Below are 244626 nucleotides of genomic sequence, written 5' to 3' on the forward strand. Positions count from 1 at the left end.
CACACCTGGAGACCAGGCCCTCGAGCCTCCAAACGCCGTGAGCAGCCTCCTCCTGCTGTGGCTTCCAAAGAGACGTCACCAGAGGCGGGGCTGGCGCAGGGCCACGAGGCAGGCGACTGGGTCTCTTTGACCGGGGGTGGCCTCGCGGCGGCACGAGACTCAGCATCGTGTGGGTCTAGCTCTGGGAATCGAGGCAGCCCCCAGAACACCCTTGGGGCGCAACTTCCCGGTGAACGTCCCGTCTCCTCAGCCACCCACAGATGCTGCCACAGCTGCACCCTCAGGGCAACGAGCGTCTGGCGGAGCCCAGTGAGAGCCGTGAAACACAGACCTCAGGGCCAGGCCCTCTCCCCATCACAGAAACCTGACCAGTCACAGGTGGCTGCAGCCTGGGTGGTTGGTAAAAGAAAAATTATTCCTTCTATAACCAGAAAAAAATAGTGAATCAACAGACACAGAAATGCTCAGAATAAAACAAAAAATCTAAGTCAGTGGGACAGAATTCAGCAGTCCCCAGGGGGGCCTGGAAGCTGGACCCCTGCTCTGGGTCTACGGGCTTACATGGCTGCCAGGACCAGGGAGAGACAGACCCGGGCCCCTGACCATACCCTGTGCTGTAACGCCTGCAAGGTAGATTTTAAGTAATTTAAAAATTATCAAAAGGATAACATTTCATGCCTGTGAACATTACGTGCAACTCAAATCTCAGTGTCTGAAATAAGGTGAAATGGATACAGTCCGGCTCACTGGACGGCACCGTGCCTGCGGCTGCTTCCCTGCACAGCTGCATGACCCCTGGCCCTACACAGGACAGGTTCTGCGCACTCGGCCGCCACCTTCCTTACACGGCTTCTCAGGAAAGCAGCAGGCAGCTGTGGCCCAGCGTGAGCCGGCAAAGCACTTCCCTCCCAGAGCCCCGTTTCCTCATCAGCAACAAACACAACAAGCTTCCTCCCCTGGCTGCTGTGAGGACCGACAGCCCCTCCTGGCACCTGCACAGGGCATGACACGCACATCACAGCCGCCTTCACCCGCTCAGCCTCCCGCGTCCCCACAGCCCGGACCGGAGCCTCAGAGCACCAGGACACACCCATCCGGACACCGGCAGGTTTGACACCACAGACTGTGCTTGGCTGGGGAGTGAGAATCCTCCTGAGAGAGCCACGGTGTCCCAGGTCGGGGGCAGCAGAGTGAGGGTCTGGCCGTGGGCCCCGGTCGGGGGCTGAGCCACGCTCTGGTCAGGAAAGACATCGCCAGACACCTGTCATAATCCAGGGCTGCTCAAAGTAAAAAAAAAAAAAACCTAAAACTGCAACATGGAACGGCACAAACGAGCTGCAGGCCGAGTTCTAACGGGCTGAGCCTCAAACCAGCTGCAGGCCGAGTTCTAACGGGCTGAGCCACAAAGAGCTGCAGGCCGAGTTCTAACGGGCTGAGCCTCAAACCAGCTGCAGGCCGAGTTCTAACGGGCTGAGCCACAAACGAGCTGCAGGCCGAGTTCTAACGGGCTGAGCCTCAAACCAGCTGCAGGCCGAGTTCTAACGGGCTGAGCCACAAACGAGCTGCAGGCGGAGTTCTAAGGAGCTGAGCCTCAAACCAGCTGCAGACCGAGTTCTAACGGGCTGAGCCACAAACGAGCTGCAGGCCGAGTTCTAACGGGCTGAGCCTCAAACCAGCTGCAGGCCGAGTTCTAACGGGCTGAGCCACAAACGAGCTGCAGGCGGAGTTCTAAGGAGCTGAGCCTCAAACCAGCTGCAGACCGAGTTCTAACGGGCTGAGCCTCAAACGAGCTGCAGGCCGAGTTCTAACGGGCTGAGCCTCAAACGAGCTGCAGGCCGAGTTCTAACGGGCTGAGCCTCAAACGAGCTGCAGGCCGAGTTCTAACGGGCTGAGCCTCAAACGAGCTGCAGGCCGAGTTCTAACGGGCTGAGCCTCTAAGGAGGGAAACGTCACTTCCTGCCTCACACAGAGCCCAGCGTCTCCATGTCCACTGATAGCCTTGGTATTTGCAACTATGTCCATGACCATCTCTGTTTCTCCAAAACAGCCTCTAGCTACATAAACTGTTTAGAAAACCTCATGCGTAAAGCAGAGTATGTCAAACCTCCATCTGTGGTCAGGAGTTAGGACATCCCCAGCTGCAATTTGAGCAAAGACGGCGCTTCCAGAGGATCATCGGATCCTGTGTCTTGGTTGGGGTTGGGGCCCATCAACTTAAAATAGCTTCTGTTTATGCTGGTGAAGGAGGCACAGACTTCACCCTATCTAATTCCAAGGAACAGGCGAGGGTGGGAGCTGTAGCGGAAGAGACAAAAGCAAAAGGCAGATTCGCCCCTTTGTGTGGTCCCGTAAGTGACACTGTCCCTCCCTCTCCCTGGAAACAGCAGCCCCCAGGCACCCCCCCCAGCAACTGGGACAAGGGCACACCAGGCTAATTTTTAATCAGATGGATTTAGTGATAGCAAATAAAGAGAAGGAGAACAAAACCCTCAGCCAGGCTATTGTGAATGGGTGTTACCAAAAAATGGCATTAGCAGGGCACCAGGGGCCAGGCCAGCTCCAGGCAGCCCCGCATCTGCTCAGCAATCCCCGGAGTCTTCTAGGGGGCCTGGGGCAGCCGGAACCTGGCCGGGTGGAGGATTTCTACCACGAGAAAGTCAGGGCCCTCCCCGAAGGAGCAGAAGCTCTGCGGGTGACTGTTTGGGAAGCTGGTCTGCTCCTGATACTCTGCAGGAAGAGAATCACACTCTTTAGACCGGGGTCTCAGATTTCAGCCGGACGGGAACTCTCTGCAGGGCCGGTGGAAAGAGATCGCCAGCCCCAGCTCTGTAGGGGTGCGGCCTGCCTCGAGCACTTCACACGCGTGCCCGGGGATGCTGGTGCTGCAGGTATGGGGACCCCGCTAGGAGAGCCCCGGGTTAAGGGTTGGTAACTGGAGAATGGGGTGGGGGTATGCCAGCTCTCCCTGCTTGCCCTGGTCCCACACACTCAGGCCTGTGTGGCCAGCGTGGTCCTCCTTTCCCACAGCCAAGGTGCCCCGACTGCCAGCGTCCACTCCCCGTGGGGCCGCAGGGTACACCAACATCTGAGGCAGAGGCACCGCTGTGGGCTCATCTCTCAGCTCAAAGGGTTTCCAAGAGAATCCTCAGCAAAAAAGCAACACTCGCCGTTCAGAGAGTGAATGAGAGGCCAGCAGGGGGCTGGGAAGGTGCTTAGCTCAGGGAGGGCTGGAGGGTGGGACTAGGAGGCACTAAAGGCCTGGGGGCTCAGAGAAAGGCCCAGCCCATCCCAGCAGAGGCCGACCAGGACTCCAGAGCCCGTGGAGGCCCTGCCATGCACGGGAAGCCTTTCCCGACTTGGGGGCAGGAGCTGGAGGGCTGGGATGATCCTAAGGGGATGCTCGGCCATAAGCCACATGCCAAGTCCAGAGCCCAACAGCTGCTGTACCTCCTGGGCTGTTTCCACGGATGAGGCTTCTCTGAATGTAAGTTTGTCTGCTCAGCCACACCGGCCTCCTCCTGGCACATCGTCTCTCACAGGCACCTCCTTCCATGGAGACTGGGGGCCTCAGACGGCTCTTCCCGACAGGGCCCTGCACTTGGGCAGATGCACCTGTGGCTTGAGCTCAGCACAGCACATAGTGGCTGGCAAGGAACGGAAGGAGAATTGGAGAAATGTATCTAAAATGTCAAGCAGACCTCTGCTACACTCACTGGGAAGAACCATGTTGCTTCTGACGAATTTCTTAAAAAGAGAGAAAGATGCCAATGAGAAAACCAGAGGGGACAAATGCTACCCGGGAATGTAAAACAGTTGCCATCAGAGACTGGCTGGCTCACATTGTGTCCACCAATCCACCCACCACGGCGAGTGATGTCCGTACAGCTCACACCGCATCCATCAATCCACCCACCACGGCGAGTGATGTCCGTACAGCTCACACCGCGTCCATCAGTCCACCCACCATGGCGAGTGATGTCCGTACAGCTCACACCGCGTCCATCAGTCCACCCACCATGGCGAGTGATGTCCGTACAGCTCACACCGCGTCCATCAGTCCACCCACCATGGCGAGTGATGTCCGTACAGCTCACACCGCGTCCATCAGTCCACCCACCATGGCGAGTGATGTCCGTACAGCTCACACCGCGTCCATCAGTCCACCCACCATGGCGAGTGATGTCCGTACAGCTCACACCGCGTCCATCAGTCCACCCACCATGGCGAGTGATGTCCGTACAGCTCACACCGCGTCCATCAGTCCACCCACCATGGCGAGTGATGTCCGTACAGCTCACACCGCGTCCATCAGTCCACCCACCATGGCGAGTGATGTCCGTATAGCTCACACCGCATCCATCAATCCACCCACCACAGCAAGTGTCTGCGATGTCTGTAGTGTCTGCGATGTCTGTAGTATCTGCAATGTCCATGCAGCTCTCACCATGTCCATCAATCCACCCCACCACGGTGAGCGTCTGCGATGTCCGTGCAGGGGAGAGAGACCTGGCCTATCCTCAGCACAGCCCATGTGACGTTAGAAAGGCAACCGCAAATTCAGCTGCGGAGTGCAAAACGAATTTCCTCCTGTCACACGCTAACTTTCTGTTCTGGATTTCCTGGGGTTTCCTTTATTAGACTTGAGTCCAGAACTCCTCTAGAAACATTCTCTGGGATATCTTGACCTGGCACGCAGAGGGGTGAAGGAACGGGGACACGGATGGATGGAGGGAGATGAACTAATCAGCAAATGCTCCTTGCACATTTCCTAGCTCTGTCAGCCAAAGTGAGGTCTGACCACAAAAGCTACCCATTCACTTGCTAAATGGTGCAAAATGGGCCCAGACCCTCATTTTACCTTTACTTAAATAACAGCATATTCTCGTCTGGTCTTTAAACCACACAGGCCAAAATGAGTTGAGCACTATCACATATTTAATTGACTCGTAAAAGCAACTTGTTTTTCTTCATCCTTCGCCGACCTTTGTTTATGGGTAACCCTTGATAACATGTGGGCAGGGTTTCAGTGTAAACCCGAGGGCAGGTTAAACACGCTCCCTCCAAAGCTTACTTGGCTTTGATTTTTCAACCACCCGCCCTCATGTGCAGGGACAGGGCAGAGTCGTGACCAACAGTGGAAAGACCCATAGCTCCCAGCTCCAGGGACGACGCGGGGGTGCTAAGCTGGTAAGCTGGGAAATTCCCGGGCACGACCCCTGGCCGTGGGTGAAAGCACCCCCAGCCCCACCCCCAGCTGTGAGATGCTGCAGGTTCCCCAGCCCCACCCCCAGCTGTGAGATGCTGCAGGTTCCCCAGCCCCACCCCCAGCTGTGAGATGCTGCAGGTTCCCCAGCCCCACCCCCAGCTGTGAGATGCTGCAGGTCCCGGCAGGAGAAGGCTTCTCCACAGAGAGGCCGCTGAACAAGGCACAGGGCCAGGTCTGGCCGTGTAAAAATACTTGGAACCCATGGGGGGCTTTGTGTGTGGTGTCATCGGCAGCTTCCATTATGTCCAGCGGTAACATGTTTACGGTCCCTGTGCCGCCGTGCGGTAGCAGTTTTCCCGAGTGTCTCCTGGCTGGGACGGCTGGTGAGGATGTGAGTTCAATAGATGAACACCCCACCTTGGTGACACAGAGGCTGGACAGTCACACCGACCCTTGGCCCGGGCGAGGCCACGTGTCCCACAAAACATAAGGCTTGGGTTAGTGTCGGGCACGCGGGGGAGGTGCCTGCCTGCGTGAAGACTGGTCACAAGACAACTTCCCAGTTTAGAAAATGGTTAACTGATTCATTAATACTCACTTCCTGTCGCAAGAGACTCATGCCCTAGAGATAAAGCCGTCGGAGGCAGAGTGCAGGCCTCGAAGCAGCTGGTCATGTCCACGCCCTCTGCAGGCCTCGTGTCCCCCTCGCTGTCGCCTGCCGATTTGGTGGCTCCTCTCATAACACACAGCCTCCTGTGTATGTTTTTACCCTACAAACGCTCTCTAACCGGTCCAGAGGTCAGAAACAGCCGCAGTCTCCTACCTCTATTGCTTCTCAAGGGAAAAGCACAGCCTGGAATGATGAGGAGCCCCCACGCCTTCTCAGTCTCCTGTAACGACGTTGCTACAGATGTATGTGTTTGTGTGAAGCTGTATTTAAATGTGAGATTATTCTTCTTGGTTAATATTTTACTTTCTGTCATAACCAGCAGGCTTAAAGAAGAAACCCAAACGCTCTGTGAATGGGACATGTGCTCAGAGGCGTCTGCAGTTGAGGCGGGTGACGTTCTGGGGTCCCTGGGAAGTTGTCATCACCCTGCTGACATGAGTGTGGATGTTGAGGCCTGGAGGGTGACAGGTCACACAGCCAGAGCCTGGCAGCAGCGCAGGGGCGGAACCCCGGGTCCCCTGTGGGCCTGTGCCCTCTCGGCCAGCCTTGCAACGCGCAGCTAACGCTCTTCAAGAAAACATTCTCTGGAGGAATCCTGCTGGTCCTGAAGTTTTTGGCCTTGAGAAGGTCATCACAGACACCCCTCCCCTCGGGCCAGGCCTGCTGTCTTGTCTAAGGGGCCCTATTTTATCTGAGGTGATTTGCAACTCTGAAACACACATACATAAAATAGAAATACCGTCCTCACTATTAACCTAGAGACCCCCATCCCTACCCCTCCCTATGAATGCTTTTTCATAAACATGCCGCATTCTGAGGAATCCGAAAGACTCCAGCGTAGGACAGACCGCTGTTCCAAGCCACTGGGAAAGGGGAAACTGGTGACTGAGCGGCGCCCGTCAGAGCCATTAAAACGTGAGGGAAAACTGCACCTTACGGCACACGAACCCTTAGAAGAGGCAAAACACTACTGAGTTAATGCTTAATTTATTTGTAATGATAAAAGTTTTTATCACTTTAAATAAAGTTATTTGAAAAAAGTTATTCAATGGCAGCCTAATAATTTTGCTTAATGAAAAATTAACTCTGCAAATACAGTTTCCACTATTCACATGGAGCCTGCAGGTTTGGAGAATCCTCTGCATCAGTGTGGGTGAGCACGTGTGTGAGGGGTGCACGTGTGTGAGGGGTGCACGTGTGTGAAGGGTGCACGTGTGTGAGGGGTGCATGTGTGTGAAGAGAGCACGTGTGTGAGGGGTGCATCAGTGTGGGTGTGCACGTGTGTGAGGGGTGCACATGTATGAGGGGTGCACGTGTGTGAGGGGTGCACGTGTGTGAGGGGTGAGCACGTGTGTGAGGGGAGCACGTGTGTGAGGGGTGCACGTGTGTGAGGGGAGCACGTGTGTGAGGGATGCACATGTGTGAGGGGTGCACGTGTGTGAGGGGTGCACGTGTGAGAGGGGTGCACGTGTGTGAGGGGTGCATGTGTGTGGGGGTGCACGTGTGTGAGGGATGCATGTGTGTGAGGAGAGCACGTGTGTGAGGGATGCATGTGTGTGAGGAGAGCACGTGTGTGAGGGGTGCACGTGTGTGACAGATGCATGTGTGTGAGGAGAGCACGTGTGTGAGGGGTGCACGTGTGTGAGGGGTGCATGTGTGTGAGGGGTGCACGTGTGTGAGGGATGCACGTGTGTGAGGGGTGCATGTGTGTGAGGAGAGCACGTGTGTGAGGGGTGCACGTGTGTGACAGATGCATGTGTGTGAGGAGAGCACGTGTGTGAGGGGTGCACGTGTGTGAGGGGAGCACGTGTGTGAGGGGAGCACGTCTGTGAGGGGTGCATGCAATGCTCCTGTATGCACATCTGTGGGTGAGCACGTGCGTGAGGGGTGCACATCTGTGGGTGAGCACGTGCGTGAGGGGTGCACATCTGTGGGTGAGCATGTGCGTGAGGGGTGCACATGTGTGAGGGGAGCACGTGTGTGAGGGGTGCATGCAATGCTTCTGTATGCACATCTGTGGGTGAGCACGTGTGTGAGGGGTGCACGTGTCTGAGGGGTGCATGTGTGTGAGGGGTGCACGTGTGTGAGGGATGCACGTGTGTGAGGGGTGCATGTGTGTGAGGGGTGCACGTGTGTGAGGGATGCATGTGTGTGAGGAGAGCACGTGTGTGAGGGATGCACGTGTGTGAGAGCACGTGTGTGAGGAGAGCACGTGTGTGAGGGGTGCATGTGTGTGAGGGGTGCACGTGTGTGAGGGGTGCATGCAATGCTCCTGTATGCACATCTGTGGGTGAGCACGTGTGTGAGGGGTGCACGTGTGTGAGGGGTGCATGCACACACACCTGTAAGCATGTGTGTGAGGGGTGCACGTGTGAGGGGTGCATGCACACGCACCTGTGTGCACATGTGGATGTTGCCGTGTGCACGTGTGCACACCAAGTGTCCGTGAGTGCACGGGAACAGCCGTTTAGAAGTGCCTTAATCTTCCCGAGCACAATAGTAGCTCACCTCTGCAAGGAGGCTGAAAATTCTCATTATGAGTCTCATAAATACGTGGCCACGTTCATGGGTTTGTCTTATTTATCCCTTACTCTATAATAACTTGGAAGGCACAGCCAATATTTCCCTTATATCCTGGGACAGCCCCAGTTCATGGCTCCCGACGACTGCAGCTGCCTCCTGGGAACCCCAGGGGGGCAAACTCAGGCCCACCCCCGCCTGTGTGACTCAAACCCCCCAGCCAAGTGCCTGTGGGAGGACATTTTAGTGGGTGGGGAAGCTTCTGAAAAATCACTTTACTCTAACTAATATTTGTAATTAACACATCAAGTAAAACTAAAAGCTTTTGCCTTGCCGTTGTTGCCTTTTGGTGGGTGACCTCAAAAAGTCATCCATCTCACACTGACTCTATCACATCCCAACTCTAGCCCCAAATCCTAATAAACACACCAGTTAAGAATGCATGGCACATTTTTACAAGCCTCACAACTTTCTGATTAGATGCATAGAAATGTCCCAAATATTTCTGAAATATTTTATTTGAAAACCGATGTCACCGCCACTTTTAAGCCACAGGCATTACACTAAAATCTGGACTAGCGTCTAAGCAAGTGGCAGCTTTTGAGCTCCGCACACTCCGTGTGACCATCCACAAATCTATGATGAATTATTAACCAGACCAGGCTAGCCCACTGCCTGGCCTTCTCTGCTGAAAGTCAGCAGCTGTATCCTGCCTGAAAAACACCAGCATTCTTGTGTTCATAAAACCCGCTGGTTCCAGTGCAGCTACCCAGAGGGAAGCCTTGGGTGTGGGCAGCGACAGGGGTGTGGGTGCCACCGTGGGGTCCCCCAGAAGGAAACCAGGGGAGCACAGAACTAAATGGTCACCCATGACAATGAATCGTGATCTGGTGGGAAGAAATCAAAGTGCTTTTATTTGGAGATGAAATTGGCTGCCTGCCCCTCCCTCTCCACCCCCCGCTTTCCTCCTGACCCACCCACCCCAGCTCTTTTCCCCGGCCTGGGAAGGGCACATGGAGGGCAGAAAGGGCTTCCCTAAAGAAAACACAGAAATACACTTTATAAAGCAAAATAAACTTAAAAAAAGGCACTTAGCAAAAATGTAGTGAGAAGTGTTTTTTCCTTTCCAGTCTTTCATTTTCACTCAGCATTTCCATAAACACATTCTTGGGTCCAAATGCTGAGAAACTCTTTCTCTAAATACTGGAGGAGCGCTAAATGGAGCAGGAAATGATGGAGAGAGAAAGGAATGCCACTGATTCCAGACGGATGGGACCAGCTGGGGAATTCAGGAAGCGGTACGGAGGTCCCGGAGACAACTGCTCACGCCTCTGAGGGGCCGATCGCTCAGGATCCCCCAGCAGCAGCGAGAGAACCAGCAGGGCCCCCCTCCCCTCTCCAGCCAGGCGTCGATCAGTGCCCCCCTCCCCTCTCCAGCCAGGCGTCGATCAGGGCCCCTCCCTCTCTCCAGCCAGGTGTCGATCAAGTCCTCACCTTCTCTCCAGCCAGGCGTCGATCAGGGCCCCTCCCTCTCTCCAGCCAGGCGTCGATCAAGTCCCCCCCTTCTCTCCAGCCAGGCGTCGATCAGGGCCCCCCCTCCCTCTCTCCAGCCAGGCGTCGATCAGGGCCCCCCCTCCCTCTCTCCAGCCAGGCGTCGATCAGCGCCCCCCTCCCCTCTCCAGCCAGGCGTCGATCAGGGCCCCTCCCTCTCTCCAGCCAGGCGTCGATCAAGTCCCCCCCTTCTCTCCAGCCAGGCGTCGATCAGGGCCCCTCCCTCTCTCCAGCCAGGCGTCGATCAGGGCCCCCCTCCCCTCTCCAGCCAGGCGTCGATCAGGGCCCTCCCTCCTCTCTCCAGCCAGGCGTCCATCAGGGCCCCTCCCTCTCTCCAGCCAGGCGTCGATCAGGGCCCCCCCTCCTCTCTCCAGCCAGACGTCGGTCAGGGCCCCTCCCTCTCTCCAGCCAGGCGTCGATCAGGGCCCCTCCCTCTCTCCAGCCAGGCGTCGATCAGGGCCCCCCTCCCCTCTCCAGCCAGGCGTCGATCAGGGCCCCCCTCCCCTCTCCAGCCAGGCGTCGATCAGGGCCCTCCCTCCTCTCTCCAGCCAGGCGTCGATCAGGGCCCCTCCCTCTCTCCAGCCAGGCGTCGATCAGGGCCCCCCCTCCTCTCTCCAGCCAGACGTCGGTCAGGGCCCCTCCCTCTCTCCAGCCAGGCGTCGATCAGGGCCCTCCCTCCTCTCTCCAGCCAGCCAGGCGTCGATCAGGGCCCCCCTCCCCTCTCCAGCCAGGCGTCGATCAGGGCCCCCCTCCCCTCTCCAGCCAGGCGTCGATCAGGGCCCTCCCTCCTCTCTCCAGCCAGGCGTCGATCAGGGCCCCTCCCTCTCTCCAGCCAGGCGTCGATCAGGGCCCCCCCTCCTCTCTCCAGCCAGACGTCGGTCAGGGCCCCTCCCTCTCTCCAGCCAGGCGTCGATCAGGGCCCTCCCTCCTCTCTCCAGCCAGACGTCGGTCAGGGCCCCTCCCTCTCTCCAGCCAGGCATCAATGCCGTTCAAGGGGTCTGGACCAACAAGCCCTGGTGGAGAACAATCCCCACAGAGAAACTCCGTGTGACCCTGCCCCACAGATAACACGGAAAGGGACTTTTCATGGTCAGAACCTACTGATCTAGAAGTGATCAAACACTCTCTTCTCCTGACTTCCTGTCACCAGGCACGGGTGAGGAGGAACACCAGCAATTTCTTACTAATTACGGCTCAAGCACCAATGTTTGTCCACCGTTTTCTTCTCACACAGATCTAAGAGGATCAAGATGATTCCCAGAGTAACATCTGTCTCATTTGAATTCCAGTGTGCTTCCCCGAGTGGCACAGCCGAGCTAGTCTTGGGCTCTGGAACAGTCCAAAGACTGGGGACTCCCCTGTAACATGCAGCCACCTAAGAGAACAGGTCAGTGACAAGTAGGGGGAAAAGCTATTAGGAAAAAGAACAAGTTGTGGGCCTAAAAACAAGATGTTTCTTATACAAATACAAAATACTAGAAAATTGCACAGCAGTTGCCAGAAAAGATCCCAAGTTGTGGAAAGTAGAAAGGCAGGTGCATCCCAGCACTGCGGCCGGGGGCAGGAGGCCACCCGCGGGGCATTCGGACCCCCGTGCCCCAAACACATCCCGCCGAGCCTCCTGGGACCAGGCCCCTGAGAGCCACGGGGCTGTCTGGAGAGTGTCCCCAGCCTCAGCCATGTGGGGTAGAATAAAAATGATTAAGAACTGCTTGAGAAGTTTTAAACTGCATGCAGCCTACTCAGCACAGATTGGCCCGTGTCTTCTGCCACGGATCTCGGCTAAAGGAAAAGCCAACAGAAGCCCACCGGAGCCTCCCTTACCTCCACCCAACACTGCACATCAAGCCGTGCAACCCTGCCCCAAACGGTCCCAGGGTCATGGGTGTGCATACATGTGCATGTGTGCAAGCATGTCACAAGAGGAGACCTCCGAGGAACATAAGGATGCGGACTCCTCCCTCAGCCTGAACCTCTGTCTCTCAGGCACAGCTCGACCTTTGACCTTCGGCTTCCCCAGAGAAAGACTTTGAACGCTTCACTCCTCTGTAGCCCTGAGGACGCGGGCGGCCAGACCAGTCCCTGAGTGCGGCACCATGGCCGTGTGAGTTTATGGCCCATTGCGCTAGCCCTGTACAGTGAATGAGATACTAGTTGTTTACAGCTGTGAGCATACACAGGCCCCCCGCCACACGCTCAGGAAGGAGCTTCTCGGAATCTCTCTCCTGCCTCGCACCATGCAGCCGGGCTAGCAGGTTTGTGGGCCGAGTGCAGGAGCCTGCTCCCACTGTCACTGCAGGTGACTGGCTGAGGGGCACACAGGGCCCAGAGGCTCCTACCTCCAGCCACCGCCCCTAAACTAATGAAGATTCCAGTCCGTGGGGCCCACCGCAAATCCCAGAATCTCAGCAGTCAGTCTTGGACATTAGTTGTCGGGGAGGGAGAGGATCTGGGAGGCCAGGCGTCCCTTCCAGGCTGCGCAGCCGGCCACGGCGGCAGAGCTTCCCCAGGCTGCTCCAGCCTTCAGGGCCCCTCCGCGGTCAGCCCCACCCCCGGCCAGCAAGGCTTCCTGAGAAGGCTGAGCTTGGCACCTACAGACTGGGGGGGATCTGGAATTCCCCAGAAAAGCCCTCATCCCAAAGCCCATGGGAAAACCAGCCCTGTTGGAGCATCCCACCCGGACCTCGGAGGAGAGTCCGGCATGGCCAGTCCCCTGGGCTCTGCATGCAGATGGTTTTCCCAGAACCGGTTCCTCTTCCTGAATCTCTGCTAATGGCCCTGTCCATCAGTCTGACCCCAGCCTTGGAAACCCCCATGCAGCCTGGGCCAGAATGAAGTAGGCAACCAGAGGCTCAGGGTGCTTGGGGCCGAACCACCCCCAGCTCCACCACCTCCTTCCTGCCCCCGAGCCGTGCCTTCCCCCGCTGGGTGGGCTTGCTCTGCATCTGGGAGCACCTGGGCCCGGGGGTGCAGGTGGGTTCGCCCCTGCCCATTGGAGGGAAATGTTCTGACATGGAAGCAGAGGGCACAGCATTCAGGAGAACCAGTGGGGCCTCCACACAGGGGGACGCAGCTAGGAAGGGGGTCTCCGGCCGGTCGGCCCCGAGTGAGGGACGCAGCTAGGAAGGGGGTCTCCGGCAGGTCGGCCCCAGCCCTGACTCCAGGCCTGTGCATCTCACTGCTGCCCAAAGCAAGGACCACTGGCTGCCATGACAGCTGCCACAGTGCTGAGCAGGCCCAGCCAACGCTGCATGAGAAAGGGCTCTAGGAAGGAAAAGGCCGCGGCAGCACCCAGCCTCCTTTCTGAGGAAGCGATTCCACGAGCCACAAAAGCGCCTGGGCTGTGGTCATCAGAGTCCACCACAAGACAACCTTCCTGGGTCCCTACACCCTGGACACACCTTCGGTGCGTGCCCGGCATGGAGACGCTCCTGCTGCCGGCATGGCTTTGGGGACAGCACTTTGCTCCTGGAGCCTCAGAGGAGGGGGGCCGGAAACATGTGTCCTGCACAGTCACCACCGGACGCCGAGGTGGCCGCCCCAGCAGGGGCCATGGGCTGAGGCTGGTCCTCAGGCTCCCAGAGCAATGGCTGCTCTGGGGAAGAGAAAACACAGAAGTGACAAGATCAAGGCAAACTAGCTGCTCCAGCACCTCGAGGGTTTGGAACCAAAACAAGAAATCTCCAGAGCTGAAAAGAAGAGTGAAACCTTTTCCTTCAGAAGGAACACAGCTAAAGAGAAGATTTAGGGGTGCACGCAAGGGCCCTCAGGTACTCTGTGCAGCCCCTCAAAGCAGGGAAAAGGCCAGGAATGAAACCTAACGCAGAAATGGGAACTGGCTCCAACGCCACACGAACAGCCAGCCTGGGTCTATCGCGCCCAGTTCAGACCCGGGCTGCAGCTTGGAGACGATGACGTCCAAAAACCAAGCTCCAGGAAGACACAACAACAATCACCCTTAGGCTTTGTCAGGCATCCCAGAGAATCCTCCGTCCTACCCTGGGCACGCCATGCGCACCAGGCAGGGAGGGTGGCTCTCAGCAAGGGGCTGAGGACTCTGGCCCATCCTGGGGCGAGGGAGGCACCCACGGGGTGGGCCATGCGGGGCTGGGAGCCACGGCCCCCATGCAGGTCCTAAGTGGACATCTGTCTGGTCGGTGGTCAGAAAAAGGATCCCCACGGTGTCTAGGAAAGACTCAGACCTCTTACCAACCTCTGGAATTTTATCCTATGGGCAGTCAGGGCCAAGACAGATGATTCTTTACAGGTTGGAAATTATTCGGATAACATAAAAGAAACAATGTAAAGAGGAAAGAACAGGTGCAGGAGTCGTTCCTCGATCAATTCCAGGTCAAGGCACCGGTTTCGGTCCCCAGTGCGGCTCCTGTCTCCTGACCCAGCCCCCCGGCCCAGCCCCCAGAAGCCCGGCACGGTGTCTCTCGGGACCCAGGACACGCAGGTCAGCGCTGCAGCCGTTACTGGCTGTGTTGTGATACCAGCAGGGCACTGACTGTCCCCAGAAGGAACAAAACTGAGACTTAAATTTGGGTGATTGTTCCAAATGTGGGATTCAAGCTTATTTGAAAACGAAAACTAAGAATGCCAAATTTCAGGGTGGCTAGAGCTACAGCCCCAGGAATCCAGCCCTGTCTGCAGAAACACACCTAATATTTTCAGACACTCATAGAACAAGGAACTACTATTTTTGAGAAAATACTCACAGAAAAACAAAATCTCCCAGACACTCTGATGCCGTTTGACCAATAACCCATGGGGAAACTCACTTCCGGGGATCCAGGCCCGACGAGGGCGTTCCCGGGCACCTCGGTGACTCTGAAACTCATATCTACAGCAAAGCTTGAACGTTTGTAACTGTTCACTTTGGACTCTGCGTCACACCCAGAGAGACCCTGAACCATCTGTCACAGGTGACGTAACCCTCAGTTCCCCTTCACCTGTGCCAGAGCCTCCCAGACACAAAGGCTGGAGCCCCAAAACCTGTCAGGGGCCTCTCAGGGGCCAGCCACAACTCACTCCGCCTGTCACTGCTGGACGCCCGCTGCGGCCTGACGGAGCCGCTCCTTCACCTGTCCACATGCATTTCCCACACAGCACATTGTCTTGAATGAAGGCAAGTTATTTTCTTTCTCGGCCTTGGCGTCCTCCACAGCCGACACTGTTCTTGCAATCTGTGAAGGGATGATTTCTAAGCTCCGCCTTTGTTCTTCACTCACTCACCCACCGTATACATAGTTGCACATTGATGCATAATAGACATATACTTGCTGCTACGGAAGGCCTTGTATTCCTGTCTCTCTTCCTACCACAGCACTCCTGCCATCCCACAGGTAATCCAATTAGCAGGCTGTGTGGGTCTTATCCCTGATCTGCGCACACTCATCTGATCTGTGTTTATCATTCTTCTAGGGGGTGGTGTTGGGCGCTCTCATTTTGCTTCTTTTGAATCTTATGCCGTGGAACTTCCTGCGAGTCATGTGGTTTGGCCTGGGCTTAATATGTTCCTTGAAAGCCACAGAGCAGCCCACATGTGGATGCACATGACATAATCACCGTTTCAGTTGGCGATTACTCATTGGGCTGTTCTTGCATTGCTATAAAGAAACACCTGAGACTGGGTAATTCAAAATAAACGAGGTTTATTGGTCACGGTGCTGCAAGCCGTACAGGAAGTATGGAGGCATCTGCTTCTGGGGAGGCCTCGGGAAGCTTCCAGTCATGGCAGAAGGTGAAGGGGGAGCAGGTGTCTCACACGGCGAGAGCGGGGGCAAGAGCGCGAGGTGGGAGGTGTGCCACCGGATCTCACGAGAACTCACTCACTATCGTGAGAACAGCACCAAGGGGATAGCGCTGAGCTGTTCATATAAATCCACCCTCAAGATCCAGTCGCTTCCCACCAGGCCCCACTTCCAACGACGGGGTGACAGTTCGACAGGAGATTGGTGGGGAGACCCCAACTCCTCAACATTGCTTCTACTGTTTGCTATTTGCTCACTCAGCCACTGGCCACAGGTGCTGCTGCAGTAGACACGTCTGTTCATCGCCTTCACCTATGGTTCAAAGCTAGAAGCTCTGGTTGCACGGCAAGCCCCTCCTTTCCTGCGTGAACACAGACCCCTGCTCTGACCCGCGGCTGCGTAAGACGAGACGCGCTCAGTGAGCTGCCTCCCCGACCCCCACCACAGTTCCACAACGGCTGTCCAACCTCGCACCCTCCAGAGGTACCGGCACCTGCTGCCCAACCTCGCACCCTCCAGAGGTACCGGCACCTGCTGCCCAACCTCGCACCCTCCAGAGGTACCGGCACCTGCTGCCCAACCTCGCACCCTCCAGAGGTACCGGCACCTGCTGCCCAACCTCGCACCCTCCAGAGGTACCGGCACCTGCTGCCCAACCTCGCACCCTCCAGAGGTACCGGCACCTGCTGTCCAACCTCGCACCCTCCAGAGGTACCGGCACCTGCTGTCCAACCTCGCACCCTCCAGAGGTACCGGCACCTGCTGTCCAACCTCGCACCCTCCAGAGGTACCGGCACCTGCTGTCCAACCTCGCACCCTCCAGAGGTACCGGCACCTGCGGGGCATGACACCACATCCCCACGGGACCCCGTGTGGCCCCTTCTGTCAACCCATCGGCCAGAGGCCCATCCACACGTCCCACTGGCCCCTCCAGCTAACTTATCTGGGCCCCTCAAAGGCCAGGCCGTGCATCTCATAACACCAGCCCAACCCAAATGATTCCTTCCCTTCCTGAGACCTCACTCTCTCTTCAGGGGCAAGTTCAAAGCTACCCCTCCCAGACCCCCTCCAAGATGACAGCCAAAACCAAAGCCACCTCTCTCTTCAGGAGCAAGTTGAAAGCCATCCCTCCCAGACACCCAGATGACAGCCAAAACCAAAAACAAAAGCCACCTCTCCAGAGTGTGAGCTCTCCCGGATCTCAACACCCTCCTACTTATTAAAGTGTAGCTCTTTTTCAAATTATATATTTGCTTACATAGAAGTCCAGTTCATTACAGACGAACAGATAGCTTCAAATTCTGCTAGAATAATACCTCCCATCTATGAAGATCTGAGCGGGGGAAGTGCCTGGTGCATCTAAGTCCCATTAATCTCTGCAAAAGAAGGCCTTGGCCTCCACTTTCACAAACCAAGAAACCAAGGCAGAGAGAGGTTAGGGGTCATCTAAAATCAAAGAATTGTCAAGAAACGTGGCCAGCACGCAGTCTCGGGTGTCTGATTCCAAGTGGGTTCGCTACGTCCACGTCTCCCCCGAGGGCCCCCAGGAGCTCTCCTCCTCACCAAGCCCCTCCCACCATCGCTCAGCAGCCTTCACTTTCAAAACCTTAGCAGCCATCACTTTGCTTGTGGCTGTTTCCAGCCAATACGTCCACCTCCTTTCTAAACACACACACGTCTATGTTTAAAACATGACGCGCCACCTGCAAACACGGTGCCACAGCCTCAGGGAGACGCCGCTCATCCACTCTGCGCCTGCGCGGTTCACACGCTCCTTAGCTCCAAATGCCTCATTTGCTTCCATTAGCTCCAAAGAAGCAAGTCAAAGTGTTTTCCACCAATGCCAGATTCCCTTCCAGGAATGACGCCCCCAGGGCTGCCTCCGGGGTCCACACTCTGCCCACCAGTCCAGCACCCTGGCTGAGTCCACCTGCCAGGCACCATTTGCTCACACACCTGAAGGCTGGATGGGTGGCTGTGGCCCTGCTTAAAGGATCACCTCTGCATCTCCAAACTGTCTTCCCAGCACACCCTGTGTCTTGGGCCTCCCAGGCCACTGTCCACCCACACAGACCAGCAGCCCCTTCCTTCCTTCCCTGCCTGAACACTGCCTGCCTCGTGTCCCTAAGGTCACCAACAAGTCTCTCTGTTCTCCAGCCCTCCATGATTCCCCCCATTCCAATCCAAGATCACAGAGAAGAAACAGCTCTCCAAACTGACAGGCAGGCTGCAGTGGTGAGCACCTGTGTCCCAGCTACTCAGGAAGTTGAAGCAGGAAGATCCCTTGAGTCCTGGAGTTGGAGAGTTGGAGACCAGCCTGGGCAACACAGTGAGGCCCAGTCTCAAAGAAAAAAAAATTAATGGACAATACTAAGTGGTGAGGAGAAGAACTCGGATCCCAGGAGCCCGTGGAGCTGGGGTGCTTGGGCCCAGATAAATCCGTGGGTCTCCCTTTCTCCACCTCAGTGCCGTGGAGTTTCCAGAGTTTAGATAAAATGAGATAATACATGGAAACGACGCCCTTAGCATCTGCATCCAGCCTCCACACCCACACACGCACAAGAAACCCACTCCCCTTTCCAGGCAAGGCCCGGGCCCCAGGCTGAACCTGCCCCTGCCGGAGCCCCTGCTGTTTCCCAGGTGCAGCCAGGCCCTGCACCTTCGTCCTCAGGGGTTAAAAATAGCACAGGCAGCTTAGCTGAGCTCGGTTAATAAAATATCCAAGTTAATTTTAGCATTAGGGGAATCTAGGATCTCTGATGCCAAGGCCCATGTGTGGCCACACAGCCCCTCCTTACACTGTCAGACAGACACGGGGAAAGCCACGGCGTGGCCAGTATCCCTCCCTCACCTTCACAAAACACTTCTCTTACCTGAGTGAGCCCTAGCCCTCTGAAGACACTGTTGCTACTTTCTCTTATTAAACAGACCATCACCTAATTTGATGCCTGTAACAGCCCTGTGACCAGCGGCCTCCACCTCCCGTGAGGGAGTCCATCAGGCTGAGAGTGTCAGCTGCCACTTCTAGCAGAGCTGGGCCCGGAGCCCTTACCTTCTAGCCCAGGAGCTGGGGCCAGGGAGGCACAGTCCAGGGGACCCTCCAGGCACCCCACTTGTCATTCTCCCTATTCTCACCCGGTGCCACCTCCTCCTGCTTCAGGTGGGATTCTGTTTGTGATCAGGAGAGGGATAGCTGGGGCTGGAGGCCGGCAGCCCCTGGCCCTCACTGCCCCACAGGCCTGCAGGCACCAGCGGTTCAATGTTGGGCCAGACCGGCCGTGGGTCTTCTTCACGGACAAGCTCCAGCCTCACAGGAAGGGAGCAAGAGCCCAGCGGAGCCACAGGCACTGAGCCCAGAGGAGAAAGAAGGGAGCGACCAGAGAGCCACAGGAAGCCCCAGCGGGGAGCCCACGGCAGGCCCGGCCTCCCACGGACGGCATTCCCGGACGCTGACCGCCTCCAGCTCGACGGCAGGGTCACCGCGGTGCGAGAGCCTTTCCCGCCCTGGACCGCGGGGCTGGCTTTTTTTTTTTCTGTAACAGATTGAGAGAAACACCTTGTGTGTTGCTCTTTATTGAACACATGTATCAAGATAAGGCGCCACATTTAAAAACAAGCAGTAAGTATTGTGGAAACGGAAGACATCACTGCGAGGGGAGGAGGCACTGCACGCCTTGGGGGCGGGGGCCCCAAAACAACGCCGTGGCCGTGGCGGAAGTGCCCTCCCTGTGGGTCCCTGACTCATGGAAAGTCCGAAGCACAGGCTTCCTCAAAGCAGCGATCGCATAGGAAGTGTGGCTCAGTCATGCATGATACACAGACTCTACTGTGAAAGGTTAATGACTGTTTCAAAAGACACAGTGTTTAAGATGTTTAAGTGCACAGAAGGACATATCCAAAATGATTCCACAAAACTGAAATGCAGAAAGCCAGATTCTTCAAGACAAAGACTCCAAATTGTTACCACCAAAGCACCTCACTTCTACGTGGCGCTCTCCTCTTATTACCTCACCTGCAAGAGCTGGAAGGACAAAGAAAGAGGAAGGGGGAAAGGAGGAAGAGATTCTTTCCATTTTTCCCAATGTCAACGTCTGAATGAGGCCACACACCACCACACATTTCAAAGCTATTTAAGAATTTAAATGGCCAATGCCCCTATACCTTAAAAAAAGCTCCCAATCCCCCCAGAAATGTGCTGGCTTTTTTTCTTAGTAAGAGTAGTAGCAGAATTGCTTATGGTATAACTTTAGGGACAATTCTTGTTCTGGGAGTGAGGGGGCAGGGTGTTAACTTAACCCTGAACAACACTGCCTTGTACGTTCCCACCGGATGTAGTAGACAATAATTGCCTGGCTTTTGCAAACGGAAAAATGAGGTTATGAAGGGGAAGACACGGGCCCTGGGTCATGCAGCAAGTCACTGGCAGACTCATGGGCAAATCCAGCGCTCCTGGAGACAAGGCTCAGAGGTGAATGACAGCGAGGGGCCCTCAAATCAACCACAGGGGCACCATCTTGTCTGAGCCTTCAAGACCAGGGACTCAGGCAGGGCAAGTCAGAGCCAAGGTTGGCCATGAATGTGGATTAAAGAAAGAGCCTGAGGGGCTCAGTGGCCCCCTGGCACCAGCGCCGCTCAGGGTCATCCTCCACTTCGCTTCTACAGATGGGCTTTCTGCTGGAGCCCCGGGGTATCAGGCCAGCAGCACAGTTACATGAGACTAACCCCAAACCAGCGCACCCACAGGTCACCCTCAGGGTCTCCAGCCCAGACTGCATCTCTGCTCAAATGCAGGAGGTGCCCTGTCTCCCCAGCTACTTGGGGCACAGATACCCCTCAGGCAGCCAGCCCTGCAGGTGACCTCTGGAGGGGAGAGGAAACGGGGACTTCTTGCTGGAGCCACATCCAGAGAGTCGGGCAGCTGGCATTTGGGCCTCTCTACCCGTCCTCACTGCTGCTGCCCCTGGGAGGGTCAAAGGTTCAGATGATATCCAGGCCCCACGTGGGATTAGCAGCCTAAGCCTCAGCTGAGCCAGGGTTTCACTGGCTTGTTTAAAGTGGAGCACAGAGCCTGACCAAGTTGTGGCATCTCCAAACCTCCTTCTCTCCGAGGGATCCTCCAGGGTGCCTGACCCCCACGCCTGTCGGAAGTGGGGCCGAGTGCCCGCAGGCCGGTGAAGCTGCCTTCTGGGAGACTCAGGGTCTGAGTATCTGGTCTGAGACTCTGGTCTTCCCTCGCCCTCCTGTTCTACTTCCCATGCCTTCTGTAAAGTCCTGCCGTGGCCTGAAGTGTAGCCCTTCCTGGAGTACACAGCGAGCATGCTGTGCCGGCTGTGGGCCCCCCACCCCCGAGCCGCAAAGCCCCAGGCCGCCTCTGCCTGCTGCCTGGAGACCTGGCACTGCCCCACAGGGGCACCCACCTCCAGCCCTCCTGCCCCCGTGACTGAGGAAGCCCAGTGCTTCTCACACTCCTCAGACTCGCTGGCTGAGCCAAGCAGCCTTGGCTGAAGGAAAGAGCAGCAAACTGACCCCCACGGGCCGCGACCTTTCCCCACCCAGGCAAGGCGACCTCAGGCACTTCAGGGAGCGCCAGCTCTGGCTTTCTTGTATGAAAGTGACAGCGGATTTAAACCACATTAACAAAAGAAATCCCTCCTCTCTGGACTACTCAAAGCGGAAGTGCTGCCACATCCTAGCTGCAGCGCTTCTGGGCCAAATATCAAGACAGTGTCTCAGCGATGATCCGCAAACCAAAATAAAGCCGACAGGAAACAGCCCGCTGGTTTAGGGGAGCTGGAATGCCTCCGGCAGCATCAAATGTCATCAACAACTGACACTCAGCCCGTTCCCGGAGGCCTCTTCACACGGGAAGAGGCCGGCTGCGAAGTGCGGCTCAGTGGGGGAGAAGGACCGTGGGGACCGCGACACTGCAGGCCCTGGAAGCCTCTCCAGCCTGAACCGCGCTGTGGTCCAGCACACTCATGGCATGAATATGGAACAGTCACTCCAGGAAACGGTCTTGCTCTGGGGGAGGGGGAGGACTTCCACATCACTCTCCCAAGATAAAACAACCAGGGAAAAGCAGATCCCTCCAGATAAACCAGAAGTCCAGACACAGCCTCCTCTCCGGAAACGCCTCCGGGAGCCCACTTCAGAAGCTGCTGAAGCCCAGAGAAAAACCGCAGCCTCGCAGGCCCTGGTCGCCACCAGCTCGCCCGCCACTTCTCAGTGGAAAGGGACGTGGTGCCGATGGGTCCGGGGTCTCCCCGCCCCGCGGGAGCCCTCAGCCAGAACGCCCCACCAGCACACACGCACACATGCACACACACAAACGCGCGCACACACACGCGCCCACACACAAATACACACGCGCGCACACATGCATCCACACACAAATACGCACCCACACATGCACCCACAAACGCACGCGCACACACACCGCCCACACATGGACACACAAACACAAGCACACACAAACACGCGCGCACGCAGGCACAGACGCGCGCGCACAGCAGCAGCAGCGCGCCGGGGCCTCACGCCCCTGGGGAGAAGCGTGAAGGAGCCTCCACATTCCCCGGAAAGGAAGTTTCTGGGCGCAGCGGAGAAAGGGAGATGCCGAGACCCCGACGTCAGTGGATTTGACACCTGAAGTGCAGGCGCCCAGACAGCCTCAGGCGCGCGCACTCCTGCAAACACGCGGGGCACACGCTCGGGCGCACACGCGGACAGACGTCCCTCGGCGCAGGGACCCCACCTCCTCCGCCGCTACCAGGGACCGGGGCCGCTCCGGGCGCAGAGGAGGCGCAGGGAGCCGCGTTACCCCGGAGCCGACTCGACCCAGCCCGAGGCCCGGGGAGGCGGGGAGGTGGGGAGGGGCCGCGGAGCCGGACCAGCCGTTCTCCGGGGAGCGCGCCGCGCCTGGAGGGCGTCTCCGCCGGGGTCCCCAGCAAGGATCTGCGGAGGGGAGGCGGGCGCGGGAGAGGACAGGGTCGGGCCGGGGGGTCGGACGCGTGGCTGCCGGCGGACACTCACCGATCTTGATCTTCACGCTCTGGAAGACCCGGAGCCCCTCGTCCTCCACCGCCATGCTGCGCGTCCGCGCCCGCCGAGCCTCGCCCCAAGCGCGCGCCGAGCCCGGGCAGCTCAGGCCGAGCAGGAGGAGCGGCGGCGCCGGAGCCCCGAGCGCGGCCGAGGGTCCGCCCGCCTGCAAGACCGCCAGTTGGCCGAGGGCGAGGGCGGGGACCGGGAGGCTCCGCCCGCGGCCCGGCCCCTGCTCCCAACTGGCCCGGGCCCTGCAGGGGCGGGGTTGGCAGGGACGGCGCTGGCGGGTGGCGGAGACCCGGGGGGCGCAGGGATCGGCTTCCCCCGAGGCCTCGGCCCCCGCCCCCGCCCCGCGGATTGGCCGCTGAGCGGAAGGGACCCCAGCGGGCTGCCTGGCGGAAGAGACGAAGGAAGGTCGCCGGCGCGGCCCGGGCCCGCTGAGCGAGGCTGAGCGATTGACTCGCGGACGAACTTTGCCAAGAGAAGTTCACGTACAACGATCTGGCAGGGGAGGAATCCCGCGCCCAGCCCCAGCTCCTGAGATGCGATCCGAAGGCACCTGCTGCAGACGCACGAGGGGGGCGGGGACACATACACGCACACACAGCCCCCCACCCCAGACCTCCGGCATGGGCAGGTCCCCCCCCCAAGTCCCCCTGCAGACCCCAGCATGGGCAGGTCTCCCCCCCCCCAGTCCCCCTGCAGACCCCGGCATGGGCAGGTCTCCCCCCCCCAGTCCCCCTGCAGACCCCGGCATGGGCAGGTCTCCCCCCCCAGTCCCCCTGCAGACCCCGGCATGGGCAGGTCCCCCCCAGTCCCCCTGCAGACCCCGGCATGGGCAGGTCCCCCCCCAGTCCCCCTGCAGACCCCGGCACGGGCAGGTCCCCCCCCAGTCCCCCTGCAGACCCCGGCACCGGCAGGTCTCCCCCACCCAGTCCCCCTGCAGACCCCAGCATGAGCAGGTCCCCCCCCAGTCCCCCTGCAGACCCCAGCATGAGCAGGTCCCCCCCCCAAGTCCCCCTGCAGACCCCAGCATGGGCAGGTCCCCCCCCAGTCCCCTGCAGACCCCGGCATGGGCAGGTCCCCCCCCAGTCCCCCTGCAGACCCCGGCATGGGCAGGTCCCCCCCCCAAGTCCCCCTGCAGACCCCGGCATGGGCAGGTCCCCCCCCAGTTCCCCTGCAGACCCCGGCATGGGCAGGTCCCCCCCCAGTCCCCCTGCAGACCCCGGCATGAGCAGGTCCCCCCCCAGTCCCCCTGCAGACCCCGGCATGAGCAGGTCCCCCCCCCAAGTCCCCCTGCAGACCCCGGCATGGGCAGGTCCCCCCCCAAGTCCCCTTGCAGACCCCAGCATGGGCAGGTCCCCCCCCAAGTCCCCCTGCAGACCCCGGCATGGGCAGGTCCCCCCCCAGTCCCCCTGCAGACCCCAGCATGGGCAGGTACCACCCTTACCTCCCTTTCTTCTGTCTCGAGGTCTCCTCCTCCCTGACCTCCTCTCTGAGGAGTATGTTTGTGTGTGTGTATGAACTGTAGGTGTGTATATGAACTGAGACTACACTCCCTCCTCTATGTTGCAAAACTTCATTGCACCCAGTGCCACACACACACCCTACACATATATACACACATACATATACCACACATACACTACATATACATATACATACACATAGACACCACACACAGACACCACACACATACTACACACGTGTACACACATACATATACACACATATACACACACCCTACATACACACACCACATATACACATGAACACATATGTTCATATACACACAACACAGACAGCACACACATATACTACCCATACACATGCACAGACATACACACTAAACATACATACACACACCTACGTGAACATACACAAACACACACACACTGCATGGAGAGGAACAGGAGCTTCATGAAGATAGAGGCCTATTTTTTTCCACTGCTTACCTTCACTTCCTAAAAAGCAGTTCCATGCGTTGAAAGAATGAATGGCCTTTCTTCCCCTGACTGCTGGGAGCCTGCAGCCACAGGGGCCTCTCTCATCCTCAGCCCTTGCAAGCCTGGTGCTCACTGGGGCAGAACAGGAGGTTAAGGCGGCACCCCTGGTTCCAACCCAGAGCCTCTGCGTCTAGCGCTGGCCCTGGGTGGCGTCTGCAGTGGGTGCTGTGGACGCCATCCACACCCCTGCTTTACGACGGAGACTATGCTTCCGTTTGGAGCCACTGGAAGCAAGCCGGCTCCTGTGTTTCTCCGAGGACCAGTGGAGTCCTCTGTGGCAGCCCAGCCACAAAGCTGCTTCTCTGCCATCCCTCCACCCTCACAGGCCTGCTGATAAACTCAACGCGGATCTCGCTTTGGTGTTTGTTTCCAGGCGACAGCTGGGGTCAGGAGTGAATCTCCAGACTGCAGCAGTGGCAGCCAGGACGGGAGCCCCTTGGAAGGAAATGCACTGGCAGCGGCAGGATCTCGGGTGCTGGAGAGTTCGGGAAAGTCACAGATACATGGACTATGGAATCAGGTGGCTCGTGTTGAGGGCAAGATAATGAAAAGATCACCACCTGAAACAAAAGGGTGGCACGCTAACGGGCCTCCTCAGTGCCACATAAGACACTCATCTCCTGTGACCAGAGGAAAACCAAAACACTGGATCAGGGCCAGGACTTAACCGTGTAGAAGGCAGAGCTCCAGAGAAGGCCAGGTGCTTGGCCTCAGAAGGTGTTGTTCCAGGTTCGGGTGCTCGGCCTCGGAAGGTGCTGTTCCAAGCTCTGGACCCTGACTGGGAAGAAGAGAGGCCCTGACTGGGAAGAAGAGAGGCTTGCGATGGGGCCATCTGAATGAATGCACTCAAAAATCTTGAATCCCAGATTCCTCTAAATCTGCTGGGCCTGAAGAGGTGTCACATTTCTGTCTGTTAAGGACAAATGCTGTTTCTGTGCTTGAAGACACTGCAGAGACCTCTGCAAGGCGACACGCCTGCCACCCACCTCCAGCTCAGCTCCTCCAGGTCAGCATCATCAAGCTGGAGAAGTGCTGAGGCTAAAAACTGAGGAAGAGACAGTCGGCCAAGGAGCTTCAGGACCAAAATGCATGCACCAGCATGAGCCAGGGGTAAATGCAGAACTAGATCCAAAGAACGTTGGATTCAGGGGAGGCAGAATGTAGAGTTAGATGTTAGAATTCATTGACATGGGCGCATTCAGTCATGATACAGGGTTTAGCCCCTGGGAGGTGCTCCGTGCTGCTAGGGTGGCGTTTTCAACTCGTAAAGTAAAGCAATGTCCCACATTAAGCAGCTGTCTGTCAGGATTGGAAAAGGCACTCCTGGGGTCCAGGCTCACTGCACCGGCTGGTGGCCCAGGCCCAGACGTCAGCAGGGCTGGAGCAGGGCTTCTCTGGTGCTCCTGCTGGCGGCTGAGGTGCACAGTCACCCTCACCTCCCGGCAAATGAGCACTCCTCTCCCAGTCATGATGGAGAAAACACGCATCTCCCTGACTCACTCCTTAACCCAGCCGCAAACTTCACTGGGTTAGCCTCGGTCCATTTCACTCCTACATCTCGAAACTGTGGTCGTCTTTACGATACCACAAGAACCTGGGGGGCGGACAGTCCCAGAGAAAAAGTTTGTGCTGCACAAATGGATGCTGGGCATGACCAGAGTGCCCCACAGACGGTCGACTCAGACCCCACGTGCATCTCTCCCCAGTCGGTCCCTAAAACCCACCCTCAGTGCTTATCCAGGCACATCGGAGCAAGGTATCTGTATGTGGGGCCCCCAGCCCTCTGAGAGGCACAGGGGCTGAGCATACATCCAGGGCTCCCGCAACAAAACACAGCCCCGCAGAGCTGCCCAAGCACCGGCCTTCTCACATTTGTGTTCTAAATGAAGGATTTGGTCATTCGTTTTCTAAATTAGAAAGTTGTCTCTTAGAGCTGTGATAATATGAGCTGGGAAATAAAATACTGAGAGAAGAAAGGATCAGATGATGACCCAATAGAAAATCTCTATAATTTCTTCTTTCAATGACCTTGGTGTTACACTTTGCTCTCTTTGGATATACTCTTCTGTTCACATATCAACCCATTGACAAGTGGACATTCATTCATTTCCAAAACAGCATTATTAGATCATGTCTGAACAATCTACTTTCAAAGGATTTGAAGCCACATAAATGACCAGTACACAACGGAATAATTTTTGGAGGGTTCAAAGTAAGAACTGAAGGAAGAACGGTGGAATCAGGTATCTGAACCTGAAAGAGCCCATCCTGCCAGGTGCATCCCAAGGGGCTCACTGGGCCTGAATTCAAAATGGAGGCACGCGACCTTTTGCTCACTAGAGGTCACACGCCAGCTCTGCGTTCCCGGAAGTGCTGGAAATTTCACAGCTGTCTGTTCATGCTGCTGGAATCAACCAAGGCCAGAAAATCCCAATTTGCCCTCTGGACCAAACCAATAGACTGCTACCAGGCTCTACCAAACAGAATGAAGCAAGTCTGCCTCCCTTATCTGCATAAAGGCCAGAATGAGATCCTGGGCAGGAATTCCCTTGTGGAAGACAATCGCATGTTTCTTCTCTGGAATGCACCTTTGTTTTGTTCCAAAGGCAGCATCTCCCAGTTTGCAAACTGCTTGCTGGAATAATGTCTCTTTCCCCTTTTTTTTTTTTTTTTTGAGATGGAGTTTCGCTCTTGTTGCCCAGGCTGGAGTGCAATGGCGCAATCTCGGCGCTCACCACAACCTCCGCATCCCAGGTTCAAGCAATTCTCCTGCCTCAGCCTCCCGAGTAGCTGGGATTACAGGCATGCACCACTATGCCTGGCTAATTTTGTATTTTTAGTAGAGACAGGGTTTCTCCATGTTGAGGATGGTCTCGAACTCCTGACTTCAGGTGATCCGCCCGCCTCAGCCTCCCAAAGTACTGGGGTTACAGGCGTGAGCCACCGCGCCCGGCCTGTCTCTTTCCTTTTAAAAGAAATTTTTTTAGTGGATTTGTTGACACATGTAAGGTGAGAACAGCTGAACGTAAAGCTACACACTGAGCTTCCGGATAGCCAAGGTGAAAAGGGAAATATGGAAATATGAATCTTACACAAGTCACATTATCTGATAAAAGGAAGCATGTCAGACTTTCAGGAAAGACAGTACTTTAGCCCACAAGGCAATACAAGAAATTTTTTAGGGAATTCTTTTCAAAAGGAATATTGGACAAGTTAGGGGAGGATGTTTTTAATCTCAAATGACACTCACTACAGGGCCTAGAACATGGTAAATGCTCAATGAATGTTTGTTGAATGAATGTAGTAAAAATATAACATTAAATCATAATTCTCGCATAAAATTTATGTAGGCACTTAGAAGTCAAAGAAAGTAGCTTTCTAGTGACCTGATGAGCTGCGAAAGAACACATTTGGAGAATCTAGAGAGATGAATAAATAGCCACCGAAGAGTCTTTCTCAAACATTAGTTGAGCCACACAACTGAGAGAAGCAGACAGGTCCACTCCAAGATTCCTGTGGATGCCGAGGCCTGGTGGTCTGTGTTGTTGATGGACAGGAGACGCAATGCTGTGCTGGGTTTATCAACTACAGTCGGAGGCTCAGGTGGGCCTTACCACGGAGCATCATGGTCTCGCTCTCATCTTCTTGAAATGCAGAGAGAGAGGAAAGAAGCAGCCTAGACCCCCGAGTCATGAAGCAGACAGCAGTGGGTGTAGACACGGTGGCGGTGGGTGTAGACACGGTGGAGGTGGGTGTAGACACGGTGGAAGTGGGTGTAGACACGGTGGTGGGTGTAGACATGGTGGAGGTGGGTGTAGACACGGTGGAGGTGGGTGTAGACACGGTGGTGGGTGTAGACACGGCGGTGGGTGTAGACACGGTGGAGGTGGGTGTAGACACGGTGGTGGGTGTAGACACGGTGGTGGTGGGTGTAGACACGGTGGAGGTGGGTTTAGACACGGTGGTGGGTGTAGACACGGTGGTGGGTGTAGACACGGTGGAGGTGGGTGTAGACACGGTGGTGGGTGTAGACACGGTGGCGGTGGGTGTAGACACGGTGGAGGTGGGTTTAGACACGGTGGTGGGTGTAGACACGGTGGTGGGTGTAGACACGGTGGAGGTGGGTGTAGACACGGTGGTGGGTGTAGACACGGTGGCGGTGGGTGTAGACGCGGTGGAGGTGGGTGTAGACACGGTGGTGGGTTTAGACACGGTGGTGGGTGTAGACACAGTGGTGGTGGGTGTAGACACGGTGGAGGTGGGTGTAGACACGGCGGTGGGTGTAGACACGGTGGCGGTGGGTGTAGACGCGGTGGAGGTGGGTGTAGACACGGTGGTGGGTTTAGACACGGTGGTGGGTGTAGACACGGCGGTGGTGGGTGTAGACACGGTGGTGGTGGGTGTAGACACGGCGGAGGTGGGTGTAGACACGGCGGAGGTGGGTGTAGACACGGTGGTGGGTGTAGACACAGCGGTGGTGGGTGTAGACACGGCGGAGGTGGGTGTAGACACGGTGGTGGGTGTAGACACAGTGGTGGTGGGTGTAGACACGGTGGAGGTGGGTTTAGACACGGCGGTGGGTGTAGACACGGTGGAGGTGGGTGTAGACATGGAGGTGGGTTTAGACACGGTGGAGGTGGGTGTAGACACGGTGGTGGGTGTAGACACGGTGGCGGTGGGTGTAGACACGGTGGCGGTGGGTGTAGACACGGTGGTGGGTGTAGACACGGTGGTGGTGGGTGTAGACACGGTGGAGGTGGATGTAGACAGGGTGGTGGGTGTAGACAAGGTGGAGTTGGGTGTAGACACGGTGGTGGTGGGTGTAGACACGGTGGTGGTGGGTGTAGACACGGTGGTGGGTGTAGACACGGTGGTGGTGGGTGTAGACACGGTGGAGGTGGATGTAGACAGGGTGGTGGGTGTAGACAAGGTGGAGTTGGGTGTAGACACGGTGGTGGTGGGTGTAGACATGGCGGAGGTGGGTGTAGACACGGTGGAGGTGGGTGTAGACACGGCGGTGGGTGTAGACACGGTGGAGGTGGGTGTAGACATGGTGGTGGGTGTAGACACGGTGGTGGTGGGTGTAGACACGGTGGCGGTGGGTGTAGACACAGTGGAGGTGGTTTTAGACATGGTGGTGGGTGTAGACACGGCGGAGGTGAGTGTAGACACGGCAGAGGTGGGTGTAGACACGGTGGTGGGTGTAGACACGGCGGTGGGTGTAGACATGGTGGAGGTGGGTGTAGACAGGGTGGTGGGTGTAGACACGGTGGAGGTGGGTGTAGACACGGTGGAGGTGGGTGTAGACACGGTGGTGGGTGTAGACACGGTGGCGGTGGGTGTAGACACGGTGGTGGGTGTAGACACGATGGTGGGTGTAGACACGGTGGAGGTGGGTGTAGACACGGTGGTGGGTGTAGACACAGTGGCGGTGGGTGTAGACACGGCGGTGGGTGTAGACATGGTGGAGGTGGGTGTAGACAGGGTGGTGGGTGTAGACACGGTGGAGGTGGGTGTAGACACGGTGGTGGGTGTAGACACGGTGGCGGTGGGTGTAGACACGGTGGCGGTGAGTGTAGACACGGTGGAGGTGGGTGTAGACACGGTGGTGGGTGTAGACACGGTGGAGGTGGGTGTAGACACGGTGGCAGCACCGCACGGAACACTCAAAGCCCACTTTCTGGCTGTGATGGCCGAGGAGAGCTGCCTCCCCTCCGAGTGGCCCATCCTAGGTACCCTTGAGCCTCACAAGCTCAGTTGCCAACCTCCCTGCTTCAGGGAGGGGTGGGGCAGCGGGTGGGACAGGAAATTCACCAGGTTGTGCAGGGCAGGGCAGGAGAGCAGAGGGAGACGCTCACGCCCCCGCCCCCAGGCCCGCAGAAGCCGTGGGTGCTGATGAATGCCCCTCAGCCCACAAATCCCTGGCACCTTGACTGTGACAACGATCGCGGCTGCTTTCATTATACTTAGGAGTTGTGAACCACCGCGTCAATTACTTTTATTTCTTCAAATAGTTTCCTGTGAAGCTAACTCATCTCCCCAGATTGTCTCCCAATTTCTTCGTCTGTAAAATGGGGCTGGCAGCAGTGCCCGCCCGCAGGCCTGTGCCGGGACCAAGCTGCGTGTGCTGTGTGTCCTGTGTCTGGCAGATAAGAAACAGTCGGCTAGAGGTAGCTTTTCTCGTGGTTATTTTTCCCGAGAGCACTGGCAGGCATTTTTCCTCTCTGCCATCCTCCCAGCACTGCACACTGTGTCGGGCCCCTGGTGGATTTGCAGATCTAACTCTTGTACGTACATAAACCACACCAGGACCACAGAAGAGAAGCCGAAGTGTGGGTGCTGTCCCCAGGGAGCCCCCGCAGTCTGCCCAGGCTCAGCCTCCTCCCACCCACAAGGAAGGCTGTGGATTAGGAGAGTGAGGAAAATGCCCTTCAAAATACATGATGCATAAAAAACACAAACGTTCACCGCAGATTTATTTGTAATGGCAGAAAACTGGAGGCAACCTTCAAGCTGTCCTTCAGCAGGTAAAGAGTGAACTGCGTGAAAAGCAGCAAGCGAGCGGGTGCACAGTGTTGCAGGTGAGCCTCAGGGGAACTGGGCTGAGTGAAGGGAGACAGTCTCAAGCTGACAAAGTCACAGCAACGGAAAGCAGAGCAGCGGGTGTCAGCGGTCAGGGGTCAGGGAGGGGCAGGAGGTGGCTGTGGCTGGAAAAGGAGCAGGAGAGATGCTCGTGGGATGGAAATGTCCGGCATCTGCACAGAGATCTGCATACAGGGCACAACTGCCCAGCTCTAGACACACTCACACACACACTCACACACACACACACACGGGACACAACTGCCCAGCTCGTCCCTCACACACACATGCACACACACTCCCTCACACACACACATGGGACACAACTGCCCAAAACTAGACACACTCACATGTGCACACTCCCTCACACACACACGCACACACTACCTCACATGTAAGCACACATGCACACATGCTCACACACACTCCCTCATTCACACACACACTCCCTCACATGCACACACCCTCCCTCACTCACACACGCTAGCGCACACATGCACACACACACTCACTCATACGCGCGCACACACACTCCCTCAATGACACGTGCACACACATGCGCACATACATACTCCCTCCCTCACACACAACCTTACACACAAATTCCCTCACATGCACTCACACACGCACACACACTCCCTCACACATACACATACAAACTCACATGCACACACCCTCCCTCCCTCACAGACACACATGCACACATGCTCACACATGTCCTCACATGCCCACACCCTCCTTCATTCGCACACACACACCCTCCCTCACTCACACATGCAAGCACACACGTGCACATGCTCACACACATCCTCACACACTTCCTCACACACCCTCACCCACATGCACTCACACACATGCACACACACTCCCTCACTCATGCACACATACACAAGCATACTCACGCTCATACATGCTCACACACCCTCCCCTCCCTCACACCCACATGCACACACTCGCACATGCACATATGGTCACACAGTCCCTCACACACACACTCCCAGTCCCTCACACACACAAGCACACACACAGACATGCACACACATTCATGCACTTCCTCCTTCACACACATTCATGCTCCTCACACAAATACACCCACATGCACACATGCACACAGACACACTGGTACACACACACGGACACCCACATGCACACACACACAAGCATACCCACATGCACACATACAGACACTGACACACACATGCGCACCCACATGCACACATACACATAGACACACTGATACTCTCACACACCCACATGCACACAGACACACACACATGCACACCCACATATACACAGACGCACTGACAGACTCACACAGACTCACCCATACACATACACTGACACACACACCCCCATGCTCACACACACACTGACACACACGCTCACACCCAGTGTATGTGCAGCTGGTGCCATCCGCCCTCAGGGCACTTGATCCCATCGGTGACCACTCCTTGCTTTGCAAGATGCTGCTGTTGGGGGAACTGGGCAAAGGGGCTGCTGTTGGGGGAACTGGGCAAAGGGAACAGGCACTCTCCGTGTTATTCCTTACGACTGTGTGTGAATCTGCAATTATCTCAAAAGAGAACCGTTTAAAGCAAGAGGACTATGTGGGAGTGGACACCAGCTCCCTGGCCCTGTCCTGCTCTTGCGGCAGCCCCCACCTGCCCGAGGCCTCCGCTGTGGGAACTGGAACCTCCCTCACAGGAAGGGCGTGACCTCGTGTTTACCAGCCCTGCCCTGAGCGCAGAGCCCTTCGTGGAAATTGGTGCCTTGTTGTCATGAGAGGAAGGTTGAGGCCAGGAGAAACCTCAAGTTCTTGTGGGCATGGTGCTGCCTCGCGGTTTGACTGCAGGAGGCCTTACGGCGGCTCCGAGATGGGTGGCTTGGCCTGGAGCAGGACGAGCCAGGGCGAGGGCAGCTGCTGGGCGCCGTGACCCTGGCTCCTGCTGCAGGCTTTCCTCTGGGCCCCCTGTTCCAGAACCTTCTCCCTCTCAGGCCACCTGTGTCTGTGCCCCTCAGGAAGCAAGCAGGCTTTCTGCAGACCAGGCTCTCTCCACCCTCCAGGAGGCGTGGCTGTCAGGGCAGCTGGCTGGCGCCCCACTGCTCTCCAAGCCAACCAGCACCAGGTGTGAAAGGAGTCAAATGTGTCCCAACGTATAAACAATGTTTATCCCGACTAGACAGGCCACATCCTGATGTTTTACATTCTGTTCTAGCTTCCTAGACTAACCTTGTGTACTCAGCTTCTAAATGAGTGTCGGGCCCCTCAAGTAGATGCCGTGAGCAGCTGCTGTGTGCACGTATGTGTGTGCTTGTATGTGTGAACGACAGTGTGTGAGTGTAAGTGAGGGAGTGTGTGTGTGTGAGGACGTGTGAGAGCATGTGCGCATGTGCCGAAGGTGCCAGCTCAGGACAACCAAGCATTACGTGTTCAGGAATTTTGCAAGCTGGTTGTTAAACAGAGCCATTACTAAAAATTCAATTCGATGGGCTTATAGAGTTTATAAAATTGCACGAACCCATGCTCTGGGGTCGCTGACATCTGTTCTATGGAGGAAATACAGTCACGCACCACATGACAATGTTTTGATATGGAGGAAATACAGCCACGCACCATATAACAATGTTTTGATATGGAGGAAATACAGCCACGCACCATATAACAATGTTTTGATATGGAGGAAATACAGCCACGCACCATATAACAATGTTTTGGTCAAGCAGGGTGGTCCCACAGGATTGTAGCACCAGATTCTTACTGTCCTCTCCCGGGTTAGTTGTGTTTGGACGCACATACACCACTGTGTGGCAGTCGCCTGTGGCATTCGGTACAGGAGCCTGCACACAGGTCTGTGGCGGAGGAGCGCTGGCTGTACCTTGCAGCCCAGGCCTACAGGGGGCCCGGCCATCCAGGCGTGTGTAAGTCACTGTGAGGCCCGCACAGAGAAATCGCCCAGCCATGTATTTCTCAGAGTGCATCCCTGTCACAAAGCCACGGTGAGTGTGAACGCAGGGAGCGCTGCCTGTACCTCCTCCCACCTGGGAGTGTCTCATGCCCTCCCCCAACCCCGTTTTTTCCTGAGTCATTTGTTAAACCTTGGCCTCGCTTGTGACTGGCAGTTTGAAATGCCCTATTCAAGTCAACTCCCCTCCCTGGCCCACGCCACCTTCGTGTTTCCTGTGAAGAGGCTGAAGGGAGGCCATGGGGGCCCAACGTGTGACCAGTGGGTACTCAGCTGGGAGTGGTGCACATTCCAACTCAGGGTCCAGAGCTGTCACCCCACAAGGTCCTGCCTCTCGACTCATGCCCACCCCAGAGGTAAGGACCGTCTGCCCACAGCCTGGGCTTCCAGGCGCTGCAGCTGGGAACTGTCACCCCACCTGGAATGGTCCCCTGAGATGTGGCTCTGTCAAGGGCTGGGGACAGGTTCTGGCTCCGGGCACGTGGACTCTCGCCCACCCAGGTCCAGGACCCAAGGCACAGAGGCTGGGCTGATTCCTGGGGGCCTCGCTGTGCCCTTCCTGCACAGCCCCTGGGGGATTTGCAGGGTGTGGGGTCTTTGTGGGGCCTTGTCCTTCAGAGCTTCCTATTTGCCCCTTTCAAATTGGTTGAAGAAACCTTGGGGAGTCAGGAGAGAGCCGAGAATCAGGACTGAGTGAGAACAGCGAGCTGCCCTCCAAGGCCGCCTCTGACTGGGGAGGCTTCCGCGTGGCTGTGCAGTCACTGGGCTGATGAGGCTTTCCGCCCTTACAACACAGGTTCAACTACAACACCTCAAACTCAACCCCAACAGCTATGAAAGCAGCATCGGGGAATTGGAACGAAATCACTCCCGATCCCACCTCTGCTACATCCGAGCCATGTCTGTTCCTGCATTCATTTCCTGCAATTTTACTCCCCAGCATTCGTGTTTTCATGTGGTTCTAACTAAGGCCCTAGAGGCTACAGCCCCACGCCGTCCTTGCAGAAGCTGTAGCTCATCTCCTTCGCTATTTTAATTGAATGGGCACCAAGCGTTTGCCCTGGACCACCTGTGAAAGGCACCGAGGGAGAAGCCATGGGCTCAAGACCCCCCAGCCAGGGCTCGCCTTAGGACCCTTTACATATTTGAAGGGAGGCCAGGAAGGTGCAGCCACAGTTTCATTCTCTTATCACTCTGCCTGCATTTTTCAGGTTTCAATAAGAGCAGATATAATTAGAGGGGCTCTGTTCCTCCTGGAGAAAGAACACTGCAAATTACAGGGTATCTCTAATGAGCCATGGACCGGAAGACAGCATCACTGACCCCTCATCATCTCAGGCTCTCCTCTTGCCACTCCCACCATGACTGGCTGGATGACCAAGCAGGGGCCTGAGTGTTCAGCTACAAAGACAAGCAGCTCCATGCAGCCTTCAGAGAGGAAGAGAGGCAGGTGGCTAGAGAGCCCCCTGTGACAGATGGGCTGGTCCGGGCAGGAGGAAGGAGGGCAGGGGCTGGAGAGTCCCTGGGGACCAATGGGGCTTCTTGGCCTAAATGCCACGGGTGGGAGCTGGGGCAGCAGGGGTTTGTGAGGCACTCACCTGGATTATCTGTCATTGTTGTAGCTCATACAGTCCAAGGACCTCAGACTATAAATGTGTGGTGGTGAATTAACTACCTGTTGTGATGTTATCCTGGTCCTGTGAAGATTTACAAGGAGCCATGTCACTTCTCTGCCAAAACCCTGGACTGTCCTCCTGTCCCCCTTGGCACAAATCACAAAGCGCCATCGTGCACACAGGAGCCCGGGGGCTCAGGCGTCACCCAGCAGCTCCAGGCCTCCTGGCTCCAACCCTCTGCCTTCTTGCTTTCCCTTCAGCAGAACGGGTCTCTCCCTTCCCGGGGCCTTTGCACATTCCCCCTGTAGGAATGCTCTGTCTTGCTCTCTGCAGGAATTCCCTCTGCAGCAATGCTCTGTCCCCAGGGATCTGTGTGTTGCTTCTCTCTGAGGACACCTGCGAGCGAGATTTCCTCGACTACACAACGTCAAATAACTGGCCCTTACCTGCATCTGCCCTGCTTTATTTTCCTGAGTAACACGCACGTAACACGCGTCACCACCTGGCCTGCTCACTGATGTGACTGCTCATTGACCCTCCCAGACTCAGTGGGGTGAAGATATCTCATTCCTAATTGCATCTCACTTAGCAGTAATAAACAGAACACGAATCTGCATTCAACGGTCGATGCTTCCACAGTGTTTCCTCCAATACTCGAGAATCTGCTCCACAGGTAAACGGACTTCTCCAACTGGTGATAGAAATGGTGGTGCCCGTGGTGGTGGGAACCCACACCCACCCTCAGACTCCAACTCGCGCATCTCCGCAGGCCCAACAGCCCCCGCTCCAGTGGCGCAGAGACCCCCGAAGGCCGGCACCTGGACGTTCCCCTTGAGCTATTCACTTAAGAAGAAAAAACAGTCCAGTCTCCATAGGGCACTCTTCTCATCCATTCTGAGAATTGAAAATCAGGCTTTTTGTTTGTTTTGTTTTTAACCTCAAACAGCACTGTTTCTAAACCACGGGGAGTGAATCCAAATCTGAAGACAGAATATGGACTGAACTTCGGGGCTCCCTGGGCTGCTGGCTGTCAGCTCACCTGTGCCCACCTACCCCGTGCCCACCTGCTTTACTTACCATCCTGGAAAGACTTCTCAGTCTCAGCCATGGCCCATGGCAGCCCAGGCAGCCCTTGCCTTCCGCTCTCTGCGAGGGAGCCCCTGGAGGGCGGCAGTGGAAGAGACGCTCTGAAGCCTCAACAGCTCCAGAGACCAGTGGGCAGCCTTTCCATTCCTGTGTGCCGGCCTGACATCCCCCCGCGTGAACTCCCTTGCACACACACGAACACACACACACAGAGATTACCCACACGCCCATTCAAACAGCAACTTAATAACAAGGAACTGAAAAAAAGAAAGGCTATTAGACCCAAATGAGAATCACAAGGTGGATCCCAATGAGAACTGTCTGCAGCATCACACTCACCGCTGTGTCTGAGAACAGGATTTTCCATTTCGGCAGTGGATCTAAACCTGATGCCCAGGACCTGTTTTAAGCAGTGAATCAAAGATCACAGAAGTTAAAGTTTGGCAAGTTTTCGACGTCAAGGAGATGGAAAGCCTAAAATCAGTTTCTGAACCACTAAATTAGAGGGAACAGCCTTGCTCGCGAATTTTCCAGAATTCCACAAACAATTAAGAAGACCCAGGGTAGGAAGCACATACAATTTGTTTTCTTTGATGGTTAAGTTGGTTTAAGGCACAGAGTTGAGAAGACAGGCAAGAAGAAGCAACTGTTCAAGCCCCAAGGAGAATCCTGAACCGACCCAGCCCCCAAGGAGAATCCAGAACCGACCCAGCCCCCGAGGAGAACCCAGAACCGACCCAGCCCCCGAGGAGAACCCAGAACCGACCCAGCCCCCGAGGAGATCCCAGAACCGACCCAGCCCCCGAGGAGAACCCAGAACCGACCCAGCCCCCGAGGAGATCCCAGAACCGACCCAGCCCCCAATGAGATCCCACAACCGACCCAGCCCCCGAGGAGATCCCAGAACCGACCCAGCCCCCGAGGAGACCCCAGAACCGACCCAGCCCCCGAGGAGACCCCAGAACCGACCCAGCCCCCGAGGAGATCCCAGAACCGACCCAGCCCCCGAGGAGATCCCACAACCGACCCAGCCCCCGAGGAGACCCCAGAACCGACCCAGCCCCCGAGGAGATCCCAGAACCGACCCAGCCCCCGAGGAGATCCCACAACCGACCCAGCCCCCGAGGAGATCCCACAACCGACCCAGCCCCCGAGGAGACCCCAGAACCGACCCAGCCCCCGAGGAGATCCCACAACCGACCCAGCCCCCGAGGAGACCCCAGAACCGACCCAGCCCCCGAGGAGATCCCACAACCGACCCAGCCCCCACGGAGAACCCAGAACCGACCCAGCACCTGGGCAACATTCTGCCCCCGGCCTCCTCCACTTGCTGGGCATGCATCACCGTCATCTGCAGCCACTTTCCCCAATGCCAGAATCAGAAATTTTCAAAATGGTTGAATAGTATTTGGTTATTTTTTGATAGGATATAATGCTTTTGTTCCTTCTTTGACTTCACGTTTTCTTTGTTCTCTAAGCTAAATGCCAGCATTTAAACTGTATACCGAGACACACAATTGTGTGAATATTAGCTTGAGGCTCTCTTAAGACAGACTCAGATATCCAAAGGCTTTGAACTCACAGAATTTTGTAAAACTCGAAGCACATTCGCACTGCCCTTTGGAACCTGCCTTGTCTACAGAGCTAATAGGCAAGACCCAGCTCACCCAGGGGGCTCGGGGATCCCCAGCCCTGCGTGACTTTGCAACACCAGCTGAGATGCCTGGTTCCCAGTTAAGTTACTAGGATGAGTTACAGCACTATTTATTCAAAACTCTGAGAGGCCCGTGTTACTGCTAATTCCAATTTTAACTTTTCTTCCAGAATGGCAGGAAGCGATGAGGGCAGCTGAGGTTTCCAGAGCTCGTGTGTAGCAGGCGCCACGGCTAGTGCATCATGTGAAATTATGTTGCTTTTCTCAACTGTGAGGTGGGGACTCAACATGGTTTCCATCGCAGCCCATACAGGCTGCTGTGGTTGACCAAGCTTCCTTTGCTGGCAGGGCTGGGTGTGTTCTGCTGGCTGCAGCTCACCACCATGCTCAGAATGGCTCATAATCATTTGTTGTGTACTGTTTTTTCCAAAGACACGTCTCTGAGACTACGTCAGCTGCACCTGGACATGGTCACACGTCAACATCATACAGAGTGGTTTCTCAGGTAGCAGAAAGTGACAAATGAGACACGGTTATTCTTGTAAGGCAACTGTGAAATAACAGGGTATCACACAAATTTAGGTGGCCATTGTCTTCGTCTCAAATTTTCTCCTTAAGAAATTAAAAACAGGAGAGAAAAACAAGTTTTCGATTAAAAAACAAGGAGATCCTGGGATCTCCGTGGGGGCTGGGTGGATCCTGGATTCTCCTCGGAGGCTGGGTCGGTTCTGGGATCTCCGTGGGGGCTGAGTCGGTTCTGGGATCTCCTCGGGGGCTGGGTCGGTTCTGGGATCTCCTCGGGGGCTGGGTCGGTTCTGGGATCTCCACGGGGGCTGGGTCGGTTGTGGGTTCTCCTCGGGGGCTGGGTCGGTTCTGGGATCTCCTCGGGGGCTGGGTCGGTTCTGGGTTCTCCTCGGGGGCTGGGTCGGTTCTGGGTTCTCCTTGGGGCTTGAACAGTTGCTTCTTCTTACCTGTCTTCTCAACTCTGTGCCTTAAACCAACTTAACCATCAAAGAAAACAAATTGTATGTGCTTCCTACCCTGGGTCTTCTTAATTGTTTGTGGAATTCTGGAAAATTCACGAGCAAGGCTGTTCCCTCTAATTTAGTGGTTCAGAAACTGATTTTAGGCTTTCCATCTCCTTGACGTCGAAAACTTGCCAAACTTTAACTTCTGTGATCTTTGATTCACTGCTTAAAACAGGTCCTGGGCATCAGGTTTAGATCCACTGCCGAAATGGAAAATCCTGTTCTCAGACACAGCGGTGAGTGTGATGCTGCAGACAGTTCTCATTGGGATCACATTTTCTTCTCTGTTCAGGTGGAGGCATTTCATACATTTTTTACCAGGACCAGACAACCTTGGCAAATCATCTAGAAAGCACAGTAAATGTGAAAATGTGATTAAATAAACAGGTGTTGGATTTCAGAATACTGTTTTATTTTTTTTCCTCAAAAGACATCTGCTTACCAATCTCAGTGTTACTGGGGCTGAAGGCCATGCTCTTTCCAATGATGGGACTACACTCAAGTGCTAATTTATTACAATTACAAGTTTCCCTTCACCACTGCTGATGGCATAATTTGACCACAAGTGTTTTGCAAATATATCACACCTGGTATTCCAGGACCCACTTCAACCACTGGCTTGACTCAGAATTTTCCAACAGGGACAATTAGCATGTGCCACCTGCTGGAAACACTAGCCACACCTGAAGTGAAAGGAGAATCCTGGAAAGTCTTCCCCTGGAGCTACCAGACTCCCCACTCTCGAGTCTGGTGGACACGGCACTGTCAGGACCCCTCCCCTCGGCAGAGAGTGGTGGTCGGCTGCAGGTCTGCCCACCGTCTGACGGGATTCCAGCTCTGCCCCAGTGCTTGGCACCTGGGTGCTTCTGTTAAACCCAGTCCCTCCCAGACCCTTCCCAGATTAAACCTGGACCCAGGACCCCGCCCTTAGCTGCATTATCACTGCCCAGCAGACCTGACCCTAACCCTAACCGCCAGAGATCCTGTTAAGCAGGTCTATGGTGGGGCCCAGAATTCACACTTCATCCACTTCCCAAGTGATGCTTTACTGTTGGTCCCAGAATAGGGTGATAGCCCCTCAGTCTGCCAGGGGCAAAGGAGGGTTCCTGTGACCTGGGACTTTCAGCGTTGAAGCTGGAGCAGCCCTAGGGCAAAGTGGGACGGTCACCTCACCTGGGGACCTCACCTGGGGACCTCACCTGGGGATCACACCTGGGGACCTCACCTGGGGACCACACTTTGAGAACCACTTACCTGGATCCTTTATTAATCCTACGGTGGAGAAAAACTGCTGACATTAATTGTGCTGAACTTTGTATTTTTATTGCAGACTTCTTCCTTCGAGATGTATGTGCACAAGAGAAGATAACAAATGAGTCCCCAACACCTAATCTGGAATTTTTATATTAAGTTTTCTCTCTCTTAGAGAAGAATTTTCAAAGAGTAGTCATTCAAAAAGCAAAACACACAAACAAAACCCTAAAACTTTGAGAGACCATTTTATGCCTGGAGCCAAAGATGAATTTTATAGGCTTTGCTTCTTTAGGTCTTGGCTCCAAATTCTACACAGTGCTGTGTTCCTTTCCACCATCAACATACAGAACCAATTCCCCTTCTGGATTGTATGCACTGAAGAACTTTAGCTTTATTTATTAACTTTTTAAAGATCTCTCAATTGGTTACATAACAAACCACCACCAGCCTAGTGGTGTAAAGGAAGCAGCATCATTTCCCGAAATTCTGAGGGTTGGCTGGAAGGTTCTCGGGGCTGAGACTCCTGGGCTGGGCTGGGGTGGAAGAGGGCCTCACTCACACGTGCAAGGCCTTGGCAGAGACATGGCCTCCGAGGCACCTGAGGTCTCTGTCATTCACTCCCTCATTCTCAGGAGGCCAACTCGGCCTGCCCACTTGGCAGCAGAAGGTTCCCACCGCAACAGCGGGGACGTCCAATGCCTTTCAAGCACTTCCCAAGTTTCTGCTGGTGTCAGGGCTGCTTTTGTCCCCTTGGTCAAGCTGCACCGTGTGTCCAGGCCCAGCGGTCACAGGGGAAGGGCCATGCAGGCTCGGTGTATGGAGGCAAGTCTGGGCACCATCACAAACTCACCATTTCAACAAAACACTCATTGTTTCTGAACTATCTTTAAAAACAACTTTTAAGAAATAAGAAAAGCTATTTCCAGAGCACTCACCAGTGCCACGTGCACACGGATCATCTAATTCTAGGGGGGCAACTGCACGGTTTGCCCCCGACCGTCCAGTGTTAGTGTCCAAGGAAGCCCCTCAGTTCCGAGGTGAACCAACAGAACAGATCACCCTGTGAGGTATGAAGTGTTGTCCTCTGCATTCGACAGATGAGGAGGTTACAGCTGCGAGACTGTAGGCGGTTGCCCGGGCGCTCTTCCAAGTAGGTAGCAGGGCCGAGTGAATGAGCCTAGGCACCGCCCGGTATTGCTGCAACAGCCAGGCGGCGCTTTGACTTCTGGGTCAGTGTCACTGCCTACCTGAATCACTCACTTCCTGTAAAATACTTGATTCCAAATTACTTTGGTCTGTATTGAAAAATAAAATTCAAGTTTACCTTTAAAGACAAAGATTTGCCATATTTAAGGATATTTTAGAGAACGTGCTACTGACTCTGAAGAAGAGGCATAAAACCGCCTTGAGGAACGGCATCGTCTGTGCTGAAGCAGGCAGCGCCCAGCTGACGACTGTCAATGCAGCCCTAGCAAACACGGCCACGCTGCCCTCCATCCAGGGTCCTGTCCAGTGCTGTGCTAAGCACTTCACGTGGTGACAGCTAGCTGCACACCAGGCACGGTCAGGTGCTTAGCGTTTATTAAGTCGTTCAATTCTTCTGTAACCCCATGAAATGGATGCTATTGCTAGAGCTGTTTTCTACAGAGAATTTAAGGATTTTGCCTAAGGAGATGTCACCAGCAAGTAGCAGACCATGGTTTGAACCTGTCCCCCAGTCCCAAGTCTACACATAACTGTTGTCCCACGGGTGATAGGTGTGACAGTCCTAGGCTCCAGCTCTTTCCCCGGCGCCACAGTGCCTGCTGTGCTTGGAGACACCACCCTCACCTGACTGGGAGAGCTCCACTCAAGGACCCGCACAAAAATAATCCCAGCTTCCGTGGTTTCCTCACACCATTCCCCGCTCACAGTTTACCTCCCTAGGAACCCAACACTGTTTTCCTGTAGCTCATCACTTCACAAATGTATTGCCTTTTGTTAAAATCGTGAATAAGCCTCTGGTCTGACTGCCTCTGCGGGGTTTTTGTCTCATTTCGTGAAGCCGCCACATGCATATGAAGTAACGCTTTTTCTCCTGTTAATCTACTTTTGCCAGTTCAATTTGCAGGACTCCAGTCACTAAAAAACATAAGTGAGTGAAGGAAAAGTTTTTTTCCTCACCACCTGTTTGTTGGAAAGCAAGTAATGGCCCACCTGGTATTCTTTTGGTCAAGACACAACGGGGAAATGGGGCTCCGGTCAGGCCCCTCAGGTTGGGCCTAATTGGAGCAGAATCGGAGGGGCCTGGGCTTCTTGCTGCCAGTGGCAAATGTCCAGTCAGGAAGTCACACGGGCAGCAGCAATGCCGGCAAGGGACGCTTGTAGCAGGAACGGGGCAGCCTCCCTTACTCAAACAAGACGCGGACTGCCTGAGGCCGGCAGCTCAGAGAACAAAAGGCAAGTGTGAGGGGGACGGGGTCAGTACTCAGAAAGCTCCATGTGCCTTCCTGCTGAAAGCAACATTGAAAGCACAACATGTGCATTTGGTTAAAAACGCTGAGGGCTTGTGCTGGGAGGCGGCAGTGGTGGCCTCAACCATCTCCCCGTCCGCCCGCATGGCAACCACGACGACTATTTCCTCTGGTCAGGCATTTCCAACCTCCTCCTGTTATTACAACACTCTCTACTCACTAATTTTAGATAGAGTCTGTGCCAGACTTCCGACTACGATAGTGAGAATTCAGCCAACTTGCTCTGAAGAAATCATACAGGGCCTAAACTTTCTGAGTCCGTATGAGTCTAAAAATATCTTTATTATTCCCACACACTTAATTTAGGGTCCAGGATAAAAGCAGATTTTGCCGAGAGCCTAGAGGCATCACTCCACCATCTCCACCACTACATCCCTCCATCATCTCCATCACTACATCACTCCACCATCTCCATCACTGCATCACTCCACCATCTCCATCATCTCCATCTCTCCATCACTCCATCACTCCATCATCTCCCTCATCTCCATCACTCCATACTCCATCATCACCATCTCCATCATTCCATCATCTCCATCATCTCCATCATTCCATCACACCATCATCTCCATCATCTCCATAGTCTCCATCACTCCATCACTCCATACTCCATCATCTCCATCACTCCATCATCTCCATCATCTCCATAGTCTCCATCACTCCATCACTCCATGCTCCATCATCTCCATCACTGCATCATCTCCTCATTCCATCATCTCCATCATCTCCATCACTCCATCATCTCCATGCCTGTTGACATTTTCTCAGGACCTGCCTGCACGCCTCGACCTCTGCCTTGGAAGGTCTGGGCTGCTGTGTTTTCTGCTTGTTTCTTGCACACAACGTAAAGTTGGGTTTCACTTTGCGAATGATCCCACGAGTCTTTTTGTTGAAGAGGTGAGTCGAATTTATTTACTTATGTAGACTGAGAGGAAGGATGCAGTGGCCCTTGGTTTTGTCATATTTCATGTTATAGTTTCTAACCAATCCTCTTTTAAAAATTTCACTAAGCATTCTGTGTTCCACTGTGGGTGTGTCTTGATTTGGAAGGTTGATGTTTTTGTTCCAGGAGATACGTTTGCTCAGTTTTCCTTCCCCTTGTGGCCACACTTCTCTGCTGCTCTCATCGTTTCATTTGTGCCTTTCCCGTTTTTTGTCTGTTGGTTTGTCTGTGCCATGGTGTGATCCTAGCTCACTGTCACCTCCAACTCCCAAGCTCAAGCACCTCCCGCCTAGGCCTTCAAAGTGCTAGGATTGCAAGCGCCGCCCCACGCTCAGCCCCTTTCCCTTGTTAAAAAGTGCCTTACTCTCAAGAGGCTGAGGCAGGAGAATCGCTTGAACCCGGGAGGTGAAAGTTGCAGTGAGCCGAGCCGAGATCGCGCCATTGCATTCCAGCCTGGGTGACAGAGCAAGACTCTGTCTCAAAAAAAAAAAGCCTTACTCTGTCTGTGTCTAGACCCTGTGGGGCTTCTCTGGTTAAGGGGGCCTGTCCTCCTTAGATGAGCTGTCCCAGGAGGCTGCTACTTCCTGCAGCTGCTGAGGCTCACCCTCCTCTTTCCACCACTGAGGCCCAAGGCTCCAGTTGCTCTGAGGAGTGTGGAGGCCCGTGAGGTGTGGGGGTGCGGAGTGGCCGTGGAAGGTGTGTAGGGGATTGCAGTTGGGGTTGGGTGCTGGATGTGCAGGTAGAGTATAAGGGTAGGGGGTTAAGGTGTGGGGCATGGGGGAGATTGGGGAGGTTGGGAACATGGGGCAAAGTGGTGGGGGATGGGGGATGCAGGGGTGGGGATGGGGGATGCAGGGGTGGGGTGTGGAGTTATGGTGAGTGGGGGGCTGTAGTGGGGCGTTGGGGGTGGAGGGGGCTGTGAGGGTGTGGGGTGTGGGTCATGAGACATGGGACAGTGGGGGCTAACGGGGTGGGTGGGGTGTGGGGTGTGGGATGCAGAGTGTGGGAGCTCAGGGAGTTAGAAGGTCGAGTTAGAGGGTGTAGGTGTGGGGGCATGATGGTGGGGCCTGGGGGAGGGGGAGGGTGCGCAGGTGCAAGGTGTGAGGGTGGAAGGCTGGGAGACCGGTAGTGTGTGCGACTGTGGGGTGTGGAAGTGGGGGACTCAGGGGAGGAGTGGGGTGTGGAGGTGTGGGGCACGGGGTGGGGGGTTAGGGAAGGGTGGAATGTAGGGGGAGTTTGATGTAAGGGTGGGGGCTATGAGGAGGGGTGGGGTGTGAGGGTGAGGGTGGGGGCTTTGGGCAGGGTAGAGGTGTGGGGCATGGGGTGGAAGGCTGTGGGAGCAGTGGGGTATGGGGTGCAGGGCATGAGGGTGAGGGGCTAAGGGGAAAGTGGAGGTGTGGGGCATGGGGATGGAAGATTAGGGCCAGTGGTGGGGTGTAGGGGTGTAGGGTGTTACCTGGAGGGGGAAGGTGTGGGATGCACGGTGTGAGGGTGGAGGGGTGGGGAGGGTGGGTGCTGGGCATACGGGTGGACAGTGGGGAGGGGTGGGGGCCAGGCATGAGGATGAAGGGGTGGGGAGGGGTGGGTGCTGAGTGTGGGGGTGGAGGGTGGGGAGGGGTGGGGGCCGGGCATGAGGGTGGAGAAGTGGGGAGGAGTGGGTGCTGGGCGTGGAGGTGGAGGGGTGGGGAGGGGTGGGGTGCAGAGGGTTGGGAGGGAGGGGTGAGGGAAGGGGAGGTGCTGGGCGTGGGGGAGGGGGGGTGGGTGCCAAGCCTGGGGGTGGAGGGTGGGTGTGGTGGGTGCGGGGCCTGGTGGTGGAGGGAGGGTGGGTTGGGTGCTGGGCATGGGGTGGAGGATGGGTGGGGTGGGTGCTGGGTGTGGGGGTGGAGGGGTGGGGAAGGGTGGGTGCCAGGCGTGGGGGTGGAGGGGTGGGGAAGGGTGGGTGCTGGGCGTGGGGGTGGAGGGATGGGTGGGGTGGGTGCTGGGCCTGGGTTTGGAGGGGTGGGTGGGGTGGATGCCAGATGTGAGGGTGGGTGCCGGGCCTGGGGGTGGAGGGGTGGGTGGGGTGGGTGAGGTGGATGCCGGATGTGAGGGTAGAGGGGTGGGTGCTGGGTGTGGGGGTGGAGGGGTGGGGAAGGGTGGGTGCTGGGCGTGGGGGGGGAGGGGTGGGGAAGGGTGGGTGCTGGGCGTGGATGGGGTGGGTGCTGGGCGTGGGGGTGGAGGGGTGGGGAAGGGTGGGTGCTGGGCGTGGGGGGGGAGGGGTGGGGAAGGGTGGGTGCTGGGGCGTGGGGAGGGGTGGGGAAGGGTGGGTGCTGGGCGTGGATGGGGTGGGTGCTGGGCGTGGGGTGTGCACCTCCTCTGGGCTCCCCGACCTTCACCCTCGCCCTTCCCAGTCCTGGTGTCAAGGTAACTGGAATGTGTTTCTGTTTCTCTTTCTCCTTTTGATTGTTTTTCTCCCCAGAAGAGGAGAGGAAGTGTCCTTTCGGTCCCCTGTCCTGGGTCTCCTTGCTTGCCCCCACCTCCCCACCAGCCTCTGCCCTGTCCTTCTGCTCCGGAAAGTTTCCTCTGTGGAGGAAGCGTCCTGCCTCCCTTCTCTTCTCTGAAGCCTATTCGCCTGGCATTTCCTCAGCGCATGGTCCAGGACTTTAATCTCTCCTTGAGAATTCTCCATCTGTCTTTTTGAGGCATATTCTGGAAACCTCACTGGACCCTGAAGTCCATCTCTTTCGTGGGATTTTCAGTTCAGAAATCATATTTTAAACATCTTTCCTGCTCTCTGCCTGTTCTTAACTAGTATTCTGTTCTTATGTTACCTATATGCGTATTTTCTTGAATATTCTGAGGACAGTAATTAGATCTTTAACTTCATTTTTTGTTTTCCCACTTAGCTGTTTTCTCTGAGGTCAGCTGTCACCTTTTTTTTTTTTTTTTTGAGACGGAGTTTCACTCTTGTTGCCCAGGCTGGAGTGCCCAGGCTGGAGTGCAATGGTGCGGTCTCAGCTCACCGCAACCTCCGCCTCCCGGGTTCAAGCGATTCTCCTGCCTCAGCCTCCCGAGTAGCTGGGATTACAGGCATGCACCACCATGCCCGGCTAATTTTGTATTTTTAGTAGAGACGGGGTTTCTCCATGTTGGCCAGGCTGGTCGTGAACTCCCGAACTCTCAATCCACCCACCTCGGCCTCCCAAAGTGCTGGGATTACAGGCATGAGCCACCACGCCCAGCCAGCTGTCACCTTTGTGGATCCTCCCCCTCTGTCGCTGGTTTCTATGGAAAGTCTGGAGAAGCCTGCTCACCTGTGTCTAAGAACCAGTGGCTCATTTAGATGGGATACTGTGGGTTTTCCGTGGGGTCCTCCAGGTGGAAAGGTGAGCTAGGGGTGGAAAGGTAGCTGGGGGTGGAAAGGTGAGCTGGGAGGGAATCCACAGACGGGGCGTGGCTGTGCTTTATTTAGGACAGATGGGTGAGGAGCAGGCAGCAGGCTAGCATCTCTCCCTTCCCCCGAAACACTGCAATCCACACTAGAATAAGGCACATATACACCATGGAATACTGTGCAGCCATGAAAAAATGATGAGTGCATGTCCTTTGTAGGGACATGGATGAAGCTGGAAACCATCATTCTCAGCAAACTATCGCAAGGACAAAAAACCAAACACTGCATGTTCTCACTCATAGGTGGGAATTGAACAATGAGAACACATGGACACAGGAAGGGGAACATCACACACGGGGCCTGTTGTGGGGTTGGGGGGAGGGATAGCATTAGGAGATATACCTAATGTAAATGACGAGTTAATGGGTGCAGCACACCAACATGGCACATGTATACATATGTAACAAACCTGCACGTTGTGCACATGTACCCTAAAACTTAAAGTATAATTAAAAAAAAAAAAGATTTTACCCTGGGGCCCTAGACCCAGGCTGCAAGCTGTGGCCACACCCAGGATGCTGACTCCAGGGCCGTGAATAAGAATCTTCTGACGCTGCCTGGGAACCTGCTGGCTTCTTGGCGGGATACAGACGCAGGCACGGGTTGCAGAGGTGACTACTGCCAGGCACTTGTTCACAGGCAACTGGAATTACCAGCCCCCACCCCGTTTTCAGCCCCACATCTATCTCCCTTTGACCTCCCAGCTCAGTGCCACTCTGGGATCCCTCAGCAAGATGACCCTGGCCTCCACCATTGATCTCTGAGCATCTCTGGCTGGGCGCCTTCACCCTGCCCCACCGCCCACACCCTTGCATCCCCTTCCACCTTTGGAAATCATTGGCCATTCTCATCTGCCAGCACCTCTATTCCTGTTCTCTTTGGGGCTACACGTTTCTCCTTGGACTTTGTTTCAATCCAACTGGGCCTGAAGAGGAGGGAGGCCCTGCATTCAGGGTGCCCAGCAGCAACTGCCCTCCACTTAGCGGGAGTTCAGGACAGGACAGAGTGCTTAGACATCTGGGGGCATTCCAGCACTTCCAAAGACCCCGTGCGTGGTGTTCTCAACGTCTGTAAAATGTGGAGGTGAACATTAGACTATTGCTCTCCTAAGAACTTCAGTCACGCTGAGCACAGGGGGTAAATTCATCCCTGGTCGCATTCTTGTGAAAGGCATTATGTAGCAGATCATCTTTTTTTTTCTTTAATTTCATTTTATTTTATTTTAAGTTCTGGGATACATGTGCAGGACGTGCAGCCTTGTTGCATAGGTAAACGTGTGCCATGGTGATTTGCTGCACAGATCAACCCTTCACCTAGATATTAAGTCCAGCATACATTATCTTATTTTTCCTGATGCTCTCCCGCCCCCCAACCCCACGACAGGCCCCGGTGTGTGTTGTTCCCCTCCCTGTGTCCATGTGTTCTCATTGTTCAGCTCTCACTTATAAGTGAGAACACGCAGTGTTTGGTTTTCTGTTCCTGTGTTAGTTTGCAGAGGATAACGGCTTCCAGCTCCATCCATGTCCCTGCAAAGACATGATCGCATTCCTTTTTATGGCTGCGTAGTATTCCATGGGGTATATGTGCCACGTTTTCTTTGTCCAGTCTATCATTGATGGGCATTTGGGTTGATTCCATGTCTTTGCTATTGTGAATAATGCTACAATGAACATACGCATACGTGTATCTTTATAATAGAATGATTTATAATCCTTTGGGTATACACCCAGTAATGAGATTGCTGAGCCAAATGGTATTTCTGGTTCCAGATCTTTGAGGAATCACCACACTGTCTTCCACAATGGTTGAACTAATTTACACTCCCACCAACAGTGTAAAAGCATTTCTATTTCTCTACAGCCTCACCAGCATCCGTTGTTTCTTGAGTTTTTAATAATCTCCATTCTGGCTGGCGTGAGATGGTTTCTCATTGTGGTTTTGATTTGCATTTCTCTAATGATCAGCGATGTTGAGCTGTTTCTCCTATGCTTGTTGGCCACATGTATGTCTTCTTTTGAGAAGTGTCTGTTCATGTCCTTTGCCAACTTTTTAACAACAAGGTTGTTGGGTTTTTTTCTTATAAATTTGTTTAAGTTCCTTGTAGATTCTGGATATTAGACCTCTGTCAGATGGAGAGTTTGCAAAAATTTTCTCCCATTCTGTAGGTTGCCTGTTCACTCTGATGACAGTTTCTTTTGCTGTGCAGAAGCTCTTTAGTTTAATTAGGTCCCATTTGTCAATTTTTGCTTTTGTTACAATTGCTTTTGGTGATTTCATCATGAAATATTTGCCCGTGACTGTGTCCTGAATGGTATTGCTGAGATTTTCTTCTAGGGTTTTTATAGTTTGGAGTTTTACATTTAAGTCTTTAATCCATCTTGAATTGATTTTAATATAAGGTGTAAGAAAGGGGTCCAGTTTCAATTTTCTGGATGTGGCTAGCCAGTTTTCCTGGCACCATTTATTAGACAGGAAATCCTTTCCCCATTGCATGTTTTAGTCAAGTTTGTCAAAGATCAGATGGCTGAAGATGTGTGGTCTTAGTTCTGAGTTCTTTATTCTGTTCCATTGGTCTATGTGTCTGTTTTTGTGCCAGTGCCATGCTGTTTTGGTTACTGCAGCCTTGTCTGAGGTCAGGTAACTGAAGCATCCAGCTTCGTTCTTTTTCCTTAGGATTGTCTTGGCTATATCGGCTCTTTTTTGGTCCCATATGAATTTTAAAGTAGTTTTTTCTAATTCTGTGAAGAACGTCAATGGTAGTTTAAAGGGAATTGCATTGAATCTATAAATTACTGTAGGCAATATGGCCATTTTCACAACATTGATTCTTCCTGTTCATGACCATGCAGTGTGTTTCCATTTGTTTGTGTCCTCTCTGATTTCCTTGAACAGTGGTTTGTAGTTCTCCTTGAAGAGGTCATTCACTTCCCTTGTTAGCTGTATTCCTAGGTATTTTATTGTCTTCGCAGCAATTGTGAATGGAAATTCATTCATGATTTGGCTCTCTGCTTGTCTATTATTGGTGTATAGGAATGCTTGCAGTTTCTGCACATTGATTTTGTATCCTGAGACTTTGATGAAGTTGCTTATCAGCTTAAGGAGATTTGGGGCTGAGATGATGGGGTTTTCTAGATATAGGATCATATCATCTGCAGAGACAGTCTGACTTGCTCTCTTCCTATTTGAATAACCTTTATTTCTTTCTCTTGCCTGATTGCCCTGGGCAGAACTTCCAATACTGTGTTGAATAGGAGTGGTGCGAGAGGGCATCCTTGTCTTGTGCCAGTTTTCAAGGGAACGATTCCAGCTTTTGCCCATTCAGTATGTTATTGGCTGTGGGTTTGTCATAAATGGCTTTTATTCTTTTGAGGTATGTTCCATCAATACCTAGCTTATTGAGAGTTTTTAACATGAAAGGATGTTGAATTTTACCAAAGGCCTTTTGGTAGCAGGTCATCTTTACAAATGTTGTATCTACTCCTGACTCATTTTCAAAGCAGGACTCACCGTGACCCCCCCTCATCCCGCAATTGTTCCACTGCCTCGTCATTCGTCCCCAGCTTGTGAGAACGCTCACGTTGGCCCTCCGTGCCCCTCCTGATTGTCACCCACTGGGTGAATCAGTTTCCTGAGCAAAGGTTCGCCTCCAATGAGGTCAACGCACATGTGGCAGGGACCCAGTATGGTTTGTTCGGAAACCCGTTTCATGCGGAGCCAGCAGAAGCCACGTTAAACGCACGCGTTCTTCCATCCCTCTGCTCACCGGAAGCGAGCTTCCCAAGGCGGGCACGGCGCCGCCCCCCCAGTCACGCGGCTTCCGCTTCCGGTCGTGCCCTCTCGCCTCTAACTAGAGAACGCCTCGCGGTGTGAGTGAAACTCTGGCGGCCTCGCTAACACGCCAAACCTCTGTCCTCAGAATACGAAGGGCAAAGTGTGTCCCACTCACGCGCAGGCTTCCCCGCGGCGGCCACAGCGGCGGGGGGCGGGGGTCGTGCTCACCGTCGTCCAGTTCACCGGCATGTTTTCAATCAGCCATCACGAGCGAAGTGCTGCTTCGTGTCCACCAGGGAAAGCTTCAGGGAGCACGTTATTGGCACTCAAGATGCCAGCCATGGGCTGCCTGGAACGACGGTTTTTATCATTTATGTGAGTCCTGGGACATTTTCTTCCAACAGACCTAAGTATGTATGACACCAGCATATTACACGAAGCCGAGAGGGGGCTGCTCTGGGTGAGCGTGGAGGAACACACGACCCCTCCCACGCTCACGTGCCCACAACCTCCAGGACAGCCCAGCCTGGGTGAACTGCAACTTCTTTAGCTCAAGGGACATCTGCTTTTCCCCAGAGGGGCCCCTGGTGCAGAAGCAAGTTGGGGAGTGTGCAGAGCCGGGAAGAAGCAAAGCGAGGGTATGGGTGGGAGGGAGTGGGAATCCTTGGATTTGGCAGAGAACAAGTAAATTTTCGGAAATCATAGTCAGCGTGGTCTCCACAAAGATGAGAGGGCAGGAACTCGATTGGAAGGGGGCCAGTGAAGCTGCTGTCAGGAAGCTCTCACAGGGCAGTAAACAGCTCCTGGCACCCGGAATAGGAGGAGGAAGTCGAGAACCCACAGCCGCCCTGCCCAGCCTGGCTCCTCCTCACCCGCCCAGGCTGCTGTGCTCCTCACGGGAGGAAAACCCGCCTGCGTCCAGCTACCTCCAGGAAAGCAACAACTGCCCGTCCTCGACTAAAGGCCAAACCTTTTAACATTTTTGTCCTTGACCACGGCATCAGCTGTGCTGTCTACAGAAGGAACTATATTATTCCCACTTAAATAGCTCGGTGTTTCGTCAAGAGAGTGCAAACACGAGGGCTTCGGTAGAGGGAGGAGACACTGGCTCAGGAACCAGAGCTCACGGTTCCTGCTGTCTCTGCCCCTTGACCTCGGTGTGAGGCGGCTGCGACTGGGTCTCTGCTGTGTAAATATTGTGCCTGAGGGCCATTTTGACAATGACCGTTTCTACTTTAAAAACAAAGCAGACCAAGGGAGTCTCTGGTCCAGGGATAAGGTGCCTGCAGTGCTTTTCCGACACCTAAATCTCTGCTTTGTCCTGAGAGAAACAAGCGTCACGAACTTAGCTCACTGTTGGTGAAGTGACGGCCGCCAGGGAAGAGTGCAGGGATCTCAGGAGAGACGCTCGGGTCCTTTTTCAAAACCAGTGTGATGCACGATATGTGACTACTCGCCAGAGTCTCGGGAGAGTGTGACGAGCGATGGGTGGCTACTCACCAGAGCGACTGGATTTCTGTCTGAGGCTACTGCATATGCTGGGTCTTAGCAAGCAACGGCCATGCGGCCATCAAGGCACAACAGAGAGCTCTTCTTCTAGGAAGTTCGAGGCATTAAAAATTTCCTCCACTGGGAGCATGAGCATAAATATCTTCCATATTGTTCCCAGTTTTTCTGAAGGCGAAAGAAAATAAAGAAGGCCAGTCAATTAGAAATCTGAATTTTTCTATTAAAGAAGGCAGGGGTTAGCCGGGCACAGTGGCTCACGCCTGTAATCCCAGCACTTTGGAAGGCCAAGGTGGGTGGATCACTTGAGGTCAGGAGTTTGAGACTATCCTGGCTAACATGGTGAAACCCTGTCTCTACTAAAAATACAAAAATTAGCTGGGCGTGATGGCAGGCGCCTGTAATCCCAGCTACTCGGGAGGCTGAGGCAGGAGAACTGCTTGAACCCGGGAGGCAGAGGTTGCAGTGAGTGGAGATCGCGCCACTGCACTCCAGCCTGGGTGACAGAGTGAGACCCCATCTCAAAATAAATAAATAAATAAAAATAAAGAAGGCGGGGGTTCCTGTCTCTATTTTTCCAGGAGAACAAATATTACCAATGTACAAAACTAGGGGGAGACAGGAGTGACTTTACCTCACTGCCAACGCCTCCAACACAGTCTCCATTCACAGGTCAAGACAGAAAAGGAGTTTCCTGGAAGACTGCAGAGTCTGCCACAGACCCAGGGCAGCTGGACTTCCTGCAGATCTAAAGCCAGGGCTGGAAAAGCCACCCAGAGCCCATCAGGCCTCCTGGACCTGCTTCTTGGTCCCTCTTCTCAAAGTCCTCTCCCCTGAAGGCTATTTCCCCTGCCTCTCCCTCATCTCATCTCCCACAGTCTCCTAGTGTCTCTGCCAGCCACATGCCGAGAGAACCAGCTGCGCCCCAACACTTCCAGTCTCTAGAGAGATCATTTCCGTGATCCATTCAGCTGGGCCCAGGCCGAGGGCAGGGGCAGGAGTGGTCATGTGTTAAGAACAGGGCAGACTGGGTGGGTTGTGGGTCGTGGGGAGCTGGGCAGACACCCTGCAGGGCGTCCACAACACCCGTTCCTAATGGGAATGTAACTGAAAGATAGCGGAGATGAGCTTTTCCCAGAGTTTGGGAAAAGCATAAGGAGTGAGGAAGGCTGCACCCTCACCAGCCTTCCCCAGTGACGACGGAGCTGTACACCCTCAAGCAGATGCTGTCAACTCCTGGGAGACACAGTTTCTTTACTGAAAACACGAGCCTAGACTAGGACTGGACGGTTCTTGCTTTGTTTTTTTGTTTCTTTCTACACCATTCACATTCCATTGGTAGAAGTGCTCCTTCCATACCCGGCAGGGGGACCGAGGGGGCCATGTGGCACTGAGCGGGCTGCCGGGACCAAGGGGGCTCATCAGCCCCTTAGGTGGGGTGGGGGCATGCACCGTTTGAGCACCACCGCCGGACTCTGCACCCAGCGAGGGACCCTCTCCTCCCTGCCTCTGACCACCACTGTGAATTACAACTCCAAGCAGTGCTTCCCTGGCCACGCAGGAGGAGTTACAGGGGTTGAGGAAGCGTGGCCTAAGGAGAGGCAGATGGGGGAAGGATGTGTGCTCTGCCGTCTTCAATACTGAGGGGCCTCGTGTGCAGAAGGACGTCGTTTCTTCAGTGTGACTTCAATGGGCAGAATTAGAATAAAAAGGTAAAGTTTATTATGGAAGAAGGTAAATCTCAGCTCATCTCAACCACTTTCTCTAAGTTAGAGTTGAGTTGACCCCCGATTCAAAGGTGCTGCTTCGGGAAGGCACAGTGCATGTCCCTGTGCTGTCTATGGCAAGAACTTGATTCAAGGAGGATGGAAGCCAGAGGCACCCAGCTCCTCCACCATTCAGCCCGAGGCCCAGGAGCACCGTCCTTTCCCAGTGCTTCTACCTCTGGTCTTATTCGCCTCTTGTGACACAGCTATGATGTGACGTCCTGCATTTTACTGATGTGGACGCTGAGGTCCAAAGACAAGCAGCCTCCCAGGGACACACGGAGCTGGAGTCCCCCGAGTCTCTGGGCTCCTGGCTGGGGTTCCTGCCGCCTGCCCTGCTGCCAGCACAAGCGTCCTCGTCGCTGTCTGGGGTGCACGCTGGGGCATGTGCTTAGTTCGTACTTCCCATTCATGGAAGAGATGATGAGCCCCAGTAAGAAAATAATTTGAAAATAATTTACTGGTGGGTGCACGCTAAGTTCCCACAAGGAAACAGACATGCAGTTCGGTGCTGAGAGCTCAGTGACCATCCTGGGGACAAGTGGTGTGGGAGCGATCACACTGCACACCAGGCCACCTGCCCCCCAGCTTCCCAGCTCACCCTCACGCCTGTCTTCCTCACCCCAGCCCACCCACACGGCCCCTTCACCATGCACAGACCCTGGCAAAGCGCAGAGTGCCTTCACTCGAACTTTCTCAGGACTACAGCCTGCCCGGCCAGTCGGCCCTTCCTAGCCTGCTTGGAAGGTGAAGAAAGTGGTCTCCATGTCACCCGCATAAAAGGCGACGACTATCTGCTCGGATGTCATAGGCTGACCTTCCCAAAACAATCTCCCTCAGAACCAACCTAGGTGCTCAGTGTGAACTCTCACCCATTAGATTGACAGAGTGGTTCTCGACTGGGGTTGATTTTTGCTGCCATCTCTCCCCAGGGGACAGCAACGCCTGTAAACTCTTTGAGCTGTCACACTGGATGTGAGGCACACCTACAGCCATAGAATCCTAGAAGCCAGGGGTGCCACCCAGATCCCACAGCGCAAAGGACATCTCCCCACAGCACAGAATTGTTTGACCCAAAATATCGCTTTTCATCAGTGGCCTTCTAAACTCTGCCTCTTAGGTGATAGGCTGCTCCCACCTAGGACTGCGTGTTAAAATGTGAAAACGGGCGGAAGCTTGGCAGCATGCACAGCTTTAATCAGGGATTCCGTCTGGAATACCTGCTGGGAGTCACTCTCTCCAGGTTAGTGGCCATCGTGATAAGCGATTCTGGGGGAAGGAGGAGGAGGAGAAGTGGGAGGAGGTCTTGGTGCAGCAGGAGGCATTTAAGATGGGATGGACTGAGGAGCCGCAGTCGCTGGATTGGACCCAAGCCACCAAGCTGGACCACAAATGAAGCCCTGGATCCACACCTCCTCCTGGTCACAGTGACAGTTCCCACCTAGGACATCTGACCTTCTAAAGGCCAAGGCAGTTCTTTACTAAGCAGACGAATACTACTTTCTTCTCAATTTCATTTTCCTTCTCAGTTGGAGGAGAGGGTGCAGTTTGTATTTCATTGAATTTTCTCCTTTTCTTGAAGGGAAGGATATGTTGCCAAAAATACTCATGAACTGCTTCCTTGTTTTTGTGATGGAGAAAATGATTATTTATTTTACAATTGCATCTGCATTAAGATGGCAACAAGGGGCCGTGGGCTGAGGGGTTAGGGTCCTGTCCCCTCTCTGTGCGCTGGAGAGCTTACTGGGCATCTTGCAGGTCTCCTGGACAGAGGCCCCAGGGCTCAGAAGCACACACACACATCCTGTCTAGTTTGTGGGACCCTGCAGAGCCCAGGCTCCAAGGGCTGCTGAGATGGCTCAGCACACGCGGGTCTGAGCATCAAAGGCTTCTGTGCCTTGCGCCGCCCCCGACCCCGCCTGCAGCCTCAGCTGCCCTCTGCCTTCCTGGCAGGCACTGCCCATGGGTTCTCCGCCAGGGCCTGGCTGCTTTCCAGCCTGTGCCCCAGCCCCGGAGGGACCGTCCCCTGCAGATGACATGAGCTTTGCCTAAGGCCAGACTTGAGGACCAGTAACTAGGGACAAAAAAATAGCTGCTCAGAATAGCACAAAAGCTGTTGTTGTTCAGTTCTGAAAGTCTTACTGCATCCTATGGCCAGATGAAAAAGGAACCGAGGCGGAGACCCCGGGCAGGACGTGGTGCTTTTGCAGACAGTAAGGGAACCAGGCAGCCTCCAGCTCTGGTGTGCTCTCTGCCCGCATGGGTCTGCAGCCCCTGCTCCCTCTCCTCACCACGGGCTGCGAGCTCTTGGCATGGCTGCCCCAGCATCGGGGTTGCCCAGGTTTCCTGGCAAAAACCAACTGAACGTTCAGATCACCTCCCTATTCAGCTGGCTTGGAGCAGAGAGCAGGAATGGTGCCTGGCCTCCTTCCCAGGCAGCCTTCCTGGGAAGCCTCCAGGGCCCTGGAAGTTGAGTGTCCGGTGCCTTCTTGTCTGTGGTCTCCTCTCTGTGATTCCCTGGGACATCCAAGGCCTGAAACAATGTGGGGCTGAGGAAGCAAGGACGCCTTCGCCAGCCAGGCGGTCAGACACCATGAGGTCCCAGGGAGGGGCTGTTCAGACACCGACGGCCGAGGGACTCTTGTTTGCTTTATAAGAGAATCCATCTTGTGAGCAGGGTGGGCTTGCAGGCAGTGGTTTTGTGTTTTTTTGAATTTCTAAGCTCAGTAGGTATGAGATGGTGTCAGTGGAGAAGGGGCCGGCTGTAAAGATGTGATCAAGGCCTAGTTTGCACATCAAATAGATTTTCTTTAATTAACCACACAAAATGATAAAAACTTTAAAATGGCTTTCTTCCCACCTGTGAAAAGAAAAACTTCAGCTGAATTAAATCTAAAGGAGTTTAATTGAGCAATGAAGGATTCACGAATTGGGCAGCCCCCAGAATCACAGCAGATTCAAAGAGATTCCAGTGCAGTCATGTGGCAGAAGATTTATAGACAAAAAAAAGAGAAATGATGTACAGAAATCGGAAGTGAGGCACAGAACAGCTGGCGACTCAGCGTTTGCCTTATTTGAACACAGTTTGAACACTCAGCAGGGTAAGTGGCTAAAGTACGGCCACTGGGATTGGCCAAGGCTCAGTGATTGTTACAGGCTCAGACTCCTAAGTTTTCTATCTTGTCTACCTATTAAGTCAGGTTGTAGCTCATCCACAAGGACTCAAATAGAGAAGTACAGAGACCTTCTCAGGACATATTTACTTTGCTTTAACAATTCCCCTCTTTTGGTCATTTTCTCAATTTTTGAGAGATTAACCAAAACTTTAGTCAGCGATGTCACTATCACCATAGTAAATGTACTTATTTGGTCTTGAAACCCACTGGAAAATAGTAGAACAGTGAGTTTTGCAAAGGTAAGAAGAAGGACTGAACAGAAGGCACCTCCTCATACTGAACGTCCTGTTTACAGGAGGAAAACAAAACCTGGTCTGTTCTGTCCTAGGATCTGTACGTTTCCTTCAAGTCTTTGATTATGTCACATTTAGCACAAGAAACTCTATTTTTGTCTGATTGGGTCTGTTGGGGCCTATTGTATGAGCTCAGTTCAAAACAATGGCCTCCCATCATTTTGTTTAAAATAAATTCCCCCTTTTTGGTCAGGTTCTCACTTAGGTGAGAGTGTGACCAAAACTTAGGGCATTAGCGCCGCTCTCAGTTACCATGATTTTGGGTTTCTGGTCTCAGCACATCCCTCATAGGTTATGGTGTCCTCATGGTCACACATTTCTTTCAGCTCTAGTCATTCCAATTGAAGAGAGACCATTTGACATTCTAAAGATAGCTGCATGCAAACATTTGAAATCTTTGAGAGAATACAGTGCACCAGGGAGACTATTATTATGACTATTGGGAGGATAATACCAAGAGTCTGCAATATACTCCTTACCCAGGGTCCCCATAAACCAAACCTCCTAAAATCAAATAGATCAAAGAATGAGCTTGATAAGGAGTCTACTCACTTGACTAAGTCGTTTTTTCATTAATCCCCTTCAACTGAATCTCTGTAATACCCGATGTTTTCTTCATAGGCCGTAAGTGCCAGCAACTGCACAGATACTTCTCTGTTTAGCCACTTTTCAGCATAACTTTTATAAGAGAATTTAAAGTTTGTTGTGTAACCATAGCTTTTCAGTAGAATCTGCTATAGAGCCTATCATGAGGGATACATTTCTAATCATTGCCTCTTTTACTCCAAACAATGGAAATAAGGACCTAACAAGTGATGCCCTTCCAGAAGAGTGAAGGCTTCCTGGCAATGTTCTCTTTAACTCATGATGTGGGTTAAGAAGAATTAATCAATGTTCTGTTTCTGACTGATTATGAGGCAATGTATGTACCATTAAAGTTTCTCACCTACATCAGGCCTTCATCTTTTATCTATCAAAGTATAAGATTGTCCATGTATAAGACTGGCTGCAAAATCCTTCACAAATAAAAGTATACCCCATAAGTGCACACAACAGACCCCCTTTCCATTTCTATTGTTCACAGAGGCATAAGCAAGGAGAAAATATTCAAAACTAAGAGTCTCGTGATAGAATTCTTGATCCGTGATCTTGGGAAAAGTTGGTCACATCAAGGATGCCAACTACTTCTGGGGAGAAACTTCCCTGGTTAGCTTTACCTTAAGGGTTCCAATTGGTGTCCAGTTCCAAGAGTGTGGAGGGACCCTTCTCAGTCGTGAGATGATGAACTCAAGGTTCAAGTTTCCAAAGTTTTGTTGCAGTGAGGATGGCAATGGCAGTCTTTCTCTGACGTTCTCAGAAGATCCCATCTTTGTGTTCTAGATTGTGAAGGGGTTGACTCTCCTCAGTGAACCATAAAGAAGCTTCCGTTACCTGATGAAAATACACTGTGGCACAATAACTTAGTGTTATAATATCAGCCCTATTGCATGGGAAGGCTTTTATACAACCAGAAAACATGCATTGAAAATGACAATTGAATGAAATTCCTTAATAAATGTTTAAATGGCCCATCAGGTAACCAAATTTATCTGAAGCTTTGATTGTCTTCCCAGGAATATGGAACCAAACATTGGTTATAAACCATTTTTGCAATTTATAAATCACCACATCAATATATTTAATTTGGATTATTTTATCTTTTCATGATGAGTCATGGAATGCAGAACTCTTAATATTAAAAGCTTTAAGGACTCGGGAAGGACAAGGAAGCCATCCTAGTTCTCCATGAGTCCATGCTTAACATTGGACTTATGTCCTCTTGAATAACAGTTGTTTCTCCAAATGAGGTGCATAGCACTGTTAACTAATGTGTTATCATAGGTAACTTGACTTAGACCATAGATTTCATTCAAATTGTATATCTAAACAATTTCCGTATTGGCTGATTTAGCATGAAAATCTGGCAAAGTATTTCATTGGTATTCAGTTAATTTTTGTCCCACTTTGAGTTAGCAGTTTGATAAACTGGTCAGTCCTTTCATTCAAGTTCCAGGAACTGTTATGCGGTTCAAATGACATGACTCTGCAGTTGTTAGAAACCTGTGTTCAAGAGCGCTTGTCAGCGTCCTCCCCATCCTTTCATGAACATCCTAAAGGACACCATGCTTTTGAAGTTTTCAGAAACTGCATCAGCTTTAAGCAATTAACTGTGGAAATGACTTTAAATAGTTATAGTTAAAAACACAATTCCAGCACTTTGGGAGTCCGGGTCAGGTGGATCACCTGAGGTCAGGAGTTTGAGAACAGCCTGGCCAACATGGCAAAACTCCATCTCTACTAAAAAATCCAAAAATTAGCCAGGTGTGGTGGTGGGTGCCTGTAATCCCAGCTACTTGGGAGGCTGAGACAGGAGAATCACTTGAACCTGGGAGGCGGAGGTTGCAGTGAGCCGAGATCACCCCACTGCACTCCAGCTTGGGCAACAGAGTCAGACTCCACCTCAAAAAAAAAAATGAAATAAAATAAAATAAATAGTTATAGTTAAAACCACTATAACTAGGAAACTTTAACACTTAAGCTAGGAAATTTGTTTATTTCTGTGGTCTACAATAACTTGACATAATAACCATAATTATGATTGATAGCATATACTCAAACATATTAGAATTTTAGAAATTCCATACAATTTTGGAACATATATTAATATAATTCACCAAAGTATAACCTGAAGATTAAACACTATTTTTATTTTAACAATGCTTCCCATGCAACTTAACATGTCAGATAATCCCGTTGACCTCTCTTTTGGATGTTTCAAGGGCCCTCTGTAGCATCCCAAAGTCGGAGGTCAGAAAAGACCATTTTGAAGCTGACATACAATTTTGAGAAGCCTATCAAATATGTTAAAGGTTTAAAACACTTGATGTTATGAAATGGAATTCCACATGTCCCCAGGCCTTAAAAGTCAAGGCAGTTTATCACCTTAAAGCATTTAGCGAACCTAGTATTTGACCTGCATAATTGAGACCAAATGTCTTTATTTTTGCCAATAATCTTTAAAACTTTTTATTTCCCAAAGATTATTAAAATCATGTGAGCTAAAGGGCATTAGTTTTTATTTTTCTTTAAAAATATTTGATCGAAGTGCTTATTTTTCTTTAAGCCAATTAATTAGAGCTCTTTCATATAAACATTACACACACAACACATTTGTAACTACACGGACAGACAGACAGAAGATTATTACAGTAGTTGTAAGTTTTCTTTTACCAGTTTGTTAGTTTCTTAATTGGATTACTGGTATAGGGTCCAGTCCTTGGAAGAATGGGGCCAGGAAGGGGTCTCTGGTGCCCCTGTTTTTCTTAAAGAGTCCCAGGCTCTTGGAGCTTGAATATCCACTTTTAATGAAGCTGACTATTATCTATAGCACTGTTTAATAAAAGTTCTTTTAAGTTTCTTATTACCCGACTTTAGCCAGGCCCAACAGCCAATATTTTTGTGCTTACAGAAAGGAAAATTCAAGACTGTTCATGGAGGGGAAGAGGATTTAAAAATGGCAAATGTCACCCAAATATCAATCAGAAAGTACTCATTCCCTAAGCCGGGAATTGAACCATGAACCTGGCAGCCATTGTGATAGAGAGACTGAGGAAAACATTTCCACGTGGTTACAAGCTCAAGCCCCCAGGGACGTTTAAGACAAGATGGAGACCTCATCTACTTTTATTTTCTTTTTCTTCTTTCAGGGACCTGAAGCAAAGTTTATAACTGACCAATTTGCATCTCGAACAGTGGGCTTATGGTGTTTTAGGCATGCATTTTATCCCAAGGTACCCCTTTTAATGACAGAACAATACAGAAAGACACACAAAGCACACCAGATTCACTACAGTTTAAGACCAGCCTCAGAATTCTTTTTCATATTAACTAAAACTTTACAGAGGAGATAAACAGTGATTTTTACTATTCATTTAACCAGTTTGCACAGAGAAAAAGAGGCCAGGATTTCTCTGACTCACGAGGCATCCTTAGCATTTTGTCGGCATGCTAGGCTTCTGGGTTCCCTTTCCCCGAGGGCCCCACTGACCCGGCTTGCTGCACCAAAGCCAATGCAGCCAAGCCACAGCACAAAGGAAAATTATCTTTTTCTGCTCTGGCCAGAGCAAAATACATGTGACAAAACATAGATGTTAGCCACTCTGCTTTGCCCCCAATATCAAACTGGCAAGGCTCAAACTTGCCCCCAGATTGGCCCCATCATCTCTAAATCTTTCTAAAAGCTTCTGCATATTAATATGCATCCCTAGATGAGACTAATTTGTGAACCCTCATTTTTAAATGCACTTTTGTGCATTGTTCATTTGGAACATTCCACTGTAAGTTACCTTTAGTAAGATTTTGCCATTTCTTTAAGACTTCATGGCCTCCCAGGCCTAATGTATAAGCCAGAAGGAACTCAGTTTTCTAGAAACTAAGGATCCCATTTTTGATAGCATTAGTATTAAGAGAAATACGTAATGTAGATGACAGGTTGATGGGTGCAGCAAACCACCATGGCATGTGTATACCTATGTAATAAACATGCATGTTCTGCACATGTACCCTACAACTTAAAGTATAATTTTAAAAAAAAAAGGATCCTATTTTTACCTAAAATATTGGCTTTACTCTCAGATTCCCTTGATTAACTTAGCCAATTGATATGGTTTACTGTGTCCCCACCCAAATCTCAACTTGAATTATATCTCCCAGAATTCCCACATGTTGTGGGAGGGACCCATTGGGAGGTAACTGAATCATGGGGGCTGGTCTTTCCCATGCTATTTTCATGATAGTGAATAAGTCTTGCAGGATCTGATGGGCTTATCAGCAATTTCTGATTTTGCTTCCTCCTCATTTTTCTCCTGCTGCTGCCATGTAAGAAGTGCCTTTCACCTCCTGCCATGATTCTGAGGCCTCCCAGCCATGTGGAACTGTAAGTCCAATTAAACCTCTTTTTGTTCCCAGTTTCAGGTATGTCTTTATCAGCAGCATAAAAACAGATTAATACACCAATGATTTTTTTCTACCTAAGCGCACAGGGAAAATGAAACAAAGGGGTGGAACACAAAAATCCCTGTGAATTTCCAAAAGCCAAATTTTATAACCCCTACAATATCAGATCCCACTTCTGACACCATCTATTAAAAGAAAAACTTGAGCCAAATTAAATCTAAAGGAGTTTAATTAAGCAATGAAGGATTCACAAATTGGACAGCCCCCAGAATCACAGCAGATCCGAAAAGACTCTAGCACGGCCATGTAGTGGAAGAATATTTATAGACAAAGAAAGGGAACTGACGTACAGAAATTGGAAGTGAGGTACAGACAGCTGGATTGGTTACAGCTCAGGGTTTGCCTTATTTGAACACAGTTTGGACACTCAGCAGGGTGAGTGGTTGAAGTACAGCTGCTGGAATTGGCCAAGACTCAGCTGTTGTTACAGGCTCAGACTCCTAAATTAGGTTTTCAATCTTGTCTACCTATTAAGTTAGGCTGCAGTTTATCCACAAGGACTCATAAATCTGGAAGTACAGAGTCCTTCTTGGGCCATATTTAGTTGCTTTAACACACCTATAACAAATTAACTTTACCAAGGTGTCTTCCAGTCTCAGCTTCTCACATGCTAGTAAGAGGAAGTTTTTCCAAGGTATCTTCTGGGCTCAGCTCCCCACTTACTGGTAAAAGGAGCAGTTTTGTGCATATCTTGCTGGGTTTGTCTTTCCAGTCATCACAAGAGTGGCTGCACCACACCCCATCACTTTCTGTGTGGAGTGGGCCCAGCTCCAGCTCTGTGCAACAGTAAACCAGTGACACTGGAATTCATGTGTTTATACACTCAGCTTTCACATGCTTCTGCATCAATTTTTTAAGACTATTTCCAGAGTGGGATTGAGACCTAAGTGAATCGTCCCAGGAATAGGGTTCTTGAGAAATGATTGCATGAGTAAGGCTGCAGTTAACACCACCATGACTAATTACCAGCAAATTGAACTCCTTCTGTTCTGTGAAAGTTGCTAGTACCAAAATAGGTTCACTCATATCAAACTCTAACAAAATGGGGTGGGGAGGCCATGACGGGGCGCCCTCATACACAAACACCTGGACAAGCCTCATCTCAAGGCACCCCTGCACGGGCCTCAGGTTCGCCCATATTAGGATGCATTGCACGAAAATTCCTCAAGACAGGTCGGTATTACAGGTGAGCGGCCTGCACAAGGAGCTAACGCCAGCTCTGGGACAAGCTCTGCTAACCAGTGATTTTTGTTACAAAGCAGCTTCTGTGGAGTTCTCTCTGTCTTTAAAGATCTCCCCTTTGCCCTGGCCCCTCCAGTGTGCCTGTGATCTATCATAGCATGCAATCCCGTGCTATTCTCACTTAAATTTATTTGTTCTGGAGAGCCTGTTCCTTTGAATTTCCTTTTAGGTGGACAGTTCAAGACCCCTAACACATTAATCCACTTAATCCAAAGAGCTCCTCTTGTATCAGGGAAGGCCACAGGGACATCCCTGTCTTGTTCCTGACCTTGGAATTGCATTGCTTAGTTTCCAAACATGGGATTTCCCAGTTATCTTTTGTTATGAATTCCTGGCTCTCTGCCACTGTGAACATTATCTGTATGATTTCAGCCCTTTGAAACATGTGGACACTTTTTCATGGCCCAGCATACGGTCAAATTTTGCAAATGTTGTAAACATTCTTTCTGTATTGAAAACTTTTATGGTTTCCTGTACTCTGCAGCTATTTCCGATTTTGTCTTTTGTGCCTTGAAGCAGAGTGAGTCTTATCATCTGTGTCTGAGCCATCTGCTCCAAGGTTCCTGTGGTGCTAGTCGTGTCTTCTCTGCAGGATTGATTCACTTTGCAAGATGTTTGGTGCACTGAGACACTGGAAAGTTGGCAGCATCTTGAGATGTCATCAGTCCAGGGCCACGTTAAGATAATTTCGCGACTTGAGGGTTTTTTAGGCACTGTGACATTAAGCTAATTTCACAACTGTGTGAACCTGGGCCGCAGGGCTCTTCCTTGTCTTGTCCCCTGCTCTGCTGTAACCTGGCAGTTGTTGAAGGATGGGTTATTTCTGATCCACGTTTTCCTGAGGGTGAAGACTTCAGCTCCTATGAAGACTGCCCACCTGCCCCATCCCCCACAAAGACCCCACCGCTGGCATCCTGAGTGCCTTCAGGAGAAGCCCTCTGAGTGCTGGCTCGGGGGTCTGACAGATTTTTTTGACCACAGCCTCAAAATTCCTGACTCCTGGGTGGGCTCTTCAGTATATGCAAGATGGCCTCCAGGATTCTGGCTTTGTTCAGTGGAAGGGTCGACTTAAGCAGGTCACGCAGCAGTTCCTGGTGGTGGTGACTCCCAGCTTCTTTAGCTCAGCTCTTGAGTGATTTGCACTACACAGAAGGTACTGGAGACACAGTTACCTTTTCTGGAAATCAATGTTTGCAAGCACATTTGCCCTCCAAAGGTTGAAGGTTGAGTGAATTTGAAGTGGTTGGAGATTTGTTTGTAAACCACTCTTCTGCAGAATGAGAACGAAGTTGCTGCTTGGTTTTGAAGATACGGCCTTTTGTGGGAGGGCAGAACAGAAAAATCAAAGCTTGGATTTAGAGTTAAGGACACAGGAAAAGAATTATGAATATTAAAGACTGAGTTAATATGTGTCATATAGCAAATACTTTACATATTGCATGCAACATAGTAAGCTGTTCTATGTAACGGCCTCCACATTTCAGGATATCACTTGGTGACATTTCAAGGCATTTCTAAGAAACAAAACGTTAAACTTAATATTGGGCCAAAATATTGATTAAGGCAGCAGCTGAACACCCAAATATAATCTGGATAATCAAAGTCAAAAATAGGCGTTGGTATTTACTTTCTGTAGAATATAAGTAGAAACTATATAATACCAAACATCCAAACCTAGCCCAGTATAAAAAATAATTCTCCACTTAATATAGAAATCACAAAATGCAGTGTGGTGCCATGGCTTGGATCCCGGAACAGAGGTGCACGGTGGAAGTCCGCACTGCTTCTCAACACTGGACCCCAGACTGCAGCTCACTTCCATGCAGTGTTGCTTCATGTGTGCAAGCCCTTGTCAGTGTTTCATTAGTCCTCAGGACAGATGCCAAGGAGCTGCTGCTTAACTGCCTTGTCTGGTCTGATCTTAAGAAGCAAAACTTGATTGGAGCCCTGTGGTGCCCTGAAATCCAGAGCATGTTGTTGGGGGTGATTGATTTTCCTGGGTCTTTAGCAACATGTCTGATGTTTGCAGATTCTGTACCATGGGCCCTGCCGTCAGTCAAGTCCAAGAGCAGACGTGAGTCGAGTGGTCAGTGGGTTGCAGGTAACCATAGGCCAGCCGAGGGTGGCAGCCGTAGGTGGACAGCTGGGACTCCTTCCCTGTGGGTGACAGCTGTGGGTGACAGCCGTGGGTGGACAGCATGGGTGGCAGCCGTGGGTGGCAGCTAGGACTCCTTCCCTGTGGGTGACAGCTGTGGGTGGACAGCATGGGTGACAGCCGTGGGTGGACAGCTGTGGGTGACAGCCGTGGGTGGACAGCTGTGGGTGGGCAGCATGGGTGGCAGCCGTGGGTGGCAACTAGGACTCCTTCCCTGTGGGTGACAGCTGTGAGTGACAGCCGTGGGTGGCAGCCGTGGGTGGCAGCCGTGGGTGGCAGCTAGGACTCCTTCCCTGTGGGTGACAGCTGTGGGTGGACAGCATGGGTGGCAGCCGTGGGTGGACAGCTGGGACTCCTTCCATGTGGATGACAGCTGTGGGTGACAGCCATGGGTGGACAGCATGGGTGACAGCTGTGGGTGGACAGCTGTGGGTGACAGCCGTGGGTGGACAGCATGGGTGACAGCTGTGGGTGGACAGCTGTGGGTGACAGCCGTGGGTGGACATCATGGGTGGCAGCTGTGAGTGGACAGCTAGGACTCCTTCCCTGAGGGTGGCAGCTGTGAGTGACAGCCGTGGGTGGCAGCTGGGACTCCTTCCCTGTGGGTGACAGCTGTGGGTGACAGCCGTGGGTGGACAGCATGGGTGGCAGCCGTGGGTGGCAGCTAGGACTCCTTCCCTGTGGGTGACAGCTGTGGGTGGACAGCATGGGTGGCAGCCGTGGGTGGACAGCTGGGACTCCTTCCATGTGGATGACAGCTGTGGGTGACAGCCATGGGTGGACAGCATGGGTGACAGCTGTGGGTGGACAGCTAGGACTCCTTCCCTGAGGGTGGCAGCTGTGAGTGACAGCCTTGGGTGGCAGCTGGGACTCCTTCCCTGAGGGTGGCAGCTGTGGGTGGACAGCTGTGGGTGACAGCCGTGGGTGGACAGTGTGGGTGGCAGCCGTGGGTGGCAGCTGGGACTCCTTCCCTGTGGGAGGCAGCTGTGAGTGACAGCCGTGGGTGGACAGCCGTGGGTGGCAGCCGTGGGTGGCAGCCGTGGGTGGCAGCTGGGACTCCTTCCCTGACCTGAGCTCACTTCATTTGACCAGGAGCATCAAAAACAGTGTGTGCATCCAAACCACTGTGAATCCCCACACTGTAAAAACAAAAACTTCAAACGTCACATATTTTGTCCACTTTGCCCTCAATGCACGCTTTATCCATGTGAGTGTGAGCAGACATAGAGCACAGCCCTCACTCCTCCATCCACCAACCGATGGCAGCAGCAAGCACAGTCAGGCTTCTCAGCACACAGGATGAAGGAACAAGGGAAGACAGCCCCACGGTCTGACTCCGAGTCCCAGCTGAGGAACCAGCCAATAGCATGGACAGCACTACTTCCCATCAGCATGACTGTCAGGTATTTGTCGAGCACCTACTGAATATTAGGTATTTGTTGAGCACCTACTGAATATTAGGCTTTTTCTAGTCATTTTTGACCAATGACAATATCAGAGTAAAGGAAATTGATTATTCTAATAGAATTCCTCTGAATGTAACATTTAGATTGTATAGGCTAAGAAATCATAACTAAGCCTCATGTCTTAAAGTGCTGGTTGTATTTCTAGGTAGGAATTCTTACATCTAAATTCTACAGTATATGCAAGTTATCTAAAAATTAATACTTGTGAACAATTATGTATTAAAATAAATTTTTCTTTTCAAAAACCCAGGCAACTTTAAAATTTTCATTAAATCAACAATTTTAACAGCCTATAAAGGCTTCTGCCAAATGTTGAAGATCATCAGAGCTAGCTGAGTACAGAGCACCTCAGCCACCTCAAGAGTGGCAGGGGAGGAAATAAAGTCATATTTTGGCTTCACTCACATCTTATTACTTCCAGATCTGATTCTTTCTTTCAGACTGGCAGCCACTACATCCTGCTAATATTCAGAGCAAATTTCTCATGAAATGCCCTGTATCTGCTCCTCACATATGCAAAGCTGAACAATGAGTTCCCATCCATGGATTCTGCACTGGAGTCTCATGTGATGAGAGCTGTAGTGTAATGAAGACCACAGCTCTGACATGAAAATGATGATGCTATTTTCTCATTAACCAAATCCTCTGATGTGTCGTCGCCAACATTGCGCACGTGGCTTCAACGAAGATGAAACGACCGACAGCTGTCCTAGCGCCATGTTCACTCCATTCGTCTCAGGAAAAACCCATCCCAACCTGATTAGAGCAATGGAGAGAGGGTGGCTTAAAACAGCTAAGCCTTTGCATAACTCGTCTTCAAGTCAATCAGAAAAATTAGGGAGGATCTGCTGCCTAACCTTCAAACAAATATTTTGGAATTGTCTGAATTATATAAATTATTCAAGATAGAAGAGAAAGGAGATAAGGAAAGCAGAAAGAAAGGTACTAATTAAGAAAGGAAAGAACTGGAGAGCGGGAGAGGTTGGGAGGAAGGGCAGAAGAAAGAGGTAGGGGAGAGGAAGACAGCAAGGAGCAAAGGAAGGGTGGGCAGGAGGAAGGTTAGTTGGAGAATTTCTCGGATCTTATGTGTGATTATCTCCTTCCTCTGTAGCTGAGGAGTGGCATCAAAATGGCAACACTAAACTATCCAAGATCTCCTGAAAAAAAAAAACACCCCAGTGGAGAAGAAGATCCCACTCTTCACCATTATTCTTCGCGTGTTGTTTGAGAATCCCAGACTGTCTTCTGGCTCCCGTTCTTCCCCCTCCTTGGACGCCATGACAACTGTCACATGACCCTGCAAACACAGCGTCTCCAGGTCTGCACCAGGCCCCAGCTGCTCCTCTGTCTGGAATGAGCAAGACGATTTTGTTGCTGAGATGCACGGAGCCCCCCGGCTGACCTTTCCCTGTGCCAGTGAGTACCTGTGGCATGCAAGGGAGAAAGCCTATCAGGACCACAGGAGAAAGGTAGGAAAGTCCCCAATCCAGCCCTGACAGCTCAGCGGGCGGGCACCAAGCAGCGCCCACGAAATGCCTCTGCTTTCCCTGGAGTCCTGGAGGTGATTTTCTTTTTGGAGACAGCATGGTTGAAATGACATTTCCTAACAAGATTCATCATCTATGTTGCCATACAATAAAAATCTCATTAAATAGTTGACGGCTTTCTTTCTTTCTTTTTTTTTTTTGAGATGACAGCTTTCATGTGCCATGTTTTAGGGCCATCCTATTTCTAATCACAGCATATATTTAAGAAGTACTTAATTTTTCCTAAGTGACTTGAAAGCATCTTAAGACAAAAACACCAGAAGCATCCTTTTCTTTTTCTTTCTTTTTGTTTTTTGTTTTTGTTTTTGTTTTTGTTTGTTTTTGAGAGGGATGTTGCCATAGGGGTGTTGCCATGTTGGTCAGGCTAGTCTTGAACTCCTGATTTCAGGTGATCCACCTGCCTCAGCCTCCCAAAGTGCTGGGATTACAGGCATGAGCCACCGTGCCCGGCCCGGCATCCTTTTCTCTATCAAAACAGTGGACTCCAAGGGGGACTAAAAGCCAACCCTTGTCCCCATTAGAAGATATGTTATTATTTCCATTTATTGGATGCAAATGTGGACAATTGTTTGAGGGCATCGCCATGCAGATCTGAGGTGGCCTCCCACAGTCTTCTGCCCACACCTCAGTGGAGGCGTCAGAGAACGATGTTCCATGTATCATGTCTCCACATGTGTGTTGATCAGGCTGGAAATACTCTTAAGAAGGAGAAGTTTGGGTTTCTGTTTCTGGGAATGGAGACACTGCCCTGTAATGATCTTAAGTGACTACCCCAAGGAGTGAACTGCAGGTCAAGCATTTCTCTTCCTCCTAGGGTTGCAAGTGACATTGTGTGGCCTGGGCTGCAGGTCACACTCATTGCAAGGCGCCATAGCACCCAGCCCCCACCCCACGTCAGGCCTCTGCACCTGCTGTCTCCTTTGAGGTCCCCACTGGGAACTCTTCCCGGCTCCTTCCCCAGCTCAACCTCACTTCCTGGCACTCCGGTTCCAATATCATCTCCCTGGAGTCTTCTCTCTCCCCTCTGCCGCTCTCTGGTTCCTGGGCCTGCTACCTCCTGTTGCCACGTGATTGATGGGCATGTTCATTACTTGTGTTGTTTTCCCCACTCAGTGCTGACCACGTCCTGCCCACCACGATGTTCTCTGCACGTAGAGTGTGGAGTGAGCACTTGGTCAACCGTTGTCAGTAGGGAAAGATGGAAAGCAGTGGGTAAGGCAATAGCACATATGAATCAGTTAGCATTACAGTAATACTACAGGATAGAAACCCCATGGGTGTTTTCTTGTTTGCTTTTGTATCCCGGGGACTAGAATACCTCCTGCATGAGGTAGCTGGTCAGTAATCCTGCAGCCTAAGTGAGTAACCAGGCTCTGTACCTGAGAAACTGTAAGGTAAAGAAGGTTGAAATTGTCGTCATGGGAGGTGCAGAGATGATTGAATAGTGAACTTTGGTAGGTTGACTGGAGCCATGAGGCCCCAGGGGGCATAAGCTAGTTTAGCAGCTCTGTGACGTCGGAAACCTACAGGTACTGGGTCCAAGGATGGAGTCATTGGAACACCCCAGTGTGGCCCCCGAGTAGCAGCAAGGGGCATGGGCCGGGAACCTATGATTCTGGCACGAAAGTGTTGAAAAGAGGGACTGGGTGTCTGACCTGGAGGGGATGAAGTGAAGACAGAGAACCAGTCCAGAAAGAGAGAAACTGGAAGTCACATATCGTAAGGAACTGCTGTTGGGCACAGCTGACCAAGTGATGAAAAGGAGGTTGTGGTGAAGAACAGGGCAACTGAAAGCACAGCTTCCCAGCAGGGGCAGACACAGGTGGTGATGATGCCTGGGTGTCCTGGCAGGGGTATGCTGAGGGGCGTGAGGGTAGGACATGAAACCTGGCAAAGGAGGTTAAGGCAGCTGGCAGAGCCGTCCCACGGGGGTAGGGCTCATTTAGGACAAAGAAATGGGAGAAGAGCAAGATGGGCCCTGACGCTACAGGCCCCACTGAATGAGGAGAAGGGCAAGCTACAGCAGAAGGGTGAGGAGCAGCCGGGGCTGGAAGCAGCTACATGAGCAGGACCCCTCTAACACTCCACAGTTCTCCAACTGGCACTAAAACTTGAATGCAAACAATGTTTCTCCCAAATTAAGAGTGGAGAGAATCAGCTCTTTGAATAACTTAGTTTTTTATTGCTTGGCTGAGAATCTCTGAAACTGTAAAGGACCTTGGTAGAATAAGAGGAGATAAAATAAGAGGAGAAAAAAGACCTGTGGGAGAACAGTGCATCCCAGTCCCCTGATGACTGCCCTCCTAGAATAGGGGCCTCATCCTCAGCCCAGCCTTCCCCCTCAGAGCCTGAGTGGCCCCTGCCCCCAGCGCTCCCCAACGCACCTGACCCCTCAGCCAGGCTGGCCATGCCTGAAGGGGTGGCCTGCCCCTCCACACCTGTGGGTATTTCTAGTCGGGTGGGACGAGAGACTGAGAAAAGAAATAAGACACAGAGACAAAGTATAGAGAAATAACAGTGGGCCCAGGGGACCGGCGCTCAGCATACCAAGGACCTGCACCAGCACCGGTCTCTGAGTTCCCTCAGTTTTTATTGATTATTATTTTCATTATTTCAGCAAAAAGGAAAGTAGTAGGAGAGCAGGGTGATAATAAGGAGAAGGTCAGCAAAAAACGTGAGCAAAAGAGTCTATGTCGTAATTAAGTTCAAGGGAAGGTACTATGCCTGGATGTGCACGTAGGCCAGATTTATGTTTCTCTCCGCCCAAACATCTCAGTGGAGTAAAGAATAACAAGGCAGCATTACTGCAAACATGTCTCGCCTCCCGCCATAGGGCTGTTTTTCTCCTATCTCAGAATTGAACAAATGTACAATCGGGTTTTATACCGAGACATTCAGTTCCCAGGGGCAGGCAGGAGACAGTGGCCTTCCTCTATCTCAACTGCAAGAGGCCTTCCTCTTTTACTAATCCACCTCAGCACAGACCCTTTACCGGTGTCGGGCTGGGGTACAGTCAGGTCTTTCTCATCCCACGAGGCCGTATTTCAGACTATCACATGGGGAGAAACCTTGGACAATACCCCGCTTTCAAGGGCAGAGGTCCCTGCGGCTTTCTGCAGTGCATTGTGCCCCTGGTTTATTGAGACTAGAGGATGGCGATGACTTTTACCAAGTATACTGCTTGTAAACGTTTTGTTAACAAGGCACGTCCTGCACAGCCCTAGATCCCTTAAACCTTGATTTCATACAACACGTGTTTTTATGAGCTCCAGATTGGATCAAAGTGGTTAGGTCAAAGTGGCTGGGGCAAAGCTACAAATTGACAACATCTCAGCAAAGCAATTATTCAAAGTACAGGTCTTTTTCAGAATGGAGTCTCTTATGTCTTCCCTTTCTACATAGACACAGTGACAGTCTGATCTCTCTTTCTTTTCCCTACAATGCCCACGGTGTCAACTCCAGCCTTGCACTCACTGCTACCTCCAGACACTGCCATCTCCAGAAACTCCTTTTTCCTCTTCCCTGTGCTACCTGGACTTCTCTTGGATGGGCTTGTTAGTAGACTGGCACTCCTGAGGAAAGAATCCCTGAGCTTTAGGACGTATCAGTTAAAACCCCTGTCTCAGTCCATTTCTGCCACTACAACAAGATATCACAGATTGTCATTATTTATTTATTTATTTATTTTGAGACAGTCTCACTCTGTCACCCAGGCGGGAGTGCAGTGGTGTGATCTTGGCTCACTGCAACCTCTGCCTCCCGGGTTCCAGCGATTCTCCTGCCTCAGCCTCCCAAGTAGCTGTGATTACAGTCGCGTGCCACCATGCCTGGCTAATTTTTTGTATTTTTAGTGGAGATAGGGTTTCACCATGTTGGCCAGGCTGGTCTTGAACTTCTGACCTCAGGTGATTAGCCTGCCTCGACCTCCCAAAGTGCTAGGATTACAGGTGTGAGCCACCACACCCGGCCAAAGATTGTCATTTATAAACAACAGAATTCACTTCTCACAGTTCAACAGGCTGAGAAATCCAAGGTTAAGGCACCAGCAGATTTGGTGTCTGATGAGGTCACGCTCTGCTTCCAAGATTGCTCCTTGTTGCTGCATCCTCATATGGTGAAAGGAACAAAAGGGATGAATGGCTGTGTCTTTACATGGCATAAGAGATGGAAGGCCCAGGCAGCTCTCTAAAGCCTCTTTTATTAATATGAGGGCATTAGTCCTATTCACAAGAGCAGAGCCCTCATGACTTAGTCACTTCCCTAAAGGCCCCACCTCTTATTACCACCACAGTGGGGATTAAGTTTCCACACGAACAATGGAGGGACACAAACATTCGAGGCATAGCAACCTTCAAAACTGAAAAGCATGCTGGACACAGTGGCTCATGCCTGTAATCCCAGCACTTTGGGAGGCCAAGGCAGGAGGATTGCTTGAGCCCAGGAGTTTGAGACTAGCCCTGACAACATAGCGAGACACCTTGTCTCTACAGTAAAATTTAAACGTTAGCTGGGCATGGTAGTATATACACGTAATCCCAGCTACTTGGGAGGCTGAGACAGGAGGATCACTTGAGCCCAGGAGTTTGAGGCTGCAGGGAGCCATGATCACTCCACTGCATTCCAGTCTGGGCAACAAAATGAGACCCTGTCTCAGAAAAACCAGCCGAACAGCCAAACAAGGAACAAACTAAAAAGCAAAGAGAACGAAGTCTGAATAAAGCAGAAAAGGCTATCCAAGGACTGTGGGACAATAACAAAGGTGTAACTTACTTGTAATGAGAATACCAGGAGAAGAAAGGGAGAAAGGAACAGAAGAAATATTTGAAGCAATAATGAATGAGAATTTCCACCACGTTAATGTCAGACACCAAGCCACAGATCCAAGAGGTTCAAAGAATGCCAAAAAGGATAAATGCCCAGAAAACTACACCTAGGCATATCGTGTTCAAACTACAGAAAATCAGAGATAGAGAAAACATCCTGAAAGAAGCCAGAGGAACAAGACTCCAACAGAGGAACGAAGATGAGAATGACACGCTCACCTCCTCCAGCCGGTAACCAGGAAAAAGTGTAGGGAGACATGTGAAGTGTCCAGAGGAAGGGAAGCAAGACCCTAGAATTCTGTACCCTGAGAAATTATCTGTCACAAGTGAAGAAGAAATAAACATTTTCTCAAACAAAAATTGAGGAAATCTGTCAGTTGACCTGCCTTGGAAGAAATAGCAGAAGAAATTCTTTAGAGAGAACAAAAATGGTGTAGGTCAGTAACAGATCCACATAAAGAAAGGAAACCATCAGAGCAGGAATAAGCAACAGTAAAATAAAAACTCTTATTTTTATTATTCTTAGTTGATCTAACAGATAAAAGTTTGTTCAAAACCATAATTACTGCATGGTGTTAGACTGTGTATACTTATGTGCATATCTCTATCTGTGATACACATACACCTGCTTTTATATTAATATAAGTGAAACGAATAAGCAGCCACTGTCATCATGTCAGTTGCAGTGGGTGGGGGGTGGTGCATGGGTGGTGGTGGTGGAAGCAGCTGCAGGAGTGGCAGTAACAGCGGTGGGACCTCTGTGTCCCACATCCCCAAGGCAGCCAACTGTGCTGCCCCAACCCTTGTGTGGCCAGGCAGGACCTGCTCCCAGGCCCAGGGCCTCCACCACTGCAGACTCTGGCCCCGTGTCACCGCTCTTGCCTGCTGATGCAGGGAGGGCACAGGAAAGAGGTGAACAGTACCCGGAGCCCACCCCTGGGAGCCCCCTGGAACCTGTCACCCTAAGAGCCGCTGTGATGGAGCCAGGCCGAGCTGCCTGCTGACGGGAGAGCAGTGCAGTTGGGCACACAGGAGCAGGCAGAGAGGGGCCCAGTGGGGACCTGGAACCCCCACCCCGGCTGTGAGGAGGCATGGCCAGGGCTGCACACTCCACGGAGCCTGTGGGAGCCAGGAATGAGTGGGAGCCCCACCCCTTCTGAGTTGGCATGTCAGGAGCTCCCTGGGTACAGCTGCAGCCACCTGGCCATGGCTGCGGACCCAGGCATGTGTGTGGTTCTGCACTCTCAGGAGCCCAGGAAGGCCCCCTGTCTCCCCGCAGGCTCAGAAGTGCCTGCTCCCACTGCCTGGCTTCTCCCCACTGTTGGCACCAGCTCCGATCTTGGAGAAAAGTTGGGGCCAAGCCCAGGCACTGTCACAGCCCGGCTGGGTGTGCCCACACTTAGGGCAGAAGTGACATGCCAGCCCCTTGCCACCTCAGCCCCCTCCAGATTTGGGCACTGACAAGCACAGGAGGGAGGCTGAGGGGGATGCAGAGGACAGCACAGTGCTGGCTGCGTGCCTCTTGGCATGAACAGCCTGCGTGCCATGAACAGCAACAGGAGGCAGACGGACTCCTGGGCAGAAGGGGTCAGGTTCCTGGTGAAGCCCCACCTTCAAGCTGGGGAGGGCCTGAAGCCTGGGGTTCCAGCTGCCTGTCCTGCAAGCCAGAGAGGGAACTTGTGGTGCTTTTCCCTGGGTCTGCCCATGGCCACCCATGGACCAATCAGCATGCACTTCCTCCACACTGAGGCCCATAAAAACCCTGGACTCAGCCAGACTCTAGCAGAGGATGGAGATATGATGGGGAGACGATGGGCTGACTAGCTGCAGGGAGGAGCTACCCTCTCTGCTGAGAGCTGAAGAAAGGACAGGATGACCAGCTACAGAGGGGAGCTGCACACCCCAAGGTCTCCTCTCTGCTGAGAGCTGAGACGTCAGGACAACCAGCTTCAGGGAGGAGCTACCCTCTCTACTGAGAGCTGAACACTTGTCAGGATACCGTGGCTATGGAGAGGAGCTGCCCACTGTGGGTCTCCTCTGAGCTGTTCTATTGTTCAGTAAAGCTCCTCTTTGTCTTGCTCACCCTCCACTTGTCTGCGTACCTCATTCTTCCTGGATGCAGGACAAGAACTTGGGACCCATCAAGTGGTGGGGCTAAAAGAGCTGCAACACAAGCAGGGCTGAAACATGCCCCTTGTTCACCATGCTGTGGGTGAAGAGGAGAAAAGAGAGAAGGAGAAAAGAGCTGAGGCTCTTGGGGGGTCCCAGACCTGGGAGCTCCCTGAGCCAGGGCTGTGACTCCCACTTTGGGGCCCTGCAGTTCCTGGAGCCTCCAAGCTTCTGGGCACCACTGCATTCCCCAGTGCCAACTATGGAAGCTTCTTGCAGTATGCCTGGTCCAGGCACAGCCTCGCAGTGAGCCAGCACCCATGCTGGCACCTGGAGCTGCCCATCTCACTGCAGCAGCTGGCATGACTGGCTGTGCAGTGACTGGACCCCACACTCACTCACTCACACACCCCTCGCCACTCCACTCCAGTCTCTTCAGAGGGATGGGATCCAGGCCAGTAGCATGAGCTGAGCACAGCCTGCCAGTCCAAGTGGGCCCAGTGGGCCCGAGCAAAATTCGGCAAAGGTGCCACCAGCCACAGAGGTTTCCAGCCAGAAAGGCAACACCCTCAAGATTCCCATAACAACACCAATGATAAGGAACAGGAGAGAGGTATTCAGATTATTTTGTAATATAAGTTACTCACACTACCTGTTAAGCAATATAGTGTTATTTGAAAGTGGACTTGAGTTATTTGTAAGTACATATTGCAAATCCTAGGGCAGCCATTAAAAATGTAATGAAAGAAGTATGACTGATAAACTAAGAAGGGAGAGAAAATGGAATCATATAAAATGCTCAATTAAAACCACAAAAGGCAGAAAAGACAAAAATAACAAATATCAAGAGTAACAAACAAAATAGTAACAAATATGATAGCTATTTATCCAACTATATTAATCACTTTGTAAGAGTAGATTAAAAAAAAAAGGCCCAACTATATGTTGTCCACAAGAAACCATTTTAAGTATAAAGACATATAGCTTAAAAGTAAATGATTGAAAAAAATATACCATGTCAACACAAGTCAAAAGAAAGCTGGAGTAACTATATTAATTTTAGAGCAGACTTCAAAACAAGGAAAGTTAAAGGGAACGATAAAATGGGGTCGATTCTCCAAAAAGGCATAATAATCCTTAATGTGCAAGCACCTAACAATAGAATATCAAACTACTTGAGATACTACAAGAAAAAATAGATGAATCCCCTTATCACAATTGGAGACTTCAACACCCCCTGTCAGAAATGTGCAGATCCAACAAGCAGAAAATCAGTAAGGACATAGTTGAACTCAACGTCATCATCAATCAACTAGATATAATTGATATCTATCATCCAATTCATCCAGCAACAGGATAATACTCATTCTTCTCAAGCTCACATGGAATATTCACCAAGATAGATCATGGATCATCTTCTGGGCCACAAAACACATATTAGCAAATTTAGAAGAACAGAAATAATACAATATCTACTCTTAGACCACAATGGAATTAAACTAGAAGTCAATAACAAAGATAACTGGAAGATCCCAAAACATGTGAATATTAAACAACAACAATGGGGGCTGGGTGCAGTAGCTCACGCCTGTAATCCCAACAATTTGGGAGGCCAAGGCAGGAGGATCACTTGAGCCCAGGAGCTTGAGACCAGCCTGGGCAACATAGCAAGACACCATCTCCACAAAAAAAAAAAAAGTTTAATTAACCAGGCATGGTAGTGCATGCCTGAGGTCCCACCTATTAGGGAGGCTGAGGCAGTAGATCACGTGAGCTGAGAAGTTTCAGCTATGATCATGCCACTGCACTCCAGCCTGGGTGACAGAGTGAGACCCTGTCTCAAAAAAAAAAAAAAAAAATCACATAGGTCAAAGAAGAAATTTCAAGAGACATTTAAAAATATTCTGAACTAAATGAAAATGGAAACACAACTTACCATAATTTGTGGGATGCAGTGAAAGCTGTGCTTCAAGGGAAATTTAGGGCATTGAATGCATATATTAGAAAAGAAGAAAGATCTAAAATCAATAATCTAAGTTTTTGCTTTAAGAAACTCAAAAAAAGAGGCCAGGTGCAGTGGCTCATGCCTGTAATCCCAGCCCTTTACGAGGCCGAGGCGGGCGGATCATGAGGTCAGGAGATCGAGACCATCCTGGCTAACACGGTGAAACCCCGTCTCCACTAAACATACAAAAAATTAGACGGGTGTGGTGGTGGGCGCCTGTAGTCCCAGCTGCTTGGGAGGCTGAGGCAGGAGAATGGCATGAACCCCGGAGGAGGAGCTTGCAGTGAGCCGAGATTGCGCCACTGCACTCCAGCCTGGGCAACAGAGCGAGACTCAATCTCAAAAAAAAAAAAAAAGAAACTCAAAAAAAGAAAAACAAACCCAAAGTTAGAAGTAAAGAAATAATAAAAATTACAGCAGAAATCAATGAAATTGAAAATAGGAACTCGATAGAGAAAAATCAATAAAACTTGGTTCTTTAAAAGATAATTCTTTGGGAAAAAAAATCAGTAAAATCAATAAGCCTGTAGCCAGGCTAACTAAGAAAAAAGAAGGAGGAGGCAAATTACTAATATTTTGCTATTATTAGTAATATTATTACTTATATTACTAGTATATATGTAATAATATAACTATAATAACTATGTTATAATATAACTATATTAGTAATAATATTACTAATATTAAAAAGCTATGATCATCAAGAAAGGAAAAAAGGAGCATCACTACAATCCCTAGGATATTAAAAGGATAATAAAGGGATACTATGAACAAATTTATGCCCACAAATTTGATAACCTAAATGAAAAGGGCCAATTTCTTCAAAGGTTCAATCTGCCAAAATTCACACAAAATGAAATAGGCAATCTGAATAGACCCATATCTATTCAAGAAATTGAATCAATAATTAAACTTCCAAAACAGAACACTGGGCCCAGATGGGTTCATTGGCAAATTCTATTAAACATTTAAGGAAGAAATTTTACCTATTCTCTACAATCGCTTTCAGAGGACTGAAGCAGTGGGAATACCTCCTGTATGTATTCTGTGAAGCAGCACTACCTTATAACCAAAACCAAAGACATTACAAGAAAACAGTAAATCAATATCTCTCATGAACATTGATGCAAAAATCCACAGCAAAACTTAGCAAATTCGATTAAAAGTGTATAAAAAGTATTATATGCCATGACCAAGTGGGATTCATTCCAGGTATGCAAGGCTGGCTCATCATTCAAAAATCAATGTAATTAATCACATCAATGGGCTAAAAAAAGAAAAATCACATGATCATATCAGTAGATGCAGAGAAAGCATTTAACAAAATCCAACATTCATTCATGATTTTTAAAATCCCAATAAACCAAGAATAAAGGAAACTAGAAGTTGAGGAAAACTTTCTCAACTTGATAAAGAATATCTCCAGGCTGGGCATGGTGGCTCGCCCTGTAATCAGAACACTTTGGGTGGCTGAAGAGGGAGGATCACTTGAGCCCAGGAGTTTGAGAACAGCTTGAGCAACATAGCAAGACCCCATCTTTACAAAAGAATTTTTAAAATTAGCTAGGCGGTGGCTCATGTTTGCCATCCTAGCTACTTGGGAAGTGGAGATGGGAGGATCACTTGAGCTCAGGAGTTTGAGATTACAGTGAGCTATGATTGCATCACTGCACTCCAACCTGGAAGACAGAGGGAGGCCCCGTCTTAAAAAAAAAAGGAATATCTGAAAAACAACCTCTACCTAACATCATACTTAATACTGAGAAACTTGAAGCTTTCTCACTAAGATCAGGAACAAGGCACTCACCACTCCTCTCACCACTCCTCTTAAACATCGTAACATTGTACTGAAAATGTTAGATACTGCAATAAGGCAAGAAAAGGAAATAAAAGATATAGTGATTAGGAAGGAGGAAATAAAGCTGTCTTTGATGGCAGATGACATGATCATCTATGTAGAAAATACCAAATAATCAATAAAAAGACATGTGGAAGGAATAAACAATTATAGCAAGGATGAAGGATATAAGGTTAATCTACAAAAGTCAATCACTTTCCTATACACCAGCAAGTGACGACTGAGATTAAAAACATGATAACAATTATATTAGCACCCAAAAAGTGAAATACTTAGGTATAAATTGAACAAAATATGTGCAAGATCTGTATAAAGAAAACTACAAAACTCTGATAAATGTAAATAAATGGAGAGATATTTTATGTTAATGGATAGGAAGATACAATATTGTCAAAATGTTAGTTCTTTCCAATTTGATCTATAGATTCAATGCAATCCCAATAAAAATCCCAGCAAGTTGTTTTGTTGATATCAGCAAACTCATTCTGATGTTTATACGGAGAGGCAAAAGGCCCAGAAAAGCCAATTTAATATTGAAGGAAAAGAACAAAGTTGAAGGACTGAAACTCATGGACTTTGAGACTTATTAAAAGCTATGATCATCAACACAGTGTGGTATTAATGAAAGAATAGGCAAATCATCAACTGATCTTTGACACAGCAACAAAGGCAATACAGTAGAGCAAAGACAGCCTTTTCACAAATGGTGCTGGGACAACAGAACATCCACATGGAAGAAGAGGAATCCAGACACAGACCTTACAGCCTTCACAAAATTTAACTCAAAATGGATCATAGACATAAATTTAAAATGCAAAAAAAGTATAAAACTCCTAGAAAATAATATAAGAGAACACCTAGAGGACCATGAGTATGGGAATGACTTTTTTTTTTAAATCAGCAAGCAGAGCTGGCAAGAAATAGGTTTTTAGACACAATGCCAATGGCATGATCTATGAAAGAAATTATTGACAAGCTGAACTTCATTAAAATTAAAAGCTTCTGCTCTGTGAAAGACAATGTCTGGAGAATCAGGAGACATCTATAGACTGGGAGAAAATATTCGCAAAAGATACGTCTGATAAAAGACTGTTTCCAAAATACATAAAGAACTCTTAAAACTCAACAATAAGAAACTAAACAATCCAATTTAAAAATTAGGCCAAAGACCTTAGCAGACACCTCACCAAAGAAAATATATAGGTGGCAAATAAACATATGAAAAATGCTCCACATCTTATGCATGAGGGAAATGCAAATTAAAACAATAATGGCCAAAATCCAGAACACTGACAACACCAAATACTGTCAAGGATGTGGAGTAACAGGAACTCATTCATTTCTGATGGGAATTCAAAATCATACAGCTGCTTTGGAAGACAAAATGGCAGTTGCTTACAAAACTAAACATACTATTACCATACAATCCAGCAATTTTGCTCCTTGGAGTTGAAAACTTTTGCCCACACAAAAACCTGCACATGGATGTTTATAGTAGCTTTATTCATAATTGCCTAAACTTGGAAGTAAAAAAGATGTCATTCAGTAGGTAAATGGATAAATAAACCACGGTACACCCAGACAATGGAATATCATTCAATTCTAAAAAGAAATGAGCTATCAAATATGAAAAAACATGGAAGAACCTTAACTGCATATTATTAATTGAAAGGAGCCAATGCTAAAAGACTGCATACTATATTATTCTAACACTATGACATTCTGGAAAAGGCAAAGTTTACTATGGAGACAGTAAAAAGATACGGGTGGGTGGGTGGGTGGGGGGAGGAAGGAAGAGCTGGAGCACAGAGGATTTTTAGGGCCATGAAAATATGCTGTATGATAATGCAGTGACGGATACCTGTTATTGTACATGTGTCCAGACTCATAGAATATGTGACACCAAGAGTGAACCCTAACGTAAACTATGGGTTTTAGGTAATTATGATGTGTCAATGTAGGTTCATCGATTGTAACAAACATACCACTCTGGAGGGGCATGTTGATAATGGGGGAGGTTATGCATGTGTGGATGCAGAGGGTATATGGGAAATATCTGTACCTTTCTCTCAATTTTGTTGTGAACCTAAAAGTTCTCTTTAAAAAATCATTTAAAATTTTTTTTAAATCGCAAACAAAAACACAACATAAAAGGACTGTGTTACCAAAATTGGCTTCTGAAGAGAAAGTCCAAACAGACCAGTTATCAGACAGTTATCTATAGTTTCATAAGAAAATTATACCAAACATTTGATGATCAGAAAATCCAATCCTGCTTAAATTGTTCCAGTGCAGGGAGAAAGAAAATTTTCTAATTTATGAAGCAAATAGGAGACATTGATCCCAAAACATGACAAATACTTCACCAAAAAAGTAAAAAAACACAAATCAATCTCACGTATGAATATCAATATGAAGACAAAAACATTCATAAAATAATATCAAACAAAATCTGAAGCACACTTTAAATAATCTTAACCAAGGAAATTCCATAGATGCAAGGGTGATTCCATATGAGGAAAGCCACTAATATAATTTACCACAATAATAGGCTGAGGAAAAAATTATACAATTGGTTCCATAGAGGCAGAAAATATTTTGACACAATTCAACACCCATTTATGCCAAAAAACAAGCAATAAAATAGAAATTACAATGATATGTCCCTAACATGATAAAATACTAATTAATATCTCACCTCAAAGCCAGTATCTTAATTAATAGAAAAACACTAAAAGTGTTCCTTCTATGGTAATAGATAAAACAAGGATGCCTACTATCTCTTACAATTTCTAAATTGTATTGGAGGTGTTAGTCAATGCAATTAGACAAGATAAATCCATTAGAGGCATAAAAATATTTTACAATAGATATTTTATTTGTAAATGAAATTCCTAAGTATCTGGAAAAAAACAAAACAATCAATGGAAAAACTACTAAAAACAAAAAATAAATTAGTAAAGATAATTAGGGCAGAATAGAATATTCAGATAGATTTAATTGCATATGAAAATTTAGAAAACAATAAAAGCAGTGTCTGTATTAGTCCATTTGTGATGCTATAACAGAATGCCCAGACTGGGTAATTTATAAAGAACAGAATTTTATTTCTCACAGTTCCAGAGACTGGGAAGTCCAAAATCAAGGCACTGGCAGCTGGTGTCTGGTGAGGATCTTCTTGCTGTGTCCTCATATGGCAGATGGTGGAAGGGCAAAAAGTGATGGACTCTGTGTCCCCATGTAGCAGAAGAGCATGAGAGACCCCACTCCCAAAAGCCCTTTTTATAGTGACATTAATCCATTTAGGAAGGCAGGCCTCACCTTCTAACACTGTTGCAGTGGATATTAAGTTTCCAACACATAAATTTTGGAGAATATATTTATATATAGCAGTATCTTAGACTGTTTGGGCTGCTATAACAAAACACTATAAGCTGGTGATGTACAAACAATAAAAACTTATTTCTCGCAGTGCTGGAGGCTGGGAAGTCCAAGGTCAAGGAGTTGGCAAATGTGTTTGTAGAGACAAAGTTTCACCATGTTGGCCAGGCTGCTCTTGAACTCCTGACCTCAGATGATCCATCTGCCTCGGCCTCCCAGAGTGCTGGGATTACAGGTGTGAACCACTGCACCTTGCCAAAGTTAATACAATAGACTGAAACATGTCAAATATGTTTTAACATTTTACTTCCTAATGTCTTTTAAAAAAACAAAACAAAACACCTCACTAGTCACCTTTGGAAGGTACTAAGAACCAACTCACTATTTTGAAATTGGCAAATAGAGAAAACCTAGTAAGTTTCTTGCCAGTGCAAAGCTTTTCTTTACAGAAGTATTCCAGCAAACAAATACAGATTGAATGATGGAATTAGAATATCTCCACTTTTCAAACCATAATGAAGTAATGGATCTAGGATCATTCACTGCTGCTAACATCACAAGGTAGAGACAAGCAAAAATTTGTACCTGCCAATAAAATGTCAAGATACCACCTGTGGTTTATCAAGGAAAAAGAAAAATGAACCTGAATTTCTAACTGCCAATATACAGAAAATGTCAGGCATGTGATCAGCAAAATCCAGACTCAGAAACTCTACAGGACAAATTCTCTGGATTTCTCATAGCAAATTGCAGGGAGAAAAACAGGGAAATTGTACATTAGACGTAAAAGATGTACGACCAGTGGCAATATAGGCCTTTTTACGTGAGTCCTGAGTCAAACATGGAAGGGAGGAGGGTGGAAGGGAGATCGGGTCTCCATTTTTTATACTAATAAGCACTCTGTTGGGGGCACTCATTTCCCCCCCAAGAGCATTCTTTGATGATTTTGCCAAAACCAATCTTTACAATGATGGTTACAAAATGGTGATTTTTCGACCACACCACTGCTTCTACGTTTACCAACTGGCATTTTGCTGTAAGGAAACACTCCCTTCCCCCCGTACCTAATGTTTAAATTAAACAAGAAGCAACATCAGATAACATTAAGGGGTTCAAAAGGCCTTGGTCAACAAGTTCTGCCACCAGGCAAGCTAGTGTGACATTTTTAATAACAGTTATGTTCTCAAATCTTTATCTGGAGCTTGAAGAAACTTGCTTCTAGAAAGCTCTGTGTAGGCATCTCAGATTAAACATAGTTAACTCAGAATTTCCTGTCCATGCCCCAAACCCACTCACCACCTTCTCTGTCTTAGTGTCACCTGGTATGAAAACTGAAAGCAGAGGGCATTCTTCATGCCTTCCTTTCCCTTCACCCCCGCCCCACACATGTACACCGCACCTGGGCCTGGATCTTGCCACCTCCCCGCCCAGTGGCCCCACAGCCCTGGGCATGCTGCAGGCCCAGGTCTCCTCCCTGGATGACCACAGGAGCCTTGGCATTGGCCTCCCTGCCTTCCTTCAGGCTTCTCTTCGTTCACACGTAGTGACAGAGGAGCCTGTAAAAAGTGACCATGTGACCATGTCACTCCTCTGCCTCTATTTTCAATGGTTCCCTTTCCTTTGGGGACCAAGTTGCAGCTCCTAAGTGTGCTCTGTGAACACGTCTCCATCTGCCCCTTTCTCCACCTCCTGACATCTCGCTGCATCTTCTCCACCCTCTGTGCTGTCACCACATTGCACGTGGGTTCAGTCCCCAGCCTGGCTATCCTTCTCCATGTGCTGGGGGTTTCTTCCTCCACTGGGGAGTTTCCCAATGCTGTCGCCTTCAGGTTATCCGTGAGCAGGTCCCGTAGTTAACTATCTATAAAGGAATGTCTAGAATATGCGGGGATTCCTTTTTATTGCAAGCAGTGATACATACAGGTCTCATGCATTTAACCTGTCACATTTTAAATATAAATGTTTCCCTTATTTGTACCTTTTCTAAGTGGAAACTTTAGAGATTGTTGTACAGCTAATGCCTAAGGTGCTCATCCTGAAATACTGGTGGAGAGCTTGGAAATTAAAGTGAGGTGGATGCAGGGACATAACTCACTGTATAAAAGGCCTCCTGGCAGCTGGGTGCAGTGGCTCACGCCTGTAATCCCAGCACTTTGGGAGGCCGAGGCAGGTGGATCACAAGGTCAGAAAATCGAGACCATCCTGGCTAATGCGTTGAAACCCTGTCTCTACTAAAAATTACAAAAAAAAAAAAAAAAACTAGCTGGGCATGGTGGCGGGCGCCTGTAGTCCCAGCTACTCGGGAGGCTGAGGCAGGAGAATGGCATGAACCCGGCAGACGGAGCTTGCAGTGAGCCAAGATTGCGCCACTATGCTCCAGCCTGGGCAACAGAGCGAGACTCAAAAAAAAAAAAAAAAAAAAGCCTCTTGGCAATAGAGTGCAGACTAGAAATGTCACCAGGTGTTGGCATTTAACAAATTCTCACCCTGCACCCACTTAATTCTGTCTTTTAAAAGGGCAATAGAGGCTCATTTCTGAGGGTGCCTGGCTTCCTCCAGGGGATACTCGGATTCCAAATCTAAGCACGAGCCTCTTTCAGAACTTCAGGCCGTGTGCTGACATGGAATCCCTGGTGCCACGAAAGACCCCAGAGCAGCACAATCTGAGCTCACTCTGTTTCCAATACTGCGCCCAGGTAACGCTGCCTCCTCATGCCACAGGTCCAGAGCGCCCAGCCGCTGGTAGACACCCGCGCCCCGCTGACGTTCCGCCATCTCCACCTGAAACTCAAGAGGCTGAAGGTACACTTTCATTTCTACCTTACTTAATGTAATAGCTAACTAGAAAATGCCAGCTTAAAAGCCCAGGAAAATAGAAAAGGCAGGGTTAGTAAGGAATAAACTCACCGAAGACAAAATGCAGTCTAGGTGATTAATTAGCCCCGTCTGTCCGTGAGGGAGCTGGTTGATAATTGGAGCAGAAATCTTTCCCCAGTCGTTGTGCTGACTATAAACCAAAAATTATCTGAGACAGGTCTCAATCAATTTAGAAGTTTATTTTGCCAAGTTTAAGGATCTGCCCGTGACACAGCCCCAGGAAGTCCTTGAAAACATGTTCCCAAGGTGGTCAAGATACAGCTTGGTTTTATACATTTTAGGGAGACTTGAGACGTCAATCAATACGTGTAAGGTGTACATTGGTTTCGTCCAGAAAGGCAGGACAACTTGGAGTGGGAGCAGGGGTACTTCCAGGTCACAGGTGGATTCAAAGATTTCCTGACTGCCAATTGGTTGAAAGAATTTATCTAAAGACCTGGAATCAATAGAAGGGAGTGTCTAGGTTAAGACAAGGGGTTGTGGAGACCGAAATTCTTATCATGCAGATGAAGCCTCCAGGTAGCAGGCTTCAGGGGAAATAGACTGTAAATATTGCTCATCAGAGTTAAAAAGGTGCCAGACTAAGTAAATTCTCTCCTGGATCAGGAAAAAGACCTGGAAAGGGAAGGAGATTCTCTACAGAATGTAGATTTTCCCCACAAGAGACAGCTTTGCAGGGCCATTTTGAAATATGTCAAATAAATATATTTTGGGGTAAAATAGTTATATATTTTTTAAACACCTGCTATCTATCATGTTGGTATCTTATTGCTACAAAGAGTCTTTTTGTCAGTTTTAAGGTCTCTGTTTTAACCTTAATGCTGGTCAGTTGTGCCTAAATTCCATTGGGAGCAGGGCATAATGAGGCATGTCCAACCCCACTTCCCATCATGGCCTGAACTAGTTTGTCAGGTTAACTTAGGAATGCCCTTGGCCAAGAGGAGGGGTCTGTTCAGTTGGCTGGGAGTTGTGGAGGGGGCTTAGAATTTTATTTGTGGTTTACATGACCCATCATGTCTTGGGGGGAAGGGAAGTGGATTCACAGTGACAATTTATTCAGTGCAGTTCCAGAATAACTAGCATCATTCCCTTACAGTAAACCATTTCTTAACCACCTCAGAATGTTGGGTTTTGGGTTTGTTTGTTTTTGAGATAGAGTCTCACTGTGTCGCCCAGGCTGGAGTCCAGTGATACAACTTCAGCTCACTGCAGCCTCTGCCTCCCAGGTGCAAGTGATTCTCCTGCCTCAGCCTGCCGAGTAGCTGGGATTACAGGCGCACCCACCATCAAGCCCTGCTAATTTTCGTGTTTTTAGTAGTGATGGGGTTTCACCATGTTGGCCAGGCTGGTCTCAAACTCCTGACTTCAGGTGATCTGCCCGCCTCGGCCTCCTGAAATGCTGGGATTACAGGTGTTGTTTATTTCTTTTTTCTTTTCTTTTTTTATTTTGTTTTTTAGACGGAGTCTCGCTCTGTTGCCTGGCTGGTGTGCAGTGGCACGATCTCGGCTCACTGCAACCTCCGCCTCCCGGGTTCAAGCGATTCCCCTGCCTCAGCCTCTCCAGTACCTGGGACTACAGGCCCGCACCACCACGCCCGGCTAATTTTTTGTATTTTAGTAGACACAGGGTTTCACCATGTTGGCCAGGATGGTCTGATCTCCTGACCTCGTGAAGTTTACCTCATTTGGTGATTGAGAATTGCATGGTTATCTCGAAGTAATGCCTCCAGGACAAAAGGCTGTGGGCTTTATATGAGCCTGTTAAGCAGTGGTGTTAAAATGGGCTGAACTGAAGCCGAGTAACCAGTCTCCAGCATATCTGCAGACCGACCACTTGGAAGCCTAAAACAAGAGGCAGATTCTTTTCCTCTGGGCTCAAATATTCTCTTCTTATAACTGAATAAAATATCTCTATCTTTCTTAAAATATAAAAAAGATTTCCTCATTAGCACCACCGCCACATGTTACTTTTGGAGGGTCACCTAATTTTACAAGATAGTGCCTCGCCTCAGTGTTACTCTCACTTACTCCACCCAATGCGTTCCAATCCATGGGCAAAGCAGCTGGTGGTCCCCGCTGAGGGGTGACGGCGCGTCCCCGTGTTTACGGTCCCCGCTGAGGCGTGACAGTGGGTCCCCGTGCGTACGGTCCCCGCTGAGGGGTGACGGCGCGTCCCCGTGTGTACAGTCCCCGCTGAGGGGTGACGGCGCGTCCCCGTGCTTACGGTCCCTGCTGAGGCGTGACAGTGGGTCCCCGTGTGTACGGTCCCCGCTGAGGCGTGACAGCGCGTCCCCGTGTGTACGGTCCCCGCTGAGGGGTGACGGCGCGTCCCCGTGTGTACGGTCCCCACCGAGGGGTGACGGCGCGTCCCCGTGTGTACGGTCCCCGCTGAGGTGTGATGGCGCGTCCCCGTGGGTACGGTCCCCACTGAGGCGTGACAGCGCGTCCCCGTGTGTACGGTCCCCGCCGAGGGGTGACGGCGCGTCCCCGTGGGTACGGTCCCCGCTGAGGCGTGACGGCGCGTCCCCGTGTGTACGGTCCCCGCTGAGGCGTGACGGCGCGTCCCCGTGGGTACGGTCCCCACTGAGGCGTGACGGCGCGTCCCCGTGTGTACGGTCCCCGCCGAGGCGTGACGGCGCGTCCCCGTGTGTACGGTCCCCGCCGAGGCGTGACGGCGCGTCCCCGTGGGTACGGTCCCCACTGAGGCGTGACGGCGCTTCCCCGTGGGTACGGTCCCCGCCGAGGCGTGACGGCGCGTCCCCGTGGGTACGGTCCCCACTGAGGCGTGACGGCGCGTCCCCGTGGGTACGGTCCCCGCCGAGGCGTGACGGCGCGTCCCCGTGGGTACGGTCCCCGCCGAGGCGTGACGGCGCGTCCCCGTGGGTACGGTCCCCACTGAGGCGTGACGGCGCTTCCCCGTGGGTACGGTCCCCGCCGAGGCGTGACGGCGCGTCCCCGTGGGTACGGTCCCCACTGAGGCGTGACGGCGCGTCCCCGTGTGTACGGTCCCCGCCGAGGCGTGACGGCGCGTCCCCGTGCTTACGGTCCCCGCTGAGGCGTGACGGCGCGTCCCCGTGCGTACGGTCCCCGCCGAGGCGTGACGGCGCGTCCCCGTGCTTACGGTCCCCGCTGAGGCGTGACGGCGCGTCCCCGTGCGTACGGTCCCCGCTGAGGGGTGACGGCGCGTCCCCGTGCGTACGGTCCCCGCTGAGGGGTGACGGCGCGTCCCCGTGCGTACGGTCCCCGCTGAGGCGTGACGGCGCGTCCCCGTGCGTACGGTCCCCGATGAGGGGTGACGGCGCGTCCCCGTGCTTACGGTCCCCGATGAGGCGTGACGGCGCGTCCCCGTGCTTACGGTCCCCGATGAGGCGTGACGGCGCGTCCCCGTGCTTACGGTCCCCGATGAGGCGTGACGGCGCGTCCCCGTGCTTACGGTCCCCGATGAGGCGTGACGGCGCGTCCCTGTGCTTACGGTCCCCGATGAGGGGTGACAGTGGGTCCCTGTGTGTTCGGTCCCCGCTTAGGGGTGACGGCGTGTCCCCGTGCTTACGGTCCCCGCTGAGGCGTAACAGGGCGTCCCCTCGCGTACGGTCCCTGCTGAGGCGTGACAGTGGGTCCCTGTGTGTTCGGTCCCCGCTGAGGCGTGATGGCGCACTCGCCGATATGAGACGAGGCAGCGTAAAACTCCCAGGGCACTCAAGTCACAGAAACGTGGCGTGAGGAAGAGCCTCGCAATCTGCCGGCGCTCCTCCAGCCTCCTTCTCTGTCCCCAGCTGGAGGAGGAACGGCTCTCCGTCATCGAGAGGGACAACCGCCTGCTCCTGGAGAAGGTGGCCTCTGTCATGAGGACCAGGGGACAGACTGACAGCAAAAACAACTCCAAGCACAGGAGGTAAGGGAGCGGCTCCTGCCATCCCACCCGGCTCAGCACCAAACCCGAGTGCTGGGAAGGGGTTGGGGATGAGCAGAAGAGCTGCCCGTGGGTGGGAGTCGAGGCGTTTCTGTCCTCTCCCGAAAACAGCCACAGCTCTGAGGAGTGCCCTTTTCCTTGGCGGATTGTGATTCCAAGTTTTACTTGAGACTCCTAGGCTGTTTCCGCAACCCACAACTAAATCACAGTTAGCGGCTGTGAGCTGCCCGTGTGCCAGACACTCCTCTGAACCTGCTAAGCGCTTGACTCAGAACCCTCACAGGACCCCGTGTGGTACGGGCTCTTGTGCACCTCACAGGACAGTAGGAAACGGAGGCACTGGGAGGTGGCAGAACTTGGCCAAGGTTGCAGTTCGGCGGCGGAGGAACACAGGCTGTACCCCAGCCCTGCTCATGCAGTTCTCAAAGGTGTCAAGTTACCAAAAGCAGCAAAAGGTTTTGTTTCTCTGTCAGCAGACCACTAGGTCCAGCATCTTTCTGGAAAAAACACCGAAAATCATGTACCCCTGCATCCTGTGTGGGTCCCAGCCTGGGATACTGGTACTGCTCTTTCATAACCTCACTTTTCACCCAGAAGTGGAGTTCTGCCCTCTGTGAAAATGAATATCAGCAGGCTTTCATACTCCTTAAAATCACCTTATAAATGCTTGACTGTGAATCCTAAAAGCCTCTCTTGTCTAAGGTCAATAACCTCTGCCCCCTGCATCTTACACATCCTAGAGTAACCTCATAGTTACACCATGGCCCTTTCCCTGTAAGTGCAAGATTTTGATGGTGATTGTGATAGTTAATTCTAATGAAGGGGTTTTTGTTCCGGAAGTGCTTGAACCTTTTAAGACTTTTGGCCTGTACCTATCCCCAAGAAGCTTATAGTAGTTTCAGATTTCATAATAAATTAAAATATAATTGATCCTCAGGTACCTCGAGGTGTGTGATACAGGAAGATTGCAGGCCCAGCAGGGTGCACCACTGGGAAGGTGCTGCTCCAAGCTCAGGCGGGCCCTGCATGGTCCTGTGTGCTGGCTTTGTTCAAAGGCCCAACTGGAGCAAACCTGCCTCAGAGATGATTTACTGTGGGCTTCCAGGGCTTCAAGGGAAGCCATGGGAAAGTCAACCATTTTTCTCAAGAATGCATCAGTTTGGGGCTTGATAACTGGCTATTTCATGTCTCAGTTGACTCCATTCTTTAACAAAGGACACTTGCCGAGTTAATGCACAATGCTGGAGAGAAACAGTTCGTTTTCAGGGGAGTCTCAGCTGCTTCTGGAGCACTGCAGACCAGTTGGTTGATGGAATAAACATATCTAGCTAGCTGGTCAGCCAGTAGCACAAATCAACATGAGAGAAACTATAGAGCCAACAATTGGACTTTCACTCCTGATTTCATTTTTCATGTCTTTATTCAGATGTGATTGGCATACAGTAAACACATATTCAAAGTGTATGTGATAGGTTTGTCATATGATACACCCATGACACCAGCACCCCAGTCAAGACAGTAAACATATTCATCACTCCCCAGGTTTCCCTGAGCCTTTCGGTCCCCCTACCCACCACCCTCTGCCCATCGAAGGTTCCCTATGGGTGCCTTTGCACTTTCTGGATTTTATGTGTATAGGTTCATCAAGTATCTGCGTTTTGTCTGCCTTTCAGTTAGCATAACGTTGAGTAGTGTTCCATCGTACGGATCTATCACAATGTGTTTATCCATTCACCTGTTGATGAGCATTTGGGTGGTTTCCAGTTTTGGGCTATTACAAATAAGGCTGCAATCAGAGTTTATGTAAAAAGAAATTCAGAGATGAATACCTCTGCCCAAGACTGAAAACTCAATGACAAATGGATTTCAAGTGGGATCCACATGAGAGACCCCCAGAATGACCGCATGAGGAGCTCTCTCAACCCACTCCCCAGCAAAACTTTTGAAAATGGTTAAAACACAGTCATTTAGAGTCTCTGCTGTATGGTCCTAAGAAGAAACATATATTCAAGAAAAGCTACTGTAATTTGACAAGAACAGCAAATGTCCCTGGTATATGAGCTAAAACCTGCTGTCTCCCCACTGCTTCCAGCTCAGCAATGCAGATGCACACCAGAAGCTGCAGCCAAGTGCATGGGCTCTGCTCCCCACAGCTCCTAGTCGAAGGGCCTTCTTCCTGGAAGGGGCAGGGCCTTACTTTTCTCATCTTGTCTGCAGTTGCCTGTTGCTGAGACTAAATCCCAGGTGAGTGTGGCCCCACGCTGGAGATGCTCTTGTTCTGCCCATTTCCTGTTTGTGGAGTGGATGCTTAGCCTGCAGCCTTGGGAATGGTGATCCTAAGACTACAGGAGCCAAGATCCCCTTGGTCTGGTTCATAGGCATTGGTTCCATGCTGGGAGAGTCACGCCGAGAAGACCTGTGTGTCCCTCCAACACACACACACAGTGGAGCACAGAGCCTGGGGTGTCACTCAGAGAGAAGATCGCCATTGTTCCCACTCCGAGCTCCAGGGCTCTGAGATTTTGCCCAGAGGAAGAAGCAGACCCTCGTAACAGCTCCCATTCTCTTCCCAAAGGGATGGTTTAATTTGCAACAGAATTTAGAAAAGTGCAAGCCTCACTGGACATGAAAATAAAAGACATCGAAATTGGGAAGGAAGAAGCAAACTATTTCTATTCACAGATGATATGATCTTGCATATAGAAAATCTTAAGGAATGCACTAAAAAGCTGTAGAACTAATCCACAAGTTCAACAAGGTTGCAGAATACAAGATCAATACACAAAAATCAATTGTGTTTTTATATACTTGCAATGAGCAATCTGAAGAGGAAACTAAGAAAACAATTCCATACTCAAAAGTATCAAAAGAATAGGTACTTAGGAATAAACAAAGGAAGTACAAAATTTATACTCCAAAAACTACAAACCGTCATCCACAAAAATTGAAGATCTAAATAAATGGAAAAATATCCCACGTGTATGGATTCAGAAGTCTTGCTATATTAAGATGGCAATATACAAACTATTGCAGAATTTTGCTCCTTAGTTCAGCTGAAACTGGGTACTTGTCACATGACCAGGAAAATCTAGGCACACGAACACATTGAAGGGTGAGTAGAGCAGGATTTTCTTGGGTGACAAGGGAAAAAAAGAAAAGAAAAAGAAAACTCAGCAAAGTGAGATGGAGTCCTGCTAACAGGCTCCCACCTCACAAATGGAATCCCAGGCCACCACACAGGAACTGAAGAGGCCAGGCTCCTCCCCTGCCCGTGGCTTCACCCGTTTCCCCAGTGCGCATGTGGGCATGTGCAGACAAGGCCCTGGGCAGGTTCCCTCATCTGCACAAAAGCATCTGGTGTAAACACTTGTCAGATGGGGCAGAGATTCTGGGCATTTGGCTGTCTCAAACCCAATCTACAAATTCAATACAATCCCAATTAGAACTCCAGCCAACTTCTCTGTAGAAATTGACCCACTGGTTCTAAAATTTGATGGATTGTTTTAGTCAAAACAATCCTGAAAAAGAAGATCAAAGTAGTAGGACTCATGTGTCCTTATTGTTGCTGGGGAGCAATGGCTATCTCAGCCAGTGGCATGGGGGTAATGAATTTACCAAGACAGTTGTAGGTAAAGAAAGGCAGATTTATGAGAGAAAGTAGGAAAATACATTTCGAGGAGGCAGCGGGCAGCCCACAGGAGAGAGGCTGACTATGAGGAGACCAAGGCTTGCTGGGGATTTTATAGGGTGGCATTTATGCTGAAGAGGGCTTTGTGCAGTACCAATAACACCAAAGCTACAGTGAGCTAACTTGCAGGTGTCTGGTAATAGCTCGGCACAGGAAAATTGTGAGCTGTTTGCGCAGGAGGGCTGCGTGTTCTGGACCATGAAGAAAGGCAGACTTGTCGCTTACCTGCTTTATCTCTTTGCTTTCCCTTGGTCCCACCAGCTTGACTCCTCTTTCCTAATTAGGACTCCACACCTATTTCAAACTTACTAAGAAAGCTATAGTAATCAAGATAGTATTACACTGGCATTAAGATAGACATATAAATCAATGGGAGTCCATGTGTCTATAATCAATGTATTTTCAACAAAGGGGCCAAGACCATTCAGTGAGGAAAGAATAGTCTTTCCACAAATGCTGAGACAACTCTATCGCCACATGCAAAAGAATGAAGTTGGACTCTCACCTCACACCATATAGAAGAATTAATCAAAAACGGATCAAAGGCCTAAATGTAAGAACTAAAACCATAAAACTCTTAGAAGAAAACAGTGGGAAATCATCGTGACTTCAGATTTGGCAATGGAGTCTAAGATATGGCACCAAAAGCAGGAATGACAAACAAGAAGATACATAAACTGGACTTAATGAAAATTAACAACTTTTGTGCATCAAAGGACACTATCAAGAAAGTAAAAAAAACCCACAGAATGGGAGAAAATATTTGCAAATCAGATACGATTAGGGACTTGCATCTAGAATACATGAAGACCTCTCACAGTTCAGTGATAAAGACAATGACCTCATTAAAAGATGGGCAGAAGATCTGAATAGACATTTCTCCAAGGAAGACATACAGATGATTAATAAGCACATGAAAAGATACTTAGCATCATTCATCATCAAGGAAATGCAAATCGAAACCACAACGTGATAGCACTTCACGCCTATCAGATTGACTGGAATCAAAATGACAGATAAGAAGGAGTGTTGGTGACCATGTGGGGAAATTGGAACCCTCCAGGGCTGGGAGGAATGGTGCAGCCACTTGGGAAAACAGTCCAGAAGTTCCTCAAGTGATTAAACATATTTTAATAAATATATGGGGATTAAATATATTTACCATATAACCAATTTCACTCCCAAGTATATAACCAAGAGAAATGAAAACATGTCTACACGAAAACATATACAATTGATTTTTGTGTATTGATCTTATATTCTGCAACCTTGTTGAACTTGTGGATTAGTTCTACAGCTTTTTAGTGCATTCCTTAAGATTTTCTATATGCAAGATCATATCATCTGTGAATAGAAATAGTTTGCTTCTTCTTTCCCAATTTGGATGTCTTTTATTTTCATGTTCAGTGAGGGTTGAACTTCTCTAAATTCTGTTGCAAGTGAAACAGCATTTAGAACAGCTCGTCCCTTTGGGAAGAGCTGGGAGTGGAGACAATGGCAATCTTCTCTCTGAGTGACACCCCAGGCTCTTTGCTTCATTGTGTGTATGTTGTGGGGACACACAGGTCTTCTGGGCTTGCCTCTCCCATCTTGGAACCAATGCCTGTGAACCAGCCCAAGGGGATCCGGGCTCCTGTATTCTTAGAAGCACAATTTCCAAGGCTCTAGGCTGATCCTCCATTCCATAAACAGGGGCTGGGCAGAACAATGCCACACTCACCTGGGACTTAGTCTCAGCAACAGGCAGTTGAGGACAAGAGGAGAAAAGCTGAGGCCCTGCCTCTTCCAGGAAGGAGGCCCTTCGACTAGAAGCTATGGGGAGTAGAGCCTGTGTGCCTGGCTGCAGCCTCTGGAGTGCAGTCTGCATTGCCGAGCTGGGAACAGCAGGGAAAGAGCAGGTTTCAGCTCAAATGCCAGAGACATTTGCCAAATTACAGTAGCTTTTTTTCTTTTCCTTTTTTTTTTTTTTTTTGAGACAAAGTCTTGCTTTGTTGCCCAGGCTGGAGTGCAGTGGCACAATCTCGGCTCACTGCAACCTCCACCTCCCAGTTCAAGTGATTCTCCTGCCTCAGCCTCCCGAGTAGCTGGGATTACAGGCGCGTGCCACCACACCTGGCTAATTTTTGTATCTTTAGTAGAGACAGGGTTTCGCCATGTTGGCCAGGCTGGTCTTGAACTCTTGACCTCAGATGATCTGCCCACCTCAGCCTCCCAAAGTGCTGGGATTACAGGCGTGAGCCACCGCTCCTGGCCAGTAGCTTTTTTTAAATAAATGTTTCTTCTTAGGACCATACAGCGGAGACTTTGAACCCTAACCCTAACCATATAATGGAATATTGCCCAGCTATGAAATGGAATAAAGTATTGACACGGGCTACAACATGGATGAACTTTGAAAACATGCTAAGTGAAAGAAGGCAGTCACAAAAGACCACATATTAGACGATTCCACGTATATGAAACAAATCTATAGAAACAGAAAGTAGATCAGTGGTTGCTTAAGGCAAGGGTATGGAGGGGTAGCAAGATGATAAAGGGTCCAGGGCTCCCTAAGGAAGTGATGAAAATCTTCTCAACTGACTGTTGAGGACTGTGGGCGTCTCCCCATTGAACTGCACACGATAAATGAGTGACTTGTATGGTATGTGAACTGTATCTCAAGGAAGAATCTCACTGCTTTTGGGGGCTTCTAAGACCCACAGCCCATTCACCAAACCTACTGCAAATGGCAAGGGACCAGGGTCACTGGATTCTGGCCTTCTCTGGTCAGCTGGATGTGTATGGATGCTCCTGTATGGGATCAGGGAGGAGTTCTTGCCTTAAAGGGACAGGCATTGAAATGCCAACAAAAAGGGACCCCTCCCAGACCCAGTGCAATTCCTGAGGGGATAAAAGAAAGAAGCTGTGGCCCTGGCACAGGCTGCCAAGCATCACCACCGCATGGCAGCAGTGTCCCCGCATCCACCTGGTGTGGGCAAGGCACAAGCTCAGCCTGAGCCCCATCTGCTCCCCTGCCGCTGCAAGGGCAGCACCATGCAGGGCACACAGAAAGTCCTCAGGGCTCGCAAACCAGAAAGTATCTAGACAGGTCTCAAACAATCTAGGGGTTTATTTGCCACCATTGAGGACGCTACTGGGATACGGCATGGACAGCGAGGGGAGGGGTCCCGTTCTTGTGAAGCTTGATATTACATTGTAATATAGAATGAAGTAATTATACAACTCAACATCATGTAGAATCAGTGGGAGCCCTGAGTTTGTTTTCCTGCAACTAGATGGTCCCATCTAGGGATCGTGTGGAGACAGTGACAGATCATCAGGCATTAGATTTTCATAAGGAACACGCAGCTTAGATCTCTCGAACGTGCAGTTCACAATAGGGTTCACACTCCTATGACAATCTAATGGCACTGCTGATCTGACAGGAGGTGGAGCTCAGGCAGTAATGCCAGCAATGGGGAGTGGCTGTGAATACAGATGAAGCTTCGCTCCCTCGCCTGCTGCTCACCTCCTGCTGTTTGGCCTGGTTCCTAACAGGCCACAGACTGGTATGGGTCCATGGCCCGGGGGTTGGGGACCTCTGCCTTATAGGGAAAACTGATTAGATCATTGTTCTTTGCTTGTAAATGTTCTCATGTAGCCAACTAGACTTTGTCACCACCACCATTTTTTTCCCTAGAGAGGCTATGTGGTGGCTTTTAATCCCATTTTGGCTCTACAACTCAGGTCCAAAATATGTCCCATGCTCTTCCTCTAAGAGAAGACATTGGCCAGAAAGCAAGGAGAAGCTGTATCCAGAAAGTAAAGAATCTGTAATCAATGCATCTCCTTGGGTCACTCGGCAGTTTCAACATTCCATGGAGCTGGTAAGATCTGTGAGCCAGGCTCTTGGTGGGACCTCAGCTCACTCTGCCGTCTCTCCCAGCTTTAGACCTGGGCTTCACGACTTCTAGCTGTGTGACCTTGGACAAATTGTCAGGTTCTCTGCTCCTTGGTTTCCCCATGTATAAAATAGGAACTCCTGTGCCTTTCTTGTAGGCTTGTCATGAGAATGAAATGAGTTAATACATGCAAATGCTTAGTGCTCAGCACTCAATAAAAGTCAGCCAATATCGTTGTTGCTATTAGCTTCTTCATATTTCAAATACGGATTTCTTTAACTTTTTCGTGCCACGACCTGCTTTGGAAGAATGGTGACGTCATAGACTCCTGAAAGCAGTGTGCTTAAATGAATAGAATAAAATCCACACAATTTGACAGGCAGCCAATTATATTGAAGCACGTTATCAAAATAATTCTTTAACCATGACAAAATAATTCATGTGCTTATTTATTACCATATTAAATAACAGAACCCTGCAGCAGGCCCTATAGCCACCAAAATTCACCTAAGTGATAAGTATGAATAATGTTCCAAAAATAAGCACCAACTGTAATATCTGAAGTTTCTCTTGGTGATAAAGTCATAGGTTACCGTGTTTGTTGCCTCCAATTATAATGGAAGAAAATGCTGAATTACAGCTAAAAACTGGTGAAAATATGACGCAATTGCTTTCCTATCCAGGTTCATGGATGCCTGAATTCTATCCATGGTTTTCTGGACTATGTGCCAAATCTCCCAGCCCATGTCTCTAGGATTTGGCTCTGGCTGGGACGACTTTGGGAACCTTGCTATGTGTCCAGTTTTCTATACAGAAGCCTGGACAAGAACCCCTTCCTTTGGGCTGCCAGAAACCACAAGATGCGAGTTCTCCCTGCCGCCTCCAATATGAATAAGCAGGTCCACAACCAAAGACAGCCTCATCCCTCAGAGAATTAAATAGGACCCCTTTGGTTTTTGGATATAGAAGGTGATTTTTAAAGCCTGGAGGAGAATTTGGCTAAATGAAAATTTAGGGAGGAAGGAAGACAAATGAAGCCAGCTACCGATTACTCATGAAAAGAAAAGAGAAGAAAGCAAGCAAGGATAATCCACAAAGAATGGATAATAGAGAAACATTCCCTTTCTGCTGCCGTGAGGACCACAGTGAAACAGGAGCTCGCTTGCCACTGCCATCTGGGCACCATCCCGCTGTCCGCATCCAACACAGCTAATTTGCTCCAGTGAAACTTCAAGTAGCCAAAGTCATCATTTAAGCACAGTAAAAGAAAGAGAAGACTTAATTGGATGACATCAATTTGCACAATAACACGAGTAGGTGGTCTCATAGAAGACCAGATAATAAAGTGAACAGGTCTGCCTGGAATAATAACAAAGGTGTCAGTTAAAACGATGTCTCAAGTACAACACCTTTCTCCTCCGTGTCTCAGGGGCCCTTCCTGGTATGTGAAAAGAAATCTAGAGTGTTCGTGTAGGCCTAGCTCTTACTCAGCTTTCAGCCTTCACCTAAATGTCACATGGAGAGGAAGGTCCTGATGGTCTAGAGGAAGGAAGGTCTAGAGGAAGGTCCTGATGCCCACCAGTGTGGCGCTCATTCTGTGCTCGTTCTGGCTCCACCGTTGTGTCTTCCTTTACCACGGGCACCACAGTTGTCATCCAAGCAGCCAAAGTCATCATTTAAGCACGGTAAAAGAAAGCACAGTCACTTACTTGTGTGTTGACCTGTCTACTGTCTGTCTTCCCACTGAATCTCAAGCCTTATGATTCCAGGGACTTTGTCTCTTTTGTTTATCATTGTAGACTCAATGCCCAGGCCAATGCTCGGCACATAGTAGGTACTCAGTAAATATTTGTTGAATGACTGAACAATCAAATGAGGTCACCAGTGACTTCCCAGTTGCTCAATTTATTGAATTGTTTCCTTTTAAAGTTTAAAAAATAATGTTTTTATTGTTCCTGATTATAACATAATACATATTTATGGATACCAAGAAGAAATTTAACTATCATTTCATCACCCAGAGAGAATACTTTTTGTATATTTTCTGCATTTTGTATATTTTTGTATATTTTCTGCATTTCCAAATATATAATAGAGTTATATTTTTGTGCACATATATGTATTAAGTATAATTAAAATTGTACCTTATATGTGATCTTATATCCTGGCTTAAGACTTTTTACATCTCATTGAAACTTTTGAACACCACTTCAATGGGTTCATCACTTTCTTAATCAGTTCCATATTATTAAAAATTAATTCAGAATTTTCACTATTATCAGTGATGCTGAAAGGGACACTTTTATGCATTAATTTCATGTGGACTCTTCCATCCTACTCTTTTTATGTTGAGTGACTTTGCTGATTTTGACCCACTGTATTTGACCCTCATAAAATGTCAGTTTAGTTTGATCCGATCTAACCCTTGACCTTTCTGCAGCTTTTAACATTAGCATCCTTGCCCCTCCTGGTTGTAATTCACTCCTGACTTTCTGCACTTCCTACCTCCCTCACTGTTTTCTTCTGCCCTATTTTCTTCTGCTCCCGTGGCTCAGCCTTTGGCTGCCTCCCTGCCTGTCTGTCCTCCATGGGCAACGTTGCCCAGCACCACTTCGATGCTGCAGATTTGATTGCAGATCCAGGTCTTCAGCCCTGTTGTCACTCCTGAGCACCAGCCTACCAGATGGTTCCACCCAAATGTTCCACCCCAGCTCAAGCCCAGCTCCAGCCCCACCTTGGATGGCTTCAGCCTCCACCAGGCTGCCAACAGTGCCTCCCTCTCAGGTCACTCCCAGGGTTAAATGAGAGAAGCACATTTCATTGATACACACACACACACACACACACACACACACACACACTTTAATGGCTCTGAGATGGAGATGCATCTTGCAGCACATGGTGTGCTATGGTTTTCCAAAACAACAGATGCAATCTGTCACCAATGAAATGAAATATGCACAGGACAGTGCCTGGCACAGAGGAAGTGCCCAACAAGTCTCCAGAGGGTGATGGTGAACTTCCAGGAGGAGGCCACCAACCATCCACCATTATTCCCTGCTTCCACAAATCTCCCTAGTTCACCAAACTCTCAGCCCTAACCCTGGTGGGTTCTTTACTTCGTGCTCCTCTGTGCTCCACAGCCAGGGTCAAACCCCTACTCTAGGCGCTTCCGCAGCCCCCCATGGCTCCCTCTCCATCCAATGCAGCCTCCTGAACAGGTTTCACCGGTCCCATCTCACCACTGCAGTGGGCTGGCATCGATGCCCCTCCCTCCCACTTCATGCTCCCCAGTCCAGCCCCAGCCTGTCCACAGGGGTCTTTCTCAAGTGCCTGCGGAGTCTGGTTTGAAGCCATTCAGTGGCTCCACACTGTCTTCCACATGTGCCAGACTCTGTGCACTGCTAGACCCTCCAAAATCCAACCCCTGCCAACCTCCCTCACCTCTCTCCCATGGGCGCCTGGGTGCTTGCCCTCCCCGCCTGGGACCCTGCTCTCCGCCATGGGTGCCCGGGTGCTCGCCCTCCCTGCCTGGGACCCCACTCTCTCCCACTCATCTTGTCCAGCATCTGCTCTGCTGACCACGCTCAGGAAGCACCGGGAGACTTCCCCGCTGTGCCCCATTGTGCTCACCCTGAAAACGCCCCTCCCGCCGTGCAAAGCGAGCGCGCCGGGGCTGAGTGTGCCCTTCGCTCCTCTCTGAGCCAGCAGCTCCCACTCCAGCACCTGGAGAACCGGTTTCTTAAATGTTGGTTCAGTGGGAAGCAGGAGCAACCCTCCACCCCGGGACCCCTTCCTGCTCTGGAGCCTGTTGGCCCTGTGGAGGGAATGGCAGCCTTAATAAAATCCAAATTTCAAAATGTGTGTGCTCTTTCGTGGAGTCTGCACAGGGGGAAGAGAGAACAGGAACTTCGCAGAGTGCGGAAGAAAACACGGCCATTCTGGAAGGAATCACACACTCAGAACCATGGTATGGAGCTCAAAGGTGGTGTGAAGACTGGGGCAGGGCTGAGAAGTCCCGGGTGCTGGTGTGGAATCTCCCTGGAGACAGCAGATACGCCTAGCAAAAAGGTACCCGCACCTTCTTTTTCATCTAAAATCCATAGCTATTTGAAATTTCCCGTTTTACTTCATCAGATTCATCAGAATTATGTACTCACTCATTCTTTGCCGTATTAGAGCATTTTGTTCAATTGTCAGCAAGGATATGTCAAATGGTCACATCCTGTAACAGGAGATGCAAAACAGTCACTCAGCTGATGACCTCACCCACCACGCATTTGTTCACGAAGTTGAGGAAATTAAAATAAGCTCAGCTGATTGATTGTAGATTGTGAGAGAAAGATTTGGTGAAAATAACTTAGCCAGATAGTATGCATACAACATCATTAACATCAGGTTGGCCAGGCGCAGTGGCTCACGTCTATAACCCCCAGCACTTTGGGAGGCTGAGGTAGGAGCATCGCTTGAGCTGAGGAGTTCGAGACCAGCCTGGGAAACATAGTGAGCCACTGTCTCTATTAAAAAAAGAAAAAGAGGCAGGGCATGGTGGCTCATGCCTATAATCCCAGCACTTTGGGAGGCCAAGGCGGGTGGATAACGATGTCAGGAGATGGAGACCATCCTGGCTAACACAGTGAAACCCTGTCTCTACTAAAAAAAATACAAAAAATTAGCCAAGTATGGTGGCACAAAATTGCAATCCCAGCTACTCGGGAGGCTGAGGCAGGAGAATCACTTGAACCCAGGAGACGGAGGTTGCAGTGAGCCGAGATCTTGCCACTGCACTCCAGCCTGGGCAACAGATCGAGACTCCGTCTCAAAATAAATAAAATAAAAATTAAAAAGAAAAGGAAAAAAGAAAAAAAGAAATCATGTGATGATCCTGAATTAGCTGTCCCACAGAATCCAAAATGGAAAGAGTTAAAAATTTGAGTTTGTCCCACAATTTAAGTTCTAAACTCTCTTCATTTTATTCAAATTGACAAAATTGTAATTGTAAAGGAAGAACCATGAGATTTAAATTTTGTCATTAATATACTGCTTATAAATATCCCCAATAAATCAAATTAATTAAAGAGTTTTAAAGATCTTCCATCACTCGCTTTACCTGTATATATAACCGTTATATTGTGGACCATTATAATGTGGAAGATTGCTTTCCTTAAAATCCAGCCCATCATAAGGAAAAATATGTAGACACCAAAGATTAAATAAATGCTCCAGGACCATGGACCCCACCCCTGCACAAACTCCAGAACCACAGACCCCACCCCTGGACAAGCTCAAGGACCACAGACCCCACCCCTGTGGAAGCTCCAAGACCATGAACCCCACCCCTGCACAAGCTCTAGGATCACGAATCCCACCCCTATGGAAACTCCAGGACCACAGAACCCATCCCTGTGGAAGCTCCAGGACCACAGACCCCACCCCTGTGGAAGCTCCAGGACCACAGACCCCACCCCTGGACAAGCTCCAGGCCAATGAACCCCACCCCTGTGGAAGCTCCAGCACCATGAACCCCACCCCTATGGAAACTCCAGGACCACAGAACCCATCCCTGTGGAAGCTCCAGGACCACGGATCCTACCCCTGGACAAGCTCTAGGACCACAGACCCCCACCCCTGTGGAAGCTCCAGGACCATGAACCCCACCCCTGCACAAGCTCCAGGACCATGAACCCTACCCCTATGGAAGCTCCAGGACCACAGACCCCATCCCTGTGGAAGCTCCAGGACCACAGACCCCACCCCTGGACAAGCTCCAGGACCACAGACCCCACCCCTGTGGAAGCTCCAGGACCACGAACCCCACCCCTGGACAAGCTCCAGGACCACAAACCCCACCCCTATGGAAGCTCCAGGACCACAAACCCCACCCCTGGACAAGCTCCAGGACCACAGACCCCCACCCCTATGGAAGCTCCAGGACCACAGACCCCATCCCTGTGGAAGCTCCAGGACCACAGACCCCACCCGTGTACAAGCTCCTAACCCTAACCCTAACCCTAACCCTGAACGAGCTTCAGAACCACAGACCCCAACCCCGGACAAGTTCTAGGATCACAGGCTCTACCCCTGCGCACCTACTTGAAGTAGCACCTCATTGCCTTGCCCCCTGCAGTTTCCACAGGTATTTGTGCTGATGTCAGCTTTGCAGTGCTTCCTTCCATGCTTGGTACAACATCGTAAGCCCAGCTCTGCTGCTTGCTGGACATCTCTTATAGAATCCCGAAGAGTGAAGAGAACAAGTACCTGTGCAAAGACGCATGACTGTTAAGCAGCTACTAACTCTGAAGGCATTCAGAAAATCTAGTCTGCTTTGCAATTTACATTGAAATTTTAAACATTTCAAGTCCAATCAATTTTCTCAAATCTTTTAACTACAAAGCTAATATTTGCTTTCTGTAAACCATAAAATGTCAAACAGTATAGAGGGTGTAAGGAACATGGGAGTCTTCTCTTGGATGGCAGCCCCTGGAAGTAATCACTGTTAGCAACTTGCATGTGAACTTTGATTTTTATTTGTCAAGTACATATATTTGAGGTTTTGTTTGTTTGTTTGTTTGTTGAGATGGAGTCTCACTCTGTCACCCAGGCTGGAGTGCAGTGGCGCGATCTTGGCTCACTGCAACTTCTGCCACCCAAGTTCAAGTGATTCTCCTGCCTCAGCCTCCTCAGTAGCTGGGGTTATAGGCATGAGCCACTGCACCCGGCCATATTTGTTTGTTTAAACAAAAATGGAGTCCTACTCTACGTAGTTTTCTGTAAATTGCTCATTTCACTCAATAATGTATCATACAAATAGTTTCATTCCATACATGAAAGTCTTCTTCATTCCTTTTTTAGCAATTACAAAATATTTTATACAGATTTGCCTTAATTTATTTAATCAGTCCCCTAATTATTGAAATTTAGGTTGTTTTCAGTTTTTCGATATTCCAAGTGAAACTATGATGATCATCTTAACCCATATGTATCTTTACACAAAATTATGCTGTAACTTATATTCCTAGAAGGAAAATGGTTAAATCAAAGGTAAGCACATTTAGATTTTCAATGGATACCACCTAATTGCCCCCCACAAACAGTCTAGCAATTTTCACCTCTGCTTAAAGTGGTCCCAAAGTGTCTGTCTCCTCATAATTTTGCCAACCCTGGGTAGTAAATATATTTTTAAACTTTGGACCATCTGATTTCTTCTTGTATGAATTGTCTGTTCATAGCCTTTGACCAAATTCTTATCATATGTTACTTTTCGTTATTAATCTATAGTAAGTATATGTTATCAATATTTACCTTTTTTCTATTATCAATGTCATAAGTATCTCTTCCACATTATTACTTATCAATTCACCTAAGTTTATTTTAAGGTAGTCAAATCCATCAATAATTTCCCTTATGGCATCTGGTCTGTGTGCCATACACAGAAAGGGCTCTCTCAAGCTAAGATTATGCAAGTATTCTCCTGTATTCTCTTCTAATACTATAAGTTTTCTTGATTACCTTTCAGTTTTTAGTAAATATGGAACTTAATAACTATGGAATTTTTGTGTATTGTGCAAGTTAGAGATCAATGTTTATTTTTTCAGTTTATTACAAGTTATTAAAAATCAGTTTACAATGTCAAAAACTCTATTCTTCACACTTCATAGAAATTGTTCTCCAGAGATTTGTAGCAGTGCTTTCCCATGTCCTCACCAACATGAAGGGTTACCCGTGGGGGCACTCTTTGCTCATTTCACTGCCAAAAGCAGTGTCTGCTTTGATGCTGTCCCTCTTTGACTACAGGTGAGACGCTTTCTCCCTCACTATTCTCTCTCACAATGACAGATCACTGTGGTGATGTGTCACAATTCCATCTGTGGGCTGGGCTCAGGTAGGAGAGTCAAATTGCTCAGGTGCTTGGCAGAGGCTTATGTCAAAGTCAAACCTGCAGGAAGTTTTGGGGATGAGATTTAACAATCCCGCACATGTCTTGTTTCTAGGTATGAGAGTCAGCACCTCCTATATGTTGGGTCTAAGTACACAAGTCACAATCTCACTAGTGGACTGAATTCGTGCATGAGAGCCTCCCAGAGCCTCCCACCTCTTCTGCTGGCTTTGCCCTTGTGAAATCACAGCCCCACAGGTGTGCTTCTCCCAGCCTGTCTGTGTCTGCGACACTCCTTCTCCAGGGATCTCAGTGCTTTTATCCACATTGTCACCTCCACTGCCCTCCTCCCGGCTTGTTTTCAGACATCATTTTATTTTTTACTTATTTATTTTCTGTTATACTTTAAGTTCTAGGGTACATGTGTACAATGTGCAGGTTTGTTACATATCTATATATGTGCCATGTTGGTGTGCCTCACCCACTAACTTGTCATCTACGTTAGGTATATCTCCTAATGCTATCCCTCCCCACTCCCCCCACCCCACGACAGGCCCCGGTGTGTGACGCTAACCTTCCTGTGTCCATGTGTTCTCATTGTTCAATTCCCACCTATGAATAAGAACATGCGGTGTTTGGTTTTTTGACCTTGCAATAGTTTGCTGAGAATGATGGTTTCCAGCTTCATCCATGTCCCTACAAAGGACATGAACTCATCCTTTTTTATGGCTGCATAGTATTCCATGGTGCATATGTGCCACATTTTCTTAATCCAGTCTGTCATTGATGGACATTTGGGTTGGTTCCAAGTCTTTGCTATTGGGAATAGTGCTGCAATAAACATACGTGTGCATGTGTCTTTATAGCAGCATGATTTATAATCCTTTGGGTATATGCCCAGTAATGGGATGACTGGGTCAAATGGTATTTCTAGTTCTAGATCCTTGAGGAATTGCCACACTGTCTTCCACAATGGTTGAACTAGTTTACAGTCCCACCAACAGTGTAAAAGTGTTCCTATTTCTCCACATCTTCTCCAGCACCTGTTGTTTCCTGACTTTTTAATGATGGCCATTCTAACTGGTGTGAGATGGTATCTCATTGTGGTTTTGATTTGCATTTCTCTGATGGCCAGTGATGGTGAGCATTTTTTCATGTGTCTGTTGGCTGCATAAATGTCTTCTTTTGAGAAGTGTCTGTTCATATGCTTTGCCCACTTTTTGATGGGGTTGAATAAAGAATAAAAGAGAGAAGAATCAAATAGATGCAATAAAAAATGATAAAGGGGATATCACCACTGATCCCACAGAAATACAAACTACCATCAGAGAATACTATAAACACCTCTACGCAAATAAACTAGAAAATCTAGAAGAAATGGATAAATTCCTGGACACATACACCCTCCCAAGACTAAACCAGGAAGAAGTTGAATCCCTGAATACACCAATAACAGGTTCTGAAATTGAGGCAATAATAGCCTACCATCCAAAAAAAGTCCAGGACCAGATGGATTCACAGCCGAATTCTACCAGAGGTGCAAGGAGGAGCTGATACCATTCTTTCTGAAACTATTCCAATCAATAGAAAAAGTGGGAATCCTCCCTAACTCATTTTATGAGGCCAGCATCATCCTGATACCAAAGCCTGGCAGAGACACAACAAAGAAAGAGAATTTTAGACCAATATCCCTGGTGAACATCAATGCAAAAATCCTCAATAAAATACTGGCAAACCGAATCCAGCAGCACATCAAAAAGCTTATCCACCATGATCAAGTAGGCTTCATCCCTGGGATGCAAGCCTGGTTCAACATATGCAAATCAATAAATGTAATCCAGCATATAAACAGAACTAATGACAAAAACCACATGATTATCTCAATAGATACAGAAAAGGCCTTTGACAAAATTCAACAGCCCTTCATGCTAAAAACTCTCAATAAATTCGGTATTGATAGGACGTATCTCAAAATAATAAGAGCTATTTATGACAAACTCACAGCCAATATCACACTGAATGGGCAAAAACTGGAAGCATTCCCTTTGAAAACTGGCACAAGACAGGGATGCCCTCTCTCACCACTCCTATTCAACATAGTGTTGGAAGTTCTGGCCAGGGCAATCAGGCAGGAGAAAGAAATAAAGGGTATTCAATTAGGAAAAGAGGAAGTCAAATTGTCCCTGTTTGCAGATGACGTGATTGTATATTTAGAAAACCCCATCATCTCACCCCAAAATCTCCTTAAGCTGATAAGCAACTTCAGCAAAGTCTCAGGATACAAAATCAATGTGCAAAAATCACAAGCATTCTTATGCACCAATAGCAGACAAACAGAGAGCCAAATCATGAGTGAACTCCCATTCACAATTGCTTCAAAGAGAATAAAATACCTAGGAATCCAACTTACAAGGGATGTGAAGGACCTCTTCAAAGAGAACTATAAACCACTGCTCAACAAAATAAAAGAAGACACAAACAAATGGAAGAACATTCCACGCTCATGGATAGGAAGAATCAATATAGTGAAAATGGCCATACTGCCCAAGGTAATTTATAGATTCAATGCCATCCCCATCAAGCTACCAATGACTTTCTTCACAGAATTGGAAAAAACTACTTTGAAGTTCATATGGAACCAAAAAAGAGCCCACATTGCAAAGACAATCCTAAGCCAAAAGAACAAAGCTGGAGGCATCATGTTACCTGACTTCAAACTATACTACAAGGCTACAGTAACCAAAACAGCATGATACTGGTACCAAAACAGAGATATAGACCAATGGAACAGAACAGAGCCCTCAGAAACAATAATACACATCTACAACCATTTGATCTTTGACAAACCTGACAAAAACAAGAAATGGGGAAAGGATTCCCTATTTAATAAATGGTGCTGGGAAAACTGGCTAGCCACATGTAGAAAGCTGAAATTGGATCCCTTCCTTACACCTTATACAAAAATTAATTCAAGATGGATTGAAGACTTAAATGTAAGACCTAAAACCATAAAAAGCCTAGAAGAAAACCTAGGCAATACCATTCAGGACATAGGCATGGGCAAGGACTTCATGACTAAAACACCAAAAGCAATGGCAACAAAAGCCAAAATTGACAAATGGGATCTAATTAAACTAAAGAACTTCTGCACAGCAAAAGAAACTACCATCAGAGTGAACAGGCAACCTACGGAATGGGAGAAAATTTTTGCAATCTACTCATCTGACAAAGGGCTAATATCCAGAATCTACAAAGAACTCAAACAAATTTACATCATTTTATTTTTAATATCTTTGGGTCATTTTATTTTATATTGTCTCATAAACAGAATAGCATAATTTTGCATTTTAACCTAGTCCCAGAGGCTTTCCCCGCTCAGTTTTATCCATTTATATGTATTGACATAAGTATATTGTATTTGTTCTCATTTCTGGCTCTTTTGTTTTCATTTCCTTACTTTTCCTCCTCTTATATTAATACTATTGAGTTTTTCCTCAGCAAATGTCAAGACAGTGCTTGCAACCAATGTTTCAAATTTATACTTCATTTACTTTCTTTGGCTCTCTTATTCTTCCTGCTTTATGTAACAGGAAACAGATAAAGCCCACCACAAAAGCAATGTTAAGATAAAGTCAAACAAAAAAAGGGAAAACAGAAGCACTAGAAAGAGTTTCCTGCAGCCACAGACCAGTCACTGCACTTTATTGAAGTCCCCAGCTTTGGCAATATGGTTCAAGTGTAGGCTCCAAGACAGAGCTGGGGAGGGGCAGGCTCTTGCAGGACACTGGCTCCGAGGCATGCCTCCCCCACTGCCCTGTACCTGGACAAAAACGGGAAACATGGGAAACGACTCATTGTCTCTGAACCTCAAGCTGGAATTATGGTCTGTGTGTCCCAAGAAGATGGCTTTCTCAGCAGCATCTTTAAGCTCCTAGGGCCTTTGGCTCCTGTGTGTGAGGGAGGAAGGAGGCGATGGGCCCAGGGCCATAGGGTACCTCAGTCTTCAGTCCCCTTCTCTGCCATGGGGTCTGCAGTTTTGAACTACTGGAACGTGAATGCGTCTCTCGGTGGTGCTTCCCCACCTTGGAAACAGACCAGCCACGTACCAAGCTGGCGACGAGGGAGCACGGCACACACGTCTTCTCATTTTAGAAAGAAAAACAAAGTTAATTTATTTGAAAACTGTAGGTTTAGGAAAGAAAAATGCTAAGTGTTATGAGACCAGAAACCTGAAACACAGCCTTCAGAAGACCCTCCTGGGCCCAGCGGCCACCTTGACCTGCTGTTGGACCACCTCCCTATGGTTCGGCCAGCTGCCAGACCTTTGGGATCCGGGATCTTTGCTCTGGGATCTTCGCTGGCCTCGCATGGATGGGACACATCACTTTACCTTTATAGTCCCAGAAATTCATGACACTGGCAGAGAACCCCTTCCCTGCTCTCCAGAGCCCAGGCCCCTCTCCTCTGCCCCAAAGCTTCACCTGACGGAGGCTGTACTGCTAGTCTCCTGGATATCTCAATCTGGTTTAAATATTAACTCGCAAAATTTCTCAAACATTTTAAAGGAAGGATTTCAATTTTCCATCCTCCTTACCCCTTCAAGTCATTTATCCCTAACTCCAAAATGAGAAGATAATAATTTTGTACCTGTTTCTACTGAAGGATTTATATAAGATTATCCAACAAAACCCACTGGCCATCCTGGCACTTCCTGGAGCCCCCAGCTAACTGGAAGTATGCATTGCTCTAATTTAGTGCCCCAACCCCAATAACTCCTGCACATGAGAAAGAAGCAAAAATTAAACAAACACAAATGATCTCCAGGAGCAAAATTAGCTGTTTAAATAATCGGCTGACTCAGTGCAGGTTGACACAGGACACACAATGGATGTGAGTTGGCTTTGAGCTCCTTGGCCTCCAACCATCATCTCGGACAAAAGCTCAGCCTCGGGGAGCCCCATTCTCGCTTCTAAAGATGGGACAGGAACCACCTCCTGGACCTCACGTCAGGGTTAAGTGAATAACATTTGCAAAAATGACTGTGAAAGTGACTCACACTTGGCTGGGCATGGTGGCTCATGCCTGTAATCCCAGCACTTCGGGAGGCCGAGACAGGCGGATCACGATTTCAGGAGATCGAGACCATCCTGGCCAACATGGTGAAACCCCGTCTCTACTAAAAATACAAAAATTAGCTGAGTGTAGTGGCGTGCGCCTGTAGTCCCAGCTACTCAGGAGGCTGAGGCAGGAGGATCGCTTGAACCAGGGAGGCGGAGGTTGCAGTGAGCCGACATCGCGCCACTGCACTCCAGCTTAGGCGACAGAGCGAGACTACGTCTCAAAAAAACAAAAAAACAAAAAAAGTGACTCACACTTACTTGGCAAAAGATAAATTTGAGTTTCTTTCCTTTTTCCTCCTGAAGGCCCTTTACCATCCAGCAACAAGCCAACATGGCTCAGTTTACTGATTCCGGGAAAAGTACTTTGCTGCATTTCAGAAAGATGTTTAACAACAAAACTGACAAAAGGTTATCTGATTATTTGAATAGAGATTTCTCCCAACAGGATATACAAATGGCCAATAAGTGCATGAGAAGATGTTCAATGTTATTAGTAAATGCAAATGAAGACCACAGTGAGATGTCACTTGCAGCCACTAACTTGTCTGCAATCAAAAGGTAGATTACAATAAGGATGTGGAGAAACTGGAACCCTCATAGGCTGCTGGTAGGGGTAAACAGTGGTATGTATACATATGTAACAAACCTGCACATTGTGCACATGTACCCTAGAACTTAAAGTGTAATAAAAAAAAAAGGAAATGAAATAAAAGGTACACAAACTTAAAATGAAAAGAAAAAAAAAGAGTGGTGCAGCCACTTTGGAAAACAGTTTGGTAGTTCATCAAAAAGTTAAACAGTTACCAAATCACCCAGCAACTCCACTCCTAGGTCTATATTCGAGAGACTTGAAAACATACATTCATGCAAAAACCCATACACTGATGTTCATAGCAGCACAGTTCACAATGACCAAGAGGTGTAAACAACCCAAATGTCTATCAACTGATGAACAGATAAAACGTGGTATAGCCATAGAATGGAATATTATTCTACCATAAAAAGGAATGATACTAGTTACAGAATGGATAAACCTTAAAGACATTATTATGTTCCGTGAAAAAGCTGGATACTAAATGCCGCATGTTGTCTGATCCCTTTTATATGAAATGTCCAGAATAGGCACATTCAAAGAGACAAAAAGTAATCAGTGGTTGTCGGGGCTGGGGGAAGGGAAATTGGGGAGTGATCCCAAAGGAGTTTGATTTTTGGAGGGGGAGGTGATGAAGATGTTCTGAAATTATATTGTGACAATAGTTGCACAACTCTGAATATACCAAAACACACTAAAATATACACTATAAAGGGGTATAGAATTGTATCTAAATAAAGCTGTTATTTTAAAAATTGTATGTTTAATTCTAAGTAAAGACTTGTCAATGAGTTGAAATATTCCATTTCCCAAGTAAGTTGATAGTTTCTTGTTCTTGCCTAAGAAAGCGTTAGTTTCAAATATGTATTTTAAATCCAGCAGGAAGTGAAACTGGATTAGCAAGCGCACAGCCAAGCCTGGACCCTAAAAGAGAAGTGAGGAAGGGTAAGGATTCAGAACACAAATCCAGAAAGAAGACAAGTGTGATGAGGGAGTCACAAGGAAGACCCACAAGGCCAGCCATGAGCTCCCCCAGGCTAACACAGCCAGCGGTCTCAGGGCAGTGTGGGGAATCAGCCTTGCCCAGGGCCGGGGCCAGGGCAGCCCCGCTGTCTTCCTCTCTTCACTGTTATCACAGCCGGAGCAGCTGTGAAGTGCCCAGGAGGCAGCTCCTCAAACGGTGTTTCAACAATGTGCCCGAGCAGATGACGCAGCAAAACTATTTTCTGTGCTTCTTGGACTCTGATAACTGGAAACAAACTATGCAGAGTCATGTTAGGAGGTGAGGGTTTGAATTAGATTGTTTTCTCTAGCTATGAAGACTTATTCTGTTACTGTATTTTGAGCTGTGGTGGATTTGTCTATAATTCCTAGGTGGATTTTTAACTTACCTTAAAAGCTCTGTGATTGTTCCTTTAACAAATATCTAAATAAATCAGATTAAAATTTTTGAACGTGATGAAACTACAGCTTGACTCCAGAATACATAACCTAAGATATAAAAAAGACCCAGAGGGCCAGGCACGATGGCTCACGCCTGTAATCCCAGCACTTTGAGGGGCCGAGGTGGGCGGATCACAAGGTGAGGAGTTCGAGACCAGCCTGACCAACATGGTGAAACCCCATCTCTACTAAAAATACAAAGAAGTTAGCCAGGCATGGTGGCGGGCACCTGTAATCCCAGCTACTCAGAAGGCTGAGGCAGGAGAATCGCTTGAACCTGGGAGATGGAGGTTGCAGTGAGCCGAGAACGCGCCACTGCACTCCAACCGGGGCGACAGAGCAAGACTCCATCTCAAAAAAAAAAAAAAAAAGAAAGAAAAAAGAAAAGAAAAGAAAAGAAAAAAGGACCCAGAGAGTCTCGGTTGGAGACATCAAGGGTATGTCTGAGAGCCCTTGGGATCTGCTTAGTTCTCTATCAGCCCCAGGTAAGATCCCGCCTAAGCTGTTCCACAACAATGAACATCAGCCCATGGGCAATGCCTTTTAAAAATGAGTTAAAAGACTCACACACACCTTCATTCATTCAACAGAACTCTGCATATGTAGTCTCAGCCTCATGGAGCTGATAGCTAGCCCCTCAGAAATGTCACGGTCCCTAACTACTCTTTGCTATTTATTTATTTATTATTTTTATTTTATTTATTTATTTTTTGAGATGGATGGGATTACAGGCACATGCACCACCACTCCCAGCTAATTTTTGTATTTTTAGTAGAGACGGGGTTTCACCATGTTGACCAGGCTGGTCTTGAATGCCTGACCTCAGGTGATCTGTCTGCCTTGGCCTCCCAAAGTACTCTTTGCTATTTTTAACCTATATTATAGATTTAAATTTTTGTTTTGTTTTGTTTGAATGAAAATAAGAAGATAATTTCAGGCTGGGCATGGTATCGCACACCTACATTCCCAGCAGTTTGGGAGGCCAAGGTGGGAGGGTCGCATGAGCCCAGGAATTCAAGACCAGCCTGGGCCACATGATGAGACCCCGTCTCTACCAAAAAAAAAAAAAAAAAAAAAAAGAAGCAGCAGCTAATTTCATTCCTTATTTCATTCCTTTATGCACAAGCCCCTTTAAAATACACTTGACATGAATAGCAGAGCTTGCCTCCGGCTCCTCCATGCAGAATTCGGCAATCCCAGGTTCCTCACCGCTCCTCAGGGTGGACCTTCCATTGACAGTGTTTAAAATCACAGACTGTGGGGTCAGACAGGCCTGGATGTGGATTCTGGGTCTCCTGCTGATCCCCCGAGTGGACCTCCCGAAGCCTCTCCTGTGCAGCAGGTGGTGCTGGAGCCTGAGATGCCGGCATCGGGCCGGGAGGAGCTGGGCCTCTGCCCACTGCAGCCATGACCTCTCCAGGCAGCCCCGCCCCCCTGTGTCGTGAAGCGCAACTGGGCACAGGACCTCCATTAACAGTCCACGTCTGTGCTAAACTTGATGGAAAAAATGGCCTCTCCATAGCGATTTGTGTCCTTGGTTTGCAAGCCTCGAATTTGCACCTCCTTTTCGAGGTGGCAGTTTAGGGTTGACTCTGGCAGCATTTTCCGAATGTGCCTGCCTGTGTGTCCCCACCTTGTTCCACCCCACAAGGGTTGTGCTGTAGGAGTCCTGGCCTCTGCCAGCCCTCCCTGATGGGCCCTAATGCAATGAACGTCAAAGGATCTATCACAAAACTAGAAAGGCTGCTGTCTGGTCCTGAGAACATTGTTCTCTTTTCAATCTCTCTTTCCAGAGAGCAAACAGTTTATAAAGACTGACAAATTGCTACACATAGTCAAGAAGTAGACAAAATCTTGCCATTACACAGAAGAGCCATAATGTCAGCTCTTTTCCCTTCTGGACTTTGCTCAGAGAGTCAGTGGACAAATGAGCATCCTGCCAGCAGCCTTAGTGTAAAAACCAGCCACCCACAAGCTCTGATGACCTGAAAAGTCAAGTACCAGGTGCATTTTCAGATCCAGAGATGTGTCTGTCCCATGTTACTCTGGGTATCAAATTAATTGAAACCTATAGAACTTTGAAATGCTTTAAAACCATCATAAATATAATGGATGGAGCAGTGAGGACAGAAGCCTGTCTATCCTGTGTGAGGTGGGCACACAGGAAATACGTGTTAAATATAGAAAGGAAGAAAATAAAGGAGGGAGAGAAGAAGGGAGAAGGGAAAAGAAGGTAGAAAAGTAGTCCTATAGTGGAAGAGGAGGGGAAGAGACAGAAGGAGGAGGAGGAGGACAGAGGAGGGAGGGGGAGGGGGAAGGGCTAGGGAGGGGAGGAGAAGTGAGGGGGGAAAGGGGAGGGGAGGAAGGGGAGGGGGGAGGGGGGAGGGGAAGGGGAGGGAGGGGGAGGGAAAGGGGGAGGGGAGGGAGGGGGAGGGAAAGGGGGAGGGGAGGGAGGGGGAGGGAAAGGGGGAGGGGAAGGAGGGGGAGGGAAAGGGGGAGGGGAGGGAGGGGGGATGGAAAGGGGGAGGGGAGGAGAAGCGAAGCCGGGGGAGTGGAAGGGGAGGGGAGGGAGAAGAGAAGGAGGGAGGCAAAAAGGGGAGTGGGAGGGGACTGGGGAGGACGGACAAGGAGAAAGAAGGAGGAATAAGAATTGCAGGCGTGGCCCAGGCTGGTACTGGGGTGGGGGAAGGGAGTGCCCCCTGCAGAACAGGAGGCTGTTGCCCTAGGGTATGCAGGGCTCACCTGAGGAGCCTCCTTCATTCTGAGCCCTGAGCGCCTCCTCTGCCTCACTCCGGTCCCCACCCTGCAGTGGTGAAGCCAAAGTCGGTAAAGCAGTGGCTGCTGTGTGTTTTCTCCAGGTCAGTGGGACATGGGGCTGCTGGACATCTCAGCCCTTTGGCCGTGGCTCTGCCGAGTTTGATCGCCACACTCTTCCCTGCTGCCACCAGAAGGGTCACACAAGGCCACTCTCAGGACTCCCAGACCTCATCTGTCTCAGAGAAGAACGAGGCCACTATAAAAGGGTGATGTCTTTGGCCTTAGGGGGCGTGTAGGCCCCTCTGGTTGCGATGTGGATAGAGTTCCAGATGTGAGGGAATGTTCTGGAAATGCAACCTGGGCAGCTGATGGAGTCCAGGCCCTTCGGGTGCTAACGCTGTGAAACATCTCTGTTTCAGAAATGGGTGCCAAGCCTGGAGGGCAGGCTTGCTTAGCAAAGAAGGCAAACTCTGGTGAGCTACAGCTGGGTTCAGCACATGGGTCTGGTAGGGAAACACACATTGAAACGTTATTAAAACCAGCAAGACTGACACAGGCGGCAGACTGTGACGTCTGTCCCATGTTACACTGAGCTTGTTTTCAGGTCCGGAGATGTGCCAAAGCCGTGCCACACTGGGCTGGAGCCACTCGTGAAATGTCATTACGCTCACACAGCTGCAAAGTTCTCAGTATTTACCAACTAGGACTTTTCTTGTATTGGTATTTGTTTAATTGTCTTCTCTCCTCAACAGTAACTATAATGTCCTAAAACTCCGTAGACAATAAATAGTTCTTTAAAGACCAGATTTAGTTTTCATGTAACCTACAGGTTGGGGAAGGGGAACCACAAATTGCATTGACCCTCAAAACAGTGGCTGAAATGGAAAGAACTCCTTAAACGGAACCCTTGGGGAATCCATCTGTAAAGCCCCATTGCCTCTCAGATTCTGTGATCTGGGCCTCGAGACAACCTTCAGAGTCCCTCGCTGCATGAGTGCATGTCTGGTCAGAGACTTTCAAAAACTGAAATGCCCCAGGCCAGCAGCCATCCGCTAACAAGGACCGTGGAGAAAAGCCCATGGATGCGTGGAGAAATGGTGCCCACTAGTGGCGATCTCCAGAATGGACGTCCTGTGAAGTAGATGCCGCTGGCCGGCGGTGGCTCACACCTGCCAGCACCTCAGGAGGCTGATACGGCGGGGGAGTGTGGGGGGCGGGGCGCATTGCTTGAGTCTGGAAATTCAAGACCAGCCCGAGCAACACAGTGAGACCCTACCTCTACAAAACATACAAAAACTAGCCGGATGTGGTGGTGCCTATGGTCCCAGCTACTCAGGAGGCTGAGGTGGGAAGATTGCTTGAGCCTGGGAGGTTTAGGCTGCAGTGAGCAGAGATCACACCAACGCACTCCAGCCTGGGTGACTGAGGGAGATCTTGTCTCAAAAACAAACAAACAAAAAAGATCCGGCTGACTGAAGTACCCAGGCAAATTAACCAGACACTTGGAGATTTTCTCATTTTCTACAAGGCTGAGGAGAAATTTTAAGGAGCCCACAATTCCAACACCCCATCACTCTTTCTCATGTTTTTCCCAATATTTTCATCAAATCATAAATTGTGGCAAAATAATGTATAATTCTCAATACATACAAAGTAACTCAGAATAAGGAGGACTGATCAAGAAGAATGTAACCAATCACCAAGTGCCACATTCACTGAAATCAGCAATTCATAAGCATAGTTATATGTGTGGTGTTGGGCAGGGGGGCTGTGGTGTGTGTGTGTGGTCTGTGTTGTGTACACCAGTGTGTGGTGTGTGACGTCTGTGGGGTATGTGTGTGGTATGTTGTGTGTGGACTAGTGTGCAGTGTGTAGTGTGTCTGTGAGGGGTGTGCACTAGTGTGTGGTGTGTGTGTCTGTGGGGTGTGTGTGTGGTATATTGTGTGGAGTATGTCTGTTGGGTTTGCACTAGTATGTGGGGTGTGGTATGTTGTGTGTGGTGTGTGTGGACTAGTGTGCGATGTGTAGTGTGTCTGTGGGGGGGTGTGCACCAGTGTGGGGGGTGTGTGTGTGTGTGTCTATCTCCAGATTAGATGATTTCCTGCTTTTTTTCAGTGATATACTGCTGTCATTTTTAAAAATTATCCTCAGCACTATGTTTCAGACAATAATGATAACATGTCTTGGCATAAGCAAGCTGTGTGTTAATAAAATATTTTTGACACTGAGCAACACCTGTAAGCATTGCAAACTATCCAGAGGCAGTTGTTTTTTTCACACATCACTGTAGGAAGCTTTTCCTCATTCATCTTATGGGCCCTCACTCACTGCGTTCCAGCCAGACTAGGTTTCTTTGCATTCCCTGAATGCCCTGGGCCTTCTCCCACCTCCACTCCCTCCCCTATCCACTGGTTCAACCAAATCCTTCAGTTCCATCTTGGCGTCCGTTTGAGGACCGCCACTGTGGCCTCCACAGGCGTCAAGCCTGTGTTCGCAGGGCCCTCCACAATCTGCACTCCGTCACCCGCTCCTGGCAGAACACTGGCACAGGAGACCAAAGTACACGTGGATGAGTCAATCAGAAGAACAACTTGTACTAGAAAGTGCTTTCCCAAATTTGACATCAAAATTGAGACCAGTGAACACTTTCATGGCTCATGACAAAGTTCATATCCACCTAACACAAAACGAGGGCATTATTCAGTTAATTTGATATACTAAAAAGATAATCAGATAACCAGCTAGAGATTATGACACTTCTGAATTGGCTGTTACCCTCATGTCGACGGGGCTGGACCCGTGTCTGTGGACAGCAGTCTTTGAGAAGCTGCAGCGGGAGCCTGTGCAGGATGACTAGTGTTGCAGTGTCCTGGGGGTGGTGGGACAGGATGCTAGGAAGAAAAGGCGTCCGGCACCTCAGGATGCTCTGTCCGGGTGGCTCAGCTTGCTTCCCGTAGCCTCCCAGTCCTTTTACTGAAGTTTCAGGAGGTGATGCTTGGGACGCCAGGCCTGGCAGATTCCTCTCCAGGCTTCCCTTCACCCCGCAGAGCTTCCCCGCACTGGCAGAACTCGATCACTGCCACCCAGAGGGCATTGTCTCTGAAGAGGCATGGAGAGTGGGGAAGCTGCAAACCCCAGGCTGATGTTCTTGGTGTCCCCACAGCCTGCTTTTGCCTTAAAACCCCAGGTATACTCACAAATGGGTACAACACCCAAGAGGCCATTGTCAGCTCAGGGACTTGGTTTTAGGTGCGGCTTTGGGAACTTGCTTAGGTAAGTTAGCCTTGCTGGGTCTTATTTTCCACATCAGTAAGTGCCACGAAGCTTAACATTTATAAGCCAACAGAATGCCTCAATTTTAATTAACAAACATTAATTATCAATCATTTTTTACCTGGATGGAGGTTAATTCAAAGGAAAGGTATTAACCCAGAGGGTTTTTCTTTTTAAGAGTGTTATTGTGGTGCCCATGTCCCGGCGGGGAAGCTCTGAGCTTCCTCTGCCCAACTCTGCAGGCGACGCTTATGGCCCCGTCTGTGGCGTCCAGGTGCACCTGGACAGGTCTCCAAGGCAGCGCTGGAGCAGATTTGCAGCCACAGGGTGTGGAGAAATGCAAGATGAATTGAGACTTGATGTTTGGATAGATGTTAATTCCAAACTTGAGAACTGTCTTTGTAAAATGACAACAAAGACGTATCTGCCAATCATTGACTTCTTAATCACTGCCTTTGCTCTTTCAAAGCCTCAACATTTTGCAGTTTCAGCCAACAGAATTCTCTAACTTTGTAAACTGCTCTCCTGTGGCGACAATACCACCTCACTCTAATCAGTGAGAAGGGTGATTGTTCTCTCTTCCTTTCAGAGTAATTTAAATTCTTGAGAAACCACTTGGCATGTTTAATATTCTGGTCATACTGAAAATCCAAGTCTTGTTTTCCTGACCGTATTTCAGGAACTAGTTTAAGGACGGAATTATCTTTTAAAACCACAAAACAAAGATTTTTACACACTGAATTTCACAAAACTCAGTATTGCAGAATTGCAAACATGCTCTGTGACTCAGTCTCCAGGGCTTAACTTCCCCCTTGTAGTAACTTTAGAGGGTCCTGAAATTTTAGCTTCTTTAACAAGGGCAAATACTGGGAGAGAATGTAAGGGGAGGAAAATAAACAGAATGTCTTCTGTTAGACAAGCCAGCCTCTGGCATGTACACATTTGGCAGAGTTCTAATTTTGTTTGCTAACCTCCGATCACTACCTGAAATGGGTCTCTGCAGGATATCAAGGTGTCAGCAGCGCTGTGCTCCTGGAGCATCTAGGTGAGAATCCCGTCCCTGGCCTTTCCCAGCTTCAGGAGGCCACCTGCACTCCCAGCTCACTGTTCTTCCTTCTTTCCTTCCTCCATCTTCAAAGCCAGCGGCGTAGCGTCTTCCAGTCTCTTTGACTCTGACCCCCCGGCCTCCCTCTTTCACTTGTAAGAACTCTTGTGATTACATCATACCCACCCACATAACCCATCTTAACTTAATCACCCCTTGCAAAGTCCATTTTGTCGTGTGAGGTAATACACAATATTTATGAGCCCTATCAGTTTAACCAATTAGTAAGTGTGGTAGAGGAAATACAACGATGGAAGGTTTAACCTGAGGAAAGAAAAATAGCTCAGAGCAGTCTGAACTATTTGAAGGATGCAAAATGTATCAGGACATGAGTGTGGGACTAACTTCAGTCACTCTGCTCCCCATGCCACAGGGGCAATTGTTTAAGGCATTTTGTTCCTGACTGCTGTGTCACCCATTATTTTCATGTTTCTGGAGTCTGTGAGACAAAGAAAAATGTATAGTCAATCAATAGCTTACGTTGTTTTAATGTAAATTTTTGATAAACAACTCAGGAACTGCCCTTTCTTTCCTCCTTAAACCCCCCGCCCCCAACCAGGTACCTGCTGCTGGTTGGGTGCATACTCAGGGAAATTCAAATCTGTGCTCCCAGGTGGTCATCCTCAGGGCTTGTGCTCAAATAAACTCCATGCTAACTCGTATTTTCTGAATCTTTCTATCTAAGGTTGACAAACCTAAGGGGCATCATTCTAAAATCAGTAAACATGATTTTGCTGTAGGCTATTACAGGTATAGAAGGGAAGAAAAGCACAAGAAATCTAACCAAATATAGAGACTCCAGGTCATTCTATTAGAATGTGATGTGGTTTGGATCTGTGTCCCCACCAAAGCTCATGTGGAATTATAATCCCTGCTGCTGGAGGTGGGGCTGGTGGGAGGTGGTTGGATCGTGGGGGTGGAGTGCCCATTGCTGCTGGCGGTGGGGCTGGTGGGAGGTGGTTGGATCGTGTGGGTGGAGTGCCCATTGCTGCTGGAGGTGGGGCTGGTGGGAGGTGGTTGGATCGTGCGGGTGGAGTGCCCATTGCTGCTGGCGGTGGGGCTGGTGGGAGGTGGTTGGATCGTGGGGGTGGAGTGCCCATTGCTGCTGGAGGTGGGGCTGGTGGGAGGTGGTTGGATCGTGGGGGTGGAGTGCCCATTGCTGCTGGAGGTGGGGCTGGTGGGAGGTGGTTGGATCGTGGGGGTGGAGTGCCCATTGCTGCTGGCGGTGGGGCTGGTGGGAGGTGGTTGGATCGTGCGGGTGGAGTGCCCATTGCTGCTGGAGGTGGGGCTGGTGGGAGGTGGTTGGATCGTGCGGGTGGAGTGCTCGTGAAGGGTTTAGCACCATCCTCTACTTGGGACTGTATAGTGAGTGAGTTCTTGTGAGGCCTGGTTGTTGAAAAGTGTGTGGCACCTGCCCCCTCTCTCCCTTTCTCTTGTTCTGGCCAGGTAAGTTGTGTCTGCTTCCCCTTCGCCTTTCGCCATGATTGTAAGTTTCCTGAGACCTGCACAGAAGCAGAAGCAGCTATGCTTCCTGTACAGCCTGCAGAACAGTAAACCAATTAAACCTCTTTTCTTATAAATTACCCAGTCTCAGGTGTTTCTTTTTATCTTTTTTTTTTTTGAGACGGAGTTTCACTCTTGTTGCCCAGGCTGGAGTGCAGTGGTGCAATCTTGGCTCACTGCAACCTCCGCCTCTGGGGTTCAAGTGACTCTCCTGCCTCAGCCTCCCGAGTAGCTGGGACTACGGGCATCTGCCACCATACCCGGCTAATTTTTTGTAGTTTTAGTAGAGATGGGGTTTCAGTATGTTGCCCAGGCTGGTCTTGATCTCCTGACCTCACATGATCCAGCTGCCTCGGACTCCCAAAGTGCTGGGATTAAAGGAATGAGCCACCGGGCCTGGCCTCAGGTGTTTCTTTACAGGAATGTGAGAACAGGCTAATACAGAAAATTGGTACTGAAAAGTGGGGCATTCGTATGAAGATACCTGAAAATGCGGAAATAACTTTGGAACTGGGTAATGGGCAGAGGTTGGAAAAATGTGGGGGGCTCAGAAGAAGACAAGAAGATGGGGGAAAATTTGGAACTTCCTAGAGACTTTTAAATTGTTGTGACCCAAATGCTGATAGTGATATGGAGAGATGGGCAGGCTGATAAGGTCTCAGATAGAGATGAGAAACTTACTAGGAACTGAAGCAAAGGTCACTTTTGCTGTGCATTAGCAAAGAACCTGGCAGCATTGTGCCCCTGCTCTAGGGATCTCTGGAACTTTGAACTTGAGAGTGATGAGTTAGGGTATCTGGCAGAGGACTCCTGAAAGTGATTTCTGTTAAATCTCGCCCTGGCAATATTAATTACAAATTTACCTTCCAGGTACAAAACAAGGACAAGATGAGATTAGTCACTCTTCTGCCTACCCTGATATGGGCTACATAACTCTTTCCTCTACTCCCTCTTGTCAGATGTTTGCCTCATCTTATGTAAATTGTTGGTTTACTGAGCACTAATCAGAGCATCACTGTGGACCCCTCCCTTTTTTTCCTCCTGCTTGCCGTCTCCTCCTAAACACCCAGTCCCCATAACCCTATTTGGATGGCACAGTTGATGCTTCTGTGGCTTGCGTTTTTCCCGGGCCCATCATCAGACTTCTACTGATGGAGACATTTGCCTCAGTCACTCATTTTTGGTTAACTAGGAATCTCATTAAATGGATAGAAGTCGTTGAAAATATGGCTTAAAACACACCTCACCACATGCCTGCCCCAAGTTAATGAGCAGAGTTGATTACTGCCTGCTTGCAGAAGTGGGAAAGGAGGAGGAAAAGGAAATATACAGGGGGACAAATTTTTAAACACAACTTCAAAATATTACCCAGTCATATATGTATACACACACATAGAAAATTACACGGCAGATTACTTACAGTAGCGTGAGAGAATTTTTGAGTGGGTGGGATTCTTTACAGCAAGTTTTTTTTTTTTTGCTTCTTTGAATTTTTTTTACTCTTTTAGGTTTTTATATTTATAAAAGTTATATTTACTTTTTAAAAGTGTCAACCTTAATATTGAGATTCAGAAATATGATTACATATAGTGTGTATTTGAGCACAGAGCCTGAGAATGGCCACCTGGACAAATGGGGTCAGCCTTTCCAAGTGGAGCTCAGGTCTCTCTTACCAGGCGGAGACAGAAGCTCCAGCAGGATCACCACAGTTCTCATATGAGACCAGGGGCACACGCCGCAGCGGTTCCATTGGTTAGGGATCTCTGTATTTGAAGGAAGATTGCGTTATAACTCCATGAGGAGGGGTAGTGATCTGAGGGGGTCTTATCTCCGGTGCCATTTGGTCTTTATTGTTTACAGGGAAAAAGGCAGAAGTTACAGCTGGGTGTGGCATGACCTAGGCCGCGTAGCCACATTCCCCTCAAGGCTCAGGTAATTCAAAGTTCCAACAGCTTCAAGTTTAAATTATTTTAAGTTTGAATGATTTAATTTCACAAAAGGTAATATATGCACATTGACTGAAATTCAAAAGCACAAAAAGATATCCAAGGAAGTACCTCTCCCACTTCTACCATCTCTCATCTTCCAGCACTCCTTCCAGAGGCCTTGCGCTATGCCGGTTTTCTCATTTTTCCTTCCTGGGACAGTTTAGGGATTTTTCTACCTATCATTAAATTCGTATTTTACTCAAATGCAGGCATACGATAAACACGATCCTATACTTGCTTTTTCCCACATACTATATCTTGAAGATCGTTCAATGTCCATGCAAAGCTGACTGTTCTTTTGAACAGCCAGCGAGTATTCCATTACGTGAGCGTATCATGACCTATTTACTCAGTTCCATACTTCATGGGTGTTTAAATTGTCTGCAATCTTTTGCTATTACAAACGAAACCACAGGTCATTTTGCACACATGCAAAAATGCAAATCCATGGTATATTTCCCAAAATAAAAATCATTAGGTTTAACAGCACGAACACCTTTAAATTTGGAAGATATTCCAATTCGTTCATCCTAGAGAGTATACCAATACCACTCACAAAACTTGAGGGTGCCTGCTTCCCGACATTCCTGCTAGCAGTGTCATCAACCTTTGTGATCTTTGTTAACATATGAAAAGTGGTACTCTAATTTTAATTTTTATTATGAATTAAGTTGGACTTTCTTTCGTATGTTAAAGTCTATTTGCATTTCTTTCCCTGTGAACTGTTTTTTGCCTGTCTTTCTCCTGAGCCATTGGTCTCTTCCCACTGACTTATTACATATATGTAAAGGGAATATTGGCTCTACATTATAAGGAAATTCGAATTTTGTGATAGGTTTCAAATTTTTCCCTAGGTTGTCTTTGACTTCATTTGCTGTTTGTGCACACAATTTTTTTTTTTTGTAATGAGAGTGCGTTGCTCTTATTTTTAAAATGTTGACTACATTCTGGGGAAAGAAGGCTCAGCAGCCACCTGCTTTTTTGCCCGGGTGGGTGGTCCGGCCCCGAGCCCTCCTGACTCTCTCGCCAATGCCCAGAGGCGCCGCAGCGATTCCAGGGAGGCCGCGCTCTCGCCCCAAGGCAACCAGAAGCCCACGTGCCAGGAGAGGCATCGGAACCAACAACTCGGGTCCGTTTTCCCGCGCCAGATGGGATTCGTTTGCTGTGGACTTCCGGGGCGGGGCCTGCCTGGAGCGGAAGAGCCTGGGCAGTGCACGGGGCCTGGGTGGGGGGTGCGGGTGTGGGTGGGGACCTGCGGCCTTCGAGTCCGCGGCCTTCGAGTCCTGGGGCGGCGGCGGCGGCTGCAGGCACGGGCACGGGCACGGGGCGGGGTGCTTAGGGTGCAGGAGGCGCGCGCCTAGCGGCGGAGTGTGGCGTGAGGCCGGGCCCGCGCCGCCATGAACCTAGAGCGGCTGCGGAAGCGCGTCCGGCAGTACCTCGACCAGGTGGGCGGCCCCGACTCGGGGTGCGGGGCCCAGGCCTCGCCGGGTCTTTTTCCGCGCGGCGTGGGGCTGGGGTGACTGTTGTCGGGGCTCTTGGTGGGGAAGGACTGGGCCGGCCCTGGGCCTTCATCTGGGGCCAGCAGCGCTGTCTCCGCCTCGCCCAGAAGGGAGCGGTCCCTGCAGCTGGGAGGGGCACAGCCCGGGGAGTGGAGGCCCCCGAGCGCACGGGGCGCCTCAGTCGGGTCTGAGCCTCGTTCTGCACCTGGCGCGGAGGAGGTGCCCAGGAAACACTGACTACTCAGTGCAAGTTGAAGGACAATTTTTGGAGGAAAGTTGCAGGGCTAGCTAATAAAACATTTTTGAGAGGTTTAGTTGTAATTTTTACTGGGCTGAATTTAAGTGAATAAAGATGTGAAGAAGCCTGTTGTCTCAAATCAATACTTTAAAAATTCTCGTTAACTATGTCTGTGTTCTCTGCACTACCTTTGAATAGCAGAGAGCGTTTAAGGCAAGAAGTGTCTTCGAGAATCAGCAGCATCAGTTTTATCTATATTGTTGTTTATTTTTTGTTGAAATGCTTGCTCTTTCAGGAAATTGGAAAGAAAGGGAAAGAAAAGCCATGGTAATGCAGAGTTTTCGGAATTGGGTGCTAACTGACGTGGCCAAATGTTTGCAGTCCATTTGGAGGGCTGTGTTTTTATTTACCATGAGTCAGTTGAATTCAGTGTTTTCTGATCACTTTTTCTTCGGTACGGAGACGTAGTGAGGAATATGACAGGCCCGGTTTCCAGCCAGAGACACCGGTATTGAGCATATTTATAACTATCCCGTTGGCATTCCTCCTGCCTCGGGCTAGCAGCAGTGGTCCTGGCTTGTCTCCAGGGGAACTGAGGCAGAGACTGTAGAAGACTGAGGACTGAGGAGCAGAACAGGGTCTAAAGCTAGCCGTAGGTCACTGTGGGTGGCCCTCATTGTCGGCTCCTTCATTTTTGTTAGACTTGGAGGAGGTGAGTTCTTCCCCATGTTCAGTGAAGCTTAGTTAATTTATGTGTGTGTGTTTTTAAACTTGAGTGTTATTAAAACTGCCACTGTGTTATATAAGGTATTTGAGTATAGTGTTCTGTCTTCTAAATTTCACTTTGGGATTCATTAACAGCTCGTTGAAAGTGTTATATAAATCACACATGAATTGTTAATGACTAGCTTTTGCTGTTTCACTTGCATTTCACTTGTATGTTTCACGATACATTTTTACAGTGTATGAGTTTTAAAAAATTACCTTCATAAGTTGCATATACAAAGATATTACAGGAATGTTTGTATTGCGACACTGAACTAAAATTTACCCTACGTGAGATGTAAGATAGAGATGTAACAAATTGTTGTCTTGAGATGAAGATTTATTACATAGAATTATATTAATATATTACATAGAATTATAATAATATTAGATAACTGTTTAAGACTATTAAAATAACAGGGCAGTTACCACCTTTTTTTTTTTTTGGTATGCAGCAACAGTATCAAAGTGCTCTATTTTGGGCAGATAAAGTAGCTTCACTCTCTCGTGGTAAGTGACAAAATGCTAACTGGTTTTCTGATTAATCTTAAAATTCGTTTTCTATTTCACCTTGTACCTCTGACCACTTATGTGAATTTTTCCCTCCAGAAGAACCCCAGGACATCTATTGGTTGGCTCAGTGTCTTTACCTGACAGCACAATATCACAGAGCCGCCCATGCACTTCGGTCACGAAAACTGGACAAAGTAAGTGATGGTATGAACTTTAAAGCTCTTCAGAGCTTTAAAAAAAATGTCATTAGTGGCCGGGCGCGGTGGCTTACACCTGTAATCCCAGCGCTTTGGAAAGCCAAGGCAGGTGGATCATGAGGTCAGGAGCTCAAGACCAAGATGGTGAAACCCCATCTCCGCTAAAAATACAAAAATTAGCCGGACGTGGTGGCAGGCGCCTGTAATCCCAGCTACTCGGGAGGCTGAGGCAGAGAATTACTTGAACCTGGGAGGTGGAGGTTGCAGTGAGCTGAGTTCGTGCATTGCACTCCAGCCTGGACAACAGAGCAAGACTCTGTCTCAAAAAAAAAAAAAGTCATTAGGGTTTTAGGTGTATATTCCATTTCTGTTGAAATTATTTAACTTGATGCAATTTTTCTTTGTTTTTGTTTTTTTGAGGTCTCTCTGTGTCACCCAGGAGTGCAGTGGGATGATCGTGGCTCACTATAACCTCAGACTCCTGAGTTCAAGTGATCCTTCTGCCTCAGCCTCCCTAATAGCTGGGACTACAGGTGCATGCCACCACACCCAGCTAATTTTTAAATTTTTTTGGTAGAGACAGAGCCTCACTATGTTGCCCAGGCTAGTCTTGAACTCCTGGTCTCAAGCAGTCCTCCCGCCTTGGTCTCCCAAAGTGCTGGGATTATAGATGTGAGTCATCACAGTAGGCCCAGTTTTTTTTTAGTGAAAGTGAAGGGAAAATGTCTTATACCTAATCTGTCACCTTCTTTTTCCCCCATCTCCCATCTAGTCTCTAAATTCTGAAGACTGTTTTCTAAACAGCTCTGGAATCATGGATATTCCTCTTCCTCCCCACTCGTACGTGTCAGGCCTTTGATTTTTTTGTCTGTTCTGTTACAGCCTCTCTTCTTGTCTCTTTTCCCCAGTAACAGTTTCTCTCTTCTTATCTTCCCTGTCACAAGTTCATCTTGTGAACTATTACAGGAGTGAGTAGTCTTTAAAACACGGATGTGGTTATATTCCCACAAAGTCATTCAGTGACTTCCCATTAGCTGCAGGATAAAGTCAGATGCATCAGTAGGTCTGTGAGGCCCTCCTTGTTTTCTCTCCACTCTGCGTCTAATCCACCACCATCAATACCTGGAGCACGTGCTCCAGTCACGTGGTGCTGCTGTGAGCTCCTTGGACACCCAGCAGTTATTCACACTCAGGGCCTGAAGTGGAGCTGCTGCGATCTCCTTGGACGCCCAGCAGTTATTCACACTCAGTGCCTGAAGTGGAGCTGCTGTGAGCTCCTCGGACGCCCAGCAGTTATTCACACTGAGGGCCTGAAGTGGAGCTGCTGCGATCTCCTCGGACGCCCAGCAGTTATTCACACTCAGTGCCTGAAGTGGAGCTGCTGTGAGCTCCTCGGACGCCCAGCAGTTATTCACACTCAGGGCCTGAAGTGGAGCTGCTGCGATCTCCTCGGATGCCCAGCAGTTATTCACACTCAGTGCCTGAAGTGGAGCTGCTGCGAGCTCCTCGGACGCCCAGCAGTTATTCACACTCAGGGCCTGAAGTGGAGCTGCTGCGAGCTCCTCGGACGCCCAGCAGTTATTCACACTCAGGGCCTGAAGTGGAGCTGCTGCGATCTCCTCGGACGCCCAGCAGTTATTCACACTCAGTGCCTGAAGTGGAGCTGCTGCGATCTCCTTGGACCCCCAGCAGTTATTCACACTCAGTGCTTGAAGAGCTACCCAGTGCTCCACTCCTCTGCCTGACCACTTACTCGCTGCCTCACTTACTCGCTCTCCTGCAGATGTTTACTTCTCCACCTGGTTGATGCTTTCTGTTGCCCCGTTTCGTCATGCTTACCTGTTGTGCTTAGTTCACATCTCCCCTACTGTAACCTCCTGGGGCAGGGCCTTACTGCTTTTGAATCCTTGGTGCCTAGTAAACAGTAGGTTCATAATAAATATGGTTTAACAGGACTGGATTTTTTTTTTAACTGCAAGAGTAAAAGGAGAAATTATGAAATTAGTTCTATTTTATGCTTATGGCTTTCTTTGAAAGTGAAGATACATATTATTTTGACCACTACTTAAACAAATTAATTTCTTTCCTAGTTGTATGAAGCATGTCGTTACCTTGCAGCTAGGTGCCATGTAAGTATGCTCATAATTTCATTTTTATTTGGTTGAATAAAATGAGTGTTATGCATCTCTTAAATATGTGTGAGAATTTTAGTGATGGAGCTTAGCAGGTTAGTAAAGTATTTCATGAGGAAGTGTTCCTTTCCTTAGTCATGTTTGCTATAAAATACTGATTCTTCGTTTACCACATGCTGACATGCATGAAGAAAATTCTACTTTAGACATTTCACATTTAAATAATGGGCATAGTATATGTTATCCTTTAAAAATTCGGATCATGTGTTTCGTGTTAGAAGTCGTGAGTGATGAGCGGCACTTCTGTTTTCCACGTAGTATGCTGCAAAAGAGCACCAGCAGGCCCTTGATGTTCTTGACATGGAAGAGCCCATCAATAAAAGATTATTTGAAAAATACTTGAAGGACGAAAGTGGCTTCAAAGATCCTTCCAGCGACTGGGAAATGTCACAGTCTTCAGTAAGTAGTACTGTGAGCACAGCTCAGTAACGGCGGCGAGAATTGCCCTCATTACGTGGCAGAAACACATTATCTTCTTTTACTTATTACTATATTAAAACAATTGTGGTTGCCAATTTATTTAATTTGCCCACCAAAACCAAAAAAGATTCTGAGACATTTCTGAGCCCTTAGTTGCAAGCTGTAATTGTATCCGCAGATGCCTGCATCCAAAATAGGCTGGCTTGAAACTTCCTTCTCATATTTGATGCCTTAAGCTACTCCCTAAAAGTGGAATAATTTTTCTTCTCCTTTCTGTGTTTCAGCAGTGTTTTGGACCTACACCAAGAAACTTTGATTAGCGTACATTGTTTCTTTCCAGGAAATGGTTTTGTGTTCTGTTTGCTTCAAAGTACATTGCTATGTAATTGTGTATATTTCAGTTTGTATACTTCATATCTCCATGAAATTGCACATTCCTTGCTGGCAGACATCATATAGTAACTTATTAAGTGACATTTACAGATCACTAATCTGGATTTAAAAAAAAAAATAAAAACTTATTGAGGTATAATTTATATGCCATGCAGTTCCCCCATTTAAACTGTATGGTTTGATTCCTTTTAGTGTATTCACAGAGCTTTGCAAACCTCACCATGGTCAATTTTAGAATATTTTTATTATTCAGAAAGAATCCCTGTAAGCCTTACCTGACCTACCAATTTCTCTTTCTTCCCACATCTTTTTTTTTTAAATTAAGACAGGGTCTTTGCTTTGTTGTCCAGGCTGGAGTGCAGTGGCACAATCACAGCTCACTGCAGCCTCAACCTCCCAAGCTCAAGTGATTCTCCCACCTCAGCCTCCCGAGTAGCTGGGACTACAGGCGCCCGCCACCATGCCCGGCTAATTTTTTGCTATTTTAGTAGAGACGGGGTTTCACCATGTTAGCCAGGATGGTCTCGATCTCCTGACCTCGTGGTTTGCCCACCTCGGCCTCCCAAAGTGCTGGGATTACAGGTGTGAGCCACTGTGCCCGGCACAGTTGGCTAAATTTTTTAAAAAATGTTTTGTAGAGACAGGGTCTCACTGTGTTGCCCAGGATGGTCTCAAACTCCTGGGCTCAAGTGATCCTCCTGCCTTAGTTTCCCAAAGTGTTGGGATTACAGTCATGAGCCACTGCACCTGGCCCATTTATTTATATTTTTGGTAGAAGTTTATTACTTGACTTTTCACCTTAGATAGTTATTTTTAAGCATAAAAGAATATTACACATTCTAGGTTTTTGTTTTTGTTTTTTTTTCTGGCCACTCATTAATGTATGTGTTGGGAAGCAGATTCTTCTGTTAAGAAATGCATTTATGAAAGTGTGTGGTACAGTCATTATTTTGGGACCTCTTATCCATTAACTTATTTGCTATGAAATGTGTGATTTATTTGCAACGCATTATTATTTATTTTGTGAAATTACATTTTTAAAAAACAACTCCTAGGATATTGCTTAGTTCGAAGACTCTCATAATTCATTATTTTTTCTAAAATTTTACTTTATGAATCTTCTTCATATCCTTAATGATACTAGCTGCCTGTTGCTGGATCATCTTTAAATTCAGTTATGTGTTCGAGGTCCAGAGTCTAGAATGTGCATCAGATTTCCACATCTTCGTGTTTATGGTAGTCGTGAGATGGCTGTTGAACGCCTTACTATGTGCTAGCACCACAGAGATGGTAGCATCTCTAGCCCTCACAGACTTCTATAAGTTAGATAGTAAAGAGTTCTATAAGTTAGATAGTGTTTTTATCTTTTTACAGATGAGGATAGGAAATGGAGGCCAAGAGAGGTTCAATCACTTGTCCGAGGTTACAAGTAATTGGCAGAGCTGGGGTTTGAACTCAGGTCTGTGCTGCCTCAGCAGGCCATTGTGCTGACTGCTGTGACCACTCTGCTGCATTGCTGCCAGTTTCTGCTCATTAAGATCCTTTTGAGGGGTGTCTGCCTATCACACTGTCAATCTTGGAGTTTTATACACATGCACACACACTCTGCCATCTCTAAATCATTGCACTGTTTTGGACAAAACAGGTAATGAACCTAGTAGCCGTGACATGTACTTTTGTTATAAAGATGTGTTGGAACAGAGCAGTTGAAGCCCAGGGAAGGTGAATTGAAGAAGCTTTGCTGTGCATTTTTTGTGTGTTTTTATTTATGCCTTGACAGTTGTGATTGACTAAATCCTTTTAAATGCAATAAAAACTTCTCAGCATTCAAATACACAATTCTCTATCAAAAGTTAAGTTTAAGGGCCAGGCATGGTTGCTCATGCCTGTAATCTCAGCACTTCGGGAGGCCAAAGTGGGAGGATCACTTGAGGCCAGGAGTTTGAGAGCAGCCTAGGCAACATAGCAAGATTGTCTGTACAAAAAATTTAAAAAATTAACTGTTTGTGGTATTGTGCACCTGTAATCCTAGCTACTCAGGAGGCTGAGGCAGGAGGGTCATTTGAGATCATAGGAGTTCAAGGCTGCAGTGAGCTATGATCGCACCACTGAACTCCAGCCTGGGAGACAGAGTGAGACTCTGCCTCTAAGGAGAAAAAAAAAAAGTTAAGTTTAAAAGTACTGACTTAATATGTGACTCATCATTTTTCCAACAGATAAAGAGTTCTATCTGTCTTCTACGCGGGAAAATCTATGATGCTCTAGATAACCGAACCCTGGCTACCTACAGCTACAAAGAAGCTTTGAAGCTTGATGTCTACTGTTTTGAAGCGTTCGATCTTTTAACATCACATCACATGCTGACAGCACAAGAAGGTTTGGAAACTCAGGCTTTTTTGTTTTATGTTTAGCAAAATTAATATTGTTTGGATTTTTTGCCTCTGAAATCTTCTAAGTCAACAACAGGCCACATACAGGTTTAAATAGACCTACTCACTTTCTTAATGTCTTCAAATGTAAAGCACGTTGCAGAATGCAGTATTGTACGGTGCCTTGTGCTGTCCGAATCTAGGGATTGTGATAGGAAGAGGCCATCTTTTTGAGAAGTGATTGAGATAGTATAAACCAGGATTTCAGTATCTCATGCAGTGATTCTCAACCGTGTTGCTCTTTACATCCTTGGGAAGACAGAGAAACATCCATGTCCAGTTCCCAACTCCAGAGCAGATGCTTTAAAGCTCCCAGGTGATCCTAATGTACCACAGGCACTGAGAATCAGTCCAAGTATGTTGGCAGTGGTGTGAGGTGCGTCAACAAGGGAAACAGAAAATAGAGTGGTTGGATTAATGGGATTCTAACATATTTTAGCCTAGTGCAGTGGTTCTCAACCAACCAGAGTGATTTTGCCGCCCCCTGCCCCGGGAACAGTTGGCAATGTCTGGAGATGTTGTTTGTCACAGCTTAGGGGCAGGGAGGGAGGTTGAGAGGTTGCTGCTGGTATCTAGTGGTTAGTGGCCAGAGGTCCTGCTTAGCACCTGCAGTACACAGGCTCCCCTGTTCCCAGCAGAGCAAGATCCACGCAGTCAGGAGTGCGGAGGCTGGTGGTTCTTAGGTGACAAGAGCCACCTGGGGACCTGCCTCAGCCCTGAAAGAGTAGCCTCCACCCACCAGATGATTCCCGTCTTCAGGCCTGGAGCCACTGTGTCAGCTTCTGTTGCACATTTTGATCTTATGTTCTCTTTTGAGTTTGATTTACTTAGACCAAGAACTGTAGAATCATATTTTTAGTTGTTGGCTTTTTCCCCTCTATAAATATTATGAGGATATTCTTTTTTTTCTCACCATTTTTAAGAAAAAGAACTTCTTGAATCACTACCCCTTAGCAAGCTGTGTAATGAAGAACAGGAATTGCTGCGTTTTCTATTTGAGAACAAATTGAAAAAAGTAAGTAAAACCAAAGAGTTAGCACTTGCTTTATGTAAATATCTTATTCCATAAAATTTGGCATCTAGTCTTATATTAAGTTTTCAAAATTAAAACTTTTTAAATTTAGCACATTTTTAAGAATAGAGCGTTTAAGATACATAAGATTCCAAAAAAAAAAAGCTTTCAAAAATACCTTTTTCCTCTGAAAGACTCCTTATACTAAAAGATTGAATTACCAAGTAAATGTAAATGGAATGGTGTTGCATGGAAATGAAGATTTTTTTGTTATGCTTCCTGAATGTTTACTTTGAGAAATACGTCCCGCTGTGGAATTCTGTTCTAAAATTGAGAAGGGAATTAAACTTACTGAGAGGAGTACTTATAAAACCTAAAGTTATAAGTTTTCAGAGGCTCTCACATTTGTTCTTGTAAATGTTTTAACCACTTGGGCCAAACACAAATTGAATCCACATTTTATTTTGTTTTTGCTCATTGAGTTTATGTTTACATTTCTATGTGTTTCAGTATAATAAGCCTAGTGAAACGGTCATCCCTGAATCTGTAGATGGCTTGCAAGAGAATCTGGATGTGGTAGTGTCTTTAGCTGAGAGACATTATTATAACTGTGATTTTAAAATGTGCTACAAGCTTACTTCTGTGTAAGTATATCCATCCATTTTTCTGTAGGAACATGGAGTTCACTCCATCTTACCTAGGTGATTCACGGACGTGCTCTCTGAATAATCTTGAACTAGATGATAATTTAAGTTATCTTTACCAATTGTAGAGCACTGAACAGGGTGCTGTCTTAAAAGAGCAATTTACAGACATGAATTTGTGCATATTTGTAGATTTATTACATTAACTTGGGAGGGATATACATGTTGCTCTTACTGATCTTGATAATTTGCAAGTTTGAAAATTCCATTTTGGCACATTGTTTTGTAAAATTTATTCTCAATTATGAGACTCACACTGTAGATACTAGGTGTTTAATATGCTGCACGCAGTAGCTAAGCCATCTCCCACATGTATCAGTTTTCCAGTGTACCTAATTTAAACTTTAGCTAAATGACATATGCTATTTTTTGTAGATCTTGGTTCGGTTTAAAATCCTTGAAATTACAAAAATTTTAATTGGCAAATACACATAACCTATTTATTAGTTTGGTGCAAAAGTAATTGCAGTTTTTGCTGTTGAACGTAGTGGTAAAACTGCAGTTATTTTTGCACCAACCTAATAGGATTTCCTGTTGGTTTTGATTCTTTTAAATAAGCGGCCTACTTATTTTATGTATTACAATTCTGTTGACTTAAAGTAAATGTATGTGATAATGTTTATTTTTATTCCTTTCAAATAAACCAGAATTTTTTCTTTCATTTGTAACTTAATTATGGCCTTAACTGAATCAACCTGAAGATAATGGAGTGAAGAAAGTGAAGTGTTACAACCCACAGCATCATATGTGATACCATAATGACTGTCTACACATAGCCGATCGTCGTGAGTGCTGTCACCTGCTGGTTTGGGGGTAGTAATGTGTCGCTTTAACTTTCAGAGTAATGGAGAAAGATCCTTTCCATGCAAGTTGTTTACCTGTACATATAGGGACGCTTGTAGAGCTGAATAAAGCCAATGGTAAGACTTTTTTTTAAATTAAAGTAATTCTTAGACATAAAACAAATCTTTTCTGTAACTTGAAATTTTGTCTCTGAAATTCTGGATAGTTGAGATTGCAGGTAACAACATAATGGAACCCTACTATAAAAGTAACAACTGGGGAGGAAATGTTTAGGAAAGTAGCAAATGGCCAATTTTGTTTTCCCATCAGAACAATTAGTTCTTTATCACTGCTTCCTACTACCTTTTCTCAAATATCATTTATGTTTCAAGGTTTGTTAGCTTTAAATTGTTGGGTGTCAGTTCTGCCTCCCCCCCCCTTTTTTTTTTTTGTAAATTCCACTGGAAATCTGATATGGTAAGAGTTGATAACTACTTAGAAATTGGAAAGGAGCAGATTGTTTGCTCATGTTTTCCGTATTTTTAACATTTGACATTTAGTTGTGTTTGGGGATGCATTTGTCCTTAAATTTTTCTAAACTGAATGGTGAGCTCTGTCAGGAAGGAAAACCCTCACCGAATCCCTGCTGCTCAGAGTGTGGTTCGTGGACCAGCAACATCGCATTTGTGGAAGCTGGTTGGAAATGCAGCATCTCCAGCTGCTCTGGTCTACTGAATCCAAGTCTGCATGCAGGAAACATCATCTTGAAATGCCAGGATTTACACATTTCTCAAGATTAAATAGTATCATTGATCTGATAAACTTGAAAGTTTGTTCAGCCAAATTGGTTGTGGGTGATTATGATGGTCCATAATGGGCCCTTGGTGTGACAGGCATGAGCTTCTAAGAGAGGTGAGGTGCTTTGCTGTATCCTCTGCAGTATTCGGGAAGTGCTGTCTTAGGGGGTGTCTGTTCCCACCTTGCCCACAGTGTGTCCTTCATCTAACTCTCCAGTTAGAGAGTTAATTTTTTATCTAGAAGGAAAGACAAGTATGAAATCATTGCTGTAAGAGCAGAATTATATGATTGTGAAGAGTTGTAATGAAATCATGTCTTAAATTACATGTGATACGAACAATTGTTCTTTTTCTGCTTTTTCCTGAACAGAACTTTTCTATCTTTCTCATAAACTGGTGGATTTATATCCTAGTAATCCTGTAAGTAATATAACTTTTAGTCTTAGTTTTTTTTTTTTTACCTGTACTTTAAGAAAATGCTTAACTCGTATTTAGACAATAGCTTAAGTTCAAGCAAATGATGTTTTATTAAAGTGTTGCAACAGAATCTCCTAGTGTTTATTGTACTTACAAAAGCAGCATTAACTTTTCAACCCATGAAGGTATTTTTTAATTATACCAAAGCAAAAAGGTTTTTAAACCCTTTTTTCTGATTATAGAAGTTATACATGCTTATTTTAAAATACTTAGCGTATAGCAATATAAAATACTGACCATGACAGTCACGCCTCCCTTTCCTAAGAAATGTGGATAATTGTTTGGCAGCTTTCTCACATTGCACATGTAAGACAACCTGTTGAATTGTGTACTGATTCCAAACTGTCATGGATCGGAATGGAGAACTAGGAATGGAAAATGGAATCAGGGACTGCGTCTTTAAGGACAAAATCAGGAATCAGGGTGTAAGACTCAGACGACAAGAATTTGCACCCTATCCCAGTGTGAAACCAGAGCAAGAGAAAACCAGCTAAATAGTCAGAACTCGGACAGAGAGCAAGGAAGAGCCAGGGTCAGGCTGGGGGAGATGAGCAGTGCAGGGGAGTCAGGACTCACAGGCTGGTTTTTGAAACAGGGACTCCTCAGGGGCCTTGTCTTGTGTAGACGTCTCCTTGAGAAAGAGCCATGGAGTGTCTGCCCTCTTCTCTTGGACCTTAGTAGACTGTATTAGAGAAATGTCTAACTTAACTAGAATATGTGATAAGGAACATGTAGTATACCCTCTGTCTACCCTAATTTGTTGCAGATTCCAATTAGATATTCCAATTCCAATCTTTGTTTATGGTAAATTTTGAACTTTTTAGGTGTCTTGGTTTGCAGTGGGATGTTACTATCTCATGGTCGGTCATAAAAATGAACATGCCAGAAGATATCTCAGGTATGAATTTATTTTTTTCCTCTCTAGTTAACCTGTAGAATTGATGTCTTGCTCATAAGCTTTCAAGTAGTAATTAGTGAGTACTTTAAAAGCAATGTGAAAGAATAAATGTTTTTTTTTTTCTTCCTTTCTTTTCTTTCTCTCTTTCTTTCTTGCCTTTTCTTTTCCTTCTCACCTCCCCTCCCCTCTCTCTCGAGGGTTCTCACTCTGTTGCCCAGACTAGAGTGCAGTGGTGCAATAATAGCTCACCTCAAACTCAAATGATCCTCTTGCTCAGCCTCCCGAGTAGCTGGGACTACAGGCACCACCATGCCTAGCTGATTTAAACATTTTTTTTTTTTTTTAGTAGAGACGAATCTCACTGTGTTGCCTAGGCTGGTCTTGAACTCCTGGCCTCAAGCAGTCCTCTTGCTTCGGCCTCCGAAAGTGTTGAGATGACAGGCATGAGCCACCATGCCTGGCTGAATAAATGTTTTCTTCAAGTGGTTTGTTCTTTATAAGATGCCATGGGGAGAGAGAGAAAAAAAAAATCAGTGATGTAGACCCTATTCTCAGGGAACCTACATATTTTATTTATTAATGAGAATAAATGGCCAGGCATGGTGGCTCACACCTGTTATGCCAGCACTTTGGGAGGTCAATGCAGGTGGATCACCTGAGGTCAGGAGTTCAAGACCAGCCTGACTAACATGGTGAAACTCTGTCTACTAAAAATACAAAAAATTAGCCAGATATAGTAGTGGGCATCTGCATCCCAGCTACTCGGGAGGCTGAGACAGGAGAATCGCTTGAACCTGGAAAGTGGAGGTTGCAGTGAGCTGATATCGCACCATTGCACTCCAGTCTGGGTGACAAGAGCAAAACTCTGTCTCAAAAAAATAATAATAATAATTAATAAATGAGAATAAATATGAAACAATAGAGAATAATGTAGTTTGAAAGTTTCTCTCTTTCGCTTACAGAGATCCTGTTAACCTTTTACTTTTAGGATTTCTTTTATTAATAGTTGTGAAATTACACAAAACTTTATGTAAAATTGGGGTCACTAAATGTGACTATAAAACAGAATTCTTAGCAGGGTGAACTGATTCATGTAATGATTTGCTGTGGTTTTAACTTAAGGAAAGCCATGCAGCCTAGTGAAGCTATTTAACCAGTATTATTCAAGTTTAGAAAAATGTCAAGTATGTGAAGAATTAATTACTTAAACTCTGTAAATGTTCTAATTTCTGTGGTTTCTTCCGTGCAAATAAAACAGAATTGGTCTCTAACGGAAACAGCATAAACTTTGGAGTCAAATTTGAATTCTAATCCAAGTTCTGTGACTTACCAACTGAAATTCCTTGGGAAAGTTAATTTCTCCTGCTCTCTCTTTCTTTAAAAATGGGGATGTCAGCCAGGCGTGGTGGCTCACGCCTGTAATCCCAACACTTTGGGAGGCCGAGACAGGCAGATTACCTTAGGTCAGGAGTTCGAGACCAGCCTGGCCAACATGGTGAAAGTCTGTCTCTACTAAAAATAAAAAAATCAGCTGGACATGGTGGCATGCACCTGTAATCCCCGCTACTTGGGAGGCTGAGGGAGGAGAATTGTTTGAGTCCAGGAGGTGGAGGTTGTAGTGAGCTGAGATTGCACTACTGCACTCCAGCCTCGCCGACAGAGTGAGACTCTGTCTCAAAAAAAATAAAAGGGAGTGGGGGTGGGGGAGATGTCATACTCATATAGCAGGATTGTTAGGAAGACTGATGCCACGAAAGTACCCTGTACTAGGAAGAAACTAGAATGTTCCCTGGTTGGTTGTATGTTCAGCATTTTAGAAGAACTTCTACATAGAAAGATGATTAGTATTGTAAAAGTTATTTTGAGCTATGCTGCTTTGATCTAGCGTGCAATTCAGTGATGGACTCTTATCAGTGGTCCCCAACATTTTTGGCACCAGGGACCATTTTGTAGAAGCCCCCCCTCCCAGGGTGGGGGGACTGGTTTCTTGATGATTCAAGCGCATTACATTTATCGTGTGCTTTTTTCTATTATTATTACATTGTAGCATATAATGAAATAATTATACAACTCACTATAATGAAGAATCAGTGGGAGCCCTGAGCTTGTTTTCCTGCAACTAGATGGTCCCATCTGGGAGAGATGGGAGACAGCGACAGGTCATCAGGCATTAGATTCTCGTAAGGAGTGCGCCACCTAGATCCCTCACATGTGCAGTTAACAATAGGGTTTGCGCACTTACGAGAACCTAATGCCTCTGATCTGACAGGAGGCAGAGCTCAGGCGGAAATGCAAGTGAAGGGGAGTGGCTGTAAATACAGATTAAGCTTTTTTTTTTTTCAAATGGCAAGTTCTTTCTTGACATATGAAGCTTTACTCACCTGCCTGCCACTCACCTCCTGCTGTGCCGCCTGGTTCCTAATAGGCCAGGGACTGATACCAGTCTGTGGCCCAGGGGTTGGGACCCCTGCTCTACATGAAACAGGTAACATTTGGATAAAAGAAAACTTAAAATACAAGGAAGTAGGGTATCACCCCCTATGTCTTCCACGTTTTGTGATATGTTCTCTTTATTCCTTGTGGGTTAATTATACAGTGTTCACTGTATACAATTATTCACTGATATATATGAGTCCAGTCCCTGTAACCAGGGTATATCTGTTGACCATCATCTATAGGATATCGCCTAATCCCTCAAGCCTTGGTATACCTGTCTTTAAAATATAAATGAATTTATCTTGCAAGTTATTAGGATGAGAGGATGTATCTACTAGGTTACAAAATGGAGCTCCTGGATTAAGTAATATCTGTAAGTTCTATTTAGAATGCTAATGGGTTTTGCTACAGTGCATAAAAAGCTGTGGATCTCCTCAAATTTCTTAAAATTTTGCTATACTATTAAACAGTTTTAGTTCAAATGAATCAACACAAATGTTACATTAGTGTTTAATGTGGTGACAGCTTGTTTACTAAATGGATGTTAATGTTTTTGAGGCCATCTCCTTATATAAAATTAACAATTCAAGAATAAATACTAGCTGGGCACAGTGGCTCGTGCCTGTAATCTCAGTGACTCAAGAGCCTGAGGCAGAAGGATTACTTGAGCCCAGGATTTTGAGGCTGCAGTGAGCTATGATCATACCACTGCATTCCAGCCTCCAGCGACAGAGCAAAACTCTGTCTCTAAAAATAAAAAATAATAAATAGGCTGGGCGCAGTGGCTCACGCCTGTAATCCCAGCACTTTGGGAGGCCAAGGTGGGTGGAGCACCTGAGGTCAGGAGTTCAAGACCAGCCTGACCGACATGGTGAAACCCCATCTCTACTGTGAATACAAAATTAGCCGGGCATGGTGGCGGGTGCCTGTAATCCCAGCTACTCGGGAGGTTGAGGTAGGAGAATTGCTTGGTATCTGGAGGCGGAGGCTGCAGAGAGCCGAGATCGCACCACTGCACTCCAGCCTGAGCGACAAAGTGAGACTTTGTCTCAAAAAAAAAAAAAAAAGAATAAATACTATATGACTTAAATTAACTCTTTTGTTTTAGCAAAGCCACAACACTTGAGAAAACCTATGGACCTGCATGGATAGCCTATGGACATTCATTTGCGGTGGAGAGTGAGCACGACCAAGCGATGGCTGCTTACTTCACAGCAGCACAGCTGATGAAAGGGTACGGCAGAGCAAACTCATCAAACTCCATGAAGGGATGTTTTTCCTAATAGAAATGAAATTTCTATTACTATTACTGCTATTTGGTTGCTAAACTAAACACAAACATTTTACTTGCCTTTTAATCTAGTTGCTTGTGATTGTAAAATAACTATGAAAGTGGAGGGGAGAGAAGCTGGTGTATGCATTTGCCTAGCAGTTGATTCCAACCAGTGCAAGAAGCAACCAGGAAATTAGGCCAGTGGAGGAGAGGAGTTCTGGAAGCCCTTCCTCACATGCTCATGCAAGAATAAAAATATTCACGAGCAAAATTATTATATCTTATCTATTACCAAAAGGTATTTGATGTGGCTTAGTGGTAGGTGCAGGACTGTATTTGCCAGTATTCTAGATTTATATCAATATTAAATGTATTGAAACTAAGAATGTGTTACTTTGAGGAGTAGAGTATTGCTGTTCACATTGACTGTTTGGTCTCACCATCGGTTACAACTTACAGGGTTGGTTTGTGTGGACTGCTTCTATTGACTGATGACTGCATCCCTGCCTGGAGAGGTAGTGGGAGTGCAGTGGTCCAGAGGCCTGGTCTGGAGTCATACCTCCTGGACTCTTCCTGGCTCTTCCACTCCCAGCCATGTGACGTTGGGCAAGTTTTTTAGCCTCCTGAGAAATAGGAATAATAGCAAAATTTACTCACTGGCTTATTGTGAGAAGTAATTGAGATAATACCAATTAAAGACTTTGAAGAGTGTCTTACACATAGAAAGCACTCAGTGAAAGTTAGCTACTTGTGTTTATTTACTTGTATGCAGGGGTGGAATCATATATTTATCTGTATTGAATGTCATCCTGTTAGGTTTGGTCTCTTTGCAAACTGTTAGGCTCTTTTTGTCACTCAGTTCTGCGTTTAAATTAGTACCCACCTCAGTCAGTAGTCATAGTAACTTGGTAAGTATCATAGCTCCTTAGCTGTATTAGTCAGTAGGGCTGCCATAACAAAATACCACAGACTGGGTGACTTAAAGGACATTTATTTTTTCATAGTTGTGGAGGTTGAGAAGTCCAAGATCAGGGTGCTGGCCAGTGCAGTTCCTATTGAGGAGTCTCTTCCTGGTTTGTAGATAACTGCCTTCCTGCTGTGTCCTCACATGGCAGAGAGAGCTCTGGTGTCTCTTCCTCTTGTAAAAACACTAGCCCTATTGGATGAGAACCTTACACGAACCCTATTGGATAAAAGCCTTACACTAGCCCTGTTGGATAAGAGCCCTACACTAGCCCTGTTGGATAAGAGCCCTACACTAGCCCTGTTGGATAAGAGCCCTACACTAACCCTGTTGGATAAGAGCCTTACACTAGCCCTGTTGGATAAGAGCCCTACACTAACCCTATTGGATAAGAGCCTTACACTAGCCCTGTTGGATAAGAGCCCTACACTAGCCCTGTTGGATAAGAGCCCTACACTAGCCCTGTTGGATAAGAGCCCTACACTAGCCCTGTTGGATAAGAGCCCTACACTAGCCCTGTTGGATAAGAGCCCTACACTAGCCCTGTTGGATAAGAGCCTTACACTAGCCCTGTTGGAAAGGAGCCTTACACTAGCCCTGTTGGATAAGAGCTTTACACTAGCCCTGTTGGGTAAAAGCCATACTCTTAGGACTTCATGTAACCTTTATTATCTTTTCATAGGCCCTATCTTCAAGTACAGGCACAGTAGGGGTTAGGGATTTAATGTATGAATTTGGGGGGCAGAGGGGACACAAACAGTCCATAGCACTAATATATTACTAGAAAATAACCTTCCAGAGTAGAGTTGCACACCCAGTTATGGATCCACCTAAATGGTCCTCATACTCAGTCCAGGTCTCTCCATCCTGTTCACCAAGATGAGTGAGACCTTTTCCAGTTCTCTTCTGAAGCTCAGCTCCAGTATCTGCATATTTCCCCTATGTATCAATATGATAATTTGTTACCAAAAAAAAAATCTCAATAATTCACTATGAGTTGGTTTTTATGAGCATATGCTACAGTCTGGTAATTTTTATTTGATATTTTGGGTTCTCAGAAACAGAATAGTTATTAGTTAGTTCCTAGCTGGGAATCAGAATCAATGATAATTAATGACACAATACCTTCAGTGTTTCCAAATCTAACAAACTTTGTCATTAAATTCTCACATTAAGCTAGGTGTGGTAGCTCACACCTGTAATCCCAGCACTTTGGGAGGCTGAGGTGGGAGGATTGCTTGAGGCCAGGAGTTTGATACTAGCCCTGGCAACATAGTGAGACCTTATCTTTACAAAAAAAAAATTTAAAATTAGCTGGGTTTGATGGTGCCTGCCTGTAATCCCAGCTATGCGGGAAACTGAGGCAGGATGGTCACTGTGCCACCACAATCCAGCCTGGGTGACCAGTTGAGATACATCTCAAAAACCTCATGATAGCTCATCAAGATAAGCATTATTTTTCTTTCAAGTTTACTTATCTGTCAGAGCAGCTCTGCATTTTCTTAACTTGTCTGTGTTTGGATAAATGTTTGAAATTGGATGAATATTTTTACGTGTCCTTTATGATTTCTTTTTTGAGTCATTGGTTATTTAAGAATATGTTGACATTTAACTTCCACATATTTAAGAATTTCCCAAATTTTCTTCTTTTGTTGTTTTTTAACTTAATTCCATTGTAGTTAGAGAACATACTTCGTGTGATTTTAGTCCTTTTAAATTTATTGAGGCTGGCCGGGCGCAGTGGCTCACACCTGTAATCCCAGCACTTTGGGAGGCCAGAGGGGTGTGGATCACTTGAGGTCAGGAGTTCAAGACCAGCCTGGCCAATATGGTGAAACCCCATCTCTACTAAAAATACAAAAATTAGCCGGGTGTGGTGGCTCACGCCTGTAGTCCCAGCTACTCGGGAGGCTGAGGCAGGAGAAGCTCTTGAACCCAGAGGCAGAGGTTCCAATGAGCTGAGATCGCACCACTGCACTCCAGCCTGGGCGACAGAGTGAGACTCCATCTCAAAAAAAAAAAAAAGAAAAAAATTATTGAGGCTTTTTTATGAGCCATTCTATAGATTGTTCCAGATTATTTGAGAATTCTGCTCTTGTTGGGTGAAGTGTTCCATAGATACCTGTTACATCTGATTTTATAGTGTTGTTGAAGTCTTCTCTTTCCTCATTGATCTTCTACTTATTTATTCTCTGCATTATTGCAAGTGAGGTATTAAAGTCTCCAGATTTTATTGTTGAATTGTGTATTTCTCCCTCCAATTCCGGCACATTTCACTTCATATATTCTGAGTCTCTGTTGTTAGGTGTGTACATGTTTATAATTGTTGTATTTTCTTGATGGATTGAGCCTTTTATCATTATAAAATATCACTAATTATCTCTAATAATACTTTTTTTTATAAAGTCTGTTTCATCTGATGTTACTGTAGGCACACCAGCTCTCTTTTGTTACTGTTTATATGGTGTGGTTTTTTTCATTCTTTTAATTTCAACTTGTGTTTTGAATCTAAAGCATGTCTCTTGTTGACAACATACAGTTAGATCCATTTATGTTTAATTACTAACAAGATAGGATTTATGTCTGGCGTTTTGTTCTTTATTGTCTATACATCACATCTTTTGTTCCTGTATTTCTTCTTTTGTGTTGAGTAAATATTTTATAATGTCCCATTTTAATCCCCTTTTTTTATTATACTATATCTTTTGAGTTATTTTCTTAGGTTGGTTATCTTTAGGATTATAATTAGCACCTTAATTTAAAACGACCTACTTTGAATTAATACCAATTTAATTTTAATAGTACGCCCAAACCTTACTCCGATATAGCTGTTTCCTCTTGCCTCCTTGTGCTGTTAGTGTCATATAGAATACATCTTACACATTATAAGTCCATCAGCACAGATCTGTTATTATTATTTATTCTGTTGTCTTTTAAATCAGATAGAAGAGTTAAAAACAAGCACATTTTATACTGTCTCATAATTACCAATGTAGCTATTTTTATCAGACTCTCATTTCTTCGTGTTGTAAACCAAAAATAAAATTTGAAGACCCTCCCCAACCATCTAAATGGGCTTCCTCCTCTAGGCCAGGGCCGTCTAAATTTAACCTGAAAGACTGGTTCAGGCCATGATGGGAAGTGGGGGTCCAACACTCCTCTTTACGCCCTCCAGCATTAACATCAAATGGACCTTCAGTCTGATAAGAAGAAACACTTACCATCTATCCTCTCTGAAGCCTGCTACCTGGAGGCTTCATCTGCATGATAAAATTTGGTCTCTGCAACCTCTTATCATAACCCAGACATTGCTTACTATTGATAATAACTCTTTCAACCAATCAGAAAAATCTTAAATCTACCTGTTACCTGGAAGCCTGCACTTCGAGTTCTTAGAGTTTGACTCTTCTGCAACAATGTGGATTTGAATTCCTATGTAGTATCCTTCTGTTTTAGCATAAAGGACTCCCTTTAGTATTTCTTACTGGGCAGATGTACTAATGACAGATTTTCTCAATTATACATTGTTATTATTTATGTAATTTTGTTTTTCAAAGAAGCTGTGAGGAAAGAAGGTGTATATACTTATATCATTTGTTATATTAACCCTGTTATTTACCATTTTCAGTTCTCTTTGTTCCTGTGGGTTCAAGTTAACATCCAGTGTTACTTTCCTACTGTAATACAGCTTTGCTGTCACCCGCTTCCTATTACACTGTTACTGGTAAACCTTACATTTCTGTATATGATAGGCCCAACAATATAATTGCACATTGAGTATCCCTAATCTGAAAATCCAAAGTTCAAAATGTTCCAGAAGCCCAAACTTTTTGAGCACTGTCATGACACTCAAAAAGAATTGCTCACTGGAGTATTTTGGATTTTCAGAATAGGGATGCATAAATTCCAAAATTAAAAAAAAAAAACCTGAAATCCCAGACACTTCTGGTCTCAAGCATTTCTGATGAAGAATACTCAACCTGTACATAGAGTCTCACTCTCTTGCCCAGGCTGGAGTGCAGTGGCACCATCACAGCTCACTGCATTCTCAAACTCCTGGGCTCAAGGGATCCTTCCGCCTCAGCCTCTCAAGTGTCTGGGACTACAAGCCCATACCACCACGCTTGGCTAATTTTTTATTACTTTTTAGAGATGGGGTCTCACTGTGTGTCATAAACTCCTGGGCTCAAGCATTCCTTTCACCTTAGCCTCCCAGAGTACTGGGATTACAGGTATGAGCCCAGGGGGCTCTTTTAGGAGCTACCAGACAGGTCAAATAGCAGCAGTTCCCTGTGGGGTGTTTGAGGAACTCTAAATTAATTCTGCTTTCTCCAATGGCTGCTAGGCTAATGGCTTTACAACGGCTGTTGTTATGAGACTGCTTGTTTTTAAGGTTAATGCAAAGCTAGGGAAAGGGAGATGGGAATAAGACAAGTTAAAGCAGCACAAAGTTGTTCTTACTGAGATTTAGCCATCTTTTCTTGAATATACACTCCTCAGATTGTTTTAAGAGCTTGGTTACCTTCCAAAGTTCTGAAAAAATTGGTTTTGATAATTTTTGCCAGTGTTGTTGTTGCTTCTATGGATGAATAGATTTTTGGAGTCCTTATGCTGCCATTTTGAAAGTACTTCTACCAGGTGTAAATATTTTTAAAGAATTTGTCATGACCTTCTGTAGAGGATATAATCTTAATTTGAGTTATGACTCTAGATTAGAACCAAAGCACACACCAAGCAATCAGTATTTATTGATGTTCTGAGATCATCATCAAGGAAAGATTGTCTTATTACACTTGCTTTAATGCAATCACTGATCCCAATCGTGTGAACAGATGAAAATTCAATTAAAAAGTAGTTCTGACTCTGCCTAGAACTGTCTCAGAAGGTGGGAAAATTGAATCAATACACAGGGCATTATTCATAACTCTTCTGCATAGAACTGATTATAATGGGAATTCACAGAAGGGAGAGCATTTATGTTAGAAAAGTCAGAGGTAGCTTCATAAAGGGAAGTAGAAGTTGAACCCAATCTTGAAGGATAAATGGTGGTGAGTAAATAAGAGGAAGACCAGTGTCGGCTGGGGCATGACATTAGCATCAAGGAGGAAGACAGCACCACAGAGACCTGCCCTTTTGCTTTAGAGAGTTTTTGTTTTTTTACTGTGGAATAATAATGAAAATTAAAGGTAAATAAGTTGCAGATAGATTCTAGAAGTGGCAGCTGATTAGTCCAAAGCCCATTAGGCATTCATTAAATATTTGTAAATTAAGAGAAAAAAGTAAATGCTGTGTTTTGGCTACCTTTAAATTATTTTGCAGATAGGATTTGAAGTTGACAGATTAATTTCTGCTAAATCACAGTTTTTGGTGTTGAATATGTGAAATTTTCCAATTTTTTAGGTGTCATTTGCCTATGCTGTATATTGGATTAGAATATGGTTTGACCAATAACTCAAAACTAGCTGAAAGGTTCTTCAGCCAAGCTCTGAGCATTGCACCGGAAGACCCTTTTGTTATGCATGAGGTCGGCGTGGTTGCATTTCAGAATGGAGAGTAAGTACTGGAAGACCAGAAACCCTTCTGTTAACTAGTGATTGTAAATACAGTAGGTGATCACTAGAGTTCACTGACAAAAGCGACTCTTCAGTAGATTTGTACTTTTAAATGTTCTATTTTAGGAGAAGGAGATAGAAAAAAAAGAGAGAAACTGTTATCTTGGATTTCCTTAAAAATTCTAAACCCAGGTTTTGGTCTTTTTTTGATCTGAGCTACCACTTCTTTTCTTACATGATTGGACAGTTCAGATTACACATACCCCACAGTGTGGCTGGGGGCACTGTGGAATCCTTAGTTATCTCTGTGTTGATAAGGAGTTGAATTTACGTATTTGAGAAGAATTTGACATGGTTTTTGAAACAAAAGTGTTTTCTATTTAGTTACTAGTAAGTCAGAAAATTTAATTCCTGGTCAGTGTAGGCTTTACTGTACTCTAGAATATTTGTAGAATAAGTGATTTGGTGTTATACTCAAAGAGAAAAATGTATGTAATCCTTTGCATTTCATGATATACAAATTTTAAAATGGTAAATTAGTTTCAGTTTTTTTTGGTTTTTGTTTTTGTTTTTTTGAGATGGAGTCTCGCTGTGTTGCCCAGGCTAGAGTGCAGTGGCGCATTTTCAGCTCACTGCATTCTCTGCCTCCCAGGTTCAAGCGATTCTCCTGCCTCAGCCTCCTGAGTAGCTGGGATTACAGATGCCCACCACCACGCCCGGCTAATTTTTGTATTTTTAGTAGAGACAGGGTTTCACCATGTTGGTCAGGCTGGTCTCGAACTCCTGACCTGGTGATCCGCCTGCCTCAGCCTCCCAAAGTGCTGGGATTACAGGTGTGAGCCTCCACGCTCGGCTGTAAATTAGTATTAATACTACTACAGTGTCATTTATGGCATGTATGTGTTCTAAAAAATGGGTTATCTAGGTATTTTTTAAAAGTTTGAAGCTTTAAAATAAATAGTAATCTTTTAATATAATACAGTAATCATCAGTATTTGCGAATTTGCCTACTCATTAAAATTTATTTGTAACCGCCAAATCAGTTCCTGAGGTGCTTTCTGAGCCATTGGCAGACATGCCCAGGGCTGGGAGAAAGCTGGGTCTCCTGGCACACACACTTCCAGCTGGAGTCTAAGAAGGCAACGCTCTGCCTTTTTTCCCAGTTCAACTATAAACCAGTGTACTTCTTGTGGTCTATTTAGTGCCACAGTTTTCACATTTTTGTGCTTTTTGTTGATGATTTCACTGTTTTGAAATAATCCCCAAGCTTAGTGAAATGCTATCTAGTGTTAATTGTGATACACTTTTGTGTTACAGAGGAAACACATGTATTAGAGAAGCTTCATTCAAGCAGGCATCAGTATTTATAGTGCTGCTGGCCCTGACTTCAATATTGATGAATCAACAATATGTATCAAATAAGACGTCTTTAAATAGAAACACACATAAAACAAGGTTACGCATTGATCAATTAGAGAAAATGTGACCAGAGAATTGCAGGAATCTAACTGTATTTCCCCTGGCAGCCGCGGTTCAATATTTGCTAACTCAGTGTACACAGTGACTTTATAGAACATAAATACTGTGGTTGGGTGCGGTGGCTCCCGTCTGTAATCCCAGCACTTTGGGAGGCCGAGATGGGCATATTGCTTGAGGCCAGGAGTTTGAGACCAGCATGTGCAACATGGCGAAACCCCATCTCTACTAAAAATACAGAAATTAGCCAGGGATGGTGTTGTACACCTGTAATCCCAGCTGTGTCAGGAGGCTGAGGCACAAGAATCACTTAAACCCGGGAGGCAGAGGCTGCAGTGAGCTGAGATCGCACCACTGCACTCCAGCCTAGGTAACAGAGTGAGACTCTTAAAAAAAAAAAAAAAAAAAAGGAATATAAATACTGTATCTCCCAAAATCTTGAAATCTTGAACTCTTGATATTAATGCCGTAAAATTAATCATTTGTGACTTAACTTTGAATTTTTATAATTATTTCCAGCAGTTTACCCCATTGCATTTTAGTACTACTAGAAAGGTAATCAAAAATTTTTTTAAAGTTTATATTTGCTAATTTCGAATAATCTGCAACCTTTTTTCCTTTCATTTTAGATGGAAAACAGCCGAAAAATGGTTTCTTGATGCTTTGGAAAAAATTAAAGCAATTGGGAACGAGGTATTCTTTGTAGTACCTGTAAATATACACATATACACCCCTGAGTGTTTACTGTTAAATGAGGAAAACAACACAGAAATCTCTTGCCTTCGAAGATAGTAACCTGATATTTTCATAACAAGCGGCTGTTAATGTTTGCATTGTCAGTTAACTGTTTTACCACATGGTAAGAAATGAGTTTTTTCCCTAAGAGGGCAAGTGTTGGCGTTTGCTTCTTAAATGGGCTCTAGCTTTGAAACGTGAGAGGCATCAGAATAGATTGGGTGATTATTTGAAGCTAGGAATAGTCATTGGGTCACGGAAACAATTGGGCACTGTAGCGTCAGATGTAATATTCCTCTAGAACTTCAGAGAGCTTCTTTGACTGAAGGGTAAATAAAGTATAGCAGCAGGTCCCACTTCTGAAAGGATAGGGATGGGATAGGTATTACTGAAATTCACACCTTTTGTTGCTGTTACTGCATACTGAGTGTGTATTTGGGCCTTTCCATTTTAAAATATTTGACTGCTTCTGTTGTATGAACGATCCCGTGAATTGGTGCTTATGAGTTAACCTAACAATTATCAAGGATGTGTATATACTGATATTACTTAAAAGTAGTAACAGTTTTAGATACCATAAACTTGCATAGTAAGAGATTTGCATGATGCTCTTCTGTTTCATTCGTGCCTGTTTTGTTTCATTCTATTCTGATTTTCACTTCTCAGCTTCCTGCTGTTACTGTTTGTGCACACCTGCCCACAGTTTTCTTCTCCCTTGGCTGTTAGCTCTCTCTGCTGTTACAGACACAGCTTTGCCTCCCTGCCAAGCGATCTGCCTGTCCCCATAGACACAGCTTTGTTTACTTTGGTCTCTCATGTCATCTGAACTTATAAACACTATTTCTGTGTTTGCACATGCGTGTATATAAAGCAGGTGCCTCTGTCGCATAGTCTTGGGTAGTTCTGGATAATCCAAGTGTTTTGTTAATAGGGGATTGCCACTTGCCACCTTGTCAGTTTTCTAAGAAGTGACTGCCTTATGCCCCAGACGGGCTCAGCAGCATCAGCATCACCTAGAAGCCTGCTAGAAGTGCAGAATCTCAGACCAACTGAATCAAAATCTGCAGTTTTAGCGTGATGCCCAGGGGATTATCACGCACAGAAAAGTTTTGAGAAGCACTTTCCTAAACCATACTTAAGTTGAGCCTGTATTCTTTGATGATTAAGGGGCACTAAATTTAGAGTCTTACAGAAACTTAATGGTTTTAAGTATGAAAGCACAACACTATTGAAATGTCAAAATGCTCATTAAAAAGTTATACGAAGAGGGGGAAAATATTGACTTTATTAGAAACTGCAGCAAATGTCAAAGAGAAACAGTCATGCCTAAGAGTCATTAAATGATTTGTTTTTCATTCACATGGGCTGTGCCTCCTAGAACTGGTCTCAATAGAGTTAGAGAATCTGTGGCTCAGGTCTGTTCATTCATTTAGTTGACATATATTTAATGAGTGTCAGCCATGCCATAGGCTCTGAGCTAGGCCTTGGGATGCAAAGGGGAATGAGTTTACTATTTCCTGACCTCAGATCAACTGGCGAATGTAAGTACGTAAATTGACAGTGAAAATACGGTGCAATTGAGGAACTAAAGGTGCCCACAGAGAAAGGCAGTTCACCCAGAAATGAGCCTTTTGCATACACCTCAGTCCTGAAAGTCATCAGACATCAGCTAGGCAAAAATTAGGGCAAGGGTATTCCAGTGTTTGCAAAAATTGGAGCTAATTCATTATGGCTTGGATTTTGAGTTCACAGAGAATGTCAAGGAGTGGGTCAGGAGGGTTAAGTGTGGATCACTAAAGGCCCAGAATGAAAGAGTTTGTGCCTTATCCTGAGGAGAATGGGAAAACAAAAGGGATTTAAGAAGGAAACAACCCGGTCAGACTTTTATGATTGGGGCCCAGATTTGACTCTGTTAATGAGGAAGGTGAGGACTAAATAGGTTGGAGTTATGCCTAGCAATTAGAAGGAACCAGCCCTGGTGTGCCTCATGGAAGGGTCAGAGGGGGTGGGGGTGCCATTCACTGACTGGAGGGGCACTCAGAAGCAGTGAGGTCAGGGGCTGGGATGGCCAGGGAGAGATGGGTGTGGTGTGTGGTGCACTAAACTTAAAGTGCTTGTAACATTTACAAGCAGAAGTATTTAGCAGGCAGATGGATAGAGAGGTCTGGTGTTTGAGGGAAAGCTCTGAGTTGCAGATACTCATTTGAACTCCAGCAGGGATAGGCTCTTGGATAAACTTGTCCTAATGATAACAGAGTCCTCAGGAAGTCTCCTAGTAGGAAAGAAAGGGAGATAGATAAAACAGCAGTTACCCTGGCCTTGTGGTGTGCTGGCGGCACACACTGGGAGAGAGCCCAGCTTGCAAGGCGTGAAATAATTCAGTGCAAACAAATCAGGCTGAACAGTGACATATATAACTCGTGGGCTTGATGTTGCTATGTTTTAGGTAACAGTTGACAAATGGGAACCTTTGTTGAACAACTTGGGGCATGTCTGCAGAAAACTTAAGTAAGTGAAGTAGAGCATTTTCAGAAATATACTTTGTGTCTCAAAGTTTACTTAATTTTGAATACTTTGTCATATTCTTATTTCATGAGATCAACCAGCTTTCTTGTACTTGGCTGCTCAGATAAAATCAGCATCAAATCAGTTTTTATTATTTATCTGTGTTGGTGTAATTTTATTTTAGAAACACATTGAGAATTTTACTTTTTTATATGAAAATTTAGTGTTCAAAATTAATTCAGAAGAATTAGGACAGTAGGATATAATTAAAATCCTATCCATAGTCTGTTTTCTGCTAGAGGTTTTGTGGTGTGATAAACAGGCGACAGTTGAAAAATGGGTTTTTTGGTTAAATATGTCTGGGCAATTTTAGGTTATTCAAGATTTAACAAGTATTTCTATTGCAGGATTTCTTTGAGTCTTTACTATGTATTACGAACTTATAGCATTTTCCAAAGTTTAATTGAGCATAAAACATTTTTTTCACAAAAGACTTTACAAGTCAAGTATTCCAGAGAACTTTAAGGAGCACTTTTCTAAGTAAATCTTTTGGACCTTAAAGCGATACTCCTTGACTGCTTTTATCTACCCCTGATATGGGACACTGACTGTCACCTAAGAGGGTGGTGTGTGGTAAGGGCACAGCCAGGAGGCATGGATTAGGTTCTGGTTGCAGTGTCCCACTGAACATCAAAAGGAATACAGCAGACATCCCTGCAGGAGTGCCCTTGGCCGGCGGAGGGAGTGGGCCTGGAAGATGCATTTAGAGGGCATATTGAGATGCATGAGAGTAGGTGTGGAGAACATTCACCAGTCTAGACTGCTGTTCTCATTGAGACAGCGTTTCTTGGGTGTTGATATGGATGGTTGCTCATCTTAGACTTAGGAATTTAGTGCTTTTACTGTAGCCAATAATTGTGTTCTCTCCCACAGAAAGTATGCTGAGGCCTTGGATTACCACCGTCAGGCACTGGTGTTGATTCCTCAGAACGCATCCACCTACTCTGCTATTGGATATATCCACAGTCTGATGGGCAACTTTGAAAATGCTGTGGACTACTTCCACACAGTATGTCTTTTCTTTGTACCTAATTTTAAATCTGGTTAACATTGACCACTTCCTTTTTTGAAAATATTTTTTCTAGGTAATATTGACTTACTATTTTAATATTCTTTAGGCAACCTTACGTGTTATTCTTTTCTTTGCAGAGAAAAGCATGTGGGTGTTGTACAGTATTCATCAAATTAGAAACAAACATGAATCCTGTCCTTAGTGTTTGCAGTGAGGTGCGCAGGTGCCCAGTGGCACTCACCAGTGATCTGAGTGCTGAGCACGGGGTTATCTGTCCACAGTAGCCCCTTTGGGAACTCGCAGTCTTTCTGTTCATGACTGTCCCCTTAGATCACATTAGTAGATGAACAAAACAGTCTCTGCAGTCATCACAAGGAAAGAACCTTTCATTAATCCATGTACCATATTCCATCAAATTTAAGACACCATGAGTAAGCAGGATGACCACAAAGAAAAAAGTGCTGCCAATTAAACTTTAACATAATTTTTTCCCGGCACTTAATTTTTTTGTACTTAGAGAAAATATTCTTGAACATATTTAGGCAGATTTGTATTACTCTAGTACATACATAGAAATGTACATATAAGTGAAATAAATGGTTACAATATTCAGCCCAGAGGGCCAGTATCTGTGTTTTCTCAAAATAGTGCCCTGGTGCTAGCACACACGCCCAGTTCCTGACTCTGGGTTTCCTCCCAGCCACAGACACCTGCTTTCCAACTCTCTCTCTCTCTCGTCCCTCTCAGTCTGCTAAAGTGTCAACAGAAGGTTTTTAGAAAACCACAATTCCCGCATCTGTTTAAGTGTTCCTCGCATGGTTTGTGATCTAGTCTGTGCTGCCAACATAACCACCAAGTTCACGCTTCTCAGGCAGGTTACCCATATCACAGTGGTGGCTGGTGGATGGCAATAATAGGAAACCACAGGTAAAAGGGAAGCAATGTTTGAATTTGAGAAAATGTGGGTCTTAGAATCAGTGAACTAATGGTATTTGGAGAAAGAGATAAAATATGAGAAAATTTATCAAAGATAAACTCATGAGCGCTTCGTAACTGATTTTCAAGAGTTCATTAGAGATTTTGAGGTTAGATGAAGTCATGAAGGTACCATGATGGTCACCAGAACACTGAGTTTGTCAGAAGTTTGGACTAAGCACATTTTCTAGTCCTGTATGATCTTTTAAATATGTATATTTGAGTATTGTATAATTTACCTTTCTTCTGAGATCTGATTAATACAGAAGGCTCAGCTGGGCGCGGTGGCTCACGCCTGTAATCCCAGCACATTGGGAGGCCGAGGTGGGCAGATCATGAGGTCAAGAGATCGAGACCATCCTGACCAATATGGTGAAACCCCGTCTCTACTAAAAATAGAAAAATTAGCTGGGCATGGTAGCACATGCCTGTAGTCCCAGCTACTAGCCCTGCGCCCGGTCCCAGGCTGAGGTAGGAGACTTGCTTGAACCCGGGAGGCGGAGGTTGCAGTGAGCTGAGATCGCGCCACTGCATTCCAGCCTGGTGACAGAGCGAGACTCTGTCTCAAAAAAAAAGGAAAAAAATACAGAAGGCTCAGAGAACTCTGTATGGAGATAGAACTTCTTTTTTTTCTTTTGAGATAGTATTTTGCTTTGTCGCCTAGGCTAGAGTGCAGTGGTACGATCTCGGCTCACTGCAACCTCCACCTCCCAGCAGTTTTCCTGCCTCAGCCTCCAGAGTATCTAGGATTACAGGCACCTGCTACCATGCCTGGCTAATTTTTGTATTTTTTATTAGAGACGGGGTTTCACCATGTTTTGGTCAGGCTGGTCTCGAACTCCTGAGCCCAGGTGATCCACCCGTCTAGGCCTCCCAAAGTGCTGGGATTACAGGCATGAGCCACTGCGCCCAGTCGAGATAGAACTTTTTAAAAAATCTTTTTTGGGGTAGATTTCCAGCATAAGAAAATAGAATAGTGTGATGAACCTCCATGACCCATAACCAACTTCAACAATCTTTGGTTCATGGCCAGTCATGTAGCTATGTCTGGCCACTTCCCCCACCCTGGATGCCCTGGAATATTTTGAAATGAATCAGTGTGGTAAGAGAAGGAAATATGTTTTCTTTTAATAACCATGCTGAATCTTTTATGGCAGGCCCTTGGTCTTAGGCGAGATGATACATTTTCTGTTACAATGCTTGGTCATTGCATCGAAATGTACATTGGTGATTCTGAAGCTTATATTGGTAAGATAATCGTTATTCTTATTGGTATTGTACTCCATTTTTTAGGTTGTCATATGTCTCTGTTTATGTTTCTCATATTCTCGTCTGAGGTTCCAAGTTCATCTTTCTAACCATTCGTGCTGCATTAAAAACAAGAAACTCCATTTATTTTATTAGAACAATGCTGTGGGGGAGTTAGTGACTCACCAAGGGTGCGTTCAGTTTAAAGCTGAATACTTGCTAAGTGCAAAATACCACTATAGAATATGTGTAAAGCACTTTGTTATAGAAGGACTCATCTGTTTCTATAATGGGAAAAGAAATCTTAGCAACATTTTTCTGATAAACAATTGAAGAGGCTCTGTCATTATTTTATAATGCAGGGTATAACAATATAAATCTTTACATTTCAATAGAATGTTGAGATGCCATACATTTCCATAACAGTGAATAAGTAATAGTATAAGTTTGGATGGAATTGCTGTACTTGGGCACTCGTTTAGTTATAAACATTATGTGATAAGGAGGATGTGGTGAGGTTATTGAGATCTAGGATAGGAAAGTTGCAAGCTTGCTAACTCCCGTTCCTACTAAAGTAATTTTTTTTTTTTTTGAGATGGAGCTTCGCTCTTGTTGCCCAGGCTGGAGTGCAATGGCGCAACCTCTGCCCACCGCAACCCCTGCCTCCCTGGTTCAAGCTATTCTCCTACCTCAGCCTCCTGAGTAGCTTGGATTACAGGCATGTGCTACCACGCCTAGCTAATTATGTATTTTTAGTAGAGACTGGTCTTCTCCATGTTCAGGCCAGACTGGTCTTGAACTCCTGACCTCAGGTGATCTGCCTGCCTCGGCCTCTCAAAGTGCTGGGATAACAGGCATGAGCCACTGCGCCCAGCCCCTACTAAAGTAATTTCTGATGTAATTTCCCCCAAAGTCAAAAAGATCAGGTAATGTGATACAAAACAGAGCAGAGCCTTAGATTTTGAGAGGGATCTGTCTGCTTATGTGTCTTGGGGTTCCCTGAGGAAAACAGAGGTTTCTCCTAAAACGGGGTCTGTGGCACCCTCTGGTTTTCCCAAGGAGCCCGAGGCTGTCAGAAATTACCTTGGGTCCTCTCATGTGGACATCCAGAGTGGCGAGAAGACAGACTGGGGAACTAATCTAGCCAACTGAGAAGAAAAACAAAAAATGAGTAATACCCATTGTAAAGTTGGATAAACTGAGGCACATCACAGTTTAAAAATGCATGTTCCCATAGGCTCCACAGCTCACTCTCTTAACCATCCTGTAATTGTGCCTGCTCTATGCCCAGTCACTGATGCACTTGTGTGGTAGCTCATGGCACACCTAGCAAACAGTTTCCCTGCCCCCTTAGAACCTGGGTTTCGTTTCCTGCTCTACGGCAGTATAAACAGTTTTTCTCTGCATGTGTTGGGTTCTAACCCTATATATCTCAAATTTTATTAATATTACTGAATCTTTTTTTTTTTTTGAGACGGAGTCTCGCTCTGTCGCCCAGGGTGGAGTGCAGTGGCAGGATCTCTGCTCACTGCAAGCTCCCCCTCACCGGGGTTCATGCCATTCTCCTGCCTCAGCCTCCTGAGTAGCTGGGACTACAGGCACCCATCACCACGCCCGGCTAATTTTTTTGTATTTTTAGTAGTGATGGGGTTTCACAGTGTTCGCCAGGATGATCTTGATCTCCTGACCTTGTGATCCGCCCTCCTCGGCCTCCCAAAGTGCTGGGATTACAGGCGTGAGCCACCATGTCTGGCCAATATTACTGAATCTTACAGGGGGCTGTGATGTCTTTAATCCTTAGAAATATTAATCTATAGACAAAGGAATACATGAGGTTAAACAGTATTCACATTTCTATATGCTTTAAAACATTCAGGCAATGTATTAAGAAACACACCTAAGAAACTGCAGTGAATCTACTCTGGATGAAAATTTAGAGAATATCTCTTCAAAAGAAGCTATCTAGGCCGGGCGTGGTGGCCCACGCCTGTAATCCCAGCACTTTGGGAGGCTAAGGCAGGCAGATCACCTGAGGTCAGGAGTTCAAGACCAACCTGGTCAACATGGTGAAACCCTGCCCCTACTAAAAAACAAAACAATACAAAAAAAAACTGGCCAGGCATAGTGGCAGACGCCTGTAGTCCCAGCTACTCAGGAGGCTGAGGCAGGAGAATCACTTGAACCCGGGAGGCAGAGGTTGCAGTGAGCCAAGATTGTGCCACTGCACTCCAGCCTGGGTGACAGCCAATCTCAAAACAAAAAAAAAAGTGCTACGTATTGGTAGTTATGCATATTCTTACATATATTAACAGTATTTTACATGCTTAAAACCTTAAAAATAATTGAAAATGTCAAAATTATATGCCATATACATTTCTGTGGGCTTGAAAATGATACAATATAGGTTGTTTCTTTAAAGCAGTCACTAAAATGTGTAAACTTCTAGATAGAGTAATCACTAAAAAGGAAAGTTCATACCAAAAGTAGTAATACTAGGAATAAAAGAGGGCTCAACACTGCCTTTGGGAGTCCTCCTCCCATGAAACATGGCTGGATTTTTCTCCTTGTCCTGTGTAACCTCCCTTACTTTATCATAGTTTACTGCCTTAGTTACTCTCTCATTCCTCCAAGGAGAGCCTCAAGAAATTTAGGTAACACCAGAGTGTGGCCCCAGCCAGTTGCCCTCAGTTACCAAGGAGCAATTAGGTAGGAAATGGCCACTGAAAGACTGAAAACAAGAAAAAAACTCAGGTCCCTCACCCAAACTGGGCAGTGGTGGTCAGGCTTCCACACGGAAACCTTTCACTGTCACCAGAGTGTCCCCAGCCAGAGACCTGCAGTTGCCTCTGTGCTTAGATGCTGTCCACCAAGGGTCCCGAGTTGGAAAAGGGAAAGGGGGGGGAGTTCCCCTATGTAGAGCAGAGGGATCCCCACATGGAGATAGCTCCAGCTCATGCCTGCAAATGAAGGCTCTCTAGAGAGGGAAAAGGGAAAAAGAAATGAAAAATAAATCCCAAAATTTGGGCTTACCTCCCGACTGGCTCACCAAAATATGTTACTGGTGTGGAAGGTCTTCACTACAAGTTGTCCAGGTTCTTGGCATGGTGAACAAAGATTGAACAAAACAAAGCAATGGAACATGAAAGCATAGGTGTATTGAAGTGAAAGTATACTCCACAGAGTGAGAGGGGCTTGAGCAAGCAGCTGATGAGCCCCAGTTGGGGTTTAAGTACCCTTAGGGGTTTCGTGTTGGTTACACCCTATGCAAATGAAGGATTGGTCTGTGGCAGATCAGAGGCTGAAGTGAAGTTACACCCTATGCAAATGAAGACTGTGACCAATCAGAGGCTGAAGTGAAGGCTCCCTGTCTTTAGACCGTATTCTGCCTCAGTTAAGAAGCAAATAAAGGCCCTCAGGGAAATGAAATTAAAACCATAATGATGGTGGTGTGTGCCTCTAGTGCCAGCTACTCAGGGGGCTGAGGCAGGAGGATTACTGGAGCCCAGGAGATCAAAGCTGCAGCGATCACGCCACTGCACTCCAGCCTAAGCAGCAGAGTGAAAACCCTGTCTCAAAAAAGTAATAATAATAAATAAAACCTTAGTGAGAAACCAGTACACACCCACCAGAATGGCTGAAAGTACAGGATGTGGTGTTGGTGTGATGTGGAGCAACTTGAACTCTCATAGATTCACTGCTGGTGGGTTATAAAAGGGTAAAGCCTCTTTGGAAAACTGCTTAATATCACAATAAAGTTAAGCCTATTATATCAGCTCTCTATTGCTGCCTAACCACTCCAAAACCTCAACCAACAACGTGTTATTTTTACAATTCTGTGGGTTGAGTGACCCATTTGTGGGTCTTGTCTAGGTTTACTCATGCAGCTGTGGTCAGCAGATACTTGACTGGGTAGATGGTCTAAAATGGTACCATTCTCCAGTAGGGAGCTCAGCTTGGGTGCTGAGTCTCTCTCTGTGGGGCTTTCATCTTAGGTTTCTTTGTAGCACGATGTTCCCAGGGTTCTAAAGGACAAGAACCACAGTTCAGGACCTCTTGAAAATTCAGAGTTGCACAACATCACTTCCGTCACGTTCTGTTCCATCAGTACAAGTCTCATAAGCTCAGAGTCAATGTGGGAGGGGGCTGTACCAGGGTGAGGGTGCTGGGAGGTGTGATTCATTGGGGTGGGTATTAGGGTGATGATTGACCATACTGATTTTGTGATGTAGCAGTTCTACTCCCAGGTATGAGCCCAGTGGAAGCAAGTGCTTCTGTCCACTAAAGGTCACAAACAAGAGTATTCATAGCTTTATTCATTACAGCACCTAACTGGAAATGACTCAAACGTCCACCAGTAGGAGAGAGGAGAAATAAATTGTGGTATGTTCATACAATAGAATACTATATTATTTGAAAGACTACTGAATCATTTAGAAACATGCATCAGTTTCACAGATTTTTTTATTTTTTATTATTTTTTCTGAGATGGAGTTTCACTCAGTCACCCAGGCTGGAGTGCAGGGGCGCCATCTCGGCTTACTGCAACCTCTGCCTCCTGGGTTCAAGCAATTCTCCTGCCTCAGCCTCCTGAGTAGCTGGGATTACAGGCGCATGCCACCACACCTAGCTAATTTTTTGTATTTTTAGTAGAGATGGGGTTTCACCATGTTGGCCAGGCTGGTCTCGAACTCCTGACCTCGGGTGATCCGCCCGCCTCAGTCTCCGAAAGTGCTGGGATTATAGGCGTGAGCCACCACGCCCAACAAATTTCACAGATTTTTGACAAAAATGTGAATATGTACTAATTACTTCCATTTATAGGAAGATTAGTGTATTAGTTCATTCTCGCATTGCTGTAAAGAAATACCTGAGCCTGGGTAATTTATAAGAAAAGAAATGTAATTGGCTCACAGTTCTGCAGGCTATATAGGAAGTATGATGCTGGCATCTGCTTGGCTTCCGGGGAGGCCTCAGGAAACTTGAAATCATGGCAGAAGGCTAAGTGGGGAGCCAGCACTTGACATATCCGGAACAGGAGGGATTGAGAAAGGGAGGAGGTGCTACATACTTTAAACAACCAGAACTCACTATCACGAGAACAGCACCAAGAGGATGGTACTAAACCATTCAGGAGAAACCACCCCCATGATCCAGTCACCTCCTACCAGGCCCCACCTCCAACATTGAGGATTACGGTTCACCCTGAGATTTGGTGGGACACAGATCCAAACCATGTCAATTAGTAATGAACAAAACTAATTGGTAGCGATAGAAAAGTCCAAGAAGTGCTTATCTCAGGCTTGGGAAAGCTGACAGTATTGACCAGGAGTGGGCACAGGGTCTTAAGGAGCTGCATGTGTTCTGTGCCATTCTGGCGGTAGTCATCTGGGATGCATGTACATAGGGTTCATTCAGCCATGTGCTTAAGGGGATTCACACTTGACTCTTGGTTTTAGCTCAATTTTAAAAAACAAATTTAAGCTCTGGTTTCTGAGAGATGCTAGGTTGAAGCCTCAGCTCTGCCCCTCGGCAGCCCTGTGGCAAGAAAGGCAAGTCTGAGCCTTAGTTTCCTCATTTGTTCAAGGGTGGGAAGTTCATAGGAAGCTAAATAAAGGCTAGAGAGTTGATAATGAGTCAGAGGGATGTCTCCTTGACCTCGCAGAAGAGATTTACCTTTTTTTTTTTTTTTTTTTTTTTTTGAGACACAGTCTCTCTCTGTCACCCAGGCTGGAGTGCAGTGGTGCAATCCTGGCTCACTGCAAGCTCTGCCTCCCAGGTTCACGCCATTCTCCTGCCTCAGCCTCCCAAGTAGCTGGGACTACAGGCGCCCGCCACTATGCCCGGCTAATTTTTTGTATTTTTAGTAGAGACGGGGTTTCACCACATTAGCCAGGATGGTCTCGATCTCCTGACCTCGTGATCCACCCGCCTCGGCCTCCCAAAGTGCTGGGATTACAGGCGTGAGCCATCGCGCCCGGCCAAGATTTACCATTCATGTCATTTTTATTTTTAGAAAGTTTGCATGTCATTATCTGCCAAACTACCTATTTCTGAAAGCTATTGGTTTGAACTGTGTAAAACTCATTTTGTTTATGTCGAATGATTGTACCTAATACATCTGTTCAGATCTGTTCAAATCTATATTACCCTTAAGGTTTTAATATATGGGAAATGGATTTTATTTCATCGTGGCTTTTTTATGCATAAGATTGGTGACTATACCCAATGGGCACAGCACAGTTCTTTTTTTTTGAGATGGAATCTCACTCTGTTGCCCAGGCTGGAGTGCAGTGGCACTATCTCGGCTCACTGCAAGCTCCATCTCCTGGGTTCATGCCATTCTCCTGCCTCAGCCTCCTGAGTAGCTGGGACTACAGGCACCCGCCACCATGCCCGGCTAATTTTTTTGTATTTTTTTTTTTAGTAGAGACTGGGTTTCACCGTGTTAGCCAGGATGGTCTCGATCTCCTGACCTTGTGATCTGCCCGCCTCGGCCTCCCAAAGTGCTGGGATTATAGGTGTGAGCCACCGCGCCTGGCCACACAGTGCAGTTCTTACCTGTAACAGCTGAGGAGAAAGTTGTCCACAGGCCTCATACGTATTTAGGAGGCCTTGGAAATGGGCAACTGTTGAAACACTGGAGCTGCAACTGCATGTGCTTCTGAAAGTCTTCTGACACTTCCTTTGCAAATGGTGGAAAACAAATGAAAAAGAAGATTGGAATGTTGTTTTCCTTCTGCTCTCAACTTGTGCTCTTAAAAGTATAATTTGACTTAAATGATAGAGATGGTGTATAATGATGGAAATGATAAATGATGGAGTTTTGTATTTTATTCTAAATAGTATAATCTGACTTAAATGATAAGAGATGGTGTTATATAACAATAGAAATGATAAGTGATGGAATTTCTTATTTTATTCTAATTATAGTATTTCTTTTTAGGAGCAGACATTAAAGACAAATTAAAATGTTATGACTTTGATGTGCATACAATGAAGACACTAAAAAACATTATTTCACCTCCGTGGGATTTCAGGGAATTTGAAGTAGAAAAACAGACTGCAGAAGAAACGGGGCTTACGCCATTGGAAACCTCAAGGAAAACTCCAGATTCCAGACCTTCCTTGGAAGAAACCTTTGAAATTGAAATGAATGAAAGTGACATGATGTTAGAGACATCTATGTCAGACCACAGCACGTGACTCCAGTCAGTGGTCCTGGTCCCACTGTCCCAGTGTAGGTTAGTATTCCTTCACATCCTCTCCATGGCTTAAGAATGTCCCACTTCCTAACGTGACTCCAAACTGCATCTCTACATTTAGGAACAGAGACCCGCCTTAAGAGACTGGATCGCACACCTTTGCAACAGATGTGTTCTGATTCTCTGAACCTACAAAATAGTTATACATAGTGGAATAAAGAAGGTAAACCATCTGTTATGTCTTTTTTTTTCTTTTCCAATAAACTTTTATTTTGGACTAATTTTTGATTTACAGAAAAATGGCAGAGATAGTACAGAGAGCTTATGTGTGCCCCTCACCTAGTTTCCCCCATTGGTAACCTCTTCTCTTCCCATGGTACATTTGTCATGACTAAGAAACCAACATTGTTAGTGTCCATTCACTAAAATCCAGCCTTGATTTGGATTTCACCAGTTTTTCCGTAATGTCTGCTTTCTGTCCCAGAGTCCCATCCAGGCACATACTGCATTTAGTCATCCCATCTCCTTTGCGTTCTCTTGCCTGTGACAGTTTCTCAGACTTCCCTTGTTTCTCATGACCTTGACAGTTTTGAGGAGTACTGGCCAGGTAGTCTGTAGAATGTCCCTCAATTGGAGTTTGATGTGTTTCTCAAGCACCTTTCTCATCACATCCTACTGGGTGGTTGTAACCACCACACGACCTATCCCAGGCAGTGCTGACCTTGGCCACCTGGTCACAGTGGTGTCTGCCAGATTTCTCCACTGTCAAGTTCCTGTTTTTCCCTTTCCATACTCTGTGGGTTGAGGAGGTTTCAGCTCCAACCCCTGGAGAGAGCAGTATCTGTGCATGTTATTCTTCTTGAAGATTTGTTTCTTCTCTCCTGTTTATTCGATCATTTATCAGTATGGACTCATGTTTACCTACAGGCATGCCTTGGGGACACTGCAGTTTTGGTTCCAAACTGGCAAGATAAAGCAAATATCACAATAAAACTAGTTTCACAAATTGGTTTCCCAGTACATATAAAAGTTATGTTTATACTGTAGTCTATTAAGTATGTAATAGCATTATATCCAAAAAAACAGTGTATATACCTTAATTTAAAAATACTTTCAGGAGTTCGAGACCAGCCTGGCCAACATGGCAAAACCCTGTTTCTATTAAAAATACAAAAATTAGCCGGGCGTGGTGGTGGGTGCCTGTAATCCCAGCTACTTGGGAGGCTGAGGCAGGAGAATCGCTTGAACCCAGGAGGCAGAGGTTGCGGTGAGCTGAGAGCACACCCACTGCTGCACTCCAGCCTGGGCAACAGAGCGAGCCTCCATCTCAAAAAAAAAAAAGAGAACACTTTATTGTTAAAAAAAAAAATGCTTATGATCCTCTAAGCCTTTAGCAAGTTGTAATCTTTTTGCTGATGGAGGGTCTTGCCTCCATGGGGATGGCTGATGATGATGGTGCTGAAGGCTGGGGTGACCGGTAACTTCTTAAAATAAGAGTGAAGTTTGCTGCATTGATTGACTCTTTCATGAAAGATTTCTCTGTAGCATATGATGCTGTTTGACAGCATATTACAGTAGAATGTCTTTCAAAATTGGGGTTAATCCTCTCAAACCCTGATGCTGCTTTATCAAGTAAATTTATGGAATCTTCTAAATCCTTTGTTGTTTCAACAGTGTTCAGAGTATCTTCACCAGGAGTAGATTCCATTTTAAGAAACTATTTTCTGTGCTCATCCATAGAGAGCAACTCCTCATCTATTAAAGTTTTATCGTGAGATTGCAGCAATTCAGTCACATCTTTAGGCTCCATTTTTAATTTTTATTTTTTATTTATATATTTTTTGACACAGGGTCTTATGTGTTGCCCCGGCTAGTCTCGAACTCCTGGACTCAAGCAGCCCTCCCACTTCAGCCTCCCAAGTAGGTGGGATTACAGGCACACGCCACCATGCCCAGCTCCACTTCTAATTTTAGTTATCTTGCTATTATCACCACATGCTGCAAGCAGCTTCTTCCAAACTCCCATTTTGACCACGTCTCATGAATCACAAATGTTCTTAATGGCATTTAGAATGGTGAATCCTTTCCAGAAAGTTTTCTATGTTCTTTGCCCAGATCCATCTGAGGAATCACTCTCTATGGCAGCTATAGCCTTACAAAATGTATTTCCTAAAAAATAAGACTTGAAATTCAAAATGACTCCTTGATCCATGAGCTGCAGGATGGATGTTGTGTTAGCAGCATGCAAACAGCATTCATCTTGTACATCACCCACGGAGCTCATGGATGACCAGGTGCATTGTCAGTATTGTCAATGAGCAGTAATACTTTGAAAGGAATCTTTTTCTGAACAGTAGGTCTCACGGGTAGGCTTAAAATAGTAAACCATACTGTAAACAGATGTGCTGTCACCCAAACTTTTTCTGTTTTTAAAGCACAGGCAGAGTAGACTTAGCTCTCAGATTTTCTTCAAAATGTGAATGAGCATTGGCTTTAGTTTAAAGCCTCCAGCTGCATTAGCCCCTAACAAGTCAGCCTATCGTTTGAAACAAGACATTGACTCCTCTTCAGCTATGAAAGTGCTAGATGGCATCATATTCCAATATAAGGCTGTTTTGTCTGCATTGATCGTTTTCTGTTTAATGTAGCCATCTTCATTAATTATCTTTGCTAGAGCATCTAGATGGCTTCTCCATCAGCACTTGCTGTTCCATCTTGCACTTTTTATGTTGTGGAGATGGCTTCTTCCCTTATACCTCATGAACCAATCTCTGCTAGTTTCTACCTTTTCTTTTGCAGCTCCCTCGCCTCTCTCAGCCTTCATAGAATTGAGGAGAGTTAGGGTCTTGCTCTGGATTAGGCTTTGGCTTACAGGAACGTTGTATCTCATTTGATCTCGTATCCAGATCACTCAAACCTTCTCCCTATCCGCCGCAATAAGGCTGTTTCACTTTTTTGTGTGTGTTTAATGGAGAAGCTCTTTTAATTTCCTTCAATAACTTTTCCTTTGCATTCACAACTTGGCCAACTGTTTGGTGCAAGAGGCCTGGCATTTGGCCCATTTTGGCTTTTGATGTGCTTCCTCATTTCCCGGCCATTATTTCTTTAGGGTTTTTTGTTTGTTTTTTTGTTTTGTTTTGTTTTCCCTTTTTCTCTCTTGTTGGGATTCCTATATGCGTGCATTGGTATTTCTGATGGTGTCCCATGGGTCCCGTAGGTTCTGTTCTTTTCTTACTTGTGCTCCTCAGACTGGATAAGTTCAACTGCCTTCTCTTCACCTTTGCTAATTCTGCCTGCTCAAGTCTGCTGCTGAATCCTTCCAGTGAATGCTTTAATTTCAGCTATTGTGTTTTTCAGTTCCCGAGTTTCTATTTGGTTCCTTGTTATCATTTCTATCTCTGTTGACAGTTTCTGTTTGTTCATACATCGCTCTCCTAGTTCTTTTAGTCCGTTTTCCGTGGTTTCCGCTAGCCCTCTGAGCATATTAATACAGTTGATGAACATCTTTGACTAGTAATTCTAATATCTGGGGTCCCTCAGTGACAGTTTCTGTCATATTCTTTTCTTCCCATAAGTCAGCCATATTTTCCATTTTATTTGTGTGCTTTGTAATTTTGTGTTGAGGACTGTACAGTTTGAATATGACACTGCAGTAGCTCTGGAAATCAGATTATCCCTCTCCTCAGGGATTGCTTCTGTTACTTGTTGAGGGCTGCAGTTCATTTGTGTAGTGAATTTTCCAAGTTATTTTTGCGAAGTCTGTATTCCTGAGGTTCTTGGTCTTTTTATTGTCTCTGGTCAGCCTGTAACCTGACAGAAATTTCCTTAAATGTCTGGATCTTTTCTTCTTTTTTTTGAGATGAGGTCACACTCTGTCACCTAGGCTACAGTGCAGTGGCATGATCATAGCTCACTACGGCCTCTAACGCCTTGGCTAAAGGGATCTTCTCGCCTCAGCCTCCGAGTAGCTAGGACTATAGGAATGCACCACCATGCCCGGCTAATTTATTTATTTTATTTTTGTAGACACGCAGTCTCGCTGTGTTACCCAGGGTGGTCTTAAACTCGGGCTCTAATGATCCTCTCGCCTCAGCCTACCAAAGTGCTGGGATTTCAGGCGTGCATAACTGCGCCTGGCCCGATATCTAGATCTTTTTTTTTAAAAGAAGTGTATGTCTCTAAATTTTCTGATAGATGGTATTGGGGAAATTGCTGCAGCCTGAGGGGGTCGAGACAAAGGCACGCATCGACGCTGGTCCCTCAGGGCACCATCATGTGACCAAAATGCACAGGGTCCTCGCTGAGGACAGGCTGCAGCAGGTAGGTTGGCTGTCCATCCACACCACCCTCTTAACCAAAAAGCTGCAGCCTCTGCATCATCAAGCCTTCCCCGGGTTGCAGTAAGCATCTGATGAGGTGACAGAGTTAGAAAACAGTTGATTCTGCTAATTTGTTGTCCAGCTTAATGGTGGTTTTGGTGGAAGAACCAATTAATCCCTGAAGCTTCCTGCCCTGCCGTTTTCTGTGACGTCACTGCTGTCTTAAAACTATAACTAAATATTAGTCATATTAAAAAAAAACTATAGGCTGGGCGCAGTGGCTCACGCCTGTAATCCTAGCACTATGGGAGGCTGAGGCGGGCGGATCACGAGGTCAGGAGATTGAGACCCTCCTGGCTAACACGGTGAAACCCCGTCTCTACTAAAAATACAAAAAATTAGCCGGGTGTAGTGGTGGGTGCCTGTAGTCCCAGCTACTCAGGAGGCTGAGACAGGAGAATGGTGTGAACCTGGGAGGCGGAGCCTGCAGTGAGCTGAGATTGCGCCACTGCACTCCAGCCTGGGTGACAGAGCGAGACTCCATCTCAAAAAAAAAAAAAAACAAAAAACACAACTATAGCTAAATAATAGTCATATAAAATAAATTGCAGTACTTATCAAATTTCAGTTTAACTTTTGAAAGTCATAGTATTTAAGGTAACAAACTCAGCTATTAACACATTTTATGATGCTTTAAAAAGCTCAAAGAATTGAACAGCTATTGGTGCTAAGTTATAATTGTGTTCTATAAAATAAATGTGATTCACTATTCTTTGTAATTGCTACCTCCTGGTATGTATAAGATAAAGAAATTGAATTTTACCTATTTTCTCACATACTAATTTGGTGACGTATCCTTTTAACTGTTGGCAAATGTTATAGGCTCTCTTGGCCTGTTTTTTATTCCATTATTTTAACATCTTTTGCAGTTTTCTCACATAAGATTGAAAACTGAATCTATGTGAAATAAGCAGGTGTCTATCAGTAATGATATTTAAAATATGTCACAGCTGGATTCCCTGTTTTGTAGGAGCATCTGAAATCAGCCATAGCGGAACAGATGGAAATGCCCCATTTGTTGGGGTCAAGAAGGAAAAGTTCTTACATAGTTTTACACATTTGGCTGGTGATTGATTTTGTGAAAAGATATGTTAAAATTTGTTTGTTTTTTGAGACGGAGGCTCACTGTGTTGCCCTGGCTGGAGTGCAGTGGCGTGATATCGGCTCACTGCAACCTCTGCCTCTCGGACTCAAGCAATCCTCCTGTCTCAGCCTACTGAGTAGCTGGGATTACAGGCTCCTGCCACCACACCCAGCTAATTTTTGTATTTTTAGTAGAGACGGGGTTTCACCATGTTGGCCAGGCTGATCTCAAACTCCTGACGTCAAATGATGCACCTGCTTCAGCTTCTGAAAGTGCTGGGATTACAGGCTTGAGCCACAGCGCCCGGTCTGAAAAGATACGTTTAAAAATTTTATTTTAAAAAGGTGCTACAAGACAATTCTACTAAATCTCTAATCTTTAAACTTTTTTTTAACCTCTTCACTGAGATTAGGAAAAGAATCTTGATATGACTCCTAGGTGATAACTGTATAAACAGACAACACCCCCACTCTTCATCATTCTAATAAAGAGAGAGGATTATATGCTTCATTTGTTTAAAGTCCTTTATTCAAACTCTCCTACTACTAACATCAGAGGACATGTTACTCTACTTTTTCATAAAAACAAACTTGTGTAGTTATTAGAAAGCATCTATTCACGGCATCATTAACAAATTAGGCATTATACAGAAGTGAATTTTCCAGGCAACTGAGGTGCTGCCTTAAACACAAAACTTTTTATCTTAACCTATCTGAAGTGTATTCCCTGTATTTCTACCTTCTGAAGCAGAACAATGATAGCATTCATTTCTTGAGGATCCCCAGGTGTTAACTCTAGTAAATCTTTTAAGGAGGGCTTTGTTCCCCTTCATACTGATGAGGGTCTAGCACTGTTGTATGGTGCATTGAAGACTAGCATTCAGACCCCATCCTGTCTCCATTCATCATGGTGAAAGTCAGGTATCGCGCTGGAAGTTAATGCAGTAATACATTTAGAGACCATGAGTTACCCCACGCTAAATTAGACTCAAACTAATGCGTTTTCATGTTTTCATTTTTAAATGGCTTTTCTGTCTCTCTGTCAGGCATCATGTATGCCTCCCCTGTCTTGAGTTGGGGCTAAAAAATCAAGTGACTGAACTTAAGGTAATTATTTTTAAAACAACTAAAATGAAAGTATTATATTAATAAAGTGCTGAGTTTTTTACATTTATTTTTCCTGCCAGAGCAAAAAAAAAAAAAAAACCATTTAGTTTTCTCATTGATCACTGTTAGAATTTTTCTGGTTTCTGTAAGTGAATGTCAAAAGGTTCAGACACTTGAGTAAGCTGTAATTCGGATCAGCAGCAGTGTTAACACCAGTGTTTAGGCCTCTGAGAGTAAAAACAATGTGTCGTACTGCCAAGTATTGTTCCTGTTACTACCCAATTCTTCAGTATCTCAGGACACAGTTTATCCTAAAAAGGTGTCCTGTTTGCTAACTACAGTGGCTGTGTTATCGTTAAAGGAAATACTGGGAAGTGTTACGGTCACCAGCTTCAAGTCACTGTCATCTACCAATGAGATAGGGGCTACCAAGTAAAATGTAGCCCAGGGCCACATTCACAGATGGAAGTGTTCAGTTAAGCAAAAGTAAAGTTACATACTAAAAGCCCACATGAAGAAGGATTTGGAGATATTTCTTCCTGCTTTGCTTTGGCTGTAAAGTTCTGTACATGTATCAAACAGAGCATTTCAACAGGCTGGCTAATGTGTAGGAAGCTAGCTTTTCTTTGTGATATAATTTGTCATGTAAAATCATAAGCTATTTTACAAGTGTATTTCATTCACTGTATCTTAAAATTCATATGGTTTTATTTAAAGATAATTTCATCAAACAGCTGAATTCTAAAATCCTACCTTTTTTTCAAAATCATTTTTCAGAACTTTGCAATAACAGGAAGTAAAGAATCAGAAGGGTGTTAAAAAATTGACTTGGGGGGAAAAACATTTGGACATTTTGCTGGCTAGGTTTACGAAATATACACATCCAGCAAACATGTGAGTCCCTTTAGGGTACAGTGCAGTGAAGGGAGAAGTGGAAATACTCAAGGTTCTGGGGAAGGTCAAATGAAGGGTCCCTCACATTGGCTGAGGCCAACCTGGCTTCAGAGGTGTGCAGAGGCACCAGGCCGAGAACAGGGCTTTGCAGTGGTGAGGGCAAAACATGAACACAAGAAATACCCTAAGTTACTGACCTGGTTGTGCCTGGTGACAGATGGGACCAGCTCTTTTCTCCATTTGGTAATTTTGGAAAATTTGGCAGAGTTAATAAAGAAATCCCCTTGGTGCAAGATTGCTACAATAAGAATCTATTATAGATGGCAGATGTGAAGTTCACAGTCCTTTTTATTATCCTAACCTAGTAACATGACTAGAGGTAAAATTAAATATTGAGTTAGATGATTGTTTAATATTTTAAAACCAGAGGGAAGACATACAAATAGATTGAGAGCAGTTTCTTTCTAAAGATAATCAGAATATATCTCCTATATTTTAAACACTGCAGGAACAGTCAAAATTTTAAAATAAATGGTTTCCACATTTTTTTATCCCCATCTCTCCCCCTGACTATATAGTAAAATATTTTATTTGGCAACCACGTTTTCCTACTTTTAATCACACATCATCAGAGCTTTTCATCAGCCTAACTAGTCTTCCTACTCACTGAGTTGTGACGAAAGCCTGGTCTAGGCACTTTTACCACGGCCATGTTTTTGTTAAGATCCCTGCAGACTGTGAACTATGAAAACCAGCCCCTGGCCCCGCTTGTGGGTGCTGCAGAGCCGCGTGTGAACTGCTCCTAGGAAACCGCGTCTCTGGGCAGGGTGGCTCTCGGGCCGTGGATCCGCCTAAAAGCTTTTCTGCCAGTGACGCCCTTGGTCTCTGGATGTGTTCACGCCTCAGTGATTTTACTCTCTGGTTTCTTGTGTGTGCTTGAGATTCTTGAGAGAAAGCGTGCTGCAGATGAAAAATGCAGCCTACATGAAAAAGAGAAGGGGAAAGCCATTTTAAAATAACTTCCATGTAAGTTACTGTAATCAAAGTGCTGCTGCCTGTGTGTTCATAAAAAAATATGTGCAAGGGCCCGGAGCGGTGGCTCATGCCTGTAATCCCAGCACTTTGGGAGGCCGAGGTGGGCGGATCACTTGAGGTCAGGAGTTACCGAGACCATCCTGGCCAACAAGGTGAAACCCCGTCTCTACTTTAAAAAAACAAAAAAATTAGCCAGGGGTGGTGGCGCGTGCCTGTAGGTCCCAGCCACTCAGGAGGCTGAGGCAGAGGCTGCAGTGAGCCGAGATCGCGCCACTGCACTCCGGTCTGGGCGACAGAGCGAGACTGTCTCCAAAAAAATTAAGAATTCAAATGTGAACCCGGCTTTCATGGCGCCCCGGCCACGGAGAGCCTGGGGGAGTGGGATAAAAACGGTGCTGGGATGGGAGGGCGGCTTGTCCGCGAACTCCTCCCACCACGCCCGGACCAAAGCCGCCGGCGCCCCGCTTCCGGGGCCGCCCTAAACCGCGGCCGCCGCTCCCTGAGGGGCCGCCTGACCCGGCGGAAAGCCAGGCTGTGTGGCCGGAGGTCACCACCCCGACCCCGACTAGTCCCGCAGCGCCTGACCCCTTCGTGGGCGGCCCCGACCGCCGCGGCTCGAGGAGGGGCGGGGCTGGGGCGGCCGAGCTCTCGCGAGGTTTCGTCGGGGGCTGGCGGCTGCGGCTCGGCGGAGAGTGCGGCATGCGCTCGGAAAAGGAGGGGGCCGGAGGCCTTCGGGCGGCCGTTGCCGCGCGGGGCCCGAGCGGGAGGGAGAAGCTGTCGGCCCTAGAAGTGCAGTTCCACCGCGACTCGCAGCAGCAGGAGGCTGAGACGCCGCCAACTTCGTCCTCCGGTTGCGGGGGCGGTGCGGGCAAACCTCGCGAGGAGAAGAGGACGGCCCTGAGCAAGGTGGGGACGGGGGCGGGGCGCGCAAACCTCGCGAGGAGAGGACGGCCCTGAGTGGAGGGAGGGGAGGGAGGGGAGGGAGGGGCGGGGGCCGGGCCTCCCAGCGCGGTACGCGGTGCCTTTTGAGCTCCTTGTCCACGCTCCGCCCCGGTGGGAACGGCCGCGCGCTCCCCGCAGGTGGTCATCCGCCGCCTGCCTCCGGGCCTCACCAAGGAGCAGCTGGAGGAGCAGCTGCGCCCGCTGCCAGCACACGACTACTTCGAGTTCTTCGCCGCCGACCTGAGGTGAGGCCCGCCCCGAGGGGAGGAAGAGAGGGCGGAACCCAGAGCTCGGCGGCGGTGGCCGTCTCGTTGCCTTACGTTCCTTACCCTGATTTCTCCTATATGGGAGTCGTGTGAGCTTTTTGAATAAATACATTTCAGTAAAACGTGTCCGTTCCGTCAAAGAAAAATACCACCAACAAAGAAACACAGATGTGGTTTACATGAAAAATGCGGATGATTTTCAGACGGCTAACGCTTAGGAAAGCGGGTGCCTTTGAAAGGACCAGCGTTGCCCGCCCGGCGCCTCCCGGGCTTCCCTGCTCGTCCGCGGACGGGGCGCTGCGGGGCCGGGGGGCGCCGGCTCTTCCTGTGGCCTCCACGCTGGTGCCGCAGCCAGTGCGGTTTTAAATACCGGAGAAGGTCCCCAAGTCAGGAGAGTCTCTCGGCGCCACGGGTTCCTCTGGGAGTGCGCCCTGGCCTTGCCTTAGGGTTTCAGCCTCGGAGGACCGGTTCTGGGCAGTGGAGAAGGGACCTGAGTTCTGCCTTGTAAAGTTAACGTTTTGCGTTTGTTTTTGCTAAAGAATATCCAAGTTGTTACAATTAACTGAGATGATTTGGCACAAAAGTTTTATCTAAAGTAGTTTGTTGTGCCCAGAAAAGGAAAAAGAGGCTAAATTAATGGACTATTGTATTTTTCACTGACCATTTTCACTGTTATCTCTTATTTCAGTCTTTATCCTCATCTCTACTCAAGAGCATACATTAATTTTAGGAATCCTGATGACATCCTTCTTTTTAGAGATCGTTTTGATGGATATATCTTCCTTGACAGCAAAGGTTGGATTATTGGTTTTTAAAAATCTATTATAATCTGTAGGTATACTAATGAAGTATTGCTAGAATATTCGTGCTTTTTAAATTATTATTATTTTTTGAGACAGGGTCTTGCTCTGTTGCCCAGGCTGGAGTGCAGCAGCCGCAATCACGGCTCACTGCAGCCTCACACTGCGGCTCAAGCAATCCTCCAGCCTCCTAGGTAGCAGGGACCACAGGCGTGTGCCACCATGATCGGCTGATTTAAAAAAAAAATTGTGTAGAGACGGGGGTCTCACTGTGTTGCCCAGGCTGGTCTTGAACTCCTGGCTTCAAGTGATCCTCCCACCTCAGCCTCCCAAAGTGCTGGGATTACAGGCGTGAGCCACAGCATCCGGTCTATTTGTGCATTTTAATTAAAAAGTTCTCAGACTAAAATAAGTTTATAAATTTTGATTATGTTACTGTAATTATGTGCAGATATTAAAAATTGAAATTATTTAATTTTATTATTTAATCCAAAAAAATTCCAGAAATTCTGTGTAATAGTGACAGCCTATTTATGTATTATCATCAGAGAATGAAGGTTTTCATGAGTGAGTTTGTTGCATGAGAGAACTTGATCTTTTTAGGTTCTAAAGCTAAACTATTTTACCTGATAGGAATTTTCCAAAATGTACACTGACTTCTATCTTCCTAAACAGCATCCTTCATGACTGTACCATTTATGATAATGTCACCAGGAAGTCACTGCTGTTAAACAGCTTTGCCTGCGGAGACAGCAGTCTTCAACTCTACTCTCAATAGTTCCCTTATCAGTACTTCTAGGGTTCTGCTTTCATCTTTTTCCTTCTCTTCTCCTGTCAGGCTGTCTGCTGTTGTGTTCCTGGCTGTCAAGTTTGTATACCTTTCACAGCAAGTTGTTTTCTGCCCTCCCCTCCCCAGCCACCCTCTTCCGACTCCACGTGTTTTGACACTGATGAGTGTTTTCTTTTTCTCCAATGAGGGGTAAGGACTAGAAAGATTGTTAAAAAAATAAGCATTAGCCAAGCTAGTTCCTGTGACTAGAAGCAAATGTGATGCTTGAACTGACCTTTGTGTTCATTGCTCATTTATTCAGTAACTTACTGAGTTTCCCTTTTTCACTTAAAAAATATTGGTGGGCCGGGCACAGTGGCTCACACCTGTAATCCCAGCACTTTAGGAGGCCAAGGCGGGTGGATCACGAGGTCAGGAGTTCGAGACCGGCCTGAGCAACAACGTGAAACCCTGTCTCTACTAAAAATACAAAAATTAGCCAGGCATGGTGGCAGGCGCCTGTAGTCCCAGCTACTCGGAAGACTGAGACAGGAGAATTGCTTGAACCTGGGAGGCGGAGGTTGCAGTGAGCCGAGATCATGCCACTGCATCCCAGCCGGGGCGACGGAGCAAAAAAATATGTATGTGTATGTACGTGTATGTATATGTGTGTGTGTGTGTAAAATATGTGTAACATGGCCAGGTGTGATGGCTCACTCCTGTAATCCCAGCACTTTGGGAGGCCGAGGAATGTAGATCAGTTGAGGTCAGGGGTTCGAGACCAGCCTGGCCAAGATGGTGAAACCCTGTCTCTACTAAAAAAAAAAAAAAATTAGCCAGGCATCATGAGGCATGCCTGTAATCTCAGATACTTGGGAGACTGAGGCATGAGACTCACTTGAACCCGGGAGGCAGAGGTTGCAGTGAGCCAAGATCGTGTTACTACACTGTAGCCTTGGTGACAGAGTGAGACTCTGTCTCAAAAAAAAAAAAAGTCACAAAATTTATACCATACTGTTTTCCACAGTGACTGCGCCATTTTAGGTTCCCACCTGTAGTGAGCAAGGGGCCAGTCGTCCTTGTTTCCGGTTATCTTTGTTGTCGTTGTTTTGTTTTTTAGAGATGGGGTCTCACTATGTTGCCCAGGCTGGTGTCAAACTCCTGAGCTCAAGCGATTCCCCCCACATTGGCCTCCCAAAGTGCTGGGCTACAGGCGTGAGCCGCTGCCCTGCCGTTGTTTTTATGGTCTCTGGCCTAAGCCTGTGCTTTTGATGTCATATGCAACCCATTGCCAAATCCATTGCCATGGAGCTTTTCCCCTGTGTTTTTTTCCAAGTGTTTTATGGTTTCAGGTCTTATATTTAGGTTTGATCCATATCGAGTTACTTTTTGTATATGGTGTTAGGTAAGGGTCCAGCTTCATTCTTCTGGCTGTGGATATCCAGTTTTCCCAGCACCAGTTGTTGAAAAGACTTTCTTTTCCCCATTGAATGGTCTGGGCACCCTTTTCAAAAATCAGTTGACCAAGTATTACAAAGGTTTATTTCTGTGCTCTCTATTTTATTCCCTTGGTGGATGTGTCTGTCTACATGGCAGTACCACACTGATTACTTTCAGCTTTGGAATCAGGGAGTATGTCATCTGCCATTGAATGAGTATCCACTGTGTGCTAGGCCTTGTGGGTGGAGCGGTGACTTGGACATCGTCCCTGCTGGTCCAGTGCCCTGCCGTCCCCCTGAGTCTTGACTTTATTCTGGATAGTGGAGGTTGGCACAAAAATATCTCCCAGTTAAAGGAATTATAATTCAGTCACCTGACTATTACTGACAAGTCAAAAAAAAATGACTCAGTGGGTTTAGTACCAAGGTAGCAGTGTTCCATTTGATGATTCAGCATATAGCAGGTTCTCTTAGTGAACATTTCTCTTTGTGTATTTGTTTTTCCCCCACATAGCAACGAAGTTAGTTTCTAATGACTTCCATTCTCTACTTTTATCAGAAGCAGATTTCACCTGGAATATTCTATAAACCCTTTGAAACCCTCTATTTTAGCCATGGTGTCTTCTAAGCAAAGTAATTTTCTTGAACTTAAATAACAAATTGATAGTTGAATTAACCTTTTAAAATAAAATGTAAAGTGTAGCTAAGAAATCATTATTTAAAGGTATTCCAACGATAAATTATTTGGGATGGGGCTGGGGAGGTCAGGTATATTGAGGTGTAAGTTACATATGGTAAAAGTCACCCTTTTAAAGTGAACAATTTGATGAATTTTGAACAACTTCAGTTATGCAACCACCACAACATGATGGATTGTTTTAGTAAATGTTCTTCTTACCAGGAGTTCATCCTTGTTTAAGTCTGGAGTTTGCCGTGTTAAGGTTGCAGGTGCTTGAAAGTGTAATAAAATTGTAGGTTTTTTAATCTTTTTTTTAATCTCTTACTGGAAGGATGAATTATAGTTTAAATAGTAATAATGCATTGTCGTTGTTACACTTACTCTTTAAGTAAGTTAGGTCATTATTTTCCGAAATGAATGTAGTAGAATTTCAGAATGGCTTCTGGAACATGTTTCCTGTTAAAAGGCCTAGAATATCCTGCAGTGGTAGAGTTTGCTCCATTCCAGAAGATAGCCAAAAAGAAGCTGAGAAAAAAAGATGCCAAGACTGGAAGCATCGAAGATGGTGAGCCCTTTCCAAGTGCTACGTTATGAAGCTGCCAAATTAAGAACACTGAGCAAATGTAATTCTCCCGTAGTTGGGAAAGATTATATTTATTTTCTTCCTACTTTTTAATGTCTAGATCCAGAATATAAGAAGTTTTTAGAAACCTACTGTGTGGAGGAAGAGAAGACCAGTGCCAACCCTGAGACTCTGCTGGGGGAGATGGAGGCGAAGACAAGAGAGCTCATTGGTCTGTTTTGCTCATTTCTTCTCTTTTCTTTATTGAGAGATTTACTCGTAGAGGATATACGTTTTTTCTCTTTTTCTTGACTGTGATAACAAGTTGAAACTTGTTACAGGCTTGACAGAAATGTAGAGTGATTTCCAGTTTTGACAAAAGAATGGCAAGATGGCAGCATGGGAAAATATTTCTGAGCGTTGGTTGATGGAGAGCACGTGATTTTTTTAGTTAAGATCATTTTAAGTTATGATGCTTCCGAATGAGCAGTGCAGAAGACACATGAATGGTCTGTTCCTGAGCGTCAGGGAAGGCATGTTGTGTCACATAGTTGAAGTCAGTGGTCACAGACGGATGCCTCAAGAGCCCATAGGAATGAGATGTTTTGCTTGCGGTGAGGTCATCTTGCTGCTTCAACACAAATGCCAGGCTCCCCGAGCCAGGCCAACTTGTGGATAAGCCCAGCCAGAGCACAGAATCGAGTTTAAATCCAGCCTTCCACCCCATGCCCACAAGTGGTGTACTTTAGAAATAGTTACTTCCCAGTAGCACCAACATACTTCCCAGTAGCACCAACATGAAAATCAGGCAAACTGTTGTTGTTTAGTCCCAGACACACCTGGTAGTGTTTCTCTTCTCTGTGGATCTCCTTTCCTCAAAGCCCTGGTTCTTCACCTCTCATCTCTCCCGCCCAGGCTGTGCCCTGCCCACCCATCAAGATGGATGTACTTTGGGAGGCCAGGGTGGGCGGATCACAAGGTCAGGACTTCGAGATCAGCCTGGCCGACATGGTGAAACCCCATCTCTACTAAAGATACAAAAAATTAGCAGGGCATGGTGGTGCGTGCCTATAGTTCCAGCTACTGAGGAGGCTGAGGCAGGAGAATCGCTTGAACCCAGAAGGCGGAGGTTGCAGTGAGCTGAGATCGCACCACTGCACTCCAGCCTGGTGACAGAGCGAGACTCCATCTCAAAAAACCAATAAAATTGATGTGACATGACAGCCACATTGTTTATCATTTATTTTCCTGTCTGTCTCCCACCACATAAACTCCCTTCTTGTTTTGTCTCCCCAGTGGAACTATATTTTCATCTTCATGGTTGTAGAAAAGTTCAGGAATTTAGTAGATGTTGATTGAATTAATAAAAAAAGATTAATATTACTGAAATAGTCCGTTCACTTTCTTCATTTATCTAGTAATAAAGCTTTTTTTCCCCCCACTCTGTTGCCCAGGCTGGAGTGCGGTGGCACAATCTCGGCTCACTGCAACCTCTGCCTTCCCAGTTCAGGCCATTCTTCTGCCTCAGCCTCCTGAGTAGCTGGGATTACAGGCACCCGCCATCATGCCCAGCTAATTTTTATATTTTTGTGGAGATGGGTTTCACCATGTTGGCCAGGCTGGTCTTGAACTCCTGATCTCAGATGATCCGCCTGCCTCAGCCTCCCAAAGTACTGGGATTACAGGCGTGAGCCACCACACCTAGCCGTAATAAGGCTTTTGATCACTAAAGTAAACAAAATATGCTGAGGCTGCATGCTGCCTGGGCACTGACTCTGGGCCTCAGCATGGGGCCAAGTGGTAAGCAGGTTGCACAAGGCCTCTGCCTACCATCGGGATGACAGGTTGGAAGCAGGAGCAGGAATAGTCCAACCAGGGCACCTCAGTGTGTAATCACTGCCACTGATGTGACAAAGTGGAATATGGGAGGGAAAGAGGTTGGGAGACTCCCTCCAAGATAGTGGTGGAGCTGGAGCTGAGACTGGCTGCGGGAGGGAAAGAGGTCAGGAGATGAGCTGAGCCTGGCCGTGCTGAGCAGTGGAGGAAGGAAGCGCCAGGGGCAGGGCCGGCTGCTGTCGCTTTTCACTGCAGGCGCAGAGTGCAGGCTTGTGGGGTTGGCACACATGGGTGAGGGCAGCGTGGTTGGAGGTTCAGGGCACTGCAAGACATTTAGATTCATTCCAGGGCAACTGGAAGCCACTGGGGGAGTAGCATGGTCTGATTATTTGTCCCCGTCACTTTGGTGGTGTCACATGGGATAGACTGTGGATGCCAAGAGATGAGCGTGTGTTTTGGAGGTGGGCTGGACAGGACCGACAGACGGATAGGGTGTGGGAGGTAAGGGGACAGGAAGAATTAAGACTCCAGTGCTTGGCTTGAACAGATGGGTGGATTGTGGCACCATTATACACAAGGGAACATGAGGGTAGGACAGTATTGGGGGCAAAGTCGAGATTTCACTTAAGAACTTGATAAATTGAAGAAGAGCTAGAAGCAGCAAATTAGACGTTATTACAGGCCTCATCTCCCTGCCCCTCCCATTTCCATCTCACTTTGTTTTAAATGTCCCCTTGCAAAGGATCGGTCACTTTAGGGCTGTTTTGAGACATACCTTTTTGGGGCAGACACGTGGCTCCTGCCGGGGTGGGGAGAGGGGGGCATGTCCTGGCACCTCCCCGAGAGTCTGCTGCACAGCCAATGCTTCACAAAAGTTGGCTGAATGAATGAATGAATGTGGCTTAGAACCCACCATCCCTGATGGGAGCGATTAATTCATTCCAGGACTTGGCTGTAGAGTCTTCCTTGTTTCTGTGATTGCTGTTTCTATGTATGAAAAATTGAAACTTGGCCGGGTGCGGTGGCTCACACCTGTAATCCCAGCATTTTAGGAGGCTGAGGCGGGCAGATCATGAGGTCAAGAGATTGAGACCTTTCTGGCCAACATGGTGAAACCCCGTTTTTACTAAAAATACAAAAATTAGCTGGGCGTGGTAGCATGCGCCTGTAGTCCCAGCTACTTGGGAGGCTGAGGCAGGAGAATCGCTTGAACTCGGCAGGCGGAGGTTACAGTGAGCCAAGACCACGCCACTGCACTCCAGCCTGGCGACAAAGTAAGACTCCATCTCAAAAAAAAAAAAAAAAAAAATTTTAGGCAATTCATGGCAGATTACCTTTTTCTTTTCTAAGCTTTTGGCCTCCAGTGGATTCTTCTGCACAGGTCTGAGAAGCAAGTGTTAAATGGAAATACTAATAAGCTGTTTCTGGCAAGGACTCTGGAGTTGTTGAGTTAGTCTGGTGCATCGGCCTTTAGCATCGGCCTTTAGAGCAGACAGGCCTGGGTTCAGCTCTGAGACTTCTGTTTACTTGTGTTCTGTTGCATGGTTGTGCGTATTCTGTCTGATAAATAACATACTTTTATGATGTGTAGAACACTTTCTTATTCAGGGTCTAACGTACTTTGCCCGTGATCCCTGTGGGTGATAGGGCAGACATTTTATAGGAAGAGGAAGGTGGGCAAGCGGAGTCTGGGGTCAGCCTCCCCACACATCCAGGTGGTCTCGCCCGGCTCCTGGCTGACAAGTTCAGGCTTTCCACAGAGCAGAGCAGAACCCTGGCTGATTTGAGATAATTTGCCCATTACAAAGAGCTGACCATTTACCTGAGCCAGTGTGCTGTACTCACCCTGAGCCAGAGTTCATGGTCAGCCCAGGGACCCCTGGGGGAGTGTTCTCTGTGGCAACTGTGTCTGCCACGAAATGTGGCATTTGTACCTGCATCAGCTCTTCCCTACAACCACTGTGCCTGGGGCAGGGCTCCTGGGACAATCGGCTCTTCCCTACAACCACAGACTGTCCCTGGGGAAGGGCTTCTGGGACAGGTGCCATTTCATCTATGATGTCAGGGTGTCAGGGGTTCTCAGTTCCAAGTGATGGATCCCTGGCCAGGGCTTCTCCTATGATTCCTGATTCATTCCTGGTCCTCAGAATTCCAGAGATGATGTGTCAGTTTTCAGGTACATCCAGGGATTCTTCCCAGCCCTGTTTAGTCTGAGATCTTACAGACCCACAGAGTAGACCCCGTCTTCCCCCTTCCCATTTGTGTCCTTGTGTTGGTGGGATGTGGGGCCTGTCCATGTCAGCGCAAGTCCCTCTGAGGTGGGGCCTGTGGGGCCTCTAGCTTGCCTGGGCACCCACATCCAGGTCAGATCTGAGAGGTCGGGCATGAAAGCGAAGGACCAAGATAGAGTCTGTAGAAATGTTCATTCCCTAGTAGTTGGTGCCTTTTCTGCAATCAGCAGCGCCATATGGAGTCATTTTCTTTTTCTTTTCTTTTTTTTCTTTTTTTTTTTTTTTTGAGGCAGAGTTTCGCTGTTGTTGCCCAGGCTGGAGTGCAGTGGCGCAATCTCGGCTCACTGCAACCTCCTCCTCCCGTGTTCAAGTAGTTTTCCTGCCTCAGCCTCCCGAGTAGCTGGGATTATAGGCGCGTGCCATCACGCCCGGCTAATTTTGTATTTTTTCAGTAGAGACGGGGTTTCCTTAGGTTGGTCAGGCTGGTCTCGAATTCCCAATCTAAGGTGATCTGCCCGCCTTGGCCTCCCAAAGTGCTGAGATTACATGTGTGAGCCACCACGCCCGGCCCATGTGGAGTCATTTTCTAAACTACAATCCAGAGTTGTATGTCTTATCATTGGGATTTTATGGAGTATATATTGTAAGACATTACAAGAATCCATGTTATTTTAAAACTGTTGCTTGGAGAACGGAAAACGAAAAAGTTCTCAGAATATGCGATGTATCAAAATAAATATATGTTATTTAATGATTTAAGGCACCTACAAAAATATCATCTTGGAATATTTTAAGCCTCCCTTAAGAATCAGGAATTAGATGTCTACTATGTATGAAATTGTTGATACTTTCAAATTACTTGACCTGACAGTAATGGAATAAAAACTCCCCTGGAGACAGTGTGTAAATTTAAAAAGTAATGATATGGTTCCCGTATTTATTTTAAAGATTACATTCAAAACAAGTATTTAAAATACATCTTTCTTTAGGAGTTAAATACAATATTACAATTTTTGTGTTTTAGCTAGAAGAACCACACCTCTTTTGGAATATATTAAAAATAGAAAATTAGAAAAGCAGGTAGGTCTGGCCTTTACCTGATGAACACCCTCCCTGCTTCTGCCATTCTCATCCAGGCAGTTTATACACACGCTCTTCCATGTCTTTAGAGAATTCGAGAAGAGAAGCGAGAAGAACGGAGGAGGAGAGAGTTAGAAAAGAAACGTTTGCGGGAAGAGGAAAAAAGAAGAAGAAGAGAAGAAGAAAGATGCAAAAAAAAAGAGACAGATAAACAGAAGAAAATTGCAGAGAAAGAAGTAAGGATTAAGGTAATTCTGAGGAAACATTTCCTTTTTCCAAAAATAGCTCTGCTATAGTAATTACACTTTTTACATATCTTAGTTCTTTAGAATTTTGAAAACATTCTGAATTAATCTAATATTGTGTTGTTATTTTTTTCCATCTTTTCCATCTTTCTTTCCATCCTACAGCAGTGGTTATCACAGTGCGTCCTGAGCCCTGGGAGTCCTCAGGCTGCTGTTGGGTGCCTGTCCTCCTGGGTGTGCAGTGGGGAGCACACCCCACAGGAGCCCCACGCTGGCACACGTTGGGCTGCTGCTGACGCTCTTTTTTTTTTTTTTTTTTTTAAACTTTCCAACTTTCATTTTCGGCTCAAGGCGTACATGTGCAGGTGTGTTACATGTTCATTGTCAGCTCAACGCGTACACGTGCAGGTGTGTTACGTGTTCATTTTCGACTCAAGGCGTACACGTGCAGATGTGTCACATGTTCATTTTCAGCTCAAGGCGTACACGTGCAGGTGTGTTACGTGTTCATTTTCGACTCAAGGCGTACACGTGCAGATGTGTCACATGTTCATTTTCGGCTCAAGGCGTACACGTGCAGGTGTGTTACGTGTTCATTTTCGGCTCAAGGCTTACACGTGCAGGTGTGCCACATGTTCATTTTCGGTTCAAGGCGTACACGTGCAGGTGTGTTACGTGTTCATTTTCGGCTCAAGGCGTACACGTGCAGGTGTGCCACATGTTTATTTTCGGTTCAAGGCGTACACGTGCAGGTGTGTTACGTGTTCATTTTCGGCTCAAGGCGTACACGTGCAGGTGTGTTACGTGTTCATTTTCGGTTCAAGGCGTACACGTGCAGGTGTGTTACGTGTTCATTTTCGGCTCAAGGCGTACACGTGCAGGTGTGTCACATGGGTAAATCAAGTGTCACTGGGGTTTGGTGTGCAGATAATTTTGTTGCCCAGGTAATCAGCACAGTACCTGATGTTTTTCAGTCTTCACCCTCCTCCCATTCTCCACCCTCTACATTTTCCTTTAAAAAAAAGTTTTCCTCCCAGCACTTTGGGAGGCTGAGGCGGGCAGATCACGAGGTCAGGAGTTCGAGATCACCCTGACTAACATGGTGAAACCCTGTCTCTACTAAAAATACAAAAATTAGCCAGGTGTGGTGGCGGACGCCTTAATCCCAGCTACTCAGGAGGCTGAGGCAGGAGAATCGCTTGAACCCAGGGAGCAGAGGTTGCAGTGAGCCGAGATCGCGCCATTGCACTCCAGCCTGGGCGACAGAGCAAGACTCCCTCTCAAAAAAAAAAAAAAAAAAAAAAAATTTCCTGGCCGGGTGGGGTGGCTGACACCTATAATCTCAGCACTTTGGGAGACCGAGGCAGGCGGATTACTTGAGTTCAGGAGTTTGAGACCAGCTTGGCCAATATGGGGAAACCCCATCTCTACTAAAAACACAAAAATGAGCCGGACGTGGTGGCGTGTGCCTGGAATCCCAGCTACTCAGGAGGCTGAGGCAGGAGAATCACTTGAACCCAGGAGGCGGAGGTTGCAGCGAGCCGGGATCGCGCCACTGCACTCCAGCCTGGGCAACAGAGCAAGACTCTGTCTTAAAAAAAAAAAAGTTTCCCTGATTAAAAAATACACATTTGAAAACCACTGGTTTTGCCTTTCTGTGTGAAGGCTGACTCAGAACCGGGTTTTATCATTTCTTTGGCAGTAGCACTAATGAGTTTCTGTATTTCTTGCTGAGTTTTTTCTGTGACTGATACATTCATTTATGAGGGTGGTTTAATACATAGAGGGAATTTTTCTCTGTGTGAAATGTGTTGGCCAGAATTGGGACCAGCCATTATCTCCTCAGTACTAAACCTAGATTTGAACCTAAGGTATCACTCATTACTTATTATTTATTGAATACCTTATATTCAATAATATTGTACAATATGAGGAAAAAAATGAAATGTCAGGACTTGGGGAAAGAAGATAGCTTAGGAAAGGGTGGGGAAGAGATCATTGAACCATAGATTTGTTTCTGATATGGTCAGCAGTCAAAAACAGAAAAGTTGGCTGGGTATGATGGCTCATTCCTATAATCTCAGGACTTTGGGAGACCAGGGCAGGTGGATTGCTCTAGCCCAGGAGGTCAAGACCAGCCTGGGCAACAGAGAGAGACCCTGTTTCTGTTTTTTGTAGAGATGGGGTTCCCACTATATTGCCCAGGCTGGTCTCGTACTCTTGGACTCAAGTGATCTTCCTGCCTCACCCTCCCAAAGTTTGGGGATTACAGGCGTGAGCCACCATGCCTGGCCTGGTTTAGCTTTTAATAAGTATCTGTGCTCAGTATGGGGGTCTTTCACTTCTAAATCATGTGGAAAATTGAAATTCTTTTAATGCCTGAAAAATGGAATCTGTGGAGAAATGCAAAAGAAGGTGTATCAACAGCTTAAAGAAAGACAGATGGCTCATGGCTATTTTGCTATTTTTTTGTTTGGTTTTGGTGGGGGGGGGGTTTGAGACAGGGTCTCAATGTGTCACCCAGGCTGGAGTGTAGTGGCACAGTCACAGCTCACTGCAGCCTCTACCTCCCAGGCTCAAGTGATCCTCCCGCCTCAGCCTCCCATTACAGGGGTGCAACATCATACCTGAATAGCTAATTTAAAAAAAAATTTGTAGAAGTGGGGGTCTCACTATGTTGTCCAGGCTGGTCTTGAACTCCTGGGCTGAAGTGATCCTCCCACTGCTGGGGTTAGAGGCATGAGCCACCGTGCGTAGCACTCATGGCTATTCTTAATAAAGAGAAATATGGTTTGGGAGGCCGAGGCGGGCGTATCACGAGGTCAGGAGATCGAGACCATCCTGGCTAACACAGTGAAACCCCATGTCTACTAAAAATACAAAAAAATAGCTGGGCGTGGTGGCACACGCCTGTAGTCCCAGCTACTCAGGAGGCTGAGGCAGGAGAATCGCTTGAACCTGGGAGGCAGAGGTTGCAGTGAGCTGAGATCACGCCACTGCACTCCAGCCTGGGCGACAGAGCGAGACTCCGTCTCAAAAAGGCTGGACCGCGGTGGCTCACACCTGTAATCCTGGCACTTTGGGAGGCCGAGGTGGGCGGATCATTAGGTCAGGAGATCGAGACCATCCTGGCTAACACGGTGAAACCCTATCTCTACTAAAAATACAAAAAATTAGCTGGGCGTGGTGGCGGGAGCCTGTAGTCCCAGCTACTTGGAAGGCTGAGGCAGGAGAATGGCATGAACCCGGGAGGCGGAGCTTGCAGTGAGCCAAGATTGCGCCACTGCACTCCAGCCTGGGCGACAGAGCAAGACTCCGTCTCAAAAAAAAAAAAAAAAAGAAAAGAAATACGGCACACAGAACAGCTCAGCTGTTTAATGTTCCTCTGAGGATGCTAAGCAGTGAGCTTATGTGTGGCCACATGGGTGAACACACACAGGCGAGGGCTGGGAGGGAGCACAGCTGCCCATGCGCTCCGCTTGGCCTCCGGAAGCCTTGCAGGGCGTGGCAGAGCTGGCCTGCTCCCCAGCTCGTCTCCAGCAGCTCTGGCCTGCTCCCCAGCTCGTCTCCAGCGGCTCTGGCGTGCTCCCCAGCTCGTCTCCAGCGGCTCTGGCGTGCTCCCCAGCTCGTCTCCAGCGGCTCTGGCCTGCTGGTTTCTCATGAATGCACCAGCGGATTCCACCTCAGGACTCCGCACGTTTCCCTCCACAGGGACTTCCCCAGATGTGCCCGTGGCTCCTTCTTGGCATCTGGTCTTAGTTCCCGTCTTGGCTCTGCAGAGAGCCCTCCTGGGCCCTCCTCTTCCTGCGTCTCTGATGCTTTACTCTCCCTTCATGTCTGTTCGTAGCTTTTGATGCTACCTGAGGTTATCTTATTCCTTTGTTTCCTTTTTCATATTTTTGCCACTGTTCACAGCATTCCCCCTTGACCACCGTTGCCTCAGGTGGTGCATCAGGCGCAAGTTCCTTCGAGGCAGGGGCACCTCTTGTCTCATTCACAGCCATTCCCTAGTGCCTAGCACAGGGTCTTAGGCCCTGGTTCCTGCACACAGCTCCTCAGACCTCGGGAATCTGCAGTAATATGAGTGTCTTATATGCCAATGAGAGGACTAGGGGCTGGGGGCCCCAGGCAGCTTCAGGATGGGGACTAGTTGGCCAGAAAGCCAAGGCAGGACTAGAGGGTTGGGACTTTCAGTCCCACCCTAGCCTCCGAGAGGGCAGAGGGCCTAGAGAGAGGTCACCGGTGGCCAGTGACTTAATCAGTCACACCTACATAATGAAACCTTAATAATGCCTAAAGACAGGGCTTCCAGGGGCCAGGCACAGTGGCTCACGCCTGTAATCCCAGCTCTTTGGGGGGCCAAGGCAGGTGGATCCCGAGGTCAGGAGTTTGAGACCAGCCTGGCTAATATGGTGAAACCCCGTCTCTACTAAAAATACAAAAATTAGCCAGGCATGGTGGCGCATGCCTGTAGTCCCAGTTACTCAGGAGGCTGAGGCAGAAGAATCGCTTGAACCCAGGAGGCGAAGGTACAGTGAGCCGAGATCGCGTCACTGCAGTCTAGCTTGGGTGACAGAGCAAGACTCCATCTCAAAAAAAATAAAAAAAATAGACGGGCCTTCCGGGTTGGTGAGCACATCAAGGTGCTGGGAGGGTTACTGCATGGAAGCTCCAAGTACCACTACACCATACCCCATACCCACCTTGTGCATTTTTTCCGTTTGGCTGTTCTGGGTTGTATCCTTTATGATTAGCCAATAATCGAGAAAACAGTGCCTTTCTGAGTTCTGTGAGCCATTTCAGCAACTTACCAAATCTGAGGAGAGGCCATCGGGAACCCCTGAATTTATTGCTGACTGGTCAGAAGTACCGGTGACACACTGGGACTTGGAACTGTCGTCTGAAAGGGGGGCAGTCTTGTGGGACTGAGCCCTTGACCCGTGGGTTCTGGTGCTAACTCCAGGTCGATGATCTCAGAGTTGAGTTGAATGTGGAGCACGCAGCTGGTGTCGGAGGGGTGGTATTGAAAAAGACGTGCAGTGTCAGAAATGTAAGAACAGTTCCTAGGCACACAGAATATTTGTTGAATGGGTGGATGGAGATTTGCACTTCCTATGGTTCACATTTATTACAGACATGTTACTGTTGCAATTTTTATAAAAGATGGGCAGTTACCAGAAAGGAAATGTTTAAGTTCCCAGATTCCACATAGGCAGAATAAGAGGATGTTCACAGCTGACATGGGGCCCACGCTTGATGAGAAGCGGCTTCCAATGCTCCACCTTGCATGATGCGTTGTGTTCCCAAGTGAACACGTGTGATTGAATGCATCTGTGTATGGTCTTGCTATGCTGCAATTATGAGTGAGAACAGAATTCTCAGATGTACACCTTCCATTTCTGTTCTACAAATGATCTGTCTGTGGTGCTTCCGTTTTTTTTTTTTTTCTCCCTTTTCTCAAGTTAGCTGAGGTGCTTTAGTTTCAAAAACTATACAGAGAGCAGGGAGAAAGGCCAGGGGCATACAGGGCAGATGAAATATGTCGTGGCGACTTGTTCATTAATTCTGTTTCAGGAAAGAGAATAATCAGTGTTTTGAAAACTATAAACTATTCTAAAAATCATCAGTAGGAAGCAGCCTTTTAAAAATTTTTTTTTCCTTATTACAAAACTAATACTTGTCTATGTCAGGAAAACTAGACCCTATAGATGAAAGGAAATAAAGTCATTTCAGTTCTGCCATCTAGAAATAATCACTATTGGCCGGGCATGGTGGCTCATGCCTGTAATCCCAGCACTTTGGGAGGCCAACGCTGGGGGATCACAGGTCAGGAGTTCAAGACCAGCCTGGCCAACATGATGAAATCCCATCTCTACTAAAAATACAAAAATTAGCCAGGCACGGTGGCAGGAGCCTGTAATCCCAGCTACTTGAGAGGCTGAGGCAGGAGAATTGCTTGAACCAGGGTGGCAGAGGTTGCAGTTAGCTGAGATCAAGCCACTGCACCCCAGCCTGGGTGACAGAGTGAGACGTCGTCTCAAAAAAAACAACAAACAAAAACTACAAAAGTTAGCCAGGTGTGGTGGCACGCCCCTGTAGTCCTGGCTATTCAGGAGGCTGAGGCAGTAGAGTCGCTTGAACCCAGGAGACGGAGGTTGCAGTGAGCCGAGACTGCACCACTGCACTCCAACCTGGACGACAGAGCGAGACTCCATCTCAAAAAAGGAAATAATCACTATTAATACAGTGCTGCAGAGCCCTTTAGGTGGTGGTGTGTGTGTGAACATAAATAGAAGTGGGGGCTGGGCACGGTGGCTCACGCCCATAATCCCAGCACTTTGGGAGGCCAGGGTGGGTGGATTGCCTGAGGTCAGGGGTTTGAGATCAGCCTGGCCGACATACTGAAACCCCGTCTCTACTAAAAATACAAAAAATTAGCTGAGCGTGGTGGTGGGCGCCTGTAATCCCAGCTACTTGGGAGGCTGAGACAGGAGAATCACTTGAACCCGGGAGGAGGAGGTTGCAGTGAGCCAAGATCGTGCCATTGCACTCCAGCCTGGGCAACAAGAGTGAAACTCCATCTCAAAAAAAAAAAAAAAAATTAGACGGGTATGGTGGCGCATGCCTGTCGTCCCAGCTACTCAGGAGGTGGAGGCAGGAGAATCACTTGAACCTTGGAGGCGGAGGCTGCAGTGAGCCGGGAGTGCGCCACGGCACTTCAGCCTGGGCGACAGAGCGAGACTCTGTCTCAAAAGAGAAAAGTGTAAGTGAGATTGTGGTGCATGTTCTGTTTTTTAGCCCTTTATTCATTACGTGAACATCTTTGCATCACATTAACCTACCTTACTTTTCATGACTAAAAAATATTTCATTCACTGAATGTTCCACCACGTATTAAACCAAAAACCTCATTTTTGGACCTTTAGCTTTAATTCTTTGCTGTGCAAACATTTGGCTTCAATATTGGGGTATATTTGTAATTATTTATTTAACAGCTTCTTTTAAAATATGCTCTCAAGGTGATACTTTACTAACATTGTAATTTCTCAGCTTCTTAAGAAACCAGAAAAGGGAGAGGAACCAACCACAGAGAAACCAAAAGAAAGAGGAGAGGAGATTGATACTGGAGGTGGCAAGCAGGAATCCTGTGCCCCCGGTGCAGTCGTAAAAGCCAGGCCCATGGAAGGCTCGCTGGAGGAGCCCCAGGAGACGTGAGCGTGCTTTCATTGTTATGACCACGTCAGCTCCCAGTCATGGTGACGTAGGCTTTGTCAGTATGAGTATGCCTATTTCACACTGTTCTTGGAATCCAAGACTTTCCAGGGTGTGCGAGTACACGTTAGCCTTCATTTCCCATCAGCATGGCAGGAACGTAGTGAACTCGTCTTGTCTGCAGTCTCAAGTCTGTCTTCAGATCGGGAGTTTCTTCCTGTTGTTTGCTTTGCTTTTGCCTCCATGTCCTCCTTTTACTCCTGAGCCGCCTCCTGGATTCCTGCTGTTGCATGTCAGGTCTTCAGGATCTGTCTTCCCAGTCTTTCTTTTTGTTTTTTGTTTTTTATTTTTCTCTGTGTTTGTGATATCTTGCCCTTTGCTCTTTTATCCCCCTTGCAATTTATCTACAGAATTGCATATTTGGGAACCCCCTCTTTTAGGTCTGGCAGATCTTTTGTGATAGAGAAACAGAATTTTAAGTGCTGTGATCCTTTGGTTGAAGCTGTCCCTGGCTCCTCTGGCTGTGGATCTTGACCAGCAGCTTTGGCTGTGCACTGTGGGTCCTCCCTTTTTCTTTTCCTTTGCTGCATATGACAGTGCAGCTCTATGGAGGGAGCTCATCTGCGAAAGGGACAGACACAGCATTATCTGCCCGGTGGGCCAGAGAGACCAGCCAGATGCCAGTCAGGAGGGATCCTGTCCCTCTTGCTCCTGGCATCCACCATCCTCAGGGCCCCAGGCACCTGGGCTTACCTTCCCCTCCGGGACTCCTGCCCACTCACTGCCTCTCGCCACCCACAGTCTCCTGGTGCCCAGGGCCACTTGGCCCACAGGGGATGATGGACGTGGATTTTAGGTGGGAAGACTAATGCGATTAGGCTGCCGGCTTCCCAGAGCCATAGTCGTAGGTGTGATTTCTCACTGCCTTTCGTTCAGAGTTGATGAAGTATTTTTTCTACTTCTTGGGAGTTTTGGTTTATTGCTTTGTTTATAAAATTTATATATGATTATCAAATCCATGATTGTGAAGCACTGTGATGATGTTACCGGTGTTGTTACTGTGACAGTTGATGACACAGCAGGACCTACTGCCACGTGTCTGCTGTGAATTCATACTTGGTTACAGATCCTTATGGTCCCCAACAGCCCTGGCAAATGAGCGAAGCAGCCATTTATTTACTATTCATTTAATATTCTGATAAATGCATAAAGATAATTAATCTGCCATTATTAAATGTCAGTTAATTTTACTCTGCACATCATGATGGATGTGCACCTGGGCTCCCAGGACAGCCACTGGACCACTTTAGTCTCAGTCATTTTATCTGTAGAAAAGAAGGTTTATTTTATTTTGTTTTATTATTTTATTTTATTTTAATTTTATTTTTGAGACAAAGTCTCGCCCTGTCGCCCAGGCTGGAGTGCAGTGGCACGATCTCGGCTCACTGCAACCTCCGCCTCCCAGGTTTAAGCAATTCTGCTTCAGCCTCCCAAGTAGCTGGGATTACAGGCACCCGCCACCATGCCTGGCTAATTTTTGTTTTTTTTTTGTTTTTTTGAAACGGAGTTTTCCTCTTGCCCAGGTTGGAGTGCAATGGTGCGATCTCAGCTCACCACAACCTCTGCCTCCTGGGTTCGTGCAATTCTCCTGCCTCAGCCTCCTGAGTAGCTGGAATTACAGGCATGCCCCTCCATGCCTGGCTAATTTTGTATTTTAAGTAGAGACAGGGTTTCTCCATGTTGGTCAGGCTGGTCTCGAACTCCTGATTTTAGGAGATCTGCCTGCCTTGGTCTCCCAAAGTGCTGGGATTACAGGTGTGAGCCGCTGTGCCTGGCCTAATTTTTGTATTTGTAGTAGAGACAGGATTTCATCATGTTGGCCAGGCTGCTCTCAATCTCCTGACCTCAAATGATCTGCCTGCCCCTGGCGTCCCAGAGTGCTGGGATTACAGGCACATGCCACCACACCTGGCTAATTTTTGTATTTTCAGTAGAGAGGGGGCTTCACCATGTTGACCAGGCTGGTCTCCAACTCCTGGCCTCAGGTGATCCCACCCACCTTGGCGTCCCAAAGTGCTGGGATTTACAGGCGTGAGACACCATGCCTGGTCAAAAGAAGGTATTTACTTTGGAGGGTTATTGAGAATTAGAAAATATGTATAAAAAGTACCTTAGCATGGCCAGGCACGGTGGCTCACACCTGTAATCCCAGCACTTTGGGAGGCCAAGATGGGCATATCATAAGGTCAGGAGATCGAGACCATCCTAACTAACACAGTGAAACCCCGTCTCTACTAAAAATACACAAAAAATTAGCCGGGCGTGGTCGCGGGCACCTGTAGTCCCAGCTACTCGGGAGGCTGAGGCAGGAGGATGGTGTGAACCCAGGAGGCGGAGCTTTCAGTGAGCTGAGATCCCGCCATTTTACTCCAGCCTGGGCAACAGAGCGAGACTCCATCTCAGAAAAAAAAAAAAAAAGTACCTTAGTATAAGGCATATTGCCTATCTGTCACTCAACTGAAATGACAGATACTATTACTATGATTTATTCCTCTTTGTAGTGGTTTTTATCAACGCCTGCTGTGTGCCCATCGCAGTGCAGCCTCAGCAGTGCAGCGCTGAGCACTTCGCATGGGTCCCTGTTGTCTGGGAACCTGTGGTCTAGAAAGGAGGGTGGGCAGCCAACCGGCGGTTTACTGCAGTTGCTGATCATTTGTGTTGAATCATAGGTCACACAGCGGCAGTGATAAAGAGCACAGGGATGTGGAGAGATCTCAAGAACAAGAATCTGAAGCACAAAGATACCATGTGGATGACGGCAGGAGGCACAGAGCTCACCACGAGCCTGAACGGCTTTCCAGAAGGAGTGAGGATGAGCAGAGATGGGGGAAAGGACCTGGCCAAGACAGAGGGAAGAAGGGGAGCCAGGACAGCGGGGCTCCGGGGGAGGCCATGGAGAGACTGGGAAGAGCGCAGAGGTGTGACGACAGTCCAGCACCCAGAAAAGAGCGACTGGCAAACAAGGTTTTTATTAAACCCAAAAAGAAAAATGTGTCTGGCTGTCTTAAGGTCCAGGCTGCATGCTGACCATGTCACCCCCACTTGGCCTTGTGTCTTGGGGAACGCAGTGCTTTGAGCATTTTCAAGAGCAGTTTTTCCTGAAAGTCAGATCCCAGAGTGAGACTAGTCATCATCTTTTCTCAGATAATCAAATTATTTTTCACCAGGAAAAAGAAAGATTTTATTTAGTATAAAACTAGCACGTTTATATGATTCACTTGAGAATAAGATTATTAAATTTACCCTTGAGACAGGAAGGAAAGTTTTAATGATATTTCATGGAGGTTTCTTCCACATTATTAACAACATTCTGATTATTGGTGAATATTCCCATGGCTCACAAACACCTGTAAGTTAGATCTGCACGGACGGTGAGCACAGGACTGTGGTTACCCCCTTAGCCAAGCAAACAACTTTTTTTTTTCAGGAGCTAATTTTTGTTCAGGTTGCATTTTCCCAGCGCAGCACTACAGATGGCATCACCTTTCTGACAGCACCAGGCCCCACCCTGGCCTCCTAGCAAACTGAGGGCTGCCTAGGGTTCCAGTTCCCACTCACCTCCCTCCCCATGTCTAACCCCTGGCAGCCACTGTCTGTTCTCTGCCTCTGTGATTTTGTCATTTCAAGAATGCTTGATAAATGGAAACACACAGTATGTGAGCTTTGAGAGTGGCTTTCTTCACTCAGTCTAATTCCTTTCAGATCCTTCCAGGTTGTTGTGTGTATGAACGATGTTCACTTTGAAACTGTTTCAGTGTAGCTGGGCATGGTGGCTCACACCTATAATCCCAGCACTTTGGGAGGCTGAGGCGGGTGGATCACCTGAGGTCAGGAGTTCGAGACCAGCCTGGCCAACATGGCGAAACCCTGTCTCTACTAAAAATACAAAAAATAGCTGGGCGTGGTGGCGCGCCTGTAATCCCAGCTACTCAGGAGGCTGAGGCAGGAGAATTGCTTGAACCTGGGAGGCGGAGGTTGCAGTGAGCCAAGATGATGCCATTGCACTCCAGCCTAGGCAAGAAAAGCAAAATTACCTCTAAAAAAAAAAAGTTTCAGTGAAGTCAAGGCTGAAAGCCAGAGGAGAGCCTTCTTGTCTTCACCCTTGAATGAACACCTCTAGAATACTCCAGTTCTCTGGGGTTGCCTGGACCTCGGGGTGCACAAAGTACAGCCATGCGTCTTTTTGATAGGGCGTTGCTCATAGGAGTCCTCAGTCTTCAGTTGGCTTATTTTAGCAGTGGTGAATGGCCTGGTGTTTCCCCCGACCTGAGGTGGGGGAGCATTTGCTCCTGTGTTTAGCCTCACAGTGCTGTGGTGGGAATGAGGCGCTGTGTGCAGGAGCTACTTTCCCGGGAGCCTGGCATTTGTCATGTACTTCTAAGGTCAGGCTCCATGCTCCATCTGTGTATACAGGTATTGCCCTGGTAAGAAGCAGAATTGTCGGCCCGGTGCGGTGGCTCATGCCTATAATGCCAGCACTTTGGGAGGCCAAGGCGGGTGGAACACCTGAGGTCAGGAGTTCGAGACCAGCCTGGCCAACATAGTGAAACCCCATCTCTACGGAAAATACAAAAATTAAGCGGGCATGGTGACACATGCCTGTAATCCCAGCTACTCAGGAGGCTGAGGCAGAAGCATCACTTGAACCCAGGAGGCAGAGGTTGCAGCGAGCCCAGATTGCGCCATTGCACTCCAGCCTAGGCAACAAGAGTGTAACTTTGTCTCAGAAAAAAAAGAAAAACAAACAGAGCTATGCGTGCTGGCTCCAGGCAGCCTGTCCAGGGGCCTGCTGAGCCTGTTCCCACCCCTCCCATTGGTCAGGTTCATACCAAGGAAAAGAAAATTAAGTTAAACCCCCTGGTGGTAAGCAGATGTGGGCTTCCACACACAGTCCAGGAGGAGGTAGAGGTGAGCTGGTGAATCCTGGAGAAGGAGCGCATGAGATGTACCCACATGGTCGTCCTTGCAGCCCACACTTGGGCTCCTGGTGGCTGTTGGAGGCTAAGGCTGCAGCTCTGCAGGGAGAATAGGCAGGGAGCGGGAGGCGCGTGGAGCAGGAGGCTCACGGAAGCTGGAAGCCGCCTTCCTCCTCTGCCACCCCTTCAGTGCTGGGGCAGGGCTGGTGGCCCCATCAGGAGGAATTGTGCTGCTGTCGCTGCTGACACTAGCCTTCAGGGCCACTCTATGCTTCCCTGGCTGTTGCCTTCTTCAGGCCCTCAACAGCTGCCCTTCATGGACTTCATGGGTCATTTTTATTGCTTCACCTCCAGGAGTTTAATAAAATGATGGGGTGATGTCTTCTAAAAAGGGACCAGTTCAGTCTCCCTGCTGGTACATGCTAGGCAGGGATAAGCCCCATGGAAATTGCTTACTACTCACGTTAATAAGTTTTAGTTGGCAGATCTGAAACCATCTGTGAGGGTCCACATCTCATTTTGTTCACTTCCCAACTCAGAGGGGGACGTCATGATTGTACTGTTCCCACAGATTACATGTTCTTGTTTGAGCAATAACATTTGCCCAGATAACCAGTGTTTACATGGCTTTTTTAATTGCCTTAGAATGCCTGGTTTCTGAGATAGTGCTGTGAAAAAAGGGCTGATTTTTAGCTGCCTAGTTGATTTTCTTTGGACAATTCATATCATCAAGTTCTAGAAATATAGGGAGATATTGACCCTTCTGTGTTGCTACCTCTTGGAAGAGTAACATGCCCTCTTATCCTGGCAGGACCGGCCAGCCTTGCAGCTGTATGATCCAGGAGCTCGCTTCCGAGCGCGAGAGTGTGGCGGAAACAGGAGGATCTGCAAGGCAGAAGGTTCGGGGACTGGTCCTGAGAAGAGGGAAGAGGCAGAGTGAGTCACTGCACGCACCTGGCCTCCATGGACGAGCAAGGGCATCCCAGAAACGTGTAAATGACCCCGAGTGTGACTGGGAAGGAGAACTTATTCCTTACCAGGAAACTGGAAGCTAAAAATACAGAGGGTGACGTAGAAACACGCAGAAACCATTCTAAAGAAAGTAGTGATCTTGTATTAAATTGAGCAGAATTCTCACAGATTTTACCATTCCTGTTATAAACTAGTATTTGTTGTTTAGCCAAAACAGAAAATGATTTCCACTGGACAGTAGAAAAATATGTGTAAAATAGGGAAGAAAGTTAGTATTGGATCAGTGTGAGTCCTGAAGCACTTTCAGTGCTGTGAGAACGACATCCACTTTGGGTTTCATTCGTTTGTAAGCAGAGGAGCTGTCAGTCACTCGTGCTTCTCGGTGGCCTCTGAGCCATGGTGTCGAGTGAAGAGTAGTTCTTGTTTGTTACAACCTTTGTGAGTCAGCCATGCCCGCAAAGCGTGCTGTGTTTTAGTCCTGGTAGGAATATTTATCAGAGTTCACACTATATAAAACCCAACAGCTTCAACTATTGCCCTTTCAACAGTTTTGCCACTGACCGGATAGAAACGGTTTCAGTCTCTGGATGGATGTGTTTGTGGTTTGTAACCATTACGGTTTAAACCATGGTTTAAGAATTTGCCCAAATAACAGAAATTTTGTTCGGGAAGGGATAAACTAGATATAGCATACAGAGCCTGTTTTTGAGTTTTAGATACTTTATTTGTAAATAACTTAAAATAGCTTTCTGAAACCGTGCATTCTGTAGTTTCTTCCTTTCAGTGAAATTGCTAAATGTCAATGTATTTTTGGCACTGCGATTTTAACCATTTATTAAATAAAAATTTTGTTAAAGAAGTACTGAAATATTCTTTGAATCTGTGTCAGGGAAATTCTGATTTGTTAGTTCAAATGCCTGACAGCATAATCATACAGATCTTCTCTTGTCTTGGTTTGGATGACACTGAGCAGCTGTCAGAAACGTGCAAAAAATTCCAAAAGGTAAGGCCTTAAAATATTTTACTGGTAAATATTACACAGACTTTCAAAAGGACAGAGAATGACTTGGAAAATCTTTTTTTTTTTTCTTGGAGATGGAGTCTCGCTCTGTCACCCACGCTGGAGTGCAGTGGCGTGATCTCAGCTCACCGAAACTCACGCCTCCTGGGTTCAAGCAATTCTCCTACCTCAGCTTCCAGAGTAGCTGGGATTGCAGGTGTGCGCCACCACACCTGGCTAATTTTTCTTAAACAAACACTGTCTACATCTGCCCTATCAGAGCAAGAGAGAAAGACAAAACACTAGGTTATGACAAGCAAACTCACCCACCCACTCTTTAAAAAAAAAAAAAATTCAGGGCCAGGCATGGTGGTTCACGCCTGTAATACCAGCACTTTGGGAGGTCGAGGAGGGCAGATCACGAGGTCAGGAGATCGAGACTATCCTGGCTAACACGGTGAAACCCCGTCTCTACTAAAAATAAAAAAGTAAAATAAAATTAGCCGGGTGCGGTGGCGGGCGCCTGTAGTCCCAGCTACTCAGGAGGCTGAGGCAGGAGAATGAACCTGGGAGGCGGAGCTTACAGTGAGCCAAGATCGTGTCACTGCACTCCAGCCTGGGCAAAAGTGCAAGACTCCGTCTCAAAAAAAAAAGAATACTAAACACAATTCAGAAGAGCCACCCAGAGGGAGACAACAATGTCACAACTACTTGTGCCACACACACAGACTGTGCTCTTGTCTATTGGTTCTACTTGACATCAAAGGGAGGCTAGTTGTTTGTTTCATCAATGAACCACAGCTGCAGGTGGATTTCCACACCAGGATGAATGAAGACTCAGACATCACCTTCCATTTCCAAGTGTTCTTTGGCCGTTGTGTGGTCATGAACAGCGTGAGAATGGGGCCTGGAAGCCTGAGATGAAATCCAAAAATATGCCCTTTCAGAATGGCAAAGAATTTGACCTGAGCATCTTGGTGCTGGACAGTAAGTACCAGGTAATGGTCGATGGCCAATGCTTTTAGAGCTTTGACCATCGAATCCCGCCTGAGTCTGTGAAGATGGTGCAAGTGTGGAGAGATGTCTCCCTGACCAAAGTGAGTGCCTGCAATTGAGGGTGATAACCAGACTTCCTGTTGACAAAGGAATCCGTTTCTGTGTGACCATGGGATTCCCAGAGCCAGCTAACAGCATAATTCCTCCTCACTTCAACCCTTACTCTTGCTCATTAAAACTTCGCCAAACTTAAAACAAACAAAAAACACTGGATTTTAAAAACACATACGCCCATGCTTCTTCACAAGGGGAATATCTTATCTGTAAAATAAAGCCATATTCCCACTGGAAAGTCGGTGATCATTAAGAATTTCTAGATTGCTTAAATAACAGTACCTTGCATTTATGAAGTTCTTTATGTTTCTCAGGCAGAATATTGATAGCTGATAAAACTGATGAGAGTCCATTATATTACCCTCTCTTCCTTGAATGTTTAAAATTTCTAGTAATAATGCATTAAAAAGAAAATTCATCTCGGATGGGGATGTATTTTCCCAGTTGGTTTATCTATCAGTGGATGAGTTGAATACCTTTTACTAATAGAATAAGATAGTGTTGGACAATTCTACTCCAGTTTTTAATTTTATTAATATAACTACTGAGAAATCTTGCTCACACAGTAAAAAGGAAGAGAGGAGTTTTGTTAGGTTAACACCACTTAATTCTTTAATTTCTGGCCGGGCGTGATGGCTCATGCCTGTAATCCCAGCACTTTGGGAGGCTGAGGCAGGCTAATCACTTGAGGTCAGGAGTTCAACACCAGCCTGGTCAACATGGTGAAACCCTGTCTCTACTAAAAATACAAAAAGACTATCTGGGCATGGTGGTACACGCCTGTAATCCCAGCTCCTGGGAAGGCTGAGGCAGGAGAATCACTTAAACCGGGGAGACAGAGGTTGCAATGAGCCGAGATTGTGCCACTGCACACCTGCCTGGGTGACATAGTGAGACTCCATCTCAAAAAAAAATTGTTTTCTTTCAAGTTATATTGCAAAATGTTCAGTTATCTATAATCAGTATTACTTCTAATGGTCTACCATCTCATAATTGTTTCAATTTTATTGAAAGCTAACGATTGGGAATCACTTAACTTTTAAAAGGATTTATTATTCAATCACTAAAATCATCCAGTTTCTCTGTTTCTGAGAAGTAAATATAAAAGGTTTCCCAGGACTTACCAGCTAACTATTAATTACACCTGTTGCTTTTCCACTCTTGGAGAGAAAGAGCTCAATCTGACATATTCAGAAAGGTTTGGGGGATTAGCAGTGATTTCAGCACATCTTTGTCAGTGCAATATTTTTATAAAGTGTTCAATGCATATTTGCCAAAGCCTTGGATTGCAGATTTAATTCATCCAATTTCTGGAAAATGTAGTAAAGTCAAGATTAAAATTATATAGAGCAAATAGTCTTTCTCATTACCTAATTTAAATAATACAATATAATGTTTAGCTACATGTATGAGTTATTGGTGAGGCCAGCCGTGTGATAATGGGAGTTCTATTTCTTCAGTAAATATGTGTATGAATATGTAAAACTCTAGCATGGGGCTTTTGGGAATATTGAAAAGATTTTTTAAATTATAATTTTGTTTTACAACATGACCAAGTGTTTTACATGTATTTAAGAAAACATTAAAGTATATGCTGCTGAAAACTAATTGCATTTATCATTTAGTTTATAACTTTTCTAACTAATGGAAGGTGGAAATAAAATTTTTTTTTTGAGACAGGGTCTTACTCTGTTGCCCAGGCTGGAGTGCAGTGGCACAGTCTCGGCTCACTGCAACCTCCACCTCCCAGGTTCGAATGATCCTCCCGCCTCAGCCTCCTGAGCAGCTGGGACTACAGGCGTGCGCCACCACGCCTGGCTAAATTTTTTGTATTTTTAGTAGAGACGGGGTTTCCCCATGTTGGCCAGGCTGGTCTTGAACTCCTGACCTTAGGTGATAACACCCACCTTGGCCTCCCAAAGTGCTGGGATTAACAGGCGTGAGCCACTGTGCCTGGCCAGAAATAAAATATTTAATTGGATAAAGAATGACTGCAACTGGGAAACATTTGGTAGAAACAGGTTTTAACTATCTTAATGATTACTGCACACTTTATTAGGATGAAACCACATAAAAACTTACCCTTAGGTTTTATAGGATGTATTTTGGAAACAGCCCCATTAGCAAATTGCTTAAACTTTGATATATGTTCCTTGTTCATTCTGTGTCTGAGTCATGTTTATGGAGCTGGGGTCTTGCTGTGTTGCCCAGGCTGGAGGCCATTGACAATTTACGGGTGTGATCACAGTGCACTGCAGCCGCAAACTCCTGGCCTCAAGCAGTCCTCCCACCTCAGCCTCTCAAGTGCATGTTTTTGCCTTTCTGAAAATCATACTTTAAGCCCATCCCCTTACCTGTTTCCCCAAACTGTCTCTCAAATCTTTTATTCTTATTGGGTCCTGATACTCATCCTATGAAGTAAGTATTCTCTATTAATGGTCAGAGTTCTTGTTACTGTAATTAAATCAGTATAAAATAATGGCATCTAACATTGATTCTGTTCAGTGTGCTAGCACTAAGTGCTCTGAACACTTCATGCTGTCTTATGCCAAAACAAGCTTATAAGGTGGGTACTATCGTTCCACTGCATGCAAACATATGAGAAAGTAGCCTTGCCCAAGTTCACATTCAAGCATGTGCACGCGCACACAGTAAGTTACAGAGGCAAATTCTAACATAGGTTGGTCTGACTTCACAGCCAAAGCTCTCAGCGACTGTGCCTGCCATTCCCAGAACAGGAGAAAGTATGTTTTCAACCAGCATTAAAGCTGTAGGTCTCTAGTGTTGCCAGTGCCTTACCTCAGCTTTAGTGATGGCAGGTGGTAGAAGTCCTTGCTCGGAGAGGGAGCCTGGCTGCACACCTGGTACACAATGCGGGGCAGGAGAGACCATGGGCTCTCTCTGCAGTTCTGCAACCACAAGCAGTATCCAGGGCCAGGCTGGTTTCTATGCTCACCACTCCTGCTTTTTTTTTTCTTCAACCAGCAGAGCAGGTGACCATAGTTCTTGGGCAGCCTGCTTGAAACAAAGTGCCCTCTGCTGCTCTTTTCATGAAGAGTGTAGCAGGATTGATTGAGGCTGGCTTTGCACTTACACGGTAAACTGGCCATATGAGAACTTAGCTGCTCTGCCGGCCAGCACCAGGCTCCCAGTTGCCTTTCACTCGCTCACTGGCGCTCAACTAGCATTGATTGAGTGCCTGCAATGCAGCAGTCAGTGCCCATCTGCCACCCCTGGCAGCTGTGTGGACCTAGACTGCCCTTCAGCAAAGTCTGCTGCTCTGCCTGAGAGGAAAGGAAGAGCCCCATGCCCACCAGCAAAGGCTTCTGGGGCCTGGGCATCCTCTCCTCCCTCCAAAACTGGGGCTAGTGAATGGTTAAAAAAAAAAATTAAGAAAATATTAATGGACTTGATTCTAATTTTTATATTTGATTTTTATTTTTCAGTCCTATTTAAAAAAATGTCTAAAACTCGGAAATAAGGCAAAAAAGAGTGATTGCATGGCTGTGTCATGTCTGACAAGCTCCGATTATTTAACAGTTGACCCACATTTGTGCCCACACTGTGACATCACATGTTTCCTTACGGATTTTTGCCCAGTAGAGATGTGAGTGATTTCTATAACATGGCCTCAAAGGTGGCAGTTGTGCTTCCCTGTAGGATCCTAACCACTTTTGTTTCTAACTGGCCATTTGACTCCACTTTTTCTAGTGGCTGCACGTACTCAGCTTTATGAACCTTCTGAACTAGCTTCATCCTCCTCTGGATTCCCTCATGAATGAGTTAAATAAATCCTCTGAGATTGAGACCGTCCTGGCCAACATGGTGAAACCCTATCTCTACCAAAAATACAAAAATTAGCTGGGCGTGGTGGCAAGTGCCTGTAGTCCCAGCTACTCATGAGGCTGAGGCAGGAGAATCACTTGAACCCGGGAGGTGGAGGTTGCAGTGAGTAGAGATCGCACCACTGCACTCCAGCCTGCCGACAGAGCAAGACTCCGTCTCAAAAAAAAATACAAAATAAAATAAATCCTCTGATATGTGTTCACTTTATATTCGTGTGAGTCATGTGTTTAACTTTTGAGAACTATACTTTGACATTCCCCAAAGCCCAGCAACAGAGCTAGATACTCAGGAGGAATTCCATTTTATCATACTTCCCATTAAGTAACTTATTTTAGTTCCCATTATTTTGCATTATTATAAATTAAGTAGAAATAGCAGAATAATTTGTCCTTTTTTATTATAAAGTAGCTAAGTTGATTATATTAGATCTAAATTATAAGCTGGACTGCTTTTATTATTTCTCTTACAGGAAGCACTTAATAATTTATTTCTAATTTTTATTATGTTCCTTGTAATACATATTAATGCAGCAATTTGAATGGAAAAATTAAGTCTGACTTTCTGACAGAAAGCCAGTCTGATTTTGGCTGCTTCATTTGACAACATGATTCTGTGTAGGTTTTGAATATGTGCAGATACTCAGCACTGTTATTCTTTATACACAGAAGACAAATGACAAAGTCCAGTGCCATCTCAGCTAATGAGTTTGCAGCTCCTCAAAGGCTGTCAGGCTGCCACTTTCTACTGCAATTGTAGTTCACCTGCCTCTACCCATTCCCTGATTCAAGTCTGGTCCCTGGAACATAGTATAGGTTGAGAAAACATCAAAATAAACTGTTGAGAAGTATATGTTCAATAGATCCTTAAGTGAAATTTTGAAAGTCCATAAGGGTCTGGTTTTAGTACAGGATTTTATGAGAGTTATTTCTGCTTTCTTTGGTTACTTTAAAGTTTAGTGCAATATACTGGGAACCTTTCAAAAGGCCAAATTGGGAGTTTATTTGCATTATTCATCTTGAACTATTTAATATTCTATAACTACAATAGCTTTTTTAACATGATTTCAATTCAGAATAATAGCAGAGGGTGTTTTGGTTTTTGTTATTTCGTCACCAAGAGTTGCCTTCTGCTAGAGTTTTGTTCAGTGTTCAATTGGAATAGGTCTCTTGGGATCATCAACTCATTCTGACACTTCAGGAAAAAACAACTGAAGCAGCCATTCAAATTAGGTCCTGCAGCCACAACGAACCTGTTTCATATTAAGAGTCAGGATCTCAAAAAGTTCTCAATCAGTAAATCTTTGCTATTCAGAGAAAATAAAAGATCCTCTCATTTCTGCATTTAACATTTACAGTTTACAAACTGTTTTCATTGGCTCTTTTAAAAGCTTGTAACTAGGTGGATACTTTTTAAAGAAATCTATTAAATTTAATGAATCAATTTTGCTGCAAAAACAAAACTTAGAAAAATCCTAAAATATTTAATATTGATATTTGAATCCTAGAAATCAGAATCATTCCGGAAATTAACACAGGATCCTAAATTTTGCATGAAAGGGAGGTAGAGCCAGGCGCTGTGGCTCACGCCTGTAATCCCAGCACTTTGGGAGGCTGAGACGGGCGGATCACGAGGTCAGGAGATCGAGACCATCCTGGCTAACACGGTGAAACCCCGTCTCTACTAAAAAAATACAAAAAAATTAGCCGGGCGTGGTGGCGGGAGCCTGTAGTCCCAGCTACTCGGGAGACTGAGGCAGGAGAATGGCATGAACCCGGGAGGCGGAGCTTGCAGTAAGCCGAGATGGCGCCACTGCACTCTAGCCTGGGCGACAGAGCGAGACTCTGTCTCAAAAAAAAAAAAAAAAAAAAAAGAAAAGAAAAGAAAAGAAAAAAATGTAAACACAATATAGCAACTTTTGTGATACAGCAAAAGCAATGCTAAAGGGGGAGTTTATAGCTATAAATACATCAAAAACCAAGAAAATCTCAAATTAACAACCTAACTTTACAACTTAATGAACTATAAAAAGAAAAACTAAATCCAAAGCTGGCAAAAAGAAGGAAATAATAAAGATTAAAGCCAAGATAAATGAAATAGAAAATAGAAAACGATAGAGAAAATCAATGAAACCAAAAATTGGTTCTTTGAAAATGTCAAAGCATTATTCACAATATCTTGAATAGGGAAGCAAGCCAAGTGTCCATCAACAGGTGAGTGGATAAGCAAAATGTGGCATATCCATACAATGGGATAGTATTCAGTGTTAAAAAGGAAGGAAATTCCACAATGTGCTACAACATGGATGAACCTTGAGGATGTTCTGCTAAGTAAAATAAGTCAGTCACAAGACAAATACTGTATGATTCCACTCTTATGAGTAGTCAGACTCAGAGACACAGGAAGTAAGATGGTGACTGCCAGAAAGTAGAAGGTAGAGGGGAACCGAGAGTTAACATGTAATGCATAGTTTGTTTTTCAAGATGAAAGAGGTACAGAGATGGATGGTGGTGTTATGAATATACTTACCACCACTGAGCTGTACACGTAAAGATAGTTAAGACGGTAAATTCTATGGATTTTATTTTTATTTTTTTGAGACAGAGTCTCACTCTCTCCCCCAGGCTGGAGTGCAGTGGCGCGATCTCGCTGTAACCTCCGCCTCCCCGGTTCTATGGGATTCTCCTGCCTCAGCCTCCCTAGTAGCTGGGGTTACACGCGCCCGCCACCACGCCTGGCTAATATTGTATTTTTAGCAGAGACAAGGTTTCACCAGGTTGGACAGGCTGGTCTCGAACTCCTGACCTCAGATGATTCACCTGCCTAGGCCTCTCAAAGTGCTGGGATTACAAGCGTGAGCCACCGCGCCCGGCCATTCTATAGTTCATTTTCACCACAAAAACAAAAATGAAATTCACAACAAGCAAAACTTCAGAAGGGTACAAAGGTAGAGAGCAGTGTGAGCTAATTTTACAGTCTTTCAAAGCATACAGACTGATGGCATCAGCATTAGAGGTGCATGCATTTTAATTAGAATTGTGGTGGTAACATTCATAAAACTGAAAACAAAAAACGAAGAAGATAACTTCTGGGAATCGGGACTTTCAGTGGAGGCGGGGTGATGAGAAAAGGAATATTTACTGTCATCCAACAACTTTGTCTTGTACTTTTGTCATAGGTATTATGCCAGTAATATCCCTGAGAATGTATGGGGCAGGTCTAGCTCTTTTTTTCCTAATAAATTCATTCACACAACAATCAAAACAGCAAGAAAAGGAAGAGATATCCGCACGGCGGCGGCAGGCCGGGGCCGTTCCAAGGGCCTGGCCGGAGGCCACAGGCCAGACGCGGCGGAACCCTCCCGGAGCCGCGCCCGGGCGCGCGCGGGAAGCGGAGGCGGAGTGGGCACGTGCGGCACTTCCGGGGCGGGGCGGGCACGCAGCCCTTCCGAAGGCCCGCGCGAGCCGCTAGTTTTGCCCACGCACTTTTGGCACAGCCGCGCCACGCGATCGGCGATCTGATTGGCCCGCGCGGGAGGGCGCGCGGCGCCAAACTTGCTTCCCGTCAGCCCCCGCCCGTCCCGCGGGAGCGCGCACGCTCGCGCACCCGGATCCCGGCTCCTGCATCCAGTCGCCATTCGGGAGGCCGCTGCGCTGCAGGGCCTCGCGGAGCCGCCCGCGACCGCGAGCCGGGCCCTCCGCGCGGTCCATCGCCCACTGGACGCCGCCCGCGGCCGGACCGGTGAGGAGCGAGAGCGAGCGGGGGAGGGGCGTGGTTGGGGCCTGCATCCCCGAGCCCCGTGTCGGCCGCCGACCTGGCGGGGACGGTCCCGGGAAGCCGCGGGTCCGAGTGAAGGGGGCCTGCGCTGCCTCGCTTCCCACACGGCCCGAGGGAAGGGCCCGCCCCCACAGGCCGGGGCGGGAGTGCGTCTTTGTGCAGGGAGCGGGGAGGCCCGGTGTCAGTCGCTGCCGAGGCTGGAAACATTGCGTTTGAAACCATTGGGAAGTTGAGGGCGGCACAAGACGAAAGCCATTCTTTCTGTTTTAGTTCTAGACTGCCTCCTCTTCTGTCATTATTACTGTTTAAAAATCCGCTATACAGCCTCCAAAGTGGGAGAGGACATTTGTAAACCTGATAAAGAGTTAATGTCTAGAATACAAGAAGAGATGCAACTGACCAACAAAAAGCAACCCAGTTCAAGAATGGGCAAGGAATTTGAATAGATATTTCTCCAGAGAAGAGAGACAAATGGCCAATAAGCACGTGCAGTGATGCTCAACATCACTAACCATTAAGGAAATGCAGATGAAAACCACAATGAGATACCACCTCACACCTGTTAGGGTGGCTATTAAAAAAAAGGGAAATTATGAGTGTTGGGGATGTGGAGAAATTGAAGCTCGGGTGCATTGCTGGTGGGAAAGTAGGGTGGTGCAGCAGCTATGGAAATTGGTAGTCGTTCCTCAGTTCTAGGTTTATACCCCCAAAAATTGACAGCAGAGACTCAGATACTTGTTCACAAATGTTCATCGCAGCATTATTCAAAATCCAGATGTCTATCAACATGTGGATGAAAGGCAAGCTGTGGTATATACATATAATGAATGGACCATTGTTCATCTTTAGAAAGGAATGAAATTCTGATACATGCTGCAATATAAACGAACACATTATACAGTATAAACGAGCACATTGAACACATTATGTTGAGTGAAATAAGACACAAAAAAGACATACTGTATGATTCCCCCTCAGGCACAGAATTGAGATTACCAGCACTGAAAGTGGAGAGTGGAAGTTACTGTTTCATGGGTACAGAATTTCTGTTTGTGGTGAAGAAGTTCTGGAAGTGGATAGTGGTGATGTTTGCACAACGTTTTAGTACTAAACTAACTAAATTGTGCTTTTAAAAATGATTAAATGGCAAGTTTTGTTTTTTTTTTTTTTTTTGAGACGGGAGTTTCGCTCTCGTTGCCCAGGCTGGAGTGCAATGGCCCGACCTTGGCTCACTGCAACCTCCGCCCCCTGGGTTCAAGGGATTCTTTTGCCTCATTCTCCCAAGTAGCTGGCATTACAGGCGCTTGCCACCACACCTGGCTAATTTTGTATTTTTAGTAGAGATAGGGTTTCTCCATGTTGGTCAGGCTGGTTTCGAACTCCTGACCTCAGGTGATCCACCCGCCTCGGCCTTCCAAAGTGCTGAAATTACAGGCATGAACCACCATGTCCGGCCTAAATGGCAAGTTTTTTGTTTTTATTTTTGTTTTTGTTTTTTAATGAGCCAGAGTTTCACTTTTGTTGCCTGGGCTGGAGTGCAGTTATGCGATCTTGGCCCACTGCAGCCTCCGTCTCTCGGATTTAAGCGATTCTCCTGCCTCAGCCTCCCAAGTAGCTGGGATTACAGGCGCCTGCCACCACACCCGGCTAATTTTGTATTTTTAGTAGAGACGAGGTTTCTCCACGTTGGTTAGGCTGCTCTCTGACTTTCAACCTTAGGTGATCCGCCCACCTTGGCCTCCCAAAGTGCTGGGATTACAGGCGTGAGCCTGTGGTGGCGCGCGCCTGTAGTCCCAGCTACTGGGGAGGCTGAGGCAGGAGAATCGCTTGAACCTGGGAGGTGGAGATTGCAGTGAGCCGAGATTGCGCCATTACACTCCAGCCTGGGTGACAGAGCGAGACTCCCTCTCAAAAAAAAATAAATAAATAAAAATGACTCCTTGTGTAAACTATAGACTACTTAATAAATCAGTATTAGCTTATCATTGTAGCAGATATCTCACACTAATGCAAGATGTTAATACAGGTGAAGTATCCTTCATTCGAAATGCTTGGAACCAGAAGTGCTTTGGATTTTTTTTTTTTTTTTTGGATTTTGGAATAGTTGCATTGTACTTACTGGTTAAACATCCGTAATCTGAAATCTAAAATGCTCCTTTTGGCACTCAAAAAGTTTTGGATGTTGGAGCATAATCAGATTTCAGATTTTCAGATTAGGGATGCTCAGCCTGTAGTAGGAAAAACTGGGGACAAGAAGATAGGTGGGAATTCTTGTACATTCCCTTCAGTTTTTCTTCAAACATAAAACTACTTGGAAAATTAGTTTATTAATTTCTTTCTTTTTTGGGTTGGGGGTGAGTATGGAGTCTTACTCTGTTGCCCAGCTGGAGTGCAGTGGCTCAGTCTTGGGTCACTGCAACCTCCGTCTCCCGGGTTCAAGCGATTCTCCTGCCTCAGCCTCCCAGGTAGCTGGGATTATAGGTATGCACCACCACGCCCAGCTAATTTTTGTATTTTTAGTAGAGACAGGGTTTCACCATGTTGGCTGTTGGCCAGGCTGGTCACGAACTCCTGTCCTCAAATGATCCGCCTGCCTTGGCCTCCCAAAGTGTTGGGATTACAGGTGTGAGCCACTGCGCCCGCCCAGTTTATTAATTTCTTAAAGGCCAGGCATGGTAGCTCACACCTGTAATCCCAGCACTTTGAGAGGCCAAGGCAACAAGATCTCTGGAGGCCAGGAGTTCAGGACCAGCCTGGACAACATAGTGAGACCTCATCGCTACAGAAAAAAAAAATTAGCCAGATGTGGTGGCAGGTACCTATGGTCCCAGCTACTTAGGAGGCTGAGGCGGGGGGATCTCTGGAGCCCAGGAGTATGAGGCTGCAGTGAGTTGTGATGGCGTCACTGCACCAAAACCTTGGGCAACAGAGCGAGACCCTGTCTCTAAAAAAGAAAAAAAGTCCGCTAAGATAAAGAACAATGCTAGTGTGTATAGACTAATAGAACCCATTTAGCTTTGAACATGTTCTACTTATTGAATTTTAATTTAAAAAACTATGCATCAGATGTGTTTTAAAAGATGATCAGTGGTGTTCGACTTCAAAGAAGAAATTGAATGGGAGATGGGAAATAGGTATGATACACCATCTGGCATAACATTGCATTGAAGGATACTGGGTGATAGACTGGCAGAGCACCAATGATTAGAATTTAGGTTTTTTAGAGACGAGATGTAATCTGTCTCAAAGACAAAAAGAAATTTTTGTTAATCTGGACAATTCTGAGTTAATTTTTAGTTAGGGTTAGGAGTTCTTAAATTTAGGAAGAAATTTTGCTAGAACCTAAAAGCTGGAAGGACGCCCAGCTCTCTAGGCTTTGCCTAAAAGTTGAATTCTGGGACTAAATTCTGTAACATCTTCGTGGATCGTTCTGCTACTGTGGGAAAGACAGCATTTTGTTACAGCAGAGACCAGAATTGAGAAAACCAGAATAAAAAAACTGTTCCCTCTGACCTCAGTGTTGTGATCTTTGACAGGTCACTTCTTTCCCTCAGCATCAGTCTTTTCAGTTATAAAATGAAGAGGTTGAACTCAAGACCTCTGAAGATCCTTCTAGTCCTATGCTGATCATCATTTTTTTTTTTTTTTGGTTTTCTTTTTTGAGACAGGGTCTCACTCTGTCATCTAGGCTGGAGTGTAATGGTGCAGTCTTGGTTCACTGCAACTCCTGCCTCTCAGGCTCAGGCGATTTCTCTTGCCTCAGGCTCCCGAGTAGCTGGGACTATAGGTGCATTCTGCTGCACCCGGCTAATTTTTGTATGTTTTGTAGAGACGGGGTTTCGCCGTGTTGCCCAGGGTGTTCTTGAACCCCTGAGCTCAAGGGATCCACCTGCCTCAGCCTTCCAGAGTGCTGGGATTACAGGCCTGAGCCACCACACCCGGCCTGATCATCAGATTCTAATTATGGAGTACTCCTACCTGACAAAGGAACTCGTTCTAGTTCATGATAGAGTAGATTGTAAACTGTGTTAAGCCACAATTCTTTTCCTGCTAGCTTCTGATTGTCACTTCTAGGATAGCTCATATATTATCTATAATTCTTCCCCTTTTGAAGTTAAATGTCTTTATTTGTAAATGACTTTTTTTTTTTTAAAGGGCCATCTGCCATCCTGGTTGCCTTTTTTTTTTTTTTTTTTTTTTTTTTTTTAATGTTCCCTAGTTTGTTAGAGACTCTCTTAAAGTGTCCTTCCTGCCCAGAGCTGGGGACAGTGATCCACTGGAATAGTGTACTCTGCCCAGTGCAGAATATGGGATATAGTTCTCTATAGTCCTGTATTTATGCACTTGATATGTGGATTCTAAGTGTTTGTTTCATCTTGTTTATTTTGGACTATTGTACAGGCTTTAAAAGATCTTACTAAATTCCACTGTATTAGTTTGTGTATATCTACAAAGAACCTGGACAGATAGCAGAACTTTATTCTCTCATCAGATACTGATCATTTGTCTGATTTGGGCAAGCTGTTTAATGTCAAGCTTGAGTTTCCTTAACTATAAATTGAAGTTTTAAAGTAGATGATCCCTGAGGTCTTTTCCTACCCTCAAATCCTATGACTTTGAGACTAGATGGTAACTTAGGTTTCCTCTAGTTTTAAAATCCTGTGAGTCTAAGATTGAGAGAATGTTAGGATTGAACAGAGCACATACTGTGTGTCAGGGATGTGCAACGGTTCCAGAGGTGAATAAAGGGATAATAGTCCCTCCTCTCCAGGAGCTGGCATCCTGTTTTTGGTATCAGGCTGTAGTGCCAGAGGGTGACATGTACAGCTGGGGCTTCTAGGAAGATTGGGAAGAAGTGGGGAATTGACCAGTACAGTTGACTCATGAATAACAGAGGTTAGAACTTCAACCAAATGCCAATAAAAAAGAGCGTTTACAGAATGTGAAACATTTATATGGAGGGCAGATGTTTCATATATGGGAATTCCACAAGGCTGACTGTAGGACCTGAGTATGTGTGGATTTTGGCATATGGGGGAAGTCCTGGAACCAGGTCCCTGTGTTTACAGAAAGACAGCTGACTTAAAAAGCTGTCCTGCCTGAAGGATGAAGGAGTTTGCCTGATGGCCGGGTGGCAAGACAGGGAGTGTAAAGGAGAGGAAATAGTTTATACAAATGCACAGACGCTGGAATAGTCAGGGAGTTACATGTGGGCCAGTATTTTGAGAATGCAGTCTGGTCATGGGCCAGACTGTGAAGAGCTTTATATGCCATATTCAAATTGTATACTGTAGGTGTCTTAGTTGACTTGGAGGACATGTGAACAGGCAGATCACATTAGGCTTCTGTTTGGAAGACAGGTTTGGTAGCTGTACGATGAATGGGTTGGAAGAAAAGGAGACTAGTGGCAGGGAGTTCAGATGTCAGAATTAAAGCAGTGATAGGGGTAGGGGATAGAGAAGGGGTAGATGAATGTGCTGGAGCTAATCAGAAGCATAATATGAGCTGTTGTGTAGCTTGTGCATGGCCAGTTTATCACATTCTGTTCCTGTCAGCAGACTCACCCACACCATGATGCTTTATCTTTGAAATGCATGCAGGAAGAGAAGAGGGCAGAGCAATCACTGAAGCAGGTCCATGTGTTCTTCCTTGGGGTCAGGACACTGCCATCCTGCTCCTCCCAGAGTCCTTTCTTTTTGTGCCTCTTGGTCCTCTTTGTTGTGGTGTCCCTTCCTCCACTGCCTGTTAATTTGGCACTCTGCTGTGTAATATCAATAATTGACAAAAGTCAGCCATTGTTATAGTCAGTAGTCACACCAGCAGTCTTCTGAGTGCTTATCAGAGAAGTGAAGTTAGGTGGTGGGTTTGAGAAGGATTTGATTACACACACGGGCATAATTCCATAGTGGATCATTAAAGAGAAAGTAGACAAGGATGGTGTCAGGAGTGGTATCTACTGTAGTCTTTGGTGTCATTTCATAAAAGTAAGTGTTCGGGCTGGGCGCGGTGGCTCACACCTGTAATCCCAGCACTTTGGGAGGCCGAGGCGGGCGGATCACGAGGTCAGGAGATCGAGACCATCCTGGCTAACACGGTGAAACCCCGTCTCTACTAAAAATACAAAAAACTAGCCGGGCGTGGTGGCGGGCGCCTGTAGTCCCAGCTACTCAGGAGGCTGAGGCAGGAGAATGGCATGAACCCTGGAGGCGGAGCTTGCAGTGAGCCGAGATCGCGCCACTGCACTCCAGCCTGGGCGACAGAGCAAGACTCTGTCTCAAAAAAAAAAAAAGTAAGCAGGCTTAGTGGACTGGACTCCTCTCACTGTTAGGGCAGGATGGTGAGAGAAATACACAGAATTCCATTACAGGGGGCACACACGATCACAGATATAGTTTTGATTACTTTTCTTTTTTTTTTTTTTTTTTTCCAGGTTCAACTTCTCATCTTTGTTCTTCTTCATATACTATAGGCTGTTTGCTGTGGTTTAGTCAAAAAGCCATGTAGAATGCCTGCCTTTTGAAGACCACTTTTAAGGTGTCTAGTAAGACAGCAGGTAAGTCTAGTAGGGAAAGCATGCTTAGGAGAATATTTTATGAGGAGAAAATTAAAAAAAAATACCTGGAGTTCTTGAGGAAAATCTCTAAAAGTGTACACGCCCTTATGGATATAATGTGTGTTGTGTGCTAGATATACATAATTTGGGATATGAGAAGTGAATTCTGTAGCATTCTTTGTAGATTTAAGTATGAGATTGGCCTGAAGAGCTGGTGGTAGGCAGCGGGAAGAGGAGGGATGGCTGGGAGGAATGGGGAATGGTAGGTGAGTCAGACTCAAACCCAGCACACCTGAGCTCTTAGTCTCTGTTGTAATTACAATATGTAATATAGTGCTCTTTAATATTAGCTTGGCTGTTCATTATTGCCAGTTGGGCTGTTCATTATTGCCTCATGGGATTATTGAGACATATCCTACGTTTTCCCCTAAAGTCTTCTAGTTTTATTTAACAATGGGCTCTGAGACGGATGGTTAACCCATTATTTTTCCATGCATTCAATTACGTTTGTAAGTTAAAGATCATTTTCAGAGATTTTTCATCAGTACGGAATTATTTATTTTTCTTTTGTTACAGTCCTGGCCCCAAAACAGTTTTCTAAAATACAGGATAACTGCTGGGCAACTCAGAAAGAGTAAATAGTTTCCGAAGAAAAGTATTTGTTTCCTCAAGTATCTGTCACCTTTTTAGCTTTAGATCAAAAAATAAAAAAGGCAAATGATATACCTTGGATAAAAGTGTTAGGAAGCAGTATTGCCAGTGAGAACATCTTTAAAAACAAATTATCAAAGTTAGAAATGTTAATTTTTTTTTTTTTTTTTTTTTTTGAGATGGAGTCTTGCTCTGTCACCAGGCTGGAATGCAGCGGCATGATCTCAGCTCTCTGCAACCTCCGACTTCTGGTCCAAGCGATTGGCCTGCCTCAGCCTCCCAAGTAGCTGGGACTACAGGCACACGCCACCACGCCTGGCTAATTTTTGTATTTTTAGTAGAGATGGGGTTTCACCATGTTGGCCATGATGGTCTTGATCTCCCGACCTCGTGATCTGCCTGCCCGGCCTCCCAAAGTGCTGAGATTACAGGCATGAGCCACTGCGCCCAGCCTATACATTTTTTTAAAATAATGGTTTTGTAATTAATAAAGGGAGAGCCTGCATTTCTAATCTGTACTGTTCTTTGAGGAGGAGTAAATATCATTACCGTCAATAAGGGAAGGTGTTCAGTCTTTCTCATTAAAGAGAAGCACATTAACACAATAGTGAAATACTAGCTTTCACCTAGGTTGTAGCAAGGATTAGGAATTTATAGGAAATTGTCTCTCATATATACACGTTGTTATGCAGTAATAGAAGTTTTTGAGAGTTTGGTAAAATGTATCAATTTTACACACAAATGGCCAAGTAATCCATTGCTAGGAATTTTCCCTGCAGAAATACCCTCACATGCACAGATAAGTACAGGGAAAGTCAGTGCTTATTCCATATGTAAAAATGTCTTAGAGATAAATTCTAAATGAGAGTAAGTTGCCAGATAATATGTTTAATATCCCATTTGTGTAAAGCATGTGTGTTGATCAATATATGCTTAGGACATTTCTTCCAGGACACATGAGTACACTGGCTACCCCTAGGGACTGACACTCTGTATCTCGTACTGTGTGAATGTGTTTTTAACTGTGAGCTTCTATTCCCTTTACTACTTAAGAAGACTGGTTTACAATTTTTTTAAATTCATGTTTTCCGGCAACTGTGTTCCAGCTGCTGGGGTGTCCTCTGATTTGCCCTTTGGTTGGTATGCGCCTTCACATCATTCAGGATCTCTGCTGGAATGTCCCATGCATAGAGGTCTTTTCCAACGGCCTCTACATCACTCTCCACCTTATCTTTCCAACTCATGAACGCCATATTGCAAAGCACTGCTTTAAGCCTAAGTGCCTAGAACATTGTAGGACACAAAGTTATTTATTTATTAAATGAATTAATAGAATACTATATTGGGATAGATTAAACATTACAAAATATGTTGACATGAAATCAAGCCAGCATCATGTTTTAAAGTCATCTTTTTATAGCTAGATTTAATTTATTAAGTGCTTTCTGCAAAAGTTTTAGTCTCTTGTTCATCCTTAAATAGCCAAGATTTAATTTTGATATTCACTCATCTTTGTGTGCTGAGGACTTTTGTACTCGGAGTTTGAGAGTCAAAGTATAAAGCACATGCAATAGCTAATTCTAGAGTCAGGCTCACATCACTGATAGTCCTATAGCCTGGACCAGAGAAAGTCAGGTAACTTCTCTGAACCTGTTTCTTCATCTGTAAGTGAAAATAATAGTTGAGTCATATCATTAGGATTAAATGAGATGATGTATGTGAAACTCCTAGCAGAGTGCCTGGGACTGTTCTATATCTCCTTTTTCTTCAAATTCTCCCTAGAGATACTATCAAATAAAGCACGCACTGTTCTAGACTTAAAATTATGCAGTTATAGAATGGACTGACAGCATTTTATTCAGAATTACAGTTCATGAAAATAATTTATTCCTACTTTATTGCAGCAGTATTGAAAGTTTTTAAAGAATATAACCGTGTGTGTTGGTAACAGACAGAAGAATGGAAGCATTCCAGGAACTTCGTAAACCATCAGCACGTTTGGAGTGTGACCATTGCAGTTTCAGAGGCACAGACTATGAAAATGTACAAATCCATATGGGTACCATCCATCCAGAATTTTGTGATGAAATGGATGCTGGTGGGCTAGGCAAAATGATATTTTACCAGAAAAGTGCAAAGTTATTTCACTGCCATAAATGCTTCTTCACCAGCAAGATGTACTCTAATGTATACTATCACATCACATCCAAACATGCATCCCCAGACAAATGGAATGATAAACCAAAAAATCAGTTGAACAAAGAAACAGATCCTGTGAAAAGCCCTCCTCTTCCTGAACACCAGAAAATACCCTGCAATTCAGCAGAACCAAAATCCATACCTGCCCTTTCAATGGAAACACAGAAACTTGGTTCAGTTTTGTCTCCAGAATCGCCAAAACCTACTCCTCTTACTCCCCTGGAGCCTCAGAAACCTGGCTCTGTTGTTTCTCCTGAGCTACAGACACCTCTTCCTTCTCCTGAGCCTTCAAAACCTGCCTCTGTTTCTTCTCCTGAACCTCCAAAATCAGTCCCTGTTTGTGAGTCTCAGAAACTTGCCCCTGTTCCTTCTCCAGAACCACAGAAACCTGCCCCTGTATCTCCTGAGTCAGTAAAGGCTACTCTTAGTAATCCCAAACCCCAGAAGCAGTCTCATTTCCCGGAAACATTGGGGCCACCTTCAGCCTCATCTCCAGAGTCACCAGTTCTAGCTGCTTCCCCAGAACCTTGGGGACCATCCCCAGCTGCATCTCCAGAATCTCGGAAGTCAGCCCGGACTACCTCCCCTGAGCCAAGGAAGCCATCCCCTTCAGAGTCTCCTGAACCTTGGAAGCCGTTCCCTGCTGTCTCCCCAGAGCCTAGGAGACCAGCCCCCGCTGTGTCACCAGGCTCTTGGAAACCAGGGCCACCTGGGTCCCCTAGGCCTTGGAAATCCAATCCTTCAGCATCATCAGGACCTTGGAAGCCAGCTAAACCTGCTCCATCTGTGTCTCCTGGACCTTGGAAACCAATTCCTTCTGTATCTCCTGGACCTTGGAAACCAACTCCATCTGTGTCTTCTGCATCCTGGAAATCTTCATCAGTCTCACCCAGCTCCTGGAAGTCTCCCCCTGCATCTCCTGAGTCATGGAAGTCTGGCCCACCAGAACTCCGAAAGACAGCTCCCACGTTGTCTCCTGAACATTGGAAGGCAGTTCCCCCAGTGTCTCCAGAGCTTCGCAAACCCGGCCCACCACTATCCCCAGAGATCCGTAGTCCAGCAGGATCTCCAGAGCTCAGAAAACCCTCAGGGTCACCAGATCTTTGGAAGCTTTCTCCTGATCAGCGGAAAACTTCTCCTGCTTCACTTGATTTCCCTGAGTCCCAGAAAAGTTCCCGTGGTGGTTCTCCTGATCTCTGGAAGTCTTCCTTTTTTATTGAGCCTCAGAAACCTGTCTTCCCTGAGACCCGAAAACCAGGTCCTTCTGGGCCATCTGAGTCCCCCAAAGCAGCCTCAGATATCTGGAAGCCTGTTCTCTCTATCGATACTGAGCCTAGAAAACCTGCCCTGTTTCCCGAGCCTGCCAAAACAGCCCCTCCTGCTTCTCCAGAAGCACGCAAACGTGCCCTTTTTCCAGAGCCCCGGAAGCATGCCCTTTTCCCTGAACTCCCCAAATCTGCTCTATTCTCAGAATCACAGAAGGCTGTTGAGCTTGGTGATGAACTACAAATAGATGCCATAGATGATCAAAAATGTGATATTTTGGTTCAGGAAGAACTTCTAGCTTCACCTAAGAAACTCTTAGAAGATACTTTATTTCCTTCCTCAAAGAAGCTCAAGAAAGACAACCAAGAGAGCTCAGACGCTGAGCTTAGTAGTAGTGAGTACATAAAAACAGATTTGGATGCGATGGATATTAAGGGCCAGGAATCAAGCAGTGATCAAGAGCAGGTTGATGTGGAATCCATTGATTTTAGCAAAGAGAACAAAATGGACATGACTAGTCCAGAGCAGTCTAGAAATGTGCTACAGTTTACTGAAGAAAAAGAAGCTTTTATCTCTGAAGAGGAGATTGCAAAATACATGAAGCGTGGAAAAGGAAAGTATTATTGCAAAATTTGTTGCTGTCGTGCTATGAAAAAAGGTGCTGTTTTGCATCATTTGGTTAATAAGCATAATGTTCATAGCCCTTACAAATGCACAATCTGTGGAAAGGCTTTTCTTTTGGAATCTCTCCTTAAAAATCATGTAGCAGCCCATGGGCAAAGTTTACTTAAATGTCCACGTTGTAATTTTGAATCAAATTTCCCAAGAGGTTTTAAGAAACATTTAACTCATTGTCAAAGCCGGCATAATGAAGAGGCAAATAAAAAGCTAATGGAAGCTCTTGAACCGCCACTGGAGGAGCAGCAAATTTGATAACACAGTGTGAATATTTGTTCTACAAAGGTGTTTGTTGGAACCATTCTTTGTAAGTATAGCTTATCAGATAGCATAGTTGGATCAGTAGATGACATGTATGGTGTACCGTGTTTCACTGTCTCAGTTGTGTTACTAAGAATGAGCATTTGATCATTTTTTTCTGGTCTCTGTCTATGTGACTATCTTGTAAGTCAATAAATTTCTGTATAGTCCAGATGGATTAAACTTCTCATTTCTTTTAAATATGTATGAATAATAATACAAGGAAGTAGGCATTCCATTTAATAATCAAGAGCAAGTTGTACTCAAAGCATTCAGTTAAAGTGTATCTGTGTGTGGAACTAATTTCAGACAATAGAAAATATTAGTTGAAATGTTTAAGAATTAGGCATGAAAAATAAATTTGAGAAATTTTGTTTCCTTACATGTATTTTTAAATCATAAGAGTTATTTTCTATCTGATGTAAAATTAGTTTATAAATCTTAATCAGCTTCTAGATGTTTATTAGCTTTTATGTCATGAAATGTTGGAGTCTCAGGGTTGCTGATTTTCTGCTAATGGGAAAAATTGACTAAGTCTTTAAAATAGTTTGCAGCCTTCTCCCACAGGAGACAAGTGAAAGATAAGTGTGATTTTAGATCTTTCTTGTCCATAGTTGTTTTCAGTGGAGTCTTCCATTCTGTATCTTACCCTAAGATCTGGTTCTTCCCTCCCCATCCCCACCCCCCACCCACCGCCTGCCAGCTCACACTAATAGATGATTCTTAATTGCCAAATGTGTTAGAGTTTGTATATCCTACTCCTGGGCCTTACATGTCGCCTGTTGGGGCTTAAGACCAGGTTGATAAGTAGGAACTGAAAGTCTTCCAGATTCACAGTAGAAAATTTTATAGACATTTCTGTTAAAGAAATATATCGATTTTATGTTTTTCAATTATGTTACTGTAAATACCTTGTACCTGTTCATGGATTATTTTATTCTAAAATATTTTGTCAAATGTGTATCAACCAAATTAAAAAGAAAGGTTTTCATGTCAGCAACATCTTCATGTGTGTTTTCTTTTGTGTAGTTTTCATTGTATGATATACAGATCCATTATTTCCATGTTTTCAACATAGTTTTCTTATCTGGAGCAGCATTTTCTTAGCTGTGTTTTCTCCAAGTTCTGTGGTCAAGTAAGTTAGGGGAATGCGTGTATAGGGAGGACTCTGTGTCAAAAACCTCATCCTTTCATATGAAAGGTTTTTTAATTCCAGTGGTTGCCTATCCTGCCTGCCTCTAAACAGTGTGAGGCATTTAATCTCAAAGCATTCTGATGTGTAGCCAGGATTGAGATGCTGTACTGGGTTTATTTTAGCTATTCCCAGACATTTTTTTAACAAGGAACAGTTTTGTCCTAGTTCCCCACCCGCTGGCTTCCCTATTAATATGCCCGTTGGGATAGCTTAACAATATTTAGTAATATGGTTTGGCTCTGTGTCCACACTCAAATCTCTCTCTTTTTATTTTTGTTTTTTATTTTGAGACCGATCCTTGCTGTGTCACCCAGGTTGCTGTGCCGTGGTGTGATCTTGGCTCACTGCAGTCTCTGCCTTTCAGATTCAAGGGAGTCTCGTGCCTCAGCCTCCTGAGTAGCTGGGACTACATGTGTGTGCCACCACATCTAGCTAATTTTTGTAGTTTAATAGAGATGGGGTTTTGCCATGTTGGCCAGGCTGGTCTCGAACTCTTGGGCTCAAGTGATCCACCTGCCTCACTTGAGGGAGTGCTGGGATTACAGCTGTGGGCCACCACACCTGACCCCCACCCAAATGTCATATTGAATTGTAATCCCCAGTGTTGGAGGAGGGGCCAGCCTGGTGAGAAGTGATTGGATCATGGGGGTGGACTTCCCCTTGCTGTTCTCGTGATAGTGTGTGAGTTATTTAAAAGTGTTTAGCCCCTCCCCTTCGCTCTGTTCCTCCTGCTCCAGCCATGTTGGATATGCCAGCTTCCCCTTCACCTTCTGCCGTGATTGTAAGTTTCCAGAGCCGCCCTGCCTCCTGCCCCAGCTGTGTTTCCTCTGCAGCGTGTGGAACCATTAGCTAATTAAACCTCTTTTGTTTATGAATTACCCGGTCTCAGGTCTTTGCAGCAGTGTAAGAACAGAGTAATACATTTAGATAATACCAAGTAAGGTCTTAGAAGCCTCAGATCTGTTAACTTCGGTGAACACAGCACTGAGTAGCTGCTGCTATCAATTTACGTGGCACCTTGAGAACGAGCTTCCAGATCAGGAGTTCCCTTCTAGGCAGTGATGCCAACAAATAGGACAGGTAAGATATCTTGGATATACTAGTTGTCCTTTTCTTGTCGATACTGACTGACTGAAGTTGTTTTTGAGAAACAAAAAGGGTCTGCATTACCTAGAAACTCTCCTGGCTCCTGCAGTCTCAGACCAACCCTGTTACACAGATTCTTTTCTAAGACTTCACCCTGTCTGGTGCAAACCTGGCAGTTCATCCTAGACCTTTGCTCCAGGTGGCACCAACTAAGTCACATGACTTGCCATCTGATTTGGGGTTTTTTATAATAGTGCCATAGGATAAGAGTTAATTGCCTGGGTAAGTGGTAGTGATGCATGTGTAGTTTTGGCTTTTAAGGACTTTATTTGGCTAAACCCCTGTGTTGTTGGTTTACCTTACTGGCTTCCACTCTTTCTTTTTTTCTGTTTTTGAGACTGAGTTTTGCTCTTGTCTCCCAGGCTGGAGTGCAGTGGCGTGATCTCAGCTCACCACAAACTCTGCCTCCCGGGTTCAAGCGATTCTCCTGTCTCAGCCTCCCAAGTAGCTGAGATTACAGGCGCCTGCCACCACACCCAGCTAATTTTTGTATTTTTAGTAGAGACAGGGTTTTACTATTTTGGCCAGGCTGTTCTTGAACTCCTGACCTCAGGTGATCCACCCACCTTGGCCTCCCAAAGTGGAGGATGGAGACGTATTTAAAAGCACTGAGCACAAAGGAGGCACTCAATCCATGGTGGTAATTATTATTCTAACCTTATTAGCCCCCTGCCGATTCAATGTATACCATTCACTAGTTTGTTTAAATAATTTGTGAATCAGTTTATATTTTCAAGTTGCCATATGTTTTAGGGTTCTCCGGAGAGTCAGAACCAATAGGATATATATATGGTATAGAATGGTAACCAGCACTCTACACTCTGTTTTTATGAGTCTGACTTTTCTAGATTCCACATACAAGTGAGATTATGCAGTATTTGTCTTTCTGTGTCTGGTTTATTTTACTTAACATAATGTCCTTCAAATTCATCCCTGTTGCCATAAGTGGCAGGATTTTCTTCTTTTCAGGCTGAATAGTATTTCATTGTGTGTGTGTGTATATATATACACACAATTTGCTAAGCAGGGAGATCCGCAGACCCTCTTGGCTCCCAGCATGCTGGGGTCAGGTTTGCAGTCTTAGGAGATCGGTGAACTCTTTTTGGAGAGGATCTGCAAATACCAACAGTTTCAGGGTTTCCTCAGGTCCAGGAGTGCCAGGCTCCTGTGCACTCTTCCTTTGGGGAAGCAAAGGAAGACTCCATCAGTGCACACAGAATGCATTAATTATACTTTCTTATTTTCTGTTTTCTTCATGCTCTAGCATCTGGGGTTTACTGGGAAAAGATTGCCTTTTCCAGGGCCAGGCAATTAAACTACCAATCCAGAATGCGTACTCCTAACCACCTACTTTATCTGTATATATATTACCTTCATATATATATACACACACATACTACATTGTCTTTATCAGTTCATTCATTGATGGACACGGGTAGATTCCATATCTTGGTTATTGTGAGTAATGCAGCAATAAACATGGGAATGCAGCTATTTCTTTGGGGTCCCGATTTCATTTTTTTGTGGATAAACACCCAGAAATGAGATGGCTCTTCATTACTCTGTGAAAGGCCGTAAAAGCCACCACACCCCTAAGTGAAATCACCACATTAGTGAAAATAAGCTGTATCTCTCCACCCAACGTTCTCTTCCCATGCTTTTAGCACTCCTGGTCCCAGTGCCAGGGGTTTTCTGTAACTCCAGCTTTTTGCATGCTCTATTAGCATTAGAAAATTATTTCTCTTTAATCAGGAAAGCCACGCTCAGGCTATTGCAAATCACCCACTTTGAACAGGCCTGTGACAAGCCTAGACTAGATACAAGTAATTAATAAGAGGCAGGTCGCTGGGCGCGGTGGCTCAAGCCTGGAATCCCAGCACTTTGGGAGGCTGAGGCGGGTGGATCACGAGGTCTGGAGTTCAAGACCAGCCTGGCCAATATGGCAAAACCCCGTCTGTACTGAAAATACAAAAATTAGCCGGGTGTGGTGGCACGTACCTGTAGTCCCAGCTACTCAGGAGGCTGAGACAGAAGAATCACTTGAACCCAGGAGGTGGAGGTTGAGCCGAGATTGTGCCACGGCATTCCAGCCTGGGTGACACAGCAAGACTCTGTCAAAAAATAAATAAATAAAAGCAGGTAAAATAATTAAGCAACAATAAACACAATTGGCAGTGGTCATCCAGAGGACTATGACTTCCCTGAGGAGGACGTGTGAAGGTTGAAAACCAGGTAATAAGTGGCCTGAAGACATCAAGGAGTGCAAGTGACCCTATTATTCATTATTCCTTAATCTGTTCTCCAGCCAAGACTGTGGGGTTAGTGCCTCCCACTTTCATGGAGATAACCGACTGTATACAAACAGGGTCTGTGTGGGAGTGGGATTTCAAGGACTCTCAGCACTTTTTCTATATTTGCTACTTTACTGAGTTGGATACAGGCAATAAGGTCTCCATTTGACTTGCGTGGGGCTGAGGCACTGATATTCACAAATACAAGTATAGTACTGGGTATAATGGAACCGATGGGCATTCTGATTTGGTTAAATTTCTGTTGGTAGATGGTTGTAAATAACAGAACAACCACCTGCTCTGGTTTGCCCATGACTGTTACAGCAACTTGGGATGGCTGGTCACCCAGAAGAACACAGCCATTCTTAGAGCACAGGGTGCCCCCAGCCTCACTGTGTTTGCAGGTGCCAACCTTCGATCCCTACGGCTGTCATTCTCTTTTTTTTTTTTTTTTTTTTTTGAGATGAAGTCTTGCTCTGTCGCCCAGGCTGGAGTACAGTGGCACGATCTCAGCTCACTGCAAGCTCCGCCTCCCAGGTTCACACCTTTCTCCTGCCTCAGCTTCCCCAGTAGCTGGGACTACAGGCGCCCGCCACCACACCCAGGTAATTTTTTTGTATTTTTTTAATAGAGACGGGGTTTCACCATGTTAGCCAGGATGGTCTCGATTTCTTGATCTCGTGATCTGCCTGCCTCGGTCTCCCAAAGTGCTGGGATTACAGGTGTGAGCCACTGCGCCCGGCCCAGCTGTTGTTCTTGAGATGGCATCTTCCTTTCAGTCTCACCTTTCCTGGCACCAGACCCAGCAAAAGGCAAGGCAACAGGAAGCAGCCCATGGCTCCTTTTGAGCCTGAGGCCCCAGAGCCTGCATCTGGAACCTTCTAACTGCAGAGGCTGCTCCCAGGGGTCTGCAGAAGGGATGGCATATCTCCCCATGGTCTGTGTCATGGGCCCCACCAACATAGTCTACAAGGTCTCACCGGCAGGTCTTCAGGCCTAACTCTAAATTCAGGAAGCTCCCTACAGACAACACAGGTTCCTGAATGTTGTCGTCTAATCTAGCTTCAAAATCTTTTCACTTACATATGGGGTGCACATTCTTTACTTGGAAAATGATTTCACAGGAGAATGCCTGACTGAAATTTACTCATGAGTAAACCTTTGCACTCTTTCCTCTGAAAAATAATAACATGAGGCCCATTATCAGTTAGTGATAATCTAAGAAAAGTGATGAAGACAGAGGCCTAGATCTGTTCTGAGTTGGGGTTGCCCAAACCTGCAGGGTGAGTAGCCTCTGATTTGTACCTTCTGGTGGGTGAGGTAAATGTGCTCCTGCAGGTCTTATACTCATTGCATTATCTCCATGTAGCATCACATATGACTTTAAAGCACTGTGCTTGGCCGGGCGTGGTGGCTCACACCTGTAATCCCAGCACTTTGGGAGGCCGAGGTGGGCGGATCACGAGGTTGGGAGATCGAGACCATCCTGGCTAACACGGTGAAACCCCGTCTCTACTAAAAAATACAAAAAATTAGCCGGGCGTGGTGGCAGGCGCCTGTAGAGGCAGGAGAATGGCGTGAACCCGGGAGGCGGAGCTTGCAGAGAGCCGAGATTGTGCCACCGCACTCCAGCCTGGGTGACACAGCAAGACTCCGTCTCCAAAAAAAAAAAAAAAAATTCTGAGTACATTTTAAAACATAAGGCATCCAATGGAATTTTTAAAACCCTTATATGGATAATTTTAAACATTTGTGTAAATAAACAATGAATTTAACAAACTCCTATATGTCTATAACCCTTCAGAACAACCGGAAACACATGGCCAATTCTGTTCTGTCTATATTCCCAAATAAAATTCATACATTGTGATTAGCTGATGTGTTTTTTAGTCTATATAATTTATACATTTCCCCTATATCTCCTATATATCATTTTCTTGTAATTTATTTCTTGAAGAAGCTGTGTTGATTTTCCTGATTCATCTTCAGAGTTTAAAATAGAATTTCACAAAAAGAAAAAAATAAAAGCAGACTGAAGGAATAAAAATGTCAGAAAAGAAATCAATGGGATTTAAATGGTACAGCTGCTTTGGAAAACAGTCTGGCAGTTCCTCAAAAAGTAAGACATAGAATTACTCTTTGACCCATCAATTCTACTGAAGTCTTCATACTGAAGAGGATTAAAAACATGTCCACACAAAAACTGGGACACAGATGTCCATAGCAGCATTATCCATAATAGCCAAAAGGTAGAAACAACCGAAATGTCCACCAACTGATGAGCGGATAAATAATATGAAGTATATTCATACAATGGACTATTACTCAGCCTCAAAAAGGAATGGTTGCCAGAGGTTGGAGGAGGAAAAAATGGAAAATACAGTATTTCTTTCTTGGGTGCTGAAAATATGTTAGAATTAAATAGTGGTGAAGTTTGTGATACTTCCAGAAAGTGCTAAATTGTACACTTCAAATGAATAAAATGTAGTATGTGAATTATACCTCAACTTAAAAATCAAGAACATTTTCCAGAAATAAAGTTTAAGAATTTTCAGATTTAAAAGATCTATTGAGTTCCCTTCAAAATGAATTTCAAAGTTCTTCTACACTAAAGCACATTATTGTGAAATTTGATAACATCAGAGAAAAAGATCTGAAAAGCTTCCAGAGAAGTGAAAGAAAAAGATCACCTGCAAAGAATCAAGAACCAAAATGGCACTGAAGTTTTTCATTGAAATTTTAGATATAATAAGAAAATGAAATTTGGCCTTCACATTCTGAGAGAAATACATATATTTTAAACCCTACTAAGCCGCCAACCCAGTGTGAGAATAGTGCTCAGGCATTTTGGGACATGCACAGCATCAAAGCTTTACCTTCGATTAGGAAGCTACAGTAAAGTGGCAACCTAAGAAATGGGAGAATGAATTCCAGGAGCAGGTGATCCATGCAGGAGAGAGGAGCAGCATTGCCGAGAGCCAGGGGTGAAGCAATTCAAGCTGGAGACACTGAGACAAACACAGGGGCGCCTGGCATTCTCTCAGAGGCAGTACAGTGGTTCTCACAACTCAGTAAATGTGGTAATTATCTCTTATCTGGTTACAATGCATCTTCCCAGGCCTGCCAGCAGGGATTCTAAATCCTGATGCAAATGATGTGGCAGCACTTGTGGTTATAGACATGAGTGTTTGAATCACAGATCCAGGTCCAAACCCAAATCCCCTCAGTAATTAACTGTATGCTGTCATTCAATTACTTAATCTCTCCAGCACGCCACTTCCTCAGGCCAATTCATATGGGAATATAAATTCATAGGAGTGTTATAAAGGGTAGTTTGTACAATGAGCTCGTGACTATGAAATGCTTAGCATGGCATCCAAAAAGTCCTCAGTAAGTGGTGCAACAATACCTTTTTATTACAGAAAACACACTCAACCTAGAAAACAGTGTTCATAGGGGATTCAGAGAAGTAAGTACAGTTGGGTGAGCAGAGCAAGCCAGCGTGGAGAGGGTCTTTCCTAGGTGAGGCCTCTACCACATTTGAAAGTGGGATGCAGGGCAAGAGCTCAACATCAACCAGGACGGGCAGGAATGAAGTAAATAGCTCACACCTGTTCCTTCATGGGTCAGTTCCTTTCATTTTCACTTTTGACTCTGATGCAAAATTAGAACTCTGCTCAAATGTCACTATTCTTAATAAAGTAAAGTAAATAAGTAGGATCCAAAAACTTCAATTGCATAAAATACGTGCTCTTATGACAAGGCAAATGGGAAATATTTTGCAGTTGGTCATTGCCATCACAATAACACAAATTCTAAAACTTATACTGTTTACAACTGAACCACACCCTCAAATAATCAAAAAATGGTCCCTCCCTAAACTCTCTCCCCAGGAAGAGAAAGTCTTTGGCTGCCCCAACCTGAGCAGGAAAGCAGGTGGAGAGGGGGAGCCCACAGCTACAGTGGCAAGAAGTCTGAGGGCTGAGGGCTTTGACCAAATAATAGGGAATTGGGTTGAGTTGTTTGAATCATTTTCCAATAACTGACGTATAAAATAGATTCATTGAAGGAGCTGGGGAATGGGAGCCCACCCCTCAGTCTCCAGCCTCCCCTCAGTCTCCAGCCCCCCCAAACTACATGTTTCTCCAGAGTAACCTTGAGCCTCTCCCAGCATGGATTAAAACCCATGGCTCTTCCAGATCTAAAATCTGAGGCTCTACAATTTAAGTCATAGTTAGGCACTTCCATACCTGTGATGGTAACATTCTTACATACTCAGTCTATCATTGTTTAATATTGAATGAAAGACACACATTTTGTTTACTTATTATGCAGCAGCTAGTCTGTGTTCACCTGCGTTGTCTCAGGGTCAGCTCTTTATTTCCAAGAATCCTGTCCCATTTCCTGGAGCCTATTGACCGGGGGAAAGATGTGGTCAAAAGTTAAAGGTATGTTGGGCAAAGCCTTAGAAACAGCTTTTCTGACAAGCAATGGGGAAAAGACCCCGTTCAATAAATGGTGCTGGGAGCTGGGCCCCTTTCTTACACCATACACAAAAATGAACTCAGGATGGATTAAAGACTTAAGTGTAAAACCCAAAAATATAAAAACCCTGGAAGACAACCTAGGCAATACCATCCTGGACATAAGAACAGGCAAAGATTTCGTGACAAAGACACCAAAAGCAATATCAACAAAAGCAAAAATTGACGAGTGGGATCTAATTAAACTAAAGAGCTTCTACACAGCAAAAGAAACTATCAACAAAGTAAACAGGCAACTTACAGATTGGAAGAAAGTATTTACAAACTATGCATCTGACAAAGGTCTAATATCCAGCATCTATAAGGAACTTAAACAAATTTACAAGAGAAAGACAACCCCATTAAAAAGTGGGCCAAGGACATGAAGAGACACTTCTCCAAAGAAGACAAACATGTGGGCCGGGTGTGGTGGCTTACGCCTGTAATTCCTGCACTTTGGGAGGCTGAGGCAGGTGGATCATGACATCAGGAGATTGAGACCAACCTGGCTAACATGGTGAAACCCCGTCTCTACTAAAAATACAAAAAATTAGCCGGGTGTGGTGGTGGTCGCCTGTAGTCCCAGCTACTTGGGAGGCTGAGGCAGGAGAATAGCATGAACCCAGGAGGCAGAGCTTGCAGTTAGCTGAGGTCGCGCCACTGCACTCTAGCCTGGGTGACAGAGCAAGACTCCGGCTCAAAAAAAAAAAAAAAAAAGATAAATGTGGTAAACAAGCTTATAGAAAAAAGCTCTAGATCACTGATCACTAGAGAAATGCTCATCAAAACCACAGTGAGGCACCATCTCACACCAGTTAGAATGCCTATTACTAAAAAGTAAAAAACCAACAGATGCTGGCAAGGTTACAGGGAAAAGTGAACACTTATACAATGTTGGTGGGAGTGTAAGTTAATTCAACCATGGTGGAAAGCAGTATGGTGATTCCTCAAAGAGCTAAAAGCAGAACTACCATTCGACCTAGCAATCCCATTACTGGATATATACCCAGATGAATATAAATAATTCTACCATGAAGATACATGCATGCAAATATTCATTGCAGCACTATTCACAATAGCAAAGACATAGAATCAACCCAAATGCCCATCAATCATGGACTGGATAAAGAAAATGTGCTACATATACACCATGGAATACTATGCAGCCATAAAAAAGAACAAGATTATGTCTTTTGCATTAGTATGGATGAAGCTGAAGGATATTATCCTTAGCAAACTAATGCAGGAACAGAAAACCAAATACAGCATGTTCTCACTTATAAATGGGAGCTAAATGATAAGAACTTGTGAACACAAAGAAGGAAACAAAAGACACTGGGGTCTACTTGAGGGGGGAGGGTGGGAGGAGGGAGGGGAGCAGAAAAGATAACTATTGGGCACTGGGCTTAATACCTGGATGATGAAATAACATGTACAACAAATCCCTGTGACACGTGTTTACCTGTATAACAAACCCTCCCATATACCCCCCAACCTAAAATAAAAGTTAAAAAAAAAAAAAAGGAACACAGCTTTTTATTTTTTTCTCTTTAATACCATAAAGGTCATGGGCCATTTGCCACCTGAACAGTCAGTAACACATGAGTGTAAAGAAACTGAACACCCAGGGACACCAGAGACCGTTCACTGTAGAGGAAGGAGGCAGGTATAACTCATAAGGTGAACTTCCTCCAGTCCCAAAGTGGTTCCCCTCTCCTTAAATGCGGGTCCCATGGAATTCAGATTTAGAAGTGAAGCAAATGAGAATAGCTCACAGGGGAGCAGTTCAAATGTGCCGAAAAGGATAGAGCAGCCCCAATAAGGAAGGAAGGCCAGACAAGCAATGGATTTGTAGGGAAGACAATGTGCACCCATCAGAGCTCTGATTCCTTCACTTCCACTACCCTGCCCTGCCCACTAACTTTGAAAAAATATGGATGGCAAGTGTTGGGCCGTAAGACATTTCCTTGCTTTATAATCTGGATTTAGTGGGTTAAATTTCAGAGATAGTGAAAACATCCCCCTTTAGTTAACTTTTAATTTCATAATTGTACCTTTTTTTTTTTTTTTTACAGATATTTGAACATGTAAAACAAAGAAAAGAGTACGGAAGTAATTTATAATCAACAAATATGTGTTCACTGAGTAAGTGATACTGACATGGCATATGGCATACAAGCATCCTGAGAGTAGGATCATGGGGCATTCAATGGTGATTGTCCCTAGAGCTGGTTAGGGCCCAGCTTTCCACTGTCCTTGTACTGCTGCGTGTACAATCGGTGTCTTCTTTAACTTCACAGAGATGCCACAAGGCAAATAGCATTGTCTTCACTTTCTGTGTAAGAAAACTAAGGCTCGGTGAGAGTATGCAGAGCTGGTTCATGGATTTGTTTGGGTCCTTCTAGTTTCAAAACCCGTGAATATTTTCCTGTCTCTAATGCTAATCTTAGCAATATATTTGGAATAAGCATATAAACATATAACCACAGTCCACTCAGGTAATAGGCAACTAAATTATAAATAAATGCTCAACGAGATTATGAGTGATTGAATGAGCTATATACAAGAATAATAACTGGTGGAAGTGTTATTCATAGGATAAAGTAGAAATCATTTAAATGGCTAATAGTATAAGGAGGGTTAAATCAAGCAGGTGTGGAAATAGCTGATTTACATATATAGTTTATGCCATGTAAAACGTTTATAATCTAATATTGGATGAAAAACAGATACAATATTTTATGTACAGTATAATCTAAAATTTCTATGTTTAGTTAAAAATGCAGGAATATAATTATCAAAATTTGAGTGATAAAATTATGAATAATTTTTTTCTTTGATAACTCATTTTATATTTACCAAAGATCCTCCAAAGAGATTATACACTTTTTTTAACTAGAAAAAAGTTATTTGTTAAAGAGATCATAAATGACATAATATTTTACAGAAGTTAAGAGCTGAGATTGTGAGAATTTCCAGGGACTCCTGCCATCAGCCCACCTCGCATCATTGTTTACATGGAAATGTTGGGACTGAGGTGACCTCATGCCTCTCAATTCCCAGCCAGCCTTCTCTCCCTCTGGCTCTTAGCTAGCCTGTTAAACAGAAAATAATCAGTGAGACGAATAAACTACACCCTAGTGTTCTAACAAGTTACACATAATTGCTTGCTTACCAATTGTCTACCTCAGAACTTTCTTTTCCTCATAGAGTCAACATAATCATCTATTTTAAATTCGGCTTTTGCCATTTTACAGTCCAAGATGCTGGACTTTGCATAGGGCATGGATGGGTTTCCACAGTCCACACGAGGATGGGAGGAGAACAGGGCAGATCCAGCCCCACTCAGTGAGAGTTCTGGCTGGAGTTAGTTGGCTGGACTTCACTCCAGAGAGAGACCTTCCTCTGTACCAGCTACCAAGACAGCCCCTAGTTGGAAAATCTTTTCTTCTAAGGTGAGATGCAGCCCCCACTGGAGAGAAAAACACCAGAGAGTTTTAAAAAGGAAAAACCAAGGTAAGCTGAGGGGCTTCTTGACAGGGGACACAGCAGAGTCCACCCAGCTGGGGTGAATCTCCGCAGTTCCCCAACAGGACAGCGGGTGGGAGCCCCAAGTCACTGGCCCCTGCAGTGTTGGAGCAGCGTGAGCCACCTGTAGTCACATTGTCTCCTCTGGCAGCAGCCTCCATCCAGAAATGCATCTCAGGGTCTGTCGTCACAGGAACCTGATGCCAGAGCAGTGCGCTCAAAGTATTTGGCCACAGGTATTTTGTGGAACTGAGCATTTTCCACATCTTGCTGGAGGTCATTGTGTGTGAACTTGATGGAGCTCTTTCTCCTGGGCTTTTTTTCTAAGTGTGGGAGAGCATGGCCTGCATGACTGCTGGCTTCCAGCACGTGTCGTGCAAACCCATGCCAGGGTGTGTAATTCACTGTAGCCCTTGACAGAATAGCAGGGGATAAAGCTCATTTTTTAATCTTCTGTTTATTACCCTCAGCCAATTAACTTCTATCTACAGTAGAAGATATTTTGCCAATTTTTTTTCAAAATGGAGAAGTACCGTGCTCTTTAAAAAGTCTTTTAGAGGCACAGACTTCTCAATTTCATTACATTAAAATCACTAAAAGATAGAAAAAAGTGAAATTCACGTATCAAAGAAATTTTCTTTTAGCAAACCACTCTATTTTGTTTTGAAATGTTTGTGAATTTTCCATGCATGTGTCCAGATACATAAGGAGTTTATTCATTCAATTAAGTTAAAACATTGGATAACATGGTAAATTCAAAAAGTAGTGAGGACACGTTTTGTTTCTCTCTGTAACTGAGAAAACTGACTGATGCCTCCTGTGTGCGAGCACTGTGTAGCTGATGCAGATGTGGAAACCAAGGTTTTCTTACTTGCTGCCGCTGGCCCTGGCACTGGATGTTGGCTCCTGGAGGGCAGGGTGTCTGTTTTTATTACCACTCAGCAAGTGCCACACAAATACACATGGGTGTCTCTGCCCTCTAGTGGATCCTGGCAGGCACTGGGCGCAAATGTGACTATAAAAAAAATGAAAGATTTAAAAAATGCCCATTACCTCTAGAGGGGATTTAATTATAACACGAGGCTTTTTTTTTTCTTTTTCAAATGGGCTGATGGGTAAAAATAATGCAAGACTGGAGATGCGTTTGCCTTTCGGCATCTATGATGACTGAGTCTTTCCTCAGTGCTGCCACAGGGAGCACATTCACACATATGTCACACAAATACCAGGGTTAGGTCAAAAAACCAAGTGTTACCTGGAGGAAGCCACAGAGGCTATGAGATGAAGCCTTCACCTAGAAGACACCCGACAGTTCAGAAACCGAGATCCTGTGAGGTGTCTTGGAGAGCTCAGCTGTGACCCCGCACCGTATGAAAGGGTGGGCATTGGGGTTCAGGCAGGTGAAGAGAATTGTCCACTGTTGAGCATCATCAGCCTAAAACCCACATGCAGTGCTACTGCTGCAAAACCACTGACTGTTGAAGCCACAAACCGCAGAAACAGAAGCCCTTTATGGTCCTCACTGTGCAACTGGTGACTTTTCAGAAGATGAAGATTAAACATATTAATCATAAATTCAAAGTATCAGAAGAAATACTAGGAGATTTTCTAACCTCTGCTGCCATGACTTTTTTTTTTTTTGCAAGATTCGTGAATTATTGTAAATAAGCTCACAGAGGCCACAGTGCTCCCCTCAAGTCATCCAGAAAGATGCAGGCTGCTAATCCCCACATCTGACACATCTGTGTTTTCTTATGATAATACACAAATTAAAGATAGGGGAGAGAGAGAGGGACAGAAAGAGAGAGACAGAGAGAATTGGAGCTAAGAGGAAACACTTTCCTTTTTATTTTTATTTATTTTTAATTTATTTATTTTTAAGAGGAAACACTTTCATGTTTTGCCCCCCAAAATTCCCAGTGAACATTCCCATTGCCAGTGGGTGAAATCCAAGGCCCTGGCTCCAGGATCCTGCTCTTTCCTGTGGTGACTCCTGTGCAGATTTGGCCTAGAAACACTATGGAAGTTGTTACACTTCTCTGGACAAGTCATTATACTCGTGCTTTTGGCTCACAGGCTGCACTTCCCCGGACAACCCTTCGCCCTAAGCTCCAAGTAATTCAGCTTCATCCTTCAGAGAAGAGCTCAGGTGTCACTTCCTGTAAGGTCCCTCCCTAGCCGCCTCTCCAGCAGAAGGGCCCCCACCTTGCTCTTTGCACCTCTGTCCCTCGAGGTGGTGCTGTCCTCTTTGGAGGGTGGGACCCCGGGAACTAGAGCCCCTCTCATGCTGGTGACACTCGGCACTCTGTAAGTGTGTGCTGAGCGGATACAAGTGCGGCGAGCTTGCACAGCCTTACAATGTGTACTCTCATGTCTGGCATAGAGACCCATTTTCATTCTTTGTAAAATGAGTAAGTGGGGCTGGGTGACCCATACTCTCTTTTCAACTCAGAAGTCCACTATGAGCCTGACGTCAGATAGCTTCCCAGCCAGTGCCAGAGCAGGACCCAGGTTTTTCAATGTGTCTGTGTCCCCACAGCACGGGGAAAGCACGGAGGAATGGGACCAGCTCTGCTTCCTGCTGCCCAGTGTCAGCCAGCAACTCCAGGCTCACAAAGCCAAGGCAAAGGCACCTGCAGGAGATCTTGGTTATTTAGTAGCTGTGATTGGGCTGGGAGGAGAGTGTGTTCACTTCTGATTTTCCAGTGAATAGCATGAGACAGTAAGGTTTGAAATGTGTTTTTTTTCTCTTGCCAAAAACGAAAACAAAAAAGGCTTTTTACCTTCTCATCCTTGGAGCCACTGGCATTAGCTATGGGCCTGATAGTTTAAGAAAACTTGAAAATGAACTAGGTGAACCAGTATTCTCCAAATTAATATTTTGATAAATTGTGGAGTTCTGTATTGCAGCAAAGCTGTTGCTTAAGTGGGCAAAACTCTAGAGGATAGGAAAACACACTCTTGAAATCAGGTGGTGATGCCCTGAAATTCAGCAAACTGCAGGGGCACGTGTTGTTCTACCCCAGGTCAGAGTGTGTCAGTCATCACTTGATGCCACTCACAGACCACCAACTTCAGAATATCTAGGTGTAAAGCTCTGTACAAAAGTCGTAACATAATAATGTAAATAATTTTACCTTAATAATATTATTTATATTACACCATTACATAATGTAAGGCTATTAAAACATGTTTGTCTTCAAAGAATGGCCTTGGTTTCTGTGGGCAGTGTCTCCTTATGGAAAGGTAGTGCATTCCTGCTAAGTCCTGGACAAAACGGGCCTCCAGGAGCTCCAGGCTGCAGCAGCAGCTTCTCATCTATGTCCTTCACTGCATGATGTCGTTGTTGACTTTGAAAGCTCCTTTCAGTCTAGTTTTATCAACAGAGCTAGTTTTTCATGAGGATCTACTACATACCAGGTTCCAGAAGGCTAAATGCCTTTTATTTGTTATTATTCACTAAATACAAATAACAGCTCTCTTCTCATTACTCACACAACAAAATTTAGCTGAGGATGGCTCTAGGAGATGCAGAAGGGGCTGCATCATAAAGAATGAAGAAGGGATTTGTCATGAGAGATGGGACAGGAAATTCTCTAGAGGCAGAGGGAGAGCATGAGAATGTTGGGAAGGGAGGAGAGATTCTCACACATCTGGGAAGCTGACAATCCATGGGCTTCCCATCTGTGTAGTTTGCCTTCTCCAGTGTCTCATTAAATGAGGTCACACTGTGTGTATTCTCAGACTGTTTTCTTCCACTTAGCAATGTGCATGCAAGATTCACTCATGTCTTTGTGTGAGTTGATAGCTTGTTCCTTTCTATGGCTAAATAGTATTCCATTATATGAATGTACCACAATTTGGTTATGCATTTTGGGGAGCAAAACCTTCCTCTTCTAACTTTGTTCCAGGATTGGAGACCTTCAAATTAACTGACAATAGATACATTAGTAGAAGAGACAATACTTGGCTTCTTGTTCCACAAGTATCATTGCGGGACAAAATTCAGCAGATGGCAGGATCCAGTTTACAAAGAGGTAAAAATAGCCCAGAAACAAGAAACAAGACTAGAATCAGATAACTCACAATGGCTATAGTTTTCCTTTAAAAAAATTTTTTTTGAGACAGGGTCTGGCTCTGTCACCCAGGCTGGAGTGCAAGGTGCAATCTCAGCTCACTGCAACCTCTACCTCCTGGGTGCAAACGATCCTCCCTCCTCAGCCTCCTGATTAGCTGGGACTACAGGCACATGCCACCATGCCCATCTAATTTTTGTACTTTTGGTAGAGACGGGGTTTCACCACGTTGCCCAGGCTGGTCTTGAACTCCTGGCCTCCCAAAGTGCTGGAATTATAGGTGTGTGCTGCCATGACCAGCCATGTTATAGTTTTCCATTGAAACATAAAATTTCTCTCTGTAGTAACCATCATTTTTGATCATAATCAAAGTAAGACTATTCTTGTTTCAAAAATAAGTCTAGTTTTATTAGATTTTGCTTGATTATTTACGTAAGTGCATCAAGAACAGGAGATGACCACGTAGGTGCTTTCAAGCTTCTTTGCTGGAAGTTTTCATACAGAATCTCAGATTTGACTTTTAAAGGCCTTATTCAGGCTAAAAGCCAAGCTAAGAACTTACTATCATATTTCAGCTGCAGTCCTTATAGCTTTGTGTGAATTCCTCTCTTCTTGAGGCCCCCAAATATCCCTAAATTCCTGGGCCTACCAGGAAATGACCTTCCTTACTAACCTGTAAGGCTGTGAACCCTGTAATCTAGGTATCAGGCTGGCTTTTCTCAGAGTGCTGTTGGGAATGAAGTTTTTGGTGTTCCAAAATAAAAAAGAATTAATGTGGGAACAAATGATCTCTTAGCAAGGCAAGCTTTACTTTCTGCAGAAAGGGTGCTACTCAATAGCTGTCCAGCCACAAGAGCACACCAAACAAAGGAGACAGAGTTACTTATAATCTGATGTGTCTACCCTAGTGCTGTGTCCAGTTTCCATTGGCTGGAATAGGACCTCACATTTTACACTTTACCCGATTGGCTGTTAGTTTAAAACTTTCTTAATTAGGTAAGGGGAATAGAAGAAAGAAAGAAAAGGAAGTTGCCCAGGGATAGTTAAGGAAGGATCTCCAAATAAGGAATGGCATGCACTATGGGCTGGGGCTTGTCTAGTTCTGTCCAGGCATGCTGGAGCAAGCTAGGACAAGTGATTTGGAATACACACACACACACACACACACACACATAAATAGTGGATAGCAATCTTATAGTAAGAAATTGTGACTTTATAATCTTTGAAGAAGAACTTTCCCATTTCTCACAGTGCTTTGTAAGCATTGTTTCCATAAAAGTCAACCTTACTTCCTTAAAATTGCTGGTCATAAATGATCTTAGGTACACTTCCTAAATATGATATTCCAGTAAAAACCTTGATAATATAACCAAAATTTCCAATTATGTCCGTTATAAGGTGAACAGATTCTTATTGGACTTTTGCTAACAACTATATCATCGTGAAAATATGAGTATTCAGTAAGGATTTCAAAATTCTGGAAAAATCAGGCAGGGAAAAAAAGATAAATGCCTCATTTCTATTTATAAAAGTATAATCTACTAAATTGTTGTAAGTTACAGTTAGATTAAGAGAAAGAGATTTCTTAAATCCAGAAACTAGAACATTAAAGAACCAGTAATGCTCCAAAAAGCTATAAAGTTACAATCAATTTTCATCAGTTCATTCAGTGCCATGTAATCAATTCCAGTCTTTTTGGATCTTGGGTTAGCAGTGTCATGAACCCATCAGTTTCTCAACCAGACTTCTGGAGACCTTCACTGAGTCAAGTGTATGGTCTTAAAGTTATTTAAGCAATATCATCAGAAGCCTATAACCAGAGTACCTGTCATAGTCTTTTCCGTGAGTCTCAGAGGGAGTCCTGTGTTGGAGACGAACATTCTGACTTGTAGCTGATTGCAGGAGCTTTCAGGAAAGCATCAGGGGAAATAATATCTAAATGACAAAGAGTATGAAATGGCTGTGATGAAAGATCTGATGAGAGTTCATTATACCACAGCTGACAAGGATATTCAATTTTCTGTGTGGCATACAACATTTATTTACTTATTTAGAGACAGAGTCTCACTCTGTCGCCCAGGCTTGGGTGCAGTGGCGTGATCTTGGCTCACTGCAAGCTCCATCTCCCGGGTTCACGCCATTCTCCTGCCTCAGCCTCCCGAGTACCTGGGGCTACAGGCACCTGCCACCACGCCTGGCTAATTTTTTGTATTTTTAGTACAGACGGGGATTCACCAGGTTAGCCAGGATGGTCTGGATGTCCTGACCTTGTGATCCACCCGCCTCAGCCTCCCAAAGTGCTGGGATTACAGGCGTGAGCCACTGCGCCTGGCACAACATTTAAAATAATAATTGGAATTATGACTCATTACTCTATACTGGCACATAGCATGGATAAGGAAGACATTGACAAATTTCCAGGAATTTTATATAATTTCTGAAAACATAACATTGTACCCATACAAATATAATACAGGGATGGTTAGGTATCTCTTTTTATTTGTATCTTAAGTATGGTTTTCCTTATAAAAAATACATCCTACTTTACTTGCAAAACATGCCCTACTTTTCTTGCATGCTTTGCGTAGAGTTGTTTCTAGTTATTCTATTATTTCTAGTAGTTTTCTTTACATATATTGATTATAATTTTAACACTTAGTAATCTTTTATTTTACAGAGAAAACTAGGAAGTAGAGAGTTATAAACTGTCATATATTACCATTCTATAGTAGGTTAGAAAATGTATGAATATACCATCTCCCAACATCTAGAGGGATGTGTTTCCTCATAGTACAATTTCTCAGTGTGGCAGAAAAAAAGACGTTTATTAATGGGCCAAAATATCTTTAGTCTCTCTGTAAAAGTAGCAAGGCAAAATTATATAAACTTGAATCATTTATGCTCAGTAATAAATGTTTTAGTATTGTATCTTATTTATAAATGGTCTAGATATTTAATGCAAATCTTTTACTTAGCTTAACTTTAAGGTTAAAAATTACCAAAAGTACTTTGGAAACTATTCTTAGGCAGATTTACTGTAAACAAATTATTTTTGAAATAATGTTTTTCGCTTTTCACAAGATGGCATCGAAAGTGAAGAAGGAAGCTCCTGCCCGTCCTAAAGCTGAAGCCAAAGCGAAGGTTTTGAAGGTCAAGAAGGCAGTGTTGAAAGGTGTCCATAACCACATGCAAAAAGAAGATCCGCATGTCACCCACCTTCAGGCGGCCCAAGACACTGCGACTCCAGAGGCAGCCCAGATATCCTCAGAAGAGCACCCCCAGGAGAAACAAGCTTGGCCACTATGCTATCATCAAGTTTCCGCTGACCGCTGAGTCGGCCGTGAAGAAGACAGAAGAAAACAACACGCTTGTGTTCACTGTGGATGTTAAAGCCAAGAAGCACCAGATCAGACAGGCTGTGAAGAAGCTCTATGACAGTGATGTGGCCAAGGTCACCACCCTGATTTGTCCTGATAAAGAGAAGAAGGCATATGTTCGACTGGCTCCTGATTATGATGCTTTGGATGTTGCAACAAAATTGGGATCATCTAAACTGAGTCCAGCTGGCTAACTCTAAATATATGTGTATCTTTTCACCATAAAAAAATGATGTTTTTCATAAGAATGACAAATTAATTAGAACCAAATCTATAAGCTTTAAGATTTTACGTTTTTAGTAAGTATAATATTAGCTTATTTGACTAGAACTCAAGCAGAATAGGAATTTATGTTTGTTTTATATTCAATAGTGATAATTTTGAAGACAGTTGTTTTATTACACCAAAAATATTATATTAATCTTATTTAACTAAGTTTTATCCAAATCGTGTTAACTTAAAAAACATTTGATCAGTTCCTATATTTCTAGGAGTTTGGTGAATATTTACTTATAAATGCTTATTTTTTTCCAAGCCAAGTTAGAATAGAGCACTTTTAGAGGATTTCATAAATGAATTTTGCAATGCTATCCGGAGTTAAGAAAATATCACATATATGTTACATACATTAATAGATATACAAACACAAATAGAGATTTCATAGCTTTCATCCTGAAATTTCAGCCATGAATCAGGCATAAATATTCTGATGGTTAATTTTAGACATCTACTTGACTGGACTAAGAGACACACATAGCTGGTCAAACACAATTTCAGCCATGAATCAGGCATAAATATTCTGATGGTTAAGTTTAGACATCTACTTGATTGGATTAAGAGACACACATAGCTGGTCAAACACAATTTCTGGGCATATCTGTGAGGGTGTTTCTGGAAGACACTGAGATAACCATGACCCAGTGTAGATGGGAACTGATATGGTTTGCCTGTTTCCCCACCCAGATCTCATCTTGAATTGTAGTTCCTATAATCCCTAAATGTCGTGGGAGGGACCCGGTGGGAGGTGATTGAATCATGGTGGTGGTTACTGCCATGCTGTTCTCATGACAGTGAGTGAGTTCTCACGATCTCATGGTTTTATAAGGGGCTTTTCCCCTTTGGCTCAGCACTTCTCCTTGTTGCTGCCTTGTGAAGAGGGATAGATTTGCTTCCCCTTCTGCCATGATTGTGAGGCCCCTGCAGCCATGTGGAACTGTCAGCCCATTAAACCTCTTTGTTCTTTATAAATTGCTCAGACTCAGGTATTTCTTCATAGCTGTATAAAAATGGATGAATACAGGCACCATCCAATTGGTTGAGAGCCCAGATAGAACAAAAAGGAAGAGGAAAGGTGAATTATCTCCTTCTGAAACGGAAACATCCTTCTTCTCCTGCCCTTGACATCAGAACTTCGGGGTCTCAGACCTTTGGCCTCACAATCAGAGTTACACCATTGGCTTCCCTGATTCTGAGTCCTTTATATCTGGAGTGAGCCATGCTGCCAGCTTTCCTGGTTCTCGAACTTGGAGACAGGCTATTGTGTAACTTCTCAGCCTCCATAATTATGTGAACCAATTCCCCTAATGAGTCTTCTCTCATCTATCTATCTACATATATCCTATTGATTCTGCCTTTCTGGAGAACCCTGACTAATGTTATTACAATAATACTAAATTCACTAGTTTATGTAGAAGACTTGGTTTTTGTCTTTGCCCAATTTTATATTTGTATTATAACTGTGTATCTGGAAAATGGAACAAGTTTTTATCTTCTTCATATGAGCGCCAAAGCTTTTGTCTCACCAATATTTTTGGAGATTTTTAAGATTTTCTTTTGTTTGGACATACAATCTTATGGAGGATGAGAAATATTTTTTTTTCTATTTTATTTTTCAGCCCCAGGTGTTTGCTTTTGCAGATTCTTGAGCACATTGAGAGCATGGAGAGCACTCCAAGGCATGGAGTGGGGTGCCTAAAGTTTCAGTGATTACAGGGAGTTGAGATACTCAACTGGGAAAGGAAAAGTCTAAAAGGAGGCAATTTGGAAGATAAAAATTTTCTCAAAAGAGCGATTAAATTTCTAAATAATTCTTAGTAAAATCATGCAAACAGGAAAGGAAGTAGAATTAGTTCCATATTGTTGGAACACATAGTCAGCAGAGGTTTGAGAAGGGAGAATTTAGTCAACTGAGAAGTTCCCATGAAAGGAGCAAGTTCAAGATCACAGAGACACCTTGAAACAAAAAGCCAGGAATAACTTCCGACCCAAGAAGAGAACAGAGAGGCCTCAAAACCAAAGCTAGGATAAGAAACTTGTAGCCCAAGAGTTATCTTCCAGACAAAGAAGCCTGAGATTCCAACGCAGCTTCAGAGAGTGCTCACTCAAAATGTTACTGAAACTGTAGGCTTTTTAATGACTTAGCCATGCCTGCAAAAGGCATTCCCTAAGGTGGCACAGAAGACGGAGCCCCCATATCCAAAGATAGCCAAGGAGAAAGAAAGACCCCTGTTGCCAGAGCCAGTGGGCAAAGGCAACAGAAAAGGAGACAAGGGTCCTAATGGGATGAGATCCTTTCGGATTTAGGCTTTTATACAAACTCCTGAGAACTGGCAGGTTGACAGCCATAAATGGGGTACCAAACTTTCTACTCATTGGATTACAAGTTCTCAGGCATCCAGAATGATGAACAAAATGACAATTTCTAGGGCTTCTGTGGGAGAGTATGGAAAGATCTTTTTGAACCTTTTAATGCTATCAGTGGAAGAACGATGAGGTTCATAAATTTGGAAAGGAGACATTTCTTCATTTTTATGTTTATTTTTATTTTTATTTTTTGAGACAGAGTTTCACTCTTGTTGCCCAGGCTGGAGTGCAATGGTGTGATCTTGGTTCACTGCAACCTCCACCTCCTGGGTTCAAGCGATTCTCCTGCCTCAGCCTCCTGATTAGCTGGGATTACAGATACCCACCACCACACCTGGATAATTTTTTTTTGTATTTTTAGTAGAGACAGGGTGTCATCATGTTGGCCAGGCTGGTCTGAAACTCCTGACCTCAGGTGATCCACCTGCCTTGGCCTCCCAAAGTGCTGGGTTTACAGGCATGAGCCACCACACCCAATGAGAGATTTATTTCTTATAAAGGGTTGCAGCCTGAAGGGTTGTCCTTCTGACAGGCTGGGAAGCACAGCCTCCAGCCAGAAGCCAGAAACAGATGCTTCAAGGAGGAGGTAAAGGAAATAGTAATTTATGCTGATTGGAATGGCCAAATGCATTTATTTAATAAGCTCTAGGAGGAGTCATGAATATTTATGGAAGGAGAAATGCATGCATGTGCAATTGAGTTTCTTGCTTCTTCATGGGTCCCATGTACAAAAAATGGCAGTGTTATCATGATCCCAGGGTGGAGTTTTCAGCTATCTGACATTAAAAGGTGAAGCAGAGGACATGAAAACTCGCTCTGTGCATCCTCTGTACACTGGCCAGAACCTCTCCATTGTGGGTGGTCTCTTATCAGGCAAGAAAGGAGAGGTTGATATCAGTGGTAGAGCCTTTGAAAGGGCTGGTTTCTGTTAAATCCTTAGGGAAGAAAGCCTCATCAAGGTTAGCAAAGGAAGGGGTATAACGATGTGTATCTGACCTCCATCATCCCATCCTAGCAAAGCTGAGAACTCAGTTTTGAAAGTTACTCTGGGGTCCCCTCAGCCAAGAGTGGGTCTGTTCAGTCAGTTGGGAGCTTAGGATTTTATTTTCATTTATCAATGCTAATGGGAAAGAGTACGCTGTGTCTATGGCAGCTGAATTTGCAAGAAACTCCTTGGATGGGGTTAATGGCAGTTGTATTTTTCTGGGAGTTCTGCTTTAATTGGATAAAGTAAGTTCTGGTAAGATTTCTTCCTTTATCTTCAGTATCTCAAGTGTTTTCACTTAAATAATCTTTATAACAACTTTTGATGTCTGAGTGGAGTCCCACACAGTCGTCTATTGTAAGACTTTCTGATTCCTTTTTTTTCCTTTAGTCATTCTGAATAGGGCTTCTGTAAATAATTGCATGGTAGCTTTTGTTTGGAAATAACATCAAAGTAGTTGTCAAAATACTTAGGAATGTGATTTTTGGATTGTAAGGTGAGACTTGTTTAGCTTTAGAAAAAACTGCCGAAATTTTAATGGGGAGGAAAAAAATTTTCTATGTTTTTGGAATTCTTAGATGGGACCCGCTGTAAAAACTGACAGATTAAAATGAGAAAAACAGAAAAGTTTAAAAACATGTATACCTTATGGATACATGGGAGATACTCAAGGAAAAATGAGTAAATCTCCAACAGGTGGCTTTCAATTAAAGCATAAATACTATCTTCAACTTAAAGAAAGAAGATTTGAGGTGCAGTGGTGAGTGGGGAGTTAGCCAGCAAAAGCACATTAGACAAGGGTAAGGTTCGTTATACAGACTTAAGTCCATGCATTCTCCATTGATAAGAGTCTTTAGTGATTTAGTTATCCTTCTTGGTGTCGAGAGAGGTAGCTTTTAAATGGTGATTTCCTTTATAGATGTAAATTTTCCTTACACAAGTGTAACTTCTACTCTGTTTTCACAACTTCCTTTGTTAGCATTTTTTTTTTCAAAATAATTAGCTTGGAATAATTGTTAAGCCAAAGGGACATATTTTGGGGTTTCATATTCTGGTTTCCTACCATTATATTTTGGGGTGGCATATTTTGGTCTTATACACTGTGTTCCACCGGCAATGAAAAGAGTTCTTGTTTTTCCTCCAGCAATTTGTCATTTGTTAAAGAGTTTAGCAGTTCTAAGAGATACAGACCAGCTGTGCTATCTTTTTGTGGTTTTCAGTTCTCTAGTATGTTGAGCATCTTTTTGTAAGTGTACTTGCCATCTGTAGATCTTCTTTGGTGAGGTGTCTGTTTAGATCTGTGTGTTTTTAATTGGGCTGTTTAACTTATTGTTTAGTTTTAACACTTTTTTATATATTTTGAATACAAATTCTCAGATCTGTATTTTGCAAATATTTTCTTCAATATGTGGCTTGTCTTTTTGTTCTCTTAACAAGGTCTCTTCCAGAGTATAAACTGTAAATATTAAGAAATCCACATTGTCATTTCTTCTGTGTATATCAACCTTCTGTGTCATTTGTTAAAATTCATTGCCAAACGCAAAGGCACATAGCTTTTCCTCTATAGTTTCTTCTAGAAATTGTATAGTTTTGCATTTTTAATCTAAGGATGATTTTGAGTGATTATTTGTGTAAGTTGTAAAGTTTTCATCTACATGCATATCATTTCTTATGGTTTCCAATTAATCATTCCCTCACTATTTTTGGGAAAGACACAGGATAGTGGGCTCTGTTAGAGTAGATAGCTAGACATGAACAGGAGGGGGAGCTCCTGGAAAAGGGAAAGTCTGTGAAGGCTCACGTGGAGGGACCACCAAAAATGCATATATTAGTAGCATCTCTAGTGCTGGAGTGGATGGGCACTTGTCAATTGTGGTTAGGAGGGAGAAGAGGTACCTACGCAGAAACACCCTAGAACTTCTCTTGAGATGCCCCAATCATCATTCACTCTGCAATAAAAATGTCAGAATATTGCTAGCTACATGCTGATAAGAAGGAGAAAGGGGACATTCTTAAGAGAAACCTGGCACCATAAGTACAGATTAGGGCAGAGAAAGACATTCAAAAGAGGCAGCTGCAGTAGATACAAACGTGACCGCTGTCAGCCTGCCTGGTATGGCGGGAAGGAGGCTGGTGCCAGAGTGGATTCGGATTGATCACCACACATGTACCTCAATCAACAGTGAGGAGGTCCCACAAGGCTAAGTGGGGCAAGTCGGGGACCTAAGGCAGTAGCAGGAAAACCAAAGAAAACAGGCGGAGACTTGAGACAGAGGCAGGAATGTGAAGAAGTCCAAAATAAAAATCCCTGCACAGGACTCTTAGGCTGTTTTCATGCACTATCAGCCTACTCCTCCCTATTTTTGTACAATAAGCTCTTTACACTGTATTTCTTTTCAATGAAGTTATCTTCCATCTTTGTACTGCCTCTTGGTGAAAAGCTGTCTTCCAAGTTAATAACTGGGACATCAGCTCTCCGCAGTAATAGCTCCTTTTCAGTTTTAATTTGCAGAACTGATGGGGATTAATAACTGGCGCTCTGACTTTCAGTGGTGCAGGAGGCGGCCAGTAGGGGACGCCAGCCGTTACACCGGGAGCAAGAGGGCCCTCCGTAGTCCCCATCTGCCTGCATGTGGCGTGCAGCCACGACAATGGCAGCAAGAGGGCCCGGCAGTGTGCCCAGCTGCCAGCAGGCGGGTGTGCTGCCACTATAATGTGAGGAAGAGGGCCCTGCAATGTCCCTAGCTGCCAGCAGGCGGCGTGCCACCACTATACTGCGAGCAAGAGAGCCCTGCCGTGCCCCGGCGCCAGCACGGGGCGCTGGACACCACTGTAAGCAAGAGGGCCCTGCAGTTGTCCTACTCGCCAGTAGGGGGCGAAATGGCAGAGCACCGTGGGCAAGCTGGTCCTGCAGTGCCCGGCTGCAAGCAGGGGGCGCCCGAAACGGGCTTTTCAGAATACTCAGGTTCCACTGGTCTCTGCGCCGCGCCGCCGGGGACGTGTGTCTCTGCGCGTGCACCGCACCACCCCCGCGCTCCCCGCCCGGCGGCGCGCGACTGTGCGACTGCAACACTCCCCGCCACCCTCAGCCCAGCGACGTGCGTCTCTGCGCCTGCGCCGCGCCTCACTCCGGCCGCCCAGCGACCCCTCCCCTCCGGGGAGGCGCCGGCGTGCGTCTACGCCCTGCGCCGCGCCTCTCTGCGCCTGCGCCGGCGCGCCGCGCCTCTCTGCGCCTGCGCCGGCGCGCCGCGCCTCTCTGCGCCTGCGCCGGCGCGCCGCGCCTCTCTGCGCCTGCGCCGGCGCGCCGCGCCTCTCTGCGCCTGCGCCGGCGCGCCGCCTTTGCGAGGGCGGAGTTGCGTTCTCTTTAGCACACACCCGGAGAGCATCGCGAGGGCGGAGCTGCGTTCTCCTCTGCACAGACTTCGGGGGTATTGCGAAGGCGGAGCAGAGTTCTTCTCACGTCAGACCCGGGCGGGCGGGCTGAGGGCACTGCGAGGGCGGAGCTGCGTTCTGTTCAGCACAGACCTGGGGGGCACCGTAAAGGCGGAGCAGCATTCTTCTCAGCACAGACGTTGGGGGTACTGCCTGCCTTTGGGATAACTCGGGGCCGCATCGACAGTGAATAAAATCTTTCCCGTTTGCTGCCCTGAATAATCAAGGTCAGAGACCAGTTAGAACGGTTTAGTGTGGAAAGCGGGAAACGAAAAGCCTCTCTGAATCCTGCGCACCGAGATTCTCCCAAGGCAAGGCGAGGGGCTGTATTGCAGGGTTCAAGTGCAGCGTCAGAACTCAAATGCAGCATTCCTAATACATACATGACACCCTAAATATAACAGGCATATTACTCATGGAGGGTTAGGGTTCAGGTTCGGGTTCGGGTTCGGGTTCGGGGTTCGGGGTTCGGGTTCGGGTTCGGGTTCGGGTTAGGGTTTAGGGTTAGGGGTTAGGAAGGGTTAGGGTTTAGGGTTTGGGTTTGGGTTAGGTTAAGGTTTAGGTTTGAGGTTAGGGTTAGGGTTAGGTATAGGGTTAGGGTTAGGGGTTAGGGTTAGGGTTTAGGGTTAGGGTTAGGGGTTAGGGGTTAGGGTTAGGGTTAGGGTTAGGGTTAGGGTTAGGGTTAGGGTTAGGGTTAGGGTTAGGGTTAGGGTTAGGGTTAGGGTTAGGGTTAGGGTTAGGGTTAGGGTTAGGGTTAGGGTTAGGGTTAGGGTTAGGGTTAGGGTTAGGGTTAGGGTTAGGGTTAG

At 46.6% G+C, this 244626-nt stretch overlaps 5 protein-coding genes, 7 long non-coding RNA genes, 2 other non-coding genes and 2 pseudogenes across 86 annotated transcripts in view, besides 48 other annotated features; 11 read left to right on the forward strand and 5 right to left on the reverse strand.

Annotated features, from left to right (window-relative positions):
* The window catches only part of RASA3-IT1 (RASA3 intronic transcript 1), a 3466-nt gene extending 3389 nt beyond the window's left edge, over nt 1–77 (reverse strand). Inside the window, exon 1 of the long non-coding RNA NR_046544.1 lies at nt 1–77. This exon is cut by the window's left edge and continues 1062 nt beyond it. This is a non-coding gene — a long non-coding RNA (RASA3 intronic transcript 1).
* Nucleotides 1–22921, reverse strand: part of RASA3 (RAS p21 protein activator 3) — a 154841-nt gene extending 131920 nt beyond the window's left edge. For all 4 annotated transcript variants that reach the window (XM_047430157.1, NM_007368.4, NM_001320821.2 and 1 more), the window contains exon 1: nt 22733–22921. Coding sequence is in view for 1 of the 4 variants with exons in the window: in NM_007368.4 (NP_031394.2) it covers nt 22733–22787 (55 nt within the window). In the remaining 3 variants the exon portion in view is untranslated. The remainder of the gene's footprint in view (nt 1–22732) is intronic.
* Nucleotides 370–1005: an enhancer, noted in NCBI's record as "H3K27ac-H3K4me1 hESC enhancer chr13:114875547-114876182 (GRCh37/hg19 assembly coordinates)". NCBI's record gives its function as "activates a minimal SCP1, AML or CMV promoter by ChIP-STARR-seq in naive H9 embryonic stem cells {active_cell/tissue: H9 hESC(naive)}" and the evidence as "EXISTENCE:reporter gene assay evidence [ECO:0000049][PMID:30033119]".
* Nucleotides 1677–1831: a silencer, noted in NCBI's record as "fragment chr13:114876854-114877008 (GRCh37/hg19 assembly coordinates)". NCBI's record gives its function as "represses an EF-1alpha promoter that drives an FKBP-Casp9 reporter gene in an ReSE screen in K562 erythroleukemia cells {active_cell/tissue: K562}" and the evidence as "EXISTENCE:reporter gene assay evidence [ECO:0000049][PMID:32094911]".
* Nucleotides 2906–3501: an enhancer, noted in NCBI's record as "NANOG-H3K4me1 hESC enhancer chr13:114878083-114878678 (GRCh37/hg19 assembly coordinates)". NCBI's record gives its function as "activates a minimal SCP1, AML or CMV promoter by ChIP-STARR-seq in naive and primed H9 embryonic stem cells {active_cell/tissue: H9 hESC(naive and primed)}" and the evidence as "EXISTENCE:reporter gene assay evidence [ECO:0000049][PMID:30033119]".
* Nucleotides 3707–4906: an enhancer, noted in NCBI's record as "BRD4-independent group 4 enhancer chr13:114878884-114880083 (GRCh37/hg19 assembly coordinates)". NCBI's record gives its function as "activates an origin of replication core promoter dependent on BRD2, P300/CBP, MED14 and CDK7 cofactors, and independent of BRD4, by STARR-seq in HCT116 cells {active_cell/tissue: HCT116}" and the evidence as "EXISTENCE:reporter gene assay evidence [ECO:0000049][PMID:35650434]".
* Nucleotides 5130–5994: an enhancer, noted in NCBI's record as "H3K4me1 hESC enhancer chr13:114880307-114881171 (GRCh37/hg19 assembly coordinates)". NCBI's record gives its function as "activates a minimal SCP1, AML or CMV promoter by ChIP-STARR-seq in naive H9 embryonic stem cells {active_cell/tissue: H9 hESC(naive)}" and the evidence as "EXISTENCE:reporter gene assay evidence [ECO:0000049][PMID:30033119]".
* On the forward strand, nt 5863–6920 carry LOC124903221 (uncharacterized). Its single transcript, XR_007063883.1, has 2 exons — nt 5863–6118; nt 6199–6920. It is a non-coding gene; the product is annotated as an uncharacterized LOC124903221 (long non-coding RNA).
* Nucleotides 7033–7985: an enhancer, noted in NCBI's record as "H3K27ac-H3K4me1 hESC enhancer chr13:114882210-114883162 (GRCh37/hg19 assembly coordinates)". NCBI's record gives its function as "activates a minimal SCP1, AML or CMV promoter by ChIP-STARR-seq in naive and primed H9 embryonic stem cells {active_cell/tissue: H9 hESC(naive and primed)}" and the evidence as "EXISTENCE:reporter gene assay evidence [ECO:0000049][PMID:30033119]".
* Nucleotides 7986–8937: an enhancer, noted in NCBI's record as "H3K27ac-H3K4me1 hESC enhancer chr13:114883163-114884114 (GRCh37/hg19 assembly coordinates)". NCBI's record gives its function as "activates a minimal SCP1, AML or CMV promoter by ChIP-STARR-seq in naive H9 embryonic stem cells {active_cell/tissue: H9 hESC(naive)}" and the evidence as "EXISTENCE:reporter gene assay evidence [ECO:0000049][PMID:30033119]".
* Nucleotides 9771–10112: a silencer, noted in NCBI's record as "fragment chr13:114884948-114885289 (GRCh37/hg19 assembly coordinates)". NCBI's record gives its function as "represses an EF-1alpha promoter that drives an FKBP-Casp9 reporter gene in an ReSE screen in K562 erythroleukemia cells {active_cell/tissue: K562}" and the evidence as "EXISTENCE:reporter gene assay evidence [ECO:0000049][PMID:32094911]".
* On the reverse strand, nt 15585–21301 carry LOC107987192 (uncharacterized). Its single transcript, XR_001750050.2, has 2 exons — nt 16539–21301; nt 15585–16500 (listed from the first exon to the last, which is right to left on the reverse strand). It is a non-coding gene; the product is annotated as an uncharacterized LOC107987192 (long non-coding RNA).
* Nucleotides 17519–18020: an enhancer, noted in NCBI's record as "H3K4me1 hESC enhancer chr13:114892696-114893197 (GRCh37/hg19 assembly coordinates)". NCBI's record gives its function as "activates a minimal SCP1, AML or CMV promoter by ChIP-STARR-seq in naive H9 embryonic stem cells {active_cell/tissue: H9 hESC(naive)}" and the evidence as "EXISTENCE:reporter gene assay evidence [ECO:0000049][PMID:30033119]".
* Nucleotides 20129–20758: an enhancer, noted in NCBI's record as "H3K27ac-H3K4me1 hESC enhancer chr13:114895306-114895935 (GRCh37/hg19 assembly coordinates)". NCBI's record gives its function as "activates a minimal SCP1, AML or CMV promoter by ChIP-STARR-seq in naive H9 embryonic stem cells {active_cell/tissue: H9 hESC(naive)}" and the evidence as "EXISTENCE:reporter gene assay evidence [ECO:0000049][PMID:30033119]".
* Nucleotides 20797–21056: an enhancer, noted in NCBI's record as "active region_8055". NCBI's record gives its function as "activates an Ori minimal core promoter by ATAC-STARR-seq in GM12878 lymphoblastoid cells {active_cell/tissue: GM12878}" and the evidence as "EXISTENCE:reporter gene assay evidence [ECO:0000049][PMID:35858748]".
* Nucleotides 21347–21846: an enhancer, noted in NCBI's record as "active region_8056". NCBI's record gives its function as "activates an Ori minimal core promoter by ATAC-STARR-seq in GM12878 lymphoblastoid cells {active_cell/tissue: GM12878}" and the evidence as "EXISTENCE:reporter gene assay evidence [ECO:0000049][PMID:35858748]".
* Nucleotides 22017–22644: an enhancer, noted in NCBI's record as "H3K27ac-H3K4me1 hESC enhancer chr13:114897194-114897821 (GRCh37/hg19 assembly coordinates)". NCBI's record gives its function as "activates a minimal SCP1, AML or CMV promoter by ChIP-STARR-seq in primed H9 embryonic stem cells {active_cell/tissue: H9 hESC(primed)}" and the evidence as "EXISTENCE:reporter gene assay evidence [ECO:0000049][PMID:30033119]".
* Nucleotides 22017–23096: a biological region, named in NCBI's record as "H3K27ac-H3K4me1 hESC enhancer GRCh37_chr13:114897194-114897821".
* Nucleotides 22437–23096: a silencer, noted in NCBI's record as "silent region_5556". NCBI's record gives its function as "represses an Ori minimal core promoter by ATAC-STARR-seq in GM12878 lymphoblastoid cells {active_cell/tissue: GM12878}" and the evidence as "EXISTENCE:reporter gene assay evidence [ECO:0000049][PMID:35858748]".
* Nucleotides 23127–23226: a silencer, noted in NCBI's record as "silent region_5557". NCBI's record gives its function as "represses an Ori minimal core promoter by ATAC-STARR-seq in GM12878 lymphoblastoid cells {active_cell/tissue: GM12878}" and the evidence as "EXISTENCE:reporter gene assay evidence [ECO:0000049][PMID:35858748]".
* Nucleotides 24933–25112: an enhancer, noted in NCBI's record as "active region_8057". NCBI's record gives its function as "activates an Ori minimal core promoter by ATAC-STARR-seq in GM12878 lymphoblastoid cells {active_cell/tissue: GM12878}" and the evidence as "EXISTENCE:reporter gene assay evidence [ECO:0000049][PMID:35858748]".
* Nucleotides 24933–25442: a biological region, named in NCBI's record as "H3K4me1 hESC enhancer GRCh37_chr13:114900119-114900619".
* Nucleotides 24942–25442: an enhancer, noted in NCBI's record as "H3K4me1 hESC enhancer chr13:114900119-114900619 (GRCh37/hg19 assembly coordinates)". NCBI's record gives its function as "activates a minimal SCP1, AML or CMV promoter by ChIP-STARR-seq in naive H9 embryonic stem cells {active_cell/tissue: H9 hESC(naive)}" and the evidence as "EXISTENCE:reporter gene assay evidence [ECO:0000049][PMID:30033119]".
* Nucleotides 30937–31932: an enhancer, noted in NCBI's record as "H3K27ac-H3K4me1 hESC enhancer chr13:114906114-114907109 (GRCh37/hg19 assembly coordinates)". NCBI's record gives its function as "activates a minimal SCP1, AML or CMV promoter by ChIP-STARR-seq in primed H9 embryonic stem cells {active_cell/tissue: H9 hESC(primed)}" and the evidence as "EXISTENCE:reporter gene assay evidence [ECO:0000049][PMID:30033119]".
* Nucleotides 38618–38677: an enhancer, noted in NCBI's record as "active region_8058". NCBI's record gives its function as "activates an Ori minimal core promoter by ATAC-STARR-seq in GM12878 lymphoblastoid cells {active_cell/tissue: GM12878}" and the evidence as "EXISTENCE:reporter gene assay evidence [ECO:0000049][PMID:35858748]".
* Nucleotides 39008–39187: an enhancer, noted in NCBI's record as "active region_8059". NCBI's record gives its function as "activates an Ori minimal core promoter by ATAC-STARR-seq in GM12878 lymphoblastoid cells {active_cell/tissue: GM12878}" and the evidence as "EXISTENCE:reporter gene assay evidence [ECO:0000049][PMID:35858748]".
* Nucleotides 41095–41595: an enhancer, noted in NCBI's record as "H3K4me1 hESC enhancer chr13:114916272-114916772 (GRCh37/hg19 assembly coordinates)". NCBI's record gives its function as "activates a minimal SCP1, AML or CMV promoter by ChIP-STARR-seq in primed H9 embryonic stem cells {active_cell/tissue: H9 hESC(primed)}" and the evidence as "EXISTENCE:reporter gene assay evidence [ECO:0000049][PMID:30033119]".
* Nucleotides 41596–42096: an enhancer, noted in NCBI's record as "H3K4me1 hESC enhancer chr13:114916773-114917273 (GRCh37/hg19 assembly coordinates)". NCBI's record gives its function as "activates a minimal SCP1, AML or CMV promoter by ChIP-STARR-seq in primed H9 embryonic stem cells {active_cell/tissue: H9 hESC(primed)}" and the evidence as "EXISTENCE:reporter gene assay evidence [ECO:0000049][PMID:30033119]".
* Nucleotides 52050–52950: an enhancer, noted in NCBI's record as "H3K27ac-H3K4me1 hESC enhancer chr13:114927227-114928127 (GRCh37/hg19 assembly coordinates)". NCBI's record gives its function as "activates a minimal SCP1, AML or CMV promoter by ChIP-STARR-seq in primed H9 embryonic stem cells {active_cell/tissue: H9 hESC(primed)}" and the evidence as "EXISTENCE:reporter gene assay evidence [ECO:0000049][PMID:30033119]".
* On the forward strand, nt 69555–113383 carry CFAP97D2 (CFAP97 domain containing 2). Of its 5 annotated transcripts, none has more exons than NM_001437370.1 (5): nt 69555–69718; nt 86694–86774; nt 90623–90741; nt 102210–102399; nt 112796–113383. In NM_001437370.1, the coding sequence occupies exons 1-5, from the start codon at nt 69629–69631 to the stop codon at nt 112814–112816; spliced, it is 501 nt and encodes a 166-aa protein (NP_001424299.1). In that variant the 5' UTR covers nt 69555–69628; the 3' UTR covers nt 112817–113383. The 5 variants fall into 5 exon arrangements, with proteins under 5 accessions (NP_001424299.1, XP_047285981.1, NP_001382159.1 ...); XM_047430025.1 differs by having other exon boundaries at nt 112799–113383; NM_001395230.1 differs by lacking the exon at nt 102210–102399.
* Nucleotides 75824–76415: an enhancer, noted in NCBI's record as "H3K27ac-H3K4me1 hESC enhancer chr13:114951001-114951592 (GRCh37/hg19 assembly coordinates)". NCBI's record gives its function as "activates a minimal SCP1, AML or CMV promoter by ChIP-STARR-seq in naive H9 embryonic stem cells {active_cell/tissue: H9 hESC(naive)}" and the evidence as "EXISTENCE:reporter gene assay evidence [ECO:0000049][PMID:30033119]".
* Nucleotides 77009–77600: an enhancer, noted in NCBI's record as "H3K27ac-H3K4me1 hESC enhancer chr13:114952186-114952777 (GRCh37/hg19 assembly coordinates)". NCBI's record gives its function as "activates a minimal SCP1, AML or CMV promoter by ChIP-STARR-seq in naive H9 embryonic stem cells {active_cell/tissue: H9 hESC(naive)}" and the evidence as "EXISTENCE:reporter gene assay evidence [ECO:0000049][PMID:30033119]".
* Nucleotides 117072–117366: a silencer, noted in NCBI's record as "tiled region #1096; K562 Repressive DNase unmatched - State 8:EnhW". NCBI's record gives its function as "represses a minimal TATA promoter and a strong SV40 promoter by Sharpr-MPRA in K562 cells {active_cell/tissue: K562}" and the evidence as "EXISTENCE:reporter gene assay evidence [ECO:0000049][PMID:27701403]".
* Nucleotides 117113–117342: an enhancer, noted in NCBI's record as "active region_8060". NCBI's record gives its function as "activates an Ori minimal core promoter by ATAC-STARR-seq in GM12878 lymphoblastoid cells {active_cell/tissue: GM12878}" and the evidence as "EXISTENCE:reporter gene assay evidence [ECO:0000049][PMID:35858748]".
* Nucleotides 118630–119131: an enhancer, noted in NCBI's record as "H3K27ac hESC enhancer chr13:114993807-114994308 (GRCh37/hg19 assembly coordinates)". NCBI's record gives its function as "activates a minimal SCP1, AML or CMV promoter by ChIP-STARR-seq in naive H9 embryonic stem cells {active_cell/tissue: H9 hESC(naive)}" and the evidence as "EXISTENCE:reporter gene assay evidence [ECO:0000049][PMID:30033119]".
* Nucleotides 124994–125043: an enhancer, noted in NCBI's record as "active region_8061". NCBI's record gives its function as "activates an Ori minimal core promoter by ATAC-STARR-seq in GM12878 lymphoblastoid cells {active_cell/tissue: GM12878}" and the evidence as "EXISTENCE:reporter gene assay evidence [ECO:0000049][PMID:35858748]".
* Nucleotides 125154–125513: a silencer, noted in NCBI's record as "silent region_5558". NCBI's record gives its function as "represses an Ori minimal core promoter by ATAC-STARR-seq in GM12878 lymphoblastoid cells {active_cell/tissue: GM12878}" and the evidence as "EXISTENCE:reporter gene assay evidence [ECO:0000049][PMID:35858748]".
* On the forward strand, nt 125195–163021 carry CDC16 (cell division cycle 16). 20 transcript variants are annotated; one of them, XR_001749714.3, is made up of 19 exons: nt 125195–125430; nt 126943–126997; nt 127097–127194; nt 129288–129326; nt 129648–129788; nt 132419–132578; nt 133555–133646; nt 134154–134287; nt 135188–135267; nt 136298–136347; nt 137229–137302; nt 140847–140972; nt 147376–147528; nt 149633–149696; nt 152185–152246; nt 153177–153312; nt 155448–155538; nt 162576–162779; nt 162862–162973. XR_001749714.3 is itself a non-coding variant. In XM_011534853.3 (19 exons), exons 1-18 carry the CDS (start codon nt 125383–125385, stop codon nt 159875–159877), a joined length of 1620 nt encoding a protein of 539 aa, XP_011533155.1. In that variant the 5' UTR covers nt 125195–125382; the 3' UTR covers nt 159878–159918; nt 162482–163021. The 20 variants fall into 20 exon arrangements, 18 of the variants coding, with proteins under 18 accessions (XP_011533155.1, NP_003894.3, NP_001305446.1 ...); XM_011534853.3 differs by adding an exon at nt 159861–159918 and having other exon boundaries at nt 162482–163021; NM_003903.5 differs by having other exon boundaries at nt 162482–162779.
* On the forward strand, nt 134803–134859 carry MIR548AR (microRNA 548ar). The gene has a single exon (NR_049839.1). It is a non-coding gene; the product is annotated as a microRNA 548ar (primary transcript).
* LOC105370384 (uncharacterized) lies at nt 140914–171875 on the reverse strand. Of its 9 annotated transcripts, none has more exons than XR_007063886.1 (6): nt 171824–171875; nt 170401–171183; nt 162097–162220; nt 158569–158633; nt 156622–156686; nt 155575–155657 (listed from the first exon to the last, which is right to left on the reverse strand). It is a non-coding gene; the product is annotated as an uncharacterized LOC105370384 (long non-coding RNA). The 9 variants fall into 9 exon arrangements; XR_007063885.1 differs by lacking the exon at nt 171824–171875 and having other exon boundaries at nt 170401–170576; nt 170871–171367; XR_007063888.1 differs by lacking the exon at nt 171824–171875 and having other exon boundaries at nt 170871–171367.
* MIR4502 (microRNA 4502) lies at nt 164126–164206 on the forward strand. Its single transcript, NR_039724.1, has one exon. It is a non-coding gene; the product is annotated as a microRNA 4502 (primary transcript).
* Nucleotides 171127–171426: an enhancer, noted in NCBI's record as "active region_8062". NCBI's record gives its function as "activates an Ori minimal core promoter by ATAC-STARR-seq in GM12878 lymphoblastoid cells {active_cell/tissue: GM12878}" and the evidence as "EXISTENCE:reporter gene assay evidence [ECO:0000049][PMID:35858748]".
* Nucleotides 171647–171916: a silencer, noted in NCBI's record as "silent region_5559". NCBI's record gives its function as "represses an Ori minimal core promoter by ATAC-STARR-seq in GM12878 lymphoblastoid cells {active_cell/tissue: GM12878}" and the evidence as "EXISTENCE:reporter gene assay evidence [ECO:0000049][PMID:35858748]".
* Nucleotides 171880–172567: an enhancer, noted in NCBI's record as "NANOG-H3K27ac-H3K4me1 hESC enhancer chr13:115047057-115047744 (GRCh37/hg19 assembly coordinates)". NCBI's record gives its function as "activates a minimal SCP1, AML or CMV promoter by ChIP-STARR-seq in naive H9 embryonic stem cells {active_cell/tissue: H9 hESC(naive)}" and the evidence as "EXISTENCE:reporter gene assay evidence [ECO:0000049][PMID:30033119]".
* Nucleotides 171899–196115, forward strand: UPF3A (UPF3A regulator of nonsense mediated mRNA decay). Of its 36 annotated transcripts, none has more exons than NM_023011.4 (10): nt 171899–172144; nt 172319–172425; nt 173135–173241; nt 176600–176698; nt 176817–176927; nt 181787–181842; nt 181932–182090; nt 189138–189298; nt 192029–192323; nt 195087–196115. In NM_023011.4, the coding sequence occupies exons 1-10, from the start codon at nt 171938–171940 to the stop codon at nt 195213–195215; spliced, it is 1431 nt and encodes a 476-aa protein (NP_075387.1). In that variant the 5' UTR covers nt 171899–171937; the 3' UTR covers nt 195216–196115. The 36 variants fall into 36 exon arrangements, 21 of the variants coding, with proteins under 21 accessions (NP_075387.1, NP_542418.1, XP_011533146.1 ...); NM_001353645.1 differs by lacking the exon at nt 171899–172144 and adding an exon at nt 174392–174656 and having other exon boundaries at nt 172209–172425; NM_001353650.1 differs by lacking the exon at nt 171899–172144 and adding an exon at nt 174392–174656 and having other exon boundaries at nt 172209–172425; nt 181932–182078.
* Nucleotides 172147–172326: a silencer, noted in NCBI's record as "silent region_5560". NCBI's record gives its function as "represses an Ori minimal core promoter by ATAC-STARR-seq in GM12878 lymphoblastoid cells {active_cell/tissue: GM12878}" and the evidence as "EXISTENCE:reporter gene assay evidence [ECO:0000049][PMID:35858748]".
* Nucleotides 172707–172916: a silencer, noted in NCBI's record as "silent region_5561". NCBI's record gives its function as "represses an Ori minimal core promoter by ATAC-STARR-seq in GM12878 lymphoblastoid cells {active_cell/tissue: GM12878}" and the evidence as "EXISTENCE:reporter gene assay evidence [ECO:0000049][PMID:35858748]".
* Nucleotides 174534–174730: a silencer, noted in NCBI's record as "fragment chr13:115049711-115049907 (GRCh37/hg19 assembly coordinates)". NCBI's record gives its function as "represses an EF-1alpha promoter that drives an FKBP-Casp9 reporter gene in an ReSE screen in K562 erythroleukemia cells {active_cell/tissue: K562}" and the evidence as "EXISTENCE:reporter gene assay evidence [ECO:0000049][PMID:32094911]".
* Nucleotides 182097–184019, forward strand: LOC124903222 (uncharacterized). The gene is made up of 2 exons (XR_007063884.1): nt 182097–182882; nt 182969–184019. It is a non-coding gene; the product is annotated as an uncharacterized LOC124903222 (long non-coding RNA).
* Nucleotides 182122–182623: an enhancer, noted in NCBI's record as "H3K4me1 hESC enhancer chr13:115057299-115057800 (GRCh37/hg19 assembly coordinates)". NCBI's record gives its function as "activates a minimal SCP1, AML or CMV promoter by ChIP-STARR-seq in primed H9 embryonic stem cells {active_cell/tissue: H9 hESC(primed)}" and the evidence as "EXISTENCE:reporter gene assay evidence [ECO:0000049][PMID:30033119]".
* Nucleotides 182624–183123: an enhancer, noted in NCBI's record as "H3K4me1 hESC enhancer chr13:115057801-115058300 (GRCh37/hg19 assembly coordinates)". NCBI's record gives its function as "activates a minimal SCP1, AML or CMV promoter by ChIP-STARR-seq in primed H9 embryonic stem cells {active_cell/tissue: H9 hESC(primed)}" and the evidence as "EXISTENCE:reporter gene assay evidence [ECO:0000049][PMID:30033119]".
* Nucleotides 183602–183651: an enhancer, noted in NCBI's record as "active region_8063". NCBI's record gives its function as "activates an Ori minimal core promoter by ATAC-STARR-seq in GM12878 lymphoblastoid cells {active_cell/tissue: GM12878}" and the evidence as "EXISTENCE:reporter gene assay evidence [ECO:0000049][PMID:35858748]".
* Nucleotides 183662–183711: an enhancer, noted in NCBI's record as "active region_8064". NCBI's record gives its function as "activates an Ori minimal core promoter by ATAC-STARR-seq in GM12878 lymphoblastoid cells {active_cell/tissue: GM12878}" and the evidence as "EXISTENCE:reporter gene assay evidence [ECO:0000049][PMID:35858748]".
* Nucleotides 185194–185695: an enhancer, noted in NCBI's record as "H3K4me1 hESC enhancer chr13:115060371-115060872 (GRCh37/hg19 assembly coordinates)". NCBI's record gives its function as "activates a minimal SCP1, AML or CMV promoter by ChIP-STARR-seq in naive H9 embryonic stem cells {active_cell/tissue: H9 hESC(naive)}" and the evidence as "EXISTENCE:reporter gene assay evidence [ECO:0000049][PMID:30033119]".
* Nucleotides 185861–185960: an enhancer, noted in NCBI's record as "active region_8065". NCBI's record gives its function as "activates an Ori minimal core promoter by ATAC-STARR-seq in GM12878 lymphoblastoid cells {active_cell/tissue: GM12878}" and the evidence as "EXISTENCE:reporter gene assay evidence [ECO:0000049][PMID:35858748]".
* Nucleotides 186371–186430: a silencer, noted in NCBI's record as "silent region_5562". NCBI's record gives its function as "represses an Ori minimal core promoter by ATAC-STARR-seq in GM12878 lymphoblastoid cells {active_cell/tissue: GM12878}" and the evidence as "EXISTENCE:reporter gene assay evidence [ECO:0000049][PMID:35858748]".
* Nucleotides 186621–186780: an enhancer, noted in NCBI's record as "active region_8066". NCBI's record gives its function as "activates an Ori minimal core promoter by ATAC-STARR-seq in GM12878 lymphoblastoid cells {active_cell/tissue: GM12878}" and the evidence as "EXISTENCE:reporter gene assay evidence [ECO:0000049][PMID:35858748]".
* Nucleotides 196888–197494, forward strand: CLCP2 (Charcot-Leyden crystal protein pseudogene 2; annotated as a pseudogene).
* Nucleotides 203392–203686: a silencer, noted in NCBI's record as "tiled region #14980; HepG2 Repressive non-DNase unmatched - State 3:PromF". NCBI's record gives its function as "represses a minimal TATA promoter and a strong SV40 promoter by Sharpr-MPRA in HepG2 cells {active_cell/tissue: HepG2}" and the evidence as "EXISTENCE:reporter gene assay evidence [ECO:0000049][PMID:27701403]".
* Nucleotides 204459–205138: a silencer, noted in NCBI's record as "silent region_5563". NCBI's record gives its function as "represses an Ori minimal core promoter by ATAC-STARR-seq in GM12878 lymphoblastoid cells {active_cell/tissue: GM12878}" and the evidence as "EXISTENCE:reporter gene assay evidence [ECO:0000049][PMID:35858748]".
* Nucleotides 204801–217620, forward strand: CHAMP1 (chromosome alignment maintaining phosphoprotein 1). 4 transcript variants are annotated; one of them, XM_047430277.1, is made up of 3 exons: nt 204801–204941; nt 211408–211530; nt 212361–217620. In XM_047430277.1, the coding sequence occupies exon 3, from the start codon at nt 214141–214143 to the stop codon at nt 216577–216579; it is 2439 nt and encodes an 812-aa protein (XP_047286233.1). In that variant the 5' UTR covers nt 204801–204941; nt 211408–211530; nt 212361–214140; the 3' UTR covers nt 216580–217620. The 4 variants fall into 4 exon arrangements, with proteins under 4 accessions (XP_047286233.1, NP_115812.1, NP_001157616.1 ...); NM_032436.4 differs by having other exon boundaries at nt 214086–217620; NM_001164144.3 differs by having other exon boundaries at nt 214089–217620.
* LINC01054 (long intergenic non-protein coding RNA 1054) lies at nt 220055–224246 on the reverse strand. The gene is made up of 3 exons (NR_126391.1): nt 224133–224246; nt 220964–221076; nt 220055–220143 (listed from the first exon to the last, which is right to left on the reverse strand). It is a non-coding gene; the product is annotated as a long intergenic non-protein coding RNA 1054 (long non-coding RNA).
* Nucleotides 224247–228644: 4398 nt separating this feature from the next.
* Nucleotides 228645–241865, forward strand: LOC112268113 (uncharacterized). Its single transcript, XR_007063890.1, has 3 exons — nt 228645–229295; nt 233219–233344; nt 236465–241865. It is a non-coding gene; the product is annotated as an uncharacterized LOC112268113 (long non-coding RNA).
* RPL23AP97 (ribosomal protein L23a pseudogene 97) lies at nt 236454–236984 on the forward strand (annotated as a pseudogene).
* Nucleotides 241866–244626: the final 2761 nt, after the last annotated feature.

The sequence above is a fragment of the Homo sapiens genome, chromosome 13 (assembly GCF_000001405.40).
Source record: "Homo sapiens chromosome 13, GRCh38.p14 Primary Assembly".
NCBI classification, from domain to species: Eukaryota; Metazoa; Chordata; class Mammalia; order Primates; family Hominidae; genus Homo; species Homo sapiens.

What these genes read in the sequence shown, in the direction of transcription:
- CFAP97D2 (NM_001437370.1), top strand. Translation starts at nt 69,629, where the DNA reads ATGCACGGAGCCCCCCGGCTGACCTTTCCCTGTGCCAGTGAGTACCTG. An exon ending in TGAAACTCAAGAGGCTGAAG is followed by an intron (nt 86,775 to 90,622) that starts GTACACTTTCAT and finishes CTCTGTCCCCAG; the next exon opens with CTGGAGGAGGAACGGCTCTC. An exon ending in AACAACTCCAAGCACAGGAG is followed by an intron (nt 90,742 to 102,209) that starts GTAAGGGAGCGG and finishes TCTTTCGTGGAG; the next exon opens with TCTGCACAGGGGGAAGAGAG.
- CDC16 (NM_001078645.3), top strand. Translation starts at nt 125,383, where the DNA reads ATGAACCTAGAGCGGCTGCGGAAGCGCGTCCGGCAGTACCTCGACCAG. An exon ending in GGTCACGAAAACTGGACAAA is followed by an intron (nt 127,195 to 129,287) that starts GTAAGTGATGGT and finishes TTTCTTTCCTAG; the next exon opens with TTGTATGAAGCATGTCGTTA. An exon ending in GCAGCACAGCTGATGAAAGG is followed by an intron (nt 140,973 to 147,375) that starts GTACGGCAGAGC and finishes CCAATTTTTTAG; the next exon opens with GTGTCATTTGCCTATGCTGT.
- UPF3A (NM_023011.4), top strand. Translation starts at nt 171,938, where the DNA reads ATGCGCTCGGAAAAGGAGGGGGCCGGAGGCCTTCGGGCGGCCGTTGCC. An exon ending in ATAGAAAATTAGAAAAGCAG is followed by an intron (nt 181,843 to 181,931) that starts GTAGGTCTGGCC and finishes CCATGTCTTTAG; the next exon opens with AGAATTCGAGAAGAGAAGCG. An exon ending in AGAAAGAAGTAAGGATTAAG is followed by an intron (nt 182,091 to 189,137) that starts GTAATTCTGAGG and finishes GTAATTTCTCAG; the next exon opens with CTTCTTAAGAAACCAGAAAA.
- CHAMP1 (XM_047430277.1), top strand. Translation starts at nt 214,141, where the DNA reads ATGGAAGCATTCCAGGAACTTCGTAAACCATCAGCACGTTTGGAGTGT.